Here is a 288,358-nt window from a genome sequence, read left to right on the forward strand (position 1 = left end):
AAGACACATTTAAACCAGTTAAGAAAGAAGCACATGTCACGTTTTCAACATGGTTTTGGAGGCAATGTGTGAATAGCCTCATAAAGGTTTAACCTGAGAGATACAGTACAAGCACTGATTTATAATAGATAAGTTCATACAAGCTGAGTGGGGCAAAGTCCCTGTCAAAGTCTGACAAAGAGCCATATATAAGTCCCTGCTGCTCATTCCTATAATAGCAAACGGCTGATGAATCTCGCGTTGCAGTGTAGGTTATTGTAAGATTATTGTATCAAAGATCAGAAAAATGACAGGAACAAACACAGCACTGAACCAATATAAACCAACCATATAAGTTCAGAGCGTGCTTCACACACTGAGTGGGCTTGACAAACCACCTGTAGAAAATGCACTCTGTACAATCATTAAAAAAATAAACTTGTGCATATATGAAGTGTGCTTCACACACTGAGTGGGCTTGACAAACCACCTGCAGAAACATCTCTATCTCTCACTCTCTCTTTTCCGCCCACTTTTGTGCATCACAAGCAAATCTGTGTTCACAAGCATATTTAATGCGCAGAAATATATATGTTATGGACAAATATTTGCAACGAAAAGATTTATTTTACGGTTATTTGTGGTCTTCTGAAAGTAATTAGCGAATTCTATTATGTTATCTTTTACAACTGCTGACACACGGTTTCAAAACAAGTCACTTTTTTGAATACTCTAAATACAATTCCCAAAATTGCAAAATTGAGAGGGGGGCAGGTACACTATAAACCGCAATGACGTAGAAACAGACAATATTCATTAAGCCAATGTGGTATACAGTAACATACAACAAAACCATTTGGAAAAGAAAAGCCAGTCATTTTCCGTTAGACTTTCATGTTTTAGGTAGAGAATTATGTGTAGGGTTTTGAAAAAAAAAGTGTTTTATGCAATTGAAAAGGCTGAGAAATAGCTTCTGGTTTTGGAGATTTGGAGAGTAGTTTTGAATTTTGAGTGAGGGGTTTCAGAAATCGATTGACGTGTGTAAGCAGTTGGATAAAAAAACTGTCATATTCAATAGACAAACTGTCACCTCAGTCTTTTAAAACATTTCACTGGTTAATTCAAGTATAATGGAAGTAAAAATGTGGATATGAGAAGGAGAGCAGCCTTTAATTAAGACCTTCATATGGATGCTGTACACTTTTGGATACCTCTGTCAACACAGCAGGAGAAGCAGAGCGCAAACTGCAATCTTACGACGGCAGACCTCCAACCCTAGAGTCCAGCGCGAGAGGGCATTCAATTATGAAGTTGATCTGTCTCCAGGGCGGCTGCATGATTCACCATTGCGCACCATCTTTCCACCCGATGGCTCTTTTGGAGACATGGAGACTGATCGGCTTGAGAACAACCGCTTCTGCACAAACATCCTGCCATTTGTTTGTCTAATCCGTTTAACACAGTCATGGGTTATATAATCTGCTGCTAAATTACCATTATAGACCTGTACATCTCTGCATGGAGCCCAGAAAAACATCACTACCATCCTGCATGTTTAATCACTATTATCAGATTTATTATTCCGTTTTGCTCACATTTCATTAATGTAGATATAATATATATCTGCCATGAGTCATATGTTCTCTTTAGCTCATATATAATTCAATTCAATTCATCTTTATTTCCTTTTACATTGTAGATTGTGTCAAAGCAGCTTGACATAGATGTAGTTCTAGTAAACTAAACCTGCGTCAGTCCAGTTTTTTACAGTTGATTGTAAGTGTAATGTAAATGTCACTGCTGGAAGCCAAAATACACTGAAGAGCAGCTCCACTGAAAAAAAAATGTGCATATAGGTGTAATTGCTTCATTATATGATATAAGTGTATAAATATGTATTACATTTATATAAAGCACTTAAAAATAACACAAATATAATAATAATTCTGCCAGCAAGATTTTCTTTTATTAAATGAATTGATCAAATGACTGTGAAGACTTTTACATTGTTCCAAAAGCAACCCAGACTCATTCTGAAAATGCACCCCTAATTCTGAAGAGTGCCCAATACGTTCCAGGAGCTGCATATTTTTGCAGTTGTTGTTTTGCAAATCCGCCAGAGGCTGCTGTGTGCGCTTTTTGAGACCTTAAATTTCTCTCACGGGAGCCATTAACGCTTGCTATTCTCATGTAAATCCACCAGAGGCCGCTGTCGACTGACTGACTGACAGACTGACGCACCCTTCTCCTTGTCTAACCCCAACCAATAGTGTTTTCAAAAGCACAGATTGACAAGTGACCACCCACTTCCCTAAACCCTACCGACAGTTTTTTTCAAAAGCAATCCAGAAAAAGGAAAGCCCCCTGATTCTTACCACGTTTTCAGATTTTACCAAATTCTCACCTCATTATTTAATTGTTTAATTTATTTTCTGCCTTTTGTTTTTGTCTTACCTGCTTTCTGCAACCATTCTTAACCGGACTCAAACCCCGTCATCAGGGTCAACTTTTTTTTGTGTCTCAAGCCTGCCGAGGTACATGGTGAGCTACTGGACAAACTGGTAACAGCGGGAAAGCAGTCCAGACGTTAAGTGGTCAGCTGTTAATCGTGGAAAGGAATGGCATTATACCGCCCCATAGTGTTCATTTTAAGCATGCAATGCAGCCATACGTTCCTTTTTTTCCATTTTCGATCTCCAGAAACGTATATAGGGCTACATGTTCAGAATGAGCCCATGTTGTCCAAAAGATGTGTATATACACAAACACACACACACATACACAAAAAAACAATTGCCAGTGGTTTGAGAAAATTTACCAGACATAAATATGATTGGCTACATTTTATTAGTAGTAATTAACGAGAATATAATTATAGCTATTTTTAATTGTTTGTTTGTTGCCTTTCATACTTTACACCTAAAAATGCAATTTCGTAGAAAAACACTGTAACGAAAATACATTTTAATGATTTATTACGTTAAATTTAGTCATTATTTATTATTAATTTATTTAATTATTGCAATTACAGTTGTCTCTACCTCATAATACGTATGTTGTACATCTACAGTGGGGAAAATAAGTAATGAACACGTCATCATTTTTCTCAGTAAGCATATTTTAAAAGTGCCATTGACTTGAAATTTTCACCAGATGTTGGTAACAACCAAAGAATATGAAAATATGAAAAGAAAGCAAATCTAATTAGTTTACAAATGAAGTTATTTGCAATAAAATGAAAATACGCAGGGATAAGGTATTGAACGCATGAAGAAAATGAGGTGTAGAAAGGCCCAGACAGCAGCTGAAATCTCTCAGTAGTTCTTCAGCAACCCTCTGCCCCTCCTTATTATAAATTAATATTAGCTGCTTCAGTCCAACATCTACATTAACAGAATGATGAAGATGAAACCAGGGTGGACATTTCAGCAAGACAATGATATAAAACACAGCCAAGGAAAATCTCAAATGCTTTCAAAGAAAATCAAGCTGTAGAATGGCCCAGCCAATCACCTGACTTTAATCCAATAGAAAATACAAAATAAAGCTCAGATTTGATAGATGAGACCCACAGAATAATAATTTTTACACTCTGTTGAACTCTAATTCTATTAAGGCGAGCTGTCTTAAAGCTGCCATCACCAAAAACGCCTTTAAATAAAGTCTTAAATAAGTTCAGTATTTCTCCTTGTGTCATTCCATTGTTATTAGACATAACTAATTTTTCAGATTTTTTTGTTTTTGTTTTTATGTTGGTATTGTTTGTGTTTTTATCAAAATCTGGCTCAATTCCATGTTAACAGCTCCTTTAGAAACATTATACGCAGAAAAAAACATGTTAAATAATTATTTTCCCAGCTGAATTAGTGCATTTTATATTTTATTTACTCATTTGCAATATGGGAATTTGATCAATTTACATCACCAACACAATAAGAAATCATTTCATACAAATAAATTGAATGAGTTACTTTGTTCAATTTCTCAACATCAAAAGCCAAAATCAGAGATCAAGGTCTATTGCAATGGTAATGCAGTCATTGCGAATTTCTAAGCCATATCGGTATGTGATAAAAATGTTTTGCCTCCCTCCAAAGGGAACAAAAAGAGCAGTGGTCATCATCACGGTGATGTGGAAAGCGCAAGAGCTGCTCAATCGTGCTGAAATCATCCGTCCGGCACATTAGCCTGTCTCCCACTCACTGCCTCAGCTGTAGCTCAGTCTCATTCAGTCTGACACACACACACACCACACCGCGGCCGCCCTTCTGTGCTCAGATCTGACATTCAGACACACTTCCACTGCCCGTTTGACCCAAAAGAGATTTCAAGGTCAAGCCAACTCTTCACTTACACCGCGGTAATAAGAGTCGCCAGTTTCACTTGGTTCAAATTCAGCGAAAAACATCTCAGACAAAAAGACGATTAGCAGATGTATCATATTAAGCATAAGGCCAGCTGGCCAATTCCTTTTCTAATTTTTGTAAATTGCAAGTGCACTAGACAGCAATTTGCACTGTAATTTCACTTTAGCTTTGATTTTTTCACTATAGATAGTGACTTAGTGCAGGCCGCTGACAATGATGACAGGCCATTAGCTGCTGGAGTGTTTGCCCTAAATAGTTTTTGATGGAGTGGACAAGGCTCATGAATTTTCTGATTGAGTCGAGGGTGTGCAGGTCAAGTGTGAGCGCCGCCCATGTGCATCACTCTGCTTTATACAGACTGTTAGTCTACAGAGGAATGCGGGAGCACATCATACGGTCGTCCTTTCAGATAGCCAGTTTTCACAGCGAGAGGCCATTGAGTGCACTGCCGACCGAGCAAAAGACACCATGGTGTGAGGATACAGTAAAGGGAACATGGGAAGCCTGAATAAAATCGCAAGGACAAAGCGTGTCCTTTAAATCAAGATCATTAGATATTCCAAGAATATCCGGCGTTTCGTTTGAAAAAAAAAATTCTGCCATGCTGAGCACATCAAAATGTGAATCAAGCTTTTTTATGCCCATCTAAGGAAGTTACAGAGACACAGCTCTCAAATGAAACAGATGGTTAATTTTTGTAGAGGTAATGCATTTTTTACAACACATCATAATCTGGGACATATTAAAATACAGTTTAAAATGCTGATCTGTCTGATTTTACAGTTGTCGAGCAATGATTATGTGAACACTAAATCAATATGGGAAACGTGAATATAAAATGTAGAACAAGTCCCTATACAATACAGTTATATTCCAGTGTATTACTGAGAAATCCTCATCTGTGATGTCCGGAATAAAATCAACATAGGTTCATTCTGAAAACGTAGCCCTATAACATATTTCTGGAGATCACGATTATGTAGCCAGAGGAACGTATGGTTGCATTTCAGCTTTAAAACGAACAATAAGGGGTGGTATGACGCCGTTCCTTTTCGCATTTACCAGCTGAGTGCTTACCTCTGTATGGGCGGCTTTCTTGCAGTAACAAGTTTGTCCAGTAGCTCGCCACTTAAAATTGTGGCGCTACAATTTTACAGGGTGTTTTCCAAAAATGTAAATAGGGGTACCATTTTACATTTGTTGAGCAATGATTATGTGAACACTAAAACAAAATTGATAAAACATTAATACAAAATGTAGCACAAGTCCCAATACAATACAGTTGTATTCCAGTGTATTATTGAGAAACCCTTGCATCACAGATGATGAAGGAATAAAGTACATATAGGTGGTTATTCTAACAGAATAAAACCCGACAGTATCTGAAGGGCTGTATTCTGCACAAACAACAGCCTGATTGTACTTGTCATAATTGGGGTGATGACAACAAGGGTTGGAATCCAAACAGCTTTTATTAGGATGGTCAGACAGGCAGGCTTAAAACTGGGACAAAATCCACAAGAGTAATCAGTAAATAGATAAAGGGTCAAGGCAAGAAAACAGACAAACATAAAAATATAAAACAAACAAGAGTCAAACATGACAAAACAGACTATACAGGCAATGCTTAGAAATGCTCACTACAGGAAAACCAAACTCAGCATGGAGGTGTGTGTGAGTGTTGTGTATAAAGTCCAAGTAATCAGCTTCCTCTGTATGTACGTTAATCAAGAGTGTACTAAAACAGGTGTGGGAGTGAAGGCCATGATGGGATTTGTAGTCTGTAGGGGGGCAACACTGCTGGTGATTCTAACAGTACTTTATCCTGCTTTTTACAAAGCTACTTGCCACAAAAAGTAAAAATTACACAACATTGTGAACTGTAAATGTTTTTCTTTAATACATTTTTTCTTCTTATTCTATAATTCTTTAATTAATTTCAGTCAAAAACAGCTGCAGAGAAAGAGAAGCATGTGAATGATGGTCAAGATGATTGAAAGTACCTAGATGAGCCTGTGTTATTCAGCAGTTGTTATCTCAGAATAACATATTTCAGAATGTCGCGAACTGGCCAATCAGAATTAAACTTTCCAGACAGCAGGTAATAATACAGATTAACATGTAATGACCTCAGAATACTTTCATTGACAATATTTAAGCAAAAAAGTGGTACTTTATCTGTTGTTTTGAATGCAGAGTTCAATAATGAATCACTCTAGCTAGTCAAACAGTTTTTTGAAAAAGTTTAGAATTGTTTGTGATTCGGTTTGAATCAATTTAGACAGATTCACATGGACTAAATCATTAGATTTGGTTTCTCACTCCGAAAAAAGCAGTTTTTTTAAAGGGTAAATGCAGACAAGTTGCATGAGTTTCTCTAGTTCCAGCACCAACCAAAGTGCAAAAACAAAGCGATTCTATTCAATTCAGAGATATCACAACTCTGATCTTCACATTTATGAAGTAGAGACTTTCTAAATCAGAGGGTCATTGCTGTCAAAGTGTGAGTTGAGGACCCAAATCAACTTACAAATCATGAAATTTGGGACTCGAGTCCAGTCAAGTAACTTGAGTCCACAACTCTGTCAAGATGCAAGGATCAGTGATTTGATCTTGTACAGTGCGTCAACAATTAATGCCATATTTGGGACCCTTTACAATATTCTACACTGTAAAAAAAAATGCAGCGTTCCACACAATTGATTCACATTGTTCCAATTCAAATCAAGTTAACTTATTAGTTTCTACAAATTTAAGTGAATTAAACATAAAACAATTAAGTTGCCTCAAAACAAATCTAAAGAATTGGGTCATTTCAGTTCAATTTAAATAAGTAATTTGAAAAAGCAGCAAAAATATTGTATATTGCACAGTGTAGCATAAAGAACATTTTAGTTCTTTACAACAGGTTAAGTCACATTTAAGATGTTGACCACACTGTAAAACCCCAAAAAATGTATGTTACTCAAACCATTTGAGGAAACCGATGGCAACAAACCATTTAAGTTCAAAAACTGATCCTAATGAGCATTGTTAACTTAATCCAATTGAGTAACGAAGCAGTTGAGCACAGTAAAAACCCAATAAATGAAGACAACTCAAACCAACTGAGTACTGTAAAACCCATTAAGGCAACTCCAAACCATTTGAGGAAACTGATTGCAACAAACCATTTGAGTTAAAAAACTAATCTATATGAGTACTGTGAACTTACTCCATTTAAGTGAAGTAATAGGTAGTTAATTAACCCATTACCTTCAACAGAGTTCAAACTCGTTTCAAATGAATAGAATTAACTTCAGTCAAAAGTTGACTGTTGGGTTTTACAGTGCAATATAGGAGCATAGAAGCTCTTCTGTATGCAACTTTCAAACACGGTGAATCAGAAATGCTGTTATTGGGTGCTTATATTGATATTTGCAATGGAGCAAAGGGGTTTGTAAGGTCCTTCTGAACAATAAGGTCAGGACAAAAGCCATTTCTTCAGTAGCCATTGTTTATTCACACTCTTATTTCCCAAAGGCACTTGCTAGTTACACCTTCTCAATGACATAACACGTAATTAAAGATAGCAAGGGAAGGCTATTTATAAAGCAATGTGTGGTTTGATGTTTCTTGACCATGACACAATAAGAATGTAGTCAAATCTGACACCATGACTGTCATAATAGATTTAATATGGTGTCATCTGAACGATTTCTCATATGGAGAATGAGAACATGTCTGCATAAACTAACAACCATTACCAAAACAGCTCTGCACAACACTTGTAACCATAGCAACTATAAGTAAAAAATGGTGACTTCATAACCTCCGAAGTTGACAGAGCATTGGTAAATAATTGAGTCCACCTAATGCATGAGTTCATCCAGCAAACGTTAAATAACCACAGCAGCTTTAAATTCATTATTTGGGTCATGAACAGACCACAAAACTCACGGGAACAGCTTTAGCGGAAGACAGTGAAGTGATCTAAAATCTTCATATGACACACACAGCTCGTATTTCCCAGAACTCCACAAAAAACAATGAAACAGCACGAAAGCTACGCATTAAAAATGTAAGATTGTCAGTTTGGTTGTTATGCTTGGTTGTAACTCAAGTGGCTGTGTGAACATATCCATATTTAAGACTCTAAAACAAAACCATCAGCTGTGTTCTGCCACTTTATGAACATGGTATATGCTACATTACAGTATACCAGACATAGTTTGAGGTATATTCAAAGGTGGAAGCCACAAAGGGAAACCCAGAGGATCTCAGGTATCTTTTTAATAAAGCTAGTTACTTTATGGATGCAATAAAAGAAATGAATTATAATATTTAGTTTTGTTTGGCTTTTTGCTACTAAAGCTGACTTGAAAAAGGTGCATTTATCAACAAGTAAACACTAGAGTCATAAAACACCAACAGTTTTATTCATTTTCATGCAAATTATGATTACGGAGAAGATTTTGATGATAGTTGAAGTCACTTTCATACAATTCCTTGCACAATACTACATGTAAAACCGGGACCCGCAAAGCCAGTCTTATGTTGCAATTGGTATATTTTGGCAATAGCCATATTAAGCAAAGAATATTAGGTAACAATATTATTTAAAGATCACGTTCCATGAAGAGTTTTTGTAAATGTCCAATGTAAATTAATCAAAACCTAGTTTTGGATCAGTAATGTTCACCTACTAATCATTTATTTATTCATCATTCATTTTCTTTCAGCTTAGTCCCTTTATTAATCTGGGGTTGCCACAGCTGAATGAACCACCAACTTATCCAGCATATATTCTTCCAGCTGCAACCCATCACTGAAAACCATCCATACACACTCATTCACACACATACACTACAGCATTTAGCCTACCCATTCACCTATAGTGCATGTCTTTGGACTTGTGGGGGAAACCGGACCACCTGGAGGAAACCCACGCGCACACATGGAGAACATGCAAACTACACATAGAAATACCACTGACCCAGTCGGTACTCAAACCAGGAGCAAACCCAGCCACCGTGCTGACAAATATTATCATTTTGTAAAAAAAAAAAAAAAAAAAAAAGTCACCAAAGGCACATGTTTCATGAGTCTGTGTTGATTTTTCTTCCTCTTTTTAAAATCTCTTCCTTGGAGCTAGAAAATAAGAGCCACAAAAGCAATTACAGAACAATTCCGGCAGCTGGAATGTCTCATCTTACTTCAACCCCTTACATATTACAAAGTAATTAATTAATCCAAGCAATCATCGTTCCCAATCAGCGGTAAAAGGATTTCAGTGTTAATGTCACTTTCTGAGGACAGATGGTGATAACTTTGCCATTCTCAATCATAAATCCAATTTAAGTTTCCTAAGGAATGACATCCATATTTGATGAAAGCCTATATCTCAAAATCAAAGACCAATAAAGCCTGTAAATCTTCTACAGTACATCACAGGAAATGACTGAAAGGGTCTTCCCCTCTCAAAGCCTGCCTTTCTCTCGCTCACAAATCTGTCAACCGCCTGTCATTTTGCTTGCGTTTGATAACGGAGCTGCAAACATTGTTTTAACTTCGAGCAAAAGCAAAAAGACGGGGTTTTTTTCCTCTGTAAGCAAAGGGGAATATGTACATTTCCATGCTACAACGGAGCTGGAGTAATCTAAAAGCGTGTGTTGTGGAGTTGTCAGGGTCTATACAGAACCTTCTGCCAGTCTTATTAAAACCCCACCAACATTTCCTCCCTGCATTAATTTCACAGCACAGAGAAAAACGTTTTGGGGATGAGAAATGGAGGCAGAGCGGGAACAAATTGCTTTCGTGTTGCAGTGAGCTCTCCCGCTGGAAAGAGAAGAGCACGAGACATCTTCTCTAATTAAAATACTCCCTTGGTATTTAAAATGATGAGATGTAATTAAAACCATTTAGATCCATTTAAAAATGTTCTATTTTTGCCTCCAAATGCCAAAAAAGTGCTGAATAAAACTCAGCCAGAAGAAGTGCAAGAGAAGGGAGTTGCTTAAAAGGATCCAAAAAGGGAGAAGTGCTGGGGAAAGCTCAGTCGACAGCATTTGTGGCATATATTGATTACAACAACAAAAAATAATTGCTTCGTTTCTAGTTTTCTTTAAGAAGAAGGGGAAAAAAAATCAAAGTTTAAGTGAGGCCTTTATAATGGAAATAAATTGGGCCAGTTTTGGAGGATTTAGAAGCAAAAATGTGAACATGACACATTATATTTATAAACAGTTTCTTCTTTTAAATGATTTTGTAGTTGTTGTTGTTTTTTTTTTTCATTTTTGACATGGCATCAACTGGTAAATTCGTGGCAGCACTTTAGATAAAACTTAAAGTTAGTGTGAACTAACAATAAGCAGGTTTCCATCCTATAAGCCATAAACTATTTTCTCAGAGGATGACAAGCTGACAAACATTGCTGTAACTCTGATACAAGTTTTATTTATGGAGAAAATTTCAAAGCACTGCAGTGTTTGTGTGTTCTGTGTTTGTCTGGGATAATTAGTCTAGCGAAATGTGTATATTCCATACGAGCTGAAACTGATCAGTCAGTTCTTGTCACATGACTCGTGGTGCGCTCGCGGGATTCATTCAACTGTGCGTTTGGAAGGCACAAGTGCGTCACGCTGCTTGTGTGCACACCTCCATTGGAAACAACAAACTTATGGAAACTATGTTTGCGATATGTGAACGGCCCCTAAAGCCGACGTCATTTGCAGTCTCCAGCAGTTGATCTTCTTGCACAGACAAGGTGGATTCACCTGATTTGTTGACAAATGGGTTGCGGATCGATTCCCTGGCAGTTCGCACGTCCTTCACTGGGTCTTTTCTTCTTAGCAAATAAACTTTCCAAAGACCTCCGTTTCTCACTCATTTTGCTGGTTGTGGGCTAAATGTGGAAGCTCAAGTGAACGAGATGTAACCGAGAGAAAATGGTCAGTTTTCTAAATAAAAGACTTTTCAAAATAAAAGATCGTTCAGACTCCGATAATAAATAAAACGGAAATATTGAATGATTTCTTGTGCGGCCCGGTACCAATTGATCCACGGATTGGTACCGCTTTGCGGCCCAGTGGTTGAGGACAACTGCTATAAGACAAAGTGAATCTTTTCAAAGTTTGAAAAAAGAAAAAAAGAAAATCTCAAATGTGAATTACATCAAGGTGTGTTTACATCAAGTTAGGGTGATTTTAATAAATACCTAAACTGACCAGTAATTTTAATCACACTGAAATCATGTGTATATATTGTTAAAGATTTTCTAGCTATACTGCAATCATGACTAAAACTTTCTTGTTGGAATAAAAAAAAAATCCCATCCTACAGAAAAGCATAGAGTGCTCTTACTGGGCAGCAGACATCGTACATTGGGATTGGCTGAACATCTAAAGCGTCAATTGCATCTAAACTATACAAGAAAATTCATCTTTATTCAACCCAGGCTCATTGGAAAATACGTGCCCAGGGCTACATTCTTGACAACCAACAAATATGTCCCCTGGACTATGTTTTTTTCCAGTTTTTGTTTTCACAATCCACTGTACATTTTTGACAATCTCAAATAAGCTACTGGGGCACATTTTCTCATACGTGCCATTTCTCTAAAATCCCAGAGGCTGATGTATACATTTGTGCTCATAATAAATGTCCTCATGTGCAAATTAGAAGTGAAAAACCATTGTGGCCGTGTGCTTCTACCACAACCTCAGCTGCTTTTTTGGGATTTGGTTTTTCCTGCGAAAAATCTATGATCTATAACGTGAGATGGGAGTCGCCATGTTTAATTGCAGACATGCGTTTGCCTTATTCATAAAATAACACACAGGATTCAGCACGTAAATTCATAAGTTATTCCCAAAATACATGCAAGTAAGTGGCTGGTGAACTTAGAGAAAAATAGATTCAACTTTACAGTTAACTTTTACTATGTGTATCTGATATGAATAAAACACATCAGCAAATTATATTTGAATGGATTGTTAGACTTCCTTGTGTGTTTTACAAACTCTAAATGTATTGTTTTACCAGTACTTGTGTGTATTAACATGTCTAAAACATAAACGCTGCTTAATTGTGATAATGACACGTCTTTCTCTGGCTCAGCGCCAGCCAACGCATCAAAGTTCAGTTTGAATAACGCCTGATTCACACGGGGCTTCAGCGTCTTTGCTTGACAGAGGGCGTGTCTGAAGTTGGGGCTAACGCGATCATCATAAAAGCGTCAGCCAATGAAATTAGTCAGCAATAGGCCACTGTCTGAGCTGGTGTATTTGCATATAGCGATCTGATTGGCTGATGCTTTCGTCTGCGCTTGAATAGTTGAGAAAGTCCCAACTTCTACAGCGAGCAACGCCACTGATATGGTGCTGACGGGTCCACAATGCAGTTCGGCAACGCCTGACGTCACCTATTCAAAGCGAATGGGAAGCGTTGACGCTTGTCAAGCTGGATAACGAGTAAAAACGCAAGCACCAGAGACTTTACAGCCCTCACTTCAAAACGGAACAAAAGTAGGATTCTTTAGTGATTTACCCTGCTGTTGAACTCCCTTTCTCCTCATCCCTGACTATAAGGCGCCGAACTCTGTATCAGTGTGTGAGAGAGACCGTGTTCACTCCGCTTCGCGCTGAACTACAGTGTTTTTATAATAATCAAACGTACTCGTGTAGCGAGACACAACGAATCGATGATGAAGTTCCTTGCCAATGCTTTTAGTAATCGATTTTTATCGATTTAATAGATTCATTGTTGCAGCCCTACTGTAATTGTAAAGACAAAATGTTTGCTGTATATAATTTACAGTAAGTTACTGGCAAACTGCTGCCAGTAAGTTACTGAAGATTCTACAGGAAACTGTTAACAATGTAGATGAATAGAAAAAAAGCATAAAAATATTTCAGATGCAAGAACACTTTCAGCAAATCAGGCAGGCAGATCAATAACCGTAGAATACTGCTGTAGTTCTGGTTAATTCCAATTGATTCAGTTCAGTTTAGTATTAATGTCACAGTTGAAGAACAATCTATCACTAGCTCAACGAAGTGACAAGAAACCAAAACTACACTACAACTGACAGACAAGGAGAACAAACATTGCAAGAAACTAGGCAGTCGGGGGAGCAGTTCTGCAAAACAAATATTATAAAACTACAACTATTATAAACATTCATTCATTCATTCATTCATTTTCCTTTGGCTTAGTCCCTTTACTCATCAGTGGTCGCCATGGCGGAATGAACTGCCAACCTATCCAGCATATGTTTTACACAGCAGCTGCCCTTCCAGCTGCAACCCAGTACTGGAAAACATCCATACACACTCAATCACACACAAATGGCCAGATTAGATTATTCAGTTAACCTATTCCACATGTCTGTAGAAGAAACTGGAGCACTCGGAGGAAACCCACACCAACACAGGGAAAACATGCAAACTCCACACAGAAATGCTAACTGACCCAGCCAGAACTCGATCCAGTGACCTATGCTGTGAGGTGACAGTGCTAACCACTGAGCCACTCTGGCACCTCTAATATAAACAATAAGTAAATAATCATAATAATAATCAACCAGATTGAGTTTCCGTGTCAGATTCAGTTGAACAATTTAGATGAACCAAATTTGCAAACATACCTTGAGCTCATGGAGCTTAGCATATTAACGACGATGAAACAAATCCCTTCTTTCGTTGCATACACCTTTGGGTGACATTATGCTAAAATATGTCATATTGTGCCATGGCTCTAAACGTGGATCGTTGGTACATTTTAGGCAGGCCTGGAGCTGTTAGAAGGTCTAGAAATCCCTTTTGTGTGGGAGAAAACCTTTTGCAGATTTTATAAATGCACAAACAGAGATACATTACACACTAAAGGAAAGCAGTCGAATGCATTATATGGCCCCATTCATATTCACTGCCAGTGCCTCACTATAACCAAGATATTTATTTGTTTTCATGTCAAGTAGGGAACAAATAGAAATAATTTTTCTCTTAGTATTTATGCCACAAATGCTGTGGATTGACCTTAACTTGGTATATGACCATCATAAGAACTTTCAGGATTATTCATTCAGAAGCACACTAATGCACACGCACCCTTCCATCTATCATTCTTCTTCTCTCTCTCTCGCTCCATATGCATCCAATTTATAGCCCATTCTATCTCATTTCAAGCCGTATGCACTTATCACCCACATGCAGAGGCAGTGCATTGCTCTACAACCTCATTCCTCCATCAAAAAGCAACACCTGCTTCCAAAATCTGCAGGTCCACGCAGTAGACCTCAAATGTGTGATTCATAGGACCTGCTACAGTTTTTGGAAGGTTACTGAAAAAGAAAAAAGAAAAAACATGCACAGAAATCAGCGTCTCCTGTCATTGCCATTCACTGAATTTCATCTGCATTATATATAGATATATATTTATTTAACTTAAGTTGATACCCATAGAAAAATCTGAAATGTGGCAATATGCAAATGACATATATGACATCCAAGTCCATATTTGGATTTCACATATCTAAAATATATGTCATATACAGGGGCGGACTGGCCATCTGGCAGACCGGGCAGTTTCCCGCTGGCCGACGTACTTTTTGGGCCAGGCTGATCATCTTCGGGCTATAAAACACTTAGAAGACTGGCCCATGTGACATAATCTGCAGCCCATTGGTTCTTTTCTTTATTGACATTGGGCTGACCCAATCACAAACTTCCATTTTGGGCGCGTAAGAGCAGAAGCGGCAAGCAGGCATCTGCAGCGTGCGGCGGATCGACAACTGTTGCAAAGATCAATATATTACTGTCTATTCTATCTAGTTACCTATCTGTCTATATAAATATAATTTTTTTTTTACTTTTCATCTGCACCAAGGCCCGTGGCAACTTCCTCCTATGCTGTTTCGTTAACCTGCAAGTCTTTATTTTACAAATTACAGTATATATATCACAAAGAATGTACTACTCAAGCTCTATGAGGAGTTTCATTCATGTATTTTAAGATGCACTCGGTCAGAAGACAATCGCATGAGATATCATGACATTTTGTTTGATCGTCAGCATAATGTAGGCTTATAGTTACAATAATATTTATACAATATGGTTATAATGCTATTTATTTATGACCAAACTAGTGTGCAACTTCAGCAAAACAAAACTATATATAAAAAAAAAATAGTATTAGTAGTTCGGGCCCAAACAAATTTGTTTGTTTTTAAGTTCATTTGATTGACTATGTACAATCTTTAATCTGTGTTTGATGTTATATTGTTGAGTTAAACATTTTAAGGGTCTCTGACACATTGCTTTTATTATTTATTTTGTTAATCAACATTAACTGTGTGCATCAGCAGGCAGTTTTTGTTATGTTCATCATTTAATATAAGCTCCCTCAAAACACACAGGCACACATAAGATTGACTTCCTGTGTGGATTATAATTTTATTTTAATAATAAATAAAAAAAAATGTAAGTTTTTAATTTGTCAACTCTCATTATTTCCTACTTTTATAGAATGGGAGTTGGTAAACATATTCAAGGGTGTGCACAGATGGGTAGCATTTTGATTGAATGTAGTGGGCCGCTCTGTCCCAAAATGCCAGGGCTGATTTGTTTGTCCCAGTCCAGCCCTGGTCATATATGCAACATATATTTTGAAATATTGTAAAAAATTTACACTTTTTTTTCAACCATTAGAATTAGAATATATATATTTACATATTTGTTCAAACATATTAGAATTAGGGCTACACAATATATCGTTTGAGCATCGATATCGAAATGTATGTATCTGCAATGGTCACATTGCTTTATTGGATTATTTATCAAAGATTAAAATATAAAGATATTATTTTTATATTATTGAATACAACATTTATAAATGACTGTGTTATTTTGTTTGATTTTTGAATTTGAATACTGTTAGACTTCACGGAAATAACCATAAAGCACTGTTTATTTCACTTTAATTTTTGCTCCTACATATTTATATGTGATTGTAATGTATTCCATTTTATGCAGATCACCCAGATCAAAATGAATTATTGAAATGTTTATAATTAGAACTATTCAAATCAGCTGGTGAAATGATATTCATATCGCAATATATATTGTTGCAAAAACAAAATATTGCAATGTAAGATTTTTCCAATATTGTGCAGCCCTAATTAGCATTAATGATTAATTAGCATTAATTATTATATTAATGAGATTTTTTTCTTGGTATGGTTTAGTTGTTGTAGGATCTTGTGCCAGTTTTTTGTAATTATTGGACCGTACATATTTGAAATTTTAATTGTTGAAAAAAAGGGTCCATTTTGCAATATTTTGAAATATGTTGCATATATGATATATACAGGGCTTGACATTAACACCCGCCAACTTGCCAACTGCAGGTAGATTTCAGATATGGCAGGTTAGACAGTCGCTCCCACTAGCCACTTTGGCTGGTTGAAGATCATTTTTAAAGTATAGTTTTCTTAAAAAGCAGAGTTCAACTATAAGGATTGCCCAATGAGGGGCCAGAGTGAGAGATGACAATAATAACTGTGTTCGCATAAGCAAAAGAAAGCAGGTGAATACCGAATGAGAGGGTGATCACATGCACGGTGAGACACAGGCGATCCTGACGCACTGACGAGGACTTCAATGTCATGGCTGATTTCAGCTGATGTGATGCACGCAAGTGTTTAAAAGTTTTAAAAAGAAATGGGTCCTTGCATGAAGCATCGCTGCCTGAATGCATAACTGGTGCGATCGGTTCACTTTGAAATAGACTGGAAAAAGCAACGCTCATGCACCTACAGTCCTTCTGCTCTCAAGAGGTCCAGATTTATTAAAAGGTCTTTTTGTAAGCAGTAGGTTGCTTTCGCTTTAACCTTTCACGTGATCATCCTTTCATTAAATCGCACATGATATGCTTTTCACCTGCTTTATTTTGCCTTTATTTATTTTTTACATGTTTTTATTTTTGGTGTGGCTAGAGAAAATTTTGGTAAATCCCTGTAAAGTCATGTGAAATAAACTGCAATGCAACACTATAAAACTACAACCCAAATGCTCATGCTCATAAACAACACACAAAAAGTGAAATGAATGAGGAGGCATGTGGAAATAACAAAATCTACATCAAGTCATTTTAGCATGCCAAAGTCAAATTAAGCACATAAACTATATTTTCCCGGCAAAATTGTGGCTAGTGAAAATGGCGGAAATTGTTGGAAAACTACTAGCCACAGTGGCTGGTGATCAAAAAAAGTTGTCAAGCTCTGGACAAATATTTTTATTTATGTGAAATCTAAATATGATCTCTTACATCATATGTGTAATTTGCATATATTTACATCTATAAGATTTCTATATGAGTGACTAGAACTATAAATGGGCTTGTTTTTACAGTCAAAATGACCTCTACCTTTTTATTTATTTATTTAATTTGTTTATAAGTTTAAACAGAAAGATATTAAAAGGTAATATCTTTATCTTTTTAAATATATTAAAAGGTAATCCAGCCTGATTGTTTTTTAGCAGTTTCCTGCTCTGCAGAACATAGAATCACACACAAACACCATTATCATTTCATCCAACAACAAAGGACAACAGCACAAACAGTCAACAAACATACAGAACTGAGAGAAGCAGGCTACGATCTCAGTAGCTGCAGTGACATGATGAGCATTGGATTTGAAAAAATAATTAATGCTGGTATAGTTTTTTGTTGCTGTGGGATCTTGTTCCAGGTTTTGCTAATACATAAAAGAAAGATCTGAGTCTCATAACAGTTTTTAAAAGACGGTGATGGCAGAAATGTATTTGTTACAGATCTGGTGGAACAATCAGTCCTTCTATTAAGTTTTGGTACTAAAGCACTGAGCAATACAAGTGTTCATAACTTTTGAATACATTTTTTTCTGGGTGTGTTGTGCACTAACAGTAATTGATGAGTCCTCAATACAACAATCCTGTAAATAAATAATACCTTTGTCCATTTGCTATTTTTCCTTCATGCCCTCTCAATATTGATCAGAATGGCCACAGCAAACTGAATTATAGAGGTCATGGACACCATTACTGCTTGAGTTTATACTTAATATACTCTCCGAAATATATGTGAATTGCCTTTTCAAGCTTCTTATCTTCTCGCTCTTTAAATAGAATTCTCTAGTGCTGCCATTCCCCAGAAGAAACTTAAAATACCTTATTTAACAATATATATCTTGTTGGAAAAATAGCAACCATTTAAAAGAACTACTTCAGCCTGAAACCTCCATGTCTAGATGTACGCCATTAAAAATATACGGTGCATGCACATGCACACCGATTGAATTTTACTCTACAGCATATTAAATTAAATTATATTACTGTATATTACATTTTATTGCTTTATTTGCAAACCACTGCTGTACTCTCACTGGTGTGTGACCACATTAGATTACATAAAAAGAATGTTTTAGGATACGATGCCACCGTAATTAACATTTGCATTGTTTATGAAGGACTCACGTCAAAGGACACAGTTTCCGTCTTAATTTGACAGTAAAATAGATGAATATGATATCCCATTACCGATATATGCTGTTTAATGGACTCGTAAATGCTGGCAGGCACAGAGAATCTTAATAAAGCCATTTGTCAGAGACACCAATGAGGATCCTTTGCTTAGATCGATAGTTTCCAATGGCCATGGCTCTGAGTGCTGTGTTAGAGAAAAGTTCAATACGAGAATAGTTCAATTGACAGCATTCAATACACAATAAGTATTAGCATAGAAAATGTCTTCGCCCTTGCCTATTGTTTTTATTTTTAATCAGAATCTACTGTTAGAGAAAGTCTGTTTTAAAGAAGCAATTGAAGGCTGAAATGTCAAGCTCATGCTCTTGTATTGTTGTTAAAACACTTACCTTTATTCTTCTGTTAAAATAATACATAGTGTTTGATTTGTGAAATAAATTGATTTTGCGTGCGTGTGTGTGTGTATGTGTATGTGTGTGTGTGTGTGTGTGTGTGTGTGTGTGTGTGTGTGTGTGTGTGTGTGTGTTCATCCAGTGGGACTACTGCAGAAGGTAAAAGACCATCTCGTTTTCAAGCGCTCTAATCTCATTTTGACAAGAATGATATTTATGTCTGACATATGATTGCGATGTATGAAGAACATGTATTTTAACATTGATTGTCTGGCTCTTGTACTGCGTCTTTGCAATTGCTTCTAAAGTCACTTTGGAACAGGTCCATTAATGACTGGCAACCAAATCTGCCCTATTAGCATAGCTCCTTTGAGTAAACTGAACAGTGTGGTATAGTTGCAAAATTGCAGTATCTGCTTCATAAGTCTGACGTCAAGTGAAGCAGCTTTCGGATCCAATCACTTTATCAAACTGTATGGGGAGGTTTAACAAATGGTATTAATAAGCGTTTACAAAGTGCTGTGATACTTTCGAAAACCATGATTGTAATATATATCCATGTCTAATATCAGATGGCCAGAAAGTGATTCATTTTTATATGTTGTTAAAATATTAATGTCTATGAAGCTGCAAGTCTCTAAGTATGCTCCAAATGTATGGAATTAGCTTCAACATATACTACAAAAGAAATCCATACCATCTATCACTACATTTAAAAATATTTTAAAGACTGTCCATTTAGAACAGTGCACATTTTTTAACATTTGATTATGGTTTATATTTTTTTTGTGTGTGTCTACATGTTGTGAGATGGTTTTTTTTTTTGTAACTTTGTCCTGTGCTGCCTGTCTTGTCCAGGACTTCCTGGTAGAAGAGATATTGTTTCTCAATAGGGCGTTCCTGGTTAAATAATTAAATAAATAAATAAACCCAGAGACTGTTGTGTAACACTGTGATTTTATATTTATATATATATATATATATATATATATATATATATATATATATATATATATATATAAATGTAATAAAAAAAATAAAAAAGCACTTTAATGACTAAACAGGGGTCATAAACGAATATATTCTCAGTAGCGGCTTGGAGCCAGAAACAGTATTTAAAGGATAGGGCATTTAGGACCCAGGATTAAACTGTATATCTGTACGTATGGGTTCATGACACAGTTTGCCAGAGTATCTGAAACATTAGGTATAAAGGTTTCTACAAGAACCAGTGAGATTTGTTCTTATGTGTGAAACAGAAGTGGTTTATCGGATCACTTTTTTCAATAAAAGCATAAAAGTAATCTTTTTATCAAATAAGGGCCAGGATACAACATGCTGACAGTTGGCCGTTCGTTTTGTCAATCTGGCAAGTTGGTTTGGTGTGTAAAATAACTCTCGACGGTTTAACCTCGAAACTCAAATTGATGTTGGCCATTAGCTGACGAGAGCACTCAGACTGGTTATTCAGCAACCAATCAGATGTAGCGAAGTGATGTAGCAAGCAGGGCTTGATATTAACTTTTTTGATCACCAGCCACTATTAGTTTTCCAACATTACTAGCCACTCTCCATTTTCACTAGCCACAATTTTGTTGTTAGGAAAATAAATTTTATATGAATAAATTTGACTTTGGCGTGCTAAAATGACTTGATTTAAAATAGTCTTAAAATAATGTCTATATGCCGCCTCATTCATTCCACTTTTTTGTGTGTTGTGACCTTGCTCAATGAGCAAATGTGTTGGGGTTTCATAGTGTCACATTGCAATTGGTTTTTGCATTGCTCAACACTAAGGGCGTACTCACACTATGCTATCCGAACCGTGCCCAGGCCCATTTCCCAGATTGTTTGAGAAGTGTGAGTGCTCTGAATCAGGCTCAGGCACGATTCAATTGGCCGGCCCTGGCCCGGTTGGAAGAGGTGTGCCAGAGCGCGGTTCACTTGGGCTTTGGATCAGTACGCTTGTAGTGTGCGTGCAAAGCGCGCCTGAGCCCAAAACTGAAGACGAGATGTGACTTTTAAGGGACTATTTTATATGGATTTATTGGAAATGAAATGGATTACATTGTCAGACATATTTGCAAAAACACACATCTTGCGCAGATGCAGAACACACGCTCTGGAATCAGTTGGCTTTGTCTGTTTGGGGCGTTCACGCACAGCTTTAATTGGCCCAGATGGAACCAGACGTGAGCCAACATGAGGCGATAACACAGTTATGTTTTGTTGGCTCTAGTTGTTTGAAGTCGGCTTGGTGTGTACTGGTTTTTAATCAATCGCATCTCTTTAGAAAGAAAGAAAGAAAGAAAGAAAGAAAGAAAGAAAGAAAGAAAGAAAGAAAGAAAGAAAGAATAAAAGAAAGAAAGAAAGAAAGAAAGAAAGAAAGAAAGAAAGAAAGAAAGAAAGAAAGAATAAAAGAAAGAAAGAATGAAAGAATAAAAGAAAGAAAGAAAGAAAGAAAGAAAGAAAGAAAGAAAGAAAGAAAGAAAGAAAGAAAGAAAGAAAGAAAGAAAGAATAAAAGAAAGAAAGAATAAAAGAAAGAAAGAATGAAAGAAAGAAAGAAAGAAAGAAAGAAAGAATAAAAGAAAGAAAGAATAAAAGAAAGAAAGAAAGAAAGAAAGAAAGAAAGAAAGAAAGAAAGAAATAAAGAAATAAAGAAAGAAAGAAAGAAAGAAAGAAAGAAAGAAAGAAAGAAAGAAAGAAAGAAAGAAAGAAAGAAAGAAAGAAAGAAATTTAACAAGATAAACAGAAGCCTTATAGGTCCTAAAAAATGTAATGGTAGTACATGACTACATTATGACTTTAACCAATCGTTAACATACAGTATATAACCTTATTATATCAATGACTCCATATGAAATGAGTGTTACCAATGAGTCTATATACAAGTCCAAATACAAGTCTTTGCATTTGCACATGTTGGTAGCTGACTGCAATCAGTCCTTTTCTTTCCTGCTTAGTTGTCAAACCATTCCCAGATAAAACTCAAATTCTCCCAGTCACGCTTCTCTGAGACAAGTAAAGCAATTCAGGTTGATCTGACACATGAAGACCTCCCAATGAAAAGAGCGAAAGCAGTCTGCGAGCACGCACAGATCTCTCTCAATAATGGAACCGGATTCACAACCTCGAGCTTCATGAAGGAACAAGGGATGACAACATGCTTTGATGGCAACAAGGCACGATTCGTCAACAAGAGAGTATCACACAAGAGCTTAGCACGACTCTTCACCAAACACATCTGCCCCAAAGGAGACATGGAGCTTCAGCCTCTCCTGGCACCACACACAGCGCAAAACCTCCTGCTGTGGAGAGACGGCATAAACTGCAGTCAGAGCACGCGCATGCACAAATCTACGTCTGTGGAGAAAGAAAACCCAAACACGCAGAAATGTGCTTCGCTCCTGCAAGCGGAGAGAGACTAAGACTCTGCAGCCAGACTATATCCTAGCGGAGTCTCAGACGGCTCTCCCACAGCCCACCCACAGTGTGTTTGCTGAACGTCTGGATGCAAACAGCAGGTTGAAATCTACAGTTCCAACCTGATTGGCTGGGGCGCATCAGTGTGTCTGGAAAGAAAATTGCAAACTATACTCATGCAAATACTGTCGGCATCATTTTTTTTTTTTTGCAGTTTTCATGGAAGTTTGAAAGTGAGAAGTCTAGCACGTGGAGCAAACAACCTACAAGTGCCCCAAAATATTTAATGCTTAATCAGACATCCCAAGTTGGGAAAAGTCATTTCCGGGTGGTACACTGATGATTTGCGGGAGGTTGCGGGAGTTGCCGGGGGGCGTGACGTCTCTGAAAAGTGGGCACGACGTATTTTGAAGAGTGCGTGGGTGGGGGGGGGGGTGAGATGGGGTTGTACGCAATGTATCTGAAGAACAGGGAGGGATGCATTGGAGAGGAGTGCATGACGTATTTGATGACTGGGGGGAAGATGCGCAATTTCCGGGAGATTATCATTCATCCGGGAGATTATCATCCAGGACTCCCTATGCATATGCAGTTGACTCCCGGAACTTTCGGGAGACTTGAGATGTCTGCTTTATCACATTATGAAGTTTATTTATAAACTAATTTCAGGAGTTTACACTTAAATATGCTTGACGTTAAAAGGAGGTTTGGCATGCTGTGCCGGGACTCCCACCTGGTCAATAGGTCAGTAGGTCTCGAGAGCGCACCCTGGTAAAGGGGGGAAAAGGAGGAGATGGGGTGGAAGGGGGGATTCTTCCCAAACAACGATAAAGTAGTAGGGCAAATTTGGTCTTTTTATTGTAAGCTTGAATCAATCTGATTGGATTATGGCTGATTCTAGACGAGAGGCCAGCCACGATCAATCATATCACATGTTTAGTTTGTAAAACTTCACTTTGACAGGATCACGTGTACATGATTGACCATGGCTAGTCCAGCATTAGCTAACACATGATTTACCAATCAGATGAATCCTAACACACTTGCCACAGCCCTATGACCCTGCATCCCAAGACCCGGATGGGAGACCACATGGGAAAACTAGGTTGCTGTTAGAAGTGGTGTTAGTGAGGCCAGCAGGGGGTGCTCAACCTGTGGTCTGTGCGAGTCCCAATGCCCAGCAAAGTGAAGGGGACACCATAATGCCAGTGACAGTCATCTTTCGGATGAGAAGTTAAACCGAGGTCCTGACTCTCTGTGGTCATTAAAAATCCCATGGCACTTCTCGTAAAAGAGTAGGGTTGTAACCCCTGTGTCCTGACCAAATTCCCTCCATCGGCCCTTGCCCATCATGGCCTCCCAATCATCCCCATCCACTGAATTGGCTCTATCACTGTCTCTTCACTCCACCAATAGCTAATTTGCAGTGAGCCGTTGTCCTGTGGCTGCTGTTGTATCATTCAAGTGGATGCTGCACACTGGTAGTGGTGTGGAGAGACCTCCCTCATGATTGTAAAGCTTTTTGGGTGTATGACCATAACCAGAGTTTCTGAACTTAGTTATCTTCATCTTTAAGAATCCCCCCTTCCACCCCTACTCCTCCATTTTCCTACATAGGGTGGCTAGGCAGCTCAGTGGTTAGCACTGGTTCAAGTCTTTACTAGGCCAGTCAATGTTTCTGTGTGGAGTTTACATTTTCTCCCCGTGCTTGTGTGGATTTCCACTAGGTTCCCTGGTTTCTTCCCACAGTCCAAAGACATGTGACAAAAGTGAATTGACTAAACCAAATTGACACTATAGATGAGCTCTTAGTCAGGCTCCTACCTATGCCTTCAGTCAGCAGTTTATCTCTCCATAGCAATCCTATAACCTGTCTCAGGCCCTAACTAAACCGGGGGAGTTTGAGACCTACTTGAGCTCAAACTTCCCTCTCGCCCTTCGAACAGGAGGGAGTCCTGGGCTTGAGGATATTCTGACCTCAGGTCTTTCTTCTGGGACAGCATGCCAAACACGCCTTATTATCAATCATGTGTGTATGACTACCATGTATGACTACCATGACTGGTAACAAAGTCTTCCCTATTATCATAGCTGCTCCTCTGAGTAAGCTGTACACTGGGGGTTGGACCTTGGATTAAACTGAAATTTCCTGCAAGAATAGGCTCATAATAAAGTTTTCAAGAATATCTGAAACACTACTTCTGGAAAGGGGGCAAGAAAGAGGAGCTCATTTGCTTTTTAAAAAGACCCATTAAAGCATCATTTTTTACCCAGAACTTTGACACATTCAAAAAGGGCTACAAAGCCTAGGCAGTTTTATCCAAGGTTTTAGAAATTACATCATCAATTCGTATGATGAACATATTCAATTTAAGCTTTTATTCACATATAAACACTTTAATAAACGAACAAACTAATTAGGTCACAGAAGCCCAGCATGCTTTCTTATGATTATATCCTATATCCTAGCGGAGTCTCAGACAGCTCTCCCACAGCCCACCCACAACCCACAGTGTGTTTACGGACCGTCTGGATGCATACAGCAGGCTGAAATCTACAGTTCCCACATGATCAGCTGGGGCGCATCAGTGTGTCTGGAAAGAAAATTGCAAACTATGCTCATAGAAATGCTCTCTCTGGCAACATTTTATTACTGCATTTTTCATGGAAGTTTGAAAATGATAAGTCCAATAAGTGGAGCAAAAAAATCTGGCTTAACTCATAAATCAATTGGCCAATAAGTGGCACTAAATGGTTAATGCTTTATTAAGTTTTTAAAAAGTAACCAAAAGTGTCATGCTTTTGACCAGGTTTCTGTTTAGGTTTTAAGTTCATTATCTATGATGTCCACTGGTGACTGGAAACACATGAGATGTATTTCCTGAGACGCATTTGAAACATATCAGTATTTAAATGGCTGTTTTCTTCCCTAGCTTTGCTGGTTTTGTGAAGTTGTTCTTTTATTTTGCAGGTCCGGGTACAGGTGACAGGAGTCCTTGGTTTTACAGCTTCTTTTCCACCAACCTTTTAATTCTTTTGTACCCAGCAGCCTTGATAAAACCTTCGCCTTTTGATTGTTTTCTATTTCCACAATTTATTTCATTTTCCTCTAGAGATTTAACAATAAAACGTACATTTTCATCCTAATTCCCACTGTGTTCATTGTCTTTTTTGCCATTTTGACAGACAGAATCAAACAGCATTACAGAAATATGCAATGAAAGTACAAAAATGTAATTTGACATTGTTTTGTTTGTCATTGAGGTCTCGTCAAACTGTTTCAATCAATTCATACTCAAGCCCTCTGCATCACAAGTTCAACGCTCATTCAACTTTGTTTTCCAGATGCTAGGTTCATTAGCAACAGAAGACAAACAGAACAATACAAACCACACAATATACATTAAAAGACAGTTATGCCAATATTTCCTTAAAAATGACTAATTAAGCACAAAAGTAAGCCTGGAATTTGTCATTTAAATGCTATTCTGAGAGTTCTGCAGTCGACAAATAAACTTCTAGATCAAATTACTCAAAGCAGGGAAATGATCTAACTTTTATACAATCCTCATACAATCATTGTATCCCACATGGAACCAATCTATATAAACATATATGTTTTAATATAGGTTTTGATATATAGATATGTAGATATATGTACATAAAATTGGCCATTTTCGTATATTATATTTAGGAACTAAAAACTTTGTTAGTCTAAACACAGCTTGTATAATCTGTCAAAATGTCAAGTTGTGGATTGTGCCACTTTATTACATAAAAGTAAGCCGAAACTATCGTGGCGTTTCGTTCATTTAGCCTACTTTGCAATATAAGTTACAATAATCTAGATATTTGTTTTATATTTATAGATTTTTTGTTTATACATTGCTGATTAAGGACAGATATATTTATACACATATATACACATATACACACACACATAGATACACACATACATATACATATATACATACATACATACATACATACATACATACATACATACATACATACATACATACATACATACATACATACATACATACATACATACATACATACATACATACATACATACATACATACATACATACATACATACATACATACATACATACATACATACATACATACATACATACATACATACATACATACATACATACATACATACATACATACATACATACATACATACATACATACTGACGTTTTTTTAGCCCACTCTGATTATCCCTATGATCACACATGAACAGATCATAAAGATGTCTGTACAGGCAAACCTGTTTTAAAAATCTCTTCAAAGTGTTTCATATTCAACTCAATTCAAATGCCGTGCCGCATGCACTGTTCGCATGCACTGTTCGCTCCAGTCTCAAAAAAAATGTGCGCTCCACCAGTCTAAATCATGTCTCGTGCACCCACAGCGAACCTCCGCAAAAACAGCGATGACGTCACATTCGTCACACACTCAAGCAAACTCATTGACATGTCGAGTATAAAGCCTGGTTTATACTGATGAAAGTGACTTGAACGCACCTGGCATCTTTATTACGAGTTGTCAACTCATAGAAACGTCCCAGGAGGACTTGAGCACAGTATAAATTTAACAAACAATTATAAAGAATCAAAGAATAAAAGGGAAATATTTTCTTTTTATACTGCAGTTTCATTGATATCTTCAAAGAAGCTGTTTACAGTCTACATAATGCAACATAAAGTACACCTTAAAGTACTAATATGCAGCCTTTGTAAGTAAATGATCCACAAAATTGTGCCCGGTGACAAGTTATACCATCTTTTCCAGCCAGTAGCCGAACAATTAGCTGATTCTCGGTGAGAAATGGCCATGGAGTTCATGAAGGCCAGCATGAAGCAGTCCGTGAGAGCAAATTGTGGTGTGATGTCAGGTTTAATTAGCCAACAGGGCCTGAGGACTCATTACTCACCGAGCAAAAGATAGGAGACTCCGAGGGAGAGCTGTTTACCACACATCCTCCTCTGTGATTCCTGCACATCACCACAGGCTCTTGATAAAGGGCAAGCAAAACCACCAGCGACCCCCTTTAGAAACATGTCAACTATTTCCAAACTTAACAGGAACAATTATGGGTGTCCACGGCTGAGTATAAGCATGTCAAACAAGGGTCAGAATTGTTTGGAATTATGCGTCTAATGGGGTAAAAAAAAAAAAAAAAAAAGACAAATGGGCTTCAAATCGCCTCTTTTCATCCCATCGCCCTTCACATATTCCAAAGCCTGAGCTCTTATTAGTCAGATATTGAACTGACCACGGTTTGAGGGCTGATGCGTTTGCTTGACAGCGCTCGATCGATACTGCTTGCTTGCCTTGATATCTGTGATCACTGACGTTGCAATTACAGAGCCACTTCAGTGATCCAGATGTGGCTCTTTTGACATAAATCATTCAGGATCTCGCTGGTGTGAGACCACGGTCCATTTCAGATCGATTAACAGGATAAACTGTATCAGCAGTATAAGACTGTCCGAATACATATAGGGCGCCTTGAAGTCTAATCTTTAATGACTAGCATGAAGCAAAGAGCTTACATGTTAAAAGTTTAATACTGGATTTCTACTTTTGGTAAAGGTTCGGAAATCCTTTCTTTTAAATGTTCTAAAAGAAGTGCCTTGTCTCAACCAACCCAGCAGACAAACAACATCATAAGACAGTAATATATGCTTACATTTAAGTCGTGATGTCGGGTGACCAAAATTCAACGTCTAGCCAGCATCTAAGGATGTTAATTGGATGTCCAATAACAACATCGATATTTGGTTGATTTTAGGTTGTGTTGGAAAATGACCATAATCCAACATTAAGCCAACATCATATTGATGTTAAATATTGACATTTATTCGTCAGGTATGGCAACCAAAATCCAACATCTGATAGACATCATAGTGGTAACGTCCAGACAACACTACACTGTATCGTTAAATATTGATATTTGGTTGTTTTTAGGTTGCGTTGGAAAGTGACTAAAATTCGACATTTTCATATCAACACCTCTGTTTATTTGCACAATTAGAGAAAGAAGCCATAAAACAAAAGCTCTGCTTTGGAAACAAGCTGGCCACAAGTCGGAACCGTTGGGATTTTCTCTCCATCAGAGTGAACTCCAGCACTGTTCATAAACACAACAAATAGGCTATAGCTATTGTATATTGTCTTGTTTTTTGGGAGTATGTTGTTGTATTTTGCACTGTCGTCATATTTTGCACTGTCTGGAGCCAGAACTTAAGCTTTTCACTCATCGTAGCACACGTGCTACTGATGATGTGACAATAGAAGTGATTTGATACGATTAGTTTTGATGATTTAGTGTACAACAACCAAACCAACATTTTTTCCATTTGGAAAATTACAGTTATTAATAGTTTTTATAAAATATACATTTTTAAAATAGCCTACATAGCCTAATCTATGAATCAAACAAATTCAATGATTTTCCGCACCAAACTGAGGTTTTTCATTTTATAGCTTATGCAAATTAACACAATATCATTAGGTAAATACCAAAATTGTTATTGTAGCCAATACTTAACAAAAAGTCAACATATGCGCCTAGTCATTATCATGCATAAACCATGAGTGAGACGGAGAAAACGAAAGCACACAAGCTCTAAGGTAAAGTCAGATGCTCAAGATAACATCTTTAAACTAATGACTTATATTAAAAATGTTGACAAAAGTTTGTGATATAATAATCACAGCAGAGCATTAATTAAATGCAGATTTTCTGTGGAGCAATCGATTGGAGGTAGCTTGCTATTTTTATTTGATCTAGGGCAGGCATATTTATTTTATTTGTTTAGTTTATTCTATTTTTTCTAAGTTGTTGGAAAGATGTTCTGTTTTTAATATGTTCTGTATGCTGTTGTTCACATGTTAAAATGAATCCCTATTTTAAAATGCAGTATTTAATAATTTAATATTAATTTGACCATTTAACGGTTAATATTCGGTTAATGAGCGGCGGTTATCGATTGGCAAAATGAGCATCCCCAATTTAATTAAAGGAATTAAATTCGGAAGGACTATGTGACTCTGAAGAATGGAGTAATTGTTTAACTTTTAATTAAACTTTGCCATCAATAATTTACATATATAGTATATTTCAAGAGTTCACACTTACATATTGTTAATAGCAGGTTGGGCATGGTTTCCAGGGTGAGAACCCTGAGCTCGGAGATAATTGAGCCCAGGCCTCCAGCCTGGTCAATGAGCATATATAGGGGGGTATGAGATCAGGTAGTTCTCGAGAGCTCCCCCTGGTAAAGGAGGAAAAGGGGGAAATGGGGTGGATGGGAGGATTCTTCAAAAAAAAAAATGAAGATAACAGAGTAATGCTAGACGTGCTATTTATAGTGAGTTTGGAATAATCCAATTGGCTTACTAATGATTACAGATGAGAGACCAGCTATGATCATATCACGTGCTCCTCTCAAAAATAATTTTAAATTAATTAAAAAAATATAGTATAAAAATTTCATTTTAAATACTGTTTTACTGTATTTTTAATAAAAAATAATACAGCTTCTGTGACCATTACAGACTTCTTACAAGAAAAGAACAACATAAAAATCATTACTATTTTAAAACTTCTGACTGGTATTCCACACGAAACAATATTTGAAGAAAAATCTCACAGCCGTTATAAATATCCCTTTGTTAACAGAGCAGGAATCCATTTCATACAATTCAATCATACTTTTGGATTGTACAAAATGGATTTTCGGACAATAGTAGGGTAAAAATGATAAACCGTGTCTGGAAGCTATGGATGGTGTTTAATTCATTATGCTTAGCTCGGGGCATATTGGTGATTTCAAAGCCTTTGTGTTGGATTGATTATTAGGATGCACCTGTTCATCAGTCACATTTACCTCCATATTAATCAGCGCTCTCAAAGATAATAAAGGCCGTCCGTGCATGTTAATTGAACACACAAAATGATAAATTTAATTGAGCTGATCTGTGACAATATCGCCGGATGCATCAAAGCAGAATAAATGAAGGTGAAGCAGGCTTTTGAGGTTAATGACTTACTATTATTTGGTTAGGGGGCTTTATTTATTCACCTGAACCTTCATCAATGAATGTCGCTCAATTAGATAATAGCATAGGTCAACCAGAACATCTTCTGCAAATCCAAACAAGAGGTTGCACAAAATTGTATCATTAAAAGTACCTAGTCTAAACTCTATTGCTGCATCCAAATCCTATACACTATCCATCCTAAATAATCTGTTAAAATAGAATAAGTATCATAGTTTTGAAATGAGCATTCCACAATTACATGGATGGTCTACTATATCTGTAAAAATTGGAAGTGGAGATCCATGTGTACTCTAATGGCCAATATAACAGTTGGATAACAGTTGGATGTGCCAAAACTTTCTTCAATAAAACAAAGAGAAAACTGAAGTCATTGCAATTGGGAACAAATATGAGGTTCCCAAGGTGAATGTGTACCTTGGCTCTTAAGGGTCAAACAACAAAAAATAAGGTCAAGAATCTTGGTGTTATTCTGGAGTCAGATAAGAGTTTTAGTAGCCATATCACAGCAGTAAGTAAATCAGCATACTATCATCTCAAAAACATTGAAAGAATTAGATGCTTTGCTTCCAGCTATGACTTTGAGAAACTTGTTCATGCTTTTATCACCAGTAGGGTGGATTACTGTAACAGCCTCTTTATTTGGCCTTCCCAAAAAGAAAGTTGCAGCTCATCCAGAACGCTGCAGTCAGGATTCTGACCAGAACCAGAAAATTAGAGCACATCACTCCTGTCCTCATGTCTTTACACTGGCTCCCAGTTACATTCAGAATAGATTTTAAAGTATTAATACTTGTCTATAAATCACTAAATGGCCTAGGACCTTAATACGTTACAGATATGCTGACCGAATACAAACCAAACAGATCACTCAGATCTTTAGGATCATATAAACTAGAAATTACAAGCGTTCATTCAAAGCAGGGTGAATCAGCCTTCATCTGCAACAATGTGAAGATGTGTTTGATCATTACTGACCAAAGTGAAATGGTCTACCTCTTTCTATTAGGAGAATATCCACAGAATCCTTGTCAAGAGGAAGCTTCACCTTTTAGAAAGGGCCTATAACACCATTCAACAGTTATTTGAGCATGATTTTCTGCTATTTGATTCATATTTTATGCATTGTGTATGTTGTTTTATCCCTTTGATTTTATTTGCTAATTTTTAATCAATTTGCATACAGAACAATGGTCAACAACTGCTTTTATACTGTGCTATTCAAAGTAAGTAAAATAATTATTCACATCTGAATGCATAAATTAGCAAACACCTAAGATAAATTCTCTGCATGAAAGACCTGTGAATGGCAGATTAACCCATTGCTGCATCTTCAATATGGTAGGACATGCACAAGTTCACCCAGATATTTTGAATTAACAGAATATTAATATTTTGTCTCAATCCCAATTTTACCCCTTAGCCCTTCCCCTAACGAATTCGTTTTAGCTTGAAGGTATAGGGCTAAGGCGATGGGTTAGATAGCCCTTGAAACCAAGATTTTCCAGGACCACACTAGAAACCAAGGGAGGATACAAAATTTGGTACAAAGATTTCCAAGAATACACCAGCTACAACGGCAACATGGCTGCACACGCGAGTCAGGAGATTTAAGTACTTAAGTATTTTTTGGCAAAAAATGTTAAATACTTACGTTTTAGTATTTTTTGGCATTATTACAAATTTTTACAACAAGCATATGTCTTATTACATCCATACTAACTGTATGTACATTATAAACTGCCATGTTTAACTATTATCATCACCTTTAGGACTATTGTCAACTGGGAATGATGGAATTACTTTCTAACAAGAGGTTACATGTGCTAGTGAAGATTAAAGACACATATGAAAGGTTTGCACTGTAGACTATGTTGAGTGTTGTTTTTGACCCTAAATAAGGACTAAATGTTTGCTGTGTGTAGTTTTTCTGTAATTGGTAACATATCGGAGACTCTAAGTGTTTTTTTGTAAGCATTTATTTATTTTATATAAAAATCGCAGACATTACAGAAGGCTATTTTCATTGATCTACAGTTATAATCAAATCATGTTCATAGAAAGGTTAGTAATGAACATTTATACACAAGTTTTATGTGTATAAAGCCTCTGTTTTGTGAGGAGTGCTTCTCATGTAATATGTGAATGACCCGGACAGCTTTACTTTGAGTGAGATTTCCTCGAGCGAGAATGAAGTCAACTGAAATGTTCCATCATACACCATGCCCACCATTGGTACCCTTTTGACAGTGGAAACGCAAGCCTGATAAAGGTGACCCATACCGACCCGTACCATACTGTACCAGTCAGTGGAAATGGGCCAATAAAGGTCTGAGCGCAGTGTCTGGCCTGCCCTCAATATGCTTCCCCCACTCTGATTTAAATAGGAATCGGGTATAAACGTGGACCTGTGTTGGCGGAGGAATGCTGAAAGTTGAAAAAATATGGAGGTAAGAAATGCTTGGTCATTTATACGAGTTTGCTCCTAAGCTGATTGGATAATAGAATGATTGTTGACAATGAATTAGCCTCATTAATTCGTCTGCTCATGCTCCTCCCAAAATTTGTTTCTAAAACAACTGTACTTGAATATGAATAAGATGATTGATAGGACATGTAACTAAGCAATGGACAGTAACTGTCCATTAATTATGAAGTAGTTTGACCTAAAGCTTGCCAACTTTATTTTAGAACATTAAAAAAGATATACTTTTCTTCCAAAAAGGATGCAGTATAAGTAGGTCAATTGTGATGCAGCATATTTTTCTTTGGATGCGATGCTGAAGGCTTAATCCCACTGGTGCAAACACAAAGACTCATGCTAAATCACCCATACATGTCCTCTAGTGTCAAAAGCCAACTAGCATGCGCAAACAGACACAAAGAAAACTCAAGTCCGGTCTGCAAACAAGCTCTGTCAAGTCTCGGTGTAGAGTACTAACGTATAAGAAAGACATTGGATATGCTGCTGACGGCCTGTTTTTGGGAGATAACTTTTGATGTTGAGGCTCCATCAAAAACTGATGTGATGGGAGCACGGGGAATGCAGGATGGGAACAAGCCAGACTTTCGAACATCAAAACATACCTGCTGTGAACAAATATTGAGGCATTACTGAAGGTAGTGCTTCTGCACAGACGTTTTTTGCCATCCATTACCGCTATAAGCATCAGACGCCCTGGTGTCAATCCTCCGATAAAACCAACTCCAATGGGGAAACGTGTCATTTGTGAAAGTCATTTGCATTTAAATTCAGATCAAGAATTGAGGATGTCAAGCTGGAAGGCCGTGAAACATAAAAACGAAGCTTCAGTAAACTGTTAGATGCGAAATCAGATCTGCTCGAAGAGGCGAGGCAATAATAACAGATGAGGAAATGTAATGCATATTGAACTTACTGAAATAATTGTGATTGGGACTTGATTATCTTGGAGAGGAGCCTCTCACTGTCCCGGTTTAGTGTGGAGACGCTGTCAATTTTATCTGACAGCCGGAATGAGAACAATGCTGTGGACGGTCAATCTCTTATCATCGTGTAGATGATGTTTGCCAAGGCTTACTTAATGAATTCTGTCCTCATAAATATTCATTAGGTACACTAACCAACTGTTTCTGAATCGAATTGTTAGCATCAAACATTGGTTAAATAGATACAACTTATAGCTATTCCAGTCTTAATGATCGTTTCAAGATTTGGACAATTGTTTAAATAACCTAATCGTTTTGCTGCTGGCGCAATGATTATTTGAGATAAGAATAAAGCCTTGTTTTCACACATTCAAATGTGCCTCGTGTGTTCACATTTTGTCAAAATCCATTTTTAAAATCGTTTACTGGTGTGGACACAAGTATAATTATTAGGGATGAACTGATTGTTCCGATGCGGTGGCGCAGTGGATAGCGCTCTCGCCTCACAGCAATAAGATCGCTGGTTTGAGCCTCGGCTGGGTCAGTTGGCATTTCTTTGCAGAGTTTGCATGTTCTCCCCACGTTTGCATGGGTTTCCTCTGGGTGCTCCAGTTTCCCCCACAAGTCCAAAGATGTGGTATAGGTCAATTGGGCAAGCTAAATTGTCCATAGTGTATGTGTGCCTATGAGAATGTATGGGTGTATATAGCGGAATGTATGGGCATCCGCTGTGTAAAACGTGTGCTGGATAAGTTGGCAGTTCATTCTGCTGTGGCGACCCCTGATTAATAAAGGGACAACATGAATGATACATTTGAAAAGTCTTGCAAAAGTATGTTAGATTATTTAGTAAAATAAATAATTATTACAAAGCATTTTCAGTTATGGTTTTGAACCCAGTGCATTCTGTATGCTTGGTTTTATTTCGGTGCATCTCTAATACACTCCAAAAGAATTTTTTAGCGACTTGTTCAATTTATTTATTTATAAGCTGAAACAACACAGTTCTTGAGGGGTTTTTTGGCACAACTTAGAATTTTAAGTTGACTGAATTTAAAACATTTAACTAAAAAAGTTAACTAATTGATTTGCGTTGGGATGACATGAAGGAATTCAACCCTGCATTGTTTACAGTGTAGATATAGTTTTAGGTTTGAAAATCATCTTTTGTAAGCTTTTTGGACAGAACTGTGTGCAGATATAGTGTGTCCACAGTCATATTGGAGTGACAGAAACAATAAGTCTCTTAAATTTCCTGATGTTAAAATAGGATCCAAATCCCTCCCATTATGAGCCACACTGCAACGTGACGAAGGAGTGCGGCTTCCCCGCCCACCAAATTGATTGACAGCCGCGTATTAACATGTCTCTGTAGTAACGTGTACAATCATATCAACAAGACAGGACGTGCACAAAGCAACCGGGTTTTAAAGATCTGTTCAGCTCTCTGTGATTATCACTTATCATCAAATGTGATCAAGAATGAGTTTTACAAGTTTAAAACGTTTTTAAAACAGTGCATGTTTGAAATTACAGTAATTTTACCGTCTTTATCACCACAGCCGCATGTCAGTACAGTTATAAAAGATGACGGTTTCAATCCTGGTTTGTGGATGTTAAATCAGGTTTATTTTGTACATTAACATAACAGATATCCATACAGCAGTGGATATTAACCTGTATCCTGACACATTTGTCATTCAAAAACAGTGCAAAGTTAAACATGCACACTGTGCGTGTGCGTGTGTGTGTGTGTGTGTGTGTGTTCATCCTTTGTAACAACATTGTGTGCGACTCATCATTGCAGAAAGGCTTGAATTAACTCCACAAGTACATCTAATAATCATTGGGAAAGTTCTTACTGTAGTATTTCTCACAAACGTTACGTGAGAAATACGTTACGTCTGCTTCCTTCACGTCTGTCACTGTGATGTTTATCTGACTCAGCCAAGGCGAAAATTGAGGCACACTCAGACAGGCACATGGGAACAGTGGGCAGGGATATCTAGCATTAAAAGCACAGGCCACAAAAACAGCTACATTGTGTTGAGAGCAGAAAATTGTAATACTCTGAAAGCTATAATCAATAATCTGATGGGTGTTTTGAGCTGAAACTTTACAGACACATTCTGTAGACACAAAAGACTTATATTAAATCTGGAAAAAGGGCTAAATAGGTGCCCTTTAAATTCATTATTATCTGGTCAAACCTGCCAAGTGTGAACACAGCCCTAATAGCAGGTGTAATATAAATTACATCCAATCTGGATTAGCGGTTATTGTTAATTCAATGCAGGACAACCATTTCAAGAGAAAGTGTCACACAGCGAACACATTTGCCTACAGCTCAAACACTGTGCCAGCTTTAACAAGATTACAGTGAGTGGATTATACAACTATACGGCATTCTTAAATCTGACACCTCTGTCACAGATGTGAAGCCTAAGCGATGATCGTCTTCATAAAAATGACATTTAATGTCACTGCTATATATTAAGCGGGCTATAAAAAGAAAACGCAATATGAGAGAACATTTAAAGAGATCAAATGCGCAGAGGCACATTTATGCCTGTAGCAACTCAGCAGTAAGACCTGGTTAGTGCAAAGTAACTTAATATAGTTTAATTGAATCATGTAAGGACAAAGACATCTTAACACTACATTAAAGACACTTTGCTTACTGCCCTAAAAAATTATGTTTTAGCCTTTCACAGAGGACACAACAAATCAGTGTTTGTCTTCTGGAAGGGAAACGTTGCATACACTAAAAATGTTGGGTTGTTTAAGTTTTGTAGCTGGCAGCTAGCTCTCTGCAACGCTCACTGAAACCAAGCAGGGCTGCGCCTGGTCAGTACCTGGATTGGAGACCACATGGGAAAGCTAGGTAGTGGTGTTAGTGAGGCCAGCAGGGGGCGTTCAACCTGCGGTCTGTGTGGGTCTCAATGCCCAGTATAGTAAAGGGGACTCTATACTGCTCAGTGAGTGCAGTCTTTCGTATGATAGGTTAAACTGAGGTCCTGACTCTCTATGGTCGTTAAAAATCCCAGGATGTCCTTTGAAAAGAGTAGCCAAATTTGCCCACTGGCCTCTGTCCATCTTAGCCTCCTAACCATACCCATATCATAATTGGTGTGCATTCTGGCACAATATGGCTGCCGTCATATCATCCAGGTGGATAATGCACACTGGTGGTGGATGAGCAGATTCCCCCCAATGTGTAAAGCGCTTTGAGTGTCCAGAAAAGCACTAATGTTAGAAATGATTATTAACCCTCATTTGGGTCAGATATGGACCCAACCACTGGGTTAAAATATTAATTCAAATAAATACATTTTAAAGATGTAACCCAGCGGTTTGTTTTTTCATTTTTGAACCCTCTAAGCCTACATTAGAGGCACTCTAATCACTGCTCTAAAACAGATATTTTAGCCTTTGTAGAGTAATACAGTTGACATAAAATTATTAATTCTCTTTCAAATATTTTCCAAATGATGTTTACAGAGCAAGGAATTTTTCACAGCATCTCCTGTCATTTTTTTTCTTCTGAAGAAAGTCTTATTTGTTTTTATTTGGCTAGAATAAAACAGCTTTTATTTTAAAAAGTCAATATTATCAGCCACCCTAAAGAATATTTTTTCACTTCTCGAGAGGATTTTACTTAACAGTAAATAAACAAAACAATGACAAAATAAACAGGGTGTCTCGAAGACCTGCTTGAGTGTTATTTTGTGTTCCCACTAAGCGACCGATACAGTTCAGTATAGTACAGTATGGTTCAGTACGGATAATCTTGATCAGGCTTGCATTTCCACTGCCAACAGTGCCCTTTATTGGTAGGTGTGGCGAATGAAAGTTTTGATCGACGTTTTGATTCTCGCTCAAAGAAGAAAACCATACGGGTCATTCAGATCTCCACTGTTTTGTGCAATTAAGTTATTTCAAATGTAGCAAATAGAGAAAGAGCAACCATAAACGGCCCTGTAAACATACAGCAGATCCTGTTCTTGCTTTCTGGCATGTTGCTGTTTGTCACAAGACAACAATGACTAGCTTTGTTTGAGCTCAGGTGGACCATGTTTCAGTGCTGCGTGCCATCATTGTATTACTATGATGCCATGTTTTGATTGTGGATTTAAAAATGGTGCTTTCATCCTTGTCATTTTGCTGGCTTGTTGCATATGCAAATGATATTTTTCTGTAAACCTATAGCGTTCAGCAGCAAGTGTAGTACCACCCTTTTGGTACCGCACCATCATACTCTGTCCCCTCGTATGGTACGGTTCACAATTGGAACTTTTGAAAGTGCATTTCTAGTGAGAAGTTAATATTGTAGCATATATTGAAATATGGGGCACACAGAGGTTCAGTGGTTAGCACTGTCGCCTCACAGCAAGAGGGTCGCTGGTTCAAGTCCTGGCTGAGCCAGTTGGCATTTCTGTGTGGAGTTTGCATGTTTTCCCTGTGTTCAGGTGGTTTTCCTCCAGGTGCTCCGATTTCCCCCAAAGTCCAAAGACATGCAGTACAGGTGAACTGAATAAAACAAAATAATTGGCCATAGTGTAAGCGTGCGAATGTGTGTGTATGGATGTTTCCCAGTACTGGGTTGCAGCTGGAAGGACATCCGCTGTGTAAAACATATGCAGGATAAGTTGGCGGTTCATTCCACTGTATTAACCCCTAGGGTTGGGTTGACAGACGATGCCATCACCGTTGGCCGATAGATATCTCAATGCTGAGCTGGCATCATGATCCTCCACCCTGCCCCTGTTGCAGCAGCAACCTGCTCGTGAAAAATACACACTTAGGCCCCGTTTACACTAATATGTATTAGTTTTAAAATGGCAAAAACACAAAAACACTGTCATGCCCTGCAGTGTATACGCACATCTGAGCTCCAGGCAGCCAGCCGGTGCTTTGAGCACAAAACCCCAGAGAGCAGTGCATGTCAGACAGTTTATCAAGGATGTACCGCTGGATCGCGTCTCACTATAGTTGTTAAGCATGATATTACGTCAGTACACTGCTTCAATCTTTCGCTTTCATGCTTGTACTTAGTAATTTTAGTGAAAACTCAGGCACTGTTGGTTGATTGCTGTTGGTTGTGCACATTAACCAACCAAGTTTGCCGACGCCATTATAACGACACAGAACGCTCTGCCTATTCATGCTAGAGTCCCACGGAAAAAGTGATTGACAGGTGGTAAATTGTGTGTAACTTATCTTTATTTATTTATGATTTGGTTATGGGTAAAACAAAGACCATACGGGTCAGGTAGTTGAAACGGTAAGGTACAAATAATTAATTTGATATGAATTAATTATTTATAAATAATTCATTACTGCCGCCTTACGACAGCGATGCCATCATCCATGGCGATGTTTCACATTAGACATCATGCAATGCCAAATTGGTCAACATCGCCCAACCCTAGCGACCACTGATCAATAAAGGGACTAAGCCGAAGGAAGATGGATAAATGAATATTCAAATGTTTCATTATTTATCAAAACAAAACTCTCTATTTGGTTTAATGCTGCCTCCAGCTGCCTAAGCTTTCAATAACAGCTAGTATTTGTCCTTTAGAGGAAACACATCTCGCATACATTCCAAAATTTGGGTCAAATATGGACAAACCCAACTACTGGGTTAAAAATTATATTCTAAATAATTTAAATGTTTAGCACAATGTTTGGGTTTGTCCATATTTTACCAACCATTGGATTGAATTTGTTAATAATCTTAAAATCGACATTTTAGCCCAGCAGTTAGCTTGGTCCGTTTTTCAACCAAAACTGCTTATGCCTCGAGTAGATTTCTGCCAGGTTAACATTCATTGGCCTTCCTGTGACTCATCAGGTTCCTCATCGAAACAGATCAGGAGCGAGCGAGAGCACTCAGAGGAGATCAGCTCTAAAAATAAAGAGGATAAGGCATGATTAGCATACACTTCCTGCCCCCTCACTTATGCCAGTGTCTCAGCAGACAGGAGGCAGCAGATTGTTTCAAATCTCCGGCCTCTCCGGAGCGCCGCAGGCTGTGGCAAACACAGCTCGCCCCTCGCACCATTAGCGCCGTGACCTCCGCAGTGTTGGATCAGGTATTGGGTGTGAAACTCTCGGGGAAGAGCAAGCCTTTCTGACGCGTGATTGAGGTGCCTGGTTTTTAAACCCTCCCCGATCATCTGTGGACATTCAAAAAGGTCAAAGCCAATCCGAAAAAAAAGGTCATGCTTTGACATAATCACACAGGCGAATCATTTGGATCTGGTCTGTTGAACAGCTTGCAGGCTGTTTAGAATCGAAAGCGTTGGGTTTAGACGAGGGAGAAGGTCAAACCGCCGTGCCCTGGTAGATACGAAAGGTTTAACAAGAGCAATGGAAAAGATAACAGTTTCGCAATTTGTAACACAGTTCGATTAGGAAGAAGACTGTAGTTGGTCCTTTGCCAATACATTGTTTCCATAGGAACATAGCGGTTAGCAGACGTGATCGCTCTCGAAATGAAGCAACAGACATAATCAACCTGCAGAAAAAATGATGTAGGAGAAGATAAATGAGAAGGGAAAAGACAACAACTGTTAACAGAACAAAATCAGCACTTAATCTATTTCATTTCAGCTGTAAGAATAAACTGAATGAATGCGTTGATGAAATAATAACAGAAACATTTGTGTCTTTTCCCTTTAGAAATGAATGTAATAAATAAATAGCTTAAAGACTGTTCTCATGGGTTCATAATTTCCTATATTGACAAAGTAAGTTTGATGGTTTGGTTGATAATGTCATTCATTCATTCATTCATTCATTTTCTTTTCGGCTTAGTCCCTTTATTGATCAGGGTCGCCACAGTGGAATGAACCGCCAACTTATCCAGCACATGTTTTACGGAGCGGATGCCCTTCCAGCCGCAAACCATCTCTGGGAAACATCCACACACACTCACTCACACTCATACACTACGGACAATTTAGCCTACCGAATTCACCTGTACCGCATGTCTTTGGACTGTGGGGGAAACCGGAGCACCCAGAGGAAACCTAAGCGACTTTAACCACATTCTCACCCTGTTTTTTACTATTTTGTTTTTTAGCTTCTGTTTTTGTCTTACCTGCTTTCTGGAAGCGTTCTTTGTCGCACTCGAACCCAGTCATCGCGGTTAACTCCTCTCTGCATCTCAACTACGCCGACTTACATGGCGAGCTACTGGACAAACTGGTAACAGCGGTAAAGCGGTCCATATGGAGGTAAGCGGTCAGCTGGTAAGCACGAAAAGGAACGGCGTCATAATCACCCCTTAGCGTTCATTTAAAAATCGACATGCAGCTACACGTACTTCTGGCTACATAATTCGTGAAATCCAGAATGTATATAGGGCTACGTTTTAAGAATGAGCCCATGTTGGTTTTACAGAGTGTATGTCCTTTCACCTGCAACCCAGAAACACCCATACACCCTAGGCAAGTTATAAATATATTAATAATAATATTTTAATTTATTGTATAATGTCATTAATTATTATTCTTTCCCTAGCTGTAATACATTTTATATGTATTATTATATATAATAATAATTAGTGCCTATTAGAGCTTCATTGTGAATAATTGAACCCAAATTAAGTTTATTTTTACATAATGTGTATTACGTATACTTATTAATAATAATAATAATAATAATAATAATAATAAATTAAATAAAAACTTAAATATGTGCTTGCATGTGTGTATTTATAAATGTACACAATACACACACACATACACTCACTGGTCACTTTTTTACACCTTACTAATACGGAGTTGGACCACGTTTTGCCATCAGAACTGCCTTAATCCTTCGTGGCATAGATTCTGGAATCTGGAAATTTTCCTCAGAGATTTTGGTCCATATTGACATGATAGCATCACACAGTTGCTGCAGATTTGTCAGCTGCACATCCATGATGTGAATCTCCCGTTCCACCACATCCCAAATGTGCTCTCTATTGGATTGAGATATGGCGACTATGGGGGCCATTTGAGTACAGTGAACTCATTGTCATGTTTAAGAAACCAGTTTGAGATGATTTGCGCTTTATCACATGGCACATTATTCTGCTGGAAGTAGCCATCAGAAGATGAGTACACTGTGGTCATAAAGAGATGGACATTGTCAACAGCAATACTCAGGTAGGCTTTGGCGTTGACACGATGCTTAATTGGTACTAATAGGTCCAAAGTGCTAAGAAAATAGAACTGCCGCTCACTGGATATTTTCTCTTTTTCAACATACTCTGTAAACCCAAGAGATGGTTGTGCGTGAAAATCCCAGTAGATCAGGAGTTTCTGAAATACTCAGACCAACCAACAACCATGCCACATTCAAAGTTTCTTTCTTCCAACAGTCATGATCAATATAAAATAAAATAAAAGAATAATAAACACAATAAAATGAAAACAATGCTGCATCCCAGACATCTTTTATTAAATGATATACTGCCAAAAAAATTGAGTCAGTTTGAGTCCAGCTGGTGCTTCACCTGCAGCTATAACTCACTCCCCTTTAGTGTCTTTAGTAGCGAAGTGCAGTGATGAAATTTTACATAATAAAAATGGAGGAGCAATTTGAAGAGTGTTTAAGTATCACAGCTCCCCTGAGAGTTGGCAAGCAAATGGACTGCATTAATAACCCAACAATAACAAAGACAAAAACAGATGCTGTAGGCAAAGTGAAAAAAAAATCTGCCCTTAGTTTCTTGTAAGTGATAATTCTCGTAATAAAGATCAAACACTTTAAAAGAACGTCAGAGCAGAATTAAAACAGTACAACTAAATATAATCATCCATTAATTCTCCAAGCGATGCTCGCTAGCACAACTGATGCAGCGGAGGAAACTGCCAGGTTGAAGATGAGAACAACAGCTCCTACATCTGCTAATTAGAAAAAAAAATAATCATTTCACGTCTGTCCTCAAAGCCAAAGAATGAACAATAGTGATGCACCCATCTTTATTTTATCATGGCTAATTCTACTTGAGGATTTTCCCAAGCAAATGGGCTATATGCATAGCTTGTGTTTTACAGCCGATAAACTTCTGGTGAAAGATTAGTGCAACTATTTTCAATTTTATAAGGTTTCTTTTACAGCATCAAAGTTTTAATGTGATTAAAATATACTCCGTTAAATAGACTTGAACATTCATTTACTTGTTCAAGTGTAAAATGAAATAAAAGACTGTTTAAACAAGTGCCATCAGAAGCAGCAGGCGGGTGCAGAAACTCCCCTGAAAACATTGTGGTAAAACTTATTTATGTATTTAAAGACATAGCACAGAACAATGGAATTTAGGCAGTGCTTCTTATCCAGTCTGACACCCCAGCCTGATCTCATGATGAAACTTTTTTTTTTTTTTTTTTTCCAGTTTGATGGCAAAATTATGCGAATTCATATGCGTTTAGTCGTATGAAAACGTCGGACTTTTAAAAGGAGGAATGACTCCAAACCCCAGCCCTAAATTATCATTGGTGGATAAGCAAATAGTACTAAATTGTACGAATGAGATTGTACGATTTTATACAAATTAGCCACCAAATCAAAATGTTCTGAAATGTCGTGAGATAGCTAGGCATGGGACGATAACCGTTTAAGGTATATCGCAGTTTGGAAAAGTCAAGGTTTTAAAACCGCCAAAATTTTCTGTAATACCGTTCCTTAGGTATGTGTAAGATTTTTTAGTTACATTTTTTGTTTGTTTTTTAGGACAACAGTATCTCCAGCAGAAAAAAACATATCCAAAGAGCAACTTTAAATTGTAAAGAAACCTGTGTTTTTGAATCTAACGAAGACAGCAGAAGTCAATGATTCATTTTAATTATATAGCCTGACATGTTTACTGCACCAAAAAATATATAAAATATATAAAATAAAATATATTGTTTTTAGAGAACAAAAGTTTGTTTTTTACACAGACATTTAAAAAGAATATATTTAGAGCAGTAATCACAATTCACAATACCGTAATACCGTACATTTTTTATCTAAGGTTATCATACCGTCAGAATCTTATACCGGCCCATGCCTATTGGATACCCACTTTATAATTATATCAATCGGAAGATTCTTGACTTTTATAGAAAACCACGGTGGCCAAGAGTGCCAACTGTGCTGCAAAAAAGCACATGTTTTAAGAAAACATGCAACTACATAAAACACCAGCAAATTAAGAAAAGATCTTCATCCGTTTGACAGCACACGTGCAAATCGTCACAACACATATAAATAAAAAAATAAAAAAGACGTTGCATTTTCCCACAATGCAAACAAATTAATAAAACGCTCTGCATTCTCACAACACTTGCAAAAGGAATGGAACACAATGGAAATGTTTCAAGGGACCCTGGCTGCATCAGAAATCGCTTACGTCCATACAATATAGTATGTAAAATCAGAGCGGAGTAGTATGTCCGACGAGAAATGATGCACGCTGCGCTAACCCATGATGCCCGGCGAGAGAACTCATGAATGGGAGTGAAGATGGCTAGTTCACGTGATCATGAAAAATTGTGGAAGTAGTAGGTCAAAGTTCCATTCATACGGCTCACATTCATACTGTATAGAGCATACTTTTCTAATGGCCGAGTAGTATATTTAAATTCAAATGCAGTAAGAGCACTGAGCGATGTTGTGAGAAAATTCAGCGCGTTTTCATAAACTGTTTGCATTGTGAGAAAATGCAGCGCGTTTTATTCATTTGTTTCTGTTGTGTGTAAATGCAGTTCATTTTTAAAAAGTGTGTTTGTGTTGTGACGATTTGCAGCACATGTGCTGTCAAACGGATGAAAATATTCTCAATTTGGTGAAGTTTAATTTTACTCTAATTTTGAGAGGAGCATGTGCTCATGATTGACCCAGCTGGCCCACATTAGCTAACCATGATCCTCCAATCAATGGACCCCAAGTCACTATATATATATATATATATATAGATATATATATATATATATATATATATATATATATATATATATATATATATATATATATATATATATATATATATATATATATATATATATATATATATATATATATATATATATATATATACACATACATACATATACATATACATATATATATATATATATATACATACATATACATATACATATATATATATATATATATACATATATACATATACACATATATACATATATATACATATATACATATATATATACATATATATATATACACATATATATATACACATATATATATATACACATATATATACATATATATATACATATATATATACATATATACATACATACATACATACATACATACATACATACATACATACATACATACATACATACATACATACATACATACATACATACATACATACATACATACATACATACATACATACATACATACATACATACATACATACATACATACATACATACATACATACATACATACATACATACATACATACATACATACATACATACATACATACATACATACATACATACATACATACATACATACATACATACATACATACATACATACATACATACATATATATATATATATATATATATATATATATATATATATACACATACATACATACATACATACATCCATCCTCATTTCCTTTCCACAACTATTATCATCTGGAAGAAACCCCCCACCTCCCCTTCTTCCATCTTTATCTGCGAATCTACCATCTACCATCTGCGAAAGGGGGGAGCCCTGGGCTCGAGGATCCCTCTCTCCCGGGACAGCACGACAAACAAGCTATGTATAAATCATGAGCTACGTGTGAACTCTTGAACTGGTGTTTGTCGTAATTGCATATGTTTTCTTAAGTTGCAGCACGTTAAGCTCTCTTGGCCACCGTAGACACCACTGTTATTAAATGCTGTTATTTTGTAATGGCATGACAGTTCACCGGAAGTGCTTGAGCTAGCGCTTGAGCCTAGTGAAAATTAAAAGTCCTTGTGCATATACCTCTTTGGCCAATTCCGCAACTGATTTCCAATTTGTTTTTTTGTTAGTTATATAGTAGCCACATGAACAATGGCTACATCTGAAATTGTTTGCTTCCATAGTATATAGTGCATTAAATACTATATAGTATACGAGTAGTATGTCTGAATTCATCATATTGTAAAAAACAGACTGCGAAAAGTACTTTTTTAATCGTAGTGTAGTAAATTCAAATTCAAATGTAGTATCCACTCGAGTATTAGGCAATTTTGGACGCAGCCAATGTTTTATCATAGGTCCACATAAGACACTAGAAGCTAATGACAGTGATTTAATTTAAAAGTTAATGAACATAATGAACTGACTTATGCAAATTATACAAATAAAATAATGACGCAAATAAAACATACCTATACTAAACAAAAACAAGCTGGATAAAAATGCTAATTAATTCTCTGCCTGTAGATGGTGATTATAAAATTGTTGTGGTATTTATTTGTTGTTTTGTTTTTATTTGTCAATAGTATTTCCCGAAAAACTCATTAGTGTGAAAAGAATCTAAAGTAGTTGGAGTCATACTGCCCCCTATAGCGATAATCTTCCCTTGAAACTGCAGTCAAACAGATGTTTCAGTACATTTTTATGGTTTCACACAAGTGTAGGCTGAAGGACATATTTCCAATGAGCATGAGTTGAAATTTTCGCAATGCAATTTGTGTTTAAGTCTAGCACAAATATTTGAAGCTAAAAAAAAACAGCCTGTTGCCAATTGTGCATTTAGAGCAAAACCAGGCTGGTTCCAACTTCTGGCCAGATTTCATCCGGTGCATCAGTAACGAACAACAACTTGATAGGAAATGATCTGAAAACATTGTTTTTTAATGAAATCCACCTCTCCCCTGCCATTCCAGATGAGAAACCAAACTATTTAACGACATATGCCATTAATGAAGAACATTCGCCAATGCAGACTCCCAAATAAAATCAGACAGAATTAATTACAGTGAGGCGGACTGACCTTTTCAGCTTGATAATTCATAAAGCGGCGAAAGGCTTGTGGACACAGAATGGCTGGCTTTGATAAACAATATCCTCCCTCCTGTATTGACCCAAGAAAAAGCACAACACGGATATTACCAAACCGACTTCTGACTGACAGCGTCTGTCTATACTGGCAGTTTCCTTTAGACTCCTGTGTTTCAATTAAACTAGCCATTTTTCAATTTCAACTTGAGGCCAAACAGCTTTCTTTGGGAAAATGAGTTTTAAAAGTACTTCCTTTTTTTTTTTTAAAGCAGCTGCATGTTCTCTATACCTCTTCATTATGAATTCACGTTTGATTGGTGCATTTCAATCACAAACCCATTCACAGAACACATGATTGACTGGAGTGGGAAAGAGATTGGGCTCTTGACAGTTGCAAAAGATAGTTTTTTTCATCAACCCAGAGGGAAAATGGAGTGCAATCATTCATAAACCTTTCTTTGAAATGATTTTTGAACTTGATCTTTAAATGCCAGCTACATGGAGCTACATGTTTACTGCTTGTTTGATATTAATAGGGTTGTATTATCTCTAACACCGTGTCCTAACAACACGTGACGTGGCACCGCAATGCTTAGTAAATTGTAGTTTCATTTAATTTTCCTTCGGCTTAGTCCTTTTATTCATCAGGGGTCGCCACAGCAGAATGAACAGCCAATTTATCCAGCATTTGTTTTACACAGCGGATGCCCTTCCAGCTGCAACCCAGTACTGGGAAACATCCATACACACTTATTCACACATACACTACAACCAATTTAGTTTATTCAATTCTCCTATACCCAGTGCTTTATTTGTGAATTGTGAGGTCCTGGAACAGATCAGGGTAGCGGATGCAGCATGTTACCCGAGGATGGAGAAGTGTTGTGCACATAAGTGGAGAGCAGGGGGTTTTGGGGTGGGTTGGGGAGGGTATTGACAGTGTATGGCGGAGGGCTGTCGCAGAAAAAATTGAAAAGTGGAAAGGGGAGGAGGGCGGTTGAGGAGGGACATCGGTAAAATGAGCTGCCGGATCAGATTTCAGAGGTGCCGGATCCAGATCCAGCATGGTCCAGCACAAATCAAGACCTGCCTATACCACATGTCTTTGGACTGGGGGAAACGGGGGCACCCGGAGGAAACCCATGCCAACATGGAGAGAATATGCAAACTCCACATAAAAATGCTAACTGACTTAGCTGGGACTCGAACCAGCGACATTCTTGTGTGGCGAGAGTGACAACCACTGATCCACTGTGTCGCCCCGACATTGTAGTTCTATTTCTATTTCAGGAAAGGTTTCCATTGCCGCAACGCTGCAGCAAAACAACAGAATATACTACCGCGATAGTATCTATACTATCACCTCAGGTACTGATTATGTGCTTTATTCAGCGTTAAATTAAATAAATAGCAGACAGTCTGAAAATGAAAGCCAGAAATGCGAGTCAGAAGCCACGCAGAAGCCTATTATTAATGTTAAAGAGGTTTAATATGTATTAATTAGATTGCCATTTCGTTAAGAGTGCAGTGGCTGGTATTTAAATGTTTCTGTCATGCCACGTCACTTTTTATGGAGACACCCAAATTGCTTGTCGCTAAAATCTTGTAGTGATGCATGTTGTTAGGACATGATGTTAACCCTCTTAACTTGTTTTTGCTCATTTTGACCTAATAAAAATATATAAAAATGTATAGTTTTTGGTAAAGGAACAAAAATATACCTATGCTTTAAGGCACTCAAATGCATAATGATTTACATGTATGGCTGCGTCGGAAATCGCATACTTCCATACTAAAGTACATAGGCTCATACTGAAAATGTAGTCCTATATACATTTCTGTAGAAGTATGTATGGCTGTATTGATTTTTTAAATGATGGCTACGGGGTGGTATGACGCCATTACTTTTCACGTTTACCAGCTGACTGCTTATTTTGTCTAGTTAGCTCACCATGTACGTTGGTGGACTTGAGACGCAGAGAGGAGATGACCAGGACGAAGGGGTTCAAGTCTGGTGAAGAAAGGTTCCAGAAAGCAGGTAAGACAAAAACAGAAGCCAAAAAATTTAATAAACAAGTAAATAACAGGGTGAGAATGTGGTAAAAATCAGGCGAGGGCTTTTCTTTTTCTGGATTGCTTTTTAAAACTGTCGGTTGGGATTAGGGAAGTGGTGAATCAGTCTGTGCTTTTTAAAATACTATTGGTTGGGTTTAGGGAAGGGGGAGGGTGGGTCAGTCGATCAGTCAGTCAGTCATTCAGTCAGTCAAACAGCCAGTTGACAGCGGTCTCTAGTGGATTTAGGAAAACAAAAACTGCAAACAACACGTAGCTCCTGGGACGTATTTTGCGGTCTGCAGAAATGTATATAGAGGTACATTTTCATAATGAGCTTGGGTTGCTAAAAACAGTTTGCGAGCAGAGTAGTACGTCCGAATTTATAGAAATCGAAAATAGACATGGGCCGGTATAAGATTCTGGCGTTATAATAACCTTGGATAAAAATATCACGGTTTCACAGTATTGTGATTACTGCTCTAAAATGTATTCTTTTTAAATGTCTGGGTAAAAAACTAAAACTTTTTCCCCCTTTGAACACAATATATGTATTTTTGAGAAACATTTGAAATATTTTGTAACAGTAAACATGTCAGGCTAAATGAATCATTGACTTCCCTTCATTAGCTTAAAAAACACAGATTCCTTAACTATTTAAACGGCATCTTTTGATAGCTTTTCTGCTGGAGATACTGCTGTCTTAAAAAAAATAAAATAAAAATCTTACATATACCTTTGGAATGGTATTGCTGAAAATTTTGGTGGTTTTAAAACCTTGACTTTTCCAAACCACGGTATACCTTGAAAACAGTTATCGTCCCATGCCTTTTCGAAAAACAGGATGCAAGAAGTGCCTGGATGACCTACTACTTCCGGCAAAGTCTGAAGTGCGCATCTGATGGATGCTACGCTATCCCATGATGCCCCATAGGAGAATTCATGAATGGGAGTGAAGCGACCGATTGACATGGCTAGTTCACGTGATCATGACAAAATGGCAGATGTAGTACGTCCATTCATACTGCTCACATTCATACTATATAGAATATACTTTTCTAACGGTCGAGAAATACATTCAAATTCAAATGCAGTAGTAGTAGTAGGCGATTTCAGACACAGTCACTGTTTTAAATGACATAATATTTTAAAACTTTAAATTTGACATGCATGTCCTTTTCAACATTTATTATTGGATACCAGATGTCGAGATTTTGTAATATTATCTGTGATGTGAACCAAAACTCATCAAAAATACTCAAGCGTTTTCTTTAAATTTCACACTTTTGGTCCATCCCATCATGAAAAAATAAATAAATTAATTAAAAAAATAAATAAATAAATAAAAAACGCTTTTTTTTCCCACAGCTTTTAGTGTAATGCTAACGTTTACGACAGACATGGCTAATAAATTCAAAGAAATTCAATTAATTTACATTCATTCAAATATAGTTATATTATAAATATAATATTTTGCAATTACCAATATTTCAACAAGACTTAAGAAATCCATATTCGTTGGTTTTTAATACAATTTAAATGCTTTATGAGGGCTAAGACGGCTACGTTTCTAATAAAACAGTCAGCATTGAAGACTTTTTTTCTGACGAGTTACACATCTAGAATAACAAAATTGTCTTATCAACAAACAACCAATTATGAATTAATGAACGATGAGCCACACTGTTCCAGAAGCAATTACATTTCCTTTCTTACCAAAAGAGTACACAAAACCAAAAAAAAAAAGCTTGATGCCCCTCGACCCAAATACAAAGCAATTAAATTTGCAATTGCAGATGACTATAATTAGCATGCAGCAGCTTCTACAGCAATACTTAAACTGGCCATTTTTTTAAAAAATCATTATTTAGATGGGCACAGGAACCAGTGTGTTTGCGAGTTGTGAGAGGAGGGAATAGCATGCAGAGATGGTCAAACATGGAAATTTGCTAAATGCATGAGGCCATTAGGACAAATTAAAAGGAATGCACTGCAGCAGTACTCTCTAATGCACTAATGTTATTGATCGCAAGTCATGGTACCAGTTTGAGTCACAGTCTGTAACAATATCACGCAGTAGGGTAAGAGAGGAGAGTGTTGCAATCTCTGGTAAACCAACTCTAAAAGTCCCTTCCAATGCTGCTTTCTCAACCGCTGATGCATAATTGGGTGTTTGTGGTGATATAAAAGTAGCTCTGTGTAGAAAAGGTGAAGAACTCATCAGAAAAGCTAAGAATCTTTGGCTGTCTCGTCTGTCGTTTTTATTCTGTAGTGGTGATTCAGCACATGTTTGCAGACCAGCCTTGCCTTGAACCGCCGAATATAAAACAAATATGTATATTTCTGTTGCTTTCGCTGTAATATTAAACGAGGGGAAGCCGTAAAATCGGCAGTAAAATGAAACTAGTAAATTAAAGCTGAAAATAATATAACAGAAACCATAAAAACTGGCTAAGGAAGGAAATAATAAAATAACCAAAACTCCTCCTCAGGGTATTATTTTGAAGCTGATAGTCAACTGCAGCATTTCTGATGCTATTCATAAATCGTTCATAACTCAGAATATGAATATTTATATATAATATGAATTTAATATTTAATATGAAAATGAATTGAAACAGTATTTACACAAAATTGTGTTTGAAACAGCTCTTCACTCACTCACTAGGTCCCTGGTTTTCTGCTTGTGTTCAGGTAATAGAATGAATCGAGTCCAAACAACTGTACAGCTACTCAAATGGTTTGAGGAAACTGATTGCGACAAACCAATTAAGTTGACTAACTGTGTTTAATTGAGTTCAGTCAACTTAAACCATTTATCAAAATCGGATACTCAAACCCTTTAAGTTGACTGAACTCAATTAAACACAGTTAGTCAACTTAATTGGTTTGTTGCAATTGGTTTCCTCAAAGTACTTGTTAGTACTTAACTAGTTTAAGTTCACTTCACTCTTACAGATTTGATAATTAAAGTTAAAATGTTTAAATTACTAATACTCTAAATGTTTGACGATATCAACTCAGATAATATAAGTGTACATGACTATGAATATAAAAGGGGTTGGACAATGAAACTAATATTAATTCATAAGTATGATGAAGAACCTACTTTTGCGGTGAATACAGCATCAATTCATCTTGGCAATGACAGATACAAGTCTTGCACAGTGGCCAGAGGGATTTTGAGCCATTTCTCTTGCTAAATAGTGGAAACCGTCACTACATGATGCTGGTTGAGGTCAACGTTCTCCTCCAAAAGTGCAAAGTGGCTCAATAATATTTAGTTCTGGTGATTGTGCAGGCCATGGCAGATGTTCAACTTCACTTTCATGTTCATCAAACCACTCTGTCACCAGTCTTGCTGTGTGTATTGGTGCATTATCATTCTGATACACGGCACCACCTTCATGATATAATGGTTGAAGCATTGGGTGCACATGGTCCTCTAGAATGGCTCAGTAGTCACACGCCCATCTAGCACATGTACACTACCTGATAAAATCTTGTCGTCTATCCAAGTTTTAGGAACAACAAATAATAACTTGACTTCTAGTTGATCATTTGGTATCAGAAGTGGCTTTTATGAAAGGCAAAGCCCTCTAGATCAGTGTTTCCCAACAGTGTTCCTGAAGGCACACCACCAGTACACATTTTCAACCTCTCACTAATCAAACACACCTGAATTAACTCCTAAGGACATTAGAAGAGACTACAAAACCTTAAGTTAATGGATCAGATAAGGAAGACATCCAAAATATGTATTGTTGGTGTGCTTCCAGGAACAGGGTTGGAAAACACTGCTCTAGATTACACTTATTTTACCAAAATAAAATATGATCATGCCTTGATTATCAATTATTTAATTAGGACAGTAAGGCCTGACTTTGCTTAGACAAAAGTCTTGTCACCTAATAAAAATAATGTACAGTATAGAATATAAGGTCATGCTGCAGTGGAAAAATAATTCATATTGTGTATGACTCACATGAGCTTGGAGGACTGCATCCATACATCTCTGCAATGACTCAAATAACTTAATAAAGTCTGTTGATGTCACCATCCACTCTGCAGATCTCTCGCACGACCCTATACTGAATGTAACCCCAAACCATGATTTTTCCTTCACCAAACTTGACTGATTTCTATGAGAATATTGGGTCCATGCAGGTTCCAATAGGTCTTCTGCAGTATTTGTGATGATTGGGATGCAGTTCAACAGATGATTCATCAGAAAAATCCACCTTCTGTCACTTTACTAAATGATCAACTAGAAGTCAAGTTTTTATTGGTTTCTTCTACAACTGGGATTGACGACAAGACTTTTGTCAGGTAGTGAATTGGGTCTAGGAAATGCCATGATATTGCAACCCAAACCATCACTGATCCACCCCAATGCTTTATGCATGCTACAGTCTGGGTGGTACGCTTCTTTTGGGGCTTCTCCACCTCGAAAAAAAAAAAATCCCTCATATGACTTGGATAAAACAATATCTATGTCTGGAATAATAGATCTTTTAAAATTCCATGGTATTCCGGAAATTCCATGAACTGTGGGAAACCTGTATTATGTAATTTAATGACCAATGGTAATTTAAAGGTGTTTACCAGCCGAAGCAAACTTTCCTGTTTTTAAAATATCAATACAATACAGAAATAGCAAATAAATATTACTACACAACAATGGCTGGCACATGGTCAAGTTAAAAACTACATTGCCCAACATCATAAAGAAATATGCTAAGCATCCAAAAACTGGTGCATTTTGGGATGTTTTTAGTGCAAAGTGAAAAAGATACACGGCTCACATTGCACAGCGCTGAACTTTGAAGAGAAAATAGAGTCAGACTATAAACCATTCCAGCTCAAAGAAAGTCTACTCATTACATTTTAAAGTTTAATGTAAATGAGCAATTAACGGTTCTTAACAGTGAAAACACAACACCTGAGTCAACATCTTCAGTGCGCCATTATTACGGCCTGTCCCATATTCCAGCTGTCCTTTGTCAGTGTTAAAAAATGAGAAGCCATAAATATTTATTCAAGGAAGTTGCACAGCATTCTCCTCTAATCTCCCACGGCGTGCCAGTGTGTCTGACAAAACAGGAGAGCAAAGGTACATTCATTCATCAATGCACCTGCGGATGACAGGGATGAAGAAATACTGCCGTTCCTCATTCAGACACGGGACGTCAGGCTGATAGACTTTGCTGGATGCCCAATATCTTTTCAGAGCACACATCTGTAATGCTGAGACAGTGGCGTCTCACTCCATAAACAAGTGAGCAGATAAAACAAAGAGTGACCAGGATTTCAGCACAGTCACTCGATACAACTCTTACTTTACTTAACTCTGTCCTTAAATGACGAAGCTCAATGCAGATTTCTGCTACATTTACCCCTTGTGTATTGTTCAAATTGACTACCCTTTCGTTGTGTTGGCAGCTATTTTGCCCCATTCATTTCCAATATAATGATTTTTGTATTACAAAGTCATGACACCAAATAATCATGCATTCTTGATTGGTGTTTTTTTTTTTTTTTAATAATAAAATAAATAAAAATAAATAAAAAAACACCATAAAATATAAAAATATATAGCTTAAATGGGCTAATAATTTTGACCTTAAATTTTTTTTTTTTAATTATTTTAAACTGCGTTTATTCTAGCAGGAATAAACCAAATAAGACTTTCTCCAGAAGAAAAAATATTATCAGACATACTGTAAAAATTTCCTTGCTCTGGTAAACATCATTTGGCAAAAAAAGATTAAGGGGGCTAATAATTCTGACTTCAACTATATATGTAGTTCTATGGAGCATAACAACAAATTATAGTGTGTGTGCGCATAAATACACTTACCATACCAGGTAGCTAAGAATTCTGGCCCAGATTTGGCATAAAGCTGGCACAGCAGGCATTCAGCTGGCTCTGGCATACAGCATGTGGGCCAAACATGACCCAGGTTTGACAGAGTTGGCACCGTCTTTAAGGCGGCAGGAAATACATGGGCCAGATGTCAAATGTAGTATTTGGCCCAGATGTTAAAAATTGATATGTGGGCCACGTAAGTTTGGCCCATCTCGACCCATATTTAAAATACATTTAAATTATTAATTATAAATATTTTATTGCTCATAGTCATTTCCATCTTCCTGTTTGCATCTAATTCCTTCATTTTAATCCAGGAAACAATCAAGATTAATCTATTATTTCCTGTATGTTGCAAAATAGCTTAATTTAACCTACATTACATATATTTTATTAACCAAATTATTATTTTACATGTTATATTATTATTATTATTAACCATTACCATTATTAGGTATGCAGTCGTGACTCGAGACACACCACATATGGTTTCCAGACAATGGCCAAACATGGGCCATGGCTGGCCCAGTTCATGCCTAGTTATGGGTTATTAACTTGGCTGAGGCTGGCTGTTCGGCCCTTATATGAAAGCCAGACTTTGTCCAGTAATGTAATAAGGCTGTGCAATTAATCGAAAATTCTGTTTCGATTTTGATTTTGGCTTCTAACGATTATGAAACAACATTAATCGAGATAAAACAATTATTGCATCATATACCGTCCCCTTTCCAGTTGTACACATTTGTTGCTCTGCAAAACTGACTAATGAAAATGACTAAAAGCATGTGCTGTAATGTCATCATTCATTGATGTACATTCGAATCATTCGTATTTTAAAAGCATGAAAGAGATTGCATGCTGTTGTGTGTGTTCGCGCTTAGCTTCAGAGACGAGCAGAGCACACACATCTAAAGTCATCTTAATGCGAGCGCTTTAATGGTCACATGCACATGTGTGTCAAAATGCGATGTTTAGTGATGATTCATTTTAACCCTCATATGTGTAATAAACAAACGAGTTGAGAATCAAAAGACATGTGAAAGTGAAACCATTAATCAGAACCGTACTGCTCTTAAAGTGACAGCGCACAATTTTCCTACTGCTGACTGTTTTTAACATTAATCAAACAACCAAAGGAGAAAATTACTCACTGCTCTTGACTGAAGGACTTTTGTAGCTTAGTTTCTTACAGTGAAGATGCTTAAAGCACAGTTTGTTTAATATTTAATTCTATTGAATTTATTTCCCATTTCTTATTTACAGGGAGGAAAATAATTGTGCATATACAGTTGAAGTCAGAATTATTAGCCCTCCTGAATTATTAGCGATTAGTACCCCCGAATAATCGTGATCACAATTGTGACCAAAATAGTGATTATGATTTTTCCCATAATCAAGCAGCCCCATCATGTACCATAATTCACTGTGGCTTGTGGGTCTAAGCAAAAGCTGATTGTGTGGGCCAAAGCTGGGCCAAAGATATTTTGCTATGTGGGATGTTTACCATGTTCTGACAACTGAGCTACTTATTTTTTATTTTCTTAAAATACATCAAGGTAAGTGTACAAAGGTCTCTCTTATACTTTTACACACTCACACTATACTCAATATAACTGTATCATTTTAAGTCAGAAACTAAACTTTTTTTAGCGCTGCAACTGATGATCAATAGTAAAAATGACAAACGTTGCCTCCTCCTAACATGGACAAACAGCAATAATCAAAAATGCATGATTATATGGTGTCAAGGCTTTGCAATCAAAAGGTGTCATTATAATGGAAGTCAATGGGGCAAAAACAGCCACCAACAAAAATAAATGGTAGTCAATTTGCCCAGAGTGTCGTGCTGAATTTTTAACATTTTCAAAGCATTTTCACAAACTATGTGTCAAAATAAGAGTTGCCACCCAAAATCATCCCATTTGCTGAAACAGAGAGAAAGCTGCGGCCAAAATAAGACTCAAAATCCCCCCAGAGTGGGTAAAAACATCCCAAACAGCACACAAGGGTTAAAGGTAAAACAAGACTCCAGTGTAATTGCGTATCTGAAAATCTGCTCTTTCTTGAAGTCACACTACACTTTGGGTTAATGAATCACAGTTGCCAGTGTTTACTCCTCATTATGTCATATTGAACCAGGATGTTTCTTTTGTGGAAACAAAGAAAGAAGTGTCTGACTGTCCTGCTCTTTTTTACACAATAGAAGTCAATGGGTACAAGGACTGTCAAACTTCAAAATGGCTAAAAAATATTGAGTTATTCATATAACTTGTGCGCTACATTCCAAATTCTTCCTCAAAGTCATATAAGAGATGTGAAAAACCTCACCTTGAAAAATCACCATTCATGTGAAATTATAAAGAAAGTTATGGAAAAGATTGGTCAGAAAGATTGTTCTTTGAGTTTTAAAGAATTTAAAGTAAATTATTATGGTCTTGTGTTTCTTATATACCCTCTTACTCTGCGTTCACACCGCCGCTGGTGAGAGCGTCACCACTCTGACATTGGCACTGATGGTCCAATACATGTTTTCTAATGAAATAAACCAATTAAAAGCTGTTTGTGAGGTTTTGTGTTCATGTTTAAGTGCTAGTCTAATTTCAACATGCTGTTTATAGAAGACGTTTAATAGCCTTGGTCTTCACATCAACGTTAATTTCTGCACATCCTACATTACAAACTGGAAAACCAACATAGCAATAATCAACATATGTGCTTTGTTTTGCTTGGCAACTAATATGGTCGGAAGCAAAGTTTATTGGACTGTATACTCTGGAACCCTCTCAAGCGGTGCACTTGTACATTTCGATATGTTTCTGCCAAACCGTGTCATAGCTCATTACCATAAAGTTGACCTGATTTCAACTCTCCAAAACACACCAATCCACTTTCGCCGGAGCTTGAATGAATGAGCGTTAGTGACAGTGTAAAAGCACAATTACGTCCACCTGCTCTTGAAAGTCTACATCCCCACCAGGAGCCTACTGTTGGTAAGCGAGAGTCGCCTTGTGGTACCATCACAGCAAATCTTCCCGGTCACTTTTACAAAACCTTCTCATTCAATGTTCCTCGCTAGTGGAATGATCTTCCATTTCCCACGTGGACTGCTGATTCATTGGTATCATTTAAACAACTACTAAAAACCCATATCTGCCGCAAACACCTGAACAGATAAAAAAAAAAATAAATAAATAAATAAAACACTCCGCCCTCCGTACTCTAGCTCTTAATTCTCTGAGCATTAACAGTTGCATGGTATAATAACCTGACCTGAATCCAATTGAGCATGCATTTCACTGGCTGAAGACAAAACTGAAGGAAAAATGCCCCAAGAACAAGGAGGAACTGAAGACCAACCAAGTATTAAAAAGTGACAGTTTGATTTATGATTATTATTCGGTCCAATTACTTTTGGACCCTTAACAAGTAGGAGGCACATATGCAAACTTTTGTATTTCCTACACTGTTTATCTGATTTGGATGTAAATACCCTCAAATTGAAGCTGACAGTCTGCATTTAAAGCACACCTTGTTAGTTTAATTTCAAATCAACTGTGTTGGTGTATAGAGCCAAAAATGTTAGAATTGTGTCAATGTCCAAATATTTATGGACCCAACTGTATACACACATACATTTCTTATTATTAATTTAATTAAACTACTATTTATTAACTCATTTATTAAATTAGTAATAGTGTCAGTGTTTCCTCTAGGATTTTTTCCAGCTGTGGCGGCAGACCTTTTTTCACAGATCTACCAACAAATGTCGTGAGCGCAGTATTACAAGTACGCATTCGCACTCATGAAATAGCCTACGAGCATGCGAATCTCTTTACTTGCGCACCGATTTCCTGTGCTCATGCACAAAACTTTTTGCATGCCCCCTCAAATATACGCTGCTCAAGCGCAGATCTTCTTGTACGCGCTAAAATAACCGCTGCTGAAGTGCGATTTAGTGTGTTTATGTAACAAGTATGTCTCCAACATTTATTTGATTTGCAAGAAATATTTATGAATGTCTCCAATAGTCCAATAGATCTACAGAGCGGTATTAATACGTCCTGAAGTAAAGTGAAACGGCTATTCGTCGTATTTGCTGGCCTCACACGTCACGCATCTGTCAGTCAGTCAGCACGTAACCTTAAAAGGTAAACAAATAACGCACAGCACTACTACCGTAACAGAAAAGTTCACGCTGTGACAATTCACTTGCTTTTAATAAGCTTTGGTGCGATTATAACTCACTATTAAAAAAACACGACTGAATGTGTTGAATGAGAAGCTGTAATGTAGCCGTGGCAGGATCAATTTTGGCATGGCGCCCCGCCATGGAATGAATGAATGTAGCGGAAACCATGAGTGTATAGTCAAATTTGTAAATTGTGACAATTTCTATTGTAACAAAATATTTCAATTTCAACTATTATATTGAACCCTTTCATTAAATTGCGAAATTTCACTAAACTGTCTTTTTTACAGTATTTATCATCAAATAACTGCAGTCTTGATGAGCATAAAAGCAAATCCAGCCCGAGTACTTTTTTTTTTTTTTTTTTTCAAAAAGTCAATAAAAGTAATATAAAATAAATATTTAATCAGCAGATGCTTTTATCCAAAAGTGCATTACGGTAACCTTACAGAAGGTACAAAGGGACTTGCACCATACAGAGATCGATTGAGCAAACTTTTGGTCACGAGCCCAGAGCTTTGCCCACTAAACCACACACACCACCTCCACAACATGTGCTTTGCGTTTTCTCTTTTCTCTCTCCAACCAATAAACGCACACGCACACACACATAGAGAGTTGCTTGAAATAATACATCATTTTGGCATCACCTCCACAATTGAGAATCCTGCAACTGCTGAAGACGAACTTTGCATCCTCATATCAATCCATATTAAGGACGCCTTTTGGAGTGGGTTTTTCGGGAGCCTTGCATTTGAGGCCATGCGGTACAAGGCAGTAAATAAAACCCATAAATGTGCCACTGCGGACAACCAGCAGACACCCAGCCTTTCAATGTTAATAGGAGAGCATTGGTTACCCGAGTTTAAATAATGGCCTCCTGCTTCTATCTCTGGGGTCAGGTACCCTAGGTGGCTGGATTTATGGAGTTAGCAAATTGCTTTTCTATCCTCACTCTTTGCGCCTCTTTCTGTCTGCTCATCCTTTCTTTCAACACAGCGTGTGGATGATGGAAAGGAACAGGAGGGTGATTGGCCTGTTTTTCACTGGCGGGGAGCAGGACGTGTCTCAAGGCCAGGGGAAAGCAGAAAAGGCGCTCATCAAAGGCACAACTCTGCCGACACGTTCCATTACCGGGACATTTCTCACTGAACTAAAATGCTTTATTCCGGTATAGTTGGAGATGAGGCCAACGGTGATGTTGCTGACAGTCAAGAGTGATTGTGATGACCGGGGACGCGACTCCACTTTTCAACTTGATGCCGTATTTGCCATTTCCCTTGACTGCTGGTTCACTTTCAGAAAACATTCCCACATTATCACAGTTTTATCCCTGAGGCTTCAAAAATGATAGTTAAAGGGACAGTACTGTAATGTTTGCCACTGGAGGGCGCGTATTCGTAAAAAATAAAATGCGTAGTTTGATGACAACGTGACCGAGTGTGGAATTGTGAGAGTTGTCGTCTTCATTTGCCATTTCCCTTGACTACTGGTTAACAATCTGAAAATATCTCCCACATTATCACGGTTTAATCCCTGGAGTTTCGAAAATGATAGTTAAAGGGACAGTACTGTTATGGTTACCACTAGAGGGCGCATATTCATAACAAATAAAAGCATAGTTTAATGACGATGTGATTGAGTGTGAAATCACCAACCTGATTTCACCTAGTAGGACATGTTCCTAGATTAACATATATGTTGATGCTGGAACAACATCCCAATCAACCAATCAGAATTAAGGGATACGTTTACCGTTTATGTTAAGTTTAGCCTTACAGTTAGGTTTATACATGATTCTACATGATTGTTATAAAACTATTATATCCCACTGATCTTGGGAATAATTTACAGTTATGGTTGGATTTAGGGGTAGGGAATAGGTATGGATTACATTTTTTGAACAAAAATTATGTTTCAGGATTAACATAGATGTTGGCAAAATCAAGACGTGCTGGTAAACTTGCTTAGTAGCTCACCTGGTACAGCATTACTGATGATATGAGTGATGATAATGATATCTACTGGGAATGTCGGAAGTTATATGCTTAAGCAAATATGCTGGTGAGCAAGTTTTATTTGTGTTCAGAGCAGGTAAAAGTAAATCTAGAACATAAAACTAGGCTACATTTGGGCTAGCAGTAAAAAACTAATAGAAAGAGTAGTCCACAACTAGACTAGTCATCAAATAAGCAGATTAGACTGACTTCGCACATGTAGTCATTCACTCCTGTGTATATGACTAGTCTAGTTTAGGATTATTCTTAGATATCTATTAGATTTTCACTGACAGCCCAAATTAAGCCTTGATTTAGCCAAGAGGTCTATTAGATTTCATTTAAACAAAAATGTTTGCTGGGAATGTCAACCTGTGGTCTCTGCTGGCAACCAGGTTCAAGCAAACCTGAACTTCAATATTTTCCCTGACTCACTGCAGCAGCTTTACTATGGAGCCAGATCAGTCTCAAAAATAATACATTTACAAAATAAAATTCATACATCCACAACACAAGTCACATTTACAAAATCCAATTCGTAAATTCAAAGCACGATTCATAAATAAATAAATCCAATTTATAAATTCATAACACGATTCATAAATACACAAATCCAATTCGTAAGTTCAAAAACGTGATTCGTAAATACAAATTTAATTCGTAAGTTCAAAATGCAATTCATAAATACAAAAATCCAATTCGTAAGTTCAAAACGTGATTCATAAATACACAAATCTAATTCGTAAGTTCAAAACGCGATTCATAAATACAAAAATCCAATTCGTAAGTTCAAAACGTGATTCATAAATATACAAATCCAATTTGTCAATTCAAAATGTGAATCAAACACAAATCCAACTCGCAAGGTCAAAACGCGATTCATAAATACACAAATCCAATTCGTCAGTTCAAACCGTGATTCATAAATATACAAATCCAATTCGTCAATTCAAAATGCGAATCATAAAATACAAAAATCCAATTCACAAGTTCAAAACGCGATTCATAAATACACAAATCCAATTCGTAAGTTCAAAACGTGATTCATAAATATACAAATCCAATTCGTCAATTCAAAATGCGAATCATAAACACAAAAATCCAATTCGCAAGGTCAAAACGTGATTCATAAATACACAAATCCAATTTGTCAGTTCAAAACGTGATTCATAAATTACAAATCCAATTCGTCAATTCAAAATGCGAATCATAAATACGCAAATCTAATTTATTTGGTGGAAAATTTCAGATTTTTAATTGTGAATTCACGAATTGCGTGGTGCAGTTATGAATTTTGTTTTGAATTTACAAATTGGGTTTTGTAAACCTGAATAGTGCCGTGTATGAGAATTTAACTTGGTAAATGTATTATGTCTGAGACTGAGATGCCTCCACAGTTCTCCACTTCCTGTTGGTTTTTAGTCCACTTTAAGAACTCATTCATTTTCCTTCGGCTTAATCCCTTATTTATCACGGGTCGCCAGAGCAGTACAAACCTCCAACAATTCCAGCATATGTTTTACCGAGTGGTCAGCTGATCCCCTTCCAGCTGCAACCAAGTACTGGAAAACACCCATAAACTCTAACATTCATACACATACACTACGGCCAATTTTGTTTACCCAGTTCACCTATAGTGCATGTCTTTGGACTGTGGGGAAAACAAGAGCACCCAGAGGAAACCCATGCTAATGGTTAGAACATGCAAACTCCACACAGAAATACCAACTGGCCCAGCCGGGACTCAAACCAGCAACCTTCTTGTTGTGAGACAACCACTGAGCCACCATGCCACCTTTTAGCAGAACTTTTAGATATACATCACAGTTTACTTTAAGTTAACTACAGTGTCCTGCACACACTATTGGAAAAAAATAAAACATTATATCTGGTGTTTGAATAATTTTTGGCTCGACTTTATATATCCTATCACGACTAGGCCAAACAGATGCCATGAGATTCCAAGCAAAAAAAAACATCAAAAGCCAGCCAGGAGGAAAACATGATTACCAATTTATAGAACCAATATAATACAGTCTGAACTTGAAAACTCACTCAAAACTCAATAGATTTGTTTATCACAGCCTTGGCAAGGTGCTGTATTGATATTCATCAAACATTCTAGTTGGGGGTTTGTTCCAGCCACATAACTTATTTTTAACGCTATTCTTTTTCCGCCTCGCAAGCACTGCCATTTCCTTCAGGAAATGCAAATCCAGTTTATTTAACACACATTGAATTACGGTGCACTGTATCAGCAGTACCTTCCCACCAAACGTTGAATACACTACTAAAAGTTCGCCATAACTCCTGACATTTTTAGATCATCCTCTAAGTGAGGCAAAACAAGGCAAACTCCCCCTGATACTGCTTTGTGTACAAGGCGTCGTCTGAGTAAATAATGTAGTCCGAAAAGCACAGGCTGATGATGTGCAGAGGGAAAACAAATCACCAAGAAAATGAGTTACAATTTACAGGTGTAGTGGCACACACTGCACCAATAAATGTTCTTGTCAAAACACATTTCAAAACCGTGTCATCACACAACACTCGCTGTTCATCACACATTCACGATGACGACCGCAAGCGAGGGAATGGACATGACCAGTCCGGGAAGAACATCTTGAATGACTGCTAAATGTATTTTCAGATTACACAAAATGATTGAAAATTCATGGTTCACACCGTCCGAGACAAAGGAATTTCCTTTTTCAATCCTTCGTGATTACTTGCGCTGGTATTTTTGAAAATCTTTTATAGAGACAGCCATGAAGGATTTGAAACTGTAAATAAGGTAGCAGCTTTTGAAATCTAGAGGATTCAATAAATGATATTCAGTTGTGTAAAGAAATTGAAGACTTTTATGTCTCTGTGCAGAATGTAACCAGAAAAATCTAGAGTGGGTATGGAAAGTATTAAGACCCTCCTTAAATTGTTCAATATCTGTTAAATTGCAGCCATTTGCTAAAATCATTTAAAGTTCATTTTTTGCTCAATGTACACAGAATTGTTGACATTTTTGCTGATTTATTTTAAACGAAAAAGAAAAACTGAAATAAATCACATGGTCCTAAGCATTCAGACCCTTTGCTCAGTATTTAGTAGAAGCACTCTTTTGATCAAATACAGCCTTGAGTCTTTTTGGGAAAGATGCTACAAGTTTTTCACTCCTGGATTTGGGGATCCTCTGCCAGTCGCAGATCCTCTTCAGTTCTGTCAGGTTGGATGGTAAACGTTGATGGATAGCCATTTTAAGGTCTCTCCAGAGATGCTCAATTGGGTTTAAATCAGGGCTCTGGCTAGGCCTTTCAAGAACAGCCACGAAGTTGTTGTGAAGCCACTCCTTCGTTATTTTAGCTGTGTGCTTAGGCTCATTGGGTTGTTGGAAAGCAAACCTTTGGCCCAGACTGAGGTCCTGAGCACTCTGGAGAAGGTTTTCATCCAGGATATCCCTGTACTTAGCCACATTCATCTTTCCCTTGATTGCAACCGTCCGAGACAAAGGAATTACCTATTTCAATCCTTCGTGATTACTTGCGCTGGTATTTTTTTTAAAAATCTTTTATAGAGATGGCCGTGGAGGATTTGCAATTGTAAATCAGGTAGCAACTACTGGAATTTGAAGGATTCAATAAGTGATATTCAGTTTTGTACAGAAATTGTAGCCTTTTATGTCTCTGTGCAGAATGTAACCAGAGAAATCTACCGTGGGTATGAAAAGTATTCAAACTCCTGTACATTTTTCATTTTTTCAAGTTCATTTTTCCTTAATGTACACACAGCACCCCATATTGGCAGAAAAACACAGATTTGTTGACATTTTTGCTTATTAAAAAAGAAAAGCTAAAATACCACATGGTGCTAAGTATTCAGACCCTTTGCTCAGTATTTAGTAGAAGCACTCTTTTGATTGAATACAGCCTTTTTGGGAAAGATGCTACAAGTTTTTCACACCTGGATTTGGGGATCCTCTGCCATTCCTGCTCGCAGACCCTCTTCAGTTCTGTCAAGTTGGATGGTAAACATTGGTGGACGGCCATTTTTTGGTCTCTCCAGAGATGCTCAATTGGGTTTAAGTCAGGGCTCTGGCTGGGCCAGTCAAGAACAGTCATGGAGATGTCTTGTTGGAAGGTAAACCTATGGCTCAGTCTGAGGTCCTGAGCACTCTGGAGAAGGTTTTCATCCAGGATATCCCTGTACTTGGCTGCATTCATCTTTCCCTCGATTGCCACCAGCCATCCTGTCCCTGCAGCTGAACAACATCCCGATAAGGTGTAAGGTCTTATAGAGACAGGTGTGTGGCTTTCCTAATCAAGCCCAATCAGCATAATCAAAAACAGCTGGACACAAATGAAGGTGTAGAACCATCTAAGGGATGATCAGAGGAAATGTACAGCACCTGAGTAAATGAGTGTCACAGCAAAGGGTCTGAATACCTAGGACCATGTGATATTTCAATTTTTCTATTTTAATAAATCTGCAAAAATGTAAATTCTGTGTTTTTCTGTCAGTATGGGGTGCTGTGTGTACATTGATGAGTAAAAAAACAAATGATTTTAACAAATGGCTACAATATAACAAAGAGTGAAAATTTAAGGGAGTCTGAATACTTTCCGTACCCACTGTATATTCCCTATAGCGATTGCATTGACTTTGAACGTTTCCTGGGCCTAGATATCCTACATTTAAAAGCTAGGGTTTCCATGAACATAAAAAAACATATGCAGCAAAAGAAACGGATGAACATGTATGGAAAAAAACAGGTTAGAAACAGAGGAGAGGCTTGTGACTGCTGCAGAAACTATGAATGACATGTGCGAATAACAAAGACGATGAGCTGATAACTCGGGCTGATGACTCTTGATCATTTCAGCAGGATCAGTGTCTATCTAAAGCTCAGATGGGGCTAGACACTTATTACTTTTCCTCTTTTTGTGGCTGTTCAGCATGATCTGCCACCAGCTCCAAAGGCTGCCGGCATTTCAAAGAACATCAAAGCAGGAGTCACAATAGCACTTTTAAAGGAGCCCGAACCTCATATTACACTACTGTGACACGACATTGGAAATTTATGAACGTGATGCTGAGACAAATGTCAAAACCCACACACATTTTGCTTTCAGAACGGAAAGTTGGAACGAAGAGAGGAGGGAAATTTGACTGAATTCTAATAATTTCAAAGAGCAAAGAAACGCAGCTGGAAACATTTTTTAGCAACTGACAATTTATGAAAGTTTCTACATTTGTGAACTGCTCTTACTGTTGAGAAAGAACAATTCCAAAGAAGCGGCTCTTCTTATTGAAATCTACAGATATAAACAGTTCAACCAGCCTTGCCCGATTTCCAAATTCACAAGGCGGTATCTTCAACAAAAAGTATAACAAAAGCCATTCAATACCATTTTAACTGTGTGCTGGACAGTTACTTTTAAAAGAAGTTCAATACAATCGGGGGCGCCGCAAGGTGGGGGGGGGGGGGGGTGTAGGGGCGGAGTTAGGGCGATTCTAAAGGCCCGCTATTTTGGGGCACCAAAAGATATTATTAGGGATGCATTAGAAATGACTCACACACACACATCCACCACCGCTCTCTACTTTCGTCCGAAATCCCCATCCCTAACCCCCCGTGCTACACTTTGGTCTGCGATCCCCATCCCTACCCCCCGTGCTTTACTTTCATCCTCGATTTCCATCCCTACCTCCTGTGCTTTACTTTCGTCCGCGATCCCCATCCCTACCCCTCGTACTTCACTTTCGTCCCCGATCCCCATCCCTACCTCTCGTGCTTCAATTTCGTACTCAATTTCCATCCCTACCCCCCATGCTTTACTTTCATCCGTGATCCCCATCCTACCCCCCGTGCTTCACTTTCGTCTGCGATCCCCATCCCTACCTCCCGTGCTTCAATTTAGTACTCGATTTCCATCCCTACCCCCCCATGCTTCACTTTCGTCCGCAATCCCCATCGCTGCCCCCTGTGCTCCACTTTCTTCCGTGATCCCCCCCCATGCTTCACTTTCGTACGTGACTACCATTGACAAGTGTTTTAAAAGGTTATACAAAAAGTGAAATGTTAAGTGAAGAAACCTCATGCTTAAGGAAATGTACAGTGAATTCGCTTCTGTACAACTGTGCTGCCATTCTAGACTGCATAGAGAATAGAATGCTTGACACAAAGTTAAACGCTCTTCAACAAATATTACTTTGATTTTACATTTCATTTTTATTAATTTTAAGGGATTCTGAATATGGTTTTGTGCAGGTGAGATGTGAGCACATGTGACAGAGCAGGCCTCAGCTCACTGAGGAAGGCTGGGTTCAAGACAAAATGATGGCGTACTCCATAGCACTCCAGTGCAGTGCAGTGTTTTTTTGTTTACAGTGCTGGCAGGAGAAAAACAGTCCACAGTTGTATATACACAAGTGTCCAAAAAACAAAAATCCGAAGTGCCAATGAAACAACAAAATAGAAAAATAAAGATGAAAAAAATAAATATATATACACACACACACAAAATAAAGTATCCACAATATACATACAAGGGGGTTTGCACTAGGTACGACTGTAACACTCTTGCTGATTTGGTAAAAAAAAAATGTCTTGGGGTTTGATCGTTGCTTTTATATGCCAAACTCCCACCTTTTTTGGGACCTACCACTCTTTAGGCAAGTATCAGGTACATGAAAATTCATTTACACACACATAAACACTTAACACAGTTAAAATGAAAACAATAATAATTTCCCAAAGACACTTAAACACTTAAAACATTTCATTTGATTTAAATACATATATGATGTTTAAGCTAGAACTACAGTAAGTACCCAATAAAACAGATCTGCAATTCCTTCTGATTTCTCTCAACACTGGGACAGGATGCTGTCAGGCAGTCATAATGAAGTCAAAGTAACTGGCATTACTTTTATGAAAAAAGTAACTGATATTTTTTCTTGTAAGTAATGCATTACATTACTAGTAACTTGAAAAAGTAATCTAATTGCGTAACCCACTTCTTTTTTTACTGGTAATGCATTACCCCAACACTGATACATTCAGTCACTTAAAACCCATTGTTTCCTATACTACTGATACTGAATCTACAGGCAAAACACATCAACCATATAGTCCAGAATGAATCTTACGAGTCGCTTCTTTTAATGAAGCGCTAGTACTTACGACTGCTGGGCTGGTCCCAACACTCACACTTGTGATCCCAGTCAATTAGGCGAAACCCGACAATATATGTGCAGGATAGACAGTTAGTACTAAAGTGTTCACACTTGAAATGTTAAACAGAACCGGGAGTTCCTCTGCTGCACACAAAGTTCTTCTGCAAAGTGACACATTCCAGACTGAATCATTTATCTGCAATGTGTGCACCGCAACTAAGAGAAAGACTAGTAAGCCTGTTGTGATTTCATGGTCACATCTTGTGATATGGCTTGTTTTTGAATCAATTAGATAATTTGGTCCACATTGGGTTCATATTTCAGTGGTCTTGTTCCACTTGTGTGGAGCACACCAGTTATTAGATGGCAGCATTCACACTTTTAAAAGTAAAAAGCAGAGCAATTGCACCAATGTTTGTTTTAATAGAACTAAATCAGCAAGTGTGAACACCGCCTAAATCCAAACCTAAAACCACTTCACAGTGATTTCTGAGGCCAAGCGCAGCCAATCGTTCATCATGTTCAGAAATTAATGTGCCCCTTAAATACAAGATGTCAAGGAAAACTGCAGAGCAAGTTTATAATTTAATAAATCTTGCTCTATAAATTTAATAAGATATCATATACTTTATGTAAAACTGTGTTTCACATATCGGTACTGAGAGGAGTTTAATAAATTGCGTAAGTACTGTCACTTACAGAGACTACTTGACGTACATTTACAAATTACAATAAAATGCAACGTATTAAAAAATAAAGCTTGCTAAAAGGTTTACTTTTATAACACAATTCTGTTTCTCATTCATTGGTTAATTAAATGTTTTAAGATCGCACACTTGTGGCAAATACAGGAAATACATTTAATGGATAAGTAGTCAAGTCCACAAGCATGGTATTGGAACAGTCCCTGAGAGTTGTCTGATACTGGCAATGCATGCTCAGTATAAATATTAGCTCAATTCATTCATAGTCTTATTTAACCATGTTTCATGTTAACACGGGAGATTAATGTGTTTACATATGATAAATTACAATTGTGAATTATGCTACAGCATATTGCTTCATACTCCAAACATTTAACGAACAAACCCACAAACCATGGTACGAGCTGTATTTTCCCAGATTATTTAGCCAGGACCTGTTCTGTCGAAATAAATATGCATTAATCTCAGATGCCAAGCGACCGCGGAGGGCAGTGAATACAACATAAACTGCATTTCTTTCCCCAAATCTGCCAATTTCAACCTCAAAAGTACCAAAGGAGCAGCTTAGCGAAACAGCAATCGATCCAAACCAGAACTGCTAATTCCTTAACGATTCCCATCCCGGGTGAACAGAATCAACTTAAACGAGCTTAGAAAGTCTAATCTAAGCGTCATATGTAAGATATTAGCCTTAAAGCACAGGGAAAGACGATAAACCATAAAATGTCCTGACATAACACAAGAAAGCTTTAAGAATGAGTTATCATCGGGCCTTTGCATTAATAACGGACATCACTAGCTTAATTTGACGCGCGTCTCCAAATTGAAAGCATCCCCACTTGTCGAGCACAGCAAACAGGCTTACCTTTTTCTCCGGAAAACTGCGAAAGTGAAGCACTTCAGATTCCCATTTTACACTGACGCTCAGACGAAAGCTTCGGGATGAGAGTGATGAAGAAGTGATGAACGGACAGTCGGCGGTGAACGAATAATCTCTCATACATGAACGAGGACATCAGCCGAGCGAGGTAAACCGCGTAGTTCAGCGCTCGCGGAATTCATCGTGTTGAAGTTGCTCGTCTGCCTCAATTCGTGATTAAGCATCAGCTGTAATCCCGCGAATTCTTCATTCACTCCAGGTGAAGTTTGCTGGACGGCATCGTGACCGAAAACAGTACGACACACCGAGGATCTCCAGAGCCCGTCAGAAACGCGGAGATGTGTGATGCGAGTTGAAGACGCTCACATTTATGAGGGGAGCTGTAAAACGTAAAGCTTTTGCTCACGCTGCCTTGATGCTGAGATTTCCTAGGAAGTTACCTCAGGGATGCTTACAGTGTTTCTGTGGAAAACAATGGTCTTTATTGATTTTTAAAGGAGCAGTCTTTATGGGATTTGATTTAGCGAGAAGCAGACAATGTATATTATTTGCATTACAAAGTCCAGCCTACTCAATTTATTGATTGATAAGAACCTGTTAATTTACAATAACAGAAACGTATTTTTTTACAATTCCCAGCAAGCATTATTTGCTTTTATAAGATGTATAATAGACGTCTAAACATAGTCCTCTTGGCTAAAACAAGGCTAAATTTAGCGGGGCAGTCAGTCAAAATCTGAGGTGTTTAAGAATAGACCAAAACTAGACTAGTCACCAAATACACAGAAATAAATGATTACACTCAAAGTCTGTCTACTTGACGACTAGTCTACTTTTGAGCTATACTTTGATGTCTATTAGATTGTCACTGACAGTCCAAGTTTAGCCTTGCTTTAGCCAAGCCATCTTTGTTTAGATGTCTATTAATATTTTAAAACAAGTCAAAGAGATGTCTTAACAAAGATGGTTTGGCTAAAGCAAGGCTAAATTTGAGCTGTCAGTGAACATCTAATCGACATCGAAGAAAAGCCCTAAACTAGACTAGTCATTAAATAATTTTTTTTTTTTTTAAATGAACGACTACATATGTGAAGTCTATCTACTCTGTATTTGATGACTAGTCTAGTTTTTGGCTATTCTTAGATGTCTTAGATTTTCTCTGGTAGACCAAGTTTAGCCTTGATTTAGCCAAGCTGTCTACATTTAGATGTCTATTAGACATCAATTAAACACAAAATTGTTTGCTGGGTTCAGGTCATAATCAAATGCACTTTTTTAAACAACATTTATCAGTACAATCAGGTTTTAAATATTAAAAACTATACATGGGTCAAATATACAAAAGCTCAATTTGTTATTTAACAGTAGACGAATCCAGCAGATCCTTCAGTTAAAGCAGGAGTTTCCAAACTCGGTCCTGGAGGGCTGGTATCCTGGAGAGTTCAGCTCCCACCCTAATCAAACACACCTGAACCAGCTAATCAAGCTCTTACTAGATCATCAGTCTCAAACTGGATTCCTGGAGGGCTGCAGCTCTGCACAGTTTTGCTCCAACCCTAATCAAGCACCGCTGATCCAACTAATCAAGGTGTTCAAGACTACTAGACACTATTAAGCAGGTGTGAGTTGGAGCTAAATTATGCAGAGCTGCGGCCCTCCAGGTATTGAGTTTGAGACCATTGTACTAGAAGCTTATACTAGAAACATCCTGGCAGGTGTATTGAAGCAAGTTGTGGCTAAATCATGCAGGACACCAGCCCTCCAGGACCGAATATGGACCTGAGTTAAAGGGATAGTTCACCCAAAACTGAAAATTGTGTCACTGTTTACTTGTCCCAAACCTGTTAGGCTTATTTTCTTCTGTTGAACAAAAGATATTTTAAAGAAAGCTGGAAACTTGTAAATGTTGATGTACATAGCATGTTTTTTTTCCCTACAGTGGAAGTCAATGGTTACAGGTTTTTAGTTTTCTACAAAAGATCTTCTTTAGAGTTCAACAGAAACCACTCGAAGGAGAATAAATGGAATAAATGTTCATTTTTGGGTGAACCATCCCTTTAAAACACAACTGGAACTAGAAACAAAAGATCTATTATTAAGTGAGAAACAAATGTAGAGCCTTATTGTTTAAATGAATAATATACAAGTTGTCAATCTTGGACATGAAAATATCACTGTTTTAGTTCCGTTTCCTCTGCACATAAGATAGAAAGCAAAAAGGCTACATATACACAAGACTGGAAAGCAACACAATAGCTTGTAATGTACACTTAGTATTTACAGGTTTGTCAGTGACAATTCTGACTCAAGGGCTGCCTGTCGTCTTGACTACTCGATGACGGACCGTGGCCAGTGTTGGTCCGAATAAACTTGTTGAGTCCATCAAAGCCCTGATTAAAGAGAAACTCCATATACCAGTTCCAGTACTTCCCGGTCTGCAAAGATGAAAAGATCAGTTACTTCAGCCTGGAGTACAGTAACAGGACATGATTAAATCAAATCAAGCTCCCGTGTTGATTAGAAATAAAACTCACGCCAGACACTCATCGAAGACGTTTTTAATAAAAGCAGAAGATATAACGTTAGTACCTTTATGGAACCGAGATCCACATCCTTCCGCTCCGGCCAACACTGATAAAGAGAACATAAATATTCATCATTTTCCCCCTTCTGCTTTAAATCTCTGTAGTACACACTGCTGAATGTTGCAGTCGGACCAAAAAAAGGTACTTGTATTATTAAAGATGATGAAAATTCCAGTCTCACACAGCTTCCATGAATAATAAAATGTGATTCTGTATTAATGGATCCTCTATAAAAGATGCATTAATACCACATTTATCTCCTTGTCCAATCCTAAAGTTATTAGTGAAAAATGGAGGCTGTGCTGTCCCCGGCAGTGACACAAGGCTTTGCACTTGATGTAATATAATCATCTAATTAGCTTGTGCAGCCGAGTCTTGCTCCTTTGCTCCAAACGCTATGACAAGTCAAGCATTGCTGTGCCATTACCGGCTCTTGTGCTTTTAAATGTCACCATGCGAGAATATCTCACTCACCCGCTGATGAAACTCGATGGCGTAGCTGAAAAGCGCCGGATGGTGGATGATGTCGAAACAGCACCAGGGTTCTGCTATTTTGCTCAGAGCGATCAGATCCTTGTTGATTTCCAGGTCTGAACCAGGGATGCACCACTGGGAATTCCACATGGAGTTCACCATGGTTTGAAGGTTCCGGTTAAACTCCTTGTATGCATTTCTGCTAATGTGGAATGTTTGCTGCAATACAAGAAAATATACTTAACATTTGAAGTGGATCAAAAAAAGTGGTCAAAATTGCCCTAAAACAAGAACGAGTGTGTAATTTTTATGAAAAACATTGACAATGTTTTGATCCACATAAACTGTATTTAACATGTTAAAGTCACCAAAAATTGAGCTGTTCGCTTTGTTCTAAAACAGGGACTTACACTCACTGGCCACTTTATTAGGTATACTTTACTAGTACCAGTTTGGACCCCTTTTGCCTTCAGAACTGCCTTAATCCTTCATGACATAGATTCAACAAGGTTCTGGAAATATTCCCCAGAGATTTTGGTCCATGTTGACATGCTAGCACCATGCAGTTGCTGCAGATTACATCATATCCCAAAAATGCTCTATTGACTATATAAGTACAGTGAACTCATTGTCGTGTTCAAGAAACCAGTCATGCTTTTTAACACGCGCTTTGATATGGCGCGTTATCTTGCTGGAAGTAGCCATCAGAAGATGGGTACACTGTGGTCATAAAGGGATGGACATGGTCAGCAAAAACACTCAGGTAGGCTATGGCACGATGCTCAATTGGTACTAATGGACCCAAAGTGTGCCAAGAAAATATCCCCCACACACCATTACACCACCACCGCCAGCCTGAACCACTGATACATGACAGGATCGATCCATACTTTCATGTTGTTGATGCCAAATTCTGACCCTACCATCCCTACCAGCAGAAATCTAAACCTATCAGACCAGGTAATGTTATTGTTTGATTTGGCGAGCCTGTGTGAATTGTAGACTCAGTTTCCTGTTCTTAGCTGACAGGAGTGACACCTAGTGTGGTCTTCTGCTGCTGTAGTCAATCCGCCTCAAGGTTCGACATGTTGTGCATTTAGAGATGCATCGCTGCATACCTCTTGTGCCAGAAAAACCCGGTATTGGCTGATCATAAATTTGCATTAACGAGCAGTTGGACAAGTGTACCTAATAAAGTTTCCTGTGAGTGTAGTTCAGAGGGATAGTTCACCCAAAATGAAAGTTTACTCTCCATTAACTCAACCTCAAGTGTAGGGCAGCACAATTCTGGCAAAATGTAAATCACGATTTTTTATTGCTTAAAATCAAGATCACAATTTTCTCACGATTCTGTAAATGTAAAATAAAGGTTAATATGATTAGCCTATTTTTATTGTTAATTCTCAAACATATGGTAAAACATAAGAATATTAGGCCTATGTATAGGTCTACTGTTGGTTAAAATGCATTGTCATTATGGTGGACTTGAACAGACTTTCAATATGTCCTGTTTGTTAATTCACAGTAAAAATGATGGCATCAGAATATAACTATTCATAACTATAAAGTTGACTTATGTTTAAGACATGTGCTTGTCATCTGTTATTGACAGCATTATTAGACCATTTTATTCACTGGTAAAATAAGAATTTTGTCATAATCAGATTCCTTCTTGCATTATATTCAACATTATATATAGGCTAGGGTTGTTATACTGACACAGTAAACATTTATTTTCATGCACAACACTGCTCGCTATGAAAAAAAACATATCAAATGCTTGTCGTAATCATAACTCTAAAATGCCATATTCATTTAAATGATGTGCGCACAGGTTTCACTTTCACTTCCTAGTGCAGCTCATGGTTGCTGTCAATGTGAGAAAAAACACATACATGCATATCAAACCTCCCGCATGGCCTTCAAATGATCGCTCTTTACAACAAACTGAACGTTATTTACAAGTTCATTACCTGTTATTCACAGCCTATGGAGGTTGTGCTCACTAAAGTAGGCGTCATGCGTGCACGCGTGCATTCTCGGAAGTAAACAAACAGCTGGCGGTCAGCCCCCGTGTGATTTCGCGGCCACGAATACATCATTACATGAAGACAGAAATGACATTTTTGGGTGAATTATACCATATAAATACCATATGTGACACTTTTAACGCCATTTGAAGGTGTCAATGTTGCTGTGAAGACTTGTGGAACTGCCTTGCTTCTCTCCTGACCTTGAAAATATAATTGGCTGAATCTAGAAAAAGCTGAATTAAGATCGTGTGTAGGGTTGAATCAAGATCGTTATCTTTTTTCGATTAATCGAGCAGCCCTACTCAAGTGCTTCACAATTTATTTATTTTTTAACAAAACTTTTTATGGACACCAGACAACCATAGTAGGAAAAAAATACTAATGAAAGTGATTGGTTAACGATTTTCAACATTCTTCAAAATATCAATACCAATAAAGAAACCCAAAGTTTAACAAGTTTTTGATTTTTGGCCGTGCTGGTTTTATTTTTGGGTGAGCTATTACTTTATTACAACATTGCAGTTTGACATTATAAGTCAAATACGAATACAACAGCCTTCTGATTGGTCAAAATGCACGTGTATATCCATGTCATCCATCATCATTTTGAGTGGATGCCTCTTGAGCGACGTCTATTGACAATTAGATGTTCAACAAATCATTCTAAATTTACTTTTGTGCCTGAAGCAATTCAGTTACATAATAAATTTAGTTCATCAGTGGTTTATTATTATTATTATTATTTCGCTTTCGTTTGTGTACTTGATGCTAAGTATTCATCGTTAAGTGTCATTTTTGTTGTGTGTAAAGCACCATCCTATGTAAGAATGAATTGCCCCAAGGAGATTAATAAAGCTTTAAACTAAAGACAGATTGACACGTTTACAGTAGAAGTGAAAGTAGAAGAGTAGAGAGTAGAAGTAAAGCTAGAGGTAAAGCCGCAATAACTGATATTAAATTACAAATATTCATTACTTTCAATCTATTTTTAAAAATTGTAATACAGGAATCAGAGCTTTAAAGAGACGGCATTTTTGCGATGCACAATGTAGAGCAATTACACAACATTAAGATGAAGAGATGCTCCTGGGTTTTCTAACTGATCCTTGGTTTAAATAATGTGCTCAGCCACTGAATCAGACGCAGCTGTTTTAATGCAACATTTCCTGTTGTGAATGATGATTCTGCTTGGTTCATTGGTCTGTTGGATTGGACTGCCATCTCACCTCAACCAAAATAAGTTTTTCCAATTGGGCCAAGATCGCATTGTTCTTGTTTTTATTGCAGATCAGTGAACGATTGCCTTGGTTATTTAGGTATAAAATAAACCAAACAAAAGTAAAAAAAAAAAAAAATATGCACCAGGTTTCAAAGCAAACACTCCAGATGAGCCAGGTGTGAAAAAAAAAAAACCTAAAACTCAAGGAAAATGTGTAAACAAAATCCACAAAGTGTTTAAGAGCAAAGACATCTAGTGCCATTAAAAGGATCTAATGAGTTTGCAAGTGAGACGAGAACTACCTTGTGAGTGAATAAAAAGCGTCGTTTATATATTTGAAATGATACAAAAAGTGCAACGCTGAGATCCAATTACTTGGCCATTTCATTAACGGCAATGCCAGTGCTGTGCTCATATTTTGAAACTCCTTTGTCCCACTGGGATTCAATCAAGGTGGCTCCATTCTTCTTCATCCCCAGCAGCTAAGGTGAAGATTACCGCGACAGCCTCCGTGGGCTTCATTGTAAATTCTTAAAAGCTTGAAGGTCTTTCTAATTTACCCATTATCAGTAAATTATTCAGACACAAAAAGCCACATGCATACACACACAGCTGGCTTTCGTGACTTTGCTGTGTACGTTTTATGACATTGTGTCCTCATTACCTCTCTCTGCTGCTTTTGTTGCTTCGCCAAGGTCAGATTCATCCGGTACCTGAGAAAATGATACAACAAGATTTTATTACTGATGTTAAACATATTATTTTGTTGATTTTATTAAAGATATTTTATAAAAATCTCTTTAGGTCAGAAATACACTTAAATCTGGGGTCAGTGAATTGATGCTTACAGTGCTTAGCATATACGAGCAACTCTCACATAGTTCACCCACTGAACCTCACAGGGCTGCGCCCGGTCAGTACCTGGATGGGAGACCACATGGGAAACCTAGGTTGCTGCCGGAAGTGGTGTTAGTGAGGCCAGAATGTTGGTCCTAACGCCCCAGTATATTGATTGGGACTCTATACTGTTCAGTAAGCGGCATCTTTTGGATGAGATGTTAAATCAAGGTCCCAACTCTCTGTGGTCATTAAAAATCTCAGGATGTCCTTTGAAAAGAGTAGCTGTTTAACCCCAGCATCCTAGTTAAATTTGCCCACTGGTCTATATCCATCATGGCCTCCAAACCATCCCCATAATTAGCTTCATCACGCTGTCTCCTCTCAGTTGAAAGTGCATCCACATACTGAAAAGTCTAAGCAACTACTGGCCCGCATGGATTTTAACTACATCATAAATATGGTGTGATACTAGTAAATAAATAACAGACTTTTAATTTTGTGAGGGAACTGTCCCTTTAAGACTTAACAGCAGAACTGAAACCCTTGTGTGCAGAAGCAGATGAAAGCATCTTCATACTTGATTTGATCTACTGCTTGCAGGCATCATGCCATGGCAGTGTAACGCATTTGAAGGTTCAGGCGATTGCCCTCAGCTTAGCCAGCAGCACGCAGGTGTCCCCTTACCCGGCTCACTCACCCAAAAAGCACAACAAACTGTTCCACAAGATGCCCTTAATCTAACATAGTCACGCCAACAACAAGCAGAAAATCTCCAGGATTCACCAAAGTAATAAAACGCCCCATAAAGACTCTTATAGCTCACAAACAGTACCTGTACATGATGTATCCGAGCCGATCCAGGCTGATGGAGTCTATGGCAAACAGAGCTGGGTAGAAAACCCCAGCAGGAGGCATGATGATCAGAGGCAAGCTGTACTTGAGAAACATGTCACACACCTAGACAGAACGAGAGAGTAATTTCTGTATTAGCACAAAGACAACAGAACTGACAGTGCAAGGTTTTGTTTTTCTGCTAAATATATTATAATTTCACAAGATGACTATTTAGAAAGAATTCATAATTTTACAATCAATAAGATGATTTTGTAAGGGAGTGCATCTGCATAAAATATACAAAATTATACAGAAATTGACTAAATTAAATCAATTAAAGCACAAATGAAAACAATAGATCAAAGATTGAAGTGAAATAAATGTTTTTTTTTTATAGTTTTTGGTGGTACTGAGGTACAGAAATTCAATAATCACATGCAAAATAACACTGTACAGTGTTCACTGTAGGGCTGCACAATATTGGAAAATTATTTTGTTTTCTGCAATATATATTGCGATATGCATACCATTTCACCAGGTGGCTTATATAGCTCGATATGAAAATAATGAATTAATTTAGTCATTGCAATTAGGGCTGCATGATATTGAAATAAATCTGACATTGCGATAATTTGTTTTTCTGCAAAACATATTGTGATATACTTTCTTATACTTGAAAATAATTTTTGGTCACTTTATTTTAAGGTTCAGTTCTCGCTCTTGGTAAACAATTTAGACTTTTGCTTCAGTAAACTCCTAATTTGCTCCTTATTAATAGTTATTTTAACTATTTAATAGGTACTTTAGGTATTGCGTAGGATTAGGGATGTAGAATAAGATCATACAGAAAATGCAAGTAATAATAAGCAGCCAGTATCTCAACAACATGCAAGCTAATAAGCATCTAGTTAATAGTGAGAAATGGTCCCTAAAGAGTTACTGATTTTGATTGATTGGGATGATTCTGTAGAGGAGTGAATCATACATAACATGTAATAAACTACACGTGTAGACAAATGCAACAAAGCAAAGATAAAAGTGAAGTAAACAGTGCATGCTTTATGGTTTTGTAAATGTAAAAGTTACAGTGTCAGCTCTACATTGCATTACTATGCGATGTGACTATTGCAGATGCACACATTATGATATCAGTGCTGGGACGATATATTTTGCAGCCCTAATTGCAATGATTCTGTAGGGGAGTGAATCAAGCATAAAATGCAATAAATAAAAGCACAGTTAAATACAAGAAAGCAAAGACAAAAGTGATATAAACGGTGCTTGAAAGTGTAATGCTGGAGTAAATGACATGCAAAGTCAATGCTAACACTGCTAACGAATATAAGTGGAATCATCATAGCACAGTGTGAATGCACAATAGCACAATCTACAGAGCAAGTTCAAATAATTGAACTCCAGCGAAAAACTTGCATGCAGGGAAAAACATCCCACAAGTAAATTAGAGCGAGAGACATGGTGGTCTGAGTTTGTTTGTGAACCCATCAGTATTTAGGTACAGACATTGAATAATCAATGTTAAGCCAAATTTTCAAAAGTATAACATTTCTTTCACTTCATTACATTTAAACTCGGCAATGACTCCACAAGTCGAATGTGTTCCAAACTGTGGAGCAGCTCAACCATAATTCAGATTAGGGCTGCACAATATATCGTTTTACCATTGCTATCGCAATTTGTGAATCCGCAATAGTCACATCGCAGGATGTACAATGTGGAGTCAGGATTGTAGTTGACCAGTTACAACCGTTCAGAAGACATGATAATTTTGGAGTAGTTTCAGTTTTAAATAAAGGCCTCTGTAAACATTTGAAGTGAGTTTAAAGCATCTTTAAAACAAATGAACTATTATGTTTGTAGTTTTTGTTAAGTTTCAAAGATTAATTGTTTTGAATTATTTACACAATGAAGAATATTCAGCTTTATTATACATTTGATTTTTTTATTTATGTACCTGTAGTTTGTTCATTTGTATATTTCCTCTATCTTTGTTTGTAGATTGTTTATTATATTTTATGCAAATCCACTCCCCTAATCATCCCAATCAATCTAAAATGATTGAATTGATTAAGTTATCTTGTGAAATATCACAATATAAATTGTTGTCTGATTTAGACTGAACATAGCAGATCCTGCGATGTGACTATTGCAATATCAATGCAATATTGATGCTGAAACTATATATTGTGCAGCCAGACTTCATTGTATAAACAAACAATTAATCAAATAGTTTGCTTGCCCCCAAATAGTTTAAATTTGTCACAATCCTCAAAAACTGACTGAAATAAGTTTTTCACTCTATTAGATTAGAATAAACAGCGATGATAGCACAAATAACATGTTCTGAACTGTGTTTCGTGGACAATAATAATAATAATAATGATAATAATTCAATTGTATTCGATATCTGAAATGATATATTGTGCATACCTAAAAGACATCAACATAAATCACTGTTCGTTGTGCTAAATCTACTATTGAAAAATCAACACATAAATCTCAGGCAGGAACTTCAGCTGATGTCACTCTGCCAAGAACATCATGTTAATTAAGTTAATCATAGCGGAGTGTACCGTCTCATAGAATGCGAGTGTCTGGTTGAGCAGAAGAACGTGGCAGTTCTCCAGACGGAGTCCCTCAGACGCCAGCAGTCCCACAAAGCGCACAAGCTCCATAACAGAGTCCATGAATCCAGACAAGGTCATAGTCCTAGAAAAATAAAAATAGTGGATTATTCTTTCTTTTTGAAGGCATACACACAAAATAGCATGTGAAAAGTGACTTTTCCCTTGTAGAGTGTACTATATTTCTCCTAAGGTGAACAATAAATCAGCTTTAAATCACTCCTAGTATACACCAGATGTGTCTTTGTGCTATGTTTGGCACTCACACAATTCGCACAGCGCAGAGACCCAGAGTGAAAAAGGGAATAATGGGCGTATCGCATTGATGCATGGCACACCGGTGCAGTCAAACAGGGTTTTGCCCTTGATCATAATTTCTCCTTCAGCTGTGCACTTCGGTAATGTAATAAAAAAATAACCAAATCAGCAGTGAGAGAGAAGCAATACACGACAGGCGAGGGGAAAAAAATAAATAAAATAAAAAAAATCCACCTTACTTCATTTCACACCGTTCCACCCAACACTTTCAGGGTAAACGAGGTTCAGATGGAGCCCGACCACAGGAGCAGTTCATTGATCTCTTTTAAATATAAAATATAAAGAAACCTGCAGTTGTAAAGCTCAGGGCGAGGCTTTAAAGAGCACAAATCACTGGAGTGTGCTCTCATTTCTTTGGATTACTTCTGCAGTTTTTTTTTCCAAAACATTGAGTTTTTGACAGGGTGATTAAAAACTCTGAGAGGACGCTCGGTAAAGTGCAAGTCACATTAAAGACATCAGCATTTACAGCATATTTAACTTATGCTGTTTCCTTGAATATTTAGTTAAGAAATAAAAGAAAGTAAGAAATAATGAAGGCATGATCCCTGCCTGCATGGCTTTGGTTACTTTAGTAAAAAAAAATTAATTATATTGGATTGAAGATTTTGCATTTTAAGCTTGATGTTAATAAAAGTTTTTTATAATGAATGCCAATATAAATTATTTCTTTTCAGTTACTAAACTGTAAAACACTAAATAAAATTGGTGGAGTGAGTGGAACTAAAATACACATTTTGTTTGTAGAGGTTTTTTTACAACCATTTATTTTTTTTTTTTAATGCCATATCAGCAGCATTGGCTATACTCATGGCAAAGCTGAACAATATATTGTTTTAACATTGATATCGCAATGTGTGTGTCTGCAAAAGTCATATAGCAGGATTGGATCATTTATAATAGACTAAACAATGATTGAATATTATTTAAAAGAAAAAGAAAAAAAGATTTATACAATGATGACCATGTTATTTTATGTTTGATTGTTCAGTTTCTGTACATAAATACTGTTAGACTCCCCAGAAAACCATAAAGCATGGTTTATTTTACTGTGTCATATTGATATATGCTTGTAATTTATTATATTTTATGCCGATTCACTGCATAGGACAAAAATCTTGACCATCCCAGTTGATCAAAATGAATGAATTCTTTCCAAATGGAGTTCTTCAAATCATCTGGTGAAATCTTATTCATATCACAATTAGGCATGGTTCGGTATAAGATTCTGACGGTATGAAAACCTTGGATAAAAATATCACGGTATCACAGTATTTTGATTACTGCTCTAAAATATATTTTTTGTCTCGGTAAAAAACAAAAAACTTTTTTCCTCATTGAAAACAATATATTTTATTTTTTGAAAGATTTATATTATTTTGGAGCAGTAAACATCTTAGGCTAAATAATTTTTAAAAAATCTTTGACTTCTTCTGTCTTCATTAATTTCAAAAACATAGATTACTTTACAATTTAAAATGGAATCTTTGGATATTTTTTCTGCTGGAGATACTGTAGTCCAAAACAAAAACAAAAAAAGTAAATAAAAAAAATCTCACACATACCTTAGGAACAATATTACAGAAAATTTGGCGGTTTTAAAACATGACTTATGCAAACGCGGTATACCTTGGAGTTATCGTCCCATGCCTAATCGCAATATATATATCGCAGCAAAACAAAATATGGCAACATCAGATTTTTCCAATATCTTGCATCCCTAATTCATGAGAACACATGTACTAAACATACAAGTTGTTTCAATCAATGATAAGTACTTTAAAATCCCACCATCTTTAAGCATTTTACTTCAAATATTTCCTGAATAAAAACGCTCTCTAATATCATTTAGAAATATACGTTCTATACAAAGGCCCCGTTTACACTGCCAGTTAAATGTGACCCAATTCCGATTTTTTTCTCATATGTGACACATTGGATCTGATCAATGACCGTACAAACAAGAAAAAAAAAAACGCATGCATTCAGATATTCAGAGATCGGTTTCAGGCCTGCTTCATTTGTGGAAATAAATCAGATATGTGACAATGCAACCATCATGTAAACAGGCAGATCGGATTTATTGAGGCATTCCGTTTTGTATATCATTAAACTTGTGAAAATGTGGTACTTCTCCGTGGTTTAATGACAAAGAAGGAAGAGCGTGTGTGTGCTCATCCTAAATTTCAGGCCCACTGCTCCTCATTAAAGCCCGCCACAATTTGCTCCCACCAGACCAGAGATCTCTCTCGTACCCATACATTCCTCTGAATAGTGGAGGACACCATATATAAACCATAGGCGCAAGCTGTGATGACGGCCTTTTCCCTCCTCCTCAAAATCATTTTAAAGTTAGGGAACTTCGCAAATTTTGCAGAGCTAAAAGCAACACACTTTATACCATCGTGTGACGCAGATGCTAGACCCACCGTTGTGCATGTGCGACAACGTAAATTGTGTGGCAAGTGTAAACACATGAATCGGATATGGGTCACAATTAAAAGAATGTGTAAACAGACAGGCAAAAAAAATCAGATATAGGCAACAAATCAGAATTGGGCAACAAGACCTGACAGTGTTAACGGGGCCAAAATATTCTTAGACAAGCTACAAATAGGGTTTTGCTCCCCTTTCAATAAATAAGTCTTGAGTGACATTTCACAATAAGGATGTACTAGTTAATGTATTTCCTAACACGGACAAACATTGAACAATAGATTTATTAGAGTTTATGGATTTATTACAGTGTTTAGATTTTAATAATGCATTTAGTAAATGTTAAACTATGATTAACAAATGTTTTACAAGTATTGTTCGTCATTAGTTCCTGCTAGTAAATAAATTAAGAAACTTTCACTAATGAAACCTTATTATAAAGTGTTAGCACGTCTTATTACAGCCAGTAGCCGCCTTATATCGTTTCTAATTGAAATGATAAAATGTGACATGCCAATGGAACATTTGTTTATTTATTTATTTACTTCTGGTTAGTTGAAACCATAATAAATTTAGATTTTAAATATTTGAATGATTTTGGGATACTCACATGGTGCTGTTGCTGTTAAGACTGATATCCAAACTGCCCTCTGATGCACTAACGGAGTGCCATGTCAGCCACTTCACCAGCATGCTATTCAGACACTCGATGACACTACACTGTGAAGATGACAACGTGAAAAGGCACATTTAGATAAGGGTGCAAAAAAATCTAAACCTGCTTTTAACTGCTGCAAGCTTAAATAACACCACTCAAACAATAGTAAAGTGTAAAGAAGCCACGGCTTAGTGTGGAAAGAGTAATTCACTTATCTCTGAACTTCTTTAGCATTCATTGACATAATCTGGCTCTTGCAGTAATGCCCGTGCTTAATACAAACCAAGAGAAAGGAGGTAAATGACAGTGCATTCAAAACAGAACAACAACATACAAACCTTGAAAAATACTGTGGAGGTAAAATAAAGCTGCTTCAGCGGCTCAAAAAGAAGCTTGTTCATGTCTAAAGACAAAGAAAAGAAACACTGTTATAGATTATTGCAAAAGGATTATTTTTTGCTCCAGTTGATAACCTGTTTGACTCAAAAGGCCACTAATTTGTTTAAAGACTACTTGATATTTCTGGAATTTCTGTTATAATGACAAAACTGCACATAATTATTAACAGAAATTAAGACAGCGCATTTAAATCATTCATTCATTTTCTTTTCAGCTTAGTCACTTTATTAAACTGGGGTCGCCACAGCGGAATGAACTGCCAACTTATCCAGCACCTGTTTTACGCAGCAGATGCCCTTCCAGCTGCAACCCATCACTGGGAAATAAATAATAATTATTTTAAACAATTATATTACATATTTGGGTGACACGGTGGCTCAGTGGTTAGCACTGTCGCCTCACAGCAAGGAGGTTACTGATTCAAGTCCCGGATGGGTAAGTTGGCATTTTTGTGTGGAGTTTGCACGTTCTCCCCGTGTTGGCGTGGGTTTCCTCCGGGTCCTCCGGTTTCCCCCACAGTCCAAAAACATGGGCTATAGGTGAAATGAAAAAACTAAATTGGCCGTAGTGTATGTGTGTAAATGAGTGTGTATGGATGTTTCCCAGTACTGGGTTGCAGCTGGAAGGGCATCCATTATGTAAAACATATGTTGGATAAGTTGGCGGTTCTTTCCGCTGTGGTGACCTCAGATGAGTAAAGGGACTAAGCCGTAGGAAAATTAAAGAATGAATGTCCTTGGGCCGGTTGCACCAGCAGTGAGCAAGTTAAAACATAACCTAGTTGTGACTTAAAGAGACACTAAGTTACAACTTACATATTACTAAATATTTTTGTGTTGCACCACCAAATTTAGTTTAAACTTAACGATACATTGTAACTAAATGTTTACGGCAACCCTACTGTGACCTACTAACTACAATGTGCCTTAAGAACATGTGGTGCAACCGAAGTGTGAACAAATTTAGTTACAAACTAGCTAGTAGTTACTAAGCCCCTAGTGTGGACTTTACATTCCAGTTTAAGAAAGAACTTACAAACAGCTGGTGCAACCCTTAAGTTAAAGGTGTAGTAGGAGATTGTCATTTTTTGTTGTGCTGGTTGAAAGTCTCTTCACATTCCAATAGTAATAATTAAAGTAAATGATCTAATTGTATTTATATTATTTTTATATTCTGGGTTAAGCATAAGACTAAAAAATGTTCATCCAATTAAATATTGCCGGGCCGATAATTCCCATAATTCTGATAAGTAGCCCAAACTGTCTGTCAACAAATGGACATTTGTACATCTGCGTATCCAGCCTGATCTCAGTTTAACAACAGAACATAAGTAAATAGCGCTTTTCTGCGTAGACTGCTTTACTGAGCTGAAGTTGGTTTCATATCCACTTTGATTCATTTTTAAACAATGACAGCCTGTGACGCGCTCCCTATATTGTTTACATGCTACTTTGAATATTCGCTCTAAAATAGCATGCAAGTATGGCTTAGTAATAAATGTAATTCCTGCACGCCGCCGGCCAACCACAAACTACATTTTTAACTGGCGAATGACATGAACTAGTGAGTTGTCTGCTGTCATGTGCGGTGTGCACGTTCGTGTTTCAGGAGGCATGGCTTTGGATTGCAGGGGTGGGACTGTGTTTCAAAGCTATTATGCTAATCGGTTAGCATTTTGGCAGATCACCTACTGCAGAGTAAGAGAGTTAATTTCATTTTAAAAAGTCTTCTGGAATCATTAAAATTGCATAAGTAAGTGAAACATGGTAACAGATTACTGATGTAAACACGCCAAAATCATCAGGATGTTTCAGACTACTACTACCTGCTTTCAGTAATGTTTAAAGTTCCTTTGCATTTTATAAAAGTTCATGTTTACACAACAACATTGTCAAAACGATCCCTAGTTCACATAGATGTGAAAAACAAATTTTACTGAATTGTTACACATGTCAGACCAGTAATTGGCAATGTCACTTTGCAAAGAAAAAGCAGGTGCACTCATAACTATGACATATAATTGTTTGTGCATGCCTATAGACAGAACATGCAATGTGAAAGACAGTTTGACACGATCATGTTAGTGTAGTTACCATGGAGACTATAAATGTAGTTGGAAAACATGAAAAGGATTGCATTTTCACGCCTCCAAAACACTTCATTAAATGACCAAAACACATACTACGTTTTTTGATAGTCTAAACAAAGCCTTTCTTTTCAAGTTTCAACTAAACTGATGTGTTAATGTTTTTACATGTGTTCTTTCATATTTATTATCCTAAAAATTCATCATGCACAAAAACCTTGCACACTGCGAATCACGCTTATTAACTAATTTGTTGCAGGAAAAAAACAAATAGCAAAATAATACAAGAGCTTCATGCAATGATGCTTTTGTTCCCCTCTCATCTTCAGAAAATAAAAAGAAAGATGAAATATTGTGAATTATGTTCCTGAACAGAGGCAGTATGTCAAAAGTATATAAACACACACACAAACACCAAATAATGCCATGAGAAAAGTGTACGCCAGGTATTAAAACCAGCATGCAATAGTCTACAGCAGTGGCTCCCAATTACCTGTCTTCATATTAGTAGTGTAACAGATTACAAATCTCACGGTTCAGATCACACAGTCACGAATCAGACCATTTTTTGCATCAGCAAAAAAGCCAGCAGACGAATGTCATTTTCTTTCCATTTATACAAAAATATTACTGCAAAAACCATTGGCTTTAACAAACAGAACTTAGAAGCTGTACTTTTAATAAGTAAAAAAAGCTAAAAAAAGTAAAGTATTCAATACGAAAAATGATCTTTATTACGGTTGTTGATAGTGCTAAATATAAAAATCTAACAACTTATACAACATATCGTTTTTATCTTCAATTAATGATTCAACAATTTACACATCAAACTTCATGTTTCATTATAGGTGGATCATTTTTGAAAACCTATTCAGTGACATATTTTTGATGGTTGTTTGTCGCCACCCATTGGTTACACAATGTAATTGCTACAACATTCACCACCGTCAAGTTCCATTAAACAGTGATTTCAATCTTTACCATAAACATCAGTGTTTATATCTGAACTATAAACTGTTATCGCAGTACTTCGGTGATACTTAAGTGTTTGTAACTAACTGAAAAAACTGAGTAAAAACTAAATCTCTCTCGATCAAATGCAGATTTAAATGCAGCATAAACATGCAAATCACTGTCACTTATCATTCATGTTGCGCGGGTTTGAATTGAGATCCCGATCTTTTAATATTAATTGTGCAGCTTTACACAATGTATTAATGTAGGCTAAACAAGAAGTGACAGATAACACCTTTAAATAACAAGCTAAGAAAGCATTTAGGTCCCACCACAACTTTTTCCATCATCATTATATTTTATAGGGAACCAAAATGCTTTCATACACATGATTTGAATGACTCGGGAGGCGATCTCTCTGCAATTGTTATAAATGTTGGATTAACCTACAAGTTCAAAAAAGTTATTAATCTTTTATAACTTAACATGCGTTCCAAACTGTGGGCTGTGATCCATTACAACCTACTTCATATCAGCAATTTGATTGTCAAAGTGCTCATTGCTGCAAGACGAAGTCAATTAATGTGTCAGACACCACTGTAAATATTTACTTTCACTTGTGTTTTCACAATTAAGAACCACTGTACATCTCACACTTGCTAAAGATGTGAAAAATCAGAACTTGATGTTTTAACCCAATCAGATTTGTTTTTTAAAGACAGACAAAAGTTGTGTATTTTGTGAATGAAACAACATGAGGTTGTATTTGTTGTTTAACATGCAAAAATCAGACAAACATTTCAGCCTTGGTGTGTGCAATGAACTTTAGACTGCAGAGAAGGTAAAACTAGAACAACTCACAGAAGCTGGGCATCAAGGGGATGTCACTGAGAAGATCCAGGATCTGTGGCCGAAGCAGAGATCCATCCCACACACTCAGGAATTTATAAAGGAAACTCTCTGTGCTGGAGAAACCCTCCTGAGAACAATGTACAAACACAAACCCTGTCAACATGGGACCTGAGGACTGTACAAGTAGGGGAACATTCCAGAACACAGAAGAGGAATAAAGCAAGTAAAAAAAGTGACTGATAGGTGTCCTGGGGTTTGTAGAACAACCTGCCACTTTCCTCAAAATAAACATCCAACCTTGAGGCTTCCTATTGGGTAATATTTGTCTTCTGTTGCCTGGTCATACCTGGAGGAACTGCTGTGAGAAGAGGATGGTGTTTAGGAAGCGACAGGCTTCAGAAGTGTTGTCTGAACTCCCATCCACAGGACACAGTAAAAACTCTGTATAAAAAAAAAAAACAGGAATAAATCTTATTATGGTAATGAACTCGTTTTCAAAGGAGAACATGATGGCCGGGAGGGACTACAGAACTTTGCATATGCCTTGAAAGGTTTGGCATTACAGCACAGAAAATTTACCCTCTTGCAACGAATGTCCGAGCCAAAAGTTGAGGCGCAGGAAGGCAGATTCGTCTTGTACACAGTCCAGGTAGTGCAGAGCCAGAGTTGATCCCAGCATCGAACCCATCTGGGCAGGCAGCTGAAAACAAGTTATGGCTTCATGAGTTAAGCAATGCAATATGAATCTGTTTAAAGGCTGCACGAAAGCGGAAAAAACTGACATCGCATTGTTCGATTTATTTACGATATATGTTGTGAAACCAGATGAAATTAATAGCTCTATTTGGAAAGACTTGATCATTTTAGATACATTGGAGTGATTATATAGGGGTGCACATCTGCATAAAATATAATAAACTAAATCACAAGCATTAATAAATACAGCAGAGCAGTGTTTCTCAACCACGTTCCAGGACGACCACCAACGCTGCATGTTTTGGAGCTCTCCTTTGTCTGCCACATTCATTACAGGTCTTTTAGGGCGCACTCACACTATGCCATCTAAACCATGCCCAGGCACGTTTCCCGGTGCGTTTGACAAGTGCGAATGCTCCAAATCGGACCCAGGTGGCTGGCCCTGGCCCGGTTGGACAAGGTGTGCCAGAACGTGGTTCGGTCGGGCTTTGGCACAGTACACTTGTAGCGTGAGTGCAAAGCGAGCCTGAGCCCGAAACTGAAAACGCAACGTCATTTTTAAGGGACTATTTTATATGGATTTATTAATCATTCTCCCTTTTCAATGAACGTGAACTGTCGTAGTTTATTAAAGACGCAAACCCCTCACTGCAAGTCAGCTGCACCTTCAGCAAAACTCCAAACACCTGCAACACAAGGATTTTAATGATAATCTATGACCGTCAAAACTTGTGGATCTGTTCAGTGAAATATTTAATTGCGTGTCACGGCATCCCAAACAACTAAAACGATGTACCTAAAGCAATGTCCACAGTGCTGAGCAAGAGCACTTCTCTTCTGTTAAACTAAACAGTCGCATGTTGATCGATGATGTAAGTGTGCTCAGGTCATTGGGGATAAGGACACAATTATTGAAGAGAATGACTGGGACATTGTATGTGATAATATATACCCCCAAATGTACCTCTCTTGGGATCCATGAGCTCAATTAAAAAAATGGTTCATTCATTCATTGTTTTGGGGAGTGTGACAAAATTTTGCCATTTTGGAAGAAAAAACATAAGGTACTGCAAAATATTCTTAAGCTACATTTTGACAAGACCCCAGCTTTGTATTTATTGAATCTTAATGTGAACAACCTGTTTGAAAAGGATGCATGACAGTTATTTATTGTCCTGGTATATTTAGCTAAAAGATGTATTTTGCTACTTTGGTCTGCATCACAGGCTCCATCTTTCAATATATGGATATCACAAATTGCTACATGGCTACCATTAGAATAACTTCCCTATGACAATCATAAAAAAAATCTATTTTTTATTTCTAGATTTTGGTCAATTTGGTCTCCCCTTTGGGAATACATAAAAGAACTCTCTTAAATTAACACAGGATCCTTGTCATTCATTTACAATTTGTTACAACCTTCACTTAAAGACTGCTCTAAAATGGTGTGATTGTACATTATTTTTACCCATCTATTTATATTTTTTATATTAATTCTTTGTTATTTTCCATTTTTAAGACTGTACACTCTGTAACACGTTTATATATTTTGATGCTAATATTTTATGAATGTGGGCATACAATAAAAAATAAAATAAACAAAAAATGCTCTCACAGTCACAGGAGCTAAAAACACACTCAAACTATAAACATTTTGGTAACTTTATGGTTAAATTTGATTTTCAACTTTGGTCAATGATCTACTGTAATAACGATTCATCATTGCAGATTCTGTGATTATTGCAGATGCAAATATGGCAACATCGACGCTAAAACAATATATTGTGCAGCCCTAACAGAGACGCTATATCATAACCAAGAGCTGTCAAAACAGCTGGAGGCAAATAAACCGATTCACTCATATGTCTGACTCCTTTGAGACCTGTATTGAAGCTGACAGTTTAGCACAACAATGCAGATTAAACTCATTTCACCATTCTACATACTCGCTCTTTCCAAAAACTGTAATTTGTGTCACTCTACCAACAGCTGCCTCTCAATATGGGACTTCGGCACATAATAAATAAATAAAACTAAGTGACAGATTGACAACGGACATGGCTGAGCCTTTCTGTAATTAACGAGCAAATGTATCATTCATCTGAAAAACGACTGGTTCTAATGATGGGGTTTCCACACTGAGAAAGAATCAATGATCCTTCCCCGTGGCCACAACTCAACCGTTTTCTCTACCACAAGACTGACTTCAGTGGCTTTTTTTCACTACTTCCCTAACAAGTTGAGAAGGAACACTGTGACTCTTTTAATTTGTCCAGAAGTAATCCAGCAGACTTTTAAAAGATTTAATAAGGCTTATCTGGCGTGTGAATACCTCAGGTAGACTGATTACAAGGTGGCTTTTAATATTGTAATTTTATGACTTGTCAACTGAGAGTGCAATATATTGCTTAGTGCTTGGAGATGACAGCATTAAACAACTCTGTAAGATTTAATTTTACATCTGTGAAGGGTGAATGCTGTGAAACTTTCATCAACAGTAACATCAAACCACCGTAATGAGGTAGCAGATTTGACATACTCACGGATCAATCTTGTGGAGGTTTAGCGCCACCATGTGGCTAAAGCATAGTAGTGAAAATATTTTTGTTTACAAAGCATTTCTGCAGGTTTCACCAAGTCACATTTAAGACTCTTTAATACCTTTATGAATGAAATGTCAGAAGACTTGTACAAAGAAAAACACAAGGGTTTTTTCTAATGGCCAGTGGAAAATATTTTTTCTTGCTGTCTTAGCTAATTCTGTTTTAGCTATTTCTTCTAAGCCACACATTTTAAATCAGGGGTGCCTAAACTTTTTCATATGAAGGGCCAAAAACTAAACTTGATTGAGGGGTGGGCATCTCTACTTTGGGCATCTCGGTTTTAAAAAATGTGTAAAAAAAAAAAACAACAAACTTATAATATTAATAATAATAATAATGACACGACGGCAGCCATATTGCATCAGACCACACACCAACTGATTGGTGGAGAGGAGACAGAGTGATGAAGCCAATTATTATATGGGGAATGTTAGAAGGCCATAATGGACAGAGGCCAGTGGGTCCTACTCTTTTTCCGAAGGACATCCTGGGATTTTTTACAACCACAGAGTCAGGACCTCGGTTTAATGTCTCATCCTTAAGACATCGCTCACTAAGCAGGATAGGGAAAAAAAAAAGACAAGCTTTAAAAACTATAATAAACTATAAACTAAATAAATAAGTGTGTCCAGGTCAGCGTCCTCACCAGGTAACTATAAATACATGGAGAACTCATCACCAAATGTTTTTGCAAGGAAGATAATTAAACAAAACTGGTAAATAGATAAATGTATCTTTTGTTAAGCCTTTTTTTTGTTGTTTGTTAATTGTACCAACTGGGTAGCTTTACATGGACAAAAGAAAGTTTAATACCCGTTAAAAATTATTTAAGACCAACAACACCCTATTGCAGTGAATTAACAGAGCTCAGCATAATTGAGTACGCCCCATTTTAAAATATTTTTTTTTTGCATTTCTCAGTGAATATATAGGCAATGTACTTTGGTGCATTTAAACGAAACTGATTTATTAAACAGATATATTTATTAAAATAATATTTTAGTCACCAAACATATTTAGAAATTGAAAGATAATAATTAAAGCAAAATATGGCAAAAAAAAATTACAACCTACAAAATGTCAACCAAATCTTTGCATTTTTTTGTTTCTCTTGATTTTTCCTCTTTTTTTCATTTGTATAAAAAAATTCTATAACATAAATTTGGGTGTACTAGTTTTTGGATCGTTATCGTAACTTGTTATATAAGCTCCAGATTTTGCTTCAGTACTGACTAATCTAATATATATGCACAAATATAATATTGTGTAGCTTCCTATTAAAAATATGAATTTAAAAGAGAGATTTGTGAGGGGTACACTTATATATGCTAAGCACTGCAAGACTTTAAGGCCTAAATTTAAGACATTAATACTCTAAAATCTAAGACATCTTCTTACAAATCAGATATGTTGAAGGTGATGAATAAATATGCTATGCACACATCTGCATTTAAAGATCCAAGAGATCAATATCATGTTTTATTGCTACAGTTAATAAAAATTCCCCTAATTTCCCCAGCACATCACGAACATGTAATCTATAAGAAAAAAAATAGTGTGTATTACCTCTATATTGTGAATGTTCTCCAGTAGCTCTTTGAATGAACGAAGCTCCTGCAGACGTAACCCCTTCTTGCTGGAGTTGCTATCAAACGCTGAGCTCAAGGGAGGTACTGCTAGGTGATGTCGCTTCTGCAGATGTTAGTAAGAAACATTTGGTTTATAACTTAAAGACTTAAATACATTTATTTATGTGTCCAGCATTCCTATGATTTCAGAGCATTGGATTGTTACTTTGAAGATGAAATACACTAAAATTATGCATATTTCAGACAGTTGCAGCTCACAGAAATCACTGAAAATCGCTTGGTGTATAATGTGCATTGATCAAATTAAAAATGCATTTAAAATAAATTAATTAATTGAAAAAAAATAAAAATAATAAATTAAAAAGCTTAAATATATTTATTTATTTGTCATGTATTTTATAATTTTATAGCATTGGGTTACGTTATTTTAAAGCTGGAATAAACTAGAAAATATTTGCTAGTCAGCATGCATATTTCAGACAGTTGCAGCTTACAGAATTCAATGAAAATTGCATGGTGTATGATGGGCAAAAAATTGTTTCATTTTCAATACCCCAGACTCTTATTTTGTGAGCACATTCAAATAAAATTACTCACTACCAGAGCAATCACACCAGAATTTGCTTCAAAAGACCCAAATCTTACACAGATTTTCTTTGGTACCCAAGGCAAACTAGTCACATGTCAGATTCAAACATTAGGTAAATACCAACAACTCTTTACTGTTCTGCACAGATGAATCATACCCTTTTTCTGGAGGATGGTTTCTCTTTCACATCCACGCTGAGGCTCTGGTCAACTAAAACAGCGCCTTTGTTCTTCCTCTGCACTGCACTCAGAGCCACTTTCCAGGTGGAGTTGTGGTTCTTGAACCCAGTCTGGGAAAAAAACAATTGCAGTATAAGAGCCTGAAACACCTGCAGAAAAACAAGTTCTGCTGGAGAAAACAGTATTGAATACACTAACTCTTGCTCTTGACGGAAGAGAAAGTGTCACCAAGTCTGGGCGAAACACTTTGTAGAGCGCTAGAAGTTGTGAGAGAAATGGTTGTCTGCCCTAATAAGAGAGAATGGGAGTTACATGAAATATTACTGGTTAAAAAAAAACATTCTTCAACACTACAATAAGTCTGTATTTATAATAAAGTATAATAATTATTATAATAATAATACATTTTAATTGTAATGCACTTTTCTTAAACTCAAAGCGCTACAAGGCAAAATACTAACAATACAAGGCAAGCAAAACAGCACAACAATAAAAAGATGCAATAAAACAATAAGAATATGAACCATAAGATAGAATAAAAAGTTAACAAATTGATCTTCCTAAGTTAAAAGCAATGCTACAAAGGTGAGTCTTAAGAAGTTTCTTAAAACAGTCTTGAGTTTACAGCGTGGCTGATACAGGGTAAGTCCCGATGCAGAACGAAGACTGCGGGCTGGGGTGGCGAGAGTCACCAGGTCACAAATGTAACCAGGTGCTAGCCCATGCACTGCTTTGAAGGTTAAAAATCAAGGTCTTAAAATCAATCTGTGATTTAATAGGAAGCCAGTGTAATTGTTGTAGTACATGAGTAATATGGCGACGTGATGGTGTGTGTGTTTGTGTGTGTGTGTGTGTGAGTACCCGTGCAGTGCAATTTGTATATACTGTAATCATCTGAGAGAACTTGTAGGTAAACCCCCAAAAAGTGAATTACAAAAATCAAGACGTGATGTGATAAAGGCATGGATAAGTCTCTCTGCATCAGGGTACTGAGGTGTTTATTTACCATTTTTGCCTGAATATCCAACAGTTTCCTGACTCTGTACGGGTGAACTGAGTAGGGGAATACAAGCAGAAGAACAATAGAGTAACATCATGTAATACTGCAGCGTTCACATACATTAAAACAATTAAATAACCACATAATTAACAACTCACCATGTTCCCGTGTGGTTAAAAGGTATAACAAGTGGCAAATAAAAGGACACTGTAAGAAAAAAAGTTACATTTTAAGTTAAGGTGGAAAACAATTCACAAAACAACAGAAAAAAATCATCAATATGAACATACTGAATTAAAATGAGCATTTGCTCAATACTAACCAGAGTTTCTTCTGTCACAAAGCTGAAAATGAAGCCATAAATGGATCTCAAGTCATCTTTGCAGTCAATCAGGTCAAAAACAGTGAGTACCCAGCGGAGAAAGAGAACCTTAAAAGAAAACAAGTTACCAAATGTTTAAAGAAACCGATATTTCCTTCCATATTGTGACATACATGGAAATGAACAGATAAAAAAAGAAAACAGGACAGAAACTTATATTCTTTGGCTGTCTTTTTTTTAATATTCACATTTAAAACAGTAAAAGAACGTCAATGAATGGCTTTTGCGGTCCATTTCGAACGGACCGCGACCCTGGGATAACTAGGAGGACAGGCCAACAAAGACTTTATTGTCTGCGAAAATTAGCAACGTTTAATATTGATAGGACTCTGATGGTGGCATTTTATATGGCATATATAAAATCCATTTTAACCTTTTCAGTAATTTGTTGGTTTGCTTCTTTAAAAGTAAAACAGAGGAACTTGCATTCTAAGGTTTTAAATACCTGCAGCAAAGTATTAGGGGTAAAAGTGCTGGGGTTATCCTATTTGTTTGAAATCCACGTGTTAATGAAGTCCTATTAGACTACAACTGGTATTTGATCCAGTGTTTCCTCTTTACACAAATCTATCAACTACCTATGGTGTTATTTCAAAGACAAATGGAGAAATGTCATGAGTGCAGTATTACAAGTCGAGATCGCATTTATGTAATACGAGCATGCAAATCTCTTTTTGCTTGTGCGCCGATTTACTCTGTTCGTGCACAACTTCTTGCACGCCCCCTCAAATATACGCTGCTCAAGCACAGATGTTCCTGTGCACTCTCAAATAAACACTGCTTAAGTGCGATTTAGTGTGTTTATGTAAAGAGGATGTGTCCAACATTTAGATTTGCTAGGAATATTTATGAATGTCTCTAAATAGACCGAAAGCTACGTCGTGTTTGTTGGCCTCACACCTCAGTCAGTCAGTCAGTCAGCATGTCACGTTAAAGGGTTAAACAAATAACGCACAGCTCTACTGGTTACAGAAAAGTTTGCACTGTTATAAGTCACTTATCTTTTAATACGTTTGGGTGCGATTATAACCCGCTATTAAAAAACAACAACTACAATGACTGAATGTTTTGAATAAGCTGGAATGTAGCTGTGGCGGGATGAACTTTGGTGTGGCACCCCGCCATGGGAAAAATTAATGTAGCGGAAACGATGTGATCCCATCCTCTTTTTGATTCATTTTAAATCCATCCCTCAGGATCTCAGTATAGGGTCCCTTTGGCAAGGACCAATAGATTTAAATTTTCATATGTTGCTTGTGTGATTGATTTGCTGGATTTTAATGGGAAGAGGTAGTTTCAGTTTTTTTAGTATTATTAATGTTGTTTAATGTTTGTCTTAAGTGTGTGGTATGATACATGTGTTGTAAATCTATTACGCTGCAGAACAAATCACCCCAAAAGGGGTCAAAAAAAAGTTTACAGTAACAGAAAAATTAACACAAGTTTGATTTAAATAGATTTGATGATTAAAGTAGTCCTGCAAATAAGACACTATATAATTTCATCAACATTTTTAACGAAATAATTTTGGTACTTTTTTAAAAACTTTTTTTATTGTATTAAAAATATTTTAGATCAAAGAAAAACTGACAATTTAAAAAAAAATCATTTTTGTTTCAATGATCAAGTTTAATTGCCAGCCCATACCTGTGCATTCATTGGCATTTTCCCAACACACAGCCATGATACCCCCCTCACAATGGACTCCTGTGGCACCACTGTGGCAGGGATGAGAAATTTCAGTATTCGGGAACAGTTTGGAGTTCCTGTTGGAAGAAATGAAGTTAATAATCTGTAATGGAATACAAAAAGCACTCAGAGCAAACCCTAACTTTTAGGGTGACCCAGTCCCACATCTTGCAGGATGGTTCTGAAACTGGTAAGTCTGTTCCATGACCAGCAAGATTGCCACAGTTTCTCGTACAGTTAAATGCAAAATTATCAGCTCCCCTGGGAAAAAGTAAATCTTTTCAAATATTTGCTAACAGCTGTTTTTCCTAAAAGATTTTTACACATAGTAGTTTTAATTACTTATTTATAATGACTAATTTCTTTTGTCTGAAATGATGACAGTACATAATATTTTACTAGTTATTTTGCAGGATATTAGATTTCAGTTTAATGTGCCATTTAAAGGCTTGACTAGGTTAATTAGGTTAAATAGGCAAGTTCAGTTAATTTTATAGTTTACTTTATTTCCCAATTAAATATCTATTCTGATCTCGTGTTGATAAGTATGTACCCTGAGCTCCAGTAAACCACAAAAATATAGTGTTTGAACGCAATTGTCAAATGAAGCTCATTCGGTTTCTCTAAAGTTAAACATCACTTGGGAAATATTTGAAAAGAAATTAAAATGTCACAGGATGGATAATAATTTTCCCTTTATATCCATTTCATAGCTTTAGCTGAAACTGAGGTCCTTGTTTATTTATAACATGCAAGTTGGAGCTGCTGGCACTTTAGGAGTCAATAAAACCTACTTTTAATACACAGCTTCTGGGAATGCAAACAGTCCCGAGTGCATTCACCACAGTCTGGAGTGCAAGCCTTCTGCCAGACTGATGCAAACATGTGATTTAACATGGTTTGTTTACAACAGAGAAGGAAATGTGTTACTCCAACCATCTAAATGATACTTGTTAATATCCTAAATGGCAAAACCTACACAAAATGAATGTAAACAACAATATCCAACATCTACTTTGGTTTCTTGTTGTTTTTGGCCTGTACACGATGCCCAAATTTGCTAGTGCCTCACATTTTCTGAACCATCAATAATTGCAATTTTCAGCGAAAAACAAATCTTTAATAACCTGAATCATAGCAGAAACAAATACATCTAGTGAAGCCCACCATCCCCTGAATATATGAAGTTACCTGCATTGAGGCTCAAGGCCAAATCCAGCAGCACTGTGATGACCTCAGGGGGAAGACCCTTACTGACAGCCACAGTCTCCACCACCAAAATATTCCTCTCCAGCTCATCATTCCCTCTGACTGTTGTGCCAGCTTCAACTAAAACATGCAAAGACACAAGCAAACGCAGCGTATAAGATTTAACATCAACCCTAACGTTACACGTCACACAGCACATGATGAAGCGACCGTCAACACAAACAAAAGACCTAACACCCCGAAGTCGCAGACTAGTTCACTAAAAGCAACAGATAGCTAACAAATAATCGGATATTTGACACAATATTGAATTGTAATGCGTTTAAAGTGCCATGTAAAGTCTTTCTGCTATGTTTTGGTAGCACGTACATCGAGACAGATACTTCACCGCTGCGGTAAAGGGATCCGCCTCGCCTTTTTTCTTCTCTTTTTCTGCCAAACGCAAACTCCTGTTGCTCGCAGAGGAGACGGACGACTCTGCTTCTCCGGACGGCTCGGAGACTAACCCCGTAAGGTTAGATAAATCGGCCATTGTGTGGCTACATACTATTAATTGTTATCGTCTCGCGTGTTTGTTTCCGTCGCTAACTCGCTGCAACAACCCATTCAAACCAAACGCCAAATCTGCCGCGACCGTTTAGACATGCGCACTGGGTCACTTCCGGTCTTGCCTCCTCCAGGCGTCGAAGAAAGAGGGAATACTAATGTGATCAATTTGTTAATAGTTCATTTTTTAATTGTCCACCATAAAATTATAACCAGTTAATAAACATAAGCGTTACTACATTTTATATCCGAGAAAACAGCAGCTTTTCTTCTTCAATTTATTGGCGGCTGACAAACAACAGAATGGTGTATTTCCGCCACCAACTGGTATGGAGTATGGGTCATTATGACTTATCTTGTTTACACTTTACTTACATTTAAATTAATGCCATCATTTTAACAGCTTGATTTGCTTCCTTATCTGCAATTTCATTACCTTGAACACCAATATGCGCAGGAAGCCATACAAATATTACTGTTATACCCATCATTTGAATTCTATATAATGTTTGTATTATTTCTATTCAAATGTCTGGTCTACCTTCTGATTTACTATATTGTAAACTAGCCAATGAAGAACTTGAGTCTGAACAGATGACTGATTTCAAAGGTCTTATCTCCTCTACCGATTGTATAGCTAATAACAGTGCAATCTTTTCTCCTGTATACAACGACGCTTCATCACTAATCCTTTTCGCTACAGATACTTGAAAATTCAGGAACTGTAAAGGTCACACCTACTCTATTTAAACCCTTAGAGGCATCTGTATATATTTTAACATAACTGTAATATTCATTTAAATATTTCTGTATATAAAATAAATTCTCCATCCTTGTCTCTTTAATAGTGTAAAATCTACTGTTGCGTCTGGTAGTAACCCTGGTCTAATTACTGGTGGAGACACAGTAGGACTAATATTTAATTGACTCACTTTCATTTTTGTTGCTTTTTTAAACACTGTCCATCCAAAAGTTTTTCAGCAGCTCCTTCGTTCAGTTAGCGCGCTGATGACCGGATTAAGATGGCGGCCGCGTTGACGTATCGGAGCAACGGACCACAGTCCGAAGCAGGTCCGAAGGCGTCTATGGGAATATTAACGTTAACAATTTATTAATAGTTATTTTTTAATTTTCCAATTCAATTAATCACTTAAATTTATCACCATGACTGTTGTAAATACAGATAAATCATTTTCGCATTATTCAAAAATAACATTTTACACAATTTCACTTCATTTCAGCTTTAAATTATGCCTCGTTGAATGTCTGCATAAATTTTTGTTTATGTATCCTGTTCGTTTGACTATAGTTACTAGTTAACTATACGAATGCCTCTCAATTATTTCTTGTTAATTAAAATTGGATTGTTTTCTCCTAATCACATCAATGAATTCATATTTTATTATTTTTTGCACTGTGATCTTACTGAATTATGTAGTAAAACTAATACATCGCATTTTGCATAATACAACCAAAACATTACTCATTTACTATAGATATTTACATTAGATGTCACGTACGCGGTTGTTGGAATGCGTCAATTGAGCCGCCATTTTAGTACAGGGTAGAGCTTATTTTTAACAGGTACAGCTCCTTTGAAATGAATGTGGGACCAAGGTGTAGTGGAGCACTGACCATCCGAAGCCAAAGATATATAAGCATATATATATACATATATGATCAGGAGTTTTCCCCGTGGTCAGTATGCAAATATTTTTTTTAAATTACGAAAAAAAAAATATATATATAGCTTATTTACCATAGACTGTAATTTATTATTTACTTGCTCTGCTTCATGTGTTTTGTTTGTTGACTAATCAATGTAGAGTGTAAAACCCCCACCTACTGGACTGGAGTGTGCAAGGTTAAAACGACTTCAAGTAAGTTATACATTTAAACAGCAGTAAAACCGTGTTTTTGACAGTCAGTCAGCTAATATGTTGACTAATGACTATATTTGATAAGCTGATGTATTAATATAAAAAATACTGTACAAACGGCACATTAATCCATATTAATGACAATACGCACTTGTGCTACATAATTTTGGTCAGGATTTACATTTTTGTTTACCATACCGGCGTGCTCTCAGCTTAAATATACATAACACTCATTCATATTGTGTTTAAATAGTATCATAACTGCTTATTTTAAAGAAACCATGTCACAAAGTGAGCAAGACATGAGAACTCACAAATTATGTTTTTAATACTGTCATCCAAAATCACTGGTAAACTGCATAGAGGTTTTATTGACAACATCTGCATGCACAAACATGAGCCGTTCTGTGTAAACAATGAATGCGCAATTCAGTTTAAATGATCATTCTGGTCAAATAACATCTCAGTTTCATGTTCTGCGTCTTCACTCAAAAGCACCAGCATGTTTTTTTAGTAAACATCCAGACATATGAGAGGAGGTTTCTTCATCTTCTCTAATCTCCCTTCAACTGTGTACATTTAGTATCCCTTTTTAGATACAGCCGATTCAATCGAACAGTTTATTAGTTAACCAAAACATGAATGAAGTATTTAAACTGAGAAAAACGCCTCCAATGTGCGTTACTGGAACAGAACAGAGGAAGACATTGATTTAAAGACAATGTACAACATCAGGGGTGTCCAAATTTGGTCCTGGAGGGCCGGTGTTCTGCCTATTTTAGTTCAGTTCAGTTCAGTTTCCTTTATTTTGTCATTCAAAACATCACAATAAAATTGTAATGCAGAACGAACCCCAATTAAACACACTTGAACCAGTTAATCAAGCTCTTTATAGGTATCCTAGAAACTTCCAGGCAGGTGTGTTGAAGGAACTATGCAGGAAACCGGCCCTCCAGGAGTTTGGACATCCCTGCACTACATGAAAAAGACACAATTTTGGTACTGAAATGATGTTGTAAATCAGTCTTATAAGGAGAAAGAAACCATCAGAAGACTCCAAGGATAAGACTTTTATTGGACTGCGCATTTCAAGTCAAAATAGAAAATCAAAATTGATCAAATAGAGACAAAACTTCTGAAATGGTATAATCAAACTTTAAAAACAACATACAGGAGGATCAATAATATGCATAACTCGCTTCTTAACAAACTGACTCATGGGACAAGTGAATTAAATTGATAAAAATAAATGTAAACAGAACCACTTTCATGTAGTACTCATTAACAGTTGCTCAAAAAGTAAATGAATCATCCGTTTCGGTTAACTCCATCACAGTATGTTCTTAAAAGTTGCATTTAGGATTTCATTTAAAGGGATAGTTCACCAAAAAATGAACATTTTCTCACTATTTACTGATTCCAAACCTTTATGAGTTTCTGTTTCTGTTGAACACAAAGAAATATTTTGAAGAAAGCTGAAAACCTGTAACAATTGACTTACAGAGTAGGACAAATAAACACTATGGAACATTTTCAATAATATACAGCAGACCCACACACGTTTCAGCACACACAATCCAGGACACACAGTCTAAGCAGGGCTGAACCATATGGTTACGATAAATGTTATTGTTATTAACGTCTTCTCGGACCTAATCATCAATATATTTTTATTCATTCATTTTCTTTTCGGCTTAGTCCCTTTATTAATCAGGGGTTACCACAGGGGAATGAACCGCCAACTTATCCAGCATATGTTATTACGCAGCAGAAACCGCTAAATATTTTGGAGTGAATGTGGAGACAACATTACCAAAAATATTTCTATTACTCATTTATGCATAGAAATGTTTTTCTACTACTATTTCTCATCTCTAGTATTTCTCATCTCGCGCACACGGACCTGCTTGGACAAAACTGCAATACATCGCATACAGTCTAGTCAGTTCAAATATTTTAACGAATTCGCAGCTCAAATTGGATCTGAATTTTCCGCATACGGAGATGGTCAGAACTCCACGCAGCTGCCAGACTACTCTCCAATGGAAATGAATGACTTCTGGTCTGTCTCTTGTCGTGTGCAGTGGAAAGGCGGCTTTAAGCCCTGCTCACACTGTGAGATTTCAGCAGCAATTTTGTCATCTGAGACGAATTTGGGAAATCCTAGGCTAAAATCTGTGGTCTTTGATCATTGGTTTGACATGTTCACTGACAGCCGCTTAGTGCCCGCTGCGATCAGATTTTCCCTCCGATGAAGTTCTGCCAGAGTCAGAAGATTTCAGACACTTTCCTGCAGTGTGACAACAGCTGCGATGAGCGTCAATCCAAGAGCCAATAGGAGCTCCGAATCTGATGACGCGATTCATGCGACATCTCAAATGACGGCGGGGAAATGTCAAAACAGTTTTTTTCTTCCTGGTTTTATTATTGAGACTCGCTGTGTGCAGAATTGCCGCTACAGGTTGTTTACGTTTGCTGTGAGGAATCATTTCAGAACGCGGGATATTGAAAGTGTCACAGGTGGATGTCGTTAGACTCCAGAAGTTTTCTTCCGTGTTTGGTGCATCTTCACTGGCGTTCAGTCTGACGTTATGACAGCTGAGATGTTACAGCCTGACATGAGAGCCATATTCATGCAGTCCGACATGCTACAATCGTTCAGGATTATAATAAATCTCAGTGTGAGCCAGGCTTTAGTCATCGCAAGACAAGAAAAAAAGCCTGATCTGTCATTAACCATATATGGTTTGCCTCTGCCTAGATTGTGTGTGCTGAAACGTGTGTGGGTCTGCGGGTCTGCAGCTGGATATATCTCACCATTTTTCAAAGTATATTCTTTTTTTTTGTTGTTGTTTAACAAGAGAGAGTAAACAATGACTAAAGTTCCAGTTTTTGGTGAACTATCCCTTTAATGAGGGCATAAATAAAAATAAAAATAATAATAAATACAGGCAGCAGGGAATAACAGTAGTTTAATCTTTCACTGCAAACCCGCAGTCAAAACAGTTGCCTCAATGGTGACTGTCCGTATTGTATTTTTAGATTTACAATTGAAACATGAGGTAAAGATAACATGAGAACGGATTCATTTTTCTGGCTTCTGATATGTAGCTGTGGGACATAAATCACCTTTTGGGACTACTGTCGTTTTTTTTTTGTCTTCCTCCGAGCATCTTTTCTACCATCAGAGAAATGCGGATCTCCTGCGCGGAAACGATGAAGCTACGAAACTTTGACTTTGTTCTTTTCCTGGGCGTTGATCTGCTCTTCTCGTCTCTCCTCTCGCTCGGGACGATCCTCAGCCTGCCGAGCGATGAGCAGTCGACACGTCAGCAAAATCCCGAATACCAGAGCGTGGGCGTAGCGTTTTAGAGGATCCCCGACCAGCTGGTGGAAGAAAAGCACGGCCAGCATGACCAGCAGCAGAATAAAGTTGGCCACGTCTTTGGGTCTCCCCGGCACGAGGGTCAGAACTATTCCACATCCCACCTCAAGAGTACCAATGATCTTGCGTAGAAGCACTGAAGAAACGCCCATCTTTTTCAGCGCCGGAAGAGCCTTGGCGTAACTCTTGTATGCTCTTTTCTGGAAGCAGAACAGAAGTAGTTTTCAAAATCTGAAACATCTGTGGATAAAACTAATGTTTTCAATTGTTGTGATTGAAACGCTTATGCTATAGAGCTCGGCCATGTAAGCAACCCAATGCATTCTGGATGTTTAGGCCAAGGGAGCCTGATTCCCATTGACCTCTAATGATTTTTTTTGTATCATATATACACTCATTAGCAATTAACCGTAAGTGCTCGTAATGCAGGTAATGAAGAGAATCATATATGGAGATGTTTTATTGCAGCAGCTCATTGATGGCCTGTTAGTTACGCATAAACTTGTTCGTTTACTTGATCCGCTCCATCTGTGTCTGTGCTCAGCTTCTCCAGTTACACTTCACCGCTGGATACAGAATGTTATAGAATGCATATTACAAGCTTCTCAGACACACAAAGAGCGTTTATAAAGGTACAAGTGAAGTCAGAATTATTAGCCCCCCTGTTTATTTCCCCCCCCAATTTCTGTTTAACGGAGAGAATATTTTTTTTGAACTGAAGGGGCATTTTAATCCCAAAGGGGGGCAGTAGACCTGGTGACTGATTTTAATCTCTCTTGTTCCTTTCATTTAGGCTATTTATTCACTTACTTTGCATTACTACCTAAGTTACTGACTTAAAGCAGTGATATACTTTTTAATAGTAATAATAATAATAATATGCAGTTTCTAATGCCATTACTGGTTTTATCAATGGAGTTAATGCAGCGATACCATTTACATTACGCAGACAGATCATGGCTTCAGCGCCAAACGAGTGCTTTAAATCATATTTTATTCTCTTATTTCTTTCCGTTTTATTTAAAATAATATAAATGTTTAAAGTTTTACGCATGCAAGCTAACCCACTATTCATATAACCGGTAAATAAATGTAGTGAAATCAGCATAACCAAGTCATCACGCCTCATTACCCAACCAACATCAGTGTTAGGAAAAAGTTAAACGTTACAATCTAATGTCAGGGGCAGCACGGTGGCGCACTGGGTAGCACAATCACTTTACAGCAAGAAGGTCGCTGGTTCGAGCCCTGGCTGGGTCAGTTGAGTTTGCATGTTCTCCCAGTGTTCGCGTGGGTTTCCTCCGGGTGCTCAAGTTTCCCCCACAAGTCCAAAACATGTGGTATAGGTGAATTGGGTAAGCTAAATTGTCCGTAGAGTATGTGTTTGGATGAGTGTGTATGGATGTTTTTTGCAGCCGATGGGTTGCAGCCGGAAGGGCATCCGCTGTGTAAAACATATGCTGGATAAATTGGCGGTTCATTCCGCTGTGGCGACCCCAGATTAATAAAGGGACTAAGCCAAAAAGAAAATGAATGAATGATGAAATCTAATGTCATTTTACAAAAATAGTAGCTAAATGTGTTACTTAGTTACATTTTAAGGCATTAGCGTAGCAAAACAGAGAGCCTGTCTACCTCAAAAAATATATATAAATACATTCACAGTTATTACCGTGAAAATTGGTTACATTTTGGCATGGATAACACGCTACTCAGTAGGCTACAACTTTATCATTTTAAAGGTAAAAATAATGATTTATGTTAGGCTACCATAAGTGGGTTTTTTCGTGATACAGGTCAGAGCAAACTCTATTTTAACTATTAAAGAGCAGACCCTCCAATACACCTTGTTTTGATGTTCTTCAGGGGGGATCTAGCATTAATAAGGTGGGGGGTCAGACCTAGGCATGGGCCGGTATAAGACTGTAATGGTATGATAACCTTGGATAAAAATATCATGGTTTGACGGTATTGTGATTACTGCTCTTAAATAGATTCTTTACAAATGTCTGGGTAAAAAACAAGAACTTTTTTCAGCTTTTTAACACAATGGATGCGTCCGAAATCACATACTTCCATACTATCTAAAAATAATATGCGAGCACAGTAATACATCTGAATTCATGGAATTCGAACTTCCGGCGACATTTCGAAGTGCGCCTCTGATGGATGCTACGCTATCCCATGATGCACCACGAGAGAATTCATGAATGGGAGTGAAGCGGGTATGTCATGTGATGATGACAAAATGGCATCCATAGTACATCCGAGCTCCATTCATACTACTTACATTCATACTGTATAGAACGTACTTTTCTATCGGTCGAGTAGTAAATTCAAATGCAGTACCTACTGAGTAGTAGGCGATTTCGCACACAACCAATAAATTTTATTTTGGGAAACATTTAAATATTTTGTAACAGTAAACATGTGAGGCTAAATAATTAAAATAAAGTCTTCATTAGTTTCAAAAGCACAAGCTGTTTCTCAATATGTGTTCTTCGGTGATCTTGCATCCTCGTGTAACGTCATCATCAGCTGCCAAAGTTCAGTTCCAATACTCAAGACCACAAGAACAGAGGACGTGTGAAACTTCCTGGATGTGTTCTTGATATCGAGGACGCACCGCTGCAGACTTGAGCACCAAACTCGCTCTAGAAGTCCCAGAAGTCATTGCGACTGGAGGTGGGAAGCTCAGCATTTCATATAGGTTTATTATTAAAGTTCAGAGATATAACGCATTTGTCTCAGGAGTTTCCCTAAATGAGGCGGTGAATATAAACATTACCATGAAAATCTTAATAAAGGAATAAACACATTAAGGGTGTTTATTTGCTGAAATTCGTATTGAAATCTGTTTTATTTATATTGTGCAATGTATGTTTGTAAGGAATTTATGCATAGTATATATTTTGAAAAGGGGAAAAACAAAAAATCATTGTATGAATGCTGTAATGTTTAAATACTTTTCCATTAAAAACGCGTGAAGGTCATGTGACCATCAGGAAAAACGCAGCATCTCAATTCTCAGAGGACGCGTTCTCTGCTCTCGAGGTCTTCCGAGTTCGTTCTTCCGAGGTGACCTGGCAAGACCGGACTTCACGAGAACACAAATCCGTCTCTGCGTTCTTGGAATTGAGAAACAGCCAGAGTATTACTTTACAATTTAAAATGGCATCTTTGGGTATCTTTTCTGCTGAATATACTGTTGTCCCAAAAAACAAAAGTAAATAAAATAAAATAAAAAATCTCTGTAGGAAATACACTGTAGGAACGGTATAACCGAGAATTTTGGCAGTTTGAAAACCTTGACTTTTCCAAACCGCGGTATACCTTGAAAACGGTTATCGTCCCATGCCTTGTCAGACCCCCAACAGAATGATCAAACATTTTATCATGACTAATTTTAATGCTCAGCTGCACTGCTGTGAAATGTGTGCTGTAAATTATTCACAATTTACAATAGTTGAACGCGTCCATCATCACAGCAGCCGCTGCACCTGCAGATGGAAGAATTTGCTAGAAACTAACGCGTCGCCATTGCTTAATCATGAACTCCACTGAAAATCGAGTCGAACGATATCAGACATTTCCATCACACGTCACAGGCCCGGGTCCACATCTCTTCTGTTCAACATGAAGATGATGCGCATTGTGATGTCATAATTGACCTATTTATGCCGTAATGAAACAACGTTGCGATTAATACGCGGTTCAACTGCTCCAACCATCTTACATAAGCAATCTAATATAACGTACATATTTTTATATATACTTTAGCTATATTGAATCAACTGCGGTTTGATTTATATTCAGATTGATAGCCAATACAAATTTAAAAAAATACATATATCACACAAACATAAATTTTATAGCCAGAAAAACGCATTACATTAACACACAGTCCTAAAACAAAGCCGTTGTGTATTATGGTGCTGCAAAAACGACGATCCCTTACCATCTCACTGTAGGCGTCTTTGCTTAATCTTGGGGTGAGTTTAATCGTGCCCATGAACACGAAAAAGAGCCCCAGTGCAAAGGAGAGGGCGACAATGGTGACTGTTCGCGGCGAGGCCATTTTCGGTGAGGTCTCCTTCCGATTGGCATCCGTTGTCCCGCTCCAGCTTTTCGTCTTCACTGTCCTGCTGAAGATGCTGAAGGGGGAAGGGCTCCCATACAGGCAAAAAATGGCTGCATGTCATTCCGCTGCTGTGAGGAAAATCGCCGCTAGAGGCGCTGCGGCTGACCGATCAATAGACTTATACTGCAGTCAGAGAGCAGTGCTGCTTCTCTCACACTAGAGGGCATCAGCAGACTTTTAAAAGGATTATTTACACACACACACACACACACGCACACACGCACACACACACACAAATGCAAGTTTGAGAAAAGAGATTAAAATATATATAGAAGTGATTTCTAAGTCTAAAAATAGAAAAGCAATTAAAATGGTTGATATATACTCCTTCTTTAACATTTTTGCATAAAATGTTTGTATATACAGGCTGCACGGGGGCTCAGTGGTTAGCACTGTCTCCTCATAGCAAGAAGGTTGCTGGTTTGAGTCCCGTCTGGGTCAGTTGGCATTTCTGTGTGGAGTTTGCACGTTCTCCCTGTGTTGGTGTTTAGACTCTGTAATTTGATGTTAAAAAGGTAAATGTCCTATTATATATACTGTTCAATGCCCTATTAGGTAAATGTCAAGTTATAAACTATGACACCAGTGAGGTAGAACATAAATGTCATTGTAAAATGGCTTTAACATTATTTGTGAGTTTGTAAATATATATTGCAGCAACAAAAAATATTGAAGTCATCTCCATGTATTGCCAATAAGTCGATATATTGATTATTGTGACAGGCCTATGAGTGTGTGTGTGTGTGTGTGATTGTGAAAGTGTATGGGTGTTTCCTAGTTCTGTTGTGCGACTGGAAGGCCATCCGCTGTGTAAAACATATGCTGAAATAGTTGGCGGTTCATTGTGCTGTGGCAACTCCTGATAAATAAGGGACTAAGCTGAAGGAAAATGAATGAATGAATGAATGTTTTTATACAAGTATTTTCTGTACTAAAAGTGCATTTAATAACTTCTGTTAATAACTAATAATTAAAAAACAAATGTATAATATATTTGTATATAAATTGATATTTATGCACCCTCTTCACTTTTATTATTATTATTTTATTTTAATACATTTTTCTTTTCTCATTGAATCCTTCTTGTTAAGGAATGTGAAGTGATTCAGCTGTATAATGAAACTGCACATGCTGATTCTTGTTAATAAAGCAAAACATTTCTGTGAAATTTTAACTCTTTTTCAAATATTTCCCAAGTGATGTTTAACAGAGCAAGGATATTTTTACAGCCTGTTTCCTATTATATTTTTTCTTCTCGAGAATTTCTTATTTCTTCCAGTACCAATAAAATCAAAATCTAACAAAATAATCTTACAAAATAACTTACGACAACGGTCCAAATACTATAACTAAAACTAAAACAAAGCTAAAAATATTAAATACAAATTTAAAAAAGAGGAAAACAAATCAAGAGAGGCAAAAAAAATTAGTAGATTGTACTTGATTTTTGAAATATTTTGCTTGAATTTAACTGTTATTATTTTTCATTCATTCATTCATTCATTTTCTTTTCGGCTTAGTCCCTTTATTAATCCGGGGTCGCCACAGCGGAATGAACCGCTAACTTATCCAGCACATGTTTTTAGGCAGCAGATGCCCTTTCAGCCACAACCCATCACTGGGAAACATCCACACACACGCACTCACTCACACTCATTCACTATGGACAATTTAGCCTACCCAATTCTGTACTGCATATTTTTGGACTGTGGGGGAAACCGGAGCACCCCGGAGGAAACCCACGTGAACGCAGGGAGAACATGCAAACTCCACACAGAAACGCCAACTGACCCAGCTGAGGCTCGAACCAGCGATCTTCTTGCTGTGAGCACTACCTACTGCACCACTGCGTCGCATTATTATTTTTAAATTTTCTAAAAATGTTTGATGAGCAAATTATTATTTTAATAAATATATCTGTATAATAAAATATTAATATTCACTGAGAAATTTTCAGAATGGGGTGTACTCATTAATGCTGAGCAGTGAGCACTGTATATATATATATATATATATATATATATATATATATATATATATATATATATATATATATATATATATATATATATATATAAAATCAACGTTTAGCCCTTCATGATTCGTTTTCAGTTAGCTTCAGAACAAACCTTTGACTAATTGTTCTAAACTGCTTAGTTAACCTACTTAACCACATTAAGACTTTATATTGCACTATAAGCTGAATACTAGTATCTTGCAAAATAACTAATAAAAAAGTATATACTGTGATCATAGCAAAGACAAAAGAAAGTAAAAAATCTCTCTTTTAAAGGTGAAGTATGTAAGTTTGACACCCAGTGGTTGATCCAGAGCGAGCCTGACTATCAAGCCTACAGGCTGATTTAAATTGTGTTCAATATAAAAGCAACGACACGCGATAGAAGGAATATTTTCTATATTAATAGGAGTTTTTGTCCTAAACAACACCTTGAATTGATATATTAAAAACCGCTTGTATTTTTTCAGCTGAACAGCAGGACAAACTGATAATGATCACCTTAGGTATACCACGTGCTTTATTCAGTGTTAAATGATAATCCCAGATAACCTAGTTCACATCAGATTTTGATAATAAAATAAACCATTTGAAAAACGGTTGAACTTTAGAACTAAACACATATCAGTGATTCAGCATCTACATTTAATCATGTTAAAGAGTTTTTGTATGTATTCATTAGATTATAAACATTACCATTTCGTGAGTGAGTGCACTATTCTGCGCTTCTTAAAGCTGTATTTAAATTTCGTGTTTCGTCTGGTGCAAACAGTCAAATTGCTTATCGCTGCAAATCTTGTCATGATGCGTGTTGTGAGGACACGGGTTACAATGTAACCTGCTCACCTAATGTTTATGTTCATAATATTTGATAATTAATAACCTCATGTGGAACCTCTGAATCTGCGTTTTATTTCGGAGTCTGCTACTGTCCACTGGAGGTCACATTTCGGTCACTGACGCATGCTTTGAGAGCCTTCCTGACTGAATGAATAGGTGCTGAAATATAATTGGCTAAAGTGGCAGTGTGCGGGTTAAAAGAACCAAAACAAAGACACCAGTTCCTGTACATAACAGACATTTTCAAAGCAGAATATGAGACTTCAGCATTGTTTTTCAGATAAACAAGAATGTTCACTTTACATGTTTCTTAAATATCTGCAAATATATTATGGTTTTTTTATGCTTTAGAAAAGTCAAAAACTTACATACAGCACCTTTAAGCAGTACTAAAAACGGAAATATCTAAATAAATAAAGATTAATAAATAAATAAAGGTTAATACTTTTGCACACTTTGTATACATCTGTTGTTACTGAAAATCAAGGTTTTTCCATTTATTATTGATTACTGAAGTTGAAACATTTGTATTGTGATGTCTAAAAATGAATATAAACATGTCTGAATGGATGGCACATTTACTGTTATTTTATGCAAATCAAAGGCTGTATTATTGACAAGATTTTTTTTAAATAGGAAAGAAATGTCAACAGTAGCTTACAAGGTTAAACACATTACCAGACAGTTTTTTATTGGTAAAATACCACAGATTTTCAGGTTATTTTGAACAGTTTTTTTTTAATAATGTCATATAATGCCGGGCAACAAATGACGAAAATCAATTTTTAACTGATTTTCTTTTAATAATGACATATTAAGCCATAACATATTCACAATACATTGACATTAGAATGGCGCCATCACTACCTATTTTTAAACCACTCTTAAAAACTAACCTGATCAGCTTGGCTTTTTAATATTATTAGTTTTGTCAATTGCTTTATTTTTAAACTTACTCTGTTGTTTCTCTTGCTTTTACCTCCATATTTTTATAATGGTCTCTGTATTTTACTCTGTTTTATCTACAGCACTTTAGTATTGTGGCTGTTTTTAAATGTGCTTTATAAATAAATGAACTTGATATCGCGACAATATTTTGATCAACATTTATTAGTTTCATTGAAAAACATCAGGGATGAATATTTGAACAAAGCATCCCATCATTCAATTTCTCTCTTTATAAAACCATCACACATCGATAAAAAGTACAAATTGGCTAAAAAGATTGAAAGATGTACAAATAAATAACATTTTACAAAAAAAGAGGGAGTAGGCATCTTATTCAAACCTGTAAAGAACACATGTGGAATTCAAATATATCGTTGCATTGCACACCAAAGTAAACCATCAGACTGACTGATTTTAGGTTAGGTCACATGCAAGTTAGAAGACAAAACTCTGTTAATAATATCACTTTCATAGGAAGTTTTTCTTCTATTTTTCTTTTAAATAATTGATCAAATTCTTAATACAATTACTTACATCTTTTTTTAAAAGTTACCTCAAAAAGTATTGATGCTGACCTTCTAGTGTTACAAAACAGTAGCTCTAGTTGGTAGCTCTAGATGGGTTCAGTTCATCGTCCAGTGGGTAAAAGACCTCCAAAAGGGGTTTATCAGCTTTTCTTCAAAGATCTTCATCACATCAATGATCCTTTTTCTGTACTATCCCGAAACCATCTCCTGTTCCTGTCGGGCTTTGAGAGCCAAAATAGCTTTTCGGTAAAGGTCTATTAGGAAACAGGCAAATTGCTTTCAATTAGTTTTCTACATGTCTACAGATCAGGGCTGTCTGTGTTGATCGAGTTCATTTGTTTGTTTTATTGTTTAAAAATCAATGCAGTAAATCAGTTATTGCCAATAAGCAAAACTTTAAAAAATTCCTCCCACAAAGCCCAAATGCACCCCAAGAGCAGCCCTGATCATAATGAAGAGTGATTTAGAGATCACTGATGCTCACCGAAAGTATTGGACAAATCAACAGGCTGTGTGTACGCAGCAGGAACTTCCTCCGTGTTGATCTTGTTTTTTCGTTTCACTTTAACCGTCTTCTTTTTCCTCTTTCTTTCCTCTTTTCCTGTAAAAAGCACACATTTAAAGAATAAGGATGCAGTATTTCACAGTTTTAAAAACAGCTGAAAACAAAGTTATTAGCCGTCCTGTGAATTTGTTTTCTTTTTCAAATATTTCCCAAATGATGTTTAACAGAGCAAGGAAATTTTCACAGTATGTCTGATAATATTTTTCTTCTGGAGAAAGTCTTATTTGTTTTATTTCAGCTAGAATAAAAGCAGTTTTTAATTTTTTTAAAAACATTTTAAGGTAAAAATTATTAGCCCCTTTACGCAATATTTTTTTTGACTGTCTATAGAACAAACCATCGTTATAAAATAACTTGCCTAATTACCCTAACTTGCCTTGTTAACCTAATTAACCTAGTTACATGTAAGTCTTTAAATGTCACTTTAAGCTGTATAGAAGTGTCTTGAAAAATATCCAGTCAAACATTATGTATTGTCACCATGGCAAAGATAAAATAATTCAGTTATTAGAAATAAGTTATTAAATCGATTGCGTTTAGAAATGGGTTGAAAAAATGTTCTCCTTCCGTTAAACAGAAATGGGTAAAAATATATACAGGGGGACTAATAATTCAGGAGGGCTAATAATTCTTAACTATCTATGAAAATGTGATTGTTTTAATATAAGAGCGGACATTACCGATTATATAACAAAAAAAAAGTCAGCCCAGAAGTATGAACAAAAATGTAATAAAAAATATGGGGTTTTGTGTTTTATATGTAGTGAAGTAATATAATATTGCACAAGTAAAAGTGACTGAATATTTCTGTGAATGCAATCACAGATGTGCACATTTTAGACATTATATTGTCTCCTTTTGTTTGTTTCACTAATGAAAATAAACCCAAGCAAAGCCAAAGCAGAACATCTGTGTGTCTCAGGGCAACATTTCTTTTTCAATCCTGAATGAGAATGTTTTAAAAGAAATAATACGAGCCAATGATCCATTCATAAAGAGTCGCTTGTTTTATTTGTAAAGAAATCAGCGGTTTTGAATGAATCATTTAAATGAATGATTCAGTAAAATATTAATACAAGGGACTTGGTGGTTTTAAGTATAATTTTGTATGCATTTTTATCAAATATTTATAAAAGTCATATTTAAAGCTGACGCTATTATATGACTTACAAAAAAAGTCAAAGAAAATATAATTATTAATGCAGTTATTTATCTGAAGCACTCATTAAGCTCTAATTTGGTAGGAGTGAGATGCCACAGGGTTCACTACTGGGTCCTTTCTTGTTGTGCAAATTACGTCTTATATATTTTTTTTCATTTATCCATAATATCCTAAACCATTCAAGGTACCAAAACAAAAGCATTTTCAACAAAATATTGATTATCTATAGCCAGTGTTGGGGGTAACGCCTTACAAGTAACGCGAGTTATGTAATAATACTTCTTTTCTAAGTAAAGGGTAAAGTAACGCATTTCTTAAAAAAAATAAGTAATAATATTTGAGTAATAGAATATAATATTTTTACTTTTTTTCAAATGGAACTCAAGTTACTTTTTATCTGAATTATTTAGATGATAAAAAATAATTAGCAGAATTAAAATTACATTATCCCGCTGAATCACACACTCAATGAGGGAATGAGCTCCCAGCAGGAACAGACAGAAACCAAGATGGCAGAGCCTTACATTTCTGTGATGGAAGTATTTCTCATTGTTTTGAACACATATAAGAAAAGGGGATAGTCTGAATTATACTGAATTAATAAGACAAAAAATACAAAAGTAGCGAACACATTGCTTTCAACATTCATTAATCTGTATATACAGCATGTGTAGCATCAGGAAGTTGGAAGGAAGAACACATATAAGAAAAGGGGATAGTCTGAATTATACTAAACTAATAAGACAAAAAATACAAAAGTAGCGAACACATTGCTTTCAACATTCATTAATCTGTATATACAGCATGTATAGCATCAGGAAGTTGTCAGAAGGTAACATTATTCAAATGTTTTTTTTATATAATTTGTTTTTATGTAAAAATAAATGAAGGTGTGGGTTATACAGTGTGTGTTGTTCATTGCAGAGCTCCTTTATTAAAAAGAAAAATACCCTGCAAGTTCTGTAAGAGATCAATCCTCAGGCAGGTATGAAAAAGTAACTTAAAAATAATTCAAAAGTAACGTAACGCATTACTTACTATAAAAAGTAACTAAGTAACATAACTAGTTAATTTTTTAGGGAGTAACTCAATCTTGTAATTCAAAAGTAACGTAACGCATTACTTACTATAAAAAGTAACTAAGTAACATAACTAGTTAATTTTTTAGGGAGTAACTCAATCTTGTAATGCATAACTTCGAAAATAAGCTTACCCAACACTGTCTATATCTATAAAATTCACCAAAGAATACTGAGATGTCTTTTTTCTTATATAGCATACCCCTATACAATAAAGCTTGAGTTACTGTCACTAAGTACCTTTAGAGGGTTTGGAGAGCTCACTGTTGGGGGATTCTGGTAAACCTGAGTTTTCTTCTTTTACTTTGGCTTTGCGTTTCAGCTTCCCACGTTTCGGAGGCAGTAATGCACTGCTGGCTTTATCTTTCTGATTGTTGTGCTCCTGTTCCGCTTCGTTTGCTTCAGTCTCCTCTTCCTCATTTACTCCTCTGCTTGGACTCTCCTTCTTAATTTTAACCTTCACCTTCTTCTTTTTGCTTAATTTCTTTTTGAAAGAGTTCTCCTATGATGTCGAAGAGTACATCAGCAAGGTAAGTGACAGTCAAGGCCTGTTTACACCAAAGTTTATAACTGTAACAATACACAAACTGTAGTTCTACAAATCACTCTAAATACTGTACGCTACCTGACAAAAGTCTTGTCGTGAATCCCAGCTGTAAGAGCAACAAATAATAACTTGACTTCTAGTTGATCATTTGGAAAGGTGGCAGAAGGTAGATTTTTCTGATGAATCATCTGTTGAACTGCATCCCAGTCATCACAAATACTGCAGGAGACCTATTGGAACCCACATGGACCCAAGATTCTCACAGAAATCTTTCTTCACAGTTTGGTGAAAGAAAAATCATGATTTGAGCAGGATAGCGCTCGTTCTTATTCTTCAGCTTCCACATCAAATTTCCTGAAAGCAAAGAAGGTCAAGGTGCTCCAGGATTGGCCAGCCCTGTCACCAGATATGAACATTATTGAATATATGTAATATTGAGCATGTCTGGGGTGAGATGAAGAAGGAGGCATTGAACATGAATCCAAAGAATCTTGATGAACTCTGAGAGTCCTGCAAGAACGCTTTCTTTACCATTCCAGATGACTTTATTAATAAGTTATTTGAGTCACTGCAGAGATGCATGTATGCAGTCGTCCAAGCTCATGGGAGTCATACACAATATAAATTTTTCCACTGCAGCATGACTTTATATTCTATACTGTCCATTATTTCTGTTAAGTAACAAGACTTTTGTCTAAGCAAAGTCAAAGCATACTGTGCTAATTAACTGATTAAAAATCAAGGCATGATCATATTTTATTTTGGTAAAAGAAGCATAATCTAGAGGACTTTGCCTTTCATATAAGGCACTTCTGATACCAAATGATCAACTACAAGTCAAGTTATTATTTGCTGTTCCTAAAACTTGGATAGGCGACAAGACTTTTGTCAGGTAGTGTTTAAATTACACAGTTCACAACACAATGGTAACAGGACGGAGAAAGAATATCACTGGAACTACTAATTAATTCCGATATAAATGATGAAAACATTGACAGCCAATCAGAATCATCCAGCTTTACAGTGATGAGGATATAAAACATGCAGATGACAAAACTGCAGCATGCACTTTAAAATAGACAGATATTGTCAATGCTGTGGGTGCCAGTTATCATTCTTGGTGAGGATTTAAACAAGAGTACAGATCTGTAAAAATACATTTTACCTTATTTAGAATATTTTTGATTGGTTGCAGAGTCCCATTTTTTCTTACAGTTTCACCATGCTGTTCTTGACGAATATCTGTTTTGCTTGTGGGTATTCTGCAAAACAAGATGGGCTTTATACCTCTTATTAGACATACAGCTTATTAAACACCACAGTTTTTTAGGGTCAGAAAGTTTTTTTTTTAAGAAATGTATGTGTTTGTTCAAAAAGGATGCCTTTATCTGATCTAAAAGGTCAGTAAAATGTTTATATTGAAAAAAAAAAGTATTGAAATCTCCTTTTTTAAATTGAATTGTTCTTTTTAACTTTTATTTGACATTTTTACACAGAAAATCCTAAAAATGTATCGTCATACATTACGAATAATAGTAAATGTTTGGTGAAAACCAAATCAGAAAAATAGGATGATTCCTGAATAAAAAGTTAGAATACTGCCTGCTGAATATTCAGTTTCACCATTATAGTCATGAATTGTATTTAAAAGATATTTTGGTAACACTTTATAATAACTACACACTACAAATAATTTTTGAGCATTAGCAAATAGTTAATTGATTATTTGTTAAGCATTAACTCTACATTAATATACGTTAGTAAGCAGTTTATAAATACAGCTGAGCTACAAATGCTGTATTCTAGATTTAAACGCAAAAATGCTTAAAGTAAACATAAAATGTGCTTAATAATTGTGTTTTCATACTTTATTAATGATTAATATTTCTCTCTAAATTAAGTATCGCATTATTTACAAACCAGTTATTTAAGAATTGTTGGTGTTTTTTTAAGATCATTCAGAATGAGTTAGTAAATAATTAATAAACTATTCAAATCAACATTCATATCTCTTATTATTCAGGCATATATTAACAGTTACTTTGCATGTTAATAAATGCTTTATTAACTCAACTTCATGCAGTTTTGTGACCTAATCTAAAGTGAGGACTATTTATGCTTCGTAAATCCCTTATAAATGACAACTAAAGGCTCAGCATCAATGAACATTAAATCTTTGCAATCTTATCTGAAAAATAAAATGACTGTAAAGTTTAAACATTGCTGAGTAACAGCAATTGAGTCTAAATATAACATAAATTTGGATAAAACAGCAACAATTTAACAATATATTATGACAATACATTTCAGTGTTATTGTTTAAACTGTACAGTAATTTTATTTCAGTTAAGATTGCAAAGATTTATTTTCATTTGATACAGTTTCATTTGTGTATCTTCAAATGAATATAGTAGTGTATATGTGTGTGAATGAGAGTGTATGGATATTTCCCAGGGATGGGTTGCAGCTGGAAGGGCATTTGCTGCTTTAAACTTATGCTGGATAAGTTGGCGGTTCATTCCGCTGTGGCGTCCCCGGATTAATAAAGGGACTAAGCTGAAAAGAAAATGAATGATGAATGACTGAGCCTTTAATTGTCATTTATAAGGGATTTACAAAGCATTAATAGTCCTCACTAGATAAGGTCACAGAACTGGATGAAGTTAAGTTAATAAAGCATTTATTAACATGCAAATTAATTATTAATAAATGTCTGATTAATAAGAATTATAAATGTTCATTTGAATAGTTATAATCATTTACTTACGCATTCTGAATAATCTTATAAATCCACAAACTATTCTTAAATTAAATAAAGCAATTTTTAATTTGGTAATGAAAAATGAATCATTACCCTACTGAAAAAAACAGCTTAAACCAGCCCAGGCTGGTTGGCTGGTTTTAGCTGGTCTGCCAGCCTAGTTTTAGAGGGGTTTTGGCCATTTCCAGCCTGGTCTTAGCTGGTCAGGCTGGAAAATGACCAGCTAAAACCAGCTTGACCAGCCTAGGCAAGCTGGGAGCCCAGCCAAAACCAGCTATGTCCAGCTTAAACCAGGCAGGTCAAGCTGATTTTGGATGGATTTTGCTGGTCATTTTCCAGTTTGACCAGCTAAGACCAGGCTGGAAATGGCTGGAAACCAGCTTGGAAATGGCCAAAACCCCTCTAAAGCCAGGCTGGTCAACCAGCTAAAACCAACCAAGCAGCCTAGGCTGGTTTAAGCTGGATTTTTCAGCAGGGTAATAAAGTATGAAAACACAATTATTAAACACATAAAAAACACATAAAAATATGCTACGTCTAGAATACAACATTTGTAGCTTTATTTATAATCTGCTTACTAATGTCACGGATTGGTCAGGCTCTCACGATCCCCACTCACGAAGATCACCATCACCTGACTTCTAATGAGCACACAGCTGCATCACATTCACGAGCACCAGATAAAAGCACAGCACTCCAGTCGCTCATTGTCCGGGCTCGTCTCGACGAAAGCGGACAACTGAGCGACCACTCAGCGTAGTCATCCTCAGCTAAAACAAACGATTTACTTACCTGTTCTCTTTGTATTCCTCCTAGTCTTCCTGGTCCTCCCGAATCGTCCTGTCTTCCAGTCCTTCCAAGTCTGTGTCATCCTCTGTCAGCTGTATCTGGTGTGTGCTGTCCATCCTCGTGTATTCCTGTTACCCAGCCACGGAGGAAAAGACCCCAACATCATTCCTGATCCTCCTGGCTATCCTTCATGTGCTCCTTGTTGTCATTTAATAAACACCCTAACGTTTCCTTACCTCTGTCTCCTGTCCGCTTCATAACAGAAGCCCGGACCCATAACGACGACAACATGAGCACCCTCGATCACTTTCAAGAGCTGGTGGACCAGTTGAAGCGGATTCTACAGCCACCAGCTCCACTTTCCAACGCACCACCAGCACCGAGCACTTCCGCCTCCACAGTTTCTTCTTCGGCCCTTCCTTCCAGTCCCATGGCCCGACCAGCGCCCTACTCAGGCGGAGCGGGGGAGTGCAATGGTTTTCTGTTACAATGTTCCCTCATATTCGAAATGCAACCTTCTCTATATCCCACAGATAAGTCAAAGATCGCCTACATCGTATCACTACTCTCTGGACCTGCACTTAAATGGGCTGAGACGATCTGGAACCAAGCCGGGCCGGTCATGAATTCCATCACTACCTTCACGGAGTATTTCAAAGAGGTGTTTGGACGTTCTGATGGGGAAGTAGCCGCTGGAGAGCAGCTGTATCATCTAAAGCAAGGTACTCTATCTACACAGGAATATGCTCTCCGGTTTCGCACTCTAGCAGCTGCAAGTGGATGGAATGAGAGATCGTTGTTGACCACGTACCGGCTCGGCTTGGAACCCACTCTCCGAATCCAGCTGGCCACATTAGATGATACAATGGGTCTGGAGAGATTCATCCAACATTCTCTCCGATGTTCCGATCGTCTCCGTTCCTATCAACAGGACACCATCACCCCCTCGTCTGCACTCCTCCAATCGCCTGAGTCAACAGCCTCTCCAGAACCAGAACCCATGATAATAGAGTCTGGAAGACTGACATCAGCGGAACGACAGAGGAGGCTGACCCGGGGTCTGTGTCTATACTGCGGTGTCAGTGGACACACCCGTATGGAGTGTCCCCTTCGTCCCATTCGGACTTCAGTGAGTGTATTCAGTACGAATATTGAACAATGTAAACCACTTACCACCACCGTACAAATAACTACTGCCTCTATTTCTCTCCTTGTCACAGCCCTCATCGACTCCGGGTCAGCAGGGAACTTCATCTCCCAATCCCTCTGTCGTCAACTCCACCTCCGTACTGAGGCGTCCTCGCATATATACCAGATACAACCGATAACCCAGTGCACTCGATCTTCGACCCGTATCCATCGACAATGCGAAGACATCCTTCTTCAAGTGGGGCTGTTACATCAAGAGAGGATTCAATTTCTGGTTCTGGAGGGTGCAAATATGGACATCATTCTAGGGCGCCCGTGGCTGGTGAAGCACGATCCCATCATCTCTTGGGGCACAGGAGAGATAAAGAAATGGGGATCTGGATGTACACCTACCTGTTTTCCAAATCTCCCTCTTCAAGGTCGGAACCCCATTTCTTTGTTTGCAACATCGGTCGAGAGCCCTCCTGAGAAGCAGTCTATCCACATTCCTAAGGAGTACAGCTCCTTTCATGATGTCTTCTGCCCCAAGAGAGCTTCCCAGCTACCGCCGCATCGGCCATGGGACTGCGCGATCGACCTAGTTCCAGATGCCCAGTTGCCAAGAGGTAGGATCTACCCGCTCTCGCTTCCAGAGAATCAGGCAATGGAAGATTACATAAGGGAGGCTCTGAGTCAGGGGTACATACGTCACTCAAAATCACCAGCCGCCTCAAGCTTCTTCTTTGTGGCCAAGAAGGACGGAGGGCTGCGTCCATGCATCGACTACAGGGTCCTAAATAACGGTACAGTAAAATACCGATATCCCCTTCCTCTGGTACCAGCCGCTTTGGAACAGCTCCGAGAAGCTAAAGTCTTCACTAAATTGGACCTCCGCAGCGCGTATAATCTGATAAGAATACGTGAGGGGGACCAATGGAAGACAGCATTCGTGACCCCTACTGGCCACTATGAATATGAGGTCATGCCTTACGGTCTGGTCAACGCCCCCTCCGTATTCCAAAACTTCATTCATGAAGTCCTCCGGGAGTTTCTTCACCACTTTGTAATAGTGTACATAGATGACATCCTCATTTACTCCCGGAGTGAGGCCGAACATCGCCAACACGTTGCGGAGGTCCTACACACATTGAGAGAACATCACCTCTACCTCAAAGCGGAGAAATGCTCATTCCACCAGAAGTCGATTCATTTCTTGGGATACATCATTGATCAAACCGGTATACGTATGGATGGGAAGAAAATTGAGGCTGTTCTATCCTGGTCAGAACCCACTTCCATTAAGGAGCTCCAGAGGTTTCTTGGGTTTGCTAACTTTTATAGACGGTTTATCAAGGACTACAGCAGGATTACATCACCTCTCACTAATCTCCTCAAGGGTAAACCCAAAGGACTGGAGTGGACCAAAGAAGCAGCCGCAGCCTTCCGCCTTCTTAAGAAGGAGTTCACAAGGGCCCCACTCCTGACTCATCCTGACCCAAATCTTCCTTTCGTGGTGGAAGTGGACGCATCCACCACCGGCGTCGGGGCAGTATTATCCCAACATCATGATACACCGCCCCGACTGCATCCCTGTGCCTATTTCTCTCGGAAGTTGAGCCCGGCGGAGCAGAATTACAGCATAGGAGACAGGGAGCTTCTAGCAATCAAGCTAGCCTTGGAGGAGTGGCGTCACTGGTTGGAGGGAGCCAAACATCCGTTCCAGGTGATCACAGATCACAAAAACCTCCAATATATCAAAGAGGCCAAGAGACTATGTCCACGTCAAGCCAGATGGTCACTTTTCTTCTCACGTTTTGATTTCTCCATTTCCTATCGTCCAGGACCCAAGAATCTAAGAGCAGACGCTCTCTCTCGTTTACACGAGCATCACGATCATGAAGAACTCCCAACGAAGATTCTTCCCGAACACATCTCCATTTGTCCGATCACCTGGAACGCTCCTCCAGTCGTTGCCACTCCGGAAGCCCCTGCTCCGCCGGGATGCCCTCCTCATCGGCAGTTCATACCACCTGAACACCGGGTAGATCTGATCCACTCCTTACATACCTCGCTAGGCACTGGACATCCAGGGATCAACAATACTCTCTCGCTAGTATCCCAACGATTCTGGTGGCCAAACATGGCAAGGGATGTGAGGCAATACGTTCAGGGCTGTAAGGACTGTGCCCAATCCAAGAGCCCACGTCATCTACCCGCTGGAAAGCTCCATCCCTTGCCGATTCCGAACCGTCCCTGGTCACACCTAGGAGTGGACTTTATCACTGACCTCCCCTCGTCAGAAGGTAATACCTGTATTCTAGTCATCGTAGATAGATTCTCAAAGTTTGTCAAACTAATCCCTCTGAAAGGTCTTCCCACAGCCTTTGAAACAGCCGACAATATCTTTAATCAAGTCTTCAGGTCATTTGGTATTCCAGAAGATATTGTGTCGGACAGAGGTCCACAGTTCATCTCACGTCTATGGAAAGCCTTCTTCAAGCTCCTAGGTGTGGCCGTCAGCCTCTCTTCTGGATATCATCCCCAAACCAACGGGCAGACAGAGAGGAAGATTCAGGAGGTGGGACGGTTCCTGAGGACCTTCTGCAGTGGTCACCAGAGCTCCTGGAGCCAGTATTTGGGCTGGGCAGAATATGCCCAAAATTCACTGCGGCAACCCTCCACCGGACTCACGCCATTCCAGTGCGTCCTGGGCTTCCAACCACCGCTCTTTCCCTGGGATGGCGAACCATCTGATGTCCCCGCAGTGGATCACTGGTTCCGGGAGAGCGAGAGAGTCTGGGACGAGGCTCATCAACATCTGCAGAGGGCAGTCCGTCGAAGCAAGGTAACCGCCGATAGAAGAAGGTCTGAAGAACCCAGATACACACCCGGACAAAAGGTGTGGCTATCCACCCGGGACATACGCATGCGACTGCCCTCTCGCAAGTTAAGTCCCCGATTTGTTGGTCCCTTCACCATCGTGGAACAGGTTAACCCCGTCACCTACAAACTACAATTACCCTCTCACTACCGTATTCACCCTACATTCCACGTATCACTCCTGAAACCCTATCACGATCCTGTTCTTCCCTCCACAGAGCCTGACCACGAAGAGGAACCCCCTCCTCCACTGCTCCTAGAAGAAGGAGCCGTCTACGCAGTGAAGGAGATCTTGCGTTCCCGACGTCGTGGTGGCCAGTTGGAGTACCTGGTGGACTGGGAAGGGTACGGCCCCGAAGAAAGGACATGGGTTCCCAGAGCTGATATTCTCGATCCTAGTCTCATGGTGGAGTTTCATGAGAGCCACCCTGAGTTCCCAGCGCCTAGAGGCAGAGGGAGACCACCACGGCGTCGGAGGTGTCGGCCCTCAGGAGCGGGCCCTGGGGAGGGGGGTACTGTCACGGATTGGTCAGGCTCTCACGATCCCCACTCACGAAGATCACCATCACCTGACTTCTAATGAGCACACAGCTGCATCACATTCACGAGCACCAGATAAAAGCACAGCACTCCAGTCGCTCATTGTCCGGGCTCGTCTCGACGAAAGCGGACAACTGAGCGACCACTCAGCGTAGTCATCCTCAGCTAAAACAAACGATTTACTTACCTGTTCTCTTTGTATTCCTCCTAGTCTTCCTGGTCCTCCCGAATCGTCCTGTCTTCCAGTCCTTCCAAGTCTGTGTCATCCTCTGTCAGCTGTATCTGGTGTGTGCTGTCCATCCTCGTGTATTCCTGTTACCCAGCCACGGAGGAAAAGACCCCAACATCATTCCTGATCCTCCTGGCTATCCTTCATGTGCTCCTTGTTGTCATTTAATAAACACCCTAACGTTTCCTTACCTCTGTCTCCTGTCCGCTTCATAACAACTAACGCCTATTAATGTCGAGTTAATGCTTAACAAATAATCAATTAACTACTTGCTAATGCTCAATCAATGATTCATAGTGTGTGGTTATTATAAAGTGTTACTGATGTTTTTAAAATAATATTTAAGTGACAATTTTTAAGAATAAAAACAATAGTAATACTATTTCTCAATACTATTGTTTTTATTAAGTCAAATCCTGCCTTGGTGAACAAAATAGAATTCTTTTTAAAAATGTATCTACTTAAAACATTAAAGCAATTTATTGACTCTTAACTTTTTAAATATAGTGTATATAAGGGTTATGATCTATTAATCAGCTCTTACTTCTCATCTTTAGTTTTATTCCGGCTCTTCTCAATTTTTCCCTTCCTATCTTTTTCCTCTGGGCCTAATGGTCGTCTGCCGTCTCTCATCACGCGGGCACAGAGATCTGGGTAGTCCAGACACACAGCTCGCAGTAACCATCTCAGACCCCGCAGGGTTTTTCTGTCTGACCAGCGACGGAGGTCCATTGAGGCAGAACATGGCTCCTGTAGATTAAGAGATTAAAAAAATACAGTAAAATCCATAAAAACATTGCCAAAATAAACATTAACAGTGGCATGTTGTTAGTTCCCTGGAGATATATGATGTTTATTGGTTCATAGTACTCACAATATGGCAAAGCGACCGGCTCTGGTTGACCAGCCTCTCTAGGGAGAGAATTTCAATGAGCTCATTTCCCAGCAGAGCATTCATTTTGTCTTGTTTATTTGCCAGCCTGTTATGAGATACAGAGATGGTTCAAAATTAGCCGGATAGCAGGGAAAAATTATAGTCACAATGAATATGCCTTGGATCATTTGGATTGTTTGTACCATTCAGGCTACAATGGCGATGCTTTTTGATTGTTTTCAGAAGTTGCGTGTAGACTAGTATCTAGATGTATTTACGGTTTATTCATTGCAGTGGCAAAACAGTTTGGCTTGGTTTAGACAGCTTTGAAACAACACAAAGCTTAGTAAATGATGACAGCATTTTTATTTTTGTCTGAACTATCATTTTGTTTGTTTAATTATTATCAAATTATTTAGTTTAATGACATAATTCTCTAACTAAAAACCTAAAACCGTCTTTAGGTCATGGTAAATATTTAATGAGTCATTCATTCATATGATAATAAATCAGACAGATGCAATGAAGCAAACCGTTTCAATATGAATAGCCCATTTAAGTATTTGTTCATCCATTCATTTAAAATTCAGAAAGGAAACACTGCTGTGATAATCAGATACATACAACACTTCTGCTGTGGCTTTATATGTAATATTTTTGTTGGCAAAACTGAGCAAAAATAGACAAAATTGTTTCTGAAATATAACAGAATAGTAACTTTATGTTTATTTTTATTTATTTAGCTATTCACACACACTCATACACTACAGCCAATTTTATTTATTCAATTAACCTATACTGCATGTCTTTGGGGGAAACCGGAGCACCTGGAGGAAACCCACACAAATCCGGGGAGGACATGCAAACTCTACATAGAAAGGCCACGAATCAACAACTTTCTTGCTGTGAGGTGACAGTGCTGATCACTGGGCAACTGTGCCGCCCTCAGATTTTTCACTTCCGCTTGATTTGCACTTCTGCATTTTCCTGACTTGGAGCACACTGCAGTCAGATGAGAGACACCATGCCAACTGTGCTGTCAATTTTGAGTTAAGATGACTTTTTATGATAACAGAATCTTTATTATTAATAATATACAGTTATTTTCAAAGACGAAGCCATGTGTACAGCGATGTAAAATAAGGATTTTACAAATGGGCAGTAGCATATTTTGAATTTTGATAATATTGGAGTAGTTTTACTGGCCATTGGGCTAGTTTTGGCTGGCCACTGGGATACTTTTAATTGGACATTGGGCTAGTTTTGGATAGTTTTGCCTGGCCATTGGGCTAGTTTTGGCTGGCCACTGGGTTAGTTTTGACTGGGCATTTGGTTAGTTTAGATGGGCCATTGGGCTAGTTTTGGACTAGTTTTGACAGGCCATTGGTCTAGTATTGATTACCCACGGGGCTAGTTTTTACTTGCCATTGGGATAGATTTAATTGACAATGGGCTAGTTTTGGGCTACTTTTGACTGACCATTCGGCTAACTTAGATTGACAATTGGTCTAGTTTTGATTAGCCTTTGGGATAGTTTAAGGATTTAAACTTTCAACAGTGTTGACTGGCCAATGGATTCGTTTTGAGTGGCCATTGAGCTAGTTCTGACTGGCCGTTGGGATAGATTTGATTGACCACAGGGCTACTTTTGGGTTGGCTTTGACTGGCCATTTGGAGTATTTTTGATTGACAACTGGGCTAATTTTGACTAGACATTAGGCTAGATTTAATTGACCATTGTGCTAGTTTTGGGCTAGTTTAGATGGGCCATTGGGCTAGTTTTGATTGATCACAGGGCTATTTTTGGGCTGTTTTCGACTGACCCACTGGGCTAGTTTTGACTTGGGATAGATTTAATTGACGATAGATTAATTTTGGGTTACATTTGACTGGCCATTGAGCTAGTTTAGATTGACAATTGGGCTAGTTTTGACTGACCATTGAGCTAGTTTAGACTGAAAAATTGGGCTAGTTTTGATTGGCCATTGGGCTAGTTTTGAGTGGCCATTGGGCTAGTTTTGGGCTAGTTTGGAATTGCCATTGGAATAGTTTTAATTAGCCATTGAGCTAGTTTTTGGCTAGTTTAGACTGGCCATTGGGCTAGTTTGGACTGGCAACTAGGCTCAATTTGGTCTAGATTTGACTGGACATTGGGCTAGTTCTGATTGACTATCGGGCTATTTCTGTGCTAGTTTTGACTGGTCATTTGGCTAGTTTTGATTAACCATTTGGCTACTTTTGGCTAGCCATTGGGCTAGTTTTTATTGACCACTGGGCTAGTTTTGACTGGCCATTGGGCTACATTTTATTGACCATAGGGCTAGTTTATTGCAAAAACCTAGCAAACCTGTTCTATAACCTTCTTCAGAAATCGATTGATCTCCTGTCTCACATTCAATACATCAAAATTCATAGATCTGAGGGTGGGTGCATTAACTGCATAAAAATTTTGAGCATATAATTATAGACTTTTTCATGACTAATTATTTAAATCATCATGCTAAATCAATGGTAGCTGGGTATCTTACACAAGCAGAGGCTTTCCTGCTACTCTTGGATGCTTCAGCAGGTCCACCAGAGCTTCTTTGACCTCCTTCGTTCGTTGTCTGTCACTTGAATCCACCACAAAGATGATGCCGTGAGCTTCACCGTAATGCTCTCTCCAGGAGCCACGCACCTCCAGACCTCCACCTATATCCAGTATATTAACCAGGTAGTTCTCCACCCTTAATTCAGTGCGGACGCATCCATGAGTAGGACCTACATCTCCAGGAGGCACTGAATAAAACATATATCATATATTAAAACAAGATGCAGTCAATTCAGCATTTCTGCTAACCTGATATACATTTAAATTACCTCTCAACATTCCTCTGACGCAAGAGGTTTTTCCTGCCTTGTCCAAGCCGACAACCAGCACTGTAATCTTCCTAGAAAGATGTAAAAAACAAAGAAAGGTTTTGTGCAGTTCAATTTGATCAACACATAAAACATTTGACTTTAAAGGCTTTATGGCTTTAATATGACTTTTTTTTTAATTAGGCAATAAATATTATCACACCATATTGTAATTATGATAATTACTAGATTAAAACTAGTAAAGTGTGTCCTCATAGACTAAATTAGTTTAAATATACACTAGGGTTAAATGTACTATTACTGTTATGTACTATTGCACAAAGAAAGTATTATTAATTTCAGCTTAACCTAGTGTTTTTGAACCAAACTATAGTAAAGTACTTGAATGAATCTGATGTGAAATTTCTTTAGTTGCTGTGGTCAAACAAAGGCTAAAGCAATATAAACAAATTACCCAATACTGTACCAAGGTTTCTACAACTATACACCACAATTTATTGTCGTAAAACTAAAGTATACTACAGTATTTATTACAGTTTATCCGGAAAAAACAGTTAATAACAGAGTGCTGTAACATTCATTAGCAAAGAGTAAACAGTATAATACACTTTACAATAGTATGTTTCAAAAACACTGTAGCATTTACTATAAATCACCATAAATATACTACAGTGTATATATATATATATATATATATATATATATATATATATATATATATATATATATATATATATATATATATATATATATATATATTATATATTATTATATATTTTTTTATTTATATATATATATTTTTTTTTTATGTAAAACATTGATTAATAGAATACATTTATAGTGATAATTGTGTCATTTCAAAAATAGTGATGATGCATGTTGGTGGGTTTGCCTATATTGCAGCCATTATTTTTAAACAAAGATGAAGGAGTGTAGTTAAGCATTTATGGCAGTTGAGAGAGGCCAGATATGAGTTTTTTCTGGAAGGTTTTCTAAGAAGAGCTGAGGATTCACAATTCCCGGATAAACAGATCAATCTTTTCTGAGTTGTTCAATGCATTACAGCCTCATGTAGTACTTGCTGACTCATTCCCTATGCAGCCAATTTCAACAAATAAACACATGATAGTTTGTTTTTTAAAAAGATGGTCATGTGATGTGACTTATATACAGAAGATGACCTTAAAATGGCAAAAAAAAACCTAAGAAATAAATTTCAAAGTGCCTAAAAACTAAGCTAATGGAAACGATTCCAACGAACAGTCACACAGAATTGTATAGGACTTCATGGCTATATATCATGGCTAACTGATACCTCAGGGGTTGCTGGAGTTTGGAGACCCAGCTGCAGCAGTTGCTCATAAGGTTGAACATGTTGACCTGAGGTGGAGAACACCAGGGAGAGCACCATCGTCTCCTTAACTCATACCTGAGGGCAGACAACGGAGATACTCTTTCGTACCAATGGTCTTAGAATAAATCTACAGCTCAGCTGTTGTGTCTCACAACATTAACCTTAAGAGTACAAGCTTCATTAGTGACTTCTGCCACCCACAACCACGCTTTAATGCTCAAAGTGCCACACTAAAGGCACAGAATGTTATTTTTGCTGCTAAAGAGTATGTATTGACAACAAATAAAGGTGTAGATTGATGATGCCGTGTCCGAGTGTGGAAACATGGGAGTTGTGGTCCTTATTACATCCTATGGGACTCTTAAAATGATGTTTACAGATGAGCTACGGTATTTAATATGTATAATATTATAATATGTGGCAGTGTGAAGCAGAGAAATGCTGAAAGATGTCAAACCACTTCCGGTTCTCCCACTTTTAACAAACTAAATAGATTTAAGGATTCTGTTACAGTATAATACTGCTCTGTACAGTCTAATAAAAGGCACAGCATATTAAAGTGTATTTGGTGTTTTAATTGTCAATCTAAACTAACCCAGTGGCCAGTCAAAACTAGCCCAATGGCCAGTCAAAACCAGCAAAAAACTAGTCCAATCTTTAATTAAATCAAGAGTAATTGCCAGTCAAAACTAGCCCAAAACCAACCCAATGGACAATTAAAAAAGCCCAATGGCCAGTCAAAACCAGTCAAAAACTAGTCCAATGGTCAATTAAATCAAGCCCAGTGGCCAGTCAAAACGAGCCCAGTGGTCAATCAAAACTACCCCAAATGGCTAGTCAAAGCCAGCCTAAAAGTAGCCCAGTGGTCAATCAATGCTAACCCAATGGCCACTCAAAACTTATCCAGTGGACAGTCAAAACTAGCCCAATGGCCAATCTAAACTAACCCAATGGCCAGTCAAAACTATCCAAAAAGTAGCTCAATGGCCAAATTAAACCTATCCCAATGGCTAATCAAAACTAGCCCAATGGTCAATTAAATCTAGCCCAATGGCCAGTCAAAACAAGCCCAGTGGTCAATCAAAACTTCCCCAAATGGCTAGTCAAATCCAACCTAAAATTAGCCCAGTGGTCAATCAAAGCTAACCCAATGGTCCCCCAAAACTAACCTAATGACCAGTCAAAACTAGCCCAATGGCCAATCTAAACTAACCCAATGGTCAGTCAAAACTATCCAAAAAGTAGCTCAATGGCCAATTAAAACTATCCCTATGGCTAATCAAAACTATCCCAATGGTCAATCTAAACTAGCCCAATGACCAGCATGTATGACATCATAAGCATGGCGATACAGGACATGGTCTGTGCTACTAAATTGCTTAGTTCTTCGGATTGAACATGCTTTCAATACTTAGGACTGGTTATAAAAGGGCACCATTCTCATTTAGGCATTTTATTTGCATTTGTTTATAGTTTAAAATATGTGTATTATGTATACGTTTATAATGTTCATCCTTTTTATAATACTTTCATTAAAAATAATTTCTAAAAATGCACTTTTGTAAGTTAGAATTTACAGCCAAACAAAGCAAAGCAGCTAAACAAGTAGAAGAATGACTTTAAAACACGCTTAATTTCACACTAAAACAGAACATCTCCTGCTCTCTTTTATTCTTATCAATCAAATAAAAAAAAAAATCACAATAGTCTTTATTTTCAGCATTTATGCTTTGTTTTCGCAGCTTTCGAGGGTCAAACAAAAGCAAAACAGCAGATTAGACACTGGTTTTGTGCCAGCTAGCAGAATAAGCTCTTGGATGCCAAGATAACCTGGTCAAATTCAGATAACAGCTGTCTGTCTGGCGTAGACACACAGTAGCCTAATTACATTCACAGGTGCCTGAGATGTAGGAGCGCTTGGTGAGCCATTCCCTGTACATCTGTTCAGTCCTTTAAGCCTTTACAAAATAGTCTGAGTCAATTATGCTGTTCCCGTTCTGAACACATGACCCCTTTATCTGAGCAGCACAAACAGCAACAGCCCACCTACCACTTATGTTTATTCCTGTAATATAAGCTGAATCATTGTTTCTACACATTAAAACATGGTATATAATTAAGGATGCCACAACTGTTAGTTCAATATTGTATATTTGACCACACATACTGAACATAAACATGCTAAAATACATTATAAATGCAGATTGCCAACTGATTACAGAAACAAAAAATAATTTCAGAGCATTTCTAAAACTGGAGACTATAAAACTATTAATTGTCAGTCTACTCCTCTGCACAATCACATGTGATTATAAACATCCCTATGAATATTACAGACATATTGACATAACATCCTTTATAGGATTAATATGAAGTAGTTAAACAATAAAATGACATTAAATAAACACGTTACTCACAGTAATATGTCAGAATCCATGCGTTTTTGTTTGTTTCTCCAGAGACATTTTGCACAAGGCTGCTAAAATCTAATCAGGCTCTACTTATTCCTCTAATCCCGTCACCTCATGTGGGCGGAGCTCTGAGTAAACACCGCCACATCCTTACAACCAATCACATGCTCACAGACGACACCTGTCATTCTGAATGGCTGGTTTAGGTCTCTTAAACTGGGCCAAATGTAGCCGTCTGCCAGGTTATTATCATTCAGCTCCATGTAAACATCCTAATAAAATCTAGGAATTAAGTTTGAAAAGGCTTTGTACACACATGCTTGGAGTTAAATGAGAAATATTGTATTTACTAGTCAGTCTGAGTCACTGTACTGTTAATAGCATCATAGCGTGACGTCATTTGTTGTTTACACAGCACTGGTAGATAAAGCGCTCAAGTCTCACCTGTATCTGCTCCTAAAATCTGCTGCTTACATTAAAATAGTATTTTTTTTTTTGTATTCTGGTCTTTTTCCACCGGCCTTCTCTCTGAAAACCTATGAACAGAAGTTTGTGCATGTGTCTATTGCCTGTGGAGCGCCTGGTTGCCATTTATTGGAAAAGTATTCATGGTCCATCTCTGTCACTTTGGATTAAGGAAATGTCTTCTAAGACTAACTATTTCATCAAACAAACAATGTACACATTTTACAAGATTTGGGACATCTTGCTTTATTTTGCTTTATTTTATATGAGAATGGACTGACCGTTGAGTGACACCAAATAATGTGATCATGCTGTGTGAGTGTTTAATGATAGTTGACTGTGTAAATACATGAATTGAGTTTCTGACTTATTATAAATTTTTCACTTTCATTGGAATGTATGTGTTAAACTGTCATTGTCTTAATGCATTTTACTAAATTGCCCTTTTTGTTTTTATTTTATTATTATGATACTACTATTGTTATTTATGTATTTATTTTTGCAAATCTGGTTGGGTCCCATGGCTCCCACGGTACAGCAGCAGGAATGCAGACATCTAGTTTGTTTTTACCACGTTTCCTTTCTCATTCGGTCGGAACCCGAAATACTGCCAAACTGCAGAGGGTTGTGTTCTTTTTCGAGAACAGGTCACTTGGGGCGCGACTTGCCATCTTACCTCATCTCTCTCTCTCTCCTCCACACTGTTCTGTGACGACAATCACGTATACACATTTTTAGGCATTAAAAAAATAATATTTAATACTTGTGTCCTATATAAGTGCATTGTTTTTTATGACGGTATAACGGTGCTGAAACTGACATCGTTGCTATTTTTAGATCCCGCGGTATACCATATTACCATATTACCGCCCTAATATGCACTGTAAAAATTACTAGTTGACTTTTCTTTAAAAAGAGAGTAAACTCGTTGCCTTATAATTAACCTGGGTGCTATATGTCGACGCACTAACCACTAGGCTATTGGCGCCGACACGTTTACTAACTTTTTAAAAGTAAAATCAACTTGTTGCTTGTAAAGTAATTGCTTTTTACAGTGTATATATAAATATTATACTTTCACTTATTCATGATTACACAGTGGCATGCAAGTATATGCAAAACAGACATTATACTGCCTTGCATAAAAACTTTATGCTAATACATACTAAAAAAACATTAAAAACTGCCACCTTAATAAAGTGAAACTGTGTGGGTTGACATTAGAATTTCACACATTTCATGAAAAGACTTCTGGCCCTGATCACTGAGCAGATGTGTGAATGTCATACAGGATTACAATATTGCTATTAAATAAACATGAAGTCTGATGTTTGAATATGTACATATGTTTAGGGTTCAGTGAATTGCTTGTCACTTCATCTCGCTTTTGTCTTTTTGATTTTTGTGTGTGTGCAGACCTTTTCAGCTGCTTCATTTTTTAGGGATTCTTTTGAAGGCACAGTGAGTCTTTTATTGCTTTTAAATATGTACATCCCAATGTAACACTGCACCAAATATCCAAATATTATCTAAAATACCACAGTTTCAATGGCTTCTGTGCTTTGACATGATCAAATGGATTTTGTTTAAAGATTTTTGGCACCGATCACCTTCCATACACCAACAATTTTTCCTATTTGACTTTTCAAATTATTGAAGAACAAAATTATGCGTCCAATTGAAGTTTACAATTATTTATTACTCCTTTTGTTCATCATAATAATCTGAATAAACACAAATGTTATGAATTTTTAAACCTATATACAATCACTAGAAATAAAAGCTAAGCAGAGGCCATGAAGCACATTTACAGCCCCATTAATGCCTCCAACAGCCCTACACTGCATTTTTATTCATATGCAAAGCTGTTTCACTCATGCATCCATCACAATAGGGAAGAGATGACATTCTCAACTTGAAATTTACCTTTTAAATCCACAGAAGCTCCAAAATATGTAAACGTGATTGCTTTATAAATATATAAGTGGCATGCACTGCAAAAGAAAATGCTGGGTTCCACATAATCGATTTGTCTAACCTCATTCATTACTTTTCCTCCAGCTTATTCCTTTTATTCATCAGGGGTCGCCACAGCGGAATGAACCGCCAACTTATCCAGTACAGCTGCAACCCAGTACTGGGAAGATTTGTCTAACTTGTGCTAACTTATTAATTTTTACAAATTTAAGTGGATTGAACATAAAATAATTAAGTTGTCTCCCAAAAAGGATTGTGTTGTTTCAGCTCAATTTAAATAACTAGTTTGACTAAAACACCAAACATTATTTTCTGAGTGCATGCAAACACTAAAGTTAACTTTTCTTTCATTTTATTGTTATTTTTATATCATATTTTTAATATCACACGTATCAAACCCATGGTCATATTAGATTGATTCAAGGTTCTAAGCAAATTAACAGCAAGTATACTTTTTTCCAAAGAATTAGCACCAAACACACTACCGGTCAAAAATTAGGGGTCAGTAGTTTTTTCATGGCTTTTTTTAAGAACAATTTTCTGTTTATCAAGGCGGCATTTATTAAACGCAAAAAAAGTTGTTAAATATTTCTTAAAATGTTAAATAACTGCTTTCTTATTGTATGCAGTTTCAAATTAAATTATTACTCCAGTCGTTATTACTTTTATTACTATTACCATTATTAATAATAATAATAATAATAGTATTAATAATAATAATAATTAATATTAGGGTGATTTCTGAAGGAGCATGTGACTCTGAAGACTGAAGTAATGAAGCTGAAAATTCATCTTTAAAATCACGGAAATAAATTATTAAATTAAATTATAAACTACTTTTGAACAGTTATTTTACAGCCAATTACATTTCAGAATTTTACTATTAGTACTGTATTTTTGATTAAATAAATGCAGCCTTGGTGAGCAGGAGAAGCTTATTTTAAAACATTTAAAAATCATACTGACCTCAAACTTTTGACCGGCAGTGTACATTTTGTCTCTAAGAAGATTTCTGAACAACTTTCCGAACAAATTAAAATTTTCAAAATAATTATCGGTCTAAAACAGCTTTACAAAAAGGTGCACATTATTACTAGATTACAGTCCAAATTAGAAAAGTCAAGGAGTTGTGTTTAGGTTGGACAGTACATAAACTTTGTTATACAGTACATTCTTTCCCAAATGGTGATAACTATGGGTATATGTGCCAAAAATTAGAATAGCAAAGTCCATTTATATTAATAATTAGTTTCAAAGGGTGAAACTTGTGTGTTATATTAGTTCGTAACACACAGTGTAATATTTCAAGCCCTTATTTGCCTCAAAAGCCTTAAAATTTAAACAAATAAAGCCTTGAAATATTTGACTTTGTGTGTAGTGAACTATTACAACACACAAGTTTCACTTTTTGAAGCAAATTATTTAAATAAATGGACTTTCCATGTTTAATGAAGTGTATTTGTGCACTAAATGTTTGTGTTGTACTGGGCTGTTATGATATGACATATTGTTAATATTACGAAAGGCTTGCAGTAAATACTGCAGCCAATTTGGTGCCATTGTATATGGTCAATTAAATGTTTTACGGCCTCATAAGTTTTTCACTTATCAGTGTCTCGGTCTCACTGTCTACCACAGTCAGTCTTTCCCCTGCCCTTAATTCACGTCAGGTAGCCTCTAATTATCATGACAACATAGAGTTTCGGGCACAACCCACATTAAAGCGTGCATTTATCCCTGTGTCACACAAGATCTCAAATCAAAGATTGTTTCAAGCCAACACAATGAATTTCAAACTATCTATAAATCACCTAGATTTTACCAAACAAACATATTAGAAACAATTGCTTCCGTTTTTATCAGCTACTTTTCATTTTTCTTAGAACTACAGTTATCTAGTGTTTACATCAGATATCGCCTCTGCACGCCTCTGATAAGCCGAAGTGTTGCATTTCCTGAGGTGTGTGCTGTACTTTCAACCACCAGAAGTCTTCTTTTTATATTACTCTGAATGCTCTTCATGTATCCGCATCTAAGCTATCAATTTGAAGCTTAAATTACTTAAGGACTAGATTCTTCCATCTAAAACCGGATGTGAAGCCATCGCCAAAACAAAACAAAAGCTACATCCTCTTTTCTCCTCTGTAGCCTGATCTGATTAAGTAATTACTGGCAGGCGCTTACTTCATCTGCTGACTAAACTCATGCAGGGACATGAGTGCAGATACAGCCCCCGTCAACTGGCCATGACACAAATGAAAACAGAACGGGTTGCCTGTCCTTACGGTGGCCACACATAGCACATTATCTAAGGCAGAGATCCACTAGCTCATGTATTTTTACTAATCGCTGTATTATCCTATGATTCACTGATTTAGATTCAGAGCAGGCCGTATGCACTTGTCTACTGGTTATTCTGTTTGGGACAATGAGTCTGTGGGGGTTGAACAACAGTGGCACTTCTGTGTGTCTCTTCTCATGGAGTAAAGACATACCAGCAGGCGTGCTATGGAGAAATCTCTATATACTGACAGAGATTTTAAAAGGAGAAATAAACATTCTGAGATGCGAATGTTAGGGCAATGGCATCTGTTTGCATTGTGAGATTTTACAAGGATGGTTTATGATCCTGTGAGGCCCCTGTGGGCATTATACGCTTTGAAGTCCCTCCTTGATTTGTAATGAGTAAATAGCAAGAGCATAATAGGAAGTTGCAATTGCTGGTTGTGTAAATCATTGCAAAAGTGACACTAATGTGTTATCAAAGATACAATGTAATGGGTTTTGTTTGTGCCAAGCCTGCGGAGGGTCTAGGAGCAGATAATGTTCCTCGTTTCTTCATTTGTTTCATAAATCAATGCACTGTAAAAAAAAATATTAAAAAGTTAATCAGATTTTAACAAATTGTACATACAAAGTTTAGCTGAATATTTTTTTTATAATAGGGCTCCTATTTTACCCCTTTTTCAAGATTTAAAATAAGTCTTTTGTGTCTCCAGAATGTGTAAAGTTTCAGCTTAGAACACCCATCAGATTATTGATTATATCTTTCAGGATATTGACATTTCAGCTCTGACCACTCTGTATGTAACACAGGGAGTGACAGAGACAACTGAGGTTTGGATCCACATGCAGGTTTATTCGATGTCAGGGAGGCAATGGTCAACACAGGTGCAAACAGATGTATATAGGCAGTCCAGAATCGTTGTCAAAACACAGGCGAGAGGTCGGTAGACAGGCGGCAGACAAGGAGAAAGGGAAACCAGGCAAAGATCAAAACACGGGGTAACAAGACTAAGGGAAACGCGTTGTAATGTCACTATACAGTTAAACAAGACTCGGCAAAGGCAGGGAGTGTGTGTGTTGTTTAAATAGTGTGTGTAATCAGTCTCTGACAATCCTCAGCTGGTGTAAGTGTAATCAGTGAAAATGAGGAAGCATGTGTGTTTGTGGGAACGGAGTGCATGTATGAAAATGTAGTCCATGAATGGCGGATTTGTAGTCCATAAGTTATTGTGAGGGTGAGTGCTTACCAGCGACCTCTGGTGGTTAGAGATCGCTGGTAATCATGACACTGTAGCTGTTATTGTGGCCTGTGCCTTTAAATGTTAGTTCTCCCCGCCCACCGTTCCCACATGCCTGTTAGAGTGTGCCTCAATCTCCGGCTGAGTCGGATAAACAGCACAGTGACAGACATGAAGGAAGCAGATCTCACGTAACGTTTATGAGAAATACTACAGTAAGAACTTTCCCAATGATTATTTGATGTATTTGTTGTCAAGCCTTTCTGCAATGATGAGTCACACACACACACACACAGCACGCATGTTTAACTTTGCACTGTTTTTGCATGGCAAATGTGACAGGATATATGTTAATATCCACTGCTGTATGGATGTCTGTTATGTTAATGTACAAAATAAACCTGATTTAACGTCCACAAACCAGGATTGAAGCGTCTTCTTTTATAATTGTGCTGACATTTGGCTGTGGTAATGAAGATGGTAAAATCGCTGTAATTCATTACAAACATGCACTGTTTTAAAAACGTTTTAAACTTGTAAAACTCATTCTTGATCACATTTGATGATAATTGATGATCACAGAGAGCTGAACAGATCTTTTATTCCCAGCTGCTTTGTGCATGTCCTGTCTTGTTGTTATAATTATATGCGTTACTACAAAGACATGTTAAAACGAGGCTGTCAATCAATTCGGTGGGCGGGGAAACCGCACTCCTGCATCATGTTGTGGTGGTTTTCAAAATGGGAAGGACTTGGATCCTATATTTAACGTCAGGATATTTTAAAAAGAGACTTATTGCGTTTCTATCACTCCAATATGACTGTGGACACACTATATCAGCACACAGTTCTGTCCAAAAAGCTTGCCCTTTAAGTCAATTTGATTGATGTAAATTGAGATGGCCAGTAAAGCTCATTTGATTCAACTAAAATATTTAAAGCAGCAAGAATGTTTTTACAGTGTAGGCTTTTAAACTAATAAAGGAATTTTCCTTATTTATTTAAATCACATCTGCTTTTCAAAATCTGTAAATGCTTTTGAAAACAGGTTTTTTAATGGAAAGTCTCCATTTAAAAAAATTGCATTGTCATTTCTGTGTAAGCTGCAAAAATACAACAGCTTCTTTAGAAATTGACATTGCCAAACACTGCCTATAAGAGCATGTGACGACATAAAAATGCCTGAATTTACAGTTCTCATAAAAGAGTAGTCTAAAAGGGCAGAAAAACAACTGCTAGGTCGCATATAAATATGCCGCAAATCTTACATTCATACTCCACACATTCATACTATATAATATAGTTATAAGTAATAATTATTTATTTTAAATATGGGTTGCAGCTGGAAGTGCATACGCTGTGTAAAACATATGCTGGATAAGTTGGAGGTTCATTCCGCTGTGGCGACCCCTGATGAATAGAGAGACTAAGCCAAAGGAAAATGAATAAATTAATATTCTACACATGTACCTCAGGTCACATGATGAATATGTGTCAAATGTTGTATTCATTGTGGTTTATGCTGTATAGGAATTTATTTGATATGTGTGGAAAAATATGGGTCAAATATAAATAAACCAACTGTTGGGTTGATTCATTCATTAATTTTCCTTGGGCTTAGTCTCTATTTCAAAGGTCGCCACCGCGGAATGAACCACCAACTATTCCAGCATATGTTGTACACAGCAGATGCCCTTTCAGCCGCAACCCAGTACTGGGAAACACCCATACACACTCATTCACACACACACTTATACACTACGGCCAATTTAATTTATTCAATTCACCTATAGTGCATGTCTTTGGACTGTGGGGGAAACTGGAGCACCCGGAGGAAACTGACATGAACACAGAGAGAACTCCACACAGAACTTAAATATAATAAACTATATTAAACAAAATTATATATCTATATTATTATAGAAATTATACATATTATTCAAATAAAATTGTTAACCCACCAGTTGGGTTTGTTCACATTTTACCCAACTTTTAGTTGAAATGAGTTATGATTTCTTTATCGGTTCTTCCATTGATTTACCTATCAGATCAAATACATCTGCATCAAACTGTATGTCGATTTTAGATTTTTTGTGCACATCATGGCATTGCAGTTCATCCATCATATGAGATAACCCAAACTGTTGCACAAAAACAACTGCATGAAAACACACAGCTAACGTACAACACCACTAATTCAAGCAATGTTTGCCTATATATCAGCTCGAGACTCCTGGTGGTCAGAGACTCACTGGCCTGGACAATGATCCACCCTCGAGTATACAAATGAAATATGTAGAACTGGACAGATGGTAAGCTACAACTATATTCTCATGAGAACTAATAATAACAACACCCTCTGCTTGCACTGGGGTTTTCAGTGGGGTTTGCACTGGGTTTTTCAGGGTTTTCAAGTACAACTGGTTGTAAGAAAAAGCAATGGGTATTAAAGGGATAGTTCAATTCAATGATCTTCCTGATAACATCTAACTATTCACTCAAAGAGAAGTGAGTTTGGTTGATTTGTTGATTTATCTTTATTCGTTCTTTTGAGAGTTAAGTAGGAAGGCAGCTGCCAACTTGTTCTGAATTACTATGTTTCTCCTGTTTATGTTAGTACAGGAAGTTGCTTCATGTTGATGTATTTTGTTTGTTTTTCTTTTCAGATTTGAAAGAGGCTTTCTTAGGAGTTAGCTTTATTTTGTTTATTTTGGCCTTACCCCCTTATGAATTAATACCATTTTTTGTTATATGTGAATTATGTAAATAAACGTATATTTTACATAAAAGATATGCGGGCGGCGCAGGGAGTAGCACGATCGCCTCAAGGCAAAAAGGTTCCTGGTTTGAGCCTCGGCTGGGGCAGTTGGCATTTCTGTGTGTAATTTGCATGTTCTCCCCGTGTATGCGTGGGTTTCCTCAGGGTGCTACGGTTTCCCCCACTAGGCCAAAAACACGCGGTACAGGTGAATTGGGTAATCTAAATTGTCCGTAGTGTATGTGTGTGAATGAGTGTATATGGGTGTTTTCCAGTGATGGGTTGCAGCTGAAAGGGCATCCGCTGCATAAAACATATGCTGGATAAGTTGGCGGTTCATTCTGCTGTGACAACCCCTGATTAATAAAAAAATATAGTAAATAAATAAATGAATGAATGAATGAATGAATGAATGAATGAATGAATGAACTTATCTTTTTCTTGGTTTGACTTTGGAGTTTTAAGTTATTAGCCTAATGGTTGAGAAGATAAGAGTTCCCTGATTGCCGGTGTACATTACCCGGTCACTGCCCTAGACTTCTAGTTCTAAGTTCTAAGTTCTAAGACTAAGTTCATAACAACCTTTATTTCTATATTGCTTCTTACAATGTAGATTTAGTCAAAGCAGCTTAACATAGATGAAATTTTAGTAAATTGAAACTGTTTCAGTTCAGTTGTCACAGCTGATGTTCAGTTTAGTTCAGTTCAGTGTAATGCAAATGTCACCGCTGAAAGCTGAAATACACAGTAGAGCAACTCCATTGATCCCAAACCAAGCAAGCCAGTGGTGTGGGACAAAATTTACTAACTGATGAAAGTGAAGGGAAAAACCTTGAAAAAACCAGGCTCAGCTGGGCACAACCATTTCTCCTCTGGGCAAACGGCAATTCACCCAAAAAAGAAGATTTACTCACTCTTTACTCACACTAAAGTGGTTCCAAACCTTTATGACTTCCTTTTCTCTGTTAAGCACAATAAAATATATTTTAAAGAAAGCTGAAAACCTGTGGGGCAAGATGGTGGCTCACTGGTTAGCACTGTCGCCTCACAACAAGAAAGTCACTGGTTCGAGTCCCGGCTGGGCCAGTTGGCATTTCTGTGGGCTCATTGTTCCTCCACAGTGTGAGTGTGTGTATGGGTGTTTCCCAGTACTAGGTTGCGGCTGGAAGGCCATTCGCTGCGTAAAACATATGCCGGAAAGTTGTCAGTTCATTCCACTGTGGCGACCCCTGATAAATAAGGCACTAAGCCTGAAGAAAAATGAATGAAAACATGTAACTATTGACTTCCATTATAAGAAAAACAATTACTATGCAAGTCAATGGTTACAGCTTTTCAACATTCTTCAAAATATCTTCTATTTAATGTCTAAAGATTTTTAAGTGAACTATCCCTTTAACATTTTTGTCAATATGCAATCAGCTGTACAGTAATAAAATAGCTCAAATAAGTCTGTCATCTGCTTCATTTGCTGTAAATAGATCCGATTATATAACATAGTATTATTAGATGTAATGCAAAGATGAAATATTAGAGCGTACTAACTTGGTTAACCACATCCGGTGTGCACTAGGACCCGTGGGATCCAGCAGCGGGAGGAGCAGGCAGAGACAGTGCAGACTTTCAGTCACTGCATGTCAGGACACACCTGGCTTTCTGATCAGACTATTCCACTGAATGTCTTTCGGCGATATGGAAACCAACTGACAATTGAACAAAGCCATGTTGGAGCCATCGGGACGTCCAGATCGGTACGTATAGCACACTTTAAAACACAATCCTCACTTCTACAACACACTAACATGACTTTTCTCTCCAGCGCCGCATATGTGGCAATGTGCGTTTAAGCTGAGAGTTCGCTGATGGAGCACGCAGCTGATAACCCCGCCGATGAGCTTTCATAAACAATGGCATAAATGCAGCGCGGATTGACGCACGGAAAGCGCACCAGAAGTGGGAAAGATGGAAAACAACAACAAACCGAGCGAGCATGACATCACCGAGGCAGTGGCGCAGCGGTCTGTTGCGAACCCGAGCGAGAACGGCGTCCTGACGGTGATCAACCACGGTGAAGTCCATCCGCCCTTCAGCGTGCTGTGGGCCACCGTCCTGTACTGCGCCGAGTTCATCTGCGCCTCGGTGCTCAGCAGCATGTACCATAAGACTGAAGATGTGGTGTGGATGGGGCTGACCATCACCTTCATGCTGGTGCCGTCGGTTCTGATCCAACTCACGCTGACGTTCGTGCACCGGGACCTGGGGAGAGACCGACCCCTTGTGCTTTTCATGCATCTGCTTCAGATGGGCCCCATCATAAGGTATGATTACGTTGATGACACTTGATCACATGACCATAATATTGACAAGCACATACTTGTGGATGTTTATACCAGTGTGTGAGTGTTTGGCATGGGGGGTTGTTTTTAAAACATAGTGCACTTGAAGGTTTTGGCTGCCAAAAAAGTTGAGTATTTCCAGCATTATTGCGTAAGGATGACAGTCTGATAAAGAATGAAATACACATATTGACCTTTAGTGGCAAAGTGAACTGGGTCATGTCCGGGTTAAATGATTTTAGAAAATTAAGGTTAAGAAAATAGAAAACCTGTTAACAGAGGTTTTAACGAAGTGTTTTTAGTGTGAACTATCACTTTAAATGGTTTTGAATTACAGTACAGTGAAATGACCAAAATTGTTAACAGATATCCAAAATCAAGCAAAACGTGCTCAAGGATAGCTTAAATAATGTGTCAGTGCTCTTTGGGTAAGGGATTCATCAGAATAAACTGAAAAAATCAGTCCAAGGTACTACAAAAAAGTGGAATAAAAAAAAGCCTTTACTCATGTGGCTAATCCTTAAAAAACTAGGATTAGCCATGTGAATAAAGGCTGTTTAATATTTTTTCTGCATTTTTCGAGTGCCTTGGACTGATTTTTGTTGTTATCACATATGATTTAAAGCAGATATGGCCAAAGTTGCAAGTTCCAATCTAAGAGAAGTGATTTAAGAGGGTTGGGATGTATGCCTTTAACACAGAGATTGTTATTTCTAACTTTACATAACCTTTTTTTGTTTGTTTTATTGCTGTGCTACAAAAAAGCAAACTGAAATTAAATGTTGTAAATGAATCAGACTTTTTAAAATTAAAATGCTGTCACTCGACGGATAAAGGACTATGCAGAAGACATCGGCAAGCTAATCAAAGAAAAACTAGTGTAATTCTGTTATAAATGAGATTGTTTTGTTTCCTACTGTAATAAGTTCATTATTAAATGTAAAAACTGCATTAGTAAATATTAAGCAATATTTTCTCGTCATTTCTAAACATCATTAAATAAACTAGGAAATTTACCTCCGGCCCACTAGCCTCAATCAAGTTTGGTTTTTGGCCCTTCATAAGAAAAAGTTTGGGCACCCCTGATTTAAAGCATTATTTGGACTTCATATGTGGGTCAAAGATGGCATTTCAAGAATCAGACAATTAGTGTTGTATGGTTTTACTTTTGTTTTTGTACATCAAAGTTTCTGTTTTAATAGATTTTGTGAGCTGAATTTTTTTTTCTGAGCCATGGACCTCCAAAATCTCAATTAGTTTATCAGTAATTTATATATAAAATATCTTGTCAGGCATATTCAAAACAAGAACCATTTGATTCAATCTAATACATATAATTTGCCATTTTACATCTTTATACTTTACCATTTTCCTTCAAATCAAAAAGTTTTATTAATTTGTGAGCTAGATGATTTGAATCATTTAAAATGTATGATCACATATTTTATTAAATACAGGTCAGAGTAATTTAATTTAAATATAAATATGTTATGCTTAATTACAATGGAGCATTATTTCATGATTTAACTTGCATTTTTTATGCTTGAACTATATAGAAACACTTTTGTAAATTTCATTTAACGTCAAAATGAAAATGCTGCATCTATTAAACTAAAACCTACAGCTACCATAATTTAATTTCGACATACTATTATGGTTTATTTTGAAACACGTCATCAGTATTACGTCGAATGTCCAAAGTTCAAACTGCTCCTGAAAATATTGTAAGTCTTCCGAAACACGTTTGCCTCTGCAAAACTCCCATTGCTTCTGGCCTGTTATTTGAAACTCCAAAATGTGTTCAGTCTTGTTTAGCAAAACGGTGACATGTTTTTCACGTCAAGGTGGAGTTTTAGGGACTTTAGGAGGTGAATGAGAGTGAAACCAAACATTTCATTCATTGCTATTGGCTGGAAGTTAAATTTGAGGGCGTGTGCCATACTTCGCTCAGCTTCCAATTACAAACAACACTGTTCATTCCTAGGAATATGTGGCAGTTAAAACAAGACTAAGTTGACAATTTTGAGGGACATAAACAATAGCAACGGTCCTAATGTATTTCCTGTTTTATATTTTTAATTTACATAGCTTTTATAAATCCAGTCATCTCTAAATAATGATAAATTTGTTAAATGACCGCTGGGTTAACATTAGTTATGACTGAATCACATCTTGTTACAGTTCTGAAATAGTTTGATGACAAACAGGAACTGTTGATGGAACACTGATATCGCCATATTGAAATGGTATATAGGCTGTGTTGTTATTCATCTGTAGAGGCTGTTGACTGTTCAGCAGAAATCAGTGGCAAGTGTAAACAACTGATTTTACATGAACATTTAGGGGAGCATTACACTCACTGTTTTATAGATGTAAAATTTATATTTACAATCATCTTATGCCAAACCGATAAGTTGCTTGTATCGAAAATGCATGTGCTTGCCAAATGATTTCTTGCCAAAAAGTTCAATTACTTTTTGCAGGAGTTTCACTTTGAAACAAACTGGTTTGACGACTGTTAGGAAACACTATATCAAGTGATTGCATATGCACACTGGCCGTAGGATAACAGTGATTATCTCAATATAATTCTCTAAAACAAAGCTATATTTATTCAACATTATTTAAATAAGTTAAAATATAATTGAAATGAAGCGAAATGGAAGGCAGAAGTGAGTGCATTTTGAGTGTGTCTGTGTTTTTTCATCCACACAGTGTGGATACTGAATAAACTACAACAGTAAACATGTCTGTGGTGTCAGCACTAGTACTGGATGAGTGAGTAATTTATGGTTTTTGCTTACTCGTATAGATTATTAGTTCTCAAGATCATTATTTTACTCACCAGTGTTTTTATTGTTGATCCCTGAACTCTACAACCTACTGAAATGAGTTATGTGATATGTGATTGGTCGCTTTTTCAACAGCACAGAACGCTAATTTATTTCTTAAAAATCTCTTTGTTAAAGTTCTATAATTAAGTTGTGAACCAAATTAGAGAATCACAACATTACAAACTTTGATTTGAAGCAAAGAAAAATAGTTGGAAATCAGTCAAAATGACAAAGATGCAAGAATGTGTATTAGCTTTAGGGAAAGATTTACAATCCCATGAAGCATTGCATATGGCACAGTCAAATTAGTTATTGGCTATATGTATCCCAACAATATAATTTAGGTTTATTGAAAAATCTCAGCAAATTAAATTGAGATGTTTCCTCCACAAGTCCAAAGACATGCGCTATAGATGAATTGGGTACGCTAAATTGTCCGTGGTGTATGTGTGTGAATGAGAGTTATGGGTTGCAGCTGGAAGAGCATCCGCTGCGTAAAACATATGGTGGTTCATTTCGCTGTGGCGACCCCTGATTAATAAAGGGGCTAAGCCGAAAAAAATTGAATGAATAAATTGAGATATTTGGTAGTAAAAAAGCAATTCTTTTAGCTTTCCATTATGAATTCTGCTCTTAAACACAGTCATTAAAAAATAAATAAATAAGCTGTATTGATGCAGACAGATGGGTTCGTAAAAATCATAAGTAACAAAAAACATTTGATACTATACAGCTATACTGTACTTTATTACATAGTCATCATATTTTTACCTAACCTGTTATCTTTATTCATTCTATGTACTGTTGATAGATATTAAATCTAAACATCAATATTGACTCATTTGAAACATTTTATACTAGGGCTGCACCATATATTGTTTCAGAATTAATATCGCAATGTTTGTGTCCACAATAGTCACATCGCAGAATATGCAATGTTGAGTTGGGATTAAAGTGCAACAGTTAAGAATACATGAGGTTTGTGGAGTCATTGCAAAGTATACCAATAACAGAGTGAAACTGTATCATTTGTATGTGTTTTAAAGGCATTTCAAGAGGGTTTAAAGTAGGGCTGAACAATATATTCTTTGAGCATCGATATCACAATGTGTGTTTCTGCAATAGTCACATCGCAGGATTAGATTATTTATTCAAGATTAAATAGTATATTTTTACATTATTTCTACAATGATAACCATGTTATTTTTACAGTTGATTGTTCAATTTCTGTACTTGAATACTGTTATATATATATATATATATATATATATATATATATATATATATATATATATATATATATATATTATTTATTTATTTTTGCTCGCACTGTATAGAAAAAGTCGCAGTCGAGGTAAATGAATGAAATCTTTCCAAATAGAGCTAAAAATAATCTGGTGAACTTATGGCCATATCGCAATGTATATCGCAGGAAAGCAAAATATTGCAATGTCAAATTTTTCCATTATTATGCAGCCCTAGTTTAAAGCATTCTGGTACAAAAACAGTAAATTTTTGACTTAAATAAAGAATAACTTTACAGAACTAATACAATGAAAACAATACAGAGTTATTTTACATTTCATTATTCCATTTCTGTTCCTGAATACTTTTTGACTCTACGTATAACCATAAAGCACTGTTTATTTGACTTTTATATTTTCGCTGCTCTATTGTATTTGTTCTTGCTTGCAATTTGTCTATTATTTTTTTATACCTGATTCCCACCCTTACAAAATCATCCCAGTCAATTTAAATGAATCCATCTGGTGAAATTGTATTTAAATTGCAATTATATATCGCAGAAAAACTAAATATCGCAATGTTAGATTTTTCCTATATCGTGCAGCCCTAGTTTAAAGCATTCTGGCACAAAAAAGTACATTTGTAACCTAAATGAAGAATAATTTTACAGAATTAATACAATGAAAACTACAGTTATTTTACATTTCATTATTCCATTTCTGCACCTGAATATTTTTTAACTCTATTCAAATTGCAGTTATATATCGCAGAAAAACTAAATATCGCAATGTTAGATTTTTCCTATATCGTGCAACCCTATTTTATACAGATTTTTGCCCTTAAGAAGATAAAGAGAGACCCGCTATTTATAAGTGGTTCTTTTTTCTGTTTAACACAAAAAAAAGATATTTGGAAGAATGTTGGGAAGCCTTTGACATCTATAGTATTAAACAAAAATACTATAGAAGTCAATGGTTGTCAGTTTTCAACATTTTTCTAAATATATTTTGTTGTGTTCAACATAAGAAAGAAACAGGTTTGTTGTGACGAGTAAATGTAGACAGAATTTAGTTTTGAGTGAACCATCCCTTTAATGCAACATGGTGCATCTGTTTCCTCGTTTATAATCGAGGCTGAAAAAAATGTTTGAGGAATGCAGCGTTCAGTTCCAGCTTTTGGACTAACTCCTCCTTTGGAATGCTTCTGCTGAGGTCAGTAAGACTGAAAAGAGAAGATGAGGGTCAGAGGCAACGCTATAAATATCTGACACAATGTCATGAAATCGTTCCTCTTCAAGGAAGCGTCTTATCTTACTCCACTCAGATCTTCCTGTTTATATGACAGACATCTCAATGTATTGCTTGAGTAAATAGCTATTGAAAGATTGATTTCTTCTGAAGTGATGACGGCGGTGTGGATTTATGTAAACATATTTTCTTCTGCTGGTATTTTGCGTGCTCATAACATGCTTGCAGGTTTGTTGCAGCTTGGCATATTTGGGCTGCAAACACAAAAGTGACTTGTTGAATGCCTGATATAGTAGTCCTAAAATATCTGTAAATTAGCAGTTTTCCATATTTTATGATTCATGTTTTAATTTTTTGTTTATTTAGGATTTTGAACTGCAATATGGGATCTTTCTTCCAACAACTTTTTGGGCTCTATTTTAATGATCTAAGCACGAAGTCTAAAGAGCATGGCACAAAAGCATTAAGGGTCGTGTCCGAATCCACTTTTGCTATTTTAAGGATGGAAAAATATGCCCCGCGCCCCAGCGCATGGTCTAACAGGGTTGTGCGTATTCTCTTAATGAGTTATGAGTGTGTTTTGAATATAACGTGCATTAAAACAATCAGAGGCTCATCTCCCATTCCCTTTAAGAGTCGGTTGTGTCACGCCATGGTGCTATTTACATGGTGACTTTGTAAGTGGAAAAACTGAATGCTTTACTGTGAGAAAACAGTTAAACAGACCATCTGCAGAGCAAGGATAAAGAACCAGCCTCCTCTATTTGGCATCTTTACTTTCTCTTTACTTTTACTCTTTACTTTACTCCTTTACTTTCATGGACTAAGGAAACGGTGTTGTTCGCACTCCACTGAAGACATCCATTAGCCTACATATTTAATTTCGTTTGTTACAAAACTTGATTTGTTTCAAAACTATTTCTACATTCAGTTCTAATTTCCAGCAACCAAATAAATGAGCAATGATAATGAAGTGTGGTCAAAAAACTGAGTTAAATATAAACACACGTCCCATGCCCCATATGGTCCAAAACCCGACAGGTGGACAAATCCAAACTTGTTTTTATTAAAACAAATATAAATATGCATATAATAAATAATAATGCTAATAATAATAACATTATACAAATGCGCCTTAACACGCCTCCTTTTTAGACAGGCACACCCAAGGGTCCACAAAGTGGCGCAAATAGATTTGCTATTTAAACAACGTGGCGCAAAGCAGAAACTGTTCAATAACAGAATACAGAAACTGTTCAATAACAGATACATTTTTACAGTGTAGCTTCCTCTGTTGGAAAGTATTAAATATCAAGATCAAAATAGCCACATTCATTATCTCCTTATATAAAACAGAGCCTGTATATATAGTCGCCATGCAGAAAACCTTTAGTTATCAGTCATTACTAATAATTTTACCAAGCTCTGAATAACAACCTTTTATCAGGCTCTGGTTTCTTTGTGCAGCTTTACTTTATTAGATTAGCATTGACCCACAGTTTGGAGACGCCATAATGTTATACATCATCTTATATAGCCAATGTGAAACATGCCTTGGATAGCTTTATAATATTTAATTGCATTTTTTATTGTTTTCTGGCTGCTTCTCATACAGCCAATAAACGGTATCATGTTAAATAAACACTGACTAAGTGTTAAGGTGAATAGGGTAAAAAAAAAAATTTAACTAATAATTTGATAAATATTCATTCATTTATTTGACTTCAGCTTAGTCCTTTTATTCATCAAGGGGTCGCCTCAGCGGAATGGGCCATCAATTTATCCAGCATATGTTTTACACAGCGGATGCTCTTCCAGCTGCAACCCAGTACACCCATAGACACTCATTCACACACATACACTACGGACAATTTAGCTTATTCAATTCACCTATAGCGCATGTGTTTGGACTGTGGGGGAAATGCTAACTGGCTCATCTATGAATTGAACCAGCGACCTTCTTTCTGTGAGGCGACAGTGCTAACCACTGAGCCACCGTGTCGTTCCTTTGAAAAATATTATCATTACTAATATTCATCACCATATACTTCCTCAGTTGATTGGTTTCCATTAAAAGCTGCAAACCTTTCTCTAATACAAGTTTTCTAAAATATTATGTTGAAATGTGCAAATCAGGCATTATTAAATAATAACTAATCCTGACACAGAAACACACAAAATCTGAACTTTGAATCTAAATTCTTTAAAATGTTTGTTGGTTGTTGATATTTGGGTCAAAGGGTTTTTTATAAAGAGGATTTTGGGAAATCTCTTTTTATCAATAAGAAAATAAATTTCCATCTGTTATTGTTAATAATTTTTGTAGAATAAAATGCTGTGTAAATAATTAGGTTTTAGAAATTATCAATGAAAAAAATACATTTCCAGCTTTTATTATAATATTATTTGTAGAATAAAATGTTGCATATAATTGGGCAAATTATGTATGACCACATCCCTTCTGTAAACAAACAAACAGACATAAGAATATAGATATTAATAACTCTGAAGTCCAGTTTATGTAAATACAGCTTTTTATGGCTCAGTTTACGAAATCATCAATGAACACACACTGAAACACATTTCCAGCTTTTATTATTATTAGTATTATTATTATTATTACTACTGTAAAATAAAATATTTTATATATAATTAGTCATATTATATATGATCTCATTACTCGGTTAAAAAAACATAATAATATAGATATTAATAAATATTAAATTAACTCTCAAGGTCTGGTGTAGGTAAATGCTGCTTTTATTTATGGCTTGGTTTCAGAAAATTCTGTGAAATGTAATTGTATTCTACAGGCACAAATAAATAAAATGATATAGTAGAAACACTTAAAAGGGCATATTGGATGTTTTCTTATCACTGGACTGAAACACTACAAAAAGTCCACAATCTCAAAATTGACACGCATGAAAAAACTTGTCTTGCCTTAATTTACATGCTTATATGTACACTTTGCCAGTCAATGCAAACCGGAACAGGCTCCTCTGTAAGCTGTGTTGAAACTCCTTCTCATTCTTTAACTAAAGAGGCATTCACAGTGACATTTACTGCGATTAAAACGAGCGCAAGTCCTTTATTTTCATTTAGAGTTATGGTTAGGGTTAAATTGGAGGTGACATATGAGCGACAGAGACATTTGGCTGGCCGACAGTGTGAAGCTCACGTGATCTGTCACCTGATGCCATACAGTCTGCATACAGCAGCCGAAGAGGAGTGTGTGCTGGAAACTAAATACAGAGACATGACGATCTCTCACACAATCAGTGCGAATGCTTCTTAAAGGGATAGTTCACCCAAAACACCCTCAACTTGATCCAGACCTGTTTGCATTTCTGTTTTTTGTTTTGTTGTTGTTGAACACTAATGAAAATATTTTGACAAATATTGGAAACCAGTAGCCATTGATTCTATAGTAATTTGTTTTTTGTACTATGGATGTCAGTGGCTAGTGGTCTTTAACATTCTTCTAAATATCCTCTTTTTAACAGAAATAGACTCATATAGGTATTCCCCCTGATGGCATTTTTGCTGTACATTTTTTTAATATAAAATAAGTTATTTTAAAGAATATTGTTAACCAAACAAATTGTAAGACAAACAGACTAACTTAGTTAGCATTGACTCAAACATTGAGACATTTCTCAGACATGTGTGGGAGTAAATTTATTTTTAACGAATTGTTTTTGTGAAAAGTAACTTTAAATGTATTACGTGTATGCCATGGGATCATAAGTCATAAGAGGGTCACACTCTGTGAATTCATATGAAGATAAGGGCTGTGTTTAGGGTTGTCGCGATACCATTAATTCACGATACAATACTATACTATAGCTGAAGTATTATGAAACCAAGTAGTATTGCGATACTGTAATTCATAACTCAAATCTATGAAGTAAAGAAAATTGTCAGAAATACTGTATTTTCTGTTATAATAGGCTTACTTGAATTGAATTCATAATTCCCTTATTATTGAAAAAGCATTTGCACATCACTTCATATGAAATGCATTAGTTCTTTTTGTTTATTTTGAAGATAACTGACCAACAAAAAAATATATTAAAATAAAAATACAAATTATACCAAGCAAAATACGTTACAAAAAGCAAAATACATCCAACAAAATTTGGCTATATGAAGTGTTCAAAAATTGTTTCCTGTTGCTCTTTAGGGTTTGTTGTTGTTTTCTTTTTAAGAGATTGTTGCGGTTGTTGTAGCTACTAAGTCATATTGACAGGAACAGAAATTAACCGATTCAGATGTGCGTTCGAACTAAAGCATCAGAAAACGTGCAATTGGCTACCATAAAAGGTGCGAATTCTACACAGTTTTGCAACCTTAAAGGGCTCCACAGACTATTCAAATAAAATGGTTTATTGTTGCACAAATGTGTGACCATTTTAGTGACTTGTCCACATGCAACATTATCTATTGTAGATATTGACATTAATGACGATAGTACCATTTACAAGGTACAGTGGGTGCCACTGTACCATGTAAACGTTAGTATCGTCATTAATTTGTCATTACCAGTATTTTGGAGCCATAGTATCGTGATACTACCATAGTACTGGTGCAACCCTAAGTGTGTACAAAATAAAACCATTTTATAACTGTGTTTTTTTTTGGTAGGAAAACATGAAATTCATTCAATCATTTTCTTTTCGACTTAGTCCCTTTATTAATTTGGGGTTGCCACAGAGGAATGAACCGCCAACTTATCCAGCATATGTTTCACACAGCGGATGCCCTCCCAGCTGCAACCCATCACTGCAAAAACATCCATACACACTCATTCACACACATACACTACGGACAATTTAGATTACCCAATTCGCCTGTAGCACATGTCTTTGGACTTGTGGGGGAAACCGGAGCACCCGGAGGAAACCCACACGAACACAGGGTGAGCTTGCAAACTCATTAACATACTTAAATGAAGTACTTAAATAATCCTACTGACACCACATTTTTGAAAGGTAATAAAAACATCTGAACATATACACATATGTTTGTTTTTGTGAATTGTGGGGACATTACATAGGTTTCCATTGTTTTTATACTGGAGACATGGTAACTCAGTGGTTAGCACTGTCGCCTCACAGCAAGAAGGTCGCTGGTTCGAGTTTCAGCTGGGTCAGTTGACAATTGTGTGGAGTTTGCATGTTCTCCCCATGTTCGCGCGGGTGCTCCTGTTTCCCCACAATTGAAAGACATGTGCTATATGTGAATTGAATAAACTAAATTGGCCATAGTGTATGTGTGTGCATGTGAGAGTGTATGGGTGTTTCCCAGTACTGGGTTGCAGCTGGAAGTGCATCCGCTGTGTAAAACATATGCTGGATAAGTTGTCAGTTCATTCTGCTGTGGCGACCCCTGATGAATAAAGGGACTAAGCCCATTTCAAGAGAAATGAATGAATGATTTTTTTTTTTACTGTACAAACTTTATTTTGTATAGCCATAGGATGTGTAGTTTTCCTTTCTCTTTTATAAGCAATGTCCTCATATTTCACCACCTTCCTGTAATACCTGTATCATACCCGTGTCATTATACAGATTTGTGTCATGATATGTCACAAAAACACACACACATTTATTAAAAAAAGGTTTGGACTGAATTAGACATGGTCTGCCATTACTGTGGTGATGAATACAAGTTAAAGGCCATGCTTTATTGAAAACGAGTTTACATTTAAGCAGGCCAAGCTTACTGGTTTTCAGACAGCATCTATAACAATACACTTCTCATATTTCAGCAAGCTGATAAACCGGTTTGAAATGTTTCATTGCTAAGATGTTGCTGCCACCTTGTGGAATTAAAAACTCCTTTTCTGTTCTCTCACGTTGCAGGCACTGCCAAAATAAAAATGTATCGCATTTTAAGGGTGTTTTGATTTATAGAAACCCCAGACATTTTTTTTTTTTTAAGTTTTCCAGCAGTTTTATTTTAGTATTATAGTATCTTTAGTATCTATTTAAATCATTTCGCTTTATCCTTTATAACAAACAACAACAGTCCATTTCTCAATGTATGTGTTTTCAACATGTAATGTGGTATGGCTGAATAACCAAGCTGTATTTTTATATTGTGTGATCTCAATGGGGTTTTTTTTACCTGGTAAAATAAAAAAAGTATATAGCTGGGGTGCCCAAACTTTTTGTTATAAAGGACCAAAAACCAAATTTGATTGAAGGCTGTGGCCCGAAGGTAAATATACCAAACTGCACTGTAAAAACATTCAAGTTGTCCCAACACAAATCAATAAAGTTAATACATTTAAGTGGATTAAACATAAAACAATTAAGTTGTCCCAAAAAAATCTCAAGAATTATGCTGCTTAAGCTCATTTTACTTAATAAATTGAACAAGCAGCTATATATATATATATATATATATATATATATATATATATATAATTTTTATTATTATTAATGAATAAATAAATAGACTTAATCATAATTCATAATGCAGTAATTTTTTTAAATCTTATCATGAACTTATTAGAATAAAAGCATAATTGCTTTTTTTTCTACAATGGAGAGCAATGCCATATACACTAGTAAAGCTGCATCTGCCGATGTCTTCTGCATGGTCTTCTATCAATCAGTCACAGTGTATTTTCTGAATCTGATTCATTTACAACCTTTTATTGAAACATTTCATTTCAGTTTGCTTTTTTATAGCTCAACAATAAAACAAACTACCAAAAAAAAAACTACCTGCCTTCTAAGATGGGATGGCGGGCCAAATTAAAGGTTACCAAGGGACAAATTTGGCCCGCGAGCCCTAGTTTGGGCATCTCTGATATATAGTATCTAAACGGATTCTTTTTTCCTTTCAGGTGCATTGAAGCTCTTGTTGTTTACTGCCAGGCGGGTAAAAATGAGGAACCATATGTTACAATATCAAGAAAGATCAAGCTAAAGCATGGCAGAGGCTTAGGCCCGGCCTTCGAATGTGAGATCGGACACTCCGAGCGCAAGCTAGCCGTCCACCGCAATGCCTTCAAACGCACAGCAGTCATCCAGGCCTTTCTTGGCTCCACTCCTCAACTCACTCTACAGCTCTATGCCACCATTCAGGAGAAATACATCCTCCTCCCTTCACGCCGTGAGTCTCAGTTATTTACCAGATTGCAAATGTATACATAAATACAGTGTTCAGCATGTATGAGTACACCCCTCACAAATTACTAATTTAAAGCTGCAGTATGTAAGTTTGACACCCAGTGGTTGAACTAGGTATTGCACTCCTAGATCAAAACAAATGCAAGCGCAGGTTGCCAGATTGAGGACAGGAGCGAGTGATTTAAACGTGTTCTAACATTTTTGTCCTAACCAACACCTCGAATTTATATATTAGAAACGGCTTCTATTCTCACAGATGAACAACAGAAAACTGACAATGACCACCCCAGGTAAACCTCATGTGCTTTATTCAGTGTTAAATGCTAACAATGTGAGTTTGAATGCCATTTTACATGACTTCTATTGCCATACTACTGAAAGCAGCAGATAGTTCACCTCAGACCTTGAAATAAAATAAAACCGTTTGAAATTGAACTTTAGAACTAAACACATATGATCAGCATGTACTTTTAATAATGTTAACGAGGTTTATTATGTATTAAATAGATTATTAACCTTACCATTTTGTGAATGAGTGCACTATTCTGTGCTTCTGAATTACTGTATTTCAATTTCTGCCGTGTTTTGTCTGGTGCAAACAGCCAAATTGCTTATCACCACGTATCTTCTCACGAAGCGTGTTGTTAGGACTCGCGGCTACAATGTAACCTGCTAACATAATGTTTACGTTCGTAATATTTATATTATTTGCTAATTAATAACCTTATGTGGAACTCTGAATCTGCGTCTCATTTTGGTGGAGTCTGCTACTGTCCACCAGAGGTCGCATTTCGGTCACAGACGCATGCTTTCAGAGCCTTTCTGGATCAATGAATGAAATAAGCAATTTTCAGTTTAATTGGCTAAACTGGCATTGGTTAAAATTGCCAAAACAAAGACAGCCGTTCTGGCACAGTAAACACATTTTCAAAGTATCTGACTTCAGCATTGTTTTTCAGATAAACAAGTTTGTTCACTTGACATGTTTCTTAAATATCTGAAATCTGCATATGCTTTAAAAGAGCTAATCTAACAAAACAACTTACGATAGCGATCCAAAAACTAGTACACCCAAATTTATATGTTAGGGAAAATGTTAAATTAAAATTTTAAAAGAGAAAATAAAAAATATATGAAATTTTGTAGTTTGTAATATTTTTTTTGCAATATTTTGACTTTAATTTAAATGTATTATTCTTCTATTTCAAAAGATTTTTGGTGATTAAAAATATTACTTTAATAAATATGTTTTGTTTAAATGCACCAATACATATTACCCATATTCACTGAGAAATGGGGTGTACTCCTATATGCTGAGCATTGCAAGTGTAATATTATTTTAAAAAAAAGGTCCTATTATTTTATTATCTAACATTCATTCATTCATTTTCTTTTAGTCCCTTTAATAATCTGGGGTTGCCACAGCGGAAAAAAACGCCAACTTATCCAGCATATGTTTTACGCAGCGGATGCCCGTCCAGCTGAAACCCATCAGTGGGAAACACCCACACACACTCAATCACACACATACACTACGGCCAATTTAGCTTACCCAATTCACCTATAGACATTCACATGTCTTGTGAGGGAAACCAGAGCACCTGGAGGAAACCCACGCCAACACAGGGAGAACATGCAAACTCCACACAGGAATGCCAACTTCTTGCTGTGAGGTGATTGTGCTACCCACTGCGCCACTGTGTCGCCCCATTATCTAACGAGTGTTAAAATATTTAGTAGTTTATCTAGTAGTTTTTACAAAACAAATGTAAAATTGAATGCTATTTTAGATATTTTAGATTCTTCTGTGAAGAAAATCAGTCTAAATAATTTATAGTTGTGATGTGTTACCATGTACATAATTAATATTTGAAAAGAAAGTTAAAAAATCTGCCAGTTGAAAAATGTAACATCAGTTACAGAGAACAAAACAATTATTAACAAGTTTGTGGCAACTTTAATCAAAATGTGTGCTAATATTTGTAGCATTTCTCATGATGTTTTGCTGTAAAAATGTACACAAACAACGATCTTGTAAAATTATAATCACAGCAAGAAGGTCACTGGTTCAAGTCCCAGCTGAGCCAGTTGGCATTTCTGTGTGGAGTTTGCATGTTCTGCTCTGGTTTCCCCCAAGACATGCGCTATAGGTGAATTGGGTCAACAAAATTGTCTGTAGTGTATGAGTGTGTGTGTGTGAATGTGAGAGTGTATGTGTGTTTCACAGTACTGGGTTGCAGCTGGCAGGGCATCCTCTGTGTAAAACAAATGCCGCAATAGTTGGTGGTTGATTCCACTGTGGTGACCCCTGATGAATAAAGGGACTAAGCCGGAAATGAATGAATGAATGAATGAATGAATGAATGAATGAATATATATATATATATTTTAATAAGCTGCATAGTAAGTGTTATGACTGACTATATTATCTGTCTGTAACTAATGCATTAATTTAGGCTCAAAATGGTTTATAAGCTTTTTTCCTCACAGAAGCATTGCATTTAATGAGCTAATACATTATTTACACTCAAATCAATAGTATATCACATTTACTTATGCCAAATAATTAGGATGTATGTGCATCTGCCTGGTTGTTATTGCAGATTGAACAGGGTGATCAGGACACGAAGCAGAGGATGTATATAATGCCTTAATTAATGTTACCTAATAAAAATACAATTGTTCCTTGTTAGGTCGGATGCATTAACTATTAACAGATGCAACTTTTGATTCTTACATTATTAACGAATGTTGAAATTAACGTTACCTAATGTTAAAAAATGGAAGGTTATTGTAAAGCAGGGGTTCAGCTCTAATCATCAAGCTCCATTTAGTTCCTGAAGGGTTTAGTTTCAGTTTCTAATCAAACACACCTAAACAAGTTATTCGAGGTCTTCAGGAATAAGGGCCTGGTTGTGTGGTTGCTTCATGTCATCTGCATCTATGTTTAAAATTTGCACCTGAATACACTACCAATAATGGTCAGATAGTGATTATGGTTTGTATAATGCTCATTGCTTTGTTAATTCCGGCCATCTCATGTTGTTATGAATATATTAGCTTATTAAAATGCTTGGGAAAGATTAAAGGAACTTAGAATAGCTTTCTGTTAATGCAATCTTAAATTCCTTGTTGCTCTTTTCACATTCATTCTTATGCAGAGAAAAGCCAACCAGATTCCAAATGCTGGTAAAATTAGTGACTCTTTACAATCATGTTAATGTTAATATCTTTACTAACATGAACAAACATTGAACAATACATTTATTACAGTATTTCCTCATGTTAGTTAATAAAAATACAGTTGTTCGTTGTTATTTCGTGTTGACTCATGTTGAATTAACAAGCATGAATTAGTAAATGTTAAGCTATGATTAATAAATGATGTATTGTTGAGTATTAGCTCATGTTAGTACATCCATGAACTAATGAAACCTTATTGTAAAGTGTGACCGTAAACTTTTACAATAAAAAGACTAGTTATATTATATGAACTGTTAAAAATAGCATTATACTTGTATATATTTGTTAAGTTGTGAACTCAAACACTGGTTGTTTACTATTATTTTACAGCGACTTGCCACATAAGTAGATAATTGGACACAAAATATCTGATATGATCTATAATATTTTATAAGCTCATTTATCACAAATGTTTTGGTAATAAAGAAAGTAGTGTCCTTCAAGCAGCTTTAGGGGTACACAAATGTAATTTAAAGTAAAAAATAACTGTTGAACATTTAAGGCATAATTTACTGTAGTTACTTTTCACAATGTAAATAATCACAGACATGAAATATGTGAAAAAAAATCTTACTGAGTTAATGTCTTACAATCCATTACAGTGAATAAAACAGCAAGATAAATGCTTCAAAATATTACTATAGCCTGCTGTTATTACTGAAATCCTTCAGTTTCGTTTTACAGTAAAGGCAACCGATACTTCTTAGTTTTCTTTCTTATTGATGTAGATAACGCCAATTCAATATATTCAGTTGACTAAAAAAAACCCTGATAGTGTCTGACTCATGCAGACAGTGTGAAGCACACCGGAAAATCCAAGCCGACCCCCTCAGATCAGCTTGGTGTGTCATGGCCTTAAGGGACGGTCATGCTACACTTTTCTATTGACTTCAATTCAAGATTATTTGAATGTACATGAAATGCAGGCTCATGTGCAGTTGTTTGGCATTTTGCTGCTCTCCATGTTCAAGTTTAGTGAACTCCGACCGAATTCATATTTCATATTAAGCTGAAGTCATTTTCATTTTGTCAGTGAAGCCGGTTCTGTAATCAGTTGTAAATCTACAATCTCTGATTTAAGATGGAGCAACATTTACTGCACAGAACCATAGTTCACTGAGGAGCTATACCAAAAAATGACAGATGATTTTAATCATCAAAAATCAAAGATGGTCATGCTGTGATTTGGCATCTGTTTGTCGCTTCTCAGTGATCTATGGCTCTGTGCTGCTGCTAAATCTGAAAGTATGTGAAAATACCACATTTAATATCATGGATTTACTCTAAACACACTTCAGAAATTCAATTGAGTGTCTGAAATAAGTCCTTCTGTGAGATGATTACGTAATTCAATTATTATCCATGTTGAATCAATGAAAGCAGTTAAATCCACTGTGATTTCCTGGGTATCTTCCAGCCAATAAGAAGCACAGAATAATACACTGCACTCCCGACCAAATAGACAAGTTTATAATGTAAATAATAAATATTAAATCAATTTACACAATTTAAGTTTTCAGTAATGTTAGTTAGTGTATATTTAATAACATGAACTAATAATGAACAATACTTGTAAGGCATTTCTAATAATCATAGTTATTAGATATAATAAAATACTAATGCATGCTTGTTAACATTAGCTAATGCAATGTGACTTAACATAAACTAACAATAAAGCAACTGTATTTTCATTAATGTTAACAAAGATGAAAAAATACTGCCATAAATTTATTATTTGCTGTTTGTTCATGTTAGTAGAAACATTACCCAATACAGTGTTCCTGGAGCCACGTTCCTGGAGGACCATCGACACTGCATGTTTTGGATGTTTCTTTTCTCTGTCACACCCATTACAGGTCTTTCAGTCTCTGCTAATGAGCTGATGATCTGAATCAGGTGTGTTTGGTTAAGGAGACATGGTTATTTTGCAAAGCCTGTGGCCCTCCAGGAACGTGGTTGAGAAACAATGACTTAATACAAACTTATTGAAAATTCTTACCTAAATATTTAATCTCATTACCATTATTAATAGCACATATGGAGGGACTGATATTGTGCATAGATATAACGTTCATGTTTGAACTATGTTTGCTTGTTAATTTAATTTCGAGATCTGATGTAAATTATCTGCTGGCACTTTCAATATAGATATTAATGTCACACAGGTAACATTTAACACAGTAAAAAAAAAACATACTCCTCACCTGATGTTGCTGAAATAGAAAAGCTGTGCATCACCATCGCAGACGGTTTGGACAAAAACTCAGATTACCATTGGGAAAAGATGCATTTTATTGCAAATCACAATGCTGCATTGCATGTTGTGAGAACACCGTGTTAGCTGAATAAAAAAAGTTTATTTAAACCTCAGGATTGGATTGTTGTGAAGTAGATGTCATATTTAAAAATGTTTAGATCCTTTACAGCTCATTCAGCATCTCTAAATCACATGGAGATCACATGGTCGGAAATCGGGCCTGATCATTCAGTTTCCGACTCGATCAGAATTGGACGTTACCTCCCGACGTATTTACAGTTGAAGTCAGAATTATTAGCCCACCTGAATTATTTGCCCCGTTTATTTTTTTCCCCAATTTCTGTTAAATGGAGAGAAGATTTTTCTAAAAAACAAATTTCTAAACATAATAGTTTTAATAACTAATTTCTAATAACTGATTTATTTTATCTTTGCCATGATGACAGTAAATAATATTTGACTAGATATTTTTCAAGACACTTCTATACAGCTTAAAGTGACATTTAAAGGCTTAACTAGGTTAATTACATTAACTATGCAGGATTTGCAGGGTAAATGGGCAAGTTATTGTGTAACAATGGTTTGTTCTGTAGACAAAAATACTGGGCTATATAATAATATAATAAATAAGGGGCTAATAATTTTGACCTTAAAATCGCTAATTTAAAAATTAAAAACTGCTTTTATTTTAGCCGAAATAAAACAAATCAGACTTTCTCCAGAAGAAAAGATATTATCAGATATACTGTGAAAATTCCCAAGCTCTATTAAACATCATGTGGGAAAATATTTAATAAGGAAAAAGAAATTCAAAGGGGGGCTAATAATTCTGACTTCAACTGTGTGTGTGTGTGTGTGTGTGTATATATATATATATATATATATATATATATATATATATATATATATATATATATATATATATATATATATATATATATATATATATATATATATAAATAAATTATTTTTGAACACATGTATAGTCTACAGACTTACGCCAAGTTCAGACTGCATGATTTTAGCCTCGATTTTGACTCGCCGACAGGTTTTGAGAAATCGCCAACAAATGCCTGAATTCACAGACAAATTGGTGCTCGTTCACGCTCACCAGTAACAATCACACAGTGTGAACTATCAGAGAAACAATCTGAGAGAATCGCAGATGAGTCGCCGATGCCCGTGAGATCTTTGGTATGCTGATCTGGAGCTGTCGGTGACTAAAATCATGGCGCGTGAAAAGAGTTTTGACTGAAAATAAAAGATATACTACGTGTTTTTGGTTGCGAGACCTAGTTTGGACAAAGTTGTCGGCTATTCTTCCTTTTGTAAAGTCATGCAGTGTGAAACCCCCTGTCGCCGATTCATCTTGCAGTGTAAACAAAACAGCAACAAAACGCTAGACTAGATAGTCATGCAGTATGAAAACATCTGTGACACGACTACTTTGAAAATCATGCAGTCTGAACTCAACATTAGACCTCTTTCTTGACACAGAAACAGCAAAGCGTGTGGCATGACATCACTTTGTTGCAGAGACGCTATTGGTTAAATGCCGGCAAAGTAGAACACGGAAGCAGCTTAACGCGGAAAGCGCGAGTATGTCTGCAGTGTGGAGGTCTCAATTATAAAGTTGATGAGACTTTTTAGTGTCGTTGCAAACGTCCTTGTAGAGAACAGAAACCGGCTCAAACCTGACAAGGTAGAAATGTTAGTTTTCATTAAGAAAAACATACATTTCCTTCTGAGAAACTTACTACTGTGATGACAGTAAGAGTTAGGAGTGCAGTTCCTAAAAGCACACTACTGGCTTCGCTAACACTGTGGCACTTTTATTTTTTTGTTTACATGCCTGCTGGGTATTTTAGGTTGAGGTGTATTTGTTTTCTTATTAGATTTCCTGTTGCACTAAAGTCCAAAAGTGAAGAATTGATGTTATTTCTTACTTGATTGTTCAAGCTACCTCACAGAAGTGCTCTGTTTGTTAACAGAGTTGTTGAATGTTAAAATAAAGTGAATCGCTCTTCTTTATTCTTTTTTTATTGTATTGTAGAAGTATCGGATCGGGTTTCAGTATTAGTACATACTCAAAATCAAATGACTTGGACTCGAGCACAAAAAACCTAATGGGGACATCCTTAGTAACAATAAAAAATTATAGTCAGTAGGTGCATCCCAAATCACATACTTATGCACTATTCTACACCATTAAGTTTTATAAATAGTGTATGTAGTGGGAAAGTGAGTTAAAATTTTCTATATTAAAGAAAACACTACATATACTATGCTGTTGAGTGCATAGTGTGCCATTTGGGACGCAGCTAGTGAGTTTGAAGCTAAATTTTCAGTCAAAGGTGAAGTTGAAAACACCTGCTGCATAGTGTATCCATGTTTTTTATTTCCTATATTTGTATACTAATGCTCACCCTTTCTGTCTTTACAGTAGCCCTGATGATCATTTCCCTGATATCGATCACATACGGGGCTTTAGTGTGCAGCGTTCTGGCCATACAGATCAAGTATGACGACTACAAAGTGCGAATGAAACCTACTGCCTACCTGTGCATGATCCTCTGGCGAGGGTTGGAGATCGCCACACGGATCACTACCTTGGTGCTCTTCAGTACGGCGTTTACAGTTTGGGTGGTCCTGGTGGGCCTGATCAACCTCTTCATCTTCTTCTTCCAGCCATGGGTTGAGTTCTGGGCTAGACGTGCATCGCTGCCTGAAAACGTAGAGAAGAACTTCAGTAAACTGGGCACTACCGTGGTGCTCTGCATGGTGACGTTTCTCTATGCCTGCATTAATATTTTCTGCTGGTCTGCTGTGCAGCTAAACCTTGCCGACCATGATCTGGTGGAGAAACAGCCCCGCTGGAGGAGCTTGGCAGTCTATTACGCCCTACGCTTCGTGGAGAATGTGACCCTCATCGTCTTGTGGTACTATTTCAAATCAGACTTCTATGAATATGTGTGCACGCCACTGTTGGTAGTGCAACTCATCGTGTGCTACAGCCTGGCAGTGCTCTTCATGCTGCTCTTCCATCAGTTCTGCCATCCGTGCCGGAGACTTTTTCACTACAACGTCGAGGACTGTCTACGCTGCGCTTGCTGCTGGAGGAAAAACCAATCAAAGCCACTAGCAGAGCAAGCCGATGGTCCTCAGGTGGAGGCGCCTCCTGACCTCACTAACCATTTGACTGATAAAGAAACCGATATTTTAGACGATATCATGGAGGCTGCATGAAATAGGCCTGTCGTTCTGTTATTGTAGAGCTGTTTGGGGCCATGATCGGCGTATTTGCACATATCCGGACTCAGGAGTATTATATAGAGATCATGCTTTATCTACTGTACTTCGTGAAGGAACAATTGATTTTATATGGTCCTATGAAAGCTTCAGGATTTTTTTTTGTTTTACGCCATTTAGAGAGATCCTCCAAAAAACGGAGGTGTAGCGCATGATAATAAGCTTATAATGTTGGTGTGGTGAGGGTAGCTCATCATTTATTAATTGTAGAGTGCTGAGTTCTTCATTGAAGACCAAAGAACGCCCTTGGTTGAGTTATGCTGTGATGATTCACAAAGGCAGCTTTCATTAGGAAGCTGCACGGCCAGTCTGTTGGCCAGGTGTGTGGGAGATGAGCCAGTTTTGGAGCATTGAAAACCGGTAACATTTTGGCATCTGTTGCACTAACCTTTTCCTAGGAACTGGGATTCAACAAGCCAAAGAGCCTTCTTAAATTGTTCTTAAGTTTGCATTAGTAGCCTTGTGTTTTTAAATAAAAAAAATCTGTATTGAGAGCGCCTTTAATGTTCTAAACCCGCATTTGCCTTAATAATGTGTGATATTGAATAGACTAACGCTCTTCGTTTTTTCACTACTAATGATTGTTTGTTTGTTTGTTTTGTATGGAAATACTTTTTGCCTGTGTGGTTTTGCCTGACTTATGTGCCTCTTTACTACTGAGTTTAAAAATATGAATAAAGATGCATTGAATATCTGAATCAGGCCTGATGATTAAGCTAAAGCAGGCCCTTTACAAATATGTTGGACTCATCATGAAGATTTTGAGGTCAATCACAGAAACATTAAGAACATGTCTGTGTCATATTTCAATTTTAGATTTAAACAAAGATATTGAATGTCCTAATGTGAACAATAAAATAAATACTGTCAAAAATATTGTAATATTGCACATTATTTTATGATGTACATTAGATCATCAGTCTCAAACTGGATTCCTGAAGGGGTGCAGCTCTGCACAGTTTTGCTTCAACCCTAATCAAACACAGCTGATCTAACTAATGAAGGTGTTCAAGACTACTAGAGACTATTAAGCAGGTGTGAGTTGGAGGCTGTTGGAGCTAAACTGTGCAGAGCAGCGGCCCTCCAGGAATTGAGTTTGAGACCATTGCATTAGATCAGGGGTGTCCAAACTTAGTCCTGGAGGGCTGGTGTCCTGCATAGTTTAGCTCCAACTTCCTTCAACATACCTCCCTGAAGCAGGGTTCAACGCTAACGATTTTTTCTACTGGTCCGATTGGGCCAATAGTTCAGATATTTACTTGCCCTGCCAAAATTTTCACTGGCCACACCAAAGAAAAAAAAATTAAATAGCTATTTCTTAGCCACATATTTTAAATAATGTGTCAAAAATAATGTCTATAATTATTTAAATAATGTATTTAAATAGGGCTGCACGGTGGCGCAGTGAGTAGCAAGATCACCTCACAGCAAGAAGGTCGCCGGTTCGAGTCCCGGCTGGGTCAGTTGATGTTTCTGTGTGGAGTTTCCATGTTCTCCCCATGTTCGCGTGGATTTCCTCCGGATGTTCCGGTTTCCCTACAATCCAAACACATGCACTGTAGGGGAATTGGCTAGGCTAAATTGTCCATAGTGTGTGTGTGTGTGGATGTTTCCCTGTGATTGGTTGCAGCTGGAAGGGCATCTATTGCGTAAAACATATGCTGGATAAGTTGGCGGTTCATTCCGCTGTGGCGACCCGTGATAAATAAACAGACTAAGCCCAAAACAAAATGAATTAATGTATTTAAATAATATTTTTAAAAAATTTAATAAATGTGTAATGAGCAAAATTCTACGCCAAAAAAACTAAAAGAGCAGCATGGAAAATGTGAAGGTATTTATTGCAGTTCAAACTTATTTAACAAAAGGTGGCCCCAAATGGGCCAGTAATGATCCCGTCTACTGTACCAAGCGTCTCGCACACTGGCCCGGGCCATCAAGCAGTTCTTATTCTTGAGCCCTCCTAAAGGTTCTAGTATACCTAGAAAGAGCTTGATTAACTAGTTCAGGTTGGGGTTGGAATTAAAATATGCAGGACACCGGCCCTCCAGGACTGAGTTTGAACACCCCTGCATTAGATAGTTGATATTTATACACATAATGTACTGCATTTAATATAAAAGATAACCTTGTACTGTAGCATGTCTACCATAATAGGCAATTGGGCATACATGAAAATATCAACTAATCTATTATAAAGCAATATTTGTATTCATTTATTTTCCTTCGGCTTAGTTCCTTTATTTATTAGAGGTCGCCACAGCGGAATGACCTGCCAACTTATCCAGCATATGTTTTACACAGCGGCTGAACTTCCAGTTGCAACCCAGTACTGGGAAACACATTTCACATGAACACACACACACACTACGGCCAATTTAGTTTATTCAATTCAACTGTACCGCTTGTCTTTTTGGACTGTGGAGTAAACTGGAGCACCCGAAGGAAACCCACGGCAACACATGGAGAACATGCAAACTCCACACAGAAATGTTCACTGACCCAGCCGTGTTCTGTCATTTGTCCTACCTTGTCAGATTGTTCTACCTCCCATTCAAAAACTAGGAGGCACATTTTAATGACGCAATATGCTACCCGTCAGATTTTGCTACCAGTGTAAATTTTAATGTAGATTATATGAAGCTGTAATATCGCCCTAACTTACCTAATGCCTAACCCGAACAATTGACCTTCTTGCTGTGAGACAACAGTGCTAACCACTGAGCCACCGATATTTGCATTTTAAAATGCAGTTTGTATTAAAACGATATACAAACAAGAGTGAATGTGTTCATAACATATTGGAAACGCACAGTTCATGTGTCCTCACCTAAATTCCAGTTAAGAGTTAGCCTAGCATTCCTTTAAACATGTCGACGATTCAACGAATTGCTATTCAAGACAGCGAAAAAAATAAGTACTTTTCGCCACACGATGTTAATATTAGTCATTTTATATTTCCATTGCAAAACAGCTGTCAGATATTTAATATTTCGCTTTGATATTCAGCTACTTTCATCTTACCTCATTCTTTCACCGTTGCACGTTGGCTGAAACGCTTCTGTGAACGGCCTACTCGGATTTGATTGGCTATCAGTCGTTTCATCAGATTGGATTTCTGACGCAAATCAACTTTTTTCTGAATCCTTCTTAAGAAATAAACTATCTCTCCTCATTCTTTCTGACTTTCAGTGAACATATGCTCGCCGGAAAAAAAAAAAACAATTCAATAAAAAATAAATAAGAAATAATGTTTTATCTGACAATATGCTTTGTTAAAATATTAACTAGTCATTGCAGGTGAATAGGGTTAAACATAATTAATTATTAACTCCTTACTTCTCTAACTAACTCTTATATACCATTGAAGTCAGAATTACTAGCCCCCCTTTGATTTAAAAAAAAAAAAATTTAATATATTTCCTAAATGATGTTTAAGAGCAAGGGGATTTTCTTATTTTGTCTTATTTGTTTTATTTTGGCTAGAATAAAAGCAATTAAAAAAAAAAAACATTTTAAGGTGAACATTATTAGCCCCTTTAAGCTATATATATTTTTTGATAGTCTACAGAACAAACCATCGTACAGTAACAGTAACTTGCCTAGTTACTCTAACCTGTCTAGTTAACCTAATTAACCTATTCAATATTAAAAATAATCTCTCCGTTACACAAAAATTGGGGAAAAATATACAGGGGGGCTAATAATTCTAACTTCAACTGTATTAAAAAAAAACTCAAAACAGAGGGGTATGAAACAAAAATCTATCTATCTATCTATCTATCTATCTATCTATCTATCTATCTATCTATCTATCTATCTATCTATCTATCTATCTATCTATCTATCTATCTATCTATCTATCTATCTATCTATTATATATTTAGGCGACGTTTTTGCTATAAAAAAAAAAATTACGATGCAAATACCATTGTGGCAGGCAAATTGTTCATTGTTCAAATTAAATTGTTCATTTTGTTAAAATTAGCTGACATTATATAACATCATAAACATCCAGGCCCATCGATCATGTAATAATAGTTTCCGTCACACATTCCGCGACGCGCTTCAGACAGCTTAAAGCAAACGCCTTCACATTAAACTAGTGCTTCCTCTCGGGAATTTCTTCAGACATGCAACATAAACATAATATTTTCACTGCCCGTTTCCTGATTTGAGCAATAGGCGGAGTCGTGAACAGGACAGGTGAGTAATAAAAAAGCGTTCATCCGAGAGCAGTCTTCATTCAGGTCTGCTGCAGCTCCACAGTGTTCAGATGGGCAACTGGATAATCAATCACGGCCTCAGCGCCTTCATCGTGGTAAGAGCTTTTATTTAGCTCATTGTTGCATTCACTTTCAAAATTACTTATTTAGTTTTTACTTTAGTTATAAATTTACTTCTATAAACCATAAACTGTAATCAAACTGGTCTTCTGTTGATGTGTGTGTGTGTGTGTCTGTGTGTGTTTGTAGGTGGTGTGGATGGCCATAAACATCGCTCTGTTTGTCCACTTCTACTTGTTTTATGACCAAGGAGAGCGGTTTGAGTACACTCGAGAACTTTTAGGAGTAAGTAATGATGACTTTCTGAAGAATACAAAAGTTTTAAGTAATCAAAAGAGTAATACAGTTTTATATTTTGTACATTATAATGGGTTTATTTACCATGATTTTCAGAAGATGTAAACTAAAGGGTAATTCAGTGTAACAATATTTTAGATACACTCAAAAAATTATGTTTGCTGTTTGTTCAAACTATGTATTTAAAATGAGTTGAAACAACACAATTATTGAGTTTTGGGGGGCACTACTTAATTTTATTGTGTTCAATCTACTTAAATTTGTAAAAACTAATAAGTTAACTTAATTCCTTCATGTTGTCCAAACACAAATTGATTGAGTGTGGCACCCAGAATTTTTTACAGTGTACAAAAAAAAATCTTGTCAGGGATACATGGACCAAAATCAATTAGTTACATATACTGAAAGAGTTATACTGACATATACAGTTGAAGTCAGAATTATTAGCCCCCCTGTTAATTTTATTCCCCAATTTAACGGAGAGAAGATATTTTCAACACATTTCTAAACATAATAGTTTTAATAACTCATTTCTAATAACTGATTTATTTTATCTTTGCCATAATGACAGTAAATAATATTTTATTAGATATTTTTCAAGACACTTCTATACAGCTTAAAGTGACATTTAAAGGCTTAACTAGGTTAATTAGGTTAACTAGGCAGGTTAGGGTAATAAGGCAAGTTATTGTATAATGATGGTTTATTCTGTAGACTATTGAAAAAAATATATAGCTTAAAGGGGCTAATAGTTTTGACCCTAAAATGTTTTTTAAAAACTTAATAACTGCTTTTATTTTAGCCAAAATAAACCAAATAAAACTTTCTCCAGAAGAAAACATACTGTGAGAATTTACTTGCTCTGTTAAACATCATTTGGGAAATATTTTAAAAAGAAAAATAAATTCAAAGGGGGGTTAATAATTCTGATTTCAACTGTAAATATGCTGATCGGATCACAGTAGTGTGGCCCCGAAATATCAGCTGTTTGTCATGTTTAAATCGTTATGAGAAGTTTTGACTCATTTAAAATGCAGTTTAATATGATCACTGTTTTATATGTTTTACTACAGGTCAGAAAAAGCATGATGCTTAATATATACACAAATATGCTGAGCAGCATAAAGGGATTTACCCACTTTAAATATTTTATCAATTTTTCATGGAATGTGTAACAAAGAAGTTGTTAAGCAATTATATTCATTATCATAAGTATGGTCACCTAAAACCTTTAGGATAAGAACAATAATACATTTACATAATTAAAAAAAAAACTGAACTATTCCATATAACAAATTCAACTAAATATGATTTTTCTGTATTGTTTTTTGTTTTGTTAGGTATCCATAACATATTTTGTTAGAATGTCTGTAAAGTAAATCAGATTTTCATAAATATTTCATATGTATAAATTAAAAAGCGAGATGGATAGTGTTCTGCAGAAATCTATGATGGTGCATTCATTTATCCTGGGCACTGTATATGTTACTGATATTAAATTGTCACAAACATTACTTGAAAGGTAAAGGTCAGTTCATTTATAGAGCACATTTAACACCAAAGTGCTTGACAGTAGCACTATATTAAAATAAACATCAAAGAAAATGTAAAGCAAAATGTAAAACAATCAAGAATGCAATATTATGAGGCTAAAGAAAGTAAGTACTTTTTTTGGTAAGTAAAGTAGATTTTATGTGCTTTCTAAGTATTTAAAATGACCCAAGTAAATAAAATTTGATCAGAACAATAAAATAGGACATCTCTCCTTTGACTCATAATCAAAAGAGGAAGTATTTGATTTAATTTTATGACATGCACACTATAAAAATATTCAGAAATTAGTATTTTTCACATTTAATGAATGCTTTTGAATTGCATTATAGGACTTTTATCTTTCTTCCAAAAATTTTAACATTGAAAAGGTGACTGTTATGAACATTTGTAATAGTTTAAAGTGATATATTGAATGGATTGGGTGTCGTATATTACTGTACAAATACCTTATAACAAACTGCCTGTACACTTTATCTTATTATACCGAATTATTTCTTTATATAGTATTTATTATACAGTATATTAATTTAAAACTACTAAAATGTCATTAATAGTCACTTTGTTAACCGGTAGAGTTAAATTTCCAACATCAAAACTCAACAGAGCAGAGATCAACATCCCATAATGTAAATCACAACCGCAAATAAATGAAAAACACTTGTGAATTATAAAACATAGAAGCTCTTAATTAACAGATATGTTTTACTGAGCTATGCAGTAAAAGCATTGAACTTGAATGCAATATTGTTTTTATTTCCAGTCTGCATTGGCGTGGGCCAGAGCTCCAGCCGCCGTCCTCAACTTTAACTGCATGCTGATTCTCTTGCCCGTGTGCCGTAACCTGCTGTCTCTGCTCCGCGGCTCTTTTGTGGTAAACTGCTGTTACACACTTTAACCTTTTCGGTTCTCAACAAATTGTGAGACCGTCTGTGTCTGTCTGCCCTTCTGTCCACCTTTTTAGTGCTGTGGACGAACAGTGAGGAAACAGCTGGACAAAAATCTGACTTTCCACAAGCTGGTGGCCTACATGATTGCCCTAATGACAGGTAAACAGCAAGTTCATCGAAATGGTAACAGGAAGTTGTGCATAATAAACTAGGGTTAGGCTTTTAAACTGAATCATGCAGTCTGTGTTTACAGGAATAGACATACACACGCCTGCTTTTTTTCATGATGCAATAGGATAGTCAGATAGTTTTACTTTGTGAATAACACGGTTATCAGACATTAACCCACATTGCAGGTAGCTATTCATCTAGGCCAAATCTGATTAAACATTAACCAAGTAAAATATATTTGTCTGACTATAGACAAGATTTAAAATCAGCTTCATCTGTCAGGACTGCTCTAATAATACTAGGATGTTTGAATAAGACCATATAGAAGTCATAATGTGAATATTAATTTCATTACTGAAATATTGATAATCAATTGTTCTATAATTCTAGAATTGAAGATACATTTCAAGCATTTTCCATTCATTTGACTTAAATTGGAATGATATGCAACAATGTACAGTAAACTGACTATATTATTAATGTAAAATAATGCAAAATAGGGATGACACGGACTCAGTGGTTAGCACTGTCGCCTCACTGCAAGAAGGTTGCTGGTTTCAGTCCTGGCTGGGCCAGTTGGCATTTCTGTGTGGAGTTGCAGTTTCACTTTAACTCATGAACATTTCGTTCATGCCCCCGTGACAAACTGGGGTATTAGACCTAAATAAGGAGTAAGGACTGGTGAGCGTGTTATGGAATTTAATAACACACGACGAATGGAAAGAAAAAACTTTCGCATTTCGCGATGTGTGTGTGTGTGTGTTCGGTGCTTTACTGACAGCCGCATGTGTGGATCTTGTCACTTACTTCAATAATGCCACTAATATATGCTTACTCCACGTCTTAATTCCATTTCTGTTTAGTTCAGTTATGACTTTAGTTGGATTAAGGTAATCAAAAAACACTGTTTCGAGCTTAGGTAGGCCTACAGTTCAAAATTCATGTTTTTTTTTTTTTTTGTAGATTTATTTTTGGCCTTTTTGCCTTTATTAGATAGGACAGTATTAGACAGGAAGCGAAGTTGGAGAGAAAGAGAGGGGGGTAGGGAAATGTCCTTGAGCCGGGATTCGAACTTGGAACGCCCTGACGTGCTACTACACTACATGTCGACGCGCTAACCACTTGGCTATTGCATCAACTTAAAATTCATGTTTAACTGAATAAACAGTTAGTAAACACAAGTACATCTTATTGAACATAATTTATTTTCATCATCATTTATCATAGTAGAACAGTTTTTTAAGCAGTTTATGATGCATTTTGGAAACAGGAGCTGAGCCCCAGGTCTAATGCGCCACCTGGCTTGAGAAAGCCATTCTCAAAGACTTATTGTTTTGGTAGCACACATATTCTGAATGCCATCGGCGGAATTCATAGATCCATTTTAATCTAGATTAATCTAAATTAATTCCAAGATTACAGTGAGATTAATCTAGATAAAAAATGAATCTATGTCCACCTATAGAATAAACTAAATTAGCCGTACTATATGTGTGTGCATGTGATGGTGTACCGGTGTTTCCCAGTACTGGTTTGCGGCTGGAAGGGCATCTTCTGTGTAAAACATATCCTGGATAAGTTGACAGTTCATTCCGCTGTGGTGACCCCTGATGAATAAAGGAACTAAGCCAAAGGAAAACTAATGAATGACTTAATTATTTCATGATTATTAAAGCTAAATGTAAGATTCAGAAAGTGAACACAGTCAAAAATTTGAGTTTAATATTAACAAGACAAAATGTTCCTTAATACACAAACAAGCATTATTTTTAGACAACTTAATAGAATTTGTATTATTTGTTCTAAACTTTTTCGTTTTGAAATATAATAGCAAGTTTATTTTGGAGAAGCTTAATGTACCACAATTGTACAATCCCCCATAATAATCCAGAGTCCCTGTATTGGCCGAGCATCTACACTGTAAAATGTTCACTTACCAGTTTTTACAGTTTTAAGTGGATTGAACATAAAACAATTAAGTTTTTCTTTAAAAAAAACCTCAAGAATTGTGTTGTTTCAACTCATTTTAAAATAGTTTGAACCGTGCAAAGACAATATTCATTCATTCATTTTCTTTTCCTGTAAGTCCCTTTATTAATCTGGAGTCACCACAGTGGAATGAACCGTCAACTTATCCAGGGTATGTTTTACACAGAAGATGCCCTTCCAGCTGCAACCCATCACTGGGAAACATCCATACACACTTATCACACACATACACTATGGACAATTTAGCCTACCCAATTCACCTATACCACATGTTTTTGGACTTGTGGGGGAAACTGGAGCACCTAGAGGAAACCCACGCAAACACGGGAAGAACATGCAAACTCCACACAGAAATTCCAACTGACCCAGCCAGGGCTCGAACCAGCAATCTTCTTGCTGTGAGGCGATTGTGCTACCCATTGAGCCACCGTGCTGCCCCAAGACAATACTGAATGTTTCTAAATGTCTAAGAATGTCAGAGCAATTACGTAACTACAACTACATTTTTTTACTGAGGAACAATATTGTTGTAAACACTTTCATAATCTTTTTTCTAGCTGATGAACCATAAACAACATTTAGAAACAATCAGAATCAATCTGATATAGAACACATGCATTTAAAGCAGCATCAACCCTCATGTATTTATCGTTATTGATGTAAACAGGCATTAAACCTTGAAAAATTAATTCTGACATTATTAAATTCATTTGCAATTAAACAATTGCGCTAAACCAACCTTACAATTGTTTTAACAGCTATTTCATGTTGTATTTCCTGCTGGCCTTGTGTGTAATGTTGATCTTGTGATATCCTTTCTTTAACGCAGCGGTTCACACTATTGCTCACTTGTTTAATGCGGAGCGCTACAGCAACAGTTTAGAGGGTGAAGACGGAAATCTCGCTTTTGAGCTGTCCCTGCTCGAAGACTCCAGTGAATTAAACACCACTTACCTTAATCCCTTTCCCTCCAATTCTACGGTGAGTCAGATCCAGAACCATTTTGAGGGATGTAAACAAAAACAATGGTCCTAACCTACTTCCTGTTTTACATTTTTAATTTCTATAGCTTCCTAGAATACAAAAAGAGCTGCATATTGATAAATGATGTTATGAGAGCTGTTTTAACATTAAGTTATGATTGAATCGCCTCTTATTACAGTTATGAAATAGTTTAACAACAAGCAGGAAATGATTATGGGCCAATGACATGACCACATTGAAATGGTCTATTTATCTTTAGCATGATTTACAGAAGTCTTATTTAAAAATATCATTTGATCAAAATGATCATTTAATGGCATATTAAACGATTTATGGATTACAGAGTAGCCACAAAATACAAATTAAGTGTCTTTTTTATTGTTATAATTAATATTGAAATATATAAGATTTATTATGATAAGTGATTGTTTTATATATTTTAATAAGTACAGTGTTGCTGATGCTAGAATAGTTTGATGCATATTCTGACATCCTTTCACAAAAGATACTAATATTTAATATCTCTATGTTATATAAAATGAGTAAATTTTGTTCAGTTTAGTGCACTTTAATTTAGTGCACTTTGACCCATTTACTGCCATTCAAATTGAGTGAATTAGCCGGCAGCTAGCTCCCTGCAACTTTTACATAGTCGCTCACTGAAGCTAAGCAAGACTGCACCCGGTCAGTACCTGGATGGGAGATGGATTAGGTTGCTGCCGGAAGTGGTGTTAGTGACCAGCAGGGGGTGCTCAATTTGTGTTCTGTGTGGGTCCTAATGCCCCAGTATAGTGAAGGGACTCCATACTGCTCAAATGAGACTCTATGTGGTTGTTAAAAATCCCAGGATATCCTTTGAAGAAGAGTAGGGATTTTCCTGGCCTCTTAACTATCCACATATGATAATTGGCTTCATCAATCAGCTGGTGTGCAGTCTGGCACAATATTGCTGCTGTCACATCTTCCAGGTGGATGGTGCACCTTGGTGGTGGATGAGAAGATTCCCCCCAAAATGTGTAAAGCGCTTTGAGTGTCCATAAAACGCTATATACATGTAAAGTATTATTATTAAAGTGGGGGGGAGGGTCATTCAGTTTTATTTCAATGTATACTTTCATTCAGCTAGAATGCGTTAAAATGTTCAAAAGTGACAGTAAATATGTTTAGAATTTGTTCACAAAGACTTACATGTTATTATCAGCAATGTAGGCTAAAAAAATTAAGAAATAAAAAGGTTTTACTCAAAAAGTGTAGCAATCACAGGAATGAAAAACATTTTAAATGAACCCTTTTCACAAGACTGTTATGATGCATTTAATGGTCATCATACGCTTAAATCCTTGAAAGTTTTAAATATAAATATTTATATACAGCTGAAGTCAGAATTATTAGACCCCTTTGATTTTTTTCTTCTTTTTTTAAATATTTACCAAATTACATTTAACAGAGCAAAATAATTTTCACAGTATGTCTGACAATATTTTTTCTTCTGGAGAAAGTTTTATTTTGGCTAGAATAAAAGCAGTATAATTAAAAAAAAAAAAACATTTTAAGGTCAAAATTATTAGCCCCTTTAAGCAATATTTTTTTTTGATAGTCTACAGAGTAAACCATCATTATACAATGACTTGCCTAATTACCCTAACCTGCCTAGTTAACCTAATTAACCTAGTTAAGCCTTTAAATGTCACCTTAAGCTGTATAGAAGTGTCTTGAAAAATATCTAGTAAATATTATTTTCTGTCATCATGGCAAAGATAAAATAAATCAGTTATTAGAAATGAGTTATTAAAACTTTTATGTTTAGAAATGTGTTGAAAAAATCTCTCCGTTAAACAAAAATTGGGGGAATAAAATAAATGGGGGGGGGGGGGCAAATATTTTGACTTTAACTGTATATTAATGTATGTACATTTATATGTATTCATGTATCTATTATATCATCTTTGCATCAAATTAAAAAGTTACCGCTTGTGTAAAGCATTTCTAATGCAGCGTTTATGGGGCAGGACTGTAAATTTGACATTGTTCTTTCTTCAAGCTCCCGTTATCAGTCTCATACTATTTTTTTCCTTGTTCTGAAAGTCTTGATAACACTGTCATGGAGGTTTTCCTTTTATTATTTCAGCAATTGGGATTGTAAAACAAATATTTGTTGTACTCTCCCATTCCCTGTGCTCTAACTATGACGACTTCTGCTACTGAGAAACCCGCAAATGTAAAGAGTCCATTAGCAGTTTTAATATTGCAACAATATTAAAAAAACAATCTTACGCCAAACTTATGAGCACGAAAGATTGATCTCTCTTTCTTCTGTATTGTGATATGCCTGCTATAATTGTGTTTTTCCTTGTGTTCCAGACTCCAATGATCTTCGTATTCACCAGTATTGCGGGTCTCACAGGAGTCGTCATAACTCTCGCCCTCATCCTCATGATAACTTCATCAATGGAAGTCATTCGCAGAAGCTATTTTGAGGTCTTCTGGTACACGCATCACCTCTTCATCGTCTTCTTTGCCGGTTTAGTTTTCCACGGCGCAGGGTAAGACCCATCAATTAGCTGAGCCTAATTATTCGACTAATCTACAGTAGATACATTTACATTTAGTCATTTAGAAGAGACGTACAATTGAAGAGGCATTCAGTGATTCAACAAGAAGAGGCAACACACATAGGAAATGCTAATTATACAAAGGAACTGTTGGTGCTCAGAGAATTAAGAGCTAGAGTAAGAAGGGGGAGTGTTTATTTCAATAGAAAGAGAGAAGAGTGTTCTTACAGGTGGTTTATCAAGCCCACTCACATGTGTGAAGCACACTTCATTAATGCAGTTTTTTATATAAAGTTATTGTAAGAACGTGCAAATGTGCAAAACATGTGCAAGTGTCGGTTAAAGTGTCAGAGAGATGAAAGGGTGTGTTTTCTACAGGTGGTTTGTCAAGCCCACTCACCTGTGTGAGGCACTCTCAGAATTGCATGAGGTTTTGAGATTTTGAAGTGTAAACTGTGGCTATTTGGTTTCCAGGCGTGTTGTCCGAGGACAGGTCGAGACAGATCCGCCTCACAATAATTCCTTCTGCGAAGATCAGCCGGATAACTGGGGGAAGATTCCTGAATGTCCAATTCCTCAGTTTGCCGGAGGGTTTCCTCAGGTAAATGCTGTGAATGCTATTGTTGGAGCCATTTCCTTCTTTCAATTATTATTCTGGACTGAATAGTTTAATTTGTTTATTACTAGGTTTATGTCTGATGATTATTGTTTAGTATTCATGTTTGAGTATTTGCTTTGATGTTTTGATTTTGTGCATGAAGACTTTTACTCTATCAATGCAAATCGGGATTTAAGGCAGCTAATGTAGTAGGTGGGGTCAGTAAGGGAAGAGAAAACTATTTTCAGACTGTGAGATGGTATCTGGTGCTACTGATTAGAAATGAATCTATGTCACTGATTTGATGGATCACGATGTGATGAAAATGAATGACAAAAAGACTCACGCGTCATTGTTTGCCCTTAAGGCTGATTTATACTTCTGAATCAAACACATGCGTATGCTCTGGCACAGCCTACACATGGTCGCATAACCCTCGCCCATGGTCGTTGCCGGTGCTGACACGCACCTCTCAAAAAATGTAACTACACATCGCAACGACACGTAGCGCAAGCTCTGTGATTGGACAGCTTGGTAGTGCTGAGGAGTGTGGGCGGGGGTAAGAGCCGCGCAAGCCTGATGGAGCGAATATTTGGTGTGGAGTCCTGTGAAGGAGCTCCAGATGGAAACTGTTGTTTTGTGTTTACCTTATGATTAAAGTTGTTGCACGTCTGCCGATTCCTGCCTCAAAATGAGCGAGTTTGAGCTACTTGTACATTAAGGCAACGTTTAGAAAAAACAAAACACCAGCGAAGAAACCCGACACAGAGGAACATAAACACCTACTGCCAGCTAGCGTTTTGGAAGTGTTATTGCAGAGCGATTTATTGGTAACACTTTACATTCGTTAAATTATAGTTGTTCATGCTTAGCTTTTTTGTGTTCGAAGTGACTTGCAAATTATATAAAAAAGCATTTCATATCACCAAAAAGCAGCAATATATAGTGACAAGTTTCAGTTAAGCCATGGTCACACTGCACTTTTATAGTCTTCCATTCATAGATAATAGACTTCCATTCAGACTGGAATCACAAGTTTGTGCAACAAGTTTCACTTGTCGCTGCTTCCATAAGTTCAAGCTTGGTGAACTTTGACCTCACGTGAAGAGAGGGCTCTGGCTGCAGACTTGGTGCAGTGCAATCTGAGCTGCATCCAATGCTTTTTAATGGGCTCACCTAACCCCACCCCTAACCCTACCCCTTACAGTGACATCACTCACTCCATTTGAGTGCATTGTGTCTGACATTGCATCATTGAGTGATGCAATCTCAGCTTGCATCATAAAGGCTGCACCCAGATACTGTTGCATGTGATTGAGTGAGATCTACTGACCGTCTTCCCATACGAGCGGGTGCAGCCATTGGAATCTGTTTGGCTGAAGACTACCACTCTCATTCACTTCCATTGATTTCTAGACATTAAAAACAGCCCTGTCTGCTGCTTGAAGTTGCAAACTGGTAATTTATTATTATACTATTCTCCTTTTTATGTATAGTCATAACCATTGAACAGGAACTTGTTAGTAGAGCAAGTTAGTTTGACCGTTTTCTGCCATTTATTATTCCTAGTCATTTCTCCCATAGGCAACTGAATCGGAAGTAAAACAATAGCAAAAAACAAGAAAATTTCCGCATTGAAGAATAAGGTCAATAGAAGATCAAATATTTTAAATATGGAAATATATATCCAAAACATTTAACTTACCCATTCTTGTCTTTGAAAAACTTTTTGATCCACTTCAATATTGTTATTGAGTCCTTGTAATGGAGTGTTTGAAGAAAAGTGTCTGGTACATGTGGAGAGGAAAGAGTTTGTCTCCTACAGATGGTTTTTCAAGCCCACTAACCTATAAGAGGCACACTCAGAAATGCACAATGATTTCCCAGAAATATGGAGTATATATAAGACTTTGTCTGGTGCATCTAAAAATAAAAAGTGCACATTAATGTTAACAAGCACAACTTTGGATTGTCCCCATTATGCATTAAAAAGGGTTATATTTTGGTTTTGGGGGTGTCCAACAACAGTCAAAAAGGTAAAAAAAACACTCTAGTTGTTTTCTAATATGCATTTATTTTTACCTTATTATTCCAACAACTCCCATATGATTCGTTCAGCGATTCATTTGTTCCCCAAACCCCTCTTTAGCGCGATGCTAATCTGCGCTGATTGGTCTGATGACCCAGTCTGTTGTGATTGGTCGACTGCGTTCAGTGTGAGACAAAGAAAAATGCCCACCAAAGGCTTATCAACAAGTAGTCAGAGTGCAGAGTGTATGTGTGAGCCCAGTGCAGGACTGCATTAAAGCAATGCAGTTAAACACCAGCATATTGCTCTATTCTTAACCATGACACACATTCAGTATTAATCCACACAGTGGCAAAAGCTAATCTGTTTTGAAACCTGACCGTCGCACGTGTGTTGGAAAAGCTGATGATGGCCATAGACAAAAATCGCAGAGGATCCCAAGCTCACAAACGCATTTAAATCTGGAAACAAAGCGGGACACATCGCGCTTTCATCGTGGTTTAAGACAGGATTTGAGAACATAAAGAGTTAACCAGATACTGTACAAGCAGTTACAAGTAACAAAACACAATTAAATACATAATTTGCAAGCCAGAGAAAACAAGGAGGCAACCATTTTAATCACACTTAAGTTACTTACACTTGTGAAACGGAGGAAGAAACCGATCCATGAACTGTGCACTGTAAAGTTCCTGTCAAGCTCTGACAAAGTCCCATACATCAATAGTCTTTTCTGATCTTTCCTTTAACAAACGGGCGATGAATCTACATGTAAGCATGTAGATTGCTGAAGCACTCGTCAGAAAAATAACGGGAACACAGCACAAGGCTGGGGCTATAATGCTGAGGTATTTTTGCGAATATAAACTTCAGCCACTGACTCTTTACAGCCTCATGTTTGGGTAGGGAAAATAACACTAATCTTCCCTCACACTTCAGAGCACAGCCTTTTCGCGACATCATTCAACCGGGATCTGCTACAGTGTTTGTCTTATTTTTTCTTTCTATAGTATTTGTGGGTGGTGCCGGGGGCTTCAATTTTCCCAGGTCTGTGCGTGCAACAAATGGGCGGGGCTTGAGTTCAGTATCGACGTCACGCTGGGACAGCTACAGACTCATTAGCACTAGGAGTCAACTCTTTCAAAGATGAATCAATAGTCTTAAACACCGTCCACATAAGATTTCACTCCACTTAGAGCTGTGTTACACACTACATGAAAGGTCATTTTCAAAATCCCGTAATAGGGGCTCTTTAATAATACATTAGTAAATGTTAAACTATGATTAATGAATGCTGTACAGGTATGGTTACATTTTTAGTTCATGTATGTCAACATTAACTAATGGAACTTTTTTGTAATGTGATTTGTTTCTCTTTTAAATTTTCTGATTTCCCCGTCACAGACCTGGATGTACGTTATTGGACCGATGATAATTTACATTTGTGAACGGCTGCTTCGTTTCATTCGGTACATGCAGCCTGTCACTTACAGGAAGGTATGTTTTGTCAAAATGGTCTTCTTCATTGATCACGATTGCTCTGAAATGGCCTGAAACTGTTTTCATTCTGTTATGGCAGATTGTGATCCGCCCATCTAAAGTGCTGGAATTGCAACTGGTGAAGCCTGGATTCAGCATGGATGTGGGCCAGTATGTGTTCCTCAACTGTCCAGCTATTTCCCAGCTGGAGTGGCACCCGTTCACCTTGACTTCAGCCCCAGAAGAGGACTTCTTCAGTGTGCACATCCGCTCCGTTGGAGACTGGACTGAAAAGCTCCTCAAGATGGTCGAAAAGCTACCAGAAGGTGGACAAGGACCCAAGTATGTGGATTTTTATTATGACATAGAACTATTGTTTTCAGGGTTGCCAGGTTTTCATTTCCTCTTGCACCTTACGAAAGTGTAATCTTCCTTGTAGGGTTTTTATCATTGGTAGAATATAAATTTGGTAGAGTAAAATATATTGGTGCAACCATATAAATATATCTGATGCAATATGTCAACCCTTTAACCTGCTGAATAATAATTATAATAAAACATAGTTTGTTGTTAAAGTAGCACAATTCTATGGGGAATCTGTGTATTTGGTAACCCTGACATTGTGGGTTTCCAGATAACCATCAACAATTTATTAATCTAAAGAACATTTCTATCTAAGACGGTTTTCATGTTTTAAATGCCAATAGCGGATTTGGATTGATGTCAAAATTTGGTCAGTTACCTGTATGTGCGGCTATACTGCCAACACTTGGTAGTAGTAAACGGCAAGTTCATATAGTAATATATACTCACCACTTTATTAGGTACACCTGTCCAACTGTTCGTTAATGCAAATTTTAATTAGCCAATCACATGGCAGCAATATTGCATTCAGGCATGTAGACATGGTCAAGACGATCTGCTGCAGTTCAAACTGAGCATTAGAATGGGGAAGAAAGGGGATTTAAGTCACTTTAAACGTGGCATGGTTGTTGGTCACCGACAGGCTGGTCTGAGTATTTCAGAAACTGGGATTTTCACGCACAACCATCTGTAGGGTTTACAGAGAATAGTGTGAAAAAGAGAAAATATTCAGTGAGCGGCAGTTCTGTGGGCACAAATGCCTTGCTGATGTCAGAGGAGAATGGCCAGACTGGTTTGAGCTGATAGAAAGGCAACAGTAACTCAAATAACCACTCATTACAACTGAGGCATGCAGAAGACCATCTCTGAACACGTCGAACCTGGAGGCGGATGGGCTACAGCAGCAGAAGACCACACTGGGTGCAACTCCTGTCAGCTTAGAACAGGAAACTGAGGCTACAATTCACACAGGCTCACCAAAATTGGACAATAGAAGATTTGAAAAACGTTGCCTGATCTGATGAGTCTCAATTTCTGCCGCAACATTCGGGTGGTCGGGTCAGAATTTGTTGTCAACAACATGAAAGCATGGATCCATCCAGCCTTGTATCAATGGTTCAGGCTGGTGGTGTAATGGTGTGGGGGATATTTTCTTGGCACACTTTGGGCTCATTAGTACTAATTGAGCAATGTGTCAACGCCACAGCCTACCCGAGTATTGTTGCGGACCATGTTCATCTCTTCATGACCACAGTGTACCAATCTTCTGATGGTTAATTCCAACAGGATAATCCACCATGTCATAAAGCGCGAATCATCTCTGACTGGTTTTTTTGAACATGAAAATGAGTGCACTGTACTCAAATGGCCTCCACAGTCACCATATCTTAATCCAATAGAGCACCTTTGGGATGTGGTGGAACGGTAGATTCGAATCATGGATGTGCAGCAGACAAATCTGCAGCAACTGCATGCTATCGTGTCAAAATGGACCAAAATATTTCCTTATAGGATTAAGGCAGTTCTGAAGGCAAAAGGGGGTCCAACTCGGTATTAATAAGGTGCATCTAATAAAATGGTGGGTGAGTGCATCGCTGCTATATATATATATATATATATATATATATATAATTGGGTGAGCTGGGTGAAGATTTTAGCATAATATTTCATTTACTTGACAAAAAAGAAGAACAAACGTGGATGTTTTAAGCTTAACTATGTAAAACAACACATAGAAAGAGTAATATATCATCATTAATATATTGGCGTCTTATTTTTACGGCAGGATGGGTGTGGACGGCCCTTTTGGAACAGCAAGTGAGGATGTTTTTCATTATGAGGTCAGCATGCTGGTGGGAGCGGGGATTGGAGTGACCCCATTTGCCTCCATTCTGAAATCCATCTGGTACAAGTTTAAGGACTCAGACCCCAAACTACGAACAAAGAGGGTAAGAATGAATGAGAAGAAAATAAGGGAGCAGCGTGCAAAGGTCAAAAATAATCAATCCCATTGTTGTCATGTTATCATAAATTTAGCTTTCATGTTCTAGATAATGAACTCCGGCATTCCTTGAGACTCAGTTTCCTTTTCATTTCTGATGTTTGTGTTTAGATTTACTTCTACTGGCTGTGTAGGGAAACGCACGCCTTTGAGTGGTTTGCAGATCTGCTGCAAGTGCTTGAAAGAGAAATGGAGGAACGAGGAATGAGGCATTTCCTCACGTATAAACTCTACCTCACCGGATGGGACCAGAGTCATGTACGTGCAATAAACCCATTTGAAAAGCAAATTGACCCAAGTTCAAATGTGAGTAATGTGTGTGCGTGTGTGTCATGGGATATCTAATCTTGCATTTACAGGCAGACCATGCCATGGTGCATTTTGATAAAGATACTGATATCATCACTGGCCTAAAGCAGAAGACTCATTATGGGCGGCCGAACTGGGATAAAGAATTTGAACAAGTTCGTCAAGAAAACCCATCGTAAGTTGACCATGTTGTTTCTTCCTTTTTCCACCTGGTATTAACATGATATTTCAGTGATCTGGTCACAAGCGGTACACCAAGGTGTATTAATGATTCCACCAGGTAATAAAGGGATGGTTTACACAAAAATGTATTATTTACTCACACTTGTAAGACCCTTGTTCAACTTCGTAACACAAACAAAGATATTTTAGATGAAACCCGAGAGCTCTCTATAGACTGCAAGGGTCGTCCAACATTGAAACTCAAGAAAGGAACCAAGAATTTCCTCAAAACAGTTTCATCAGTGATTCAATGGTAATTTTAGGCCCATTCCCAATTCTATTTTTGTACCCCTACCCCTTAAAACCAAGTGTGAAGGGGAAGGGCTTCAAAATTTACCCCTAAGAATTGGGACAGCACTACAGCACCTGCACACGTCATCATATGTCATCGCAATCTCTTGCTTCATGTGAGATCAGACAATCCCGACTGCTGTAGTGATTCCAGTTGTGCTATGTTTTGGGTTTAATCTCCAGGAAATCACTGAAGGCAACAATATCATGTTATCATAACGATCTAATGTGGCAATAAGATCGAAACTGTACTGTGCATTTACACCGTGGCCATATTCATCTATGTAAACACACAAAAACAACATTAACATTATAGCAGACACTGTAAAAAGGTCATTCCCAGCCAATAGACTGTTCTGAAAGGGTAATTGAGTGTCACAATGTTGTGGGACCGCTGTACAGGAGTTATTATTATGGATTATAGATAGCGAAATTTAGCGGTTTTTATTTTAGCGTTTTTTTAAAAAGCATGATGGTAAAATACAAACGCAGTTATGAATATAATGAAACATGTGCTTGTTTGCTGTAAAAATCCGTAATAATGACAAAAAAATACTAATTTGTTGATCTCCTTACTTCCGGGTGCAGCTATACTGCCGTTGTGGCTGGTGTATTCTGGGAAATTTTCTTAAACCTTGGTTTCGACTGTGGTCCTGAAAAATCTCCTTTCGAAGGGGTGTATACCCCTTCCCCTTAGCCCTACGCCTTCAAGCTAAAGAGAATTGGGTAAGGGGTAGAATTTGGATTGGGCCTTTATGTAGCTACGACAAGAATCCTTTTGTGCCCCGCTGACATTGACATTATTCTTTCATCTAAAAGTGGACACTGGAAACTTAGGCCCAATCCCAATTCTATTTTTGTACCACTACCCCTTCCCCCCCTTAAAACCAAGTGTGAAGGGGAAGGGCTTCAAAATTTACCCCTAAGAAATGGCACTACAGCACCTGCACATGTCATCATGTCACCGCGATCTCTTGCTTCATATGAGATCAGACAATCGCGACTGCTGTTGTTATTCCAGTGGTGTTATTTTTTGGCATTTATCTTCAGGAAATCATTGAAGGCAACGATATAATGTTATCATAATGATATAATAATGACAAAATGTGCCAATAAGATTGTAATTATACTGTGCATTTACACCCTGGCCATATTCATCTAGACACACGAAAACAACATTATAGCAGACACTGTAAAAAGCTCATTCCCAGCCTCTAGACTGTTCTGACAGGGTATTTGAGTGTCATTGAGTGACAGAATGTTGTGGAACTGCTGTACAGGAGTTATTAATAGCGATTATAGATAGCGAAATTTAGCGGTTTTTATTTTAGCGTTTTTTTTTAAAAGCATGAAGGTAAAACACGAACGCAGTTATGAATATAATAAAACATATGCTTGTTTGTTGTAAAAGTTCATAATAATGACAAAAAAAATACTAATTTGTTGGTCTTCTTACTTCCGGGTGCAGCTATACTGCTGTTGTGGCTGGTGTATTCTGGGAAATTCATACCCCTTGGTTTCGAGTGTGGTCCTGAAAAATCTTCATTCGAAGGGCTATCTACCCCTTCCCCTTAGCCTTACGCCTTCAAGCTAAAGAGAATTAAGACACCCCTACCCCTTGACGTGAATGCGCAAAACGAGGGGTAGGGGTAAGGGCTAAGGGGTAGAATTGGGATTGGTCCTTATTGGCTCAAGACTTCTGCTCTCATTGAGTTCCAGCCATAAAAATAACTTGATGTTGCAAATTTGTATTTTCTTATGATTTTGTTTCTATGTATTCTCATAAACACACTTGTTTGTAAAGCAAACAGTGACCGTTTATTGCCGTTTGTTAATTCTAGTCATTCATCCATAGGCAAATGAATCAAAAGTCCTAAAACGATCACATAATAAGAGCTCTCTTCCGCATTAAAGATTATTATTCAAGGTTAATAAACTGTACGCCAGCAGCATGGCACGCATACGATACACAGTGCTCTTGTAAACACTCATCCTGAACTGATGCTGAAGAGAGTAAATTGGAATAAAATCATTATTTTGGGGTTTTTGTGCACACAAAAGTAATCTTGTAGCTTTATAAACGTACAGTTGAAGCACTGATGATACATAAACTGTTTTAAAGATGTACTTGGTTTCCTTCTGGGATATGATTAGGCCCACACGGAATCTGTGCATGCAGAATTCCGCAGATTTTCTGCAGATTTCCGCAGAACTCCACAGATTTCGAGCCCATTATTAATTCTGTTTATTTACTTGAGTAAATGTGTGTAAATCTTTATTTATTCACTTTTTAAATTAATTACAGTAATATTATTGACTAATATGAAAACGTTCATCTGATTTATGTACAATACAGTTTGTCCAGTAATATTTTCTGTGTTTTAGTAGATATATTATATGAGAGACTTGCTTTGTTTACCAAATAAAGTGAAGCTAATTGGATTTGCATTTTAAACAATAAATAAAGTGTTATGTTTTATTTCACACATTAAGGTTTTAGTTATGACACTCCCAAAATAATTCAGCAGAAATTCGCAGATTTTTACCAAAATTCTCAGCAGAAACAGCAATAAACGTCCGCAGATTCCGTCTGGCCCTAGATATGATTTTTCAATACCCCTGCGGTCTATAGTTGTGATGGCTGCTTTCAAAACACTGCTTCATAATGCTTCAAAACCTTTGCGAATCTTTTGTTTTGAATCACTGCTTCAGAGGAGGCATCAAATTGGCAACATCACATATTTCCAGTAAACAGGGCTTCACTACATCATTTTTAAATGTTTTGAAAATTCAATGATTCTCCACTAGGGGGACGATCTGAGGAATATCATAATCCATGAGCGATCACACGGATCAACGCACAGCGCAGTGGCAAATCACTGAATAATTTCATAGCTTTTTTATCATCTCTGATCAGTTTGTAGATGCTTTAATAAGACATTTATTGCATGAAAAGGAACAATAATAGTTAATAGACTCTTGTTGACCTGTTTAGCATAGCCCAAGAATATACTCCTTGAAAATTGATAAAGGATGGCATATTATGCAGACACTTCATATTTTATGATATTAGACCATAAGCTAAGTGCACTTGATAGAGTATACTTTTAATGTAACGTTTGTAGTGGGTTTGAAAAAGGCTAATGTAATCCAATGTTGAGCATTTGTCGCAGTTACACGCTTCTGACCAGCAGATGTTACTAGCATATGGTGTTTTGAATGCTTCGAAACAGTGAATCATTTTGCAAAGCAATTGAGTCAACTGTTTTAAAGCATTGTTTCTTCCTTCACTAGTCAATGGAGGGTCAGAGATCTCTCGGATGTCAACTAAAATATCCTAGTGTTATAATGAGGAACGTATACTAGGGCTGTATATATATATACCCTAGTATATATACTAGGGACAATAAATCATTTCAGCATCAAAATCGGAATGTGCACATTCGCAATAGTCACATCACAGGATATGCAATGTCCAGTCTGAATTCTATTTGAGAATTTTTGTCTTGTTTCTAGTCCAAAAATCGAAATTTCAAAGCAAAAACAAGATTATTTTACTGAACCCATTGGTAGATTTTTGACCTATTACTTCTGAACGATTTTTTTTTTGTTTATTTGGACTAGAATCAAGACAAAAACTCCAAGAAAGAATTTGCATTGTGATTATTGAATTTATGTGCCAGAATACTCTCCAGAACAACGTTAAATGGAACTATTCAAGCCATCTGGTGAAACTGTATTCGAAACACAATGTGTAATCGCAAAAAAATAAAATATCGCAATATCAGATTTTCCAATATCATGCACCCCTAACGTATACAGCACAGTACTTTAAGTATGCCTTGTTTTGTAAATGCCTCATTTTGGTGCAAAGCCAAAAGGTGGTCTTCAAATGCATTTGACAACATGATTACTCACTCCACGAAAGCAATTTAATTAATGGAAGTGATTGAAAGTGCACGTTTAAAACACTGGACCCCATTTTCACCAGTATCTATCACTGTCCAGTTGATCGAATTGACAAAACTGTAGGGATGTAACGATTCACAGTGAGCCGGTTGAAAATCCATTTAAATATGTGAGGATTCAAGCTGTTAAAAATGTTGAATGAATCGCAACACATTTTTTTGAACAGAGGGTTTACGAACGCAAACTCGCTTTACCTGCACTTCAGCAGCAAGCAAGAGGTGGAGTGGCAGACTAACGACAGACTAACTGTGTGCAAATACAGCGAAAAGACGTTTACTTACACTAACAGAACAACTAATATGATGCGGCGCATAAATCGTCAGAACAGTGAAAAACTACTGTTACAGACGTCTAAAAAAACTATTAATAAGCCAAACCACATGGACCAGATGATTTGCAACTCTGCTTGCTCCGACTAAGAGTAGAGTGCTATGTAGATCACATGGTGCATCATTTAGTTTGTTTAAATTAACGAGTCTTCTTTAATTTGTATTATTATGATTATTTTATTTATTTTTTAAATAGCAATTTGGTTATAGCAGTAAATGTATTGTTTTGCTAAAAATGTGCAGCATTTAAGAAAAAATGAAAGGGCTCTTCACCTTAAATTGGTTTCAAATAATTTTGGTTTAAAAATCGTAAGATTAATATTGTGAATCGTATCGAATCGTGAGTCAAGTGAAGTGTTACATCCCTACAAAACTGCATTTTAATGCCCGTTGTAAAATACCCCAACAGTAAGTGTTTACTTTCACAATACACAGGTCTGTGGTGGGAACGTTCCTGTGTGGCCCACAAGCCTTAGCGAAGGACTTGGAGAAGAAATGTGTGAAATATTCTGATGTTGATCCACGAAGAACCAAGTTTTACTTCAACAAAGAGAACTTTTGAGGAAACATTAAGGAAATCGAATTCACTTGAAGAACTTTCACAATACACATTGTGCTGCAAGATCAAGATATGGCATTTTACAACATTCCACACTATTGTGACGAGAAAAATAGAAGAGCGAATTCCCCCTTCTGGAAATTGAGCACGTCTCTAGAAGGCACTAATCCCACGTCTGAGGCTAAGGTTCATTTATTGTATTTCTCGTTCATGGTCTGGCTCTCCAAGTTCCTGGTTAGAGTCATCAGGAATCCAGGAAATCAGATGAGTGTAAAGAAGTTTAAAGCTCTAAAATTAGCAGAACAAGAAGTTACTGAAAAAGACACTGATGTTTTGGAAATTTCACCTTTTTCTTGAAAGCAAAACAGGAAATGTCTTAATTATATGAACAACTGTGGCTGCGTAGCCTTTAAACAAAATGTATCACAAATGTATGCTGTACATATGTTTTTGTTTGTTTCCTTCATTTGTTTGTTTCAATTGTTAGTTTTGTTTGTTCATATGTATTTTTGTTTGTTCATTTGGTTTACTTCATCCGTTTGTTTGGTTTAATTTTTTATTTGTTTTGTTTGTGGTTTCATTTGTCTGTTGATTTTGTTTGGCTCATTTATTTGTTTCGTTTGATTTGTTAGTTTCACTTTGTTTTGTTTAATTTTTGTTTTACTTGTTTGTTGTTCTTCTAATGTTTACAAAATAAAATATGACAGCAGGAATTAATTTCTGCATTAACAAAAAAAAAGCCTGGTTGTTGTTTCGTTGTTTGGTTTGGTTTGGTTCATTCATTTGTTTTTTTGTTTCATTTGTCTGTTCACTTTGTTTAGCTGATTTGTTTCATTTGATTTGTTTGTTTGTTTTTGCTTGTTTGTTCATTTGTTTGTTGTTTTGTTTATTTGTTCTTTTTGCTTGTTTGTTTCGTTTGATTTGTTAGTTTCGTTTTGTTAGATTTTTTGTTTGTTTGTCATTTCGTTTGTTTGGTTCATTCGTTGGTTTCATTTTGTTTGTTTATTTTTTGTTTGTTCTTGTTTTGTTTGTTCCTTCGTTTCGTTTGTATATTTTTGTTGGTTTTGTTTGTTTGTTCGTTTATTTTGTTTGGCTCATTTGTTTGTTTTGTTAGTTTCATTTTGTTCGATTTTTTTGTTTGTTCGCTTGTTTGTTGTTTTGTTTGTTCGTAGGTTTCGTTTGTTTGTTCATTTTGTTTGGTTCATTCGTTTGTTTCTTTTTTGTTTTATTTGTTCTTTGATTCACTTGTTTGTGGTTTCATTTTAGTTTTTCTAAAGTTGTATAAATACAATATGAAGGCAGGAATTAAATAATGCATTAACAAAAAAAATCCAGTTATTTATTTGAAAAGTCCAGTCGTTTATTTGCTCCATCAGAAGTCAATTGCGAACCACTACTCATATACAACTGAAAATGAAAAAATACCACTATAAAACAAAAACAACAATGAAATTACAGATGTAGGACTGTGAACAGGGGATGGGCATCCGATTTAAGCATACAGGCAGTCCTGCAATCACAAAAACACATTTTTCCACATTTGTGCATATGCAAATGAACCGTGTCTCATTCTGTTACACAAGAAAAGCCATGTTCCAGATCGTCACAGAACCTGTAATTAGCATAATGAGCTGTTCAGGATGGATGCAAGAAAAACAAAAGCGCTCACGTCACGCATGTTCAGGGTGCACCTGCCGTCTTCTGGATCTGCTCCTTCAGGATCAGGATGCTCTGTCTCTGCTCCGCTGGCAGCATGGCGATCTGTTCTGGGGTCAGCTGAAGGACCTGCATGATCAAGGCAGCCTGGGAGCGTGCAAACAGCATTCAGATTAGCATCCAAAAGATGAGCACAGCGTTGCATAACACAGCTCATCAACATTTACATCAGCACGTCTACTAGTGAAGCCGGAAAATCTGGTTAGTCACACACTTAAAGAGATACATATCTAAAAAGATTTCCACAGCGCATAATGATAACCTTTTAGGGAGCTGTTTAGGAATTTCATGCAGCGGTGAATAGCTGTCATCAGCTGTTTCTTTGAAAGTGAAAAGAATGTTCTGTAATTGATAAGCGCAGGAAAAAAAAAAGAGAAAGAAAACAAAAATACACACCTTCTCATGATCTTGTGACGACACGTCTGATCCAGGACCCTGTTACAAACACAAATGAGATTTTTACATGTTTAGATGATGAAAAATTAATTACATTTCATGAAAACATTTGAAAATGGGTTGCAAAGTGTTTTAAATGATATTGTTTCAGTGTGAAATTGGTGACATCTTTCAATTGTACATTACATGTTTGTAGTACATCGTTGATATGTACACTCAAGAAAATATGTATTGAATGTCACCATTTTTCACAGAAAACCTATTTCTAAAGATGCTACTGACTTGAAATGTTTACCAGATGATAGAAACAACCAAAGAAATTCATATATGCAAAGAAAACAAATCTAATTAGTTCACAAATAAAGTTATGTGTAATAAAATGAAATGGCGCAGGAAAATTTACTGAACACTTGAAGAAAGGGAGGTGTGGAACAGCAGTTAAAAGCTCAGACAGCAGCTGAAATCTCTCAGTAGATCTTCAGCAACCTTCTGCCCTTCCTCATTGTAAATTAATATTAGCTGCTTTAGTCCAACATCTACATTAGCAGGATGATGAAGATGAAACCAGGGTGGACATTTTAGCAAGACAATGACCCGAAACACAGCCGAGGAAACTCTCAAATGCTTTCAGAGAAAGAAAATCAAGCTGTAGAATGGCCCAGCCAATCACCTGACTTTAATCCAATACAAAATACAAAATGAAGCTCAGATTTGATAGACGAGACCCACAGAACCGTCAAGATTTTTACACTTATCTTTAAGCTGCCATCACCTTTTATATAAAGTATTAAATAAATTTCAGCAGTTCAGTATTTCTCCTCGTGTCATTCCATTGTTATTACACATAGTTTCTCAGATTTTTTTAAAATTCAGTTTTATTTTATGTTTTTATTGTTTGTGTTTTTACAAAATTCTGGTTTAATTCCATGTCAACAGCTTCTAGAAATATTATTCCCAGAAATAAAAACACAATGTGTTTCATACTTATTTTCCCCACTATAAATGTACTGCATTTCACTTTCTTTGCAATGGAAATGTTTGAAATAAGAACAATTTTATTTTGTGTTTCTTTTATTCAGCAAGGACAAAAAAGCATTTAAAAGTGATTCCCGAGGGGTCATGTGAGTGTAAATAATGAGGCTAAAAAAAACAAAAAAATAATGACATTTTAAATAACATGAAAAATAGAAACCAGTAACAGTTTAAAATAACATTCATGTTTCACAATATTGTTTTCACAAAATTAATGTGGCTTCTGTCAGAATGAAATGCTTATTTTTTATTCTATGACACCATTTTCTGTAAAGATGCTTTAGCTGCTTTCATTCTGACAATTACATTAATTCAGACTTTTTTTATTCAGACTTTATGAAATAACATCATGTTAATAATTTACTTCAATTTTGCTAGTCTGATTAACCAAATCCTTCAATAATACCATAAACCCTAGTTATAACCAGAAGACAATCAATGTCAATGTCATTAAAAGCAAAATATGTTTTATAACAGAGTATATACAGAAATCAGAGTGAAATTCAATACCTTTTAAGACCTTTTTTAAGACTCTTTTCATACATTTTAAGACCTCAAACCCACTTTAGGTTTCAACCAGAAAAACTGGTGAGATATCAACTTGCAATATGTTTACTAAATATTCATGTAAAAAAACTAATCCAAAACTAAAACCTTATTCATATACCAAATAAAAATCTATTAAATCTAGCTAATTCGGCAGGTTGGCGCCTGTAGAGCTGCAGAAATAATGGTGTTTCCTTGGTTACTGCAGTAAACAAAGCAGCATGATGTCAAATTTAGCAGGATTGTATTGATTTCATAAACTACACAGCATCCTGATATTTACAGATTTAATTCAGGCAAACTTTAGCATACAGCCATACAATGCATTATCAAAACTGATATAAAATTTAATACTTTACAAAATAGCATTTAAGACTTTAATTCTTTTTAAGGGCCTTAAATTTCTCTACACTGATTTATCAACAAATAATATATTTTTTAAGACCCCGTGGACACCCTGTATAAACAATTTTATTATTAAATGTGACTTTTTTTAAGTGCAATTTTGCTACTTGGAAAAGGAATTTAAGGTTTAAAGGTCCAATTAAGTGCTTTGAAATGTGCATTTTTATTCGATGTTTGACAATCTCCACTGAAAAATTGAGAGGGCGGGACAATGTAGCTCCTCCCCTTTTTAAAAAGCAGCCAATAGCATTTTGTTTTATCAAAGCTCTGCCAGTGAGAGTTGTTGAGTTCAAGCACATCAAAGAAAAGCAAATGGGATGCATCGTGAAGGGGGCGGGGCATGTCTGACACTAGAGAGAATTTGATTGGCCAAGATTTGATAGGGAACTGAAGAGGTGATGTTAATAAAATAATCGATGATCCATTTAGGCGGAAGTGGCGAGCTGTAAGCTTTGGATGATGATATCAGTTTTATATGTTCTAATCGTGAATTTTGTCATAGTTTTGAACAACACTAGCTTAAAGATATCCTTAAAGACTAACATATTGATACGAACATCTAAAAACGTTATTTTAATTTCACTGGACCTTCAACGTATTTGAATTTTTATTTATTTCATTTCACATTTCAATAATAATCATAATAATAATAATTTGAAAAATACAAAAAGTGTTTTTACTGGTCTGGCAGGTGGAGGTGCGCCCGGTCCCATGCCGTGGGGCGGAGGACCCTGCATTCCTCCAGCCACAGGAACCCTCGGTCCAGCAATTGGCCCCCGAGCATCAACAGCTCTCGGATCACGACCTGGGGGAATTTTTTAACAGTTTTACCTGAAAGATGTATCCTTCACCAGTGTGTCATTTCAGAATGAAGCAGAGCAAATATTCAATCTAGGTAAACAAAAGCACACTGAAGTACCTCGCGCCTCAATGGGTGGCCCGCGCTGCTCCATCATTGGCCCTCTGGGTTCCCCCATCATCGGTCCTCCTCTCATGTCATGAGGGCCCCGCATGTCTGGAGGAGCCATGTGCATGGGGGGCCCCTGATGCTGTGGTGGGCCGCCAAGATAACCACGGCTGCAAATAAACAAAACGACCTTTGTTTTTACAACAATAGAAACAGAAATCCATAACCTTACAAGCCTTTGTTCAGAGCAAATGCATTCGTTATCAAACACACAACACAAACTGCTTGCATACAGCATTACTACAGTCAAGTGGCTTTTGAGATTGATGTCTTCTTTACATTTGGAGTGAATTATCAACTGTTTGATAGGGAAACTTGAGCAATTTGACAATTTGTACTTTTGTCGGTAAATTTTACAAAAAACTCTATGGATTGATGCATCAAGTAATGTTTTTAATTTATTTTGTCATATTCGATCATATTTATTTTATTATATTGTGCAGTTTAAACAGGACTTTGTAAACTTTAAGAAATGGATTGTGGTGCATTGTGTTTGTTTTTCATTTGTTTGTCGTTTCGTTTGTTCGTTTGTTTGCTTTTTTATTTTGTTCATTTCATATGTGTAGTTTGCTCGTTGTTTCATTTTGTTTGTTTAATTTGTTTGTTTTATTTGCTCTTTAGTTTTGTTTGCAGTTTTGTTTTGTTTGTTAGGTCATTTCTTTCATTTGTTTGTGGTTTTGTTTCCTTTGTTGGTTATTTTTGTTTGGTTCATTTGTTTGTCGTTTCCTTTGTTAGTTTAGTTTGTTCATTCGTTTGTTCAGTTCGTTGATCTGTTTGTTTCATTTCGCTTGTCCGTTTATTTCGCTTGTCCGTTTATTTCGCTTGTCCGTTTATTTCGCTTGTCCGTTTATTTCGCTTGTCCGTTTATTTCGCTTGTCCGTTTATTTCGCTTGTCCGTTTATTTCGCTTGTCCGTTTATTTCGCTTGCCCGTTTATTTCGCTTGCCCGTTTATTTCGCTTGCCCGTTTATTTCGCTATGCTCATTTCATTTCGCTTCACTCGTTTCATTTCGCTTCACTCGTTTCATTTCGCTTTGTTTGTTCATCACTGTTTCTTTCTTACCTTCTAATTTTATTGCATTGTGTGCATATCTAAAATATGTGGACAAAATATGTAAATATGCAAATGCTTTTTGAATCTTTGTCTTTAAATTATTTGATGAAAAAATACTGTAAATGTCAAACTCTTTAGTGGTCAAAAATTGGGGGGGAAAAAATAAATAAAAAAATTCAAAAACCGGTTCAAATTTCTCACTTAAGTAGGACTAAAAGTATTAACAGAAGTATCAATGCAATTGATCAAGAATACATTAAAAATATATTTTTATTTTACTTAACTTTTCAGCACCAAAAAACTGTTCACCAATGTTTTCTCTTTCTAATCAGGTTGTCAGTGTGTGTGTTCAATACCCTCAATACTACAGTGTAACTAGAGTGACCAGCAAAACACACAAATGTCGCATTGCTCATGGTAAATGTGCACTGGGACCTGATGTGGTTGAATAGAGGACATTGGCGAACAAACTTGTTTTTACAGATATTTTGGTGCACAAGAGTGTTCTTGGTGTGTTTCGTATGATTACAGTTGAACCACTGAGGTCACGTGGAATGTTTAGACAAAGTTTTTGGTATGACCCTTGCATACAGTTCACAACTGTATGAGGGAAAATTTTGTATTGCAAACTTCCTAAAAATAATGACTCACTTGAAGCAGACCTTGATGTGTTTTTTTAGATTGGTTCACATAGCCGAATATGAATTAATAATTACAATCGCTTCAAAATCAGCTGAACGAGGAACCCGCAACTCTGTGAACTCTGAAAAGGTTTGGTTGTGGGCAAAAAACAATCCAACCCAATGAACAGAGTGCAATCATAATTCACAATCCAGTACACTATGATCAATGAGTGGACAATACTCACACATGACTTGCATAAACATTATTTCACAATTTGAAATGTTGCCTTGAGAAAACAAACCAAACAAAGAAAAAAGCACAACATTCTAACAAATAATCCTTATTTTAAAGTACAGCAAATAACCTACTGGATCCAAAAACACCCTAAATATCATAGAAATAAGGTTTGTAGGTTGTCTTACCCTGGTTCCACCACCTCTCCGGTGACACTGACCAATGATCCACCTCGTGGGTCATTCGGACCATCACCAAGAAGGCCTCTGGGTGGGATTCCGGGAGGACCTTGAGGGGCCCCTCGCATTGGGGCACGTGGATCTACTATCGGCACTAAGAACACATGAAAGAGAGATATATGAAAAGTGATGCATGTGATGCACTACAAGATGAAAATATGGTGCAGTCTAGGACAGTGTTTTCCAACCCTGTTGCTTGAGGCACACCAACAGTACATATTTTGGATGTCTCCCGTATCTGACCATTAAGGACAGGTTTTGGAGTCTCTTCTAATATTCTGATGAGTCGATCCAGTTGTGTTTGATTAGGGAGAGGTTAAAAACATGTACTGTCAGTGTGCCTTCAGTAACAGAGTTGGGAAAGGGCTGCACGATATTGGGGGATAAACAGAATTGCAATATTGAGCTTTTATATAATATATTGTGATATGAAATACTTCACTAGATGACTTGAATAACTATTTGTTATTAATTTATTAATTTCAGATTGTTTGGGTGACTTTTGTAGGGGAATGAATCTGCATAAATTATTATACTCTAATAAAATGCTGTGTTGTTGTAACCCTATATTGGGTCAAATATGTACAAACCCAACCCCTGAGATAATTTTGCTTTTAATTAAATTCTTTTTTAAAAATGTGCATATAATAAAAATGTGTCCATATTTTACCAAATGTTGGGTGAAACAACAGCACTTTTAAAAAGTGTGTGACTTAAATAGATTTAAATAAGTGAACAATATTTTTGTATATTTTTCTGGGATGTCTCAAAGGTAGTCAGTCACAAATATTGAAAACCTAATGTAAAAAGACACTTCGCAGTCCTCACTATATAAATGAAATGTAATTCAACTTTATTAAAGCTACACATGTTGTCATTTCTTGTATCCGAATGATTTAAACTCACTTAGTATGTTTAACAGGAAAAAAGTTAATTATAAAACGTAATAATTCCACAATGGTTAAACTTTACAGTAAATTTACAAATGATATGCATTCAAAACTGCAGATCCTGGTCAGCTATAATCCTATATGTCATTAAGATCTTGACTTTTGCGGATGTGCATATTGCAATGTTGATACAATATATTGTACAGCCATAGTGCAGTCACATTAACCAATGTCAGCAACGTTTCAAATGCAAAAGGCCATTTTGCATTAACAACTCCATCCAGATAAAGGCAGCAAATTTACATGACAAACTAGTAAAAAATAAATAAATAAACAAAAAAAAAGTTTGATTTTATTTAATGCCATATCAGTGGTTCATTGCTATTTTATGGCATATATATATAGAGAGAGAGAAAGATGGACAGAAGGACAGACGGACAGAAAGAGAGACAGAAAAGAGAGACAGAAAGAGAGACAGACCGACAGATTTCAGTTCAATGTGTGAGAAATAACTTTGAATTCTTCCTGGTGATACATTTAAAGAAAAAACATCTATCAAAGTGCTTTTAGTATAAAAAAAAAAAAGTGTCTAGGTGTTTTAAAAACGTCACATTTTGATATAATAAAATCCGTTTTAAAGGGAGAGAAATGGATTACACGTTGGTCAAACATCAGTAAATAAAAATATCAACCAATTCGGGACACATTTGGCATCCGGTATAAAACAGATGTCAAATTCAGTTCCTGGAGGGCCGCAGCTCTGCAGTTTACCTTTAACCCTAATTAAACAAACCTGATCAAACTAATTGAGTCCTTCAGGCTTGTTTTAACCTCCAGGTAAATGTATTGAAGCAGGGTTGGAACTAAACTGTGCAGGGCAGCGGCACTCCAGGAACTGAGTTTGATACCCCTGGCATTAACAGTATGGTCATGCCTGGTCTTAAAAATACATATCTTTTATTTTTACAATTTTCCTAGTCCAATTGCCATTGTTCGCATATATACCCAAATAATAAATTGACAGAATTTCCAAGTGAAATTTCACTGAACAATAGTAAATGACTGCACCTATAGACCAGTGAATTGCACAAACTACTTAAGCAACGTTTTAAAAAGATGATTAATAATGTTGTATTGTCAAGCGCAAACTCAGCAGCTATGAATGACACGGTTTATGACAACAAAGCAATTCCTGAAGGGAATTTCCACTGAAGGAAACTAAAATGTTCCACTTCACAAACAAAGTATATGATTTCAGCCATCAAAGAGTCACTGATTAACAAAAGGATTTCAACATCTTTACAGAGTAAAACTCATCAATACTCAGTCTGCCACATCGGCACATTCCACGAGGCAACAAGACTTCATTGTTCTGGTTTTGTTTTGGATGTGTAACAATAAAAGGTTAAAAGTGTTTATAACACATCAAGCATGTTTGCCTCAGAAACACAATAAAGCAAGACTCCTACGTTTCAACACCATTTTAAATCAGAGATTAGTGATGTTGACGGTCATTTGTTGGAACTGTTTCACTTCAAATGTAAATTAAACATCAACTTCACTCACTTCAAAAATGCAACAAAGCCAATTCGATACAACCATGTATTCTCTGTGCTTTTTTCTCTTTCTTTCTTTTTTTCCCCTCTGTTTTATGTACACAATGTTTGCATACAGTATAGTAAACAAGTTAGTTGGTTAATTAACTTTATTAGTCCCAGGGTGCGAATTATACATTGAAGATCGGGGAGGGGGTCAAGTTTTCCTGTTATGTTCGGTAATATGCCTCAGTGAACAAAAATTTATAGATTTAATTCAATTACATCTAATTAATTCATCAAACTTATGTTTTCAGCATTTTGAGGGATATTGAGTGCCTCTCAATGACATTTGTGATATAAAATAAACGGTGACAGGTTTGCTTTTCTGCACCTATTAATGGATGGCCATGAAAGACTGCACATATTTTTTATTTTACTGTTTAACTTCTAAGTGTGAGCCAATTTATAGTAAAATACAAGCTATGCATCTAGTTTTACAGACACCTACAAACACCTTTCTTAAAGAAACATGTTTTGTGAACACTTGCACTGTCTGTTATAGCACTAGATTTGAATTAATATTTTTGGCGGAAACAAGCATTCACAATGGTATAAACCATTACAGAGTTCTCAGACCATAAGAAACTAAATTCTCTGGTCTGATGAGACTAAAATTGAACTCTTTGGAGTGAATGCCAGGTGTTACATTGAGAAAACCAGGCACCGCTCATCACCAGGCTAATACCATCCTTACAGTGAAGCATAGTGGTGGCAGCATAATGCTGTGGGGATGTTTTTCAGCAGCAGGAACTGGAAGACTAGACAGGATTGAGGGAAAGATGAATGCAGTAATGAGAGACATCCTAAATGAAAACCTGCTTCAGAATGCTCTTGACCTCAGACTGAAGCGACGGTTCATCTTCCAGCAGGACAATGACCCAAAGCACACTGCCAAAATATCATTAGAGGGGCTTCACAACAACTCGGTGAATGTCCTTGAGTGGCCCAGCCAGAGCCCAGACCTAAATCCAATTAGTATTAATATTTTTGACGCAAGCATGCATTTACAATGGTATGAACCTTTGTGGGGTGGTCAAATGTATATTGAAGTTATCTATTATTTTAATTATTAATATTATTTAAGATACAGGTCAGAGCAAACAATTTCTTAACTATTAAGCAGCAGACGCCCATACATCTTGTTTTGATGTCCTTCAGGGGGATCAAGCATTAATTAGGGGGTCAGGCCACCCAAACCCCCCTGTAATTCGCACCCAGTCCATAGGGAGATTTTATTTGCAGCGTACACCCACAAAGGCATCTGACAATTTCACATTTGGTATTTATACAAATAAATAATTAAAAAGCCTAAAGCACCATGGTACCCCTACTCTAAATAAATATCCAGTAAACTGGCCATCAACTGCTACTAAGAGAGGAGGAACTGAAAAACTTAATTGCTTGAGGGATAAATGATCTTTCTTACGCATCTGGGAACACAATATCAACGACCTGATGGTAACAATTCGAAAGTGTATGCTAAAAGATGCCTCTCATCATTGACTATCATGATAGCCTTATTCAATACTCTTTCTTTGTATGCACTATCAATACTCTTTGGATTAATTCCCAATAACTTACTGGTTGTTGTTGTATATGCTGTAATGTAAATGTATGTCATTATTAATAATAATAATAAATTAATTTTATATGGCGTCTTTATAAGTTACTTTCTCAAAGCATTTTACATACAAATCAAGACAACATACAGTGCTCAGCATAATTGAGTACACCCCATTTAGAAAATAAATTTTTTTAATCCATTTTTCAGTGAATATGGGTGGTATATACTGGTGCATTTGAACAAAACTGATTTATTAAACAGATATATTTATTAAAATAATATTTTAGCCACAGAACATCTTTAGAAATGAAAGATATTACAATTAAATTCAAGCAAAATATTACAAAAAATTACAACCTACAAAATTTCAACAAAATTGTAAATATGTTTTGTTTCTCTTGATTGTTGCTATTTTTGAAAATTTTATTTTATATTTTTCCTTAATATATAAATTTGGACTACTAATTTTTGAACCATCAATACAAGTTATTTTGTCAGATTAGCTCCAGATTTGCCTTCAGTACTGACTAAACTAATGTATATGCACAAATATAATATTGTAACGCTTCCTATACAACATATCCATTTAAATGAGAGATTTGTGGGGGGTGTACTCATATATGCTAAGCACTGTACATACAAGATGATAAAACGAATAATAGAAAACAGATTCATTAAAAGCAACACTAAACAAAAAGGTTTAAGTAAAGATTTTAAATTAGTAAGAGACTTTCCATTCCTAATGTCAACTGGAAGAGAATTCCTACAGTGTCTGAGTTTATTAAGTAAAAACCCGTCACTCCTGAATTGCAGGAGAGAACTAGGAGACCACACTAAGCGGACCGTAAATTTCTGGTAGGGGTGTAGGCTGTTAAAAGATTAGCAAGATATTATGGTGCAAGTTTATGCAAAGCTTTAGAAGTTAGCAATACATTTTTAAATATATGCAATACTTCACAGGCAGCCAGAGCAATTTCTAAAATGTTAAAGGTAATACGCTCCCCTACTCTCATCCCAGTTAAAATTCATTTGGCTTAGTCAGGTGTCGCCACAGCGGAACAAACCACCAACTACTCCATCATATGTTTTATGCAGCGGAAGCCCTTCCAGCTGCAACCCAGTACTAGGAAACACCCATACATTCTCACACTCTCACACACACACTAGGGCCAATTTTGTTCACCCAATTCACTTATAGCGCATGTTTTTGGACTGTGGGGGAAACCGGAGTAAACCCACACCAACACGGGGAGAACATGCAAACTGCACACAGAAATGCCAACTGACCCAGCTGGGACTCGAAACCGAAACCTTCTTGCTGTGAGATGACAGTGCTAACCACTGAGCCACCATGTCACCCCAGTTAAAATTCTAGCTGCTAAATTCTGCAGATATTGCAATGGACTATATGCACATGGACTTATAATTTCAGCCAGGCAGCCCAAGGGTTTCCGGTGAACTGTCTTTCCATTACAAAACTGCCACGTTTAAGATCTGATTTCTTTAAAAATCAGCGATCTTCACTACCTATTATATACGATATAAAGTGGGTCTCAGATCAGATAAGAAGCACTGCATCAAATTCCATTCCCCCACCATGTCTTTAAAACATGACCGTTTATTTTACCTCAGTATTTTCAAGGGAATTTCTGCACTAGCCTGTTGCTACTGACAGCGCTAGTGGTTAAAACCGTCTTTCATCTCATTTTACGCTTGAACAACTAAATGAATGCTTAAGTCTATTTAACTGAATGTATTGTAATTACATTACAACATCGATGCTTTAAAAACATCCTTGTGAAATTGAAAAGTCACATTAAGCTTTCACCGGAAGTTTATTATCAGCTTTAAAACTCTAGCTGTGCATAAAGCCCATTTGTTAAGAGATGATTGTTAAGCACTGCATATAAAAACAAAAGAGGTAATCAAACTTTCAGCAACAGAAAAGGGCAGATACATGCAATGTTCCTAAGTTGAAAGAAAGATGTCTTTACAGTGTTCTGTATGAAAGGCTCAGATGATAGGATTGTTTTACAAGATTTTTTTGTTTACTTTGGATGAAGGTTGACAGCCTCAATTACTAGAGCCAGACAGAATCTGCTGACAGTTTTTGCTGTTTCTGCGCAGAGTTTTGTAAACAACATGCAGAATTATGTGGAATGATTTTGGGAATATTGTAAATAAAAACATCAAACAAAGCAAATCCAATTAGATCCATTTGTTTGGTGAGCGAAGCAAGCCTCTTATATACTGTATCTACTAATAGAGAGAAAATATGACTTTACAAACTGTATTGTAAATAAATCATATACACATTTGCATAACATTTAAATAAAATTACTGAAATCAAAATAAAAACTTATATTTACACAAGTAAATGGACTCAATGATTGGCTAAAAAAAAATCTGCGGATTTCTTTGTGCACAGTTTCTGTTTGGGCCTAGATAACATCATATCATTTATTATAACAGTATTAAGTGTAATAAAATAAATGTTTAATTTATCATAAACATTATGTATTTTAGTTCTAATATTCTGTAAATATTCTGTAATAAAGTTGAATGTGCATTTTGTTTGCATTATTTAAAGCAGAGATGTCCAAAGTAGGGCCCGCGGGCAAAGTTGGCCCATTGTAACCTTTGATTTGGCCCACTGTCTCATCTGAGAGGATAATGAGATTGATGGAGATGGTTGGGGCGAAGTCCTTTAACACAGCGACGGTTATTTTTAATTTAACGTAGCTGTTGGTTTGATTTATTGCTTTTTATTTATTTTGAACAAACTGAAATGGAATGTTTCAATTAAATGTTGTAAATGAATCTTATTTGACTTTAAAATGTAAACACTGTCACTCAACGGATAGAGGACTATGCAGAAGACATCGGTGAGCAAATCAAGGCGAAAACTAGTGTAATTCTGTTATAAATTAGATTTCACTTTTACTGTAATAAGCTTAAATACTGTATTAGTTAATATAAAGCAATGTTTTCTGGTCATTGTTAAACATTAATAAATAAATTTAAAAATTACCTATGACAAATATTTACCTTCAGCCCACTAGTCAATCAAGTTTGGTTTTTGGAAACCTTTTTATTAAGAAAAATTTCAGGCACCCCTGATTTAAAGTATGCACATTACATGAAATATTAGGTCATAATAAGTAAATGAAATGTTTTAAAGGCGAAAAAAACTTCTGATCTAATCCTACTTGTCAAACGTGTATGCAGAGATAGGGGTAAAACTATGAACAGGTGACGGTGTTGATAGCCCTGTGTTGAGCAGAGCTGAGAGATACCCATGATACCTTGAGGCCGCTCGATAGCAGCCTGTCCAGCTGCTCCCACAGGAGAGTCCTGAAGGTTTCCTGGGCCAGCATTAAGTGAAAAGAACAGGAGAGAGAACTGAGACAGCACAGGGTAGCTGATATTACCCAGGGATGTTTGTGATCATGGATTGAGCCCAAAGTATACTTCTATTGTTCACAGTCCACAGCAATCCAAGCACTGCCTTTGTGATGCAATTTTTGCAAGTGTTCATACACATTTCTGAGCACACACTTGTAAGATGTCCAATTTATTTTCTGTTTTCATGCAGAGAGTGCACAAGACAGTGTGAAACGTGGAAAAAGGAGTATGCACTGGCCTTTAGAGTACTGAACAATAAGGGTTTTGCTTTAGCTGATGATTAAATCAGAAGTAGTGGTAGACTTCTATAGTGTTTTATACAAGTCTGGTGTTAATAATAATAAAAATATAATGAAAGACTGAATTAAAAAAATATATTACATATACACACACAAACACCATTTAATTTAACTTAATATTAGTAATTAGTATTTATCCCTGGGATTTCTTAAAGCACGGGTCTCAAACTCAATTCCTGGAGGGGGCAGCTCTGCACAGTTTTGCTCCAACCCTATCAAACACAGCTGATCCAAAATAAAAAAAAAAAATAATCGAGGGGTTCAAAAGAGTTAAGCTGTGGTCACACTGCACTTTTTTCCCAATAGAATTCAGTTCATACGCAAGCGAATACGTCAGACCGGAAACGAAGGGTCATGCGTTAAGTTTCGCAGTTCGTTGCTTTGGAAAGTTCAAGCTTGGTGAACTCTGACCTGCGAAATCGCATCATATGATTGCGTGAGACCAATCTAAGATCAAAACATGACCTCTCTGGACAGGAATTTAAAACATGGACCCATCGCTCGCCTTTTTAAATGTCTAATCATCTTGTTTAATCCTGCCACTTTTAGCAGCGTCGTTCTACAGAATTCCGCAAGCTCAAACTCGAGCTTCATGAACACCTTCATTATTTGGATCAGCTGTGTTTGATCAAGGTTGGAGCAAAACTGTGCAGAGCTGCAGCCCTCCAGGAATTGAGTTTGAGACCTGTGCTTTGAGCCACTAACTAGTTTTGTCTTTTAGAAATGTGTTTCTTAGGATTATCAATGCTTGGTATTGTCATCTTTTTCAGGATATCATTTGTCAATCACTCATGAAATAAAACGACTAATTCATTTTTAGATGAATGTTTAAAAAACTTTCAATTTAAACTATATTTGTTATGATATTTTTATATCACTTTATACAGTCATGCAAATGAACTTTAAAATGAGTTTAAATGAAACCTAATAAGATCACCTAATAAGGGCTATAATATGCAAGACTCTTTAATGCTTAATTTAGATCAGAGGTTCCCAGATTTTCAGCCTGTGACCCCCAAAATAACAATGCACGTGAACCACGAGCCCCACTATCCTCTAAAGTGGTTATAAACATACAAACCTTGCACACAACGGCGCACACACATTAATAGGCCTATGTCTAATCTTTTGCTGCATCCCAATTTGCATACTATCCGTCCTAAAAAGATGTTTCAAAATAGAATTAATATATCCCAAATTGCGGTCTATTGAAAAGAGTATGCCAAAGTTTCCCAAATGGTTTAATATTTCCGGTAAAAATCTTAAGTGTAGAAGCGTCCATACTCTAACCGCTAATATTGCCCACAGTAAATTGCGCGTTGGACGCGGATTCGATTGGAACTACAAACGCAGGTGAAAAGTGTAAATAAACACAAACATGATGGACGCGCGAGACAAAGCATCAAGTAGAGAAAGACTCATTAATGGAAAATTAACCTGCTGCTTCTCCAATAAGGTAGGAAATCAAATTAGACAGAACTGTGGATGACGTGTTGAAATGATTGACATAAATACCATAAATAAGCAACACAATGATCTGTTAACAAGCAGGTAGTATGTCCTAAAGCTTGCATACACTTCTGTTACACACTGAAAAGTATATAGTTTTCCTTCACAAAAAAGTACATACTATTAGACTATTAGGGCGTGGTGTAAATATGCAAATTGGGATGCAGCATTGGCTTCATTTTGAAGACTTCTACTTGGAGACCATCTATATCTATCGATATATATATATATATATATATATATATATATATATATATATATATATATATATATATATATATATATATATATATATATATATATATAATTTTTTTTCAATGTTTTAATGTTGTTTAATCTGGTACCATAAAATCAATCCAATGAATCTGATGTTTATGTAACTATTTTTATCTTCTGAAGGTTAAGGATGAAATTTGTTAATTCGAATAGTTTAATAAAATTAAATAAATTGTCCCGTGACCCTCACTTTGGGAGCTACTACTTTAGATGACACTAGGGATTATGAAATCACACACTAAACCTTCAGGATATCAGGCGAATAAAATCAAATCACTACATCAGAGCTAGTGCAGCAGACTTGGCCAATACTGCCCACTTGTGGACAGGTTTGGTAATCATGCTCAGAAAGTATGAAAAACAAAACAAAGCACACACATGATTAAATCATAAAACTACACTACTTCTAGATATAAAAATATGAAACAATGGTGTCATGGAAATCAATATGTATGATAAACGGTCACAATTTCAAGCACATGCAATCAAAAAACACTCTATAGTGAATACCTGGTCCTCTATCCATGGGCACAGGGCCTCCCGGAGGAATCCCAATCTGAGGCTGCATCCCACCTGTAGAGATATTAACCAGATGTTAACTGCTATTGCTATGAACACAAATACACACACACAAAAGCAATGAAGTGATGCAAGAAAAATAGAGCGCACCAGCTGGTCCCATGGGGCCCTGTCCTGGCATTGGTCCGGGGACTCCACCACCCATCTGTGGAGGCTGCATCATTTGAGGGGCTCCGTTCACATGCAAACCTGGCTGAGAGTCACAGGATCAACAGAAGAGGATTACTCATTCTTGCAGTCACTGAGAGAAGCGGATCAACTCAATGAACCCAAATGATGCTCGAGCAAATATCAAACACTAGTTCTTTTTGTAATGAAAACAATACAGTGCATCTCTAAAAATGAGGAACATAAGGATTTTACCAATACAACAAATGGTGATAACTAGGAAGTCATTATGAAAACAAGACAATATTTATAATGAATTACAAGCTGCAGCAGTGAAATTAGGCTAAGCAAATTACAAATTACATGCTATTTTGATATCTGTAATGAGTAAATTAAGTACATCACTGTCATTCTGCATATCATCTTCTTTTTAATGGTTACATATAGTAGTCAACATGTTAAATTGACCAAAAGCTTTAAAGGGCATCTATTTAAGATTTAATACAAGTCTTTTGAGTCTGCAGAATGTGTCTGGTAAGTTTCAGCTCAAAATATTTGTCAGATTATTTATTATACCTTTGGATATTGGAAATTTGAGCTGTTTTGACATTGTAGCTGTTTTTGTTGCCTGTGCCTTTAATGCACATGAGCTGGTTCTCCCTGCCCACCGTTCCCACGTGCATGTCAGAGCCAAAGAGATCGCTCACTATTGCTATGTTGGGTGTAGCTTCTCCTGCTGCGTCTCACGCATAAGCAGCACAGTGACAGACAAGAATGAAGCAGAGCTCCCTTACTACAGTAAGAACTTTACCAATGATTATCTGATGTATTTGCTGTGGAGTTTATTCAAGCCTTTCTACAAGTTACACACAATGTCGTAATAAAGTGCAAACACTCACATGCACGCACGCACTTCTTCGCACTGTTTTTGCACAACAAATGTGACAGGATACACACTATCGGCTGTATGGATATCTGTTATGTTAATGTACAAAACAAACCTAAATTATGCTCATGAACCGGGACTGAAGCGTCTTTTATGACTGTACTGACATGCTGCTGTGGTGAAGAATTCCGAAGTGATTTTACTGACTTTATTATAAACATGCTGTTTTAAACACGTTTTAAACTTGTAAAACTCATTCTTGAGGTGCTGCTGATCACAGAGCGCTGAACAGATCTTTTAAACCCGGTTGCTTTGCGCACATCCTGTCTTGATTATACGTGTTACAACAGAGACAAGTTAATACGCGGCTGTCAATTTATTTGATGGGCGGGAAGACCACACACCTACATCACGTTGTGGTGGGCCTTAAAATGGGAGGGATTTGAATCCTATTTTTAACGACAGAAAATAAAAAAAGAGACTTATTGTTCTTCTATCACCTTAATATGACAGTGGACACACTATACCTACACACAGTTCTGTCCAAATAGCTTACAAATGATGATTTTCATCATAGGTGCCCTTTAAATCAAAGCTGTCCTACAACTATTCAACAACACCCATTCTTGTCTTAAGACAATTTTAAAAAACTTTGTGGTACAGTAATTAAATGTTAACTATGTGCGTGTGTTCATTAAAAACCAAAGTATACATAAAAAAGTAAATAAAAGTACATAAGGTGCGTTTTAAAAGTTTAAAATGATAAAACTAACTTTTACTTTTAACTCAGAAAAGTATAAAGAGGTAAAAGCAAAGACTTGTTTTCAATAAATATGCAAAACTATATGCAGGAATCAGTGGTCTTTTAAACTATCTATTCTGAAAATGCACAATACTTGATTATAAAATGGACTATTTCATAATAATATGACATGAAAATATTAGCAAGGCATCAAATCAGAATTTTTCAAAGATTTCTGACACTGAATACCAAAATTCCTCCTTGAGCTCACAGGAATACATTACATTTTAAAGTCAGGTTTCATTTTAGGTATGTAGAAGAGATTTCACTTTCGAACAGTAGCACATCAGTACAAGGACTGTGATCCTAACACTAGTTTTTTGTGATGGAAAGTGATGGAAGTGTTTAGAAAGGGATGATAAGTGTAATACTGACCATGGGCTGAGGCTGAGACACAGGAACATTGGGCTGAGCGAGAGGCTGGTTTGGTACGGGCACAGGTCCAGGCTGAGGACTTGGGTTTATTGGTGGAACCACAGCCGGACGGTGGAGCATTTTCTGTAAGAGATTTTTTCATGAAATCATGATCAAAATGGACAAGTTCAGATCACATTTATCACATTTTTTGTTAAAGCAATAGTTGATGAGAAACGAGCATGACAAAAAACTAAAGGAGAAGAGCTTTTATTATGCCATTGACTTTTTCTGTGAGCAAAATATAAATAACAATGTAATTGGTTTTGGATATTTTAACAATTTTTTTTTTTCAAATTGTGCCAAGTGTAAAGCAAGTATAAATATGGCCTAAGATGTTTACATTTTTTTTTCATCCCTAATATTATTCTACATAGTGCAATCCTTTATCAACTTTTAAAAATCTTACCAGAGCAATTTCAGGGTCCACGATCCTCATGACCACCTGAGCCTGCAGCAAGGCATAAGCCAGCTGAGGGTTCTGGAGGAGCATGTTCCTGGCCTCCTGAGGACTGTTCTGCACACATAGCTGTACAACAAACCAAAAATAGGATGATTAAAACAAATAGCAGTTTCAACATGGATAAGGGTTTATATAAGCAACGGACTTCAAATCCAAACCTATGGAAAAATAGCATACAATAATTAACATAAAATAATTAATTTTCTTTAAAACCCAAATTGACATACTATAGTTTCCAGAATAAATCATAATTTGTTTAGTCTGAAATGTATTGTGGCATATATTACAACGTGACTTTGATAATGCATTTAACATTAAGGCAAAACATGCATTAAGTACACAGATATTAATTGGTGCCAAATAAGAGAGACATGAGCATTTTTGTAATCCCCACACATTGATAATGTAAGTTTCTATGTTAAAAAATGATTTGTTTTATAATGCTAATAATAAATGTTTGGTAACACTTTATTTTAAGGTGTCCTGTTAATAGTTTATTACTGTAGTAATTATAATTATGCATAACTGCATGCTGTTTTTTTTTATTCTCCAGCAATCAACTACACAATTCTGACCAAGTGTGCTTTCTAATTTGCTGTGAATTATCAAACCTGTAAGATTTCATTCCCTCCACTAAAATTGCACATATTTCATTCTTCAAAATCTTCATAAATGCATTGTAAAGCTACTCTAAGTTAATCAAATAAGCCAATCCACGTCACCTTAGAAAACAACAGACACTCTTCATGATACTTATACAATGTCTTCATGAGCTTTCTAAAGCATCAAAGTTCAGGTCCAAAGAATTTCAGAGCCAGAAATCCTAGTGTTGATTAAAAGTATTATTAACCCTTTAGAATAAGCTTGTATTAGTATCATGAATAAATGCAGAAATTTTACTTAATCTGTGTTAATGTTAACTAAACATATACTAATGTGTCAGTTAATTCATTAGCTAACATGAACTAATGTTGAACAATCAGTGACTTCATTCAGCATTACATAATCTTTGTTAATATTAATTTATTTATATTCTAATCTCTCACATTATTCAAACAAACTGAACTCTGACTTCAAACTTCATGATCTGCTAGTGTGAAAGCATCCCTAGACCCCGTTGATCTGAAATATAACAGGCCATTATCCTCACCTTCATCTGCTTCATGAGCTCAAACATCTGCTCTGGGGGCAGGCTGGCTACTGCTCTGCTGATGGACTCTGGGGCTTCTTCTGGCATACATCCATCTCCATAAGGGGACTCTATGACTGGAGCTCCAGTGCCCAAACCTGTGGAAACAAGCATGCAGTTTCAGAGGTTTTATTTACTTATTTTAAAAAAAGAAAAAAAAGAGGCTGCACAATATACTGTTTTAGCTAGTGCAGGGCTCAACAATAGCCACGTTTCTACTATCGTGCCTAAAGCGAGCGTGCCAGGGCAAGCCAGGGCCAATCGCATTTCCACTGTCACTTTCAGGGCCTGATTGGGCCAAAGTGGGGCTTCCTCTGGGCCAGCAGCCGGCCTTCTTTGGCCCGCCAAATACCTTGGGCCAAAGGTGGCCAGCTGGGGTTTCGGGGCGGAGTGAAAGTAGAGGGCAGAGTTTCAAGCCTTTAAACGCTGCCATCTATGTGAAGTCAACAACACCATATTGCTTTTTGGTTCCTCTTATCTGATTGGATGTTGTGAGCATGTTACTTTTTTTCTGTAACCTGGTAACAACTAGGGCGACACGGTGGCTCAGTAACACTGTCGCCTCACAGCAAGAAGGTCGCTGGTTCGAGCCCTGGCTGGCTCAGTTGGCGTTTATGTGTGGAGTTTGCATGTATTGTATTGGCGTGGGTTTCTCTGGGTGCTCCAGTTTCTCCCATGTAAATGAGTGTATGAATATGAATTGATACTTTTTTTAAATGATATACATCATCAAATTGCACAGTCCTAGTTTGAGCCTCGCTATCCCAATGTGCATATCCACAATAGGCACATTGCAGCATGTGCAGTTGGGATGTTGAATCTGGATTATAGTTGACCATGAGCACATGTGTTCAGAACATGAGATTTGTAGAGTCATTGCAAAGTTTAACCAAAATAGAGTGAAAGTTTATTATTTGCATGTGTTTTAGGCCTGTAACTATGCATGCATTAAGCAAGTTTAAAGCATACGGCCACAAGAAATCAATGATGTTTGCAGGATTAACAAACTTTAGTTGTATATAATTATTATTTTATTTTACATTTGATTTAATTTCTGACTGTACCTGAATACTGTTTAGCTCCACAAGGAAACCATAAATTAGAGCTTTTTAAGGTGAAACTGCATTCACATATCGCAATTTATTGGAGACTCTGCTCGCTGCAGAGCCACTTGGGCTCCAATAAGGAAGAGCATGAGCTCTTGCTCCTCCTATAAACTGTTTTTATGCATACACCCACCTCACCCCTAACCCCCAGTGACATCACTTGTAGAAGAAGCGCAGCAAGGAGGAGCTGGAGCTCAAGCTCCCCCTTGCTGGAGCTCAGCTCTGCCTAAGTGGCTCTGCAGTGAGTACCACTTGATGTATTGTGCAGAAAAATAAAATATTGCCGTTTTCATTTTTTTCTAATGTCATGCAGCCCTAAAACAAAACTTTAAGAACACTTCACTTACTTTTGAGCTCCTCTTTGTTCTTCTCACTAGCAGCGTTGTCAACACGAAGGGCTCTGCCGCTGAACTCTCGACCGTTGAGGTTTCGCATGGCACTGAGCGCCGTCTCCTGATCCTGGTACTCACAAAAGCCATACCCCTTCGGTTTGCCTGTTTCTCTGTCATACACCAGCCTGCAAGAGGTTTCAGTTTTCGATCAGCACCAGGTTTCTTCTAAGTGACCACAGCATGTTGTTTAAAGCATTTTTGTGCATACCTAAAACTGACGACAAGTCCAACTTCTGAAAAGATGTCTTTCAGCTGCTCCTCTGTGGCCTCATATGGGATGTTTCCCACTGTTATAAAAATATATATATCACACAATCAATATGTACAGTTGAAATCAGAAGTTTACATACATTTTTTAAAAAAATGGTTATGTGCCTTTTTTAGTGTCTGATGTTAAATCTTACTAAACGTTTACTATTTTAGGTCCGTTAGGATTACCTAAATGATTTACATTTGCTAAATGCCAGAATAATGAGGTTTTTTTCGAGAATTTTTAAATTAATTTCACGACAGTCAAAAGTTTACATCCATTTCCTTAATATTTTTTAGTTTTTCCTTTTAAACTGTATAACTTTGGTCAAATGTTTTGGGTATCCTTCCATAAACTTCTCACAATAGTTTGCTGGAATTTTGGCTCATTCCTCCTGACAGAACTGGTGTAACCGAGTCAGATTTGTAAGGCTGTCTTGCTCGCACAAGCTTTTTCAACTTTGCCCACAAATTTTCTATAGGATTGAGGTCAGGGCTTTGTGATGGCCACTCCAAAATGTTCACGCTGTTGTCCTTGAAGCATATTTTAACTAATTTGGCAGTATGTTTAGGGTTATGGTCCATTTGTAGCCAAGCTTTAATTTCCTGGCTGATGTCTTGAGATGTTGCTTCAGTATTTCTACATAATATTCTTTCTTCATGATGCCATCTAGTCTGTGAAGTGCACCAGTCTCTTCTGCAGCACAACATGATGCTGCCATCCCCATCCTTCACAGCTGGGATGGTGTTCCCAGGCTTGCAAGCTTCTCCCTTTGTCTTAAAAGGCCAAACAGTTCAATTTTAGTTCCATCAGACTACAGAACATGTCTCCAAAAATGTAAGTATTTTTTCTAGAGTGATTTTGCAAATTGTAATATTGCTTTTTTATGATGCTTTTGGTGTAATGGCTTCTTCCTTGCTGAGTAGCCTTTTAGCCCATGTCGGTAAAGGACTTGTTTCACTGTGGATAACGAAACTCTCTTACCAGCTTCAGCCAGTGTCTTCATTTTTTGCTTTTGTTCTGGGGTTGATACACACAGTTCGCACCATGGCACGTTCATCTTTGCGAAACATAATCCTTCTCCTTCCTGAGCAGTATGATGGCCGGACATTCCCATGTTGTTTATACTTGCATATAATTGTTTGAACCAGTCAATGTGGTACCTTCAGGCATCTACAAATTATACCCAAAGGTCCACAATTCACTTCCTGATGTCTTGGCTAATTTATTTTGATTTTCCCATGTTGTCACATGCGGAAGCAGTGTGTTTGAGGTTTTCCTTAAATAATTATCTACAGTTGTGTCTCCAATTAATGCAAATGCTGTCAGTTAGCTAATCAGAAACTTCCAAAACCTTGACACCATCATCTGGATATTTCGGAGGCATAGTAATCTTATTGTACGTAAACCTTTGACTTTCAAGAAAAGTTATAAAATTTCCCAAAAAAATCTCTCTCATTATTCTGCTATTAAGCAAATAGAAATTAAAAAATGGTAATTCAAATTTACCTAAAAAAGAAAAAGGCTAGTCAAATTTAACATCAGACATTTAAAAAATGGTTGTGCCTTTTTATACAGTGTGTGTAAACTTCTGGTTTCAGCTGTATATATACACAGTGCAGGATATAATAAAGCACAATGCACACAGGCTTAATGCTGCAGCATCTATTTTATAAGACTCACAATGATTATTCAATCTAATGTGAAGAAAACTTTCAAAATGCACTTTTAGGTTTTTCAAAGTGTACTTCGTTCATGTCTGAAGATTTTATTACAATACACATTTTTAATTACACTCAAAATTATTTTTTCTTTTTTTGTATTATTGGGTGATAAAAGAGATACCCCAAGTCCCCTCTTTATAAAAAACTTTTTCTCAATTTACAATTAACTTTGACAATTTATTTTATCAAAAACATGAAACATTTTTTTAACCCAGCTACATCAATTTTTCAGACATTTTTGCTAGAATGATATGCAAATTAGAGCATGTTTAATTAATAAAACGCGTCATTTGCATATTTGAACATAAGTTACATATTAAACTTGCAAATGCTGATATTTTTGAAATCTTGTAATACTTTTTTTGCAATTGTTAATGTAATCAATACACTGAGGACGTGTGGGGATAGCTTTTACCCTATTCTAGTCTTGCATTAACTTATGATCTGCTACTTTTTATCACTTTTTTCATCAATGCATCCATGCACTGTAAACGTGTCAAACTTGATTTCATCGGTAGTTATACATCTAAATGACAAATAATAATAATATTACCAACAATAATTCAGATATCTAGTCGTTATATATCATGGTACATACTCTTATACCAGTTTTAGTAGTCACTACCTGTAGGTTAGTGAGGTTTAGCTTAGCGGCTAATGAATCAGAATGGCACACATAAGAAACAAACTGAACCGAACTCTTCACACTTACCGAAAACTGACCGTAGCGAGCGATCAACGGCAGGGTCTCTGGCAGCAGCAGCTGCAGCCGCGGCAACAGCTAAATTCGCCATATTTTAAACGATAAATTCACAGCAAACACGACTGGCGCATCAACACAGACCGATGAGAAGCCAGAGACCGTCCGGTGAAAATAAAAATGGCGCTAGTCGACCAGTACATGAACTGTCAAAATAAAAGTCCGTAAAAAAGCTGTTTAGCGGAACATGTGAGTTTTTGTTGCACAGCAAGATTATATACATCATACAAATAGAAAGAAAGAAAGAATACCATGAATATTTAAATTAAAAATCCATACGAGGGCTGGAGCATTATTTTTAGTGATAAGAGTAGAAACTAATACAGTGTCATTAATAAAAGTGTAGACAAGCAACAAATAACTGAGAACTCAAACAAAAGAAGCTTTAAAGACAGCAAAAGACCAATAAAATGTAAGTTCTATGACAAGTAATTACTAGACGAATATTTTATTATATAATTAATAATAATTTAAAGGGACTAGGCCGAAAAGAAAAATGAATGGATGAAAAACACGTTATGACATTTTTATTCCTGCACAGTGTTATTACCATTACTTGATGGCATTTAGCCAACATTAGCATTAATTAAATTAATCGATGCAGTTTTTCTTACAGTAATGCTTGAATGGAAATGAAACTTGGAATTTTTCTAAAAGTTTTAAATGTTTTATTTTTTACATTTGTCTGGAAATAACTTCTTAAGATTGTGTTATCATGCTAATGCAGGCAAAATAACATGTTAATGAAAAAAAAAATTATATTTGAATCTAAATTATTAAAATAATCAAATAATTTAAATTTGAATACTATTTTGTTTTGTGCAAGCATCCATCATTGCTTATACTAAAATGTTTTTTTTTAATAGAACACATATGAGTACACCACCTAGACATATTTAAAGAGTGCAAAGCAATCAAACAAATGTGAAATAAAAACCTGGGTAGCAAAGAATTCTGGCCCAGATTTGGCATAAATCTGGTACAACAGGCATTCACCAGCTCTGGAATATAGCATGTGGGCCAAACATGGCCCTGGTTTGACAGAGGTGGCACTGTCTTTAAGGCGGCACACAATACTTGGGCCAGATGAAAAATGTAGTATTTAGCCCAGATGTTAATAATTTATATGTGGGTCATGTAAGTTTGGCCTATCTCGACCCATATTTGAAATACATTTTTATTATTTTCAAATAAAGAAAAAAAAACATTTCTAATCAGGTCGCTTTGAGAAAAAGCACGCCTATAGCATGTCTAAAGATTCATTAGTTTATCAATTTCATTGCAGTCATGACACACCAACATATCTGGACCAGTTCAGGCCCAGTTATGGGTTATTAACTTGGCTGATACTTGGCCCAGATTTGGTCCATGTTGGCCCTTGTCTGGAAGCCAGATTTGGTCCAGTCATGTACCGTAATTCACTGCAGCATGTGGGCCAAGCAAAAGCTGATTCTGTGGGTCAGAGCTGGGCCAGAGATATTTTGCTATGTGGGACACTGCTGGCAATATTTGTGGATGAAAATAAAGAGGTGGGGAGGTGGGTAATAAGTGTTGCGAGCAAAAGTGAAGAACTTGGGGGGTTGGCTGAGTTTGTTCTGAGTTATTAATTACGGTTTATAAATTATAAATAGGGGTGGCACGGTGACTCAGTGGTTAACACTGTCAACTCACAGCAAGAAGGTCGCTAGTTCGAGTCCTGGCTGGACCAGTTGGCATTTCTGTGTGGAGTCTGAATGTTCTCCCTGTGCTGGTGTGGGTTTCCTATGGGTGCTCCGGTTTCCCCCATAGTGCAAAGACATGCACTATAGGTGAATTGGATGAACTAAATTGCCCATAGTATATGAGTGTGTGTATGAATGTGAGAGTGTATGGGTGTTTCCCAGTACTGGGTTGCAGATGGAAGGGCATTTTCTGTATAAAACATTTGCTGGAATAGTTGGCGGTTCATTCCATTGTGGCGACCCCTTATAAATAAGGGACTAAGCTAAAGTAAAATAAATGAATGAAAATTATAAATAGATGTCCATTGTTGTTTTGTTTGTTATTTACTACTTTAAATCATGTAATATGTTTCTTCAGAACCTTGGACAGCTCCAACCATGACATTAATCACATAGCAAATACATAATAAGCTATAATTAACAGTTATTCAGTAAATTTGTTCAGCGAGGACAACCTTATTCTCTCTCTCAATTATAAACCATGAATGAAAGAAAGAAATTTGTCAAGAGGTCTGGAATAAATTCATAAAAAAGTCTGGAATAAATTCTCATTGGGCAAAAATCCTTGAAATCCTTTTGTTAGTTTTTGAATTGTATGTATATTGTCATGAAAAATATTGAAAAGTTTATATACTGCACTTTAAAACCCAAAAGGTTAAGGTAACTCAAACCATTTGAGGAAACCGATTGCAACAAACCATTTAAGTTAAAAAACTAATCCTAATGAGTACTGTGAACTTAATCCATTTGAGTAAATGAAGCATTTTGAACATCGTAAAACCCAATAAACAAAGAGAACTCAAACCAACTGAGTACTGTAAAACCCAATAAGTTAAGGTAACTCAAACCATTCAAGGAAACCGATTATAACAAACCATATGAGTTAAAAAAACTAATCTAAATGATTACTGTGAACTTACTCCATTTAAGTTGAAGTAATGAGGTATTTAATTAACCCATTACGTTCAACACTGAGTTCAAAACTCTTTTCAAATGAGTAGAATTAACTTTCAGTCAATTTTGAGTTAACTACACTCATTTTATTTGATAAAGTTTACTGTTGGGTTTTACAGTGTGCAAAAAGTAAATTAAGCGTTTCTTTTTTCTTTATTACAAGTTGTGTTTCTCTTTTCGTGTAATGATCTACTACAGCTTATTGTAGTGCGATAACACGTCCTTAATTCGAAATAATTTTTTCTGTTTAAAAGTAAATCATATTTAAATGGCAAAAGTTCCTGTGGGGACGAAAGTGACATTGTTATTTATGCCAATAGACAAACCTCTTTCTTCACTTCCCACATTAGAGTTTGCAGTATTTGGATTCAGATGTTGTAAGAAATTAATGCATATTGCCAATAATAACAAAAAATATTCAAAGATTGTAGGAAATGTTAACATTTTTCATTGTTGGATTGCTTTTGAAACATTGGATGGAGCTGGAATTTAAAATGAAAATGCTGTTTAATATTTTTTGCAAAAATAAAGGACAAAATATGTTTGCAGTTAATATTAACAAGGTCATATCAGATATATTTAAAATAAACAAGATTAAGCCAGCAAATCTATCAAATGTTGTGTTACTTTTGTCCCTGCTCATGGGGTCAATGTGCAACTTTTGTTTTACATTGACACAGAATAACACCTGCTTTTGATAGACCACCCTTATGAGTCAGTAACCACAGCAAAAATATATTTCTGCTAAAAACATTATCTTTTATAATTAATGTATTTATTTATTTACCTTTCATGACTTGGATGCTTTGAAAGAAACAAGAAATCACAAAGATAACTAAGTATTTATTTCAAACGGCTTTCTATCTTTAAATCTATCCTTTGATTTGCAATGTATATAAGATGATACAGATGTGATATTGTTTAAATTTGTTTCTCCATTTTGTCTTTCTGTCAGGGGAAATGTCCCATTTTCAATGTTCAAAACACTCCGCAGGAAAATAAAATCACCAACAGAGGTCGCTGCGAGATACACTGTTGTTTACTCGGTCGTTCGCTGCTACTTTACTTCAGCCCTGAGAAGCTGAACCAGGACCAGAGGAGAGCATTATTATCAACATTTATCAAACTCAGGACACATCGTTACAGGGTTTAAGGTAGTCATATAATTTTTTTTATGCGTATGTATGATATAACATATTGATATTGTTTTGGGTCGAATTTCAAAGGGTCGTGTCATGATGAAACAAATGCAATATTCGCACATATAGGTGCACACTATGCTACAACACATTAGAAACGAATAATATTAAACTGAACATTTACACTTGCAACAGTTGCCCTATATTTGCAAAATAATACATGAAATACATGCTTTTCGCTTAAAATGAGCCTAAAATCTTACATTATTAGCCAAAACGTTTTTTCACAGACATATGAAAATAGTCTTTACTTGTACCTGTCAATTTGTAGATTTCAGGCTTCTCCTCAAGTGTTTTTCCCCCATTCAAGTGGAAGGAAACGTCTAAAATACACTTTTATAGCACTTTATCAATTTGTGTCTGTATTTCAGTTAGGCTGCAGTGCATATATTCAGTCAATATTTTTTTATATTTCAGCAGCACTTACATATACCAAACGTAAGCTGTGTTTACATCTGTATTCTGAAGGTTTTACAGAGGAACATGTTTACACTTATAATAACATTTTATTCTATGTGACAAAGCTGAAAAAAAAGTCTGTTCTCAATATTTGAATTCTGAAGTCACAAAATCCTATTGGTAAAAACATTTGACTCTGTGTTGAAAAATGAAACTAGAATTTTTACCTGATATCATGCAGTGTTGCAGAAATGCATGCAAATTAGCACATATTTATCTAAATTAAGTGCATAATTAAACATAACATATATCAAAACTTGGAATAAATATACATCAAATATATCACATATCAAATAGGCATGGGACGATAACAAGGTACTGCATACAGGGGTTTGGAAAAGTCAAGGTTTTGAAACCGCCAAAATTTTCTGTTATACCATTCGTAAGGTATGAGAACGATTTTAATTTACGTTTTTTTTGGTTTGTTTGCTTTTTAGGACATAAAATTGAAAAAAAAAAAATCTGTGTCTTCGAAACAAATGAAGACAGCTGAAGCCAATAATTCATTTGAATTATTTAGCCTGACATGTTTACTGCTCCACAATATTTAAAATGTTTTTTAAAATAAAATATATTGTGTTCAAAGTGGAAAAAAGTTTTAGTTTTTTACCCAGATATTTAAAAAGAATATATTTTAGAGCAGTAATCGCAATACTGTGAAACCATGATATTTTTATCCAAGGTTATCATAACATCAGAATCTTATACCAGCCCACGCCTAATATCAAAATGCGCCACCATACAGCCTATTATTAATATTATAATTATTATTACTATTATTATTATTATTATTATTATTATTATTATTATTGTTATTATGACTGAGAAAAGCTGCATGTTCTGGCCAGTTTGTTATTTGCCTAGAAAATGACAGTAGGCACCAGTTTTTAAAGTAAAACTACCAGATTCCTATTTTTTTTCTAATGATATATGGTGTAATAAATTTGTACATTAAAATTAGTATTTATTCATATTTCTTTATTCTAAATCTTTAGGAAATATTTTTGGTACATCAAAAAGTGTAGTTATGACGACCATCCAACAAGCTAATCTAGCTTACAAAAGTGTCTAAAATATATAACTGTAAAAAGGTCCACTTTTGGAGAAAAAAGAACCACCACTTTCACCAGGCTGGCTACGGGCCTGATCTGTTGCTCCTGTTTTTATATGTGTAACAGATTTTACTGATACTCTGACCACAGAAATGTCACCGGTATTAATTTCAGAAATCTGGCCACCTGCTATAAACTGAGATATAAGTGTAGTTGCATTAATTTAAACCAGGGTGACTGAATTTGTACGAACAGCAGTCCGGCAGAAATGTGTGATACTATGAGGATCAGAGTTAACAGTAGGGGTCGCACGAACACTATTCCTCATTTGGCGCTAAAGCACGATGCTAATATGTCGTCTGACATCGTCATTAGCCAGATGATTTTATTTACAGCTTATGATGTTAAAGTTTGCATTATTTTCTATCAGACTGGTCAGATAATATATATATAGCGTCCAGTACTCCACCTGCCATTATATAATAATGCGCGTGTTAAAGACACAGAATGCGTGTCTTTCAGTTTGAATCGAGTTCATCAGGAAATACTATGATCTCTTCACATACTGAGAGTAACAAATGGCAACAGACTGAGGCACGAAAAACGCTTGGTTCCACTGGGGCTCGAACCCAGGACCTTCTGCGTGTAAAGCAGACGTGATAACCACTACACTATGGAACCGCATGAGTACCATAAGGTCGTGCGTGCTAGACAAAACATAGCTAACAGACAAAACACCAGAGTCAACCTGTATTTGTTTCGTAAACACATCTAAACAGAATAGGCCAGGTTTAACTGCATGTAAGGTTTGTTCTTTAATCGTGTCTTTGTTTTCTTATGGCTGACACTTCCGTCAGTCTGACGTGTGCATCACAGCTCGCGCGTTCAGCGGGTCACAGCGCCATGCGGAGCCCAGAATCAGCCTGACCCAAGACAACTTTACTGTGTGAATTGCATTGATTTGTGATTTCTACTCATCCTTGGTTGTAATCTTTAATAGTGACGTACGAGAAGCTCAGTCCACCTATTTAAATGACCACAATTTTGCGTGAAACGACCGTAAAATGCCATTAGGCTGTGACAATAAATAAATGAATATTTTCCAGTGATTTTTCATAGTAGTGTTATATTTGCATGGCCAGTGGTAGCACTTGATCTGTCTGTCTGTCTGTCTGTCTGTCTGTCTGTCTGTCTATCTATCTATCTATCTATCTATCTATCTATCTATCTATCTATCTATCTATCTATCTATCTATCTATCTATCTATCTATCTATCTATCTATCTATCTATCAATAATAATAATAATGTCAATCAATTCAATAATTGCTTTATTGGCATAACAAATGTTACAAATGTATCGCCAAACATTTATAAAGTTTACATAAAAAATAAAAGAACATACATATATAATAAAAAACACAGTAAACAGTAGTGGTAGTAGTAGTAAAAAACATAAAACAAAAGAAAACATATATACATATAATAATTAAATAAAAAAATAATAATATATATTATTCAATAAATCATATTATTATTCAATATATCATATCATTCATATCATAATATTTATTTATAACAATAAAAATAATAGATCAGAATAAACTACATTTAACATTTTAGGATAAAACGGTAATAAAAAAATAATAATCAGCATATTTACGATGATTCAATTATAATCATCTAGATGTGTGTGTGTGTGTGTGTGTGCGCGTGTCTGTCAATCTCTGTCTAATGTCTGTCTGTCTTTCTGTCTGTCTGTTTGTTTCTGTCTGTTTTGTTTGTCTATATAACGTCTCTGTCTATCTGTCTATTTGTTTCTGTCCGTCTATCTAATGTCTCTCTGTTTGTCTGTCAGTCTCTCTGTCTTTTTGTCTCTCTCAATCTAATGTCTGACTGTCTGTCTCTGTCTTAAGTCTGACTGACGGTCTGTCTATATAATGTTTTTATTTGTCTATCTGTTTGTTTCGGTCTTTTTCTATCTATATAATGTCTGCCTGTCTATCTCTTTATTTGTTTTTGTCTGTCTATCTAATGTCTCTCTATTTGTCTGCCAGTCTCTGTCCTTTTGTCTGTCTTTAATGTCTGACTGTGTCTTTCTGTCAGTCTCTCTGTCTGTGTTTTTGTCTATGTCTGCAATGTCTGTCTTTTTGTCTGTCTGTTTATTTGTCTCAAATGTCTGACTGTCTATCTGTCTGTCTTTTTGTCTCTGTCTGTAATGTATGTCTGTCAGTCTCTGTCTGTCTTTTTGTCTGTCTGTATATCTGTCTCTGTCTAGTGTCTGTCAGTCTCTTTGTCTTCTTTTTGTCTCTGTCTGTTTATGTATATAATGTCTCTGTCTGTCTCTTTATTTGTTTTTTCTGTCTTTTTGTCTGTCTCTATATAGTGTCTGACTGTCTGTTAATCTCTCTGTATTTTTATCTGTCTATATCTAATATATAATGTCTATATGTAATTTTGTCAGTCTCTATCTAATGTCTGACTGTCTCTCTTTTTGTGTATGTCTATAATGTCAGTCTGTCAGTCTTTCTGTCTGTCTTTTTGTCTGTCTGTCTGTCTGTCTGTCTGTCTGTCTGTATGTCTGTGTGTAATGTCAGTCTGTCTGTGTCTTTTTGTCTGTCTGTCTATGTTTTGTCTGTATCTATTTGTTTCTGTCTGTTTTTTCTATATAATGTCTCTGTCTGTCTTTTTGTCTGTCTATCTGTCTGTTAATCTCTCTGTCTGTATTTTTGTCTGTCTATCTGTCTCTATCTAATGTCTGACTGTCTCTCTGTCTGTATTTTTGTGTCTGTCTATAATGTCTGTCTGTCAGTCTTTTTGTCTGTCTGTCTGTCTGTCTGTCTGTCTGTGTCTAATGTCAGTCTGTTTGTCTGTCTATATGTTTTGTCTGTATCTATTTGTTTCTGTCTGTTTTTTCTATATAATGTCTCTGTCTGTCTGTCTTTTTGTCTGTCTCTATATAGTGTCTGACTGTCTGTTAATCTCTCTGTCTGTATTTTTGTCTGTCTATTTGTCTCTAATGTCTGACTGTCTCTCTTTTTGTGTCTGTCTATAATGTCTGTCTGTCAGTCACTCTGTCAGTCTGTCTATCTGTCTGTGTCTAATGTCTGTCTGTCTGTCTGTCTGTCTGTCTATATGTTTTGTCTGTATCTATTTGTTTCTGTCTGTTTTTTCTATATAATGTCTCTGTCTGTCTGTCTTTTTGTCTGTCTGTGTCTAATGTCAGTCTGTCTGTCTATATGTTTTGTCTGTATCTGTTTGTTTCTGTCAGTTTTTTCTATATAATGTCTCTGTCTGTCTGTCTTATCTGTTTGTCTGTCTCTATATAATGTCTATCTGTCTGTCTTTTTGTCTATCTGTCTCTAATGTCTGACCATCTCTCTGTCTGTCTTTTACTGTCTGTCAGTCTCTGTCTTTTTGTCTATCTGTCTGTCACTATATGTCAGACTGTCTGTCTCTATCTAATGGCTATCTGTCTATCTATTCCTTTATTTGTTTCTCTATGTCCATCTATCTTTGTTTCACTCTGTATAATTTCTCTCTGTCTGTCAGTCTTTTAGTCTGTCTCTATCTAATGTCTGTCTCTCTGTCTTCATGTCTATTTGTATAGACATGAAGATTATCTGTCAGTCTTTCTCTCTGTCTTTCTGTATGTTCATTTCTCTCTGTCTGTCTTTCTGTTTGTCTATCTGTCTGTATAGCTGTTTGTCTGTCCATTTGTCTGCCTATAGGGTTGGCCAAAATATACATATCAGCGAATACATTTTCTTTCAATGCTCTATTTTTAATACCCAAAATATTCTGTTTATAAACTTAAATGGAGAGATAGTTTCTTCTAAAACATTCTTTATGTCTGCAGCTCTTCATTTATTTTAATTAAATCAACTATTTAATTGTAAACTGATGTTCACTGTTCATTTTTTATAAATACAAATAGCATCTGTATCAAATCTGTATTTATAGATCAAGAATTCAGTCACATTGAAATGAGACCTTGCAATCAGAATCAAATAAAATCAGGACATATGAAGTGTTGGACATATATGAAGTGTTACTCTTATGTCTATCTATTTCTGTCTGTCTGTGAGGATTAATCGGTAATTAAAACATCAGCTGATATCAACAGATATAATGTGTTTTTCAGGGATAATGTGGGTTTAATATGCAAACAGCTCAGTGTATTCTCTTCATTACATTGCTCCAGGCAAAATGGGTGCATAAAGTTTGATGCACTTTTTAATTAAAGTCACACACTGTTCCTCATTTTACCATAAGCACTCTTGTGAAAGCTTTGATTTCTGCAATGGTGGCACCTCTATGTAAAATAAGGGGTGCAAGAGTTTGACAAGTGCTTTAATCTTTCTTTCATGCAGGTTTTCTGCATTTTCTTAAAATCTCTTACATTTAAAAAAACAAAATTTAGGCCTTAGAAAGTCCTAAATCCACTGAAATATTGTGTTGTAGGTCTTAAATAGTTTTAAACGGGTCTTAATTTTCCTATATCCATGTTCTGTAAAGCTATACCCAATTGGGCCAACACCCATCCAATCATTAACAATATATTTCAATAAAAGTTTAAAGAAATGTTCAACTATTACCTCTGTTTACTCATTAATATGGTTTAATTGTCTTCTTTGTGTTTTTTAAGGGTTTAACTTGGCTATTTAAAAAAAACTTAAGCATTTAGCCTCGTGTAAGTCTGAAATTTCATTCATTATGGTCTTAAAATGGTCTTTAAAAGGTCTTAAATTTCATTAACAAAATTTTAGGCCTTAAAATATTCTAAATCCACTGAAATATTGTGGTGTGGGTCTTAAATAATTTTAAACAGGTCTTTATTTTTCTTTTGTCCATGTAAAGCTATACCAAGATGGGCCAACACCCAGCCAATCACTAACAATATATTTCAATAAAAGTTTTAAGAAATGTTTATTTATTAACTATATTTACTTATTAATATCTTATTAATATGGTTTAATCTTCCCTGTTTTTTAAGGTTTTAACTTGGCTATTAAGAAAATCTTTGTGTAAGTCTGAAATTTTATTCATTATGGTCTTAAAATGGTCTTTAAAACTCTTAAATGTGACTTGATGAAACCCTGTCATGGTTATTGTAAAGTATCTGGGAATTAAGTAAAGATTAAAGATCTTGGTAGACCAGAGAGAAGAAATAAAGTTAGTCAGTCAATGCTATTTCTTTAATCTAAATTATAGTGTTTGAATCATTTAATGCTTCTCAATTTCTGAAATATACGCAATTAGCCTGCAACCATAAGCCTGTGTTATGTGCAGAGATTTCTCATTAGTTTCACTCGCCATAATGCCCTGCTGTCTGATTGTATGACATACAGTGCATCTGGAAAGTATTCATAGTGCTTCACTTTTTCCACATTTTTTATGTCACAGCCTTATTCCAAAATGGATTAAAATAAATTATTTGCTTAAAATTCTACACACAATACCGCATAATAACAATCTGAAAACAGATTTTTTAAAAATTGCTGCAAATTTATTAAAAATAAAAAACCTGAAAAATCACATGTACATAAGTATTCACAGTTTTTGCTCAATACTTTGTTGGTTTACCCTTGGCAGCAATTACAGCCTCAAGTCTTTTTGAATATGATGCCACAAGGTTGACACACCTTTCTTTGGAAATTTTTGCCCATTCCTCTTAGCAGTACCTCTCAAGCAGGGCCGGCGTGTCCATAGAGGCGACCTAGGCGGCCGCCTAGGGTGGCATAATAGTGAGGGCGGCAAGAGGAAGAGTCCTGGTGGTTCCAAACATCTTCCACTTCAGGATGATGGAGGCCACTGTGTTCATTGTAACTTTGAGAGCAACAGAAATTTTCTGTAACCTTCCCCAGCCTTGTGCCTCGAGACAATCCAGTCTCGGAGGTCTACAGACAATTCCTTTGTCTTCATGATTGGTTTGTACTTTGACATGCACTGTCAACCCTGAAATCTTATATAGACAGGTATATGCCTTTTCAAATCATGTACAATCAACTGAATTTACCACAGGTGAACTCCAATTAATCTCAAGAATGATCAGAATGTACCTGAGCTCAATTTAGAGCTTCAAGGCAAAGGCTGAGAATACTTCTGTACATGTGATTTTTCAGGTTTTTTATTTCACAAAATTTACTAAACTTTTTTTCACACTGTCATTATGGAGTTTTGTGTGTGAAATTTTGAGGAAATAAATGAATGTAATCCACTTTGGAATAAGGCTGTAACATAAAAATATGTGGAAAAGTGAAGCGCTATGAATACTTTCCAGATGCACTGTATAGTCAAAAAGAGATAATGCATTCTGACCAGTCATTATTATCATATTTGACTGTATACTTTCTCCCCCATTGTTAATTAAAAATAAGTAACTGTATAAACCTTTTCATGGAATGACATTGGGAGCATGCTCAGAACTTCTGGTTGGCAAGTTGATGAGAGTAGTTTGGGCAAAAATAGTTATTTGGACAGCTCTGAAAAAAAAAAATTGTAATCTGTTTTGCTTGCTTTTAATGTGCACATTTTAGATTAGATTATTGTCTATTATTAGATTATTATAGAACTTTATTGACATTACACATGTACAAGGCCACAAAATGCAGTTTAGGTCTAACCAGAAGTGCAATAGCAGCAAGTGCAGGATATAGGTGTAAGTTATAAAGTGTAATTATAGAAAACCTATGGTGATATTTACAGATGGATGTACTATGAACATTATATACAGGCTGTATTAGCTGTGAACAGAGATTTACAATGGATGAATATATTTACAGGTTGCTATTAATAACTAGAGGTATGCAGATATATATGAACATAATTACAAATGTATATGTACAGTGGGTATGTACAATTCAAGATGAGTTCAAGATGAGTGCGATGGATATGTGCAATTTTAATTGTGCAAATATGGAATAATAAATAATGCAGTGTTAATGGGGAGTGTAAGATATGAGTTACTGGGAGTGTAAGTTATTTCCAAGCAGTTGAGAAATACTGCAGTTATTATTAAAACGAAGTTTAAAGCATTCGCAATGGTGGCCTCCATGGAGAAGCAAAAAACATCTTTTGGCATTGGGGTGCATATGAGCACAAACTAACAGGTACAGCCTCTGGAAACCCACCTGTTGTACAAATAATGAGGAATGTATGTTCACAATGTTATGTTCACAAATATGAAGAATAGGGGCAGCGCAGTGGGTATCGCTGTCGCTTCACAGCAAAAAGGTCACTGGGTCGAGCCTAGGCTGGGTCGGTTGGCATTTCTGTGTGGAGTTTGCATGCTCTCACCATGTTCGGGTGGGTTTCCTCCGTGTGCACCGACTCCTCACAAGTCCAAAGATGTGCTATATGTGAATTGGATAAGCTAAAATTGCCCGTAGTGTATGTGTGTGAATGAGAGTGTATGGGTGTTTCCCAGTGATGGGTTGCAGCTGGAAGGGCGTCCGCTGTGTAAAACATATGCTGGATAAGTTGGCGGTTCATTCCGCTATGGCAAACCCCTGATTAACAAGCGACTAAGCTGAAAACAAAATGATGAATGAATATGACAAATAAAGACGCATACAAGATGAACACATGAGTCCAAGGTGAGATCCGTCGAGGTGTCCACATTAAAATCCATATACAAATGTGATTTTAAAGAAAACTAATCTTTAACTTTTCAACATCTGAAAAATAAAATATCAAAATATGGGTGAAATAATGTTGCCCTATAGGTGGCTCAGTAGTTAGCACTGTCGCCTCACAGCAAGAAGGTTACTGGTTTGAGTCCCAGTTGGTATTTCTGTGTGAAGTTTGCAAGTTCTCTCAGTGTTTACGTGGGTTTCCTTCAGTTTCTCCCACAGTCTACATGCGCTATAGGTGAATTGGATAAACAAAATTGACTGTGGTGTATGAGTTGTGCGTGTGTTAAGAGTGTTTCCTAGTACTGGGTTGCAGCTGGAAGGGCATCTGCTGTGTAAAACATATTCTGGAATAGTTGGTGGTTCGTTCCGCTGTGGCCACCTCTGATAAATAAGGGGAAGGAAAACTAAACCAAAGGAAAATTAATGTATGAATAATGTTGCTTGTTCTTTCAGTGTAATAAAACATAAAAAATAAGACCTGTCTAAAAATCAGACCTTTACTAAAATAATCAAACTAAATGTTATTCCTTTTTTATTACGGGAATATACACAATTACAGAAACGTTCAAGTATATAAAAATCCTCCACATTTTACTTATGCATACAAAATTAAACAGAATATTTCCTTCCTATGATGATTGAATATGGGTCTTTACAAATGTTATTCATCCATTTATTTTCTTTTCATCTTAGTCCCTTTATTAATCTAGGGTCGCCACAGTTGAATGAACCACCAACTTATCCAGCATATGTATTACGCAGCTGCAACCCATCACTGGGAAACACCCCAACACTCCCATTCACACTACAGACAATTTAGCTTACCCAATTCACCTATAGCACATGTCTTTGGACTTGTGGGGGAAACCGGAGCACCCAGAGAAAAACCACGTCAACACAGGGAGAACATGCAAACTTCACACAGAAATGCCAACTGACCCAGCTGAGGCTCGAGTCAGCGACCTTCTTGCTGTGAGGTGACAGCACTACCCACTGCACCACCACGCCGCCCACAAATGTTATTACATATTAAATTATTAAACTGTAATACTGACAATAAACCTATTTGTTTGACGGACAGTGGAAAAATATAAGTAAATACTTAAAATAGTGTTATGATTCTTGCGCTAAAATGATCTGACAAGGTATAAAAACTATTGCTACACTGAAATACTGTTTGTGTCTTCTTTAAATCATGGTAAACATGTAATTTTTAAAAATAAAATGAACATTTTTGTCTTTGACCCATACAATGTTAAATCAACAACTGTACCATTCAGCATAAACATAATAGCTAATGTGTTCTGTTCTAACAGATTTCTTAATTTCTGTCTGTTTTAGCTCTAGAGCTCAGCTGGAGGCCCCTGGCAGTCCGGGGTCCCATTGGCCCACTCCATAATCCTCTGATTAAACCATAATGCAGTTCATTACATGTGCGTTTCACGTTCATATTCGCGAGAGCAAAAAACGAGCCAAATGAATCAAACACCAAAGCCTACTATCAGAAATATATCCGTGCGCAAGAAAGCCGTAAAAATAAGTCAGCACAGAAATCTCGCTATAAGCTGTAGTTAAGTCTGTTCACCTCCCTGCACGAGCACTGACCAGACAGGAGCTGCTCCGGAGGAAGGAGAGCGGGGCTCGGAAGCGCTGCTGCTCGCGGTCACCTGTGGGAACGCAGCCGGCTTTAGGACCCAGCGTGCGCGATTTTTCCTCTCCAGCTGCTGCGGCGATGAGGGAAGATCGCGGGGAGAAACCCAAAATTCACAGTGTTAAATCCTCCACTGAATCATACTATCGGACGGAAACGAAAACAACAGGCAGAGACACTTCCCTTTGCATCTGGATGAATACGTCAAGTTCCGAGGCATAGAAAAGCAGTTTGGGGCCGCTAAGGTAAGGCGGCGCGATTCCATGCGATTAATAACAAAGGCGCTATACTGGCGAGCGAGGGGGCATTAAAGGGGGCATTGCACAACGCAATGGAGGGCGACAGTCAACTCTCTAAACTTTGCACTTGTACATGAGTGCATCAAAGTCCTAACATCTTGTCATGACGAGATGTAACTATCCGAAGCGGTTGCATGTTTTAATACAGTGCAAAGACAACATGCGGCAACATTTGAAAATATATGGATAACGTTGTGTCCTAAACTGACCGCACGCGATCGCAAGAGCCAATGTCATTACGTGCGTTAAGGCCTACGAAAGTGATGCATCGCGTATATGCGCGTGAATTCGCGATGCAATAAGTTTTGATATCTTTTGCATCCTCTCAACCTGCCCACTTCGTGTGCTCGCTCTGTCTCCCACCCTTGCGACATTACCTCAGCCATGCAGTGAAGCATGCACCGGTCAGACACCTCAGTTTGCACTGTTGCACGGCCTTTCTGTTGTCATTTCCTTTGCCAGTTCTTTTAATTGTGTTTTGAAACTAAGTTGTTAATGTTGCCCAAGCGGTGACGTTCATTTGCAGCCACCTCAGGCCTGTTTAAAACAGCTAATGGTGGCTGGAATTTGACACGAATCAACTCAAACTTTTCCGAATCTCTCAATAGGCCTTTTAACGTGCATAGCATTCGTGCTGAATCTGATTGACAGATGCATTCACATGCAGACAAGCAGTGCCCACCACGTTCGACTTGTTTGCGATATTTTAGCTTTTAATAATTCAATTAGCCCCATTGCAGTGACTGCATCTGTCTAATGCGATTGTCTCGCAGTCACAATTAACAGCCTGTGTTTTCACGGCAGCATCGGCGTTCAAGCCGCAAGAAGACGCGATGCTCAGCGCAGCCTATACGGGGTCAGTTTGCATTGGAGCAGTCATCACAAAAATAGGTCATCGCTCACAAATGTTAAAATGCACATTTGTTTACGTTGATGCATTTCGGTGGGAGCAACCCTAATTTGGGACGACTGTGATGTTGTATATTGTCCGATGATTGTGCTTGATAATGCCGTGTCATCTGAATTTAAAGCGGATATAAAAGCCTATTTATATTTATATATACGCTATTCATCAAACGCACGAGCGTCCCGTAACTATACATAATTATATGCTTTATTAGTAGTCATTCAATCATAATGCCAAGGTCTGGCGCCTCTCCGGTGCCAAAATGCTTTCAAATGGCAGCTTGGTAACTTTACGAGTCAATGTGTAGTCTTGTGCTACTCAGTAAAGAGTTCATCTGAAGAAATGCCTTTGAGATAGACGGTGACACTGATTTGGTGTTGAGATATTAAAAAATGCTGAACAATCGTCTTGAGTTCAGGTTAAACTAAAAAAGTTATACTACAAACATGTAAATAAATGAATATTTTCAGGCTATATCATATCAAAAAGATGCCTCAACCTGTTGGATGTTATTGTTTTGTTTAATATATAGGCTACATGAGGTCAAAGGAACGTAGTGCAGAAGATTCAAGATGTTTGTACAATTTTCTTAATTTGTTATGCACAATAACATTCACAAAATATTTAAATCATTTTAAAAAATTAATAATCCAGTTTTATAAAAATCAGCTGGGATGTAATAACAAGTGTTTGCTTGAATCACACTGTCTGGCTTACTGTGTCTGAGGCTGAAAAGTATAGGGTGCTTGTTAAATTCAAGATCAAAGAAGCCAGCAAATGGCTACTGGACAGCTGATGGAGCTGATTTAGCTATCATCATGCTCATTGTCTTGTCTTGATACAAGGAAGATAACCTTAGATTGTTTGTGACTTGCTGCTGGAAAAGTGACTGATTAATTTAAGGTAAGCATGACAGGAGAAAGAACTCTTAATTTGGCCTAATTTTAATGACAGTCTTTTGAGAGTATACACTTGCATCATAATCTCTTTATAGATGTGTTTTGGTTAAAGGGAAAGCAGAAATGATCTTGCTTTTATACATATTTATTATTTATTTTAAAAAACATAATTAGAAATAAATCTTGAATTCCCAATGAATGTTAAACTAGATTGACATTGCAGGTCATTTTACGAAGCTGAAAAAAATCCATTTCAGATGATATGTCAAGGTGGAACTGTTGTCTGGTATTTCGCTTGAAATACTGAAACACAACATTTGACAGTTTGTTTTTATAATAGGCAACTCAATTTAGCCTTCAAATGAGGGAAAACGCTCAGCTACTCAATAGATGCACAGGTGTTGCAGGAGAAACAACAATAACATTTTCTCAACAGCATCTGAAGAGTAACCTAGTAACAATCCGGTGCATGTTCTGAAACATACAACTGAAGCTCCAGAGATATTTAGCAACAGCTGCCTGTCACCTGACAAATAATGTAAAGGTGAAGGTCAGTGGTGGGCTTTTGAGAACATGGTTAAATCCACCTGTTTAAATGATTTTTAATTAGACATGCTTTATGTTAATCTAAAACATATTTGGCAAAATCACGTTGTTTCATTGCATTTTAAAGATCTAGCAATATGCAGCATGTTTTACCAAAGAAAAGGCTCCACATATATAACGAGAATGTGCATGATTAAAGGTTAGAAATGTAAATAAAAACATCTCGGCCCATTCTGCAGTGTTGGATTTTGATGTGCATCTATTCTAGGCGATCGTTTCCTGGGTGTCCCGTAGTGGACATCAGTCTCGTGGCTCTATTGAAGGAGTTCGAGACCCAGCAGGCTTTTTACTAATTCCGCTGCAATGTTTGTCTCAACTCTTTTTCGTGCCGGCCCACGTGTGCGAATTTGAAGGCGAGATTATACAAACGTGCACGTGCTGCTCGGCGACCCTCGCGTGTCGCGTCCCGGAGCAACGGTTTAATTGAGAGCGAGGGTGTATTTTCACTTTGTTACCCGGGTAGGGTTTGCAGTTTAGCGCACCGTTGCGATCCCCTTTCCCCTTGAGCGGCTGGATTCTCGCGGTGCATGCTGGGACCTGCAGTCCTCGCTCCTCCCTTCTCAGGGCGAACGCGGTCAGGGCGTGGATGTCGAAGCACTACAACTCCCACACGAGCTCGGCTCCATCTGCCCCTCTCTCTCTCTCCCACCAGACCAGAGACAGAGAGATACGGTACGAACCCCCCCGGACTTTCAGAACCGAAAATCGTCGAGATTAGTGAACTGCGAGCGACAAGATCGGAAGACCGGATTAAAGCCGCTATCTTCATGCGCAAACATCTTCCAAATGTCGGTCAAACGGGTTGGTGCACGTTTGTACAATCTGACATCGTTATTTGGCTTGCTAATTGCCTTTTGGAATTATTCGGGGCTGTATAGACGGAGGACTCGGTTCTGGGGCTGTGGCATGTCATAACAGTTTGATTGTTGGAGCTGCTCCGCTATAGAAACATTTCGAGGCAGAGTAATGCAGAGCGAGTTGGTAGAGGGGAGACTTCGCTGCGCAGGGATCTGAAAATCGCTCCTTCAGTTTCGTACACCTTGCTCCGTACGAAATAACGCTCTCCCCGCGTGTCACGCAGCACAAGTGACGGTCATAATAAGGAGCGTACGGAAAACTCGGCGACCTTATTAGTTTCCAAACACTCCTCGGGGGCAGTGTGGAGAGAGAGACAGCCAAAGTACGATGTTTCTTCGCGAAGGAGATCTCATCCAACCTTAAATGTGCGCGTGACATTTCTCTACGCGTGTGTTTTGTGTCGACTTCTCATTCAGACGTCATAGCTCGGCTCGCGCTTCGCGAAAAACCAACGGTCACTTTATAGTTTTTGTCAGTACGAACGCGTCGGTTAACGTTAGTTTGACCACATCGCGGAACCGTGTAGGCTCTCAGTTCTTTTCCTGTGATATAAAATGTCGCTTAATCCCCGCTCGCGGGACCTACGTTTTATTGTTTTTGTGTTTTGAACATCGGCGATATTTATCACTGACTCCCATTTCAGCACGCCAGGCGTTTCGTGTCACCTGAGAGTCTCTTGCATTGTGTGAGACGGTTTTTCGGTAGCCCTGGCTTGGTTGGAGGAACAAACATTTTGGTCTGTTTTAGGACGATGCACTGTCCTAATATTAGGAGACGTGACATCGGCTGGTCATCGACTGCTTTCCTGCATCATCCTTTGTGCATATTTTAGCACCGGGCTGCGGAGCCCCGACGGACTGACCGGGAGACCGCGAGTATGCTGAGCTCCAGTCTAGAGAGAAGAGACGATGCTTATTTCCTCGTCTCCGTGTATATCATTGCGCTGGTTACCCCATTCAAAAGAAGCAGAGCTGGAGAAAAACACGGGCTCCCACTGATCCTGCCTTTTCAATAATTGAGATGCCTCAAGATGAGAAATGTCTCAAGGAAAATTATCGGTTCTATCTTTAGCAGCGGATAATCACGCATATAACACCTCATAAACTTTCCAATCATCAGGCCTATTCGGCTCGATTTATGTCAGACAGGTACTTTAAGTGTGTCGACATCAGTTAGATCTCATTTTAAGTCAGAAAAATAAGGAATTGATGTTTTAAAACGGCTGTCACCTGTATTGACAACGTGGTGCTGCTGCGCTCACCTGAATTCTGATGCGAAGCAGAGTTTACTGTGTTTACTGTCTGCAAGTAAGATCGGGGGGTTTAGGATTGGTTGATTGTGATGGCTGTGTTGATTAGGATCTGGCCTTATTCATATGCATATGTTTAAAAATTAACATGATCTCCAAAGATAAATCGTAATAATGTCGTCTTGAATGCAACAAGGTGCAACTTTATTCTGAGTTCAAAACGTTTGAATGAAATGAGCCATTTCTATAGTGAGTTTAAAACATTGCATTGCTAATACTATATTCTAATATGTTTTATTTATTGTACACAAGTAATTATGATTTAAATATATTATTTTGAATTCCATCTACTATTCCAGTCTTTAAACTTATTTAACAATCCTTATTCACTAATCATGCATGGCTGAAAAGGTTACGTATATTAGTTTGTCAAAATGTCTCTGAACCCTGCATATTGATTTGATTCAGAGTTTTGCAAAAGCAATTGAAATTAGATTAAATTACAGCTTGACCACCTCATTATAAGTAAACATTTTAGTAATGCATTCTCTGTGACTTGACATGAGATGCTTGCGTCGCCTTTATCTTATGCCTGTGAAGCATCTGTGTTAGACACAGCATCACATTAATGGTTGCTCTGCTTTTTCTGCACTCTTGATGTTGTCTTGATCTACTGCAGTTTGTCCCACTGAGGTAATGAGGCAGTAAAACCGGCATCAACTTTTTGCATCCTTTATCTTCAACCTCTGGCATTTGTGGCCTGATGTGCACTAGAGTCATTCCCCTTTATAGTGCTGTTTGATGAGTATTGGGTGCTCTGCTTCTTTAAAAGGGGGTGAATTAAAGTAGCCGACTTTGACCACGCCGTTGTCAAATTCAATGTGGGTTAAGTGAATGCTGTTGCAGTAAAAACTGTCTCTTCAGCCGAGGTTTTCGCGTGTCTTTGTTTTCTCCAAGTTTTAGTTCTGCCTCGCATACACAAAATTGACTTGCTCACAAACACGGAGAGTGTCATTGGTCAAACTTGGCGTTTTCACAGTTTTGTCTCTCTTCCAGTAGATGACAGCATGCTTTCACAAACGTGTAATTAAAAATGTAAATTGCTGGAATACGGAGCAGGAGATCATTGTGTTTTTAAAACAAATATGTTATTTAAATCTGAACGCAGTAATTGTTATATCTATTCCAACTCAAGCCGTGGTCTGAAGGATATTGTGACATCTTGACTAAGGAAACCTCTGTTACTCACAGGAAGTTTCCAGCCTCTCATATCACTGCCTGTAACAAGAGAAATGATGTTGTGGCCTCATGGTTAGAGTGTCAGTTTTGTCAGATTACAGGGAAAGAGATGTAAAGCATGCAGATGTTCTCTTTGATCATGATTAAAGCTCATCTATGTCCATCTTTTGTTAAGTAATTTAACTAAAAATGTTTTATATTACTCAAAATAATTGTTCATGAAAGTAATTTGCATGCCACACGTAATTCTGCGCTACTAATAGGGATTATCAATGTCAGGTGAATGTATAACCAACTTAACTTGTTTTAATGAATGTGCTAACAGCAGGACTTCAGTTCCTCTTCGTACAAACGCCTCTTTGCGACGTGTAATGTAGGCAGCAATCTATATTTTACATTTGATTTAGTTAATGAGGTCTGAGCTGACCTTGCCTGAACACAACACAATATTTATCTTCTGCAATTAGTTATTGGTATATTAAAGAACAAATAATGAAGTCAATTAGTGAAACATCAACTTCTAGATTAATTGTTTTCCTCTGTTTAAAATATAAATGATCTTTTAGCAAATAAATATATATTTTAACAGCATAATTAACAGTTTGAAATGGGTCAGACTATGTTAATAATTATGCTGTTAAAATATAATAGTAGATTGAGTAAATTTTTTTTTAGTTTAAAATTATGTAATGCTTTATGCTCCAAATTTATCGTCATTTAAATTAATTCCATGTACTTGTTTGCAACATTTCTTTTAAAGCTGATTTTTATCTATTTTTACTACAGACCTGCACACTAGCCAGAGGAGAATCCCCTAAAAAGTCACTTGTCCACACACACCGAGTAATGTGTTGAGAAAAGGCCTATGCAGGTAACAAATATTTTATTGTTATTGGCCCCTCTGACTCTTTCATGATTTTTTAACCTTCCCCCTAAGTGAAACTGACCTGCCTTATTTCCTGCTTAGGTGGATCCCTCACCAATGAATGTAGGGGATGGAGGGACGGTGAGCAGAGAGAGCAGTGCCCCTACCCAGGTGTCTGAGAGCATGGTTGGGAATCCACAGCAGACACTGCCTCTTGAACTTAGAGGTGACGTACCTCAGAGTCAGCAGAATAAGCTGAGGGTGACCACAGACTGCAAAACGCCCGACGTCTGCTCAGAAGCCAGCAATTCAAATCATTGCCCACAATTCTCCCCCTCTCAGCCTCACAGCAATGTGTTCAGCACTGATCCCGTGAACACACCACTACCTGATCGGATTGAGGTTTCCAAAGGCAAGATTGATGGGGCTGGCATCTTCTCCACTCACCAGTGGCCTTGTGGTAAAAAGGTCACCACAGAGGACCCTGTGAACTCTGTTCACTCTAATATAAACCCAAACAAGAAGACTAACGCACCAGCTCCCACCCAGCCTGTGATAAGTGTTCCTTTAGGTTTCCAGTGCTCCACACTGTTTAAACCTGGCCAGCCTGTTGCTTTCCTTCCCCCTTCCAATTTTTCTTCTCCTCTTTGTAAGATCACATTGCCACCTGGGTTAGGTCAGATAGCTGCCCTGAGAGAAGCCACTGCTAGCCAGTTTCAAAAGGACTGCCCTGCACAAAGCTCTTGTTCTAGCACTACACCTATGCTCAAAACATACCCATATCACTTTTCTGTGGGGAGAGGACCTAGTGCTGAGAAAAAGCATCCGTCTTCAGGATCCAAAGTCAGGTGTGACTCTTTGTCTAAGGGCTTTCAGGCTAGAGTTGAGCATAAAGGCCCAATGTCTTCAGTAGCAGCTCCAGCTTTAGCCCTTCCAGTACAGCAAGCTACGCAGGGCTCGGCTCCACCAACCCGTTATACCATCTCTCCCACTGCTGCCATCTGCTGCAGCCCAGCTCTGGCGAATATTACGACTCAAAGCCGGTTACTTAGCCTTGTAGAAAAAGGCTCGACATTCAGAAGTGCAGAAAAGACTTCGTTGGCATATCTGAAACCAAAAACTCTGTCCACTCCACAGGAGCTCAGTGTTTCCTGCCCTGTTGAACCAAGGGATGTGCCGCTTGATCTGTCTGCAAAGTCCAAGCGACAAAAAAGCATTAAAGACACTCAGAACAACCCATCAGTGGCCACTGAACATCATTCTGCTGAGGCTCATCAGAAAAATATTACTGGTTCAAAAAAGATTCATTCTGCTTCTTTTCATGGGTCATCCAGTACATATGACACTCAGAGAAATGGTGCAACCCAGAAGTCATCTTCAAAACTAGCTAATCACCATGCACTAGAACCCAACGCATCTTGGGTGAAAAGCTCATCTTCTGGTTCCTTGAATAATCTCCCTGGTACATATGTAGGTGTGGCAAGTCCCATTCTAGCATCTACTTTGCGTAGCAAAGATGGAAAAGCTGCTGCTTTTGTAGAGGACCTTCAGACATTTGCCAAACAGGAAACTATCTCTATCATTGACCAAGGAGAGCAGCCAGTCTGTAGAGAAAGGAAAGCTCCATTTGCTGTTAAAGGTCCCCAGCATAATAAGAGTGGAAAGCTTTCAACAGGTACTCAACAAGGTTTTTTATCCACCCAATTATGTGCTACAGTAAATTCACAGCCCCACCGAAAGTCTGTTGGTGGAAAAGGAGGCACCTTGTTTACACCTCCAGTTAAATCCTTATGGCAGCCACCTTGTGTTCATTCCCAAGGAGCATCCTTGCAGAAGAAGCCAAGTCAGACTCAAGCCCCAAAGACTAAGAGCACACTCGGTTGTGAGAGAGCCCTTTTCCATAACTCCCATTTAAGCCCAACTAAAGTAGAGGATGAAAAGTGGGAGAAGGCCAAATCCCCCCTGTCCAACCTGGAGTCGATAGTGAAGCAGAAAACTCTTGAGACCACTGCTCTTACTGGTGAGAACTACTGTAATCTGTCTTCGGTGGGGTCCAAGAGGCCTGAGGTAGTCAGCATCCAGAACAGGTGTCAGGAATCCACGTTGCAACAGACCCTCACAGCTGGTTCTCCCCCGTTCAGGACCATAGAAGGACAAGTCATTAAGTCGGACAAAACCTCTCCACAAACAGACTCCACAGCAGCTCTAAACAGACCAGAAATCACAACCGTTCCTGTGGCCAAGGATAAGGGACGGGAGAAACAGACAAAACAGACAGAAAATCTATCATCTGATAGTAGACAAAAAATTAAATCTAGTACCCCAAGTAAAAGAAGTGCGCCCAGTATTAAAGTAGAATGGAAAGAAAGGAAATTGGTGCAACAGTTAGAGGATGAGACTGAAAAAGAGAAGACATCAGAGAAGAAGCTTTCTTCTCATGTTAAAGTAGAAGGGATAGCCTTATCCCTCCTTCAGAGCAACATTGTAGAAGCAGAAGGAGAAGCAAAAATAAATGGAGCCAAAGAGGAGATACCTTCCAAAGGAAAAGTATCCATCATGAAACAAAAGAACCTGAAAAAGCACGCCAAGGAGAAAACACCTTCTGAAGTGCAAAAAAAGACAGTACGTAAGAAACAAAAAGATAAAGACAGTCCATCAGTCAATCAAGGCCTCACTCATAAAAAGGTAAGTTGTACTTACATTAGTGTGTACTTTTTTATTATGGTGTGTGTAATAAGCCATGACTGACAATAATTCAGTCTAATGGTGTGAGTGTGACCAAAATCAGGAATCATAGCATGAGTAATTTTATGTCACAAGAAATCCTACTGAACATTCAGGCAAAAGATCATATGATCATGTGATAATGTCTGTATTTATCATCCAGTCAATTGCATACTTGTAAGATGAGAGGTACTTTATTTCTTTTGAGTATTTTCTCATTTCATGAAGTTATAAATGGAAAATATACAAAAGGTGTAAATAAAACAGCTAGAAATGTAATGAACATTTGAGCTAAAAACAAAAAAGTCAAGAAGTAGAGCTGATTACAAACGGTTTGTTCAGATTAGGGTTGTCACGATACTGGAATTAGGTACCAATCGGTACTGAAGTTTTAAAAACGTCCATTTCCCGCTAACATTTGAACATAACTGTGCACATTCTTGAACCACGCTGATTAGCCATTGTGTTCACATGCTCAACAGAAATGACTGTGATTTGGCTGTTAAGGTAATCAGTTTGCTTAACTTGCCACTATTTACTGAGTGTAACCACAAATACAAGGACACTTGAGCATTTCAAAGTCCCGTCGATCAGCTGGTTTGTCTATAAGCTGACATACGAGCAATCCGCTGATGAATTGTGGCTTTAAAACGCTCCGGTGTCCTTGTATCTGTGGTTACACTCAGTAAACAGCTGTGAGTTCGGTGAACTGATAACCTTCACGGCCAATCACAGTCATTTCTGTTGATCACGTGAACACACTGGCAAATCAGCACTGTTTAAGAACGTGCTCAATAGCGCACAAATGTTAGCAGGAAATGGACGTTTCAACATTTTTTTTTATCGATTGGTACCGAATTCCAGTAACGTGCAACCCTAGTTCAGATCATATGATTGAATGAGCCACATTTAAATATTCTGTATCATCATGCCTCATTCCCCGTGCAGCTTAATGTCAAGAAGTGTAAAGCAGAGATGCTCAAACCAGGGCATGCTGTCCAACGTTGGCCCCTGAAGAACATTTCTTGGGCCTGCCATGCCATATTTAAAAATAAATTGGAAATATAATGCAGCATTTAATTTTGGCCACGGTTCTCTGTCATGTTTGGTTTGACTCTTTATAGTAAGTTTTGGCACTTCTACTTTAAAGGACTGTTGTGGGTTATTAATAAGTTTAAATTGATAGTATCTATTACCACAGATATTCTTTTTGATTTCTCTGTCAGTTTGGTCTTATAGTGGATGAGTCTCCTTAGAAATGGAAAGCTCTTAGTTTTGGTAATATTCTAATTTAATTAATTCTTTGTAATTTTAGCATATCATCTGTCTAAATTGTGCCCTTTTATTGCTGGAGGAGTTATTCTTGTTGTGAGTTGCCATGTCATTTCTGTGGGTGTTTTTTTTCTTCAGTTTTTCCTGTGGATGCTTACAAGTGATCAGAGTTTACTAAGGAGTTTTATACTAGTTTAATTTTAGCTAGTCACTAGTTTAAGTCATGTAGCTGTACTTGTACTGCTTTGAAGATTGTATTTTTGAAAGCATTGCATTTCTAAAGATGACTGACTTTATATTATATTTTTAGTTATTGTATGTAGGTATGGGACAATAACCGGTTTCAAGGTTTACCGTGGTTTGCAAAAGTCAATTAAAACCGTAAAAAATATTTTGTTATACTGTTTCTAAGGTATATGTAAAGGTTTTTTTAAAGTATTTTTTTATGTGTTGAAAGGAAATCTGTGTTTTTAAAGCTAATGAAGATAGTTGAAGTCAACGGTTTATTTTAATTATGTAGCCAGACATGTTTACTGTTCCAAAATATTATAAATGCTTTCTAAAATGTAATATTTTGTGTTAAATGGTGTAAAAAAGTTTTTGTTTTTTACTGAGAAATTTTAAAAGAAATAATTTTAAAGCAGTAATCATAATACCGTGAAACTGTGATATTTTTATGCAAGGTTATCATACCGTCAGAAACTTATACCGGCCCATGCCTAATTGTATGTAGGTAGGTTTAGATGGGTATGTAGGTTTAGATATTTTAATATATACCAGCGGTCTATTGCACAGCAGAAATATTGACTGTATTTTGCGATGCGGAACTGTGCTCGTTTTTGCAATTGTTTTAGTAATTTCGATTCAGTTGCATATGGGAGAAATGACTTGGAATAATAAATGTCATAAAATGGTCAAACTATTCGCTCTACAAACAAGTATATTCATGACTACACATAAAAATGAGAAGAATATAATAAGAAAATACCAGTTTGCAACATCAAGCAGCAGAATGTGCTGTTTTTAACGTATAAGCATCAATGAAAGTGAATGAGTCCAGAAGTCTCCAGCCAAATAGATTCCAATGGCTGCTCTTGCAAGTACGTCAAGAATAAGGTCAACATACTACCACTATTGTGGCACTACCACAAATACACTACAAGTGGAAGCAAAAATTTCTTTAAAGCACTAATAATATTAATATTATTATATAAATAATGGTACAACCCTGCATTGCACCGAAATGAAATTCTGGGCTGAAACAAAAAAAATCTGCATGCACTGGGCTGGAAACGAAACAGAATTCTTTGAAATAACAGGGTGTGTGCAGGGTCTTGAAAAGTTTTAAAAGTTGATAAATCAATTCTGCGAAAATTAAAGCCCTTAAATGGTATTAAAAAGTCTTTATCACGTTTTTACGAGGTCTTAAATTTTGTTCAAGTGTTGTCCAAAGTGTTTGACTCCAAAAAAAAATTTATTTCCTCCTAATATTAACAACGGCATGCTCGATCCATGCGATTGGTTCAGGCCAAAGCTCCTCCGTCCAGGATATGTCACGTAATTAGCGACAAACGCAGAAAGGTGATGTGCCGATCTCCACATGTAGCGAAACCATACATTGAAAGAGACGGCAAAATGGGAAAATATAAGTTTGCGTACTCCTGGTTAGAGAAAGGTGGTTGAAAACAACAATGTAATTTATTCTTTCAAGTGTTGTTTCTTCCGAGCTTATCTGAGTTCTGTTTCATGGTTGTGCTCCATTGATTTATTTAACTACAACTGTTTATTAACAACTGTTTTTTAACAACTGCTTATAAAGTTAAAGGTTTGATACTGATTAGAACTGAGAAGTGGTGATGAGATCTTAAAAAGGGGAAGTCTTAAAAAGGTATTGAGATTACCTTTAGGATTGCTGCATATACCCTGAATAATTATTATTTTATTAAATAATATAATTTTGTACAACTTTAAATTTAACTGAATAATTACACGTCTTAAAAAACATAAGCCAATAAAATCATACAATTTTATTGACAGTGAATGAGTTGGAAGGCACTACTTTACCAGTGTTGCCATGACAGCACAGTAGCATTACTACAAGCAGCAGTAACAAGTATACTATATAGAAATGTCCTCTCTGCATGTTATTTTAGCAGACTGGTTTTCTGGTGAGCATGTGTTCATGCATAGATAAGTATATGTGTACATGATTGGAATATAAGCTATTTTGAACTTTGATCTCGGTGTTAGATTTAAAAACTAGTTGATAGTGCGCTGCACTGCTCTGCTCTGCCATTGAAATTAATGGGTTTTATTGTGCTTTACACATCCGGTGTGAAATCCAGTTCACATTGCAAATTGACTCGAGGTGCGTCCGAAATTGCATACTTATGCACGATTCTTCACCATTTTGTTGTATTAATAGTGTAAGTAGTGCGTTCACATTGAAAACTTTAAAAATAATAAGTGCACTTTAATTACCCGGATGATGCACTCATTCAGACGCTAAAATGAATTGTGGACTGTTGGACACTTCACGCACTCAACAGACGCAGTGTTGCTCACGTAGAGGAAGGAGCGGAGCTATCGGGCGCACATGTTGGATTACTTTATTTATTTTGGATTATGAAAGCAAAATTCTCCTACGAGAGTGATTATAGCGCCTCTTGATGGTGAATGAAGTTATACTCAAGGCAGGTATTATTTGGTAGTTTGGTCATTTATTTCAATAATTTGGCAACCGTCGGTCAAACATAATCAGGGAAACGGTTTGAATTTCTGCTTGGTAAAAAACAGTGTTTCATTTGGAAAGACACTACATTCATATACTATGCTGTTGAGTGTATAAGTGCATAAGTATATGGTGCATAGTGTATAGTGTGCCATTTGGGCAGCTTATGGCTTAAGCCAGTGGTTCTCAATTCCAGTCCTTGGGCCCCCCTGCTCTGCACATTTTGTATGTCATTATTGCTTAACACACCTTAATCAGATCATCAGCTCGTTAAGACAGATCCATGAACTTATCTTTGTGCGTCAAATAAGGGACACATAAAAAATGTGCAGGGCAGGAGGCCCGAGGACCGGAATTGAGAACCACTGCCTTAAGGAAATTCTGCTGATTTTTATTATTATTTCAATTAATCTTTATTTCAATAGCGCTTTTACAATGTAGATTGTGTCAAAGCAGCTTAACAGAAGATTGTAGTAAATTGAAAATGTGTGAGTCCAGTTTTCAGACTTTAAGTTTAGTTCAGTTCAGTGTGGGTTAATTTTCACTGCTGAGAGTCCAAACACTGAATACCAAATCCATCAATGCGCATTTGTCTTTAGACAATTTCCAGAGGCCAAAATTTGGTACGTCAGTAGAACAACCAATATATAGTTTCACCAGTTTTAATTTATATACCTTTCCTGAAAAAAGAATTAAATGCGGTGCTTTGCAATTTTAAGATTGACTCAGTTGTTGATGTTTTATTAATTTTATTAAGCACCAATTTGACAGTAAATTCATAAAACACATATTCCAGAAAGTGTTTTAATGGGAAACAAAATTACTGAAATTACTGAGATATAATGGTTCATATCGGGTTCTAAAGTGAAAGTAATGTCACCTCACAGCAAGAAGGTCGCTGGTTCGAGTCCCAGCTGGATCAATTGGCATCTCTGTATGGAGTTTGCATGTTTTCCCCGTGTTGGCGTGGGTTTTCTCCAGGTGCTCCGGTTTCCCTTACAGTCCAAAGACATACGCTATAGGTGAATTGAATAAACTAAATTGGCGTAGTGGTGTTTCCCAGTAGTGGGTTGCAGCTGGAAGGGCATCTGCTACATAAAACATATGCTGGAATAGTTGGTGATTTATTCCGCTGGGGTGACCGCTGATAAAAAAGGAATTAAGCTGAAGGAAAATGAATGAAACTAAAAGTGATTTATGTTGAAGCTAGTGCTGTGCAATTAATCGGAAATTCGGTTTCGATCTCGATTTTTGGCTTCTAACGATTATGAAAAAGCATTAATCGAGATAAACGATTATTGCATCATATACCGTCCCCTTTCTAGGTCTACACACTTGTCTGCAAAGCTCAGTTCCATGTGAAAATGACTAAAAGCATGTACTGTAATGTAACTTTTGCAGTCCGGGATGCGCATCATTCACTGATGTACATTCGAATCATTCATGTTTTTAAAAACACGAAAGAGCGCATGCTGTTGTGTGTGCGCACTCTCAGCCTCAGAGACGAGTAGAGCACACACATCTAAAGCCAGAGTGCAGTGTTTAGTGATTATTCATATTAACCCTCATTTGTGTAATAAACAAACAATTTGAGAATCAAAAGACACGTAAAAAAGAAACCATTCATCAAAACCATACTGCTCTTAAAATGACAGCACGCAATATTCCTGCTGCCGACTGTTTCTATTAATATTTAAATATAAAAAGGAGGCTAAAATTAAAAGTTTTTTCTTACATTGAAGATGCATAAAGCAGTTTGTTTAATAATTTTATTCTATTGTATTTATTTCCCTTTCCTTATCTATAGGGAGGAAAGTAACTGTATATATACAGTTGAAGTAATTAGCCCTGAAGTAATTATTAGCAACCCTTTCCCCCCAATTTCTGTTAAATGGAAAGATTTATTTTCAACCCATTTTTAAACATAACAGATTTAATAACTCATTTCTAATAGCTGATTTCTTTTATCTTTGCTATGATGACAGTACATAATATTTTACTAGATATTTTTTTTCACGATACTAGTTTTCAACTTAAAGTGACATTCAGAGGCTTAATTAGTGTAATTAGGCAAGTAATTGTATAACAGTAGTTTCTTCTGCAGACAATCAAAACTATATATTGCTTAAGGGGGCTAATAATATTGAGCTATTAAAATAGGTTTCAAAATATTAAAAACTGCTTTTATTCTAGCCAAAATAAAAAAAATAAGCCTTCTCCAGAAAAATAAATATATAAAGGAAATAGTGTAAAAAATTGCTCTGTTAAACATCATTTGGGAAATATTTCTAAAAAAAACAATTCACAGGAGGGCGAATAATTTAGACTTTAACTGATAATCGTTTTGAATAATCGTGATTACAATTATGATCAAAATAATCATGATTATGATTATGATTTTTCCCATAATCGAGCAGCCCTAGTAGAAGCCATTTACTTCTGTGAACATGGTAAATGATATTGGGATAAAAATAAAAAGGAAAGAACACCTTTTAGAATCAGGGTATTATTTTTGACCACATTGCCTTCCATGGAGTATTATTTAAAAAAAATGTAACCAGTATTTAGAGCTACACAATGTGGCTACATCTGTGTAAATTCTGGAGGGAAATTTAAATAGTTCGTGTGAGATTATTTTGGAAGTAGCCTAGTGACGTGCGTTCTGCTGTGCAAATGAGCTGCGTGAGTCCTCGGTGTGAGAGATGATGGCATTACGACGACGAGCCGTTGATGGCTTAATAGACAATTAGGTTTTCCTGTGAAATTACTGCTTTACTTAAATAGCCATTTATCTGAATTACAAATATTGAAAGACAAACTGTTCTGTTATGATTTTGTTCAACACATGTTGTATTTCAGCAGAAGAAAGATGTGTTGCCTGGAGTGGGAAAAAGTGTACTGAAAGATGGAACAGGCCCAGGCCCCAAAGCAGGGGGAAAGACTCGCAAAGGGAAAAGCTGTCCGGCTAATGTGGAGCACACCGACTCAAACAAAATAGGTACTGAGCCAGTAATAGATCATCCAAAAAGGACATGTTGGTCATCATTTACTCACCCTCATGTCGGTCCAAACCTATCTTCTATGTTAAAAATATATATATTCATGCAGGTCTTTCTACAATGGGTAAAAGTGACAATGAGTTCATTTACATGGACACCAATAATCTGATTTGAATCCGATTAAGACTATACTCTGATTAAGATTCTACCTTTTAAACATCGATTTTTGATTACCTTAATCTGACAATATCAGTCATAATTGAACTAAACAGAAATGGAATTAAGACATGTGGAGTATGCCGATTTTAGTCGCATTATTGAAGTCCAGTACAGACATGTAAACACCTTAACTCGAACTATTACCGTCTTGCAGGATTTTCGTCGCATTTTGCAACAGGATAGTCTACACACACATGTTTTTTTCCTCATTCAGCATGGGGTATCACATTCCATTATAACTACCCTCTTAATATCTTTTTGTCATGGGAGCATGAATGAAATGTTCCTAAATGAACGTGAAAGTGCCAAACTGCAGGTAAAGTCGACAAATGAAAAATGAAACGCCCAAAATTACATGAAACTCTGGAGGAAATGTGGATATCGGGGTTACGCAATGTTAATTGAATTATGTGCATGTACATGTAAAACGGGATCATGATAGGAACATTCAAAAAGCAACTCATGTAAACACCTTTATCATATTATTGTCTTATTCAGATTAAGGCAAATAATTTGATTACTGATGTCCATGTAAACATAGTCAGTGGAAAGGAAATGTTTAAATCTAATTAGTAAAGTCTGATTGCTAAATGAATCGTACACTTAATGTGTGATTTGGATCACCTTCAACAATTCAAAAGAACAGTACAAATACACTAATCTGGTTCACAAGGTAAACTAAGTTAAGAGTATGAGTAAATTTTTTGATGTTCTCTTTTTGGGGGTAATTGATTTTTAGCTCAAACCATGGTCACCTGTTATAACTACTAGCCAATAGCTACTCTAAAGGTCAAAAAAACGTTAAAGGAAAGCAAAATGAATACATGTGGCTCCTGATGATGAATTGAGGTTTTATGAAGAAAAACATCTGTCTGTTCTTAGTATCATATGATGAGGCTGTGTATTAATGATAAAGGTAGTTGTAAATATTGTTAGTTTCCTACAAACACAGATTGCCCAATGCACCATCAAAAGCAATGCATATTATTTTTGCTTAGATATGTTTGTTTGAATTTTTGAAATCTGGATGCTGTTGACTTGTGTTACATCCCAGCAGATAATGTTGATCTTTAGTTTTATTTTGGTTGCGACGTCAGGTGACCTAAATTATGGTCATTTTGTTGTCTAATACTGACATCACCTGGCTTTGATATTTGGTTGGTTTTAGGCTGTGACATTAACTACATCATGATGTGGCATTAACTAATTTAACGTCATGATATGACATCCATAAAGCGTCAAAGTCTAACATCAGTAGACGTTTATCTTTGGTTGGTTTTATGTTGTGTAATTACCCAATTAAAGTTCAACGTCACTTTAATGTCACAATGTGACGTCTATACAATGCCAAAAGCTAACATTAGCTGTTTATAGTTGGTTGATTTTATGTTGTGTCGTGAACTGACTAAAATTCATCTTGACGTTGGGTTCTGATGTCAAGCCAATTTTCATATACAACCAAAATTCAAAGTTAGTCTGACGTTGGAGTCCAACGTCAATTTTACGTCCATGTGATGTCTGGTGCCTGCCGGGATGAATTTTAAAGGACCACAGTTTCCGCAATAAAATGTAATGTTTTTCTGACAAAAATAGCTATGTTTAGATCCACCTACTTCTATGCACATTTTATAATATTGCATAAAAATCAAAATATGTGAATAAATTTTGAAAATGTGCATAAAAACTGGTCACAACTGAGTAGGATTAACATTTTATTCGATAAGAAAAATGTGCATAAACTATGATTAAAACACATTTACAACGTAAATTCCAGTATGTGCATTGGAAAAATCATGTGATTTTGTTTTAAGAGATCATGTGATGACAAAAATGGATGTGATGGGACCGCAGGAATATACAAAGCAATGAATCTCAAATAGGGCTGCACAATATATTGTTTTTAGCATCGATGTCGCAGTGTGTGTATTTGCAATAGTCACATCACAGGATTATGATATTTTAGTTGAACAGGAACCGCAGTTCAAGACATACATTATTTGTGTTATTGCAATTTTTAACCATCAATTTATCAGCTACTTTATCATCTACATGTGTTTTTAAGGCATGTGACTGAGCATTTCAAGCCACTTTAAATAAGTTAGGCACAAGAAATGTAACTTTAAGAAATATAAATTTTATTTATGTGCATATACGATGAAGATACACTAAGTAATAGTGTTATTTTTACATTAGATTATTAAATTTGTGCCTGAATACTGCTAGACTGCCAGACAACCATAAATTATGGCTTATTTCATTTGAGTCTTTGCTCTATTGTATTTATCACTCTCCTACAATATCATCTAATTAAAACCTATTTTTAAAAATTCTTTCCAACCAGAGCTATTCATTTAATTTAATTGGTGAAATTTCTACTCAATATCGCAGTATGTATCGCAGAAAAAAATATATATATTGCAACGTCAATTTTTCCCTATATTGTGTGGCCCTGAAATGTTGTTTTGGTCACTCTATAATCCCACAGCCAAAGTCTGTCATCAAAGTGGTTTGGTATTATTACTTCCAGAATGCTCCCGAAAAGCTTTTCACACCTCCAAAAGCCTTTAGATCCACCTATTTTCATGCACATTTTGTAATATTGCATAAAAATGCTTATGAATAATTAATAAATATGCTTAAAACTGGTCACAACTGAGTAGGATAAACATCTTATTCAATATGAAAAGGCGTGCATGATGGAAACACATTTACAAAATAAATTCCAGTATGTGCATTGGAAAAGTCATGTGATTTTGTTAAAAGAGATCATGTAATAACAAAAATGGAGGCGATGGGACCGCAGTAATGGACAAAAATTTGATCAAATTATAGATTTTGAATGTCAATTTCGATTATTTATTTTTTTTTATCGAGCCGGGAATCCAACTCTGGTTGCCGTGAGCACCTCGGTGCCATGTGTCAACGCACTACCCATTAGGCTATTGGCGCCGACAATTTCGATTACTTTCATTAATCGCCCAGCCCTATTTGGTATTATTAGCTCCAGAATGCTCCCAAAGAGCTTCTTTCTCCTCCAAAAGCCACTGCATGTTCATTGCGTTTCGTCTTCAGAGGCGCAAGTAATTTATTATATAATAAAAAAAGTCTCACAGTGGCTTCTTCTAATGCAGCAAATTTTTAGCTGTTTTTTTTTATTTGGCTCCAGTTGATCAATAGGTGACTATTTTGTACTCTTTGACTCATTGGATGGAAACGGTGCTTTATTCACAAATGATTTATGTGATATTACAGTTATTTAGGGATTTTTGTCTCACATCTGGAATGGCCTGAGAGTTAGTAAATTAAGAGCAACTTTTTTGGTTGAATCAGCCCATCAAAAAGATGCTTCTTATGTCATATCCAAGTATTCCCTATAGATCATTCCTCAATGTTTCTCTCAGATTCAGAAAGCAGTCCATGCAGAAGTCCTCAGGTTGACAGAGACTCGGGCTCTCTCAGCAGTCCAGGCTGGCCTAGTAAGGAATCAGATTCCCAGGAGGAAGCCTCTCCGCGACTCAGGCGAGGGCGCAGACGGACTGATGAAGCGTTGCTCCGAGACTGGAGCTTCGCCACCCCACCTACTCCACCCCCCCTCGATCCCCCTTCCACCCCGCAGCCTGTACCAGTGCGGCGGCCACGCGGCAGGCCCCGAATCAATCCTCTGCCCGAGGAGGTGGATGCGGACAAGGACAGGCCCACAGAGGGTGGAGACACCTCTTCAATAAAGAAAAGGAAACGCTGCAAGAATCGTAAATATCAGAACGGGGAATACATCACCGAGAAGGATAAGGTGGCAGATGGAGAGGAGGAGAAGCTGGGCGTGGAAGATGGTGAGGCCACGAGTGAGTAAAGATGTCTGAGGCTTGAACATTTTGCTGAGGACGTCATTCTGTCTTTGATTTGATATTTAGTCTTTGGGCTGTTGTTAAGACTAGTGTAATTAAAATAAATGTTTAATGGTTGTCCTGTTTGGGAGCAATATCTGGCACAATTTAGACTTAAAAAAAACACAAAAATATAACAGTGTTTTTTTTTTTAGCGGAGGATGAATTTCACACACTGGTAATAGGATCTGTGTAGTGTTTACAAAAATAGGAGTGTCCAGTTTCTGGATGTTGTGCATGTTACCGATGGTCTGAAGGCCATATTATGTTTGTGTATGTCCTCTGCAGTAGGAAATGTAGTTTTATTTCGAATTAGGTATATACTATTATTCAGAGGTTTAAAATAATAATTTAAGGAATATAATAATAATAATAATAATAATAATAATAACAACACGTAATATTTTAAAATATTTTTGAAAGATGTCTCTTCTGCTCACCAACGCTGTATTTATTTGTTTAAAAAATAACAAAAACAGTCACTATTGTGAAATATTATTTAAGTTTAAATAACTTTTCAATCTTAATATGTTTTATAATGTATTCCTGTGATTTTAAAGCTGAATTTTCAGCATAATTTCATATAATAATCATTGGTTTCATGTAATCTTATGAATCTTTCTAAATGCTGATTTACTGCACAGGAAACAGTTCTCATTATTATCGGAATTAAAAAGAGTTGTGCTGCTTCATATTTTAATCTAAACTTTGATGTTTTACAATCTACAAGTTTTAAAAATATATTAAATCACGTTAAATCGATCTAAATCACAGCAAAGCTTAATAATGTTACAAAAGATTTTAAAATAAATTGTTATTTTGGACTTTCTATTCCTCAGAAAATCCTTAAAAGTATAAGGTATCACAGATTCCACAAAATATGAAGCAGAAATTAATAACCATTACTATTAATGATCAATAATAATATAGCAGCAAATAATCAGGTTATTTCATTTGAATCATTAGAATGATTCTTAAGTGTGACGTGACACTGAAAATTGAAGTAGTAATACTGAATATTTCTTGAATCTTAGGAATAACTTACATTTTAAAATATTTTTACATAGAGAACAGAACATTTAAATTGAATAGTATTATTTTTAAAGGTGCAGTAGGTAATCTGCCTAAATGTTACCCGATAAGCATAATATCTTTGAAACATAATATCCCTGGTGTCCAAAGCCACGACTCTTGAAATCAGGAGGGCATATATTAAAGATGACAGAGACCCACTAGATCATGTCATTCGCCAGTTAGAAAACTTTATAGTACTTTATAATATTATAATTCTGAATGAAAAACTGTGTTATATCTAGCACGTTTTAGGTTGTGTAGCTAACAAAACTTGTCATAATGTGCAATATTTCATGCATGCAAGGATCGCTGGTCCCACTCTCTCACGCACTTTGTCCTAAAGTGACTACTGTATGCTTAGTGGTTGGCCAGCGGCTGACAGGAACTACACTTGCTACTCAGCCATACTTACATGCTATTTCAGATCAAATATTCAGAGTAGCATGGCAAATAATATAGAGAGCGCGTCACAGGTTGTCATTGTTCAAAATCGAATCAATGTAAATATAAAACCAACTTCACCTCAGTGAAGCCGGATAGGCGTAATAGCGCTATTAACTTGTGTTTTGTTGTTAAACTAAATAAAAATCTACATTATATGCGGTAAAAGATTCCTTATGAAATTGAAAATAGTCACATTAATAGTTCGGCAGAAGATTTCAGTGGCTAAACAACACTTCTGTGCATATAACCCATTCGTAATACAACAGAATCTACACCAGCTTTGCGTGACTAAAATAGTTTTAAAACAGAACATTTCCTATCTAAAAGAAATACTTCAGCCATGGTGTCATCAAAACATAAAAAGTTTTGATTCAGCATTTGTTTTTCACATTCAACATTCTCTCTCGTACAGGTGAATGTAGCGCGTGTGCATGGATCTGCGCGAACAAATCTACATTTGTTGAGAGACAGTTTGGACTACTTATCATAATTATGGCAATTGTCAGCCCCACAAATTTCAATTGGACGAACATTTTGTAGTTTTATGCCTTACCCAGAATATAAAAATACATATAAATACTTTTAAATCATTTACTTTAATCATTACTAGTGGATTGTGGAACAATTGGAAACAAAAAATGTTTCTGATGACAATCACCTACTGCACCTTTAATTGCATGTATTAGGGTTGTCATGATACCATTAATTCATCTTACGATACTATACCAGCTGGAGTATCACGATACCAAATTGTATTGCGATACTGTAATTTATAACTCAAATTATAAATAAAATTGTCAGAAATTCTATATTTTACATGTTATATTAGGTCTACTTGAATTTAATTCATAATTCTCTTATTATTGAAAAAAGTATTTTTTTGCTCGTCACTTCACCTAAAATTTATTCATTCTTTTTGTTTATTTTGTAGATAACTGGCCAACAAAAATACATTAAATTAAGATACAAATTATACCGAATGAAATTTGCTACAAAATTAGGCTATATGAAGTGGTCAAAAATAGGCATGGGACGATAACCGTTCTCAAGGTATACCGCGGTTTGAAAACCACCAAAATTTTCTGCTATACCGTTCCTAAGGTAGTTGAAGTCAAAATTATTAGCCCCCCTGTTTATTTTTTCCCCCAATATCTGTTTAACGGAAAGAAGATCTGTTCAACACATTTCTAAACATAATAGTTTTAATAACTCATTTCTAATAACTGATTTATTTTATCTTTGCCATAATGACGGTACATAATATTTGACTAGATATTTTAAGACATTTCTATACAGCTTAAAGTGACATTTAAAGGCTTAACTAGGTTAATTAGGTTAACTAGGCAGGTTAGGGTAATTAGGCAAGTTATTGTATAACGATGGTTTGTTCTGTAGACTATTGAAAAAAAATTAGCTTAAAGGGTCTAATAATTTTGGCCTTAAAATGGTTCATAAAAAATTAGAAACTGCTTTTATTCTAGCTAAAATAAAACAAATAAGACTTTCTCCAGAAGAAAAAATATTGTCAGACATACTGTGAAAATTTCCTTGCTCTGTTAAACATCATTTAGAAGATAATTAAAAAAGAAAAAAAATCAAAGGGGGGCTAATAATTCTGACTTCAACTGTGTATGTGTAAGACTTTTTAATTTACTTTTTTTTTTAGCTTTAGGAAAACTATCTCCAGCAAAAAAGATATCCAAAGATGCAATTTTAAATTGTAAAGAAATCTGTGTTTTAGAAACTAATGAAGACAGCAGAAGCCAAAGATTGATTTGAATTATTTAGCTTTACATATTTACTGCTCCAAAATATTTTAAATGTTTCTCAACAATAAAATATATTGTGTTCAAAGGGGAAAATGGTTTTACCCAGACATTTAAAAAGAATATATTTTAGAGCAGTAAACACAATACCGTCAAACCGTGAAATTGGGTTATCATATCGTCAGAATCTTATACCGGCCCATGCCTAGTCAAAAATTGTTGCAATGTTTCTTGTTGCTGATTTGGGATTTTCATCTATTTTTTTATTCAGTCTTATCAGGTAACAATCCAAAGTAATTCAAAATTTCACTTTGTGAGTCGATCTTTAAGAGATTGTTGTGGTGAACAGAAAGAACAGAAATTAACAGGAACAGAAATGAACAGATTCAGGTGTGCATTTGACATGTCAGAAAACATTAGAAAACTTGCAACCTTAAAGGGCTCCACAGACTATTAAAAAAAATGGTCTATTGTTGCACAAACGTGTGAGCATTTTCGTGACTTGTTAACATGCAACATTATCTATTGTAGATAGACCGTTAATGACGATACTGCTGTTTACAAACTACAGTGGCACCGCCAATATTTCGGAGCCACTGTATCCCGATACTACCATAGTACCGGTAAACCGTGCAGTGCAACCCTAGCATGTATTAGCGCATGTATCATAAATGCAGCTGTATTGAGCAGAAGTGACTTGTTTTAAAAACTGTTGCTATTCCCAAACTTTTGCACAGTTGTGTACAGTACATAGTCATGCCTTGGTTATTTAGAAGTTTATTTTTGACCAAAAATAAGTCATCCATTGTCACGCCAGTCTATCCATATTTATATTGATTTATTTTTAACAAATGATGTAATAAAAAGGTTTGTGTTTTAATGTCGGTCTTCACCATTGCAGATGAGAAGACAGGTGTGTACCCGTGTCTCAGTGCCACGCTGACCGGCGAAGTGCCCAGTCCCGACGTCAGTCCTAGGCGGACACTCTTCACCCGTTCAGGATCAACACGACCACAAGACAGCCCTCCTGCAACACATCCAAACACAGACAAACCCGCAGGGAAAAGGAAGTTCAAAAGCAAACACTTATGTGACACAGACGAGCAGAAAAAGGTCAGCACAAGTGGATGATATTCAGTAATGATACAAATAATGATAGTGACAATTGAACATGCACTTCAAAATAACGCGAATAATTATTATTAATTAAACTTTTAGAGTTTTTAAAAATATTTAGGTTGTTGTACTGGAAGTAGTTGTTCATCACAGCAACAAATGCTTGAAGACCTAATAGGTCATTTATTTTCCAACAGGGCTCGAAATTGCAACCGTTTTGGTCGCATATGCGCCTGAATTTTTATCTATGCAACCTCAAATATATTTGGGAGCATTTGTGCGAGTGCATAAAATTGTTGTCGTGCGACCAGCTTCCATAGCAAAATGTTCACCACATACGCAAATTTAGGAGACATTCGCGCATTATGCATCTTTGCACCTAAAACGCCAAACGCAGTGCTTAGAAATGGTTTAAAACTGTTGACATGCTAACTTGCTGCAGTAAACAAAGACCACAATGGTTGCCCCGCCTTCAAGCTCTTCTTATTGGCCCACTGCGCTAGAACCTAAAGCAAATGTATTGGTTAAAATCATCTCAATCAGTCAATTACTTAGTTCTGATGACAGTGAGCTACAGCCGCGAAAATGTAAAGCGCTGAAGATGTGAATGAAAACAACACTGACAGGTTTTGATTTAGAAACAACCTAAAGTTACAAATAATGGCACATCTGATTAGTGATCATGTGGTGAATGTTAATCCAGCATTTACACTTTTCGAAGAGTGGATAAAAGACTTCCAGTGGTTAAAATGCTATGAAAGGCTATGAAAATGACTAAAGCATTCACCGTAAAGCCGGTGGGATGGAGTTTTCAGGTAACAGTGTTTGCCACATCTACACATTTTAAGCACGAGATGTTCTATTTAATCCTTCATTTAATCGTCACGATGCTGTCAGTCTTGCGACTGGCACCGCGTTCCCCATCGCTAAAGAGTATGCATTCACTGAGATGAAATTAATATTGCAGCTCATAAAAAGACTGTTAATGCTATTAAGATGACGTATAGCGTCAGTGCAATGTCAGACAGCACCCGTGAGAACAACAGTTATTATCGTTAACTCAGTTCATCTCATTCACGTCAAGCAGTGTGTGCAGGGCGGGGGATCGCATGCAGATTTAAACAAAATTTTTGTTAGTTTTGATTAGTGTCGATTTCAAATGCAATAAATCTGTTAATAAAAATGTGTAGTAACTGTGCTCATAATTTTTGGTGGGTGCAACAAAATTTTTGAGGTTAGGAGCACCGGTGCTACCAAGAAAAAAGCTTGAGAAATTCTGTCATACGGCGCTGCGAAAAGGGGCGGGATTAAACAAGATGAATCATTATTTTAAAAAGCGAGCGTTTTAAATTTCTATTCAGAGAGGTCATGTTTTGATCTTTGATTGGTCTCACGCAATCATGTGATGCCATTTCGCAGGTCAGAGTTCACCAAGCTTGAACTTTCCAACGCAGTGAACTGCAAAATTTGCCGCACGACCTTGCGTTTTCCGGTCTGACGCATTTGTAAGTCTATGGGGAGAAAAGTGTAGTGTGACCACAGCTTTAGTCTCGGCTACGAGATTTGAAAATTCTGTGAATATTAATAAGCTTTTTATTTGTTAACTCTCTACAGAATAGGTCTCAAACTTAATTCCTGGAGGGCTGCAGCTCTGCACAGTTTTGCTCGAACCCTAATCAAACACAGCTGATACAAATAATCGAGGTGTTCAAAAGAGTCATGAACACCTTAATTAGTTGGAACTGAGTTTGAGACCTATGCTCTACAGTAAGGTTCCTTCGTTATCATCAGTTATTTTAACGAAACAGTCTTAGGTGATGTTAATTTCTTAGTTAATACCTAATAACTCAATAATGCTGTTATATATATTCGGGCTGCACAATGTTGAAAAAAGAAACTGATATTGCGATATTTTATTTTTCTGCGATAAAGATTGTGATATCAAAACCGTTTTACAAGATGGTTTGAATAGCACCATTTGGCAGTTTTCTGGGAAAGAAAAATAAGTAATCACAATGCAAAAAATATCGTCTTGTTTTTAATCCAAATATCTACAAATTCTTAAAAATTCTTTAAAAATATTGTTCGTTTTTACCTTACAAGTCAAAATTAATAGTTTTTCCTTAAAACAAACAAAATTATCTGCCAGTGTGGAAAGTAAAATAATGATGTTTTCGATTTGAAATGAAGATATTTGGACTAGAAACCTTTTTTTTTTTTTGCATAAATCTTATTGATTCTGTATAAATAATTCAATAAAATAAAATAAATCGTTGTCACACCTCCAACCTTTTTATTTAATTTATTTTTATTTATTTTTTGCTCTCAAATGTTTTAAACTCTTTCACAGGACATAAAAACACATGCAAATTTTAAACCTTCAGTCTAATATATATATAAACTAAGCAGTGACTCTACAAATCACATGTGTTCTGTAGCTCTTGGACGACTATATCAGCATTGCATATCTTGTAATATGACTATTGCACATATGCGCATTGCAATATCGATGCTGAAACGATATATTGTGCATCCCTATACATAAATACAGTTGAAGTCAGCATTATTAGACCTTTAGAGACTTTTTAGACACCCTGTATATGTTTTCTCTTATTTCTTTATAACAGAAAGATTTTTTAAACACATTTCTAAACATAATAGTGTTTTAACAATTTCTAATAACTGATTTCTTTCATATTTGCAATGATGACAGTACTTAATATTTGACTAGATAATTTTCAGGATACTAGTATTCAGCTTAAAGTGGCATTTAAAGGCTTAGCTACATTAATTTGTTTAACTAGGCAAATTAGTGTAATTAGGCAAGTCATTGTATAACACTGGTTTGTTCTGTAGACAATCAAAAAATGTATACTGCTTAAGGGAGCTAATAATATTGACTTAAAATGGTTTCAAAAAAATTAAAAATTGCTTTTATTCTAGCCGGAAAAAAAAAACCCAAATAACATTTTCTCCAGAAGAAAAAATATTATTGGAAATACTGTGAAAATTGCCCTGCTCTGTTTAACATGATTTGGAAAATATAAAAAAAATACAAAAGAAAAAATCACTGCAGGGCTAATAGTTTTTACTTCAACTGTATATTAATTCACTTCAACATATATAAATAGTATAGTTATTTCTAGCTGTTGGTTTTAATGCATTTACTAATGAGACTATTGTAAAGTGGTACCTCTTTATCATACTTTTTTCATTTTAGTTTTGGCAATTTAGGAATACACTATTTTTTGGTTGTTATACATGTTAGGATGTATTTTTTCTTCACACCTTAGGTCAACATTGTGATAATACTGTTGTGATAATACTGGCAGAAGCCTGAGCACAAATATCTTTTCAAACTTTCAGACAACTAAAAGAGCTAAACTAGAGCTAAACTGTCATACGCTTTTCAATTAGTCTTATGCTTCCCCCTAGTGGCATTTCACTGCAACAAGCTTACTCACAACAGCTGTTTGTTTTTTTTAATTTAGGCGGGACACATGTAACAGTTGCCCTTACCTCAATGTAACATCTCTCATACATAGTGTACAATAGGGGCACGTTACTTAAAGAAATACAGTATATAAGACCTAAATTAATTACTTAAATTACAATTACACAACATGCATACATTGTATGTTGAATAAAATGGACACTAAATTCAATGAATTATTATTATAAAACATTCCATACTATATTAATGATGCTGTGGGACAATTTGAGATGCATCTATCAAGTTTAATATTCTGTGGTAAATATTATCATTTCTATAATGGAAGAATATTACATAATAAATGGTTTAGAAATTTTAATATTTACCAAAAATGGCTAACAAATAAGTCTAAAAATGTACAGGAATTTATTTAATTACTAGTTACTGAAAAAAATGATCACTGATTATTTATAACGCCATTATTCCCATCACTGTTCATACATGATTCTCTTTTTGTGTCGCTATATTTTTTTTTCAGCTCAAGACTAAGAAAGGCAGTTTGGGCAAACGCACAGGCCCCCTCGTGCCAGATGAGGATGGTCCATCCACCAAGAAAACCCCAACTCCACTTTGCGTTTCTCCCAATCCGCCACACTCACCACTGTCAGGCAAAAAAGGAACAGCTGGGAAATCGGGAATCCCTGAATCCACTCCAAGCCGTCCAGTGCCTCCAGAAGTCCGTCGACTGATTGTCAATAAGAATGCAGGCGAGACGCTGTTACAGAGAGCTGCTAGATTAGGGTACCAGGTAAACTCCAATGGTTGCTGTTATTTCTTAAGCATTTTTATATCTGTAGTAAATGTACAAAAAATCAAGACAATTTATCAAGTATATTTAGGGGGATTTCATTATTAAAAGATTTATAAATTAAGTTATTAATAGAAAAAGTTTATGGCAGAGTGCTTCAACAAGTCCTGGCTTGAGGTTGTTTAATTTCTAAATTTATATATACTTTAAGTACCCCCTGGTTTTTTAAAGTTATATAAGTAATGACAAATCTGAATATTGATGGTTCTCTGATTATAGAAAATATATACACACACTCACCGGCAACTTTATTAGGTACACCTTCCTAGTATCAGGTTGAACTCTCTTTTGCCTTCAGAACTGCTTTAATCTTTCATGGCACAGATTCAACAAGGAACTGGAAATATTCCTCAGAGATTTGGTCCATATTGACATTTATCGGCTGCACATGCCTGATGCAAATCTCCTGTTCCACCACATCCAAAAGGTGCTCTATTGGATTGAGTTATGGTGACTGTGGAGGCCATTTGAGTACAGTGAAGTTCTAGAAACCAGTCTGAGATGATTCGCGCTTTATGACATGGCGTGTTATCCTGCTGAAAGTAGCCATCAGAAGATAGGTACACTGGTCATAAAGGGATGGACATGGTCAGCAAAAATACTCAGGGAGGCTGTGTTATTGATACGATGCTCAATTGGTACAAATGGGCCTAAAGTGTGCAAAGAAAATATCCCCCACACCATTACACCACCACCACCAGCCTGAACCATTGATACAAGGCAGGATGGATCCATGCTTTCATGTTGTTGATGCCAAATTCAGACCCTACCATTCGAATGTGGTAGCAGAAATGGAGACTCATCAGACCAGGCAACGTTTTTCCAATCTTCTATTGTCCAATTTTGGTGAGCCTGTGTGAATTGTAGCCTCAGTTTCCTGTTCTTAGCTGACAGGAGTGGCACCAGGTGTGGTCTTCTGCTGCTGGTCTCCCTCCGCCTCAAGGTTGGACGTGTTGTGTGTTCAGAGATGCTCTTCTGCATACCTTGGTTGTAACGAGTGGTTATTTGAGTTAATGTTGCCTTTCGATCAGCTCAAACCAGTCTGGCCATTCTCCTCTGACCTCTGGCATCAACAAGTCATTTGCGCCCACATAACTGCCGCTCACTGGATATTTTCTCTTTTTCAGACCATTCTCTGTAAACCCTAGAGATGATTTTGTGGGAAAATCCCAGTAGATCAGCAGTTTCTGAAATACTCAGACCAGCCTGTCTGGCACCAACAAACGTACCACATTCATAGTTACTTAAATCACCTTTATTATGCATTATGATGCTTGCTTTGAACTGCAGCAGATCGTCTTGACCATGTCTACATGCATAAATGCATTGAGTTGCTGCCATGTGATTGGCTAATTTGTGTTAACGGGCAGTTGGACAGGTATGCCTAATAAAGTGGCCGGTAAGTGTATATGTTAGAATTTTATGTTGAATCTTATATGAAAGATGTTAATTTGACATTTTTATGATTAAAGTTTATTTATTCAGAATTTAGTTAATGACCCAAAAATACAAGTAGTGATGTCTGATACTGACCAAAAAATGAAAAACTAAAATAGATAAATAAAAATAAATGTTTTTTGATAACAAGGATTAAAGTCTTGTGTGTGATTCAGTAATTAAATTTTGCACTCTTCCTCTTCCTCTGAGACGCATGAATTTTCTGCTCTGAACTATAATCATTAGCAAAATAAAAGAAGACCGATTTATTTTTGGCAAAATGAGTTTTATGAAAATAAAAACTAAGACTTCGCATGTCATAGCATTTATATACTGCAACTCTCTGATGATTTGAAGCACTTCTTTTATTCTCACTTGTAAGTCGCTTTGGATAAAAGTGTCTGCTAAACAAGTAAATGTAAATGAGTGACATTCAATAATGTCAGTTATTAAATTGTTACAACAACAATTACAACATTATCATAGATGATATCACACCCCATGTTCGTTTTAATTGCTTTTCACATTGGTGTTAGTAATCTGGTTCCATTGATTATCATTCATCTAAATGTTTGTTTTCAGGATGTGGTTTTGTACTGCTTGGAAAAGGATGTGCGAGAGGTGAACCGTCGAGACAATGCGGGTTACACAGCGCTGCATGAGGCCTGTGCACGTGGCTGGACACACATTGTACAGGTGTTGCTGAAGCATGGGGCAGATGTCAACTGCAGCGCACAGGACGGCACACGGTGAGCAGCAGCTTACACCAATTCATTTATTACCTGGAATTAATTGTAAAAAAAAAAAAGTTAGTCGTCCCCACAGACAGCTTTGGGCTACTGCTTTTTTTAAATTGTATAACGGCAGTTTTGTGGTCAGTAGCTAATGGGCCACATTAGATTCTGATTCTAAGAATAGATCTCCCAAAATCTGTTTAAAATAAGATTATGTTTGTCCGCCCACAGCGACAATGTGTCCAACAAACTTTGTCCAATTACCTTATAAAACCGTTTTTCCTCCTACTGTTTGCTGTAAGAGCTTTGCCATGTCTTTTTTCATCACTCCAGCCTATCTGCAGTAGTGGAAATAGTACTGAAAAATCATAATCCACTAAAAGTACCATTACTTACCCAAAATTGTAGTGCAAGTAGAGTAAAAGTACCTGTTGTAAACATTACTCAAAGTATGAGTAAAAAAGTAACCCTTTTTTTAAAAGTACTCAAGGGTAGTGAGTTGATGTGTTTACATGTAATTTGTGCATGTATGTGAAAACGTAACGTTCTGTAGTGCATTTAGTGATCGTTTTAGGTCTTTGGTGATTTCAGTCATCATACATTAGGCGTTCGTCATCTTTCATCAGTGACATGCAGTCTATAAACAGTCTGTGTAATTTGATTGGACAGTGTCCCCATCCCGGACGAACCCCCATATTTGTCACAACTTGCTCAAAAGCCATGACAAATTAAAGGAGGACATAAACATGTGGTTTGGTGCCGATGGAAAAAGCATTTATTTAAACATAAAAAAGAAGAAACAAATAAGAATTTCAATATAATCAAATGCTCAAACTTAGACTAACCAAAATCAACTGTTAACCAAAACTAAAGCTAGAAACCAACTAAACAAAACAAGAACAAAGTAACAGAGAGCAAGCGATAACCACATGCCAACATTGCCGGTGCTTTATAGAGGAGAGAACAGGTGTTTGGAAGAATTCTGCCCCATTCACTGTGGCAGCGACTTTGTAGCTGCCTGTCGCTCTGAGTGGCGGCCTGCTGCAAATGCAGGTCTGTGTAGGTCTACATCACAGAGAATACAACCGGCCTCTGCAGAACCTGAGAGAGAATCATGTGAGCTCTACTGGTGCTTCTATTGGCTCAAGAAAGTCGCTCTTCATTTGCAAAGTTCTCGACACGCCCACCTGGTCGCCAACGGTTGCTGTTGCTTGCGTAAAGGGTGGCCGCTGGAAGTCGCTTACTCTTCGTTGAAATGAACAGTCGCTTGTTGTTTTGCCACTGTGAGTCGCTGCTCGTAATGTGAACGAGGCTTTCGGCAGATGATTCTCTTGGTTTCACCCACTGGCTGGCCAAAGCAGGAAGAACAGAGACTTGTTGCAATAAGAATCACAGGACTGATTGTTCTACTTTATTTTTTGTTCTGGTCTACGGTGATTATCTAAAGTAGTGACTACAGATTGAAGGAAAATAGTGCCATTCAAGTGAATGTAAGAGTACACATTTTTAAAACTCTTCAGTAAAGTACAATTCCTGAGAAAAACTACTTAATTACAGTAATTTGAGTATTTGTTACTTCACACAACGGCCTATCTGTAGTAATAACAGTGAACTTCACACTATTTTCAGTATGCTGACTTGTGTTTTAAACTTTTGCAGTCCAATTCATGATGCAGTAGCAGCTGATAATCTGCCGGCTGTCTGGATGTTGTTAAATCACGGCGCAGACCCAACGCTGGCCACCTACTCTGGTCAGACCGCAGTCAAACTCGCCCAAAGTCCGGGCATGAAGACTTTCCTCAAAGGTAAATCAGCTTGGGTTTTAAAGTTTTGCATAGATGTTTGCTGAACTGAAATGTTTATTTGCTGAATGATGCTGAAAACTCAATAATGTATGATCAACTGTTTATTTATCCACAGAGTACTTTACTGATTTAGAAGGACGAACAGACCAGGATCCGAGTCTGCAGTGGGATTTCTACAGTAGCTCTGTGTTTGGTAAGAAAACTAAAAGTTATGTAGGGAAAATAGTTTGCTTTTATCAAGAGTTTTCTGAGGGGTTGCATTTGTTAAAGAGATAGATCACTCAGATATAAACATTCTGTCAATTACTTATCCTTTACTTTAAAAAAAAAACATGTTTGAGTTTTTTTTTGTTTTGAACACAAAAGAAGATAATTTAAAGAATGTTGGAAACCTGTAACCATTGACTTCCATAGTAGGATTAACAAATATTATGGAAGTCAATAGTTACAGGTTTCCAACATTCTTCTTTTGTGTTCAACAGAACACAAAGTATTAAAACAGGTTTGAAACAAGTAAAGGGTGAGTAAAATGATGATAGCATTTTCCTTTTTGTGTGAACTATCTTTTTAACATAAGTTAGTTACATTAGAATGATTCTGAAGCAATTGTCCATCTTGGCAAATATTGATTTCAAAATAAACAAACCCAGCTTTTGATTTAAACAATCTACTGGTAAATATTTAGCAAAAAAGAATGGAAATTTCATTAATGTCATCTGATGTACCTTAATATAAAGCCAAAAGTCGTCGATCCCAGCAAAAAACAATAACTTGACTTCTAGTTTATCATTTTGAAAAGTGGCAGAAGGTAGATTTTTCAGATAAATCATCTGTTGAACTGCATCCCAATCATCACAAATACTGCAGAAGACCTATTGGAACCTGCATGGACCCAAGATTCTCACAGAATTAGTCAAGTTTGGTAAAGGAAAAATTATGGTTTAGGGTTACATTCAGTATGGGGGCGTGTGAGAGATCTGCAGAGTGGATGGCAACATCAACAGCCTGAAGTATCAAGACATTTGTGCTGCCCATTACATTACAAACCACAGCAGAGGGCAAATTCTTCAGCAGGATAGCGCTCCTTCTCATACTTTAGCCTCCACATCATATTTCCTGAAAGCAAAGAAGGTCAAGATACTCCAGTATTGGCCAGCCCAGTCACCAGACATGAACATTATTGAGCATGTCTGGGGTAAGATGGAGGCATTGAACATGAATCTAAAGAATCTTGATGAACTCTGGGAGTCCTGCAAGAATGCTTTCTTTGCCATTCCAGATGACTTTTAAGTTATATGAGTCATTGCAGAGCTCATGGGAGTCATAAACAATATTAATTATTTTTTCACTGCACCATGACTTTATATTCTATACTGTACATTATTTCTGTTAAGTGACAAGACTTTTGTCTAAGCAAAGTCAGACCTTACTGTCCTAATAAAATAATTAAAAATCAAGACATGGTCATATTTTATTATGGTAAAATAAGCGTAATCTAGAGGTTTTTGCCTTTCATATAAGCCACTTTTGATACCAAAGGATCAACTAGAAGTCAAGCTATTATTTATTGTTCATATAACTTGGATAGGTGACAAGACTTTTGTCAGGTAGTGAATTTTCTAAATAATCAAAAGTGATTTTTTTTTCCATTACAGTAAAATATCTCGAACTCAATTTTAGCATAATCATATCTGCAAAAATAAGATATTAAAAAGTAAAACAGATCATTTTAATTGTATTAATATTTCACAATATTTGTTATTATTTGACATTTTTTGATGTACTATGATTATTGTGGTCTCTGGTATGATTTCAGAAAAATGCAAGAAAATGTGTTTTTATGTTGATCATGACAGTCTTCCGTTTTTTTTATTAAAACTAATACTGATAATGTTTAAATTCATTTAATTAAGAAAAAATAGTATTTAATCAATGTTTTCAGGCTTTTGGTCCCCTCATACGTTTAATCACTCTTCTAAATCACTCAGTGATGGTGGTATAACAAGTAAGACAAATCAATTTTTCCAGGTATTTTCTAATTTAAGCCAGCGATGAAGTATTCAATCTGCCCACTAGAGGGCAGCAGAAGCAATATAAACCAGCAGAAGCAATCCTTCTCCCGGTGGACCAAAACACTGCAATATTAGACTCTAGCAAGCTCCAACACACTTTCTTGGAAGAAGTCATTCTGAAGACTTGGATTAGCTGATTAAGCTGTATTTTGTTTAGAGTCATTTGTATAGAGTTTGACCTTTACCTTTATTCGTTCTAAACATTTGCAGAGAAAGATCAGGAGCCTTGTTGGGACTTCCTGTTGTCTCAACCTGAGGATGAAGGCGAGGAGATGTTGAGCGAGCAGGTGAAGGAGAGAGACGCAGATGCAGACTGTCTTCTGTTTGAGTTCTCCTCAGAGCCTCTTCTGTCTTGTTATCATGTCCAAGTATCACTAACACAGGGGTGAGTTTTAAAGGGTCATAAGTTCCCCATTTCAGCGCTGTTCTCACTACAGTCTAGACCCAAGGTTCTCAACAGGTGACCCGCAGCTGCGCAGACTGATCAGCTCCCATGTTGCTGCATGTTCTAAAACACTAGGGCTTTAATGGTACATGTATTCATCCTAAAATGTCATGGTCCGATGGTCACGGTTTGGTTCACTTGCACTCACAACGAATACAGAATACATTAACAAAGAACTTGTTTTTCTGTCTAAAAACTCAACACAGCAGCGCCGACCAGTGGTTCCAGTGGTGTTATAACAGCTTGCTACATGTAAACAGAAGTGTGCAACAGTAGTCCCACTTCCAAGTTCTTCTGATTGGTTCACTGTTGAAATAGTTTTATCTTCACACGGCTTCTAAACATGCAGTGTATAATGGTCACACGCGTCCGTAAACAACGGATATAAGATATTGTCTCATCGTGTGAGCTCGCAAGTCAGTCTGTGAGTGTTCTCTACACACACACATAATATTGCACAGCTGGATCTTCTGCATGGATAGACACTGTGCTGTATATTCAGTAAAAGAGATTTCAGTTTTGAAGCTTACTGAATCTTAAATTTAATACATAATTATTGTGTTACTGTTGTTTTAGGAGAGGGCTGAGATTATAAATTCCTAATTAGTTTCCTGATTACGACGTTTTATTTTTATTATTGTATTTAATCTGTATTTTTGGGGCGTCATGGTGGCGCAGTGGGTAGCACAATCGCCTAACAAGAAGAAGGTCGCTGGTTCGAGTTCCGGCTGGGCCAGTTGGCATTTCTGTGTGGCGTTTGCATGTTCTCCCCGTACTTGCGTGGGTTTCCTACGGGTGCTCCGGTTTCCCCCACAGTCCAAAGACATGCGCTATAGGTGAATTGATAAGCTAAATTGGCGTATGTGTGTGAATGTGAGTATATGGGTGCTTCCCAGTAATGGGTTGCAGCTGGAAGGGCATGTAAAACATATGCTGGATAAGTTGGCGGTTCATTCCGCTGTGGCGATTCCTGATAAATAAAGGGATTAAGCTGAAGGAAAATGAATAAATGCGTGTTAAAATCTCAGAAAATATAGCTTAGCATTTCATAACCCTTTGAAACATGTCTCCTAATCCGCCTGTTTCTCTCCACAGTTTTTGCAACTGGTTCTTGCTAACAGACGTGCTAAAGCGGCTAAAGATGTCAGCGCGCATTTTCCGGGCTCGATACCCTCAGTTTGAGGTGGTGAACATCGCTCAGGCGGAGCTGTGGAAGCAGGTCTCTGTCAGTCAGACGTGCAGCCCTCCAGACGAGCTCCAGCCGGAGGATAATGAGGACGGAGAGGAGACTGTGGAGCTGGTGCGCTGCGTGCCAGAGCTACAGGGACTGCTTGGCTCCTCCATACAGATTCTCAGAGAAGATGATGATGATGACAAGTCAGCGCTCAGACCTTGCAGTCGATAGCGTCTATAGTGCCGTCCGCAGTCCGATGGCCTGTTACCAGTACCAGCACTTTGTATGTTCAGAATCAGCCAGAAAGGTCCTATTTCTTCACAAACGAAAGGAGCGACTTACGGGGACGGACTCCAGTGGGAAGCAACTTTCAGGTTTCTTCTGTAGGCTTTTGTTTATTTTTCGTTTTTTAAAAGAAACCTATATGTAGAAGTAAAACATATTATGTATATCTTGACATCAGGGTGAACGCAGGGTGGTTTGACTTGTTTTACGTCCATTTGGTTGTTTTTTTTTTACGCTCCTTTAGAAGAAGTGGTAATCCAAGTCTTTTTTTATCTTGGTATACTAAATGTGTGTAGCTAAGAGGCTTACGTCAAGCTAACGGCGGCGCAGGAATGCCTTCAAGCCAGATGGTTGGTGTGTAAACCATCGAGCTCCCAGAAGCCCCTTCACCTTTTCTGCAAATGTTGCCCTCTTTACCTCAGCACCACTGCGGCTCTGCCAGGATCACCGTCACACTTTCACTTTATTTCATTCGTGTCGTGCCGGGATCAGGATTGTGTTGCTCTGACGTCACACGTTGCTTCGTTTTGGATTGTTTTGTTTTTTTTGGAGCTGTTATTTTAGCCACTGATATAATTAATTTATGATATCAAGCAGGTGATATCAACCTTGACATTTAAGTGGTAAGAAAACCAAACCTGTGGATTTTTTTTAAAGGTTTTTCTACCAGAATCCGTCTCGAACTGCTTTTGCTGAAGAAGTCTGAGTTTTTCTTGGTGTACCAGATTCCCAGCGTGCTTTGTGGCGCGTGGTGTGTTTTATTTACACTGACTGTTGTTTGTGCTTAATTTAATAGTCATTAATATATTTGACCTTTTGTGTGTGTGTGTGAGTGTGTGTGTGTGTCAGACAAATGATATATGAAAATTGCTTTGTATGGTTGGTGCTTTATTTGACGACGTACAAATAATGAACCCTTTATCCTGAGCTTGTTTTGTTTTCCCAAACTGCGGACAGTATTTTAACAGGCTAAAGTACAGTTTTATTGTACTGGTGCTAAGCTAGATTTTTGTGTTGACAATCAATGAAGTTTTGTTTGACTGAAACCAATAAATATTTAAATGGAGAGAGAGAGAGAGATGTAAAGATAGAGTTTAGTTTCACTACTTATGGAAAAACCACGAGACCTGAGGAAAGTACTTGGTTTTGATTGATTGATTGAGGAAGGCATATTGCTTCAGTGATCTCTGTTCAAAGGAGAGCTGTTTATTTGATTCTTTTTTTAAAGAGATCAACCAGAATAAAGCATGATTGTCAAGTCTTGCTTGTGTGTTTGTCACATTGGATACAAAAGGGGCTTTGTCCACACTTGACCTTACTAACACCGCCAGCTTTGAGTTGCAGTGATCATTCATTTTTCTTCTACTTAGTCGCTTTATTCATCAGGACTCGCCACAGCGGAATGAACCGCTAACTCATCCAGCATATATTTTACCCTGAGCGATGCGGTGGCGCAGTGGGTAGCACAATCACCTCACAGCAAGAAGGTCACTGGTTCGAGCCTCTGCTGGGTCAGTTGGCGTTTTTGTGTGGAGTTTGCATGTTCTCCCTGTGTTGGCGTGGGTTTCCTTTGGGTGCTCCGGTTTCCCCTGCAGTCCAAAGACATGTTCTAAAGGTGAATTGGGTAAGCTAAATCATCCGTAGTGTATGTGTGTGAATGAGTGTGTATGGATGTTTCCCAGTGATGGGTTGCAGCTGGAAGGGCATCCGCTGTGTAAAACATATGCTGGATAAGATGCGACTCCAGAGTAATAAAGGGATGAAGCCTTAGAAAAGGGACTAAGCCTAAAGAAAATGAATGAATGAATGAATGTTTTACCATTTCAGTTGCAACCCAGTACTGGGAAACACACGTACACTACGTGAAGTTTCACTAACTAATTTTGAGAGGAGCATGTGATATGAACGACTACAACTGAACCTTATCGCTAATCATTAGCTATATCCAGCCTAAATTTCATTCCCTATCTTCATTTTGGACCCCCCCTCCCCCCTTCTCAATCCTTCCCTTCTCCCTCCTCTTCAATTCTATGATCGGGCAACATGGCAGCTCAGAGGAAGGGCCAGTGGTTCAAGTTCTAATTGAGCCAGTCGGTACTCTCTGCACGGAGTTTGCATGTTCTCCCCATGTTCGCGTGGGTTTTCCCCAGGTACTCTGGTTTCCTCCCACAGTCTAAAATCATGTACATAAGCAAATTGTAATGACAGTCACAAGCATTTAACGCATACATATTCAGTTAATTAGAACCACCTCATTAATCAAAGTATAGGTAAAAAACAAACTGGGGGGCTCTCGAGAAATACCTGATCTCGTATCCCTTCTAATGCTCATTGACCAGGCGGTAACCTTGGGCTCATCCATCTCCGAGGTCATGGATTTTCTCCTGGGACAGCATGCCAAACCTGCTATCATAGTCAAGCATTATGTAAGTGTGAATTCTTGAAGGCCAATTTAGTCGTTTAGTTATTCAATTCACCTATAGCGCATGTCTTTAGACTGTGGAGGAAACCGGAACACCTGGAGGAAAACCATGCCAACACGGGGAGAACATGCAAACTCCACACAGAAATACCAACTGACTCAGCCGGGACTTGAACCAGCAACCTTCTTGCTGTGAGGTGATTATGCTACCCACTGCGCCACCGTGACGCCCATCGCAGTGATTAAATATGTCAAAATCCATATTGATGCACTGACTAAACTAATTCTAATTTATTTTTAAAATCTGTATCAGCTTATAATTAATGTTTCCTTTAAGAATTTTAGATACTTAAATGTTAATATTCATTAAATATGTCAATTCATTTTTTTCCAAAGTGGTTTACACATGAGGACATTAGTCAAAACAAATAAAGCAACCTAAGAACAACACAGAGGGAAATAATAAAATATAAAGGGATTGTTCGTGTTTGAAGATCCAAGCTATTTTTATATATATAATAAAAGTTGACAAAATTGAGTATTTTAATAAAATTAAACTCTGAATTGTTAGTGTTTTTGGTCACTTTATTTTGATGGTCTGTTTGTTGAGTTTAAGTTACATTACTAATACGATTTCTCATTAGATTATAAGTAGACTGTTAGGTTGGGGTTAGGGTTAGGGCAAGTTGACATGTACTTGCAGTTTCTTATAGTCAGTTAAATGTCTGTTGAAGGAGCAGTATTAACAGATATTAAGCAGACAGTCTACTAACACTCAAATGGACCATCAAAATAAAGTGTTTGCATATTTTTATTTAATTATTGAACCAGGAATGTCCCATTGAGATACATTATCTCTTCTACCAGGGAGTCCTGGTCAAGAAAGGTGGCATAGGAAAGATTTATACAAAATAAAAATTACATGTCACAACACATAGACACACGCAAATATAGTATAAACCGTAATCAACAGTGGTGGAAAGAGTACTGAAAAATCATACTCAAGTACTATTACTTGCCTATAAATGTAGCGCAAGTAGAAGCATCTGTTGTAAATATTACTCAAAAGTATGAGTAAAAAGTAGCCTTTTTAAAAGTACTCATGTGTAGTGAGTATTACGCTGTAAAAAGCTGATGAATATACATGTAATTTGTGGATGTGTGTAAACGTAACATTCTGTAGTGCACTTAGTTATTGCAGGCACTTAGTTATTGCAGTTATAGCAGGCACACAACATCTTAAGACATTAATATTAGGTTAGATTTAGGTTTTGATGTCAGGTGACCAAAATTCAAAGTCTAGTCAGCGTCTGAGGACAATGCTATATTGATTTCAAATGATGTTGATTTTGGCTGATTTTAGGTTGTGTTAAAAACTGACCAAAATCCAGCGTCATACTGATGTGAAATACTGACATTTATTCATCTGGTGTGGCCACCAAAATCCAACATCAGGTGAATGTCATAGTGGTAACATCAACACAATGTCAAGCTGTAATCTCATTAGACGTTGATGTATGATTGATTTTAGGTTGGATGTTTTCTAATCCCCATAGACAAGACAAAATAAAGTGCAGGTTGAAGAAAAGTAGTGAAGTAAAAGTACCGATACTGCGCTAAAATGTACTCAAGGGAAAGTAAAAGTACACATTTCTAAAACTACCTAGTAAATTACAAATCTTGAGAAAAGCTACTCAATTGCAGTAATTTGAGTATTTGTAATTAGTTACTTCACACCACTGATAATTGTTAAAAAGTGCACTGCTCAAAATTGACAGTCTTTTAAGATATTTTTAAATATAGCGATAGATGGTATGGATTTCATATGTGAATCTTGAAGCTCATTCCATACATATGGAGCATACTTAGAGAATGCAGGTTGACCTAAAAAAGGCATCTTAAGTAAGAGTATATCTGCTGATCTGGTTTTGTAAGTATTTAAACAGTACTCCAAAAAACTAGCTATATACTGTGTGTAGTGATAGGTACTATAAGATTTATTAATTTATTTAAAATAAACTTCATTGTTTAGTAAAAATGTTAAAGTGTGAGATAAAAAATATAAACTTTGAATCTCTTTCGTTCTGTCCTGAAGAGGGCAGTAGATATTAACATTTTATCTTCGCTATGGTTTAATTTAAGAACTTGTTTTATTTACTTATTAAAACACTGCTGAAAAAAACAGCTTAACCTCTTAAGGCTCAAGGTGTTTTTTTACAAGCATTTTTATTTCTCTTTGATATTTGGCCTTATTTAAACCTAATTAGAATAAAAATCTAAGTATCATCTTTTGATTTGATGTACTTTTAAAGAAAAATGATGTCCATTTATGTGGACTCATGGTTCGAATTTACATAAAACACTTTTTCCTGATTTTTAAAAAAATGCATAATAAACAGAATTATTTTTACTTGCTTTGACTATCAGAGAGTAAAAACTAATTTTTTCCCAATTTGGACAGTTAAAAATATTGTTTGGGACATTTCATATGCTGCAAAACAGTTGCATGATGACACTGTATGTCTGTAACAAAATATAAAACATTCAAGTATTTTAAATAGCCACTTGCTTCTAAAAATTCATATCAAGAAGAATTTTCTAGACAAGCAAAACATGTTTTGTTTTCAGAAATAATATGCCAATATTAAGTGAGTTTTTTCTTAAAACAAGCAAAATAATCTGCCAATGGGGTGAGCTAAACAATCTTGTTTTTCCTTTAGACATAAGATTATTTTGTTTAACCCATTGGCAGATTATTTTGCTTGTTTTAAGGAAAGACTCACTTTGTCATATTATTTCTTAAAACAAGACAATATGCTTCACTTGTCTAGAAAATCCGTCTTGATTTAAGAGTTTTGACCATCTTAAACCAGGCTGGTCAAATTACTTAATATTAAGTCCTATAATTACCTATTTTTAACTCAAAATAGTAAAAGATTTTCTGTTCATCACAAAATGTAAAAAAAAAAAAAAAAGTCATGGTTATATTACACGATATAACACTATTCTGATAATAATAACAACGTAATAATAAAATTCATTACAATAAAAAATAAAAATCAGCACATTTTATATAGCCTAGCACGTGACATTTATGACGATTCGGCGCATTTAGGAATTTTAGGTATTTTGAAATACATTAAAATAGGTAAGTTATTTCTTATTTTAATAATATTTAACTCCAATGAATGTATTAACCTTTAAACGTATTTTGAGGGGAAATATATAAACCTCGGTGAGCTTAAGACACTTTCACAAAAAAAAATATCACCGAGCCCATTCAGTGTACATTAGTTGTCTCACTATGAAAGATGCTTACACGTCCAATCCATCGGCCTGGAGGGCAGTTCAGCGCGGTGAAAGGTCAGGCAAAGTAGGTGATGCAGTTTTTTGGAGGAAGGGGCGATCAATTTGTTGAGAAACTGGCGCATGTGTGGAGCTCGTGGGAGAAAGACGAGACGGTTTAGAAATGATAGTCTGCGTAGATTCTGCCTCAGGAGACCTGCGTTATTACGCCGAGGAACTGGCAGATAAATCCTGACTCAGGCCCTTCTGCAGCACAGACACACATACTTAACTTTTATGAAGCGTAATTAAACAATAAAGTAATACCTCTCTTACGCTGCTAACTTTATGTTGACAGTATATGACTGCTAACAGATAACGGCCATAATGCGAGCAGCGTACGACTAAATAAAACTCAAGAGAGTTTTCAGGTGAGACGCCATCTTGAACGCGATCAAATAGAGAACCTGAGGGAAAGATTGGGCGCTCTATAAAAGTCCTAAAACATAATTTTCACAACTCAGTTTTAACTCTTAAAGAAGTTTTTTTTAACTGTTAAAGTATTTTTTTTTTCTCAGAAAGTTTCATTCACTGAACATCCTGAAAGAAAATTAACTATGGCTTTATAGGCCTATATAGTTCTGGTGTATTGATTATAGCATAAATACCATTGTTACTCATGGTTTATTTGTGGTTATATAGACGAATTACTGGTTTGTAAACATTCAGGATGTGCATGCAGCGAGGTTGCAGAAAAAAAAAACGAGAGATTGCTAGTATTTACAGCGAGGGAATGACATCTAGTACAGAGTTTGTTGTTGTATTAGAGATAAGTTATATTGATTACATATTTTATGTATTATTTAAATAATGCTTTCATCGTATTATAACATCTTATACAATAAGCACAGTTATTCAGCTAAGTTAATGTTAAAGTGAGCGGCGTTCGTCTGACAGGTCCATTTGCGAAAGCACCCTCCCAATGGATATTGGATAAGATGAAATGGCCAAGCATTTAATCCCGAAATATACAACTATCTTATTGAAACTCTAAGTGCTTTTACAAAAGAGAAGTCAAAGGCCTACAAGTCTTTGGATGCCTACAATTTTGTTCTGCGTGGTCATGTGCAAGAAATAATGTTCCATGATTACCAGATTCAACACTTTGTTGTGCTAAAAACCGAGGTTCTGCCTAGCCAAAGACAAGGAAACAAGACGGAATTGTACAAGGCCTGGGTAATCATCAACAAGCAAAAAAACTGCATTCTGACAGCGAACTGCACCTGTACAGCAGGGTATGTGAACTTCGATTTTTACATTTCATTCCAAGCATTCAGTGTCCGCAGTTTAATTAACCATATTTAACAGTTTTTGCTGAAATCATTGCTGCAATCAAAAACATGTTATATGTGTGATTTAGCATAGCATGAACTTACCTGAAATAACATGAGAACTGCAGAGTCGAGCATTTTTAATTAGGTCCTCAGTCCATTCATCTCTTCTGATGGCTCTTAGCCAAAGACGTCTGCGGTTGGCATTAAAAGCAGTGTGGTGTGTGGTAAAATATAAGTTTTCTATTTCTGGACTCTGGACGATTTTGGCATCCTACCACACAACACGGCATGTTTGCTATTGCAACCAGTCTTTTTTTGTAACTGGTAAGCGCGATTGAACCCATGTGACATCATGTGACATCATCTTGTTCATTTTTGTAAAGGTTGTGATGAATGTCACATGAATGAACAGGAAAATTGGGCTGTACACTGAAAAAAATTATTAATTGGATTTACAACATTTTTAAGGTTAGTGGTTGCAAACAATTTATACGTGCTGAATTGAAACAAGCAAATTATGTGGAACATTACTAAATTTAATTTGTTTGTTGAAATTCTGTCCACTTTTTTAGTGTATCAGAAATTGCCTTCTATAAGCTACCCTTTGGCTACGTAGGACACTATTTGAGGGAGCAACCATTTGTAAGGGCGTCCAAAACCATAGTGAATAGCTGCGTCCCAAATAGCACACTATAGTCTTATGCACTATGTACTTACACACTCAACAGCATAGTATATAAATGTAGTGTCGTCCCAAATGGAACACTAACATTTATTTTACTAAGAGCAGATTCAAACCACTTCCCTAATGACTTTTGACGGTTGAAAAATTAGTGAAATAAATGACCCAACAACCAAATAATACCTGCAATAAGTATAACCGCATTCACCATTGGGAGGTGCTATAATCACTCTCGTAGGAGAATACTGACACTATTTATACAACAAAATGGCATAGAATAATGCATAAGTATGCGACTTTGGATGTACCTAATGTTCTGAAATGCACTTAATCAATCCCACAATGCACCGCACACTCACTGGCTAGATAGTCCCCATAATGCAGTGTGAAAGTTCGCGCATCAAATTGAGTTCCACGTCTGACCACAAGATGGCATCCACAGCAGAATCCTATCTGTGTAAGTTTCTTAACAAATTATTGTTCAATTGTTAAATTGACATTTGTTTACATGTCAGATCAAAATAGTGCTTCTATATAGCTCACTAAGTGTTAATTACACGGTCTGAGCAAGAAGTTAAAAATCTATTCTGTCTGAGGGATTTATCAACCAACAATGCTCAAATAAAAATGGCGTCCCTTCCGGTGCACTTGTTTTCATTCACTCTTTAAGTGGACTATAATAGTTGACTAATGTACCGAATATTGAATGGTGCTATTATGGATAAAGCCTTGCTCTCATTTCACTTGTTGGAGAAAGGTTGTATGGATGGTAATTAGCTTAACGATATAAAAAAGTAATTTTTAGTCCCATTTTTGTCAATCCAATGACAGTATCGCGTATACATGTGTAATCTTCGTCTGAATAATTTTGAACTTGTCCACTTTCGACAGCTTCCAAAGGTCTAAAATAAATCCCACTAAATTAGTTTCTTTTGTTCAAGCTGTTGAATGTGTTCAAACTAACCCAGAAGACCACCATCTCTCTGCCTACAGACCTGATTACTGGTTGCTGAAAGTATAGGATTTAAACTTCGCCCTAAAATTGTAGGCTAAGTTTAATTTGTAGGCGAAAAATGTACAAGTTGAAAGAGTAGCAGCTGTAGTTTTTGTGGCTATTCCCATATAGAAATTCGATACATAGAAATATATACATGTACAAGTTCATATTTTGATTTCACATATATAAAAGCATGTTATATATTTTCATATTTGAGCATACACTCACCCGCTACTTTATTAGGTACACCTGGCCAACTGCTCATTAGAGCGGATTTCTAATCAGCCAATCACATGGCATTTAGGCATGTAGACAAGAGGATCTGCTGCAGTTCAAACCGAGCATCAGAATGCAGATGAAAGGTGATTTAAGTGACTTTGAATGTGATTGTTGGTGCCAGATGGGCTGGTCAGAGATGCGCTATATAAATACACATTACATTACATTAATACGAGCATGTGAATCTTTTTGCTTGCGCGCCGATTTCCTCTGTTCCCTCAAATATACGCTGCTCAAGCGCAGATCTTCTTGAGCGCTCTCAAATAAACACTGCTGCACTGTGCGATTTAGTGCGTTTATGTAGAGAGTATGTCTCCAACATTTATTAGATTTGCTAGGAATATTTATGAATGTCTCTAATAGACCTACAGAGCGGCTTTAATGCGTCCTGAAGTAAAGTGAAACAGCTATAAACTCCAGCAAGAAGTCATGATATGCTGAGCCATAGACCTTTAACTATAAAGTATAATTACGGAAACTGAAAGCTACGTCGTGTTTGCTAGCCTCACGCATCACGCACCTGTCAGTCAGTCAGTCAGCACGTAACCTTTAAGGGTTAAACAAATAGCGTACAGCACCACTACGGTTACAGAATAGTTCGCGCTGTTATAATTCACTTCTTTTTTAATAAGTTTTGGTGCGATTATAACCCGCTAATAAAAAAACTATGTGACAATGATTGCACTGTACTCAAATGGCCTCCACAGTCACCGGATCTCAATCCAATAGAGCACCTTTGGGATGTGGGGTAAGGGGAGATTCTCATCATGGATGTGCAGCCGACAAATCTGCAGCAACTGCGTGATGTTATCACATCAATATGGACCAAAATCTCTGAGGAATATTTCCAGTACCTTGTTAATCTATGCCACAAAGGAGTAAGGCAGTTCTGGAGGCAAAAGGGGTCCAGCCTGGTACAAGTAAGGTGTACCTAATAAAGTGGCCGGTGAATAAAATTATAGCTAATATATTTAAACATGCATGTTTGAAATATCAATGGTTAAAAAATTGAACAACTATATGACCCGTTTTATATGTGTGGAAGCCAAATATAAACTTGTACGTCATAAATGTAATTTGCATTGTATTGCCGTTTATCAGATTTATATTTGGGTATGGGCAGAAACAAAATCAGCACTCCATTTTGTTTAGTTTTTTTAATTTCACAATAGATCAAAAGACCTGACAAAATCCCACTCACAAATCTTTCCATAGCTCAGTATATCAACAGTGAGGGAAAGAGATGGATTAAAACACCAGCTGTAAATGGGAGCGTGTCTTCCTCAACTAAGATTCAATCGACTAAAATTCATCAAGATGTTTACAGGTCCTTTGGTTGGCTTTCATTTCTACTTTAAAGGCATTGTCAGTAAAACGGCTCCATAATTAATAAACCAAATGCCAAAAATGCAACTCATAGCAATGAAACCTGTTTTACCGAAAACCGAAGTCTGTTGTGCATAAACTCAATGAGTGCTTCGTTTTCATTAATGTGAAATAGTAAATGGCACTACCCTATACAGTCAATAAGATATAGTTTGTTGATCCATGTCTTAACACATGAGTCAGCTGGTCTGGAATGTCTAGTCAGTCCTTCTGAAGCCCACGCCTTCAGAAAACACAGGTTAGCTGGAAAATGCATGGTAATACTCCACTCAATACTCTCAATAGTTAGCTGTTGGTTAGCTTGGTTGCCTGGTGCTGAATTGATGCAGTGGAATGGAAGAGAATGCTGAGTGCTGGAGGCCCATTTACATGCAAAAGAGTGAATAGAAATCACAGCACGGTGCAGTGGTGAGAGAGAGAGAGAGAGAGGGTCATGAAAAAGATGAGTTAAGGATGCCGTTGGGGACAGTCTAAGACCAGAAGCAGAGTTCAGCAGAATGAAGACATGCTTCAATTAACACCTGCGCTGTTACAGTCGGTGCCTCGTGGAAAACCTAATGTGCATTCAGACTGTCAAAGTATTCTTTAAAAGGCTTAACAGAAGCATACGTCAGATTAGTGTTGCTTTGTCATCTTAGACGTTCTGTTTTGCATTTTGATTTCATGTTACTTGAGTCATTTTGTTAAACTTTTATCATTTCTTATATTTGTTTTCAATTGAAATGATTATTTCAGTTAGTGGGTGACACGGTGGCTCAGTGGTTAGCTCTGTCACCTCACAGCAAGAAGGTCACTGGTTCGAATCCCTGCTGGGTCAGTTGGCATTTCTGTGTTATTCATTTTCCTTTGGCTTAGTCCCTTTATCCATCAGGGGTCGCCACAGTAGAATGAACCGCCAACTTATCCAGCATTTGTTTTACACGGCGGATGCCCTTCCAGCTGCAATCCAGTACTGCGAAACATTCATACACTCTCATTCACACACATACACTACAGTCAATTTAGTTTATTCAATTCATCTATAGCTCATGTCTTTGGACTGTGGGGGAAGCCGGAGCACCCGGAGGAAACCCACGGCAACACAGGGCGAACATGCAAACATTGCTAACCACTGAGCCACCGTGTCGCCCATATTTTTTTTAGAAACACATAAGATTTGGAAATACTTGAGGGTGAGTAAATGGCGAATACATTTTCATTTTTAAGGTGAACTATACATTTAATTGTCAATGCCAATTTTTTTTTAACATGTTAGGTTAAAGATTGGGCACGGTGATTCAGTGGTTAGTTGGCAGTTCATTCCGCTGTGGTGATGCTTGATTAATAAAGGGACTAAGCCGAAAAGAAAATCAATGAATGAAAGTTGAAGGTTTAAAACATATATTTATATATTTATTTAATTTTGCTCAGTGGTTAACACTGTCTCCTCACAGCAAGAAGGTCGCTGGTTCGAGCCCCGGCTGGGTCAGTTGGCAGTTCTGTGTGGAGTTTGCATGTTCTCCCCATGTTGGCGTGGGTTTCCTCCGGGTGCTCCGGTTTGCCCCACAGTCCAAAAACATGCGGTACAGGTGAAATGGCTGTAGTGTATGAATTAGAGTGTATGAGTGTTTCCCAGTGCTGGGTTGCTGCTGGAAGGGCATCCGCCATGTAAAACAAATGCTGGATAAGTTGGCGGTTTATCTTCTGTGGCGACCCCAGATGAATAAAGTTTTTAGGGAAAATTTGTTAGGGACGCACAATACTGTTTTGCTGATTTTTACTTTTATTTATCTTAAAAATAATATCAAATCCCTAAAACATTGTGCAGGCACAGTCAAATTATAAATTACAGAGAAATATATAATTATATATTAATATTCATTTAAATTTGTTGGTTATACAGTGTTCAGCATATATGAGTGCACCCCCCACACTTTTCTCTTTTAAATTCATATTTTTAATAGGAAGCTTTACAATATTATATTTGTGCATATACATTAGATTAGTCAGTACTGAAGCCAAATCTGGAGCTAATCTGACAAAATAACTACAATAATTGTCCAAACACTAGTACAGCCAAATTTATATTACAGAAAAGAGGAAAAATTAAGAGAAGCAAAAAAATTGAGAAATTTAGTTAAAATTTTGTAGGTTGTAATTGTTTTTTCAATATTTAGCTTGAATTAAATTGTTTCATAATTTTAATAAATATATCTGTTTATTAAATCTGTTTTGTTTAAATGCACCAAAATACATTGCCTATATTCACTGAGAAATTATGCTGAACAATGTACCTATGGAAACAATAAATGAAATATATGCAAAGTATGCATGTAGAGAGCAAGATTTAAAATTTAAAATGGATTTTCTTTATAAAAGTTGATTTAATTTCGAGTAATAAAAAGCAAGCACAAACAGTATACAACCCTGAAGCTCACAGCAACAGGTGTGTCTTTAAAGGTTTACTCATTATTGTTAAAACCCTAGAGAAAAATTAATGGAGTTTTTACTAAGATCCTTTTTTGTGCCCTGCAGCCAAACTACTTTTAATTTTAGTTAGATATTTCAAGCAAATACTGCCTATTTCCCTTTATATTCAGTTTCAGAGTCTCTAGCCAAACGGCTATTTTAAATAAACGTATGTAGGTTAGACAACCATTTTCAGTCTCTTAGCACACAAACCTTCAGGGACTGCCTTACAAAGAAAAAACACATTAACTATCAGAGGTTACTACAGTTCAACGGTGTTACTATTCTAAAACAGACACTAACAGACCTTCAAGATTTAGGATCTGCTTTATCCTAATCTTTTCCTTGTTGTCATTGAATCCATTTATCGATTAACTGTGTTAAAATTAACCAAAATGACCAGTCATGACATTTTCTCATACACTATGCCAAGCCCCATTGCATCACATGTGCACTCAGGTTTCACAGCCACTCCTTCACCAAGCCCACAAGATCTGCTACCTGCCATTGGCTGCCCTTTTACAGCTAATCAGTGATTGGTTTAAATCTAGGGCACGACTCGATTAGACTTACTGACAGTTACATATGCACATGCAACCCTATGAAAATAACTACTGAAGGATAAGGATGTCAAATCTGCAACGTCTAAAGAAAGGATCACTTATCAAAACACAAAACAATATACTTTGTGACTACAAATCATTAGCTCAAATCTGTTGGAGTGTTTGAGTTGCAAGATTAAGCTTCTCAAGTGACCAACACAAAAGACCAAAAGTCACTTGGTTACATTAAGGGTTTAAATCTCATCGTCAGCCTCCCTTCTTGTATGTATATGTATATATGTGTGTGTGTGTGCATTCAGGGGGTCATCAAGTTTGGTCTTTGTTCAGATTATGTAAGAGTTCTTCATGCACAAAGAGGCGGTCCTGCCAGTTTTGCTTCTCTCACACCATTGGGAACTTCCCTTTTTCTGCTTTTGAGCACCTCTTTTATAGAGACCGTTACAAATGCCAGACAACCTGAGCACTTCTTACATGCTAATTAAGATCCCATTCTCCTTACTTTGCTTAACCCAGATTCAGGTTTAAAGTGAGTACAGTATTTTCTCAGAGAGTGCATATTGACTTTGGAACACTCTGTTCTTATGCATCTGTTAAAACAGATGTTTGGTGCACTGACCTTGCATGAGTTGAACTCTCCAGGCTTGCTGAGTAACGACTGAAGTGAACCGTGCAGTTAATTCCATTCTTTCTAATTATTTATAGCCTGGCTCGCATGGCTCGATAATCTGTTTCTATTCTGGTTGGATGCGTCTCTGCCAGGGACAAATATTCTTGGATGTTAAGTATAGAATGTCATTCACTCATCACTCAGCATCTCAACATGTGGCCCAGACCACTGATCACGCACAGATCACCCGTCCGAGCAGTGTGATGATATATGTGCCAACTTTCACACTGACAATTCAGGATGTGGGTTGCGACATAAAGGTGTTTCCTCAATTATGGGCACTTGTGATACTGTGGACTTTGTTTGCAGACAAACTCCAGCAGCTCATGCACATGCAGCCCAGGAGACCAATCGATGTTTAATCAACACAGTCATAATAATGTAATTTCTACCTAATCTTAAATTATGAGTTGTGTTTGATAGTGATGACTTTGAAAAAAGATTGTAAACATTGTTAACTAACATAAAACTGCAGATTTTAAAGCCCTAATTTTAGCCCCAATCTACATTAGTGATGGGAAGTTCGGAACATTGTACTGACTTTTAAGTCTCGTTCAGAGAGGTGAACAAATCTTTTTTCGTTAATTTCGTTCAAAATATTATTAAAATGTTTCGAGTTGCTTCCAAACTCATCTACAACTACACTAAACGTCGATCACACTACAAACAATGCTATAAGAAAGAGAAAATAATAATTTATTGTTTACCTGTTTTTTTTGTCTATGATTAGCTCAGCTCACCTCCTCTGACAGGTCTTAAAATTGGAGTGGTTTGTTCACGTCACACTGACAGTCACATTTAAGGTTAACTAATGCACACAGTCTGGCAATGGCACACAGGAGCCATGATTAGTTCACTTTTCGAGTCTTCTGGTTTTTGAGTCATTCGTTCATCATGTGACAGCATGCAAAGAGTTACTCAAACCGAGGACTCGTAAAAAATTAACGGATCAAATCTTTTTCTGGCTCTAAATGCATATGATTGGCTTCTGTCTTTCATGTGATGAACAAACGACTCAAACTGAGGACTCGAGAAATGAATGGATCAAATCTATTTCCGGCTCTGACTTCATATGATTGGCTTGTGTCTTTCACGTGATGAACGAATGGCTCAAACCAAGGACTCTAGAGATGAACGGATCAAATCTTTTTTCCAGCTCTAAATGCATATGATTAGCTTCTGTCTTTCACGTGGTGAATGACTGACACAAACCGAGGGCTCGAAAAAGGAACTAATCTTCTACTCCACCTGCACAAATAAACGATTCACTGCCTGAGAGGACTCATCGTTCTCGAGTCATACAAAAGATTCTTTCAAAATGAACGAATTGTTCAAGAACGACCCATTACTAATCTACGTTTAAATACTTAAAATTAGGCAGAGACAACAAACTGAGCAGTATAAAAACACAGGATAAAGTAAAACCAAAGAAGACACAGGTGAGCACAATCAATGACAAATGTCAACATACTTCTAATCCATGATAACCAAGGAAACATAAAATTTAAAAGGAAGGTTTACAGAACAATAATGCTCTAAAAGTCTGATCCACGTTTACTCTACCCGCTTTTCAACTTTCGGGCCGAATGGTTCTGTTTAGAGTCAGCATGGAAATAGTTACATTTTCTGGTGCTGATAATGGAGCTCTTTGGAATATAATAGAAACACAAAGGTCCCTCGTCATAACGCGGTTCACCTTTTGCGGCCTCGCAGTTTCACAGATTTTTATAGTGCAATTTGATATCCTTTTTTTTTTTACAGCACATTGTATCCTATGCCCTGATTAGCGCATTGTGTTCTGCATCCTGATTGGCTGTAGACCATTGTCAATCAATCTCCTCAGTGCAGTGTCTGCTGTAAAGTACAGAGTGCGTTTAGTTTTCCAAATTTACATAAATCTTCGATCGCTAGCAGTGTGACTCTGAATTGCTGTACTGTATTTTTGCAAATTTTCGCCCCAACAAATCCCACAATGTCGACAAAACGTTCTGCGCTGTTAAGGGCAGAGGAAGATGCTTACCATCGCACAAAAAGTTGGGTAGAGGAGGGTGAAACAAGTGTTTAGTGTTTAATGAGCGAAAAGTGTAAGAATGTTAATGATAGTCTAGAAAAGTGTATAAAGTGTGTAGTGAGGGGGTTTAAAGCCATAAAACATCTATAATAATCGTAAAAAAAAAACAAAAAGTCACGGATTTCACCTATTACAGGTTATTATTAGAATGTAACTCCCGCGATTGATGAGGGACCACTGTATGCCAGTCGTTGCCTTTGTACTGTAAGTGTAATGTACACAGCAATATTGATGATAAACAAAAAATAATTTTGGGGAGTAATATTTTATCTGATATGTACTTTGGTAAATATAAATAGAGAAACTGGTAGTCAGGCAACAGTGTAGCTCAACACAGTTGTCTAAACATGTCTAGAATTCCAGGCCTAGAATGGTTTCATACTAAATCTTACCTCATCGTATACCAGGCCCACAACTGGAAACATTCCTGACTGTTCTTAGAACCTTTCGGCACGATAGTGGAAAATCAGCTATTGATCTGTGAAAATGTCTAAAATTCTGTATTATATATGCCAGGTCAGTATTAGCTAAATTTCCATCCACTTATTTTTATTCGCATTTTGGATATGCACATAAAAACCAGTTGATGGAAACACCAAGATGCGCATAAATTTGCAAAATGCGCATAAAAAACATATGCACATAACTGAGTAGGATAAACTTTTTATTTGATAAGAAAGGATGCGCATAAACTACGATGGAAACACTTTTACCGAACTAATTCCAGTATGCGAATTAACAAAGGTCATGTGATTTTGTTATAAGAGATCATGTAATGATAAAAATGTGTCCGAATGGATAGACCAGCAGGACGACCACATTATAAAGTATCTGAAATGTTGTTTCGGTCATTCTAAAACACATAACCGTTTCAGTATTAGTGTTATTATATTTTTAATTACCTCCAGAATTGTCATGAACGTCTGTGCTCTGCGTCTCACGCCTTCAAATGCCACCACGCATTCATTGCATGTTGGCATACTGCCTTCTGAGGCACAAGTCATTTATTAAATATGGAAAAGATTCACGCAGTCTCTCTTACTGCAGCAAATGTAGTTTTTAGTTTTGATATTTGACACCAGTTAATCAGGAAGTGACGATTATGTTCTCTTTGACTTGTTGGATGGAAACGCTGCTTTATTCGCCCCTCTTATATGCGCTATTCCAGTTATGCGCTTATATTTAATTTGCATCTTTGAATGGAAACATAGCTATTGTCACTTTGTAAAAAAATGTTATGCGTGTGCACAAGTATAGTCCCACATTTGCATGTCTGCTGTCACAATTACCAGCTGTCTAGGCTTTGCAGATCACTGGAAAGCATCACCCGGACTACAATTCTGCCACTGAAATGAACTTCAAATCCCCTGCACTCACACACCTGGCCCAGATTCCTTTTGATTACAAACACACAGCTGAAGCTTGTGAAGACTGATTCATGTTCTACAAATAAACCTCACTCACACACACATTGCTGAGTCTTGTTGTTTGTAACATTTCTAAGGGTTTGTCTGGACTTGTTATGTTTTTGACCCATGTTTTATTTATCGTTCTTGTTGTTTTTGTCGCCTGCCCTGATCATTTGCCTTCTTTTGACTACGCTCTTCGATACTCCTTTTTGCCCCTATTTTGACCGTTGCTTGCCTGACTAATCTCTTAAATAAACTGCACATGGATTCTCATCTTCATTGCCAGCATACTTAAGTAACATCTGTAGACAGAGCATGTAATGCACGTGCACATATCTTCTCACACATATCACACACATTTTTGTAGTTCACATGGAGTGGATAATGAAATTGTTTAAATGCTGAATCCTTGAATAAAAATAGTCAGTGTATTTGTATGACACAACTGATTGTTTACCTAATGACAAGCATTGACTCGCTCTTTCAGATTAGATTAAATCATGTGAAGGAGTCAGATCAACCCCTTCTGAGGACAAACTATTCAGGACAGCAAGCCAAACAGATCTTTTCAAGCAGATATAAATATCTTTTGGAGTGTTAATAGATGTCTTCTTTTCTATAATTTCTATATAAAAAAAATATACTGACTTTAAGCTTTTGGGTGGTCTAGTAGTGTATAATGTTTTAAAAGCTTTCTAAAAAATTCAGAAGCTTTTAAAACATCATTTATAGTATTTTCTTTCTCTGAAAATGACAAAACAATAAATTTTTTGGTGATTAAAAAACAGCATTATTCCACCAAATATTGATTTCCTAACACTTCTGGATTTAAATAATTGGTATTGTGTTGTCTAAAAATGAATAAAGAAATCTGAACAAAAATGCTCAAAATTAGCCAATCTTTCCTAAAATTTGGATTTAATTTGTAGTTTGCAGAATAAAACTCGCATAAAAACCTATAAATCATAAATTAACTATTCATTGTAAATCCAGATAAAAGGATTATTGTCCCAGTGGTCTCCTAATTCTTTCCATAGCATAGGGTGTGTGCTTGTTTGTGTGGTTTATGAGGACACAAGTTTGTATAATGACATGGGTATGACCTAGGTATTGCAATGTTTTTTTAAATGTGGTTTATAAGGACACACCTTGTTTTCTCATAATGTAAAACTGTTTAAAATCATACATAACAGATTTTTTCCACATCAAAAAATTGCCTCTGGTTTCCTGTGAAGGTTTGGTTTAGGGGTAATTAGCAGTGTGCGAATTATACATTGACGATCAGGTCAACTGTTTTGGTTTGCGTAATATATGCTTTAGTCATTTATTTAGTTATTTTAGTTACATCTAGTTTAATAATAAAACATATTTAAGTTTTCAGCGTTTTGAGGGATAATTCAGCCTGATCTCACAAGAAAACTTAAGTATTTTACGTTTTGTCAGTTTAGTGGCAAATTTGTACGAAAATGTATGATTTGAAAAAGGAGGCGTGGCACCCAACCCTGCATCTAAGCTCAACCGATGAGCAAATCGGACTAAATTGTACAAATTAGATCATACGAATTCATACAAATTAGCCACTAAATCAATGAGTTACGAAATGCTGTGAGATTGCGTTGGATAATTAGTGTATTCTTACCTACACTATTCTCTGATTAGTTATTTCAGATGTTACAGTAGGTCAAACTAAAATCTACGCATCTAATTTGACTTTACTTTCAGGTTAAATGTAAATACAAACACCTATTTTACGAGGAAACAGAGACTTGTGAACACAGTGTCTATCGGTGCACTAGATCTGCCAATTTCAGACTTTTTTTTTTAATAAACTGATTAGCGCAATTATGCATTCACAATAGTTTGAACCATTAGAGGGTTGATTAAATGTATATTTATATTATCTGTTATTGTAATAATTAACATTATAATGTAAAATATACAGATCAGAGTGAAATTTTTCTAGTATTAAAAGACTGACCAAGCGTAAATTAGGGTCAACCCTAAAAGGAGAGGGCAAATTCTTCAGCAGGATAGCGCTCCTTGTCATACTTTAGCCTCCAAATCAAAGTTCCTGAAAGCAAAGACGCTCAAGGTGCTCCTGGATTGGCCAGCCCATTCACCAGACATGAACATTATTGAGCATGTCTGGGGTAAGGTAAGGGAGGAGGCATTGAAGATGAATCCAAATAATCTTGATGAACTCTGAGAGTCCTGCAAGAACGCTTGCTTTGCCATTGCAGATGACTTTATTAATAAGTTATTTGAGTCATTGCAGAGATGTATGGATGCAGTTCTCCAAGCTCAAGGGAGTCAAACACAATATTAATTCTTTTTCCACTGCAGTATGACTTTATATTCTATACTGTACATTATTTCTGTTAAGTCACGTTATTATTTGTTGTTCATAAAACTATAGGTGACAACAAGGATAGGTGACAACTTCTTTACAGTAGTGTACAAAAAAAGTGTTTTCCAGGGAACTGGACTGATACTAATAACTGATAGTCTTACATGAAGTCAGATCTGCGTGAGTTGAAGTTTTCTGGGTGGAGGGAAGCAAGCGGTTGTAAATGTTCCAGCTGAGAGCCACACCTACAGCGTTATGTAACCTCAGCTGCCTTGAACAGTCAAACAGCCACACGTCGCTCACGAAGCAGCCAGACTTATCATATACAGTTTGCATGAGCCGATCATGTAGAGCGAAACACGAGCTGCAGGCCCAGACAAATCCTCAGCTGGATTAATGCATGCCCAGTTGATTTTATTCACATACAGTCTCTACGGTTGCAGTGCAGTACAAAGTGTGCAAACAGATAAGATGTAGCTTGCATTCAGAGCAGTGTCAATATTAGAAGTTTTCAGGGTTGCTGAGCACTTATTCTTTGCTGACTGTTTGTTGACACACACCTTTACGTTTCTCTGCAGTTTCCTGTGACAGATAGAGGAAGCGCTTGCACTTCAGCCTTGCACAAAGATATCGGTCGACAGAGAGACACTGTGACCTAACATCAGCAGTCTGAAGGTCATTATGTAAGTGCTTTAAATATATGCGCATCTTATGTACTTTAATGATATAATGAATGGAAAAAATATATATAGATATACATATTTAAAATAAAAATCAACCCAGGCTCATTCTGAAAACGTACCCTTATATACAATTCTGGAGAGCACCAAATACGCAAGCGCTGCATTTTTTTGCAGTTTTTATTTTCGCAAATCCACCAGAGGCCGCTGTGTACTCTTTTTCAAATCTTAAATTTCTCTCACGGCTGCCGTTCGTGCCTACTGTTCTCGCGCAAATCTACCAGAGGCCACTGTCAACCGACTGACTGAATGAATGACCGATCGACCGAATCACCCTCCTTCCCTAAACCCAACCAATATTGTTTTCAAAAGCACCGATTCACCCACCCACCTACTTCCCTAAACCCAATCGACAGTTTTTAAAAGCAATTCAGAAAAAGAAAAGCCCTTCCCTGATTTTTACCATATTTTCAGATTTTACCACATTCTCACCCTGTTATTTACTTGTTTATTTTATTTTTTGGCATCTGTTTTTGTCTCACCCACTTTCTGGAACCATTCTTCACCGGACTTGAACCCCGTCATCAGAGTCAACTTCTCTCTGCGTCTCAAGTCTGCCGACATACATGGCGAGCTAATGAGACAAACTGGTAACAGCGGGAAAGCCATCAATACGGAGGTAAGCGCTCCGTAGCTTTCAATTTAAAGACAAAATGAAGCCATACGCACTTCTGGCTATATAATTCGTGATCTCCAGAAATGAATATAGGGCTACGTTTTCAGAATGAGCCTATGTTGATAAAAATATATAATAAAGTTGCAACAGTAGTGCAGTGTTGTTACAGATAATTCTGAAAAAAATACTAAAATTGCTAAATATATATATACATATATATATATATATATATATATATATATATATATATATATATATATATATATATATATATATATATATATATATATAGGTGCTATTTAGGTGCAAATTTTATCTGAAAACCTCTGACTATAAACAAAATTATTATGCATTAAAAACTTTCTTTTCGACTTAGTCCCGTTATTAATCTGGGGTTGCCACAGCGGAATGAACCATCTGTATTAAAATAGTAACAATATTCATTCATTTTCCTTCAGCTTAGTCCCTTATTTATCAGGGATAGCCACAGTGGAGTGAACCGCCAACTAAACCACATATGTTTTACGCAGCAGATGCCCTTCCAGCTGCAAGCCAGTACTGGGAAACAGCCATACACACTCATACATTACAGCCAATTTAGTTCATCCAATTCACCTGAAGTGCATGTTTTTGGACT

At 36.8% G+C, this 288,358-nt stretch overlaps 7 protein-coding genes and 1 non-coding gene across 14 annotated transcripts; 3 read left to right on the plus strand and 5 right to left on the minus strand.

The window, feature by feature from the left end:
- Window positions 1-70,546: 70,546 nt before the first annotated feature.
- cenpi (centromere protein I) lies at window positions 70,547-98,934 on the minus strand. The gene is made up of 20 exons (XM_056472747.1): window positions 98,671-98,934; window positions 98,284-98,421; window positions 97,051-97,169; window positions 95,344-95,451; window positions 95,180-95,228; window positions 95,028-95,074; window positions 94,220-94,309; window positions 94,000-94,131; window positions 93,231-93,356; window positions 88,942-89,062; window positions 88,709-88,803; window positions 88,372-88,489; window positions 84,410-84,474; window positions 84,024-84,133; window positions 80,609-80,744; window positions 78,016-78,140; window positions 77,008-77,056; window positions 73,092-73,310; window positions 72,622-72,663; window positions 70,547-72,467 (listed from the first exon to the last, which is right to left on the minus strand). The coding sequence occupies exons 1-20, from the start codon at window positions 98,831-98,833 to the stop codon at window positions 72,321-72,323; spliced, it is 2,199 nt and encodes a 732-aa protein (XP_056328722.1). The 5' UTR covers window positions 98,834-98,934; the 3' UTR covers window positions 70,547-72,320.
- A 3,325-nt stretch (window positions 98,935-102,259) lies between these two features.
- tmem35 (transmembrane protein 35) lies at window positions 102,260-108,302 on the minus strand. Its single transcript, XM_056472804.1, has 2 exons — window positions 108,071-108,302; window positions 102,260-104,312 (listed from the first exon to the last, which is right to left on the minus strand). Exons 1-2 carry the CDS (start codon window positions 108,188-108,190, stop codon window positions 103,950-103,952), a joined length of 483 nt encoding a protein of 160 aa, XP_056328779.1. The 5' UTR covers window positions 108,191-108,302; the 3' UTR covers window positions 102,260-103,949.
- Window positions 108,303-112,202: 3,900 nt separating this feature from the next.
- arl13a (ADP-ribosylation factor-like 13A) lies at window positions 112,203-142,110 on the minus strand. Of its 2 annotated transcripts, none has more exons than XM_056472025.1 (10): window positions 142,033-142,110; window positions 129,314-129,427; window positions 127,999-128,069; window positions 127,668-127,917; window positions 125,140-125,245; window positions 124,810-125,015; window positions 117,104-117,200; window positions 115,632-115,893; window positions 113,070-113,186; window positions 112,203-112,839 (listed from the first exon to the last, which is right to left on the minus strand). In XM_056472025.1, the coding sequence occupies exons 1-10, from the start codon at window positions 142,044-142,046 to the stop codon at window positions 112,775-112,777; spliced, it is 1,302 nt and encodes a 433-aa protein (XP_056328000.1). In that variant the 5' UTR covers window positions 142,047-142,110; the 3' UTR covers window positions 112,203-112,774. The 2 variants fall into 2 exon arrangements, with proteins under 2 accessions (XP_056328000.1, XP_056327999.1); XM_056472024.1 differs by lacking the exon at window positions 142,033-142,110 and adding an exon at window positions 131,770-131,831.
- Window positions 142,111-142,448: 338 nt separating this feature from the next.
- xkrx (XK related X-linked) lies at window positions 142,449-164,801 on the plus strand. The gene is made up of 3 exons (XM_056472023.1): window positions 142,449-142,805; window positions 155,009-155,277; window positions 163,238-164,801. Exons 1-3 carry the CDS (start codon window positions 142,450-142,452, stop codon window positions 164,038-164,040), a joined length of 1,428 nt encoding a protein of 475 aa, XP_056327998.1. The 5' UTR covers window position 142,449; the 3' UTR covers window positions 164,041-164,801.
- Window positions 164,802-168,251: 3,450 nt separating this feature from the next.
- nox1 (NADPH oxidase 1) lies at window positions 168,252-189,690 on the plus strand. Its single transcript, XM_056472127.1, has 13 exons — window positions 168,252-168,424; window positions 168,579-168,674; window positions 171,001-171,111; window positions 171,202-171,286; window positions 174,117-174,268; window positions 176,633-176,814; window positions 177,298-177,424; window positions 180,855-180,947; window positions 181,030-181,271; window positions 183,079-183,241; window positions 183,406-183,552; window positions 183,654-183,778; window positions 188,850-189,690. The coding sequence occupies exons 1-13, from the start codon at window positions 168,380-168,382 to the stop codon at window positions 188,974-188,976; spliced, it is 1,695 nt and encodes a 564-aa protein (XP_056328102.1). The 5' UTR covers window positions 168,252-168,379; the 3' UTR covers window positions 188,977-189,690.
- A 623-nt stretch (window positions 189,691-190,313) lies between these two features.
- cstf2 (cleavage stimulation factor, 3' pre-RNA, subunit 2) lies at window positions 190,314-214,508 on the minus strand. 2 transcript variants are annotated; one of them, XM_056472132.1, is made up of 15 exons: window positions 214,352-214,508; window positions 211,874-211,952; window positions 211,621-211,790; window positions 210,129-210,265; window positions 208,925-209,044; window positions 208,477-208,599; window positions 206,396-206,498; window positions 206,237-206,299; window positions 203,543-203,602; window positions 196,135-196,279; window positions 193,988-194,145; window positions 193,749-193,873; window positions 191,086-191,124; window positions 190,643-190,776; window positions 190,314-190,483 (listed from the first exon to the last, which is right to left on the minus strand). In XM_056472132.1, the coding sequence occupies exons 1-14, from the start codon at window positions 214,431-214,433 to the stop codon at window positions 190,654-190,656; spliced, it is 1,527 nt and encodes a 508-aa protein (XP_056328107.1). In that variant the 5' UTR covers window positions 214,434-214,508; the 3' UTR covers window positions 190,314-190,483; window positions 190,643-190,653. The 2 variants fall into 2 exon arrangements, with proteins under 2 accessions (XP_056328107.1, XP_056328109.1); XM_056472134.1 differs by lacking the exon at window positions 203,543-203,602.
- A 5,884-nt stretch (window positions 214,509-220,392) lies between these two features.
- On the minus strand, window positions 220,393-220,465 carry trnav-uac (transfer RNA valine (anticodon UAC)). The gene has a single exon. It is a non-coding gene; the product is annotated as a tRNA-Val (tRNA).
- An 8,704-nt stretch (window positions 220,466-229,169) lies between these two features.
- bcorl1 (BCL6 corepressor-like 1) lies at window positions 229,170-267,738 on the plus strand. Of its 5 annotated transcripts, none has more exons than XM_056472152.1 (12): window positions 229,170-229,316; window positions 235,915-235,999; window positions 236,096-238,678; window positions 245,580-245,718; window positions 249,340-249,780; window positions 254,008-254,219; window positions 258,194-258,463; window positions 260,543-260,709; window positions 262,354-262,499; window positions 262,615-262,692; window positions 264,782-264,956; window positions 266,112-267,738. In XM_056472152.1, the coding sequence occupies exons 2-12, from the start codon at window positions 235,994-235,996 to the stop codon at window positions 266,419-266,421; spliced, it is 4,527 nt and encodes a 1,508-aa protein (XP_056328127.1). In that variant the 5' UTR covers window positions 229,170-229,316; window positions 235,915-235,993; the 3' UTR covers window positions 266,422-267,738. The 5 variants fall into 5 exon arrangements, with proteins under 5 accessions (XP_056328127.1, XP_056328128.1, XP_056328126.1 ...); XM_056472153.1 differs by lacking the exon at window positions 229,170-229,316 and adding an exon at window positions 232,380-232,454; XM_056472151.1 differs by lacking the exon at window positions 229,170-229,316 and adding an exon at window positions 232,408-232,583.
- Window positions 267,739-288,358: the final 20,620 nt, after the last annotated feature.

The sequence above is a fragment of the Danio aesculapii genome, chromosome 14 (assembly GCF_903798145.1).
Source record: "Danio aesculapii chromosome 14, fDanAes4.1, whole genome shotgun sequence".
NCBI classification, from domain to species: Eukaryota; Metazoa; Chordata; class Actinopteri; order Cypriniformes; family Danionidae; genus Danio; species Danio aesculapii.

What these genes read in the sequence shown, in the direction of transcription:
- tmem35 (XM_056472804.1), bottom strand. Translation starts at nt 108,190, where the DNA reads ATGGCCTCGCCGCGAACAGTCACCATTGTCGCCCTCTCCTTTGCACTG. An exon ending in AAGACGCCTACAGTGAGATG is followed by an intron (nt 104,313 to 108,070) that starts GTAAGGGATCGT and finishes TTCTGCTTCCAG; the next exon opens with AAAAGAGCATACAAGAGTTA.
- xkrx (XM_056472023.1), top strand. Translation starts at nt 142,450, where the DNA reads ATGGAAAACAACAACAAACCGAGCGAGCATGACATCACCGAGGCAGTG. An exon ending in CAGATGGGCCCCATCATAAG is followed by an intron (nt 142,806 to 155,008) that starts GTATGATTACGT and finishes TTTTCCTTTCAG; the next exon opens with GTGCATTGAAGCTCTTGTTG. An exon ending in CATCCTCCTCCCTTCACGCC is followed by an intron (nt 155,278 to 163,237) that starts GTGAGTCTCAGT and finishes CTGTCTTTACAG; the next exon opens with TAGCCCTGATGATCATTTCC.
- cenpi (XM_056472747.1), bottom strand. Translation starts at nt 98,833, where the DNA reads ATGGCCGATTTATCTAACCTTACGGGGTTAGTCTCCGAGCCGTCCGGA. An exon ending in GGCCTTGAGCCTCAATGCAG is followed by an intron (nt 97,170 to 98,283) that starts GTAACTTCATAT and finishes TTCTTCCAACAG; the next exon opens with GAACTCCAAACTGTTCCCGA. An exon ending in AAATGCCAATGAATGCACAG is followed by an intron (nt 95,452 to 97,050) that starts GTATGGGCTGGC and finishes TTTTCTTTTAAG; the next exon opens with GTTCTCTTTCTCCGCTGGGT.
- bcorl1 (XM_056472152.1), top strand. An exon ending in AAGGCCTCACTCATAAAAAG is followed by an intron (nt 238,679 to 245,579) that starts GTAAGTTGTACT and finishes GTTGTATTTCAG; the next exon opens with CAGAAGAAAGATGTGTTGCC. An exon ending in CTGCTAGATTAGGGTACCAG is followed by an intron (nt 258,464 to 260,542) that starts GTAAACTCCAAT and finishes GTTTGTTTTCAG; the next exon opens with GATGTGGTTTTGTACTGCTT.
- arl13a (XM_056472024.1), bottom strand. Translation starts at nt 131,789, where the DNA reads ATGGATTCTGACATATTACT. An exon ending in GCAGGAAAGCCTCTGCTTGT is followed by an intron (nt 125,246 to 127,667) that starts GTAAGATACCCA and finishes ATCTCATAACAG; the next exon opens with GCTGGCAAATAAACAAGACA. An exon ending in TCAAAAATATTCTAAATAAG is followed by an intron (nt 115,894 to 117,103) that starts GTAAAATGTATT and finishes TCGACATCATAG; the next exon opens with GAGAACTCTTTCAAAAAGAA.
- nox1 (XM_056472127.1), top strand. Translation starts at nt 168,380, where the DNA reads ATGGGCAACTGGATAATCAATCACGGCCTCAGCGCCTTCATCGTG. An exon ending in ACACTCGAGAACTTTTAGGA is followed by an intron (nt 168,675 to 171,000) that starts GTAAGTAATGAT and finishes TTTTATTTCCAG; the next exon opens with TCTGCATTGGCGTGGGCCAG. An exon ending in TTAGTTTTCCACGGCGCAGG is followed by an intron (nt 176,815 to 177,297) that starts GTAAGACCCATC and finishes TTTGGTTTCCAG; the next exon opens with GCGTGTTGTCCGAGGACAGG.
- cstf2 (XM_056472132.1), bottom strand. Translation starts at nt 214,433, where the DNA reads ATGGCGAATTTAGCTGTTGCCGCGGCTGCAGCTGCTGCTGCCAGAGAC. An exon ending in GGGCCCCATGGGACCAGCTG is followed by an intron (nt 206,300 to 206,395) that starts GTGCGCTCTATT and finishes ATATCTCTACAG; the next exon opens with GTGGGATGCAGCCTCAGATT. An exon ending in CGTCACAAGATCATGAGAAG is followed by an intron (nt 190,777 to 191,085) that starts GTGTGTATTTTT and finishes GCACGCTCCCAG; the next exon opens with GCTGCCTTGATCATGCAGGT.